Source organism: Canis aureus, chromosome 22 (genome assembly GCF_053574225.1).
Source record: "Canis aureus isolate CA01 chromosome 22, VMU_Caureus_v.1.0, whole genome shotgun sequence".
Taxonomy (NCBI): domain Eukaryota; kingdom Metazoa; phylum Chordata; class Mammalia; order Carnivora; family Canidae; genus Canis; species Canis aureus.
In genome coordinates, this window is record NC_135632.1 from 40,194,594 (window position 1) to 40,417,582 (window position 222,989).

Sequence of the window (222,989 nt, forward strand, 5' to 3'; positions counted from 1 at the left end):
ATTATTATTCCTTTCTTCTTGGTGGTTTCCATGTTCTTGCCAGCCTTTTACAAAAGATCTTCTTTTGGCCAGAGGCCCAATTTCTTAAAGCCTGCCTTTTACAGGTGGCACCACGGAGGCCCAGAGAAGCGGAGCCACTGGCTCATGGTCATAACAGCAAGTGCCCTGTTGGAGCTCGGGTCTCCTCTGACCCTCTAACAAGTGGTCTCACTCATCTCACCCCTCCCCATCCCAAGAAAGCACAGCCCGTTTGTCATAAACTTCGTTTTGCACGACCCACACCTTTCAAGCTCCCCCCCACCCCGTCCCCCAGACATTTCCTTCGGAGGGCGACGGGATGGTCACACATTCGTGCTGACCAGGGGCCCCAAATGACTCCCGGGCCGGGTCTCCGGGGCAGGCGCCATCACCCAGACTCCGCGAATCCCCGCTAGGGCCCCTGCGAGCGCCCGGCAGAGTCGGGCCCTCGAAGCCCAGCGATTCCGTTGGTTCCTCAAATTGTTCCCGACCGGAGGGGCAGGAAACAAGGCGGCCCGCGGTGGCGGCCGCAGCGGGCGGGGGAGAAGCTCGGCCGGCTCCCGGGCAGTCCGCTCCCTGCCGGGCCGGGTCACCGCCCGACCCCCGGCCTCGGCCGTCGCGCGGGGGCTCGCTCCGGGCCTCGCCCTCCCGCGGCCGCGCAGCCCCCGCCCCGCCGCCAGGTGGAGGGAGGCAGGTCTGCGGGCAGGTCTGCGGGCGGCCGCGCGGGGGGCGGGGCCCGGAGGGGGCGGGGCTGCGGCCGGCGCCCCGGGACCCCGCGCCCTCCGCCCCGCGCCCCGGGCCGCGCCCCCGGCCCCCCCGCTCCCCCCGCACCCCCGCCGGGGCCCCCGCAACAGGTGAGGCGGCCGCCGGCCCGCGGCGCCTCTACGGGGCGGTCCTTCTCCCGCCCGCCTCGCGCCCGCCCCTCTCCACGCCCCCTCCCCTCCTCCCGGCCTCCGCCGCCTCGGCTGCCGGCCGTCTCCCCGGCGCGGGGCTCTCCTCCTCCTCCTCCTCCTCCTCCTCGTCCTCCTCGTCCTCCTCCTCCTCCCCGCCCCCCCGGGCCCGCGCCGAGCAGCGGGGGGCGCCGCGCACTCCACGGCACGCGCCTCGGTCCCCGCGCCTCCGCGCTCCCCTCCCCCCGCGGTGTCCCCAGGGCCCGGGCCGCGCGCCGGGGGTCCCCGAGGAGGGGAAGCCGGGCCGGCCGGGCGCGGCGATGGAGGAGCCGCAGCGCGCCCGCTCGCACACCGTCACCACCACCGCCAGCTCCTTCGCCGAGAACTTCTCCACCAGCAGCAGCAGCTTCGCCTACGACCGGGAGTTCCTCCGCACCCTGCCCGGGCTCCTCATCGTGGCGGAGATCGTGAGTGCGGGGCCGGGCCGGGCCGGGCCGGGGCGGGGGCGGGGCCGGGGGGCGGCTTCCAGCTTCCAGGAAGCCCTTTGGGCTCGGTCTCGCCGTCTGCCCCGGGTGCCAAACTCAGAGACCACCTCTCCGGGCGAGGTCGGGTCACCTTGCGCTCCCTGCCGGGCCCGCTCGCGGGTAGTGGAGGGTCTTGGGAGCGGGATGCCTGGTGGCCGTTGAGTTGGTGTTAATGAGCCTCACCGACACCTGATGCCTCCCTTGCCTGATCTCCACGTGGATGGCCTCCTCCCTAAAAGCAAAGCTTTCCAAAACTCCGGGGGGTGGGGGGGGGCGAAGAGGAGGAGAGGACTTTTTTCTTTGCCTAATTTATCTTCCCTGGTAGTAAGATTGAGGTGGATTAAAAAACTTATACTGAGTAAAATCTGAGGGCCTCAAGCCCGTTGAGGGCCAGAAGGTTTCCTGAGTGGTGCTGTGCACATCCTGGTGTAGGCTCACAACATTTCTGGGGAGGAGGCCTGGAGTGTGCATTCTTCTCTTCATAGGACATGGAGGGAGGCTGAGCGGTCAAGTGATTTCTCCTTAAGCCCAGCCAGTCCTCTTGGCTGGAGCCCTGCTAACAGCTAGTGGTGGCTACTGTTAATTATCCTCACGGTGGGGCAGGGTCCCCTCAAAACCTTTAGATGCCTTTGTGCCCTGTAATCCACACAAGAGCCCTACCCCGTGAAAGTGGCTTCAATTATTCCATTTTACATGGGAAGAGACTGAGGCATAAGGAGGGGAAGTTAAGTCACACCTGAGAGTAATGGGACTGCAGTTCAGCCCCAGGCCTGACTCCAGGGCCCTGCTCTTCTTAACCCCTTAAGTTAAGGGGTATCTTCCCAGCTGTCTAACCAGTCCTCTATCATAGCTCACACACACTCCTTGAAACATTTGTGGCATTGAAATCTAGCTTATATGGGGTTAGAGAATGTGAGCTATGTTGGTATAAAAGTGGCAGAAGACTCGGGTGGTTTCTTAGAGAAGCCTCCAACAAAACCTGGTACATCAAATAGCTTACTTGCTCTTCTGGAGTCTCAGACCCCACCCCAGATCAACTGAATTGATTCCAGGGCACATAAAGTTTGAGAAGTGTTGACTCAGCTCATCCCCCCAGCTAGTTCCCTCAGGGAATGTTGAGGGATACAAGAGACCCAATAAAAACTAAGGTATTGGAATCACCTTGCAGGGCCTGAGTTATAGGAATTCGGCAAATATTTGCTATGTGAATGAAGTTGTAGGCAGGCTCCTCTGCTCCAGCAGAACAAACAGAAGCTAAAGTCAGAGATAGGGGCCTCTACCCAGGGTGGATTTGGACCAGGCATGAAGAAAAATGCCTTTTGTCTTCTGATTTCTGATCAATATGCTCTATGTTCCACACTTTTTCAGAAAATAGGAAAGTGAAGGACAAGATGTAAATGACCCACAATCCCATCACAGGAAACAACCACCAGTGGTTGATACTTTGGCATGGAAAAACAAGTAGGAAAAATTACCCATATCACTACAATAGTTCAATTTTTATTTCTGACAACTATATATGCACATGTTTTAAAGAGTCGGTTTTGGGGCACCTGGGTGGCTCAGTTGGTTAAGCGTCTGCCTTCAGCTCAGGTATGATCTCAGAGTCCTGGGATGGAGCCCTGCATGGAGTCCTGCGTGCTTCTCCCTCTACTTCTGCCACCGCCCCCCACCCCACGCTCATGTGCTCACTCTCTCTCAAATAAATAAATAAAATCTTTTTTTAAGAAAAGGAGAAAAAAGGTAAAAGGAGTTTCAGAGAAAAAAACAGGACAATTTAAAAATATCTCCTTATACTTACATAAGTTTTCCTGATTGAGAGAACACACCAGGTTCTCAGTATAATGGAAGAAAATGGACTCAGAAGGCAGCACATTAGTGTGATCTTATAGATCTCTCAGGAGAGTCCACAGGCTTCCAGAAGGGAAAGAAAAGAAAGGATGAAGAATTGAAATTTCTGAAAACAACAGAACAGCTAAAAGACAATGGAGGAATACTTTCCAAATTCTGAAGGGAAACAATTTCCAATCTAACATTCTTTACCTAATCAAACTATTAATTATGTGGAAGAGATTGAGATATTTTGAAAGATGTAAATCTCAATACACACATATATCCCTTCTCAGGAAACTACTAAAGTCTGTGTGGTCCCCCCACTGGGAGTTAGGCAAAAGAGAGAGGAACACTGGTCAGGAGAAGCAGGGGACCCAGCCCAGAAGAGAAGAAGAGAGAAAGAATCTCCAGGGTGCTGCTGCAGGAGACCCCAGGCTGTCAGCTGTACCCAGGTATGCAGGCCAGGTGGGAGCGGGTCAGAGGCTCCCAGAGAGGATTGGTCGTGAGACAACCTTGATAGAATTCCAGATGTCTCTTGGTTGCCTGATAGGAAATTTTGACAAGGTAAAATTAGTGAGGAAACAGATAAAGAAGGAAGAAATGGAAAAGAAAATCACTAACTCCAGGGAAACAAACTGGGCAGAAAAGGAAAAGCGCTCACAGACTACTCAGTGGCTCAGCTGTGAACAGTGTCTATGGTGTCCTAAGGTCAACACTGATTGTTAATTTAACCCCAAACATAGCGGGAGACAGGCAGGGTATAGGTATAATATAGGTTGAGATGGGTAAAAGATGGTTTGGGAGTGCTAAAGCCTCTTCTCCCAGAGGGGGAAGCCAGTGGATAACACCTACAACTGCGAAAAACAGATCAAGGAACAGATTATAAACGTGTTATTTACAGCTCTAAGGGATTTTAAAACGAAGAGACAGTGGGGCAAACTTATAACTCTGCCTGTAAGACTGACATACATACATACATACATTTATTATTTATTTGTTTGTTTGTTTATTTTAAAGATCTTATTTAGGGATCCCTGGGTGGCTCAGCGGTTTGGCTCCTGCCTTTGGCACAGGGCGCGATCCTGGAGTCCCAGGATCGAGTTCCTCGTTAGGCTCCCGGCATGGAGCCAGCCTGCTTCTCCCTCCTCCTGTGTTTCTGCCTCTTTCTCTCTCTCTGTGTCTATCATAAAAATAAATAAATCAATCAATCTTTAAAAACAAATAAAGATCTTATTTATTTGAGAGAGAGAGTCTGTGGTGGGAAGGGGCAGAAGGAGAGAGAGAGTGAGAGAAGCAGATTTCCGGCTAAGCAGGAAGCCCAAAGCAAAGCTTGATCCCAGGCCCCTGGGATCGTGACCCGAGCCGAAGGCAAATGCTTAACCAACTGAGCCACCCAGCTGCGCCAACCCTTTTTTTCCCCCTATGCGTGTATATTATTATCATTTTTTTTATGGGTTTATGACATGCAGTGTTCACTTGCCATACCATAAGCATTTCTCAGGATCTTGGATCTCAATTATTACAGTTTTCTGTTGTAGGGAAGTGCTGTATTTGATTTCCTCTCTTTTCTATTTTAAAACTAACATGTTAAAAAAAATAAATAAATAAAAAATAAAACTAACATGTTTCAAGGTGCCTGAGTGGCTCAGTTGGTTGGGTATCTGACTCTTGATTTCAGCTTGAGTCATGATACCAGGCTTGTGGGACCAAGCTTTACATTGGGCTCTTTGCTGGATGGAGAGCCTTTTGGGATTCTCTCTCCCTCTGCATGCTCTCTATCTCTAAAAAAAATACAATAAAAGTTAAAAAAAATAAAATTAACACGTTTCTCGGTTTTACTAGTATAACCAGTGCTATAGCAATCTTCCTTCTTTGTCCCTCTTCCCACTTTTAACCAGTAATTTTCTCAAGGGAAAGTTCCTTAAAGTAGAATTGTGTGTCAAAGAGTACACAAATTTAAGGGTTTTGTTACATATTCTTCTTTTTTTTTAGATTTTATTTATTTATTCATAAGAGAGGCAGAGACACAGGCAGAGGGAGAAGCAGGCTCCATGCAGGGAGCCCGAACCGAGACTCGATCTTGGGTCTCCAGGATCACACCCTGCACTGAAGGCAGGGCTAAATCGCTGAGCCACCTGGGCTGCCCTTGTTACATATTCTGAAGTTATCTTTCCACAAAGTTCTGCCAGTTTAAATTATTATCCGTAGTGTGAGCCTATTAAACATTTTTTTTTACATTAGAAGAGTTTCTAAAATAAAAAGTGTGAAGGATCACCTCAAATGATATATGCTTTACTGATCTAAGATAAGATAGTTTTTTGTTCATGTTTTAATGTCTGCATCAGGTTGTGGCTTATCATGGATAGTTTTTTGGAGGCAGTGCAGTCTCGCACCACTGATTCTTTATGGGGTGAAGGAAGCAGGTTTCAAACTATTGCTATCCTAGCCCTGGCATTATGATAGACCTACCCCCAGAAGAATGTTACTTTTTGCCTTGAAAAAAACCCCAAATGCTGACACAAAGAATTGCTAAGACTCTTCCTGCTTAACCTGGGAGAAATTATTATTTAATAGAGAACAAAACATAATGTTTCCCCAAATCTGTTGTCAAAATCCGTAGCCCTGGCTTTCCCCCAGGAGTGAATGGTTGTAGCTAACCTATTCAAACACTTTGGATTGTGCCAATGTAACATTGTGTTGAAACCAAATTGTAGTCATTTCCTTCCGTTTAAGGTTTTATAACAAGCTAGAAGCAATCCAGTGCTTGACCTGTTGACTTGTGGGATGCTGTGATCTTATAACAATTACGAGTATTTGAAGAATTAAAGTGATTTGTCAGAAGCTGAGTTAATTGCACCCTTCCTGTTATCTGGTGACTTCAAAATGAATTACAGCATCCGTGTAATAATATTGGGTCACCTTTCATATACTTACTGTCATTAGCCGACTTAGGTGGGGAAGGACGAATAGAGTTTACTGAGAGCTAGAATCTAAATTATACTATCTGGTTGAAGTCTTAAAAACTGTGAACACAGGTTTTTTATTTTGCAAAAATAATACCTAGTTTTTGTAGAAAAAATAGAAGAATTTAGGTAAGAAACCCCCCTGTAATTCTATCCCTATGGTGGTTCCTACCAGGCGTAGTGCTAGAAGAGGCTGGAATTAAAAAAAAAAAAAAAAAAATTGGTTATTGTAATATGTGAAGCTTCTCCTGATGTTTAGTGCCCTGGAGATCAGGGTTGCTAAATGTTCTGAAGTGCATAGGACAGTCCCCAACAATGAATGAATTGTTTTACCAATTGCCAATAGTACCACTGTTAAGGAACTCTGAGTTGACTCTTGTTATAAACCATTGCAGAGTTTTTCAAGTGGTTATGTATCATTTATCTGTAATTTTTTTTAAATACAGTCACTTGTAAACTAGTCTTTTTGCTTATTGCTATGACTATCTGTGCTGGATATCTCCCATTTGTCCCTCAGATCCACTCTATACCCTGCTCCACTCTTCTCCACCCTGAAGACTGACTTGCATGGACCGTCCCAAGGGGACTTCTCTGATGTTTCACTGAATTCATCCAAAAGTGGTTCCTGCAGGAGGCGGGTAGGGTAAGAGGAGAGCAGGTCCTGGTTATTCAGTCCCTAGGATTCATCCCTGCTGACTCTCAGCAGGTTGACTCTGTCCCTTCACGGAAGGCGGGCTGTCTGGCAACCCTCTCCACACAGCTGTTTTTCCTGGCTCTGATAGCCATTCACTCCCAGCTGCTTACCATTGCCAGGCACTGCACTATCACTGTGGTTTTCCTGCACTCTGCTTTATAAATAACACCTTTATTAAACTCAACTCAGATTACCCAATCTGAAAGTGCCATGTGTCCTGCAGAGACCTGATAGATTATCTTTTCTCATTAATAATTAATTTCTTATGACATTCTTAATGGCCACATAGTATTCCATAAATATCCAGGCTCCTTCCGTTCAATTTATGTTTCTTTCCTTTAAAACTGTAATAAAATTCCTTTATGCTCTTTCTGTGTTTTTTTTTTTTTTTTTTTTTTTTTTTAGATTTTATTTATTTGAGAGTGCGAACACTAGTAGGGAAGAGGGGCAGAGGGGGAGAGAGAGGTGGCAGGAGAAAGAAGCAGACTTCCCACTGAGCAGGGATCCCCATGCAGGGCTTGATCCCAGGACCCTGGGATCGTGACCTGAGCCGAAGGCAGATATTTAACCGACTGTTAAGGTGCCCTTTTCTGGTTGTTAATGTTTTCTAAGGAGGAATACTTAGAATTGAATAAAAGTTCTATGAATTCTCTTTAAAGTCAAGTTTATTGAGGTTTCTAATAAAATTCACCCTTTTTACTGTAAAGTTCTGTTTTAGCATGTGCATTCTTAAAAAGCAGCTCTATGAAAATAGATCATAAAATTGACCTTTTTAATGTGTACAATTCAAGGATTTTTAGGATACTCACAGAGTTGTTACCAACACTATTTTAGATCATATTTGTCACCTCAGAAAGAAATCCCATACCTATTAACAGTTACTTCCTATTCTTCCCTCCTCTTAGTTTTTGGTAACCATTAGTCTTATTTCTGTCTCTAGAGATTTGTCTATTCTGGACATTTCACAAAAATGGCCCTATAATATGTGACTCTGTCTGGTTTCTTTTACTTAACATAATGCTTTTATTTTTATTATTATTTTTTAACATAATGCTTTTCGTGGTCATCCATGCTATAGCATCTATCAGTACTTCATTCCTTCTATTGCAAATAATATTCCATTGTATTATATGTATATTATTTTGTTTATTCATCAATTGATGGGCATTTGAGTTATTTCCACATTTTGACTATTATGAGTAATGCAGCTATGAACCTTCACGTACAAGTTTTTTTGTGGACATATGTTTTCACTTCTCTTGGGCACTTACGTAGGAATGGAATGGCTGAGTCATAGGGTAACTCTTTGTTTAATATTTTGAAGTACTGCTAGACTATTTTCAAAGTGGCTGCACTACACACACTACAATCCAGCCAGCAATCTGAATTTCAATTTCTCTACATCCTCACTAAGATTGTTTATTATCTGCTTTTTAAAAGATACTTATTTATTTATTTATTTTAGAGAGATAGAGAGTGCACATGTGAGCAGGAGTGAGGAAACAGACTCCCTGTTGACTGGGGAGCCTGACGTTGGGCTCCATGCCAGGACTCTAAGATCATGACCTGAGCTGAAACCAAGAGTTGGAAGCTTAACTGACTGAGCCACCCAGGCGCCCCCTATTTTCTGTCTTTTTAGTTCTGGGTGTCATGCAGAATGTGAAGTGTTATCTCATTGTGGTTTTGGTTTGTATTTCTATGACAACTAATGATTTTGAACAGCTCTTCGTATGCTTATTGGTCATTTGTATATCTTCTTTGGGGAAATGTCTATTCAGATCCTTTGATACTTAAAATATTATTTTATTGTTGAGTTGTAAGAGCTCTTTATATATTTTGGATACAATTCTCTTATTCAGGTATATGATTTGCAAATATTTTTCTTCCATTCTGTGGGTTGTCTTTTCACTTTATGGATGGTGTCCTTTGAAGTCAAGCAAAGATTCTTTAATTGATAAAGTTCAGTTTATATATTTTTTCTTTTGTGGCTTATGCTTTTTATATCATATCTGAGAATACTTTCTTAATGCAAGGTCATGAAGATTTACTTTTATGTTTTTTTCCTAAAAAGTTGTATAGTTTCGTCTTAACTTTGAGTCTATGATACATTTTGAGTTGCCTTTTATATATCGTATGAGGGTAGGGGTCTAAGTTGATTCTTCTCCCGACAGATATCTAATTGCCCCAACACCATTTGTTGAAAAGACTAGTTTTCTCCCATTGAGTTGTCTTGGTACCCTTGTCAAAAATCAAATGTAGTATAAGGGTTTATTTCTTGATTCTCAGTTCTATTCCATTGATCTCTATGTCCTTGTGCCAGTACTATACTGTATTGATTAGCTTTGTAGAAAGTTTTGAAATCAAGAGTTGTGAGTGCACCAAATTTATCTTTTTTCAAAATGTTTTTTTGGCTATTCTCAGTACCTTGCATTTCCATATGAATTTTAGTATTAGTTTGTCAATTTCTCCAAAAGTGGCAGCTGAAATTTCAATATGGATTGTACTGACTCTAGATCAATTTGGGGTGTATTGCCATCTTAACAACATTAAAATTTCCAATTCATGAACATAGAATGTGTTTCCATTTAATTAGGTTTTCTCTAATTTCAACAATGTTTTGTAGTTTTCAGCACACAGGTCTTGTTTTTCTTTAGTTAGATTTATTCGTCAGTACTTTTTCTTTCTGATGCTATTACAAGTGGAATTATTAATTTTATTTTTTTGGCTCTTCACTGTTAGATCATAGAAATCTAATTGAGTTCCATATCCTTGATCTTGTATCCTACAATTTTGATGACTTCATTTATTAGTTCTAAGTTTTTTGGTGGTTTGGCATATGTGTTTTTAAGATTCTACTGCCAAATTATTCAGAAGGGTTTATAGCAATTTGCATTTCCTCTAGTGGTGTTTTAGTGTGTAACAGGGTTTGTTTCTGCAAATACTCAAGCTTTCTTTTAATATTTGCCAATTTTGTTGGAATGGGAGATAGTCAAAATAATTAAAACTAGTTTGGAATGGACACCAGAAAGAACAGCAGCTGATATTTAGGGGAACCCTGGACATGTAAAAATGAACAAATTGTTTTTATTTTCATTTTGGAGATTATTAAAGTTGAATATTTATTAAATGCTCATTAGCCATTTATTTCTTCTTTTGGTAACTGCTTGATTTTTCCTCTTCACTGAAAACTTTCTTTAAAAAATGTTTTGAAGATATAAAAGAGAAAACTCTTTTTAAAAGATTTTATTTATTTATTCATGAGAGACACACAGAGAGAGGCAGAGACATAGGCAGAGGGAGAAGCAGGCTCCCTGTGGGGAGCCTCATGCAGGACTCAATCCCAGAACCCTGGAATCACACCCTACACCGAAGGCAGATGCTCAACCACTGAGCTACCCAGGCATCCCAAGAGAGAGAAAACTTAAATGAAAATTATCTCCCAGGAGAGAAATAAGATTGGTTTGGGGAATGTGTTCGAATGGGTTGTTTGCTTTTTAACTGCTTTTTATAGGTTTACATTTTTTAATAATGAGAATATATTTATGGGTTAATGGAATTCAAGAAGCTTGTAGCAGAGTAGTAAGTGCTCACTGTAAAGATAAATTTCAAATCATTTATATATGGGATGAAAACTGCGAGTCTGCTAACCTATGCCCTCCACTCCATCCCTCATCCAGCCTGCTGCCTTGTACTTACCATTCACATTTCTCCTAGACCTTTTTTCTATATTTGTGCAAATATATGGTATGACACACATACATGAATGAGCATGTTACATATATCCTGCTACTATTTCATCATTTAATAATATCTTGATTTTTTTATGTTCTTATGGATATTAATTTTCTCTGTCACTTGTTAATAGCATCAATCATGCCATTTTCATCAAAATTTTCTAATTTGCACGGATAAATCCTTATCTTTTGGGAAACTGGGTGGCTCAGTTGGTTAAGTGTCAGACTCTTACTTTCAGCTTAGGTCATGATCTATCTCAGGGTTGTGAGATTGAGCCCTGCATCGGGCTCCAAACTCAGCATGGAGTCTGCTTGAGATTCTCTTTCTCCTTCTCCCTTAGCCCTTCCCCTGCTTGCATGCTCTCTAAATAAAAAAAAATCTTTAAACTGTTATCTTTATTTGGCCTTCTAGGATTTATTTTGCTTAAACATGGCTTCCCTACCCCCAGGATTATGCAAATATTTAAAGAAAATACAGGAGAATTTTAAAAAATTATTTAATTTTAATTTTTTAAGAGATTTTATTTATTTGAGGGAGAGAGAGTGTGTGAGAGAGAGAACATGAGTGGTGATGGGCAGAGGGAGAAGAAGACTCCTTGCTGAGCAGAGAGCACAAGGTGGGGCTTGAACCCAGGACTCAGGGATCATGACCTGAGCCAAAGGCATATGCTCAACTGACTGAGCCACCCAGATACCACTAGGAGAATTTTTTAGTATTAAAAGTATTTACCAAAAAAAAAAAAGTATTTACCCTCTTAAGCCATAAGTTCCTTTTGTGTGTATGAGGTAAGAATGTGATTTCACGTTTTTCCCCAAATGGGTATGTAGTTGTCTCACCATTAATCATACCATATTCCCATATATGTGTAACTATTTCTTGACCCTAATCTTTTCTATTCTTGAGTCAATTCTAAACCCTTTTAATTACCATAGATTCATTGCGAATTTTAATATCTAGTAGTCTTACTAATTTTTGTATTTCTTTGCTATTCGTGTATATTTACACTACTACAAGTGATTTTCAGAATCAGTGTTCCCTAATCCCCCTTACAACATTGATTAAATTTATTTATGTTAATTTGATACTTTAATTATGTATAAATTAATATGATTAGTTAATTATAATTAGTATTATAAATTAATATGATACTGAATCTCATAACCTATGAATACTGTATCCCTTTATTTGGGTCACTTTATGTTCTTGAAGTCCTAAGTTTTTTCTAAATGAATCTTATGTATTTTTTTAAAGCTTTTATTTATTTATTTGATAGGTAGAGTGAGTGATAGAGCATGAGCAGGGAGAGGGTAAGAAGGAGAGGGACAAGCAGACTCCCCACTGAACAGGAAGCCCGATGGAAGCCAAAAGCAGATGCTTAACCGACTAAGCCAACCAAACGCCCCTTATGTATTTCTTACTAGAATTATGAATTCTTAATTTTCAATAAGGGAGACTTGTCAAAAGTTTTATCAATTTCTGATTATTTGTGGTTTATAAATCAGCTGTTATTTTTCTTATTTTAATCTTGTGTGTAACCATCTTATTTGAGTTTCTAGTTCTAATAGTTTTAAAAGTAAAATTATAGTACTATCTGTGAATAAGGAGTGTTTTCTTCTTACTATTTTTTAAATTTTTAAAAAAATATTTTATTTATTTACTTGAGAGAGAGAATGCACACGTGAGAGAGCACAAGATGGGGATAGGGGCAGAGGGAGAAGCAGATGCAGGACTCAGTCCCAGGACCCCAGGATCATGACTTGAGCCAAAGAAAGATGCTTAACCAACTTAGCCACCCAGGTGCCCAGGACTGTTTTCTTTTCGTGTTTATATTTATACTTTTTTTTCCCCCCACTATTGCATAGGTTGAGACGACTAGAGTAATGTTGAATGATTGGGATGAAATGAGTGTCCTTGGCTGACTCATAACTTAAGTTGAGCTGTTTCTAATGTATTAATGATAGTACAGGTTTAACTATAGGTTATGGTAGATATTTGTTGTGAGTTAAGGAAGGGAAGTTTAACTTGTACCTATTTTAATCAGAAATGATTGTTGAATTTAGAAGATAGGATTTGGGGGAAGAGTGTTCATTGATGTGATCATCCAGGGTTTTAGTTCCCTTAATTTGCTAATGGAGTGAATTATAAATCAAATATTGACTCATTTTTGTGATCTTGGAAAAATCTCTACTTAGTTATAATATCTTTTCATATTCTATTCTATTTTAAAACTTTTTTTTTTTACTCTTGAATTTAATTTGTTCATATTATATCTGGCTGTTTCTACACTCATGTGTAAGATCAACCTTTTGGGGGCAGCCCAGGTAGCTCAGCGGTTTAGTGCTGCTTTCAGCCCAGGGCCTGATCCTGGAGACCCAGGATCGAGTCCCACGTCGGGCTTCCTGCATGGAGCCTGCTTCTCCCTCTGCCTGTGTCCCTGCATCTCTCTCTCTCTGTGTGTCTCTCATGAATAAAGAAATAAAATCTTTAAAAAAAAAAAGATCAACCTTTTGATTCCTTTGCTGTGATCTGTTTTGTTTTATTTTAATATCTCCATGTGAGCTTTTTTGGCCAACATTTATCTGTTATGCTCTTGTCCCTTTATTTTGAGTTGAGGTGAGATTTGCTAAACATAAAATTAATTATTTAAGTTTTTATTTTAATTCCAGTTAGCATACAGTGTTACATTAGTTTTAGGTGTACAATATAGTGACTCAGCAATTTCATACATTGCCCAGTACTCATCAGAACAAGTGCCCTCCTCAGTCCCCATTATCCACTTCACCCATCCCCTGACGCCTTCTGGTAACCATCGATTTGTTCTCTCTAGTTAAGAGTCTGTTTCTTGTTTTGTCTCATTCTCCCTTTTTTCTCCCCTTTGTTTGTTAGAATTGTTTCTCAAATTCCACAAATGATTGAAATAAAATTATTTTAAGTGAACAATTGAATGGCATTTAGTACATTCACTGTGTTGTACAATCACCACTTCTATATAGTTCCAAAACATTTAATCTTCCCAAAAGGAAACCCTCCTTTTATTCTTTACCTTTTTTCTTCCTGTTATAAGTATATTTTCTATACCCATCATATAGCGAAATTTTATTTCTCTACCCAGTCTTGGGTAGAGAGAACAAGAGAACTTGTTTTCAACATGAAAATTTTATCACATTTATATTTATTATAATAACTTATTTAGAATTTTTAGTTTTCTTTTTTCTTCTAGTGAATAAAATTATAAATTCTATTTTGTTTGGAGTTTACTTTTTAAATTTTACTCGAAATATCTAAATATTTTTCTGACCACCCAGAAAATTAAGATGTTTAACCATTCAAAAAATGATACTGTCCTCCTTACCTATTCTTTACCATATACTTTGTGTTAGACAGTTTTTTCTGGGTTTTTAAAATAATGCCTTTATTGATGCAATTTCCATGTCCACTCATTTAAAGTGTAAAACTCATGGCACCTGAGTGGCTCAGTTGGTTAAGTGTCTGCCTTTAGCTCAGGTCATGATCTCAGGGTCTCTCAGATAAATAAAATCTTAAAAAAAAAAAAAAAGTGTACAACTCAGGTGACGTAGAATATCAGAAGTTGTGCAGCCAACACGGCAATCAGTTTTAGAACATTTTCATTATCCATTCCCAAAAGAAACCCCATACCTGTTAGCAGTTATTCTCTATTTTCCCGTAACCTCTCCCCACATGCTCTAGGCAACCACCAATTTGTAATCTGTCTGTATAAAATTTACCTAGTTTGGATATTTCATATACATGAAATCTTATAATATGTGGTCTCTTGTGATTGACTTCTTTACCTAGCATAATGTTTTCAGGGTTCATCCATGTTGTAGCATGTGTCAGTACTTTATTTCTTTGTATTGCCAAATAAAATCCATTTTGTGGCTCTACCACATTTTACCCATTCATGAATTTATGGACATTTGGTTTTTTTCTGCCTTTTAACATTGTTGATGCTACTACGAATATTCACGTACAATATGTTTTTGCGTAGACCTATATTTTCATTTCTCTTGCATGTATTCCTAGGAGTAGAATTGCTGGATCATCTGAAAATTCTACATTTATCTATTTGAGAAACTGCCTGACCATTCTGCAGAGTGGATGCACTACTTTTTATTTATTTAAAAAATTTTTTTTAATCAATGAATTTGTATTTTAAGTAATCTCTACACCCAGCATAGGACTCAAATCCACAACTCCAAAATTAAGAGTCACATGCTCCACTGACCAGGCCAGTCAGGCACCCCACTGCACTACTTTTTAAAAAGTGGTTTCGGGATCCCTGGGTGGCTCAGCGGTTTAGCACCTGCCTTTGGCCCAGGGTGTGATCCTGGAGTCCCGGGATCGAGTCCCACATCAGGCTCCCGGCATGGAGCCTGCATCTCCCTCCTCCTGTGTCTCTGCCTCTCTCTCTCTCTCTCTCTCTCTCTCTCTCTATCATAAATAAATAAATAAATAAATAAATAAATAAATAAATAAATAAATAAATCTTTTTAAAAATTTAAAAAAGTGGTTTCTTAGGAATTGTTCCTTGCTGGTTGTCTGGAGCTTCCCACCCATATCACTGAACAATTACTTGGACTTAACAAGTTTAGATTTTTTCACAGCCTTCTGTCAATTTTTTGTGTCACTTACTTTCTTGATTTATTTTTCAATTTCAAGATAACTCCTTGAGTAATTCTTTTAGGAAGAGTTTGAAGATGGTAAACTTTTTAAATGATTGCACATCTAAAAACATTTTTCTCCTATCTTCATATTTGAATAATAATTTGGTATAAAATTATAGGTCTTAACATTTCTTTTCATTAATTCTTTGAAGATCTTGCCTCATTGTCTCCAAGCATCCCATACTGTTAATAAGAGACCTGATGGTCTGGTAGACCCTAAACAAGCCTGTGAGGTTCAATCCATTCATGATTATGCATTCCCAGAGACAGTTGCAGTGCAAACCTTGCATGATGTGACTTGTATGTTGTATTACCCATGAGAATGTAGAAAGATGGCACTGGTAGTATAGTAAGAAATTGTAGGCGGAATGTTGTTTTATTGGGGTGAAATGGTTTGTGGAAGGTAGTTTTGGAGCCATATCTGGTAATTATACTGGAGCTTCAGGTTGTTGTGGTTGGGAATTAAAGATGACTGTGAAACACTCACTTGGTTTTCTGAGTCTTGATGGGGTCTCTCCCTGGGCAGACAGAGTGCTGTTGCCCCAACATGAGATTAATGGAGAGGATCTGAAGTCCCTCTCTCAGGGCAGCTCTAGCCTGATGTCCCGTGGTGCTCCCTGCTGAGAATATGTCCTTTGCATCACTTGCAGGACATAACCTTTGTAATATTTAAGTCAGAGGGCTTGTTTGCCTTCAGCTATAAACCCACTCCTCTGTGGGAATAATGTTCTTTTTTTTTTTTAGCAATCAAATGGTTTTTTTAAATCTCCCTAGAAGCTTTTGGAGTTTTCTCCCTATCTTTAGAAATCTGTAGAGAGGGGATCCCTGGGTGGCTCAGCGGTTTGGACCCTGCCTTTGGCCCAGGGCGCAATCCTGGAGACCCGGGATCCAGTCCAGCATCGGTCTCCCAGCATGGAGCCTGCTTCTCCCTCTGCCTGTGTCTCTGCCTCTACCTCTGTCTCTCTCTGTGTCTATCATAAATAAATAAATAAATAAATATTAAAAAAAAGAAATCTGTAGAGATCATATACTTTGCCACTGTATGTCTAGAAAAGCATTCTTTTTTTTTTTATCAGCCTTCATTGGACCCTATATAACTAATATCAAAATCTGTCTTCAGCACAGAGAAATTTTTTGTATTTCCTGTATCTGTTCTGTTTTCTCCTTCGAAAATATCTTTATTCAATCCAGAAGTTCCAGGAGAGATTAAACTGTCTTCAGTATCTCCTTGCCTTTTTTTTTTTTTTTTCTTTCAAACTTTCCTTCGCTTTGTTCTTTTTGCAGAGCCTTAGGGAAATAACACTTTCAGCCCAGATTCAGATTTTCTGTTGAGTATGGTGTTTTGGAGCTTTGATATTTTTAATTCCCAACAGTTTGTCATTCTTTTTACTTTATAGCCTGATTGCTGCTTTTTAAAAATTGAATCATTTTAAGACTCTTTAGTATATTTAAACTTTGTTTTCAGAGAGACCACTTCTGCTTGTTGAGTCTGTTGGCTCCTTGTATGGCTGATTTCCTCAATCATTTGGTGATTCATGAATTGTCGGTTTGTAATTGTAGATGAAATGGCTGGAGAATGTTTGCTTAGTGTGAGTGAGAATCCTGTGCCCCTGGCAGTGAACACAGGTTTGGTTTTTTTTTTTGGTTTTTTTGTTTTCTTTTGTGTTTTTTGTTTTTATCACATGACCTACATCTAGTGGGTTTTGGTCTGTTTCCAGAGGAAGAGAAATATTAATTGAGTGAAGAGGTGTCATTAGGGAATAGTGTAGCTGCATGGACATTTCTATGAGGTGTGCACATTGTTGGGTGAAGCATCTAGCAGTGTTGAAGCTTTGTCTTGGGGGCTATTTCCAAAAGTAACTGCTAGGAGAAATGGGGGAGAGGATGATTAACTTGGCAGCTTCTAAACCTTGAAATGCTTTTCTTTTCTTTCTTTCTTCCTTTTTTTTTTTGTATATTTTTTTATTGGAGTTCGATTTGCCAGCATATAGCATAACACCCAGTGCTCATCCCACCAAGTGCCCCCCTTAGTGCCCGTTACCCAGTCACCCCAACCCCCCGCCCACCTCCCTTTCCACTACCCCTTTCCACCTTCCTCCTAACCCCCAAAGTTAGGAGTCTCTCATGTTCTGTCTCCCTCTCCGGTATTTCCCACTCATTTTCTCTCCTTTCTCCTTTGTCATTATTTTTCATATTCCCCAATGAATGAGACCATATAATATTTGTCCTTCTCCAAATGACTTCTTCACTCAGCATAATACCCTCCAGTTCCATCCACGCTGAAGCAAATGGTGGGTATTTGTCGTTTCTAATGGCTGAGGAATATTCCATTGTATACATAGACCACATCTTCTTTATCCATTCATCTTTCGATGGACACCGAGGCTCCTTCCACAGTTTGGCTATTGTGGACATTGCTGCTAGAAACATCGGGGTGCAGGTGTCCTGCCTTAAGCCTTGAAATTCATCCTTAGCAGATTACTTTTGACCTATTCCTTCTCCCACTTCTGTTGTTTAGTCTGAATTTTTCTAGGGGTCTGTTTGGAAGCTTACTTTTTTTGATAGGCCTCTCTTTTCCTTTCCAGAGATGAAGCTAGAAACCCCAGGTTTGTCATTAATTTGTCCTTTTTTCTTCCCCAGGAATCTTCACTGCTTCAGGCTGCTGCTGCTGCTCTATTCAGGTTTTCATCACTACTCTGTATTTTTTTTTAATTATTTGTGGGTTTTGTTCATTTGTTTGTTTTGTTTTGTTTTGTTTTTTGGTCATTTCAGTGAGACTAAAGGAGGATGCAGAGGTAAACATACAGGTCTGGCCAGCTACCTTGAAAGAGAAGTTCAGCTGTTCTATTATTTGCTGTAATTTTATCTATGATGATTTTACTTACAAAACTCAAAGTTTAACTTGAAATTTATTCATCTCATTCCCCCACACACACATTTGACATTGTGCTTAGAAGTTTGTACCTCACTAACAAACCAAATACATTAGTATTTAACCTTTTTCTTTTAGTGTTTTTTAGTGTTCAACCTTCATATTGAAATTTATTGTAGCAGAAGGTATAAATTCAAGTTCCAACGTTGTTTCCAAGTGTCTGTTCAGTTGTCCCACCATGAGATATTGCCAACTCTTCACTCATTAGTTTGGGTGGCTTGTTTGATTTACTTAATTCTTATATCTTCTTGGGCTCAACTCTGTACATTCCAGTCTTTATTCCCATGTTTTAACATTTATAGTTCTAGGATACATTTAACATCTGATAGGGTAAAGCCACCTCAGACGTAACTTTTAGAATTTGTTCTAAATTTTGCACTGCACTGCTGTGTCCCTTCTCTTTTGTGATACTGCTTTTTTTTTTTTTTTTTTTTTTTTTTTACTTTATGTATTTGACAGAGAGAAAGCAAACACAAGTAGGCAGAGCGGCAGACAGAGGGAGAGAGAAAGGCAGGCTCTGAGCAGAGAGCCTGATGTGGGGCTTAATCTCCTGAGATTTTTTTTTCTTTTTTTTTTGAGGTGGGAGGAAGGGTGCCCCCCCCAAACCATCTTCCTTCCCACTTGCACATGCTCTCTTTTCATGTTCCCAGGCTGTTTGGCCCCTCCCTATCCATCTCTCTGACCCCTTCTCCCTCCCCATCCATCTCTGTTTCTCCTGTAGGCCAGGGAGGGGACCCACACAGTCCTGGCTCCCAGACCTGCCCGTCTGTCTTCCCAATTGCTCTACTGCCCCTAGAGTGCCTTGTGCCCGGCCACCCAGTGCCCAGTGTGCAAGCAATTTTGCCAATCTGGGAGGGACAGCTGCTGCCAGTACCTTCTGGGCCACCTGGTTGACCTAGGGGGAGGTGCAGTTGCTGAGGTCAGGGCCCCCAGGATCACAACCCAGGCTGAAGGCAGATGCTTAACCAACTGAGCCACCCAGGTGCCCCTGTATTGGCTTTTGATTGGATTTTTATAAAATATGTGGACTAATTTTGGGACAAGGGATTTACATTACTTTAGTTCCTATGAAGAAGACTTCTCAGTGGTTCCCTTGTCTTTAGGGATGTGTTAGGATTGACTTGTAAGCTCTTCAAGGTCTTTTCCAGAGTTTTACAGTATAAGTTAGTAAGATATCTTTTTTTTTAAAGATCTGTATAAGAATATTTGTTTATTTTTGTATATTTTTTTATTGGAGTTCGATTTGCCAACATATAGTATAATACCCAGTGCTCATCTCATCAAGTGCCCCCCTCAGTGCCCATCACCCATTTATTCAATCATCAGGTATGTGGTGAGTATTTATTGTGTGCCAGAATCTGTGTCTGGCATTTAGAATATAGTGGTAAGTAGCACCTTACTTACTATTTATATTTGTTTTTATTAAAACCAATGATAGGATGTAAGTTATAAAAAAAATGATGTGTTTAGGGAGATACTGAAGGATAGTTTAAAACTTCAGATTTGGGCAGCCTGGGTGGCTCAGCGGTTTAGCGCTGCATTAGGCCCAGGGCCTGATCCTGGGGACCTCGGATGGAGTCCCACATCGGGTTCCCTGCATATGGCCTGCTTCTCCCTCTGCCTGTGTCTCTGCTTCTCTCTCTCTGTGTCTCTCATGAATAAATAAGTAAAATCTTAAAAAAAAAATAAAACTTCGATTTTCAAATTTAAGCTAAAATTCAAATGGCATTTATTCCTTGTAGGCCCCATTATTCACCTCACAAGTCTAACAGATCCAAAGTATAGTTTGTTTCTTTTTGCTAAGATTTATGACTAGAACTACCTCAGGAAGGTAGCAGTACTTTTCCTTAGATGAATATTTTACCATTAATTTTCTTTTCTTTTTAGATTTATTTTTTTTGGTGGGGAGGGGCATAGGGAGAGGTTGAGACAGAGAGAATCTCAAGCAGACTCTATGCTGAGCGCAGAGCTGGACACTGGGCTCAATCTCACAACCATGAAATCATAACCTGAGCTGAAATCAAGAGTCAGATGCTGGGCAGCCCCAGTGGCGGCACAGTGGTTTAGTGCCGCCTGCAGCCTAGGGCGTGATCCTGGAGACCCTGGATCGAGTCTCACGTTGGGCTCTCTGCATGGAGCCTGCTCTCCCTCTGCCTCTCCCTCTGCCTGTGTCTCTGCCTCTCTCTCTGTGTGTGTCTCTATGAATAAATAAATTAAAAAAAAAAAAGAGTCAGATGCTTAACCAACTGGGCTACCCAAGTGCCCCACCATTAATTTTCATTTAAAATGAAATGAATTTTCACTCTTATTATCTCAATTGATATTAAGCCAGCCCAGGTTTTGAGGAATCCTTTCTTACTTTACATTTCTAGTTGAGTCTTGATTTGAGGAAACAGTTCCTAAATGATACATGAATGAGTCAACCACACCTGTGGAGTACAGGGTAAAACAAATCTCACCTGACTGCTTCTCCGTCTTCCATTTCCACACATCAGGTTAATGGTAACCTGTCCAGTAGAATCTCCTTTCAGTGGGAAAGCAGGATAGCCATTGTCTTAGTCAAGGTTCAGTTGCAGATGACCAACACCCACTCTAGCTGGTTGAAGCAGCAACAGATTTATTATGCATCGTTAGATGGCTTCCAAAATTTTTTGTAGGGCTGGAAGAGCAAGCTTTAAGCTAAGCTTCTCATAAAACCTTTCAGAATCATACCTTGGAACTCCCCTGTCATGGGCAGAAAGGCAAAGAAGTAGGATTTATTCTCACAACTGCTGGATCCTGGGGCTCCATTGTCTCCATTGTGACACACAACCCCAGAATGCTCCCTGACTTGCTTCTCAACACTATGAAGCAAGGGATGGGACACTGGGATTTCAGTAAAGTGGCCGCAAACAAATCACCCCTTGGTTTGCATTGGGAACACAGAAGCATCCAACGCCTGTCTTCTAGCCCCATGATGTCTTGCTTTCTAAGCCTTGGATGAATGTGTCTTCCCGAGCTACATCGTATATGGAACCTGGGCTATAGTCTGATTTCCAGCCTGTGGTGAACAATACGGCATACCACAAGAGGAACAGAGTGGAGTTGAGTGGATCTACCTATCACAGCCACTTTGATTGGATTCTAGGCTCATTGTGTTGGAAGTGAAAGACCTGTGAGTTGTCACACTTCTAGGACATTCTAAGAACTTGCCCTTTTTCACTTTAGACATGGATCCAATTTCTATCTATATGACCTTGCACAACTGACCAAAATTTTCTGAACTTCTATCTGTAATGAGAAGGGTGATGATGACTTCATAGTTAGCAGAAGAAAAATGAGCTAAAATAACATGTAAGCCCTGTTCCAGAAGTAAACATTAGTTTATTTCCTGTCTAAAGATAAAGTTCTTTCTTTTCTTCTTCCCTCAGTAGACCCAGACTATGTAGATTAATCCCACTTTGACAGAGCTGCATTGAGAATGAATGGCCATATCTTAGCTTCTAGTGAGTTTTTATACACCCAGCAATGAGCACGAATATAAATTTGGCTTCTGTGGTATGTATTAAGGTTAGGAATATGATGATATTTCTAACTGAATAAACCTTAAAAGCTACAGTGAGAACCATACAGACTCGTTTATTTTACCTTTTAACATGATCGGTTCACTTAGACTGAAGAGAAGAATGACCCAGCCACAATTATGAATGGTGCCAGTTTTGTAGATGCATTTATGTTCCTGTGTAAACTCTATTCAAAGAAGGCCTAAAAAACTATGGGGTAGGTCAATTTTCTGGGGGCCTGAGTTTAATGGCCTGTTTTGGAAAAACATGCAAAGTTTTGACCTTCTTATCTTGCCTTACCCTTTCTTTCTTCTAACCAAAAACTAATTATAAGTGGTGACACTTTCTGGGGGGAAAATATTCAAAGGTGAAAGACATCTTTATTGTTGATTTGTAACCTGCCTTGTTTCCATAAAGAACATGAGGTAGGACAGACATCTTTAATTAAAGTTTTAAAGGATACAAGAATCTATATGGGGTGCCTGAGTGGCTCAGTTGGTTAAATTTTTGCCTTCAGCTCAGGTCATGATCATGGGGTCCTGGGATTGAGCCCTGTGTCAGGCTCCCTGCTCGGCCAGGGAGTCTGCTTCTGTCTCTGCCTGCCACTCCCTCTGCTTGTGTGCTCTCTCTCTCTCTCAAATAAATAAAATCTTTGTGAGTGTGTGTGTGTGTGTGTATAAAATCTTTATCAATCAAGGATTGATGGGCATCAAAGACCACTTTAGAAAGAAAAAAACTAAAAAAAAAAAAAAAGAAAAAAACTTTATCATAAGCACTAAACAAGAGAGCAGACTTGAAGGGGCATTCTTGAATAAGACTCCTTAGAGACAGAGAACAGTTGTATTGCCTGACACTGTGTGTGGTGGTCAAGAGAAGGAAGCTCATCTACCTTCAACTCTAGATTTACTTTAGGGGAAGAAAGGGTCTGTGTGCCTTGAGGCTCTGGCCTCCTTCTGGTTTCACAGACCCAGAAATTTCCTCAAAGATGGGGATGTTTGAAGAGACCTATAGTCACTGTATTTAATATTCTACTAGCTTATACTTTGGAAATCATGTCTCAGATTCCTTTAACTGTGACATGAATCTTGAGTGGTTTTCTTATTCATTCCACATTTCAAATCACGAGCTTATGTTCACACTGCTCTGGGAAGCTAATGTTGAAATTTTTTTTTTTTTTTAAACTTCCCTGTATGTGATTAGGTTGATTTAGTGAAAGGTGAAAGACCAAAACTCAGTAAACTAGGTCACTGGGTTAATTCAGGCTTAGCTGCTAGAAAGGGGGCTCAGATGGGAGGTTGTGTTTGTGTTTCCTGTCCTGTGAGGTACTTGAAGAGATTGGGCCACAGCAGTTCAGTTGTTGACTTGCATAACTGAGGAGTAGGAGGGAGGTGTCTTCTGCACATTTGTACCATGCCCCTAGAACTGAAATTCCTTAAAACTTTTTTGTAGGTGGAAATATCATACAGTATTAAACTTATATATGATTTAATGAATAATAAGACAAGTAACCATATGCCAACCATTCAGTTTAAGAAATAGAACTCTACTACATCTTAGAGGCCCCTTGTGTGCCCTGTCCACTTTCCAGAGGTAACTCCTGTACGGACTTTGTATTCTATAAAGTTCAAAGTGTTCCAGCCATTGTTTAGCCTTGACTCATTTTAAACTGAACAGAATATAGAATCACGTGATGCCTTCTTCTGTTACTTGCTACTTTCATTCATCATTGAGTGTTTTCCATGTTGATACACATAGCTGCTCATTCACTTCTAAAATTGTGTTCTCTTATTGAAATATAACATAATTTGCCCCTTCTATGTTGATGGCCACCTGGATTGGCATGTTTTAGAATGATTAATTTTTCCATTTTGTATTTCTTATCCTTTTTCTTTATTCTACTTGTTTGGAACTTATGCTCTATCTATCCTTTGGTGGATTCCTTAGCTATTGTAACATGAATACTTAGCTGCTCTACAGGTTGAACTTAATGCAAATTTTTAACCTGTTCCTAAGCAGAAACAAAGACCTCAGAACTCTAATTCAGATGACATCCCTCACAATTTGTAAGATTGGACTCTTTTCCACCTACATGTTAGACATTATAATTATTGTATACAGTCAACAATTTTGTTTTACCCACAACCCACATGGTTGCCTAATATCTTTACTCATTGTTTTTTCTTATATCTCAGGCCTACCATCTGTTTTGTTTTTACAAAAACCTCTTTCTTCCTCATTCTTGAAAGATAATTACACAGATTATAGAATTCTAAGTTGTCAGTCCTTTTTGTCTCCATTCATTAAAGGTGTCATTCTTTTGTCTTATTGGTTTCCATGGCTGCTTTTGAAGTTGGCAGTCAAATTGCAATTTGCCTCTCCTTTTTAATTTGGCTTCTTTTTCTTTTAAAATAGTCTTTGTCTTTGTATACAGCAATCTCATTGTATGTCTGAGGATTTCTTTGTATTTATTCTTGGGTTTAATAGGGATTCTTGGATCCCATTTCCATCCTTTAACAATACTGGAAAATTCTCAACCATTATCTCTTGAAATGTTGGAAATATTGTCTTTCTCATTTTATTTCATCTCCTTCTGAAATTCTAATTAAATATGTATTAGATCCTCAGACTCTATTTTCTGTCTTTTAAATTGATAATTTCCAACTTTGTGTTCCTGGCCTGCATTTTATTTATTATTACCATCATTATTATTACTATTATATCTTCTACTTTAATAGCCCTTTTTTTAGCTGTTTAATACATACATTCAACTTTTGAATTTAATTATTTACATTTCTAGAAATTCCTTAATTTTTTCCAGATCTTCTGTGCTGTTCATAGCCTACAAAGACTCAGACCCAACCCAAATGAGAGACTGAATGTAGCTCTGAATTGAAAGGGATATTTTTTGCTCTCTACTCATTGCCAAGATTGAGATAGCTGTTATCTTGATGTTCCCTCTGGACTGTGAGTTAATTCTTATCTACATTGACATTGAAAGGATGGTCCTTTAAGATTCCAGCTTTATATGGGGTGGAGGTGGGGGAGTTGTTTCCTGTAGACTTTTCACCTTGGGTGGGCCCTTGGTTTTAACTGTCTTCTACCACCTAGCAACAAGATGGAAGCTTGGCAAAGGATATGAATAGCAGTTTCTCAAAGAAAATATACAAAGGACCAAGAAGATACTCTTTCTCCTTAGTCTTTAGGGAAATACAAATCAAAAGCATAATGAGATACCTCTGCACACCCAGTAAGATGGCTACAATTAAAGACAGAAAATAACAAGGCTTGGCGAGGATGTGGAGAAATTGGAACCCCCATGTACTGCTGTTAGGATTTTAAAATGGTGCAGCTACTCTGGAAAACAATTTGGCAATTCTTCAAAAGGAAAAACAGTTATTATATCACCCAGCAATTCCATTTCTAGGCATTTACTCAAAATAATTTAATAAAACAAGCTCCCATTAAAAAAAATTGGAGGGATGCCTGGGTGGCTCAGTGGTTTAGCGCCTGCCTTCAGCCCAGAGCATGATCCTGGAGTCCTGGGATTGAGTCCCACAACCGGCTCCCTGCGTGGAGCCTGCTTCTCCCTCTGCCTGTATCTCTTCCTCTCTCTCTCTCTCTCTGTCTCTCTTGAATAAATAAATAAAATCTTATAAATCAATCAATCAAACAAACAAACACAAATGTTTATAACAGCATTAATCGTAATAGCCAAAAGGTGGAAAACAACCCTAATCCCATCAACTGATGAATGGATAAACAAAACCTGACAAATTCATACAATGGATTTTTTTTTAAGATTTTATTTATTTATTTATTTTAGAGTGAACCTGGGCCTGTGGAGCGCAAGTAGGGGGAGGGACCAATGGGAAGGGAGAGGGAGAGAATCTAGAGCAGGCTTTGTTTGCATTGAGCAAAGGCTCTATTTCACAACCCTGAAATCATGACCGGAGCCAAAACCAAGAGTCAGACACTTAACCACTGAGCCACCCAGGCACCCCCATATAATGGATTCATTTAGCAATAAAAAGAAATGAAGTACTGACAGAGGCTATAGCATGGATGACCATTGAAAATATTATGCTAAGTGACAGAAGCCAGACACAGAAGGCCACATATTATAGGACTATATTCATATGAAGTATCCAGAATAGGTAACTCCATAGAAAGATAAAGTAGATGAATGTTGTCAGGGCCTGGCCCTGGAGTGTTTGGGGCGGTGGGGGTGGGGGGTGGGGGGCGGGTGTTAAGGGAGTGACTGCTAATGGGTATGGGGTTTCTTCTGGGGATGATGGAACATTCTGATATTAGATAATAGTGATGGTTGCACAGCTTTGTGAATATGCTAGAAAACAAAACAAAAAATCATCACTGACTTGTATATTTGAAAAGGTGACTTTTATGGTATACAGATTAGATCTCAAAAAAGCTGTTAAAAGATGGTCCTCACAAGGTTCAACAAACTGTCCATTAAAATTGGCTTTGGCATTTGCCTATTCCCCAGGATTCCTGTTTTATTTCATTTTTGGCTTCTTGGGGTTCTTTCTTTTCATGCCAGCTCAGCAACATGTTTATTTATTTATTTATAAAAAGATTTTATTTATTTATTCATGAGAGAGGGAGAGAGAGGCAAAGACATAGGTAGAGGGAGAAGCAGGCTCTCCATGGAGAGCCCAATGCAGGACTCGATCCCAGGACCCTGGGATCACAACCTGAGCTGAAGGCAAATGCTCAACCACTGAACCACCCGGATGTCCCTCAGCAGTATGTTTAAAATATTTTTCATTTTATCTATACTTGTTTAATTCGGGAGGATAACCAGCCTGTCATACCACTAGAAATTGAAGGCAGAATTTTTAATATTTTAATTTTTATAAAGTTCAAGTTGCTAAGGAAAATTGTAAGAATAGTATAACAAATTTCTTCCTCCATTCGTGATTTCTCAAATGTAAATATCCTCCTTTATTCTCTCTCCCTGTCTACTTAATTTTTTTTTTTTTTTTTTTTGTGGAACCATTTTAGAGTAGGTTGCAAAAATTAATGACCCGAATACACCAGATATTTTGGCATGTGTCACCCAAGAACAAGAATATTCTCCTATGGAACCATAGTATAACTGTCAAGCTCAACAGAATATAGCCTTGATACTAAGACAGTTCATACTTAAATTTTACCATTTGTCCCAATAATTATTGCCTTTTATATTTACTCACTTTTTCCCTATCAAGATTCATTCCAGGATCATGTGTTGCATTTAGTTGTCTTATCTCTTGCATATCTTTTAACCTAGAACAGTTCCTCAGTCTTTCTATCTTTCATGACTTTGGCAATTGTGAAGAATCCAGGCGAGTTGTTTTATGGAATGCTCCTTGAGTAGGGCTTGTCTGATGTTCCCTGCCGAGTAGATTCAGGTTACATTGTCAGAAATACCACTGAGGTGATGTGTGTCCTTCTGGGTGTGGTGTATCAAGAGGCACAGGATGTGAATCTAACCTGAATCCTTTTATGGATGCTAAACATGGCATGTGTCTGATCAGAAATGGCAGAGTTTGAAGTCAAACAGATCTAGCTTTTGGTCCTGGCCCAGCAACTATAGCTCTGTGATCATAAACGAAAAACTGAACATTTTAAAGCCTCTGTACAAGAAGTCCAATAACACCTCCATCTTGAGACTACTGAAAACTCAAATGCAAATTCACGTAAGTTGTTTAGCACAATGACTGCGTAGGAGGAACTCCTAACTCTTCTGCTGGGGAAGGTGTCCTAGGAGCCTCCCTGTCCCTCGAGGGTATTGGTGAAATTACTCCAAATCTCAGTAAAGGAGCCTAAAGGCCTCCCATACGCTTCTTTAATTCTCAAAGAGCCAGTGTTCTCTTGGTCTTCTCTGCCTTCTCACCCTCCTTCCCCTGCCCCTTGCTATTACCAATCTCCAGTGTCCCTAAGAAACCTGCTTGCCTGACTGTTGGGTTAGTTTGTTTTAGGCATTGACCAATGATGGGCAGGAGGCTCTTGGCAAGTGCAAACAGATGTCGCACTCCATTCTCCTACCTCTCTTGTTTTGTCACCTTCCCTCCTGGATTACTCATCCTCCTCACCTCCAAACCCTTCTCCCTCTATTCAGGGAAACTCACCAGCTTCTACCTCCAAATTTGCTTACAGAACAAAGGCTCTGCAAGTAACTGGACCTCAGCTCCCTAGAGGGCAGGTGGTGTTTTAAGTAGGAACCTTTTTTCCTGGAACATGATCTTTTTAGTCTGTTCATTGTGCTACTTGTGCAACAGTAATACCATGGTATTTCTCTTATCTTTAAATCGGCTTGGGAGGACAACGTGTGGTTTGAACCTGTATGAGGAGTGTTTTCACAGAGCCACTGCCCTGCTGGCAATTAGAGCAATCAGTCGCCTGTGGCTAGCCATGGACATTCACATAGACATTTAAACCTTGAATCCCAGGGGGCACGATGGGGTCAGCTGAAGTTGTATCACACAGAATCTTGCTTTTTCAAAGTGAGTGTCAGCTGGGACCCTGCAGAGTGACGAGGACGCATAGGTTATTTTCTTGTAACTTGTCTCATTGATGGGTCCCACAAAATGAACATTGGATGTTGCATCTCCGTGTCTTATGCCACCACCCACTCCTCCAGGGAGTGGTTTGTCTGGGTGAACTTGTTTGGTGAGGCTACCAGACCTTCCATATGAAATGGAGGGATACCTTTTTCACCTTCAGTTTTTTGCATAAATGGGTGATACTTGCATGGCTCTATCCCCATCTTGTGAGAAATTCCTTAATCTTGAAAAGGAGGGGGTAGGGGAAGGAAGGAAGAAAGGAAGGGAGGAAGGAAGGGGAAGCGTTCAGCCTGATAAAGGCCACTTGTCTCCCAAGAGGCTGTGCAGTGGGCTTTGGGCAGGTAAGACCCCTTGGCTGTTGCTGCTGCTAACTTACAGTCTTGGGCAGTCAGTTCTCCAGGTAATGGAGCCACCTTGGAGACCATATTTAAGGGTGATGAGTGTTTGTGCAAACACTCTTGTTTTGCCCAAGCTTTCAGGACTCTGGACTCTGAATATCTTGTCACTTATTATCACCATAATTATGTTGTTTGTTCCAATAAAAAGTCTTTGTTTCAGGGAAGCCTGCAGAACAGAAATGGGGATGGCCCCCAGGCTGGTTTTATTGGCCTATGTAATATTGGAAATCAGAATTAGTTACCAATATGTAAAAGTCAGATATTTTAAGAAAATCTACATTTCCCTGTTCTCTTGGAAAGTTGGACAAATGTATACTCGCAATCCCTCATGGCAATAATTCTTTGGGGTCAAGACATGGCTGCCATCTACATTGTAAGAGTGTTGGTCACGATGCACGTTTGACTCTTGTGACAAAGACCAAAATAAGCGGCTTAGGGGATCCCTGGGTGGCGCAGCGGTTTAGCGCCTGCCTTTGGCCCAGGGCGCGATCCTGGAGACCCGGGATCGAATCCCACGTCGGGCTCCCGGTGCATGGAGCCTGCTTCTCCCTCTGCCTATGTCTCTGCCTCTCTCTCTCTCTCTGTGACTACCATAAATAAAAAAAAAAAAAATAAAAAAAAAGCGGCTTAAACAAGATAGGAACTTGTTTTTCTCTCATTTGATAGTCAAAGTGCTAGTTGTCCAGGGCAGATAGAATGGCTCCATAGTGCCAGAGTTCCAGTTGCTTCTGCTTCTGTCTTGTTATAGTCTCCTCCACCTTGGGTTCCATCTTGCAGCCCCATGCTGCTTTGTTTCCCACCATCACGTCGGCTCCAGCCTATATAGCAGGAAGGGGAAGTGGAGGGTATATACCTTCAAGCCCCAACCTGGAAGTTGCATGTATCATTTCTTCCCCCACCCGGTTGGCCAGATTGTACTGGAGTGACCACATCTGGCTGCAGATAAGGCTGGGGAAACATGGTCTTCATCTCTATGGCCTTATGCATAGCTGAGATCTAGTTCTCACCAAAGAGAGAAAGTGAGAGTGGGTATTGTGGACAGCTAGCACTCTGTGCTGCCACAGGCCAAAAGTCATTGCCATTCATTGTTTTATACCTGATATGTTTCATGTTTGGTCCCTGTAGACAGTTAAGTTTCCATTCTCAGCTTTGCCCTAATAATCTCATGCAGCATGCTTCCATGCTTTAAAAAAATTTTTTTTAAAATTTAAATTCAATTTAGCTTATATATTCTGTATTATTAGTTTCAGGGGTAGAACTTAGTGATTTATCAGTTGCATATAACACCCAGGAGCACGGGGTGCACACTACATCTGAAACTGTGTACATACATATGTACTTTTTATGTTGGCTAATTGAATTTAAGTTAAAAAAAAAAAACAACCCAGTGCTCATTACATCATGTGCCCTCCCTAATGCCCATCACCCAGTTACCATATCTCCCCTCCTCCTTCCCTCCAGCAACCCTCAGTTTGTTTCCTAGAGTTAAGAGTCTCTTATAGTTTACCTCCCTGTTTGCTTTTTTTTTTTTAATTTTTTTAAATTTATTTATGATAGTCACACAGAGAGAGAGAGAGAGAGAGGCAGAGACATAGGCAGAGGGAGAAGCAGGCTCCATGCACCGGGAGCCCGACATGGGACTCGATCCTGGATCTCCAGGATCGCGCCCTGGGCCAAAGGCAGGCGCTAAACCGCTGCGCCACCCAGGGATCCCCCTCCCTGTTTTAGTCTTATTTTATTTTTCCTTCCCTTCCCCTTTGTTCATCTGTCTAGTTTCTTAAAATCCACATTCCATTGCATATATGTACCATATCTTTTCTTTTGCTGCCTCTGCCTAGAATTTCCTTCTCTCCCTTTTGGGCCTGGCAAACTCCTCCTCAGGGTTACTTGGCCCCTTCTTGCCCTTCTAAAATTGACTTCCCTTCTCCTTTGTCTCATCCTAATACATAAATGCTAATTTTTATATAATACCTTTTAGTTTACTTACCTTTATATATTTAGCATACCAAGTGCCTGGCGAAGCACTTGGCTCATAACAGACTAATGATCAGTACCATTTACTGAGCATTCAGAGAGAGACACTTTCTAAAACTTCTATAAGGGATACTTGGTAGCTCAGTGGTTGAGCGCCTGCCTTCAGCTCAAGGTGATCCCAGAGTCCTGGGATTGAGTCCCGCATGGGGCTCCCTGCAGAGAGCCTGCTTCTCCCTCTGCCTATATCTTTGCCTCTCTCTGTTTGTCTCTCATGAATAAATAAATAAAATCTTAAAAAAATAAAACTTCTATAAACATGATGTTTAATACCCTACAATGAAATAGCATGTTAGTCATGGCTTTTGCAGCTGTAGATGTTGGAAACTCAGTCCAACTGACTTAAACAGCAGCAATAAAGGAGGAGCCTTATAAGTTCATATATCTCACAAGTGGAAATGAGGGTCTAATTCAGGTACGGCTAGGACCAGAAACTCAAATGATAGGAAAACTAGATCTCTTCTTTCCTTCCTTCTTTATAGACTTTGTTCTCAGGAAAACTTTCTCTGTGTGATGGCAAAGATGGTAAAGATGCCACTCACAATTCTGTATTTGCCTTATAGTTCACTGATTCCAGAGAAAAAAAAAGAATATGAATCCATTTCGTCATAGTGGTAACCAATGACCAGGCTTGGATCATATGACCATTCCTAGTCTGTTTGGTAGGGGGTCGAGTACACTGGCCATACTTGAATCATCTGTCTACTTCTGGTACCAGGGAGTGGAGTCAGCCCACTCAAATTACATTACAAAAACATGTGCCTGCTACATTTGGAACTACCATTATCCATTTGCAAGCATGGTGATTGAGGCTAAGAGGAGTATGGTGGCCTAAGGTCAAACCAGGAAGTGGCAGAGGTAGGAATCAAGCCGGGTCTTTCTGATGCCAGGTGATAGGTAGACTCTTAATTCACTGCACTCAGCTTTTTCTGGAATGAATGATACTGGAAGCCTTCTCTCTGTAAGGGGAAAACTCTGAGGTTTGATGCTCCTGTGTGTGGCAGTCAAAATATAGAAATAATCATGTAGCTCCACCAGGGCAGGATTTTATGTAGAAATACAAATGTATCTGTAATCTATGTTTTCTCTGGAACTCCTCCAGTGAATATACCTGAAATGTTTCATTGACTGGCAAAATAACTCATTTCACATTGATGAGAATAGGAGGAGTTAGGTAGCTAGATTCTTCTCTTGGAGCATTTTGGTTACTTTAATGCATGGATTCTCAACAGAGGCAATACTGTCTTCAAGGAAGCAAAAACTGATTCTTGAGGGGAGGGTGAGAAAAATCATATCCTTTTTGTGTATAAAGTACAAATACAGTATATAAATATACAGTTTATGTATTAAAATTACATTAGGAGGCTATGCCACAGAGGCATAATCAAGAATCAGATGCTTATATTTAAATTGACTTTATATTAAAAGAAAAAAAAAAAAAAACAGATGCTTGACTAGTCACACCACCCAGGCACCCCCATGACCATTGCCTTTTAACTGGCCTCCCTGCTTATATCCCTATCTCCGATCCCCCAGTCTGTTCTCTAAGGTGCATCGTATGCCACTGCCTGCCTTGTATGGAGTCAGAACCCAAGTCCATTCAATCTGCAAGGCCCTATGTCCTACTCCTCTCCTGGGTAGCCTCTCCAGCCATTCTGGCCTCCTCCAGCCTGCTTTACTTTTCTTCATAACATTTATCACCATCTGACAGTCTTTTTTCTTTTTTTTTTTTTTTTGGTCTGATACTCCCTCTAGAATGTGAGCTATGTGACAGGAGAATCTATATTGTTCATTACTATATTTCCACAGCTTAAAATAGCTCCTTGCACATAATAGGCACTAAGTAAATGTTTACTTAAGGAAAAAAAATTTTCTTCATGGGAAGAGGAGTTGGGGGGTGTTAAGAAAACAGTGTTTTTGCAAAGGTTCCTTGGAGGTGAAGGGCAATAATGACAAAAGGTTCAAAAACAAGGCCTTAGCCCAAGCCATGAGGGAAGGACCTGGTCATCGAAGGCCTGCTCTCATTACTGAATTTGTCTTTCCTCTTTTCACATCTTGGGACAGTCTGTGTTGTTTTATCCATGCCATCTAGTTGTCCTACAGCAAAATTTTGCTAATTGGCTCTCATTGGGGAAAGGCCATTTGAATTTCTTCTTTTTGGACCAAACAACAATTCTTTGAGCTCTTCCCATGTGGCTAATATTCTACTAGTCGCAGTGGGGAACTGCAGGAGTGTTGACATGCTTTGGAGAAGTTGCAGACTTGCAGAGACAAGGCACCCACCCATAGTGGGTATACACAAAATGAGAAGCACACAGTAGGGCAGTTATCTTCCTTTCCCATAAGTGAGCTGGAGCAGGTGGAGCAGTAACTAGGGGAGTTTACGGAGGTGCCATCATCCATGGGGCACTTGGCATTTGAGGCTGGGCTGTTGACTGTTGTGTGGCTCTGTCTCCTCCAGAGCAGGATATTCACCAATCCTGGCTCCCAGGATTTATCTCAACACCAAAAACACATGGGCACACACCCCCCCAACTTTGAGAGCTGAGATAGCATAGGAGGAATAAGGAAGAAATGAGGGCAGTTCATTCAGAGACTCAAATACACCTTTGGCTTGTGGCTGGAAAATGATGCTCTAGATATGTTGAGGTGCCTCTGGTGTGTTTTCTGAAACTGTTCGTAATAATTTGTAATTGCAGCTCTCTTCTTCCTAAAAAAAGTTTGAAGTGCTTTATGAGTACATATAACCCCCCACCAAATATACACTGAAATTTAATAAAACAGATGTGGAAAAGAAATATCTAATCTGAGGGGGTCCCTGAGTGGCTCAGCAGTTTAGCGCCTGCCTTCAGCCCAGGGTGTGATCCTGGAGTCCTGGGATCGAGTCCCACATCGGGCTCCCTGCATGGAGCCTGCCTCTCCCTCTGCCTGTGTCTCTGCCTCTCTCTCTCTCTCTCTCTCTCTCTCTCTCTCTGTCTCTCATGGATGGATAAATAAAATCTTAAAGGAATGTATTTTAAAAAAATAAAGAAGTTCCTAAAACTTATTAAAAAAAAAAAAAAAAAGAAAGAAATAACTAATCTGAGAGAACAGGAGGAAGCAGGAAAGTGAACCTACAGGCTAGGACAGGGCCTCTGGCGGAGGACTATGTACTTCCTGCCACACATGCCAAGGGACACGAGCTGGGGGGTCCACCCCTCTGTGGCCACCATACCATACCTTAGGACACCTATAATTTTTTCCCTTTATTCATCGCGTTGTAATTTTTTTTTAAAGATTTTATTTATTGATTCATGAGAGATACAGAGAGAAGCAGAGTAGAGGGAGAAGCAGACTCCCTGTGAGGAGCCTGATGTGGGATTTGACCCCAGGACCCCGGGATCATGACCTATGGCAAAGGCAAACACTTGACCGCTGAGCTGCCCAAGCGCCCCTGTAATTTTTTTTTTTTTTTTTTAATTAAGTAAACTCTATACCCAACACAGGGCTCAAACTCATGGCCCTGAGATCAAGAATTGCATGCTCCACTAACTGAGCCAGCCAGGTGGCCCTCCCCATTGTATTTTTTATGGAAAAATCTAAGTAACAGGTTCTGTAACATTATTTTAAAAGTAGATATAGGGGATTTCTGGGTGGATGGCTCAACGGTTTAGCGCCTGCCTTCAGCCCAGGGCAGAATCTGGGAGTTCTGGGATCAAGTCCCACATCGGGCTCCCTGCATGGAGCCTGCTTCTCCCTCTGCCTGTGTCTCTACCTATCTCTCTGTGTCTCTCATGAATAAATAAATAAAATCTTAAAAAAAAAAAAAGTGGATCTAGGCATTTTAATAGACATTCTAGACGATTCATGTCTATCTTCAACACCAGCCAGTGATCACAGCTCACAAAGGCCATGAACTGTGTCTGTTCATCTTTGCACTCCAGTACCTGGAAGACAGGAGGAACTCAATAAATATTTTATTGAATAAATGAATGGTATTACAGCTCTCCTTACTGGAAGAGAAGAAACCAGTCAGTTGTCTGAGGGAGAGTTGGTTTCTTTCCCCTGGGTCTATTTTGAGAGTTTTCCAGGTGAGCAGTTACTCTTTTCTTTTTTAAAGATTTTATTTTTAAAATAATCTCTACACCCAACATGGAGCTTGAACTCACAACCCCAAGATCAAGAGTCCCATGCTCTGTTGACTGAACCATCCAGGCGCCCCTCATGTGAACAGTTATATCAGGAATATTAAATGGTGTCCTGAGTCTTGTTCTTAAGAAAGCGTGGGAGAAATTTCTCAGGGTTCATGTGTCCTTTACTCATGGAGGGGGAGTTGAAGTCCTGACCCTGAAGAGCAACTTAATGGAAGAGAGTCTCAGAGGCCCCAGCAAAGGCAGTCTGGGCGCATACCTTCTGGTCATCTGATCTGATCCAGGAATGAAGCTTAAAACCCTTAGGGAGGGTGAAGAAAAGTCCCTAAATATACTGCTTCCAGGGCAACCATGTGTACATACCGGAGGTGGTTCTGTTTGAGGTTATGTAACATAGCAGTAAAGAGCAGGCACCTTGCATAGAATTATATGCAAATATACACCCCCATTCTCCCAAAAAAGACTACATGCAAAAGTGGGTGAAAGTCATAGACTCCGTAAACGAGTTAAGTATATTGTGCATGTATCAGTGTCTTGGTTTTGGCAAAGTACTGTTATTATGTAAGACACAACTGTTGGGAAAAGCTGGGCCATGGGTACAGAAGACTTCTGTCCTATTTTTTGTACCTTCTTATGAGTCTCTGTTTAATTCAAAATGAAACTTTTTTTTTAAAAAAAGGGTCATGGGGGCTCCTGGGTGTCTCGGTCAGTTAAGAGTCCAGCACTCAATTTGGCTCAAGTCGTGATCTCAGGGTCCTGGGATCAAGCCCTGTTTCAGGCTCCTTGCTCAGCAGAGTCCACTTGTCCCTCTACCCCTTCCCCTCCCACTCATGCTCACTAACTTTCTCTCTCAAATAAATAAAATCTTAAAAAAAAAAAAAAAATAAAAGGCAGGGTCATTGGCAACAGAGCTGGATTCAGTCCCATACTACCCCATGCTGAGTGGTGACTCTTTTCTCTTAGCACTTACTATGACTTTTGGAAACTACATATTTGCTCTTTGCCTTTCTTCCCTTGGGAATAGAAACTCCTCAAAAGGAGAAGCGGCTCTGTTTTATTCACTGCTAAATTCTCCAGTACCTAGCACGGGGCCTGGCATTTATTTTTTGTACTCCAATGTTTGAGTGAAGCTAGCCCTGGTGACTGAAACTCTCTGAGATTGTTCTGTCCTTGTTACCGTAAGAACATTGCCACCTCCCCAGGATCTTGGGAGAATTATATTTATGTAATGTTGGTGAAGCTTGGGGTCTGCCAGAGAGCAAACACTCAACTCCAGAGGTCAGCAGATTTTCTGTAGAGGACCAGACAGTCCATATGTTAAGCTTTACAGGCAACACAGCCTTGTTGTCATCCCTACCTACCTGGCCACTGTAGCACAAAAGCAGTCAGAGATAATATGTAAATAGTGAATGTGGCCATGGGCCAATGAAATCTTATTGGTGAACACTGAGACTTGAATTTCATATAGTTTTCGCATCATGAGGTATGTTTTTCTCCCCCCAGCCATTTAAAAAATATAGAAACCACCTTTAGCTCATGGGCCATACAGAACTAGGCAGTGGGTTCAATCTGACCTGCAGGCCCCAGCTCGCTCAGTACGGTAGGCACTGCTATTTGGGGCAAAATCGTTCTCTGTATTACTGACCACAGGCACACACAAACTGTGGCAGCTAGACACTTTGGTGCAAAGTTAATGTTCCCTCACAAAAGGGGATCTGTGTAAGGGATCATCTCTGGGCTGAGAGCAAGGCTGCTCTTATGGCCTGAATCAACCACCTGCATTATACTCTGGAAGCTCCATTTCCCATATGAATTCTTAAAAATTCTCTTGCTCTAAGCACTCTAGCATATTCTCCACATGAACTTGTGTAGTAGAAAGGTCAAATAGATTTGGGGCTCAGACCCTGTTGGAACAGCCCCCTCGGCTCCATGAGCTTGGGCAGGCCATTCCAACTCTCTGAAACTTGTTGGTCTCCATTTAAAAATCAAAATGGGGGGATCCCTGGGTGGCGCAGCGGTTTGGCGCCTGCCTTTGGCCCAGGGCGCGATCCTGGAGACCCGGGATCGAATCCCACATCAGGCTCCCGGTGCATGGAGCCTGCTTCTCCCTCTGCCTGTGTCTCTGCCTCTCTCTCTCTGTCTCTCTGTGACTATCACAAATAAATAAAAAAAAAAAAAAAAAAAAAAAAAAATCAAAATGGTGGTGTGTAGTATACAGTCATATTTATGGCTGCTTCGCATCTTTTATTTTGGGCTAGCTAACATTCATTAAATTCCTTTTCTGCCTAAAGTAGTTCTACTCACTCAGTATATCACCAGGTTGTTTGATAACTGGCACAAAACAATATATTAAGGTACCAAACAGTTATCCACCATTTTCATTGGACACCTTCTGTAATATTTAAACCTAGATGAGGTAAGGGACTTCCCACCTAGAATGGAATAGGGTAAGATTGTCTCCATTCTTTTAGATACACAGAGCTACTCTGTTCTCTCAATTTGAAGTTTCTCTTAAATTATTTATATTTATCAAAATCAGCATGACATGTAGTCATAACTTTTTTTTCCCAAAATTTTACTTAAACCTCTCAGATATTTTGTTCCTGAAGAGGGTGGAGACCAATGTGATACTGCTTTTACTCTTAAAATCATGAAACACTTTCGCTGTTAGTACTATTATTACCAGCTGAATTCTTTTCTATTTTTTTCTTTTTGAGAGAGAAAGAGAATGAGGGAGGGGCAGAGTGAGAGAGAGGATTCCAAGCAGGCCCCATGCCCAGCACAGAGCCCAATACGGGGCTCAATTTCACAACCCTGATATCATGACCTGAGCCAAAATCAAGAATGGGACACCTAACCAACTAAGCTACCCATGTTTCCCTAGCTGAATTATTTTCTTTGTCTTCGAGTAAGTTGTAGGTAAATTGATTGGGTGAAGTCCACTAATGAAGTTTTATGTTTTGTCTTTGTGCGTGCTAGGAATTACAATTTTCTGCCAAATCAGAATAAAGTTAAATTAGAACATTTAGGGAAATAATAGTTTCATGGAATATATAAATGCCTTTTGGAAGATTTTTAAAGGTTGATTAGATAGAATCAGAATTAATGTTTTAGAAAATTCTTTTTTATAAAAAAAGATTTTACTTATTCACGAGAGACACAGAGAGAGAGGGGCAGAGATATAAGTAGAGGAAGAAACAGGCTCCCCGCAAGGAGCCAGATGTGGGGCTCAATCCCGGACCCTGGGATCACAACCTGTGCCAAAGGCAGACGCTCAACTGCTGAGCCACCCAGGCATCCCAGAAAATTATTCTTTGAATAAAAATCCACATTATGTCTTATGTTCCCTCAACCTTGTGGAGATGGCCAAGTCAAAAAGGATGGCACAAGGCTATTGATTCAGACTTTGGTTGTGAGCAAAGGAGATTTGAAAATCATCTGGAGGCTCTTGATAGGATTATAGAGAAAACCACCAGAGAATCCAGATATACACTCTTCTGCCAACAGACTCTCGCAAATCAGCAATGTTCTGGGCTTGAGGCTTTGCAATCAAAGAGACAATCCATCCAGGGCTTTTTAAAAGAAGTATTTTTTGAAATCTTAACTCACATGATCTGACATGACACAGTTTATTATGGATCATAAAACTAAGGTTCCAGAGGATTACATCACTTATCAAATACTAGCTAGCCCTGGGGTCCGAACCCTTGCAGCCAGACCATACGACGCATGATCTTTTTACAACATCTCTGTGTTCAGGAGTCTGCAAACACAGTATGATAGATAACAGAATTCCTGCCCTCAAGGGGCTTTGAATTAGCTGAGGAACTGGATTTCATGCATGAGAGTAACTAGATGAAAATACAGCCATCATTTCTAAAGCTCTGTTTTCCAAAAAGTCTATCTCATTTGAATTTCCTGCAACTATAAATTAACTGAGGCACTTGCCATTAGCTCATTTTTCCTGGTGAGGAAACCAAAACTCAAAGCATTAGTGACTTACCTAAGGTCATACCAGCGACAAAGCCAGAGTCCTGATCCTTTGTTTCTTGCAGCCTACTTCATACCAGAAGTCACAAAAGCAGCTGCCAATGGGGGCCAGGCAGGCAGCATAAAAGAACAAAGCAGCCTGGTCACTGGGCAGCACAGAGTGGTGGATTTGTGGTGAGCCAGAGATTACACCTTCCATCTGCAGGGCACTGTTTCTTGGCTGCAGCTGATTGTTGTGGAAAAGTGAAAGCCAGCAGTAACAGACCTCTTGATTTTTCAGAGAAGCCATAGTCTGAATTTTAATATAAATTTTCTTACGAACCTTTTCTTTAAAAAATTCTCAAAAAAAAAAAAAAAAGAATTCTCAAACCACTGTATTTGTTGGTAAGAATGTAAAATGGTATGGCCACTGTGAAAAACAGTATGGGAGGCAGTTCCTCAAAAAATTAAAAATAGGGGCACCTGGGTGGCTCAGTCAGTTATGCATCCAACTCTGGCTCAGGTCACGGTCTCAGGGTCCTGGGATCAAGCCCTGCATTGGGCTCCCTGCTCAGCGGGGAGTCTGCTTGTCCCTCCCCCTCCCCTTCTTCTGCTCCTACCCCTGCTTGTGTTCTCTCTGTGTCTCTCTATCAAATAAATAAAATCTTTTTTTTTTTTTTAAGATTTTATTTATTCATGAGCGACAGAGAGATTGGCAGAGACACAGGCAGAGGGAGAAGCAGGCTCCATGCAGGGAACCCAATGTGGACTCGATCCCGGGAATCCAGGATCACGCCCCAGGCCGAAGGCAGGTGCTAAACTGCTGAGCCACCCAATGATCCCAATAAATAAAATCTTAAAAAAAAAAAATTACCATATGATCCAGTAGTTCCACTCTGGGTTTTCTCCCAAAGGAATTGAAAGCAGGGTCTCAAAGAGAGAGTTGTTCAACTGTTTTTATAGCAACATTAATCACCATAGCTAAAACATGGAACCTGAGTGTCCATTAACAGATGAATGGATCTGGATAGCATGTAGACTTAAAAAGGAAAGCAATTCTGATGTGTTACATATAACATGGATGAACCTTAAAGACCTCATGCTAAGTGAAGTAAGCCAGTTACAAAAAAAAAAAAAAAAAGTACCATGTGATTCCATTTAGATGAAGTAGCTAGAGTAGTCAAAATAGTACAGACATAAGGTTAGAATGATGGTTGCTGTGGGAAAGGGGGGTGGGGTTAGCATTTAATGGGTATGGAGTTCTAGTTTTACACAATGAAAAGAGTTCTGGAGATAGATGATGGTGATGGGCTTCACAACAATGTGAATGTATTCAATACTACTGAATTATGCACTTAAAAATGGTTAAGATGATAAATTTCATGTGGTATGTATTTTACCACAATTTTTTTAAAATTGAGGGGGAAAAAACAACAGTATTGCAAAACACTATGTGTACTAAACCAATTTGACCTATTGGTCCTCAAGTTTGGAATGAAGTCTGCTGTATACTCTGTGTCCCCTAAGACAAACTCTGATTGTGTTTCCCCAAATGAGTAGGGAGTTAGGGAGCTTCTGACAGCCATGTGTTAGAGAAGGTTTCCTGAAAGTGGTGGAATCTGAAAGAGAGCTGTAAGGATGGAAAGTAAAAAAGAAGGGAGAGGTCTTTCCAGGCTAGAAGGGGTGATATAAAAGGAGAGAGGATGTACAGTAAGTGCTGAGCACAAATACACTCAGAATATTAGCTGAAGTAATAATACCAACAGTCAACAGTGATACCAATATGCTGTTAATGGCATATTAACAGGAAAGCTGGCCTGATTGAAGTGGGTGCATGGAGGACGTGAGACCAACTACCAGAAACCTCCAGAAAGCTGCATTCTTAATGACGAAACTTTAGAAGCATTCTATTATGAAATCAGGAGCATAAGTTATGTTCATTATCACCATTTATATTCATCATAGTATTGGAGGCCCTAACCAGTGTGGTAAAACAAGAAAAAGAAATAACAAATACAAGAATTGAAAAGAAAGAAATCAAGCTGTTCTTATTCACACTCAATATTGTCTGTGAAGAAAATCTGCAAGTGATTAGAATTATAGTGTTCAGCAGGATTACTTGATAGAAGATCATAATACAAAAGTCAATTCCATTTCTGAATACAAGCAACAATCAGCTTGCAAATACGATTTTTAAAACTTACATATGGGGACGCTTGGTTGGCTCAGTGGTTGAGCGTCTGCCTTTCACTCAGGGCATGATCCTGGGTCACAGGTTTTGAGTCCCACATTGGGCTCCTGAGAGGAGTCTGCTTCTCCCTCTGCCTATGTCTCTGCCTCTCTCTCTGTGTCTCTCATGAATAAATTAAAAAATCTTTAAAAAATAAAATAAAACTTACATATGACCTTTATGAAACAAAACTCTGAAACCTCATTGAAAGCTAAAGATCTAAATAAATGGAAAACTATACCATGTTCATGAATGAGAAGCATAAATATAAAGATGGCAGTTCTTTCCCAAATAAATACATTCAAAATCATTGTAATTCAAGTCACAAAAATTTTATATGGGTAAGTATAATGGCATGTAACGGAGGCTATTTCTCAAATGTGTTGTATGTGAAGCAGTTGGAAGCCAAAAGTAGAGGACTTTCGTGTAAGAATATGTAGTCTGGGTCTGATCTGAACACTAAATGGCAGTGTTTCTTATGTTGGGCTAAGTGTATTTTCAGGGATTTAAAAAATTGTGTTACATATGAGACACCTGGGTGGCTCAATCATTAAGTGTCTGTCTTTGGCTCAGGTCATGATCTCCAGGTCCTGGGATTGAGCCCCACATCAGGCTTCCTGCTCATTGGGAAGCCTGTTTCTCCCTCTCCCTCTGCCTTTTGCTCCCCCAGCTTGTGCTCGCTCACTCACTCTCTCTCTGTCAAAATAAAATCTAAATAAAATTGTGTTATTTTAATGTGATAAGCAAATTCTGGACATTCTGAATTTTCCCAAGGGCTTCCAAGTGACTTCAGGGCAGACACTTGTGTTTGTGGTCAGCTTGGTGCTGCTATAGGAATACATCATAGGCTAAGGAGAAAAGAACAAGCAGACTGATTACATAAGTATCTGGTTAGACCAAGTGTAGGCCATGTGGGGAACAGTCTAGTAAGGGGCTTGTAGCCACTAGAAAAAGGTGATTGAAGAATTCTTATTCTCTAGGATGTGTTAGATGATACTGGCATGATAAACACAAAAGACTAAGATGACCGCTCTCTGTTGCATATTTGAATTGCAAATAGTGGTCCAGTTTCAAAAAATCTTACTACCTAATAATACCTAATGTTGATTTGAATGTCATTGGATTTATGGTTTTGTGTCCTATTTAATTTGCAAATTTAGTTGGGTTTTATCATTGTAAAGGAACCATAAGTAAAATATGTACATTTAGTTCTTGTTCCTACTGACTCTACTTGACTTAGCTATGATTGAAGGTTGGTTCAAGAATTATTTTCACTCTAGGGGTGCCTGGGTGGCTCAGTTGGTTAAGCATTTGCCTTCAGCTCAGGTCATGATCTCAGGGTCCTGGGATCGAGTCCTGTGTCAGGCTCCCAGCTTGGTGGGGAGTCCGCTTCTCCCTCTTTGCTCCCCCTCCCACCCCGCTCCCCACTCCTGCTCTCTCTTGCTATCTCTTTCTCTCTCTCTCTAACAAAATCTTTTTTTAAAAAAAGAATCATTTGCACTTTAAAGAGGCCCACTATACACTATTCAAGATTGAGAAATACTGAAATAGGCTGAGCAGGACTAGGATATGGTGTAGATTTTATTTTTGTTTCTCTGTTGACAGTTTGCAGGATAGATGAGAGGTAAGAGGCAAAGATGAGTTTGGGTAGAGAAGAACATTCATTGAAGGTCAGCTTTTGACAGGTCTTGAAGCATTTAATTTAATCCCCTTAAGACAATCCTGTGAGTTAATTTCTTCATTTTTTTTTTTTTTTTTTGTAAAAATTACAAATGAGGAAACCAAGGCTCAGAGAAATCCAATGACTAGGGTTATAGAGCTAAGAGTGAAGCAAGTGGGAGGTCAGTTCAGACTGCATCCCTTTTCTACCAAATGATAATACAGGGATGAATGGTGGCCTCATTGAGATGGTCACAACTGGATCCAGAAAAAGGAATGAATCTGGAAACCTTAAATCTTAAATTTTCCTTTTCCCACCTAAAGGTTTGAGTTACCCATCAGCTGCCTGGTGTATGATTAGTCAAGCTAGTGACCGTGACATTATGAGGCCTGGTCCTGGTCCTCAACCTCTGTCTCCTTAAACCACATTCCTCTCAAGAGAATTTACTTTTTAGAGGAGCAGAAGCAGTGTCTGCCCCTACTCTGCATACGGCTGGTAGGAGATAGATTCATAGACTATTATTGTTGTTTTTCCACACTTAATGATTGAACATAAGATATAAACTTTTTCTTGGATGTTGGAAAAATAAGTTAGGTGATGGGGCGCCTGGGTGGCTCAGTTGGTTGTGTCTGCCTTCAGCTTAGGTCATGATTTCAGGGTCCTGAGAACCAGCCCCACATCGGGCTCCTTGCCCACTGGGGAGTCTACTTATCTCTCTCTGCCCCTCTCCCTGCTCATGTTCTTTCTTTCTCTCTCAAATAAACAAATAAAAACTTAAAAAGAGAGAAATTAGTTAGGTGAGATTATGTGTCCTTAAGCCCCTCCGTTGATGTTGCTCTTATTTATCTTCTATACAGATTTATCTTGTGGTTTGATTTTTAACAACCTGGCCTGGAAACAGAATGATTCTTTCAAGGTGATTATTGGGGAAAACGTTCAGAAAAATCTGAGCATTCCTGTGCTTGATTTTGTGTGTGGTAGAAATGCCTGCCTCCCTCATTGAACCCATATCACCTTGGATTGTATCCCTCCCTTTTTCCCCCCGTGGTGCAAGGCAGCTTGAAATTGGAACAGATTTTGAGGAGACCATAAGCTCCTTGTATAGAGAGATGCCACATTTTGCAGTTGAAAAGGCTGGGGTCTGGAGATGGTGCACTGCATGTTTTTTTCTGATAGAGTTAGATTCCTAACCCAGGCTCCTGACTCCCAGGCCGGAGCTCTCCTGTTGCTCATACATCACAACTTTGGGTTTCTTCTTTCTTAATTTCCAAATAGGTATATACTAGGTACTGTATCTACATGGTTCAAAGTGGCACATGTATCTTACTGTCCCTACCCCCACTGCCTGCTGCCATTAATCCCATCTCTTAGGACAGCTTTGAGTTTCTTGGTTATCTTTCTAATGTTTCTGTAGGCCAGGGTTTCTCTACCTCAGCACTACTGACATTTGAGGATGGGGAATTTCTTCTTGGGGCCTGTCCTGTGCATTGTGGGAAGCTTCACATCCCTGGCCTCTATGCACCAAATGCTAGTAGGCCCCTGCCCATCCTCCCTAGCCACCCCCCACCAAGCAGTGACAATGAAAAATACCTCCAGACATTGCCAAGTGCTCCCTGGGGAGCAAAACTGTCCTTGGTCGAGAACCACTGCTTTAGGCAAATAGAAGCAAATGTGAATATATATCTTTATTTCCCACCCCTTTTCCATTTGAAGGTAGCAGTCTATGTGCAATTGGCTTTTGAACAACATAGGTTTGAACTGTGTGGGTTCACTTACACTCAGATTTTTTTTTTTTATAAATACAGTACTGTAAATGCACTTATCTTCTTTATGATTTTCTTAATAACATTTTCTTTTTCTAGCTTTATTGTGAGAATACAGCATATAATACATATAGAAAATCAGTGTTAATTGTTTATGTTATTAGTAAGGCTTCTGGTCAACAGGAGGCTATTAGTAGTTAAGTTTTGGGGGAATCACAACTATACACAGATTTTTTACTAAGGGGTCAGTGCCCTGAAACCCCATGTTGTTCCAAGGTCAACTGTATGCAGTTCCTCTTTCTGAGATTCCTATCTATATTTTTTTCCTTTTACATGTTTAGATACCCTAGAGATCTCTGATTGGTACACAGAGGTTGTCCTCACTTTGGCAGCTACATGGCATTCCATGCTGTGGAGGTGCCATAATTGATTTGGCCAGTCCCTTCTTGTTGGGTTCCATTCTGCTGTCATTCAGCTGTGCTTGGTTCTTCCTTGCTCAGGGTGTCTGTGGGATAGATTCCCAGAAACAGAGTTTCTAGGTCAAGGGTATATGCACCTCACTGGGTAGCTGTCGGCAGATTTCCCTTCCCAAGGGCCATGACCCTTGATATTCCCATCAGCAGTGCTTCCCAATGGCCTTGCCAGACATGTCATGAAGCCTTTGGATTCTTGCCAGTTCTATAGGTGAGAAACACTTCATGTTTCCTAATACACCAGAATTGCATTTCTGTTAATGGTGTTTATTCTGAGCAGGAGCTCAATGAGACTCAGCTTCGTCTGCTTTTCCGAGTGGTAGGTGCCCTACACTGGTCTGTTTTAGGGCCTCTGCCCATGCCATGCCCTACACAAGGAATGCTCTTCCTCCTTACTGTCAAATTTTTCACTGTTCTTTGAGGCTTCCAAGTGCCATCTCCTCCAAGAAACTTCCTGATTCTGCTTTCTACACCATTTTGCCATCATTTTCCCCTCCTCCACCCCCTCCCCGTCACCCCCCTCTCCACCTCTCCAGCTTACCATAGCTGCCTTATGCTATTGCCCATCACAGGATTGTCCTGTTGCCCAGAGTCAGGTGGGAATCCAAAGTCCTATCTGGTTTTGAATTCTTAACTTTGCCCCTTACCATGCATATATCTTTGGTGAAGTTTCTTAACTCTGAGCCTCACTTTCCACACCTATAAAATGGGAATAATGCTTCCTTATAAGACTATGGCAAAAAGTAACCGGAGAAGCCATGTGAAGTGTACAGCAGCATTTAGGCATTTAATAAATGTCAGGCCCCTCCCCTCCAAAAGCAGATCATCCATTTGTTTCCTACAGTGTCTTCCATGTACTATTGCACACAATGAGTAAAGGTATCACATCTGTTCTTTAAAAAAACAAAACTGTTTCTGTAAAGTGAATAGTAATTTATTTAGCAAGTACTTGAGCATCTATTGTGTTACAGGCATTGATCTCAGAACGGAGGATTTAGTGGTGAAAAGAGTCGAAATCCCTTCACATTCAGTTTACATTCAGTTTTGGTGATGAGCAATTAACAGAAGTGAATGATACATAGTAAGGATGGATACATCTATTTGATATCATTTCTGAAATCCTATAGCACCGTCCTTTTTGTTAATTGCTTCAAGAATTATTCATTTCGTTTTTATTGCATGGTAAGTTCCATGGAGGCAGGAATGAGGACTGTTTTTTGAAGAACCTCCTTGATATCTGATGGAAGAAACCCAAACCTAGGAATGTCTGCCCTCTGCTTGAACCCCTCCAAAGCTTTGCCGTGCAGCCTCCTTCTGGGGCCTGCCTCGTCTGGTACCTGCCAGTTTGCCTGCTCCTGAGCCCTACATAGGCTTCAACCCGCTGGACCCCTACGTTCTAGAATGCCTTGTGCTGTCTCATATCTGCTCCTTTGTCCATGCCATTCCATTTGCCTGTTTCCTCCCCTGCTTCCCCTGGTCAATGTTCTGGTCACTTCCTGCAGGAAGCTGTTCTCAATTGCCCCACCCCCCAGTCTGGGTCGCATGCCAGGCTTGTGCTTTAGTAATAATCAGGATTTGCTTCTATGCAGCCTTACACAGCCTTATTTTGAAATTGCCAGTTTACTGCTCTCAATCTCTCCAACTGTTAGCGCGGCTGGGAGTAGGGATGTGTCTCCCTCATCCAGTAGTATGTCCACCGTGAGTACCTGATGAAGTGTGTTGGATGGACAGGTGGACAGTCAAAGCATAGAATGGGCCATGAGTACATGTTCTAATTTGTCTTTATTCAAGCCCATTGGAACCTGTTTTCCTTTATGGGAATCTAGTTTTTCTTTGCCACTCCCTCGAGATAGGCAACGTATTCCTGCTTCTGGCTCTGTTACTGGTCTGATGACCCTTGAGAGATCACTTACTCTTCTGGAGCCTTTATTAAAGGACCTACTGGGGCTGCAGAGTTGCTTAACTCTGAGGGCTCTGTTGACACTGTATTCCATGGGAATGGTGCCCTTAGGGTTGCATAATATGCTGTATTGCTTCATATGTTCCTGCCAGATTTGAGGTTCCATAGGTCAGGCCCTTGCTTTTCCCACCTAGGTTTTTTTTTTTTTTCCAGGAAAAGCAGTGTCTATTTCAAACACAGGGGGACAGGAGGGGCACGTAGGTGTGTACCCCTTATTGTGCCTTTGTGTGTCTGTTGATCCTGGGCCTAGCCAGTAGAGGGCAGCAGAGCCGCCCACCATAATGTCACATTTTAATTTTTTTCTTTTTAAGGATGATCCTTTTTTTTCTTTTTTTTTTTCTAAGTAGGCTCCACACGCAGCATGGAGCCTGGTGGAGGGCTCAAACTCATGACCCTGACTGACATCAAGACCTGAGCTGAGATCATGAGTCGGACACTTTACCGACTGAGCCACCCGAGGCACCCCTTACGTTTTAATTATTTTAATAAGTCATCATGAGGTTACCTTTTCAACTCACCCTCTATATGCTTATGCTCCCAAAAGATGATTGTTTCCCTAGAAGATTTGTGGCCTAGTCACTGAACAGAGAGAATAAATCCTCCTATTATGTGTTAATATAAGAAGATGATTTTAGGAAAATTGTTCTCTACTTTTGTGAAGAGGGATCACACCATTTCCCTGCCCTGAGTTGTTGCAGTCTCCCTAAATTTGAACTAAGCCATTCTCTTCTGTGAGCCAACATCTGTGACTGAAACTCATCTTGTAGAATAAATGGTGGCCTCAAACAGACAATGCCCCAGCTGGTGTCAGCCCAGTTTGCTACTGGAATGGACATTCCAGGCTGCTCTGTCTGTCTGACACCAGCAGTATCATCACAGCATCTTGTGCAAAATGGTGAAAGATAACAATTTCTTCTATTGTTCATCAGCCTTATCTGGAGGAACATTTAATTACCAGCTGTGGGAGTTAAGGAAAAATAAAATTCTTAAACTCATGGGGATTTGGCAGCTTAAAATAAAGGCTTGTGTGAAGGAAAAGAAGATCTGTATGTGGGAAGGATTTGGGGAAATCATTCGGGTACTAATTTAAGGACTTGAAGTGTTTGTTTATGAAGGAACTCTGAATAAGAATAACATTTTAAAAGTCAAAGATGGTGAGAAACTCAAGGGCAAAGAGGTTTGTGTTCTCCCGCAGGGTTCGCGGTCATTAACCATGTTCATTGCTTATAGAATCCCAACAAAATCTTTATCATCCCCTAACTAACTACAAGCTTTCTATGGATGGGAATATCTAAAATATGAGAAATGCTATAGACCTGTGACTTTTTGCTCTTTGAAATCTTGATTCTCTTAGAAAACTTCAGAATAAGAACTCATGGTGTATTTCCAGGGCAACCCTAACTAGGAATTTTCCCTATATTCCTCATCTACTTATTAAATTAAAACAATCCTGATTTCATATCGTATTTGCTCTCCTATCATCCAGCCCCTCATCAGATGAAGGTCACATCTCAAAGAGTGCTGTTTCCATACATACTATTCTATGGATCTGGACATACAGTGTAAAATGAGAGAATGGGGCAGCCCTGGTGGCGCAGCGGTTTAGCGCCGCCTGCAGCCCAGGGCGTGATCTGGAGACCCTGGATCGAGTCCCACGTCAGGCTCTCTGCGTGGAGCCTGCTTGTGTCTCTGCCTCTCTCTCTCTCTCTCTCCCTGCATCTCTATGAATAAATAAATAAAATATTTAAAAATAAATAAATAAAATAAAATAAAATAATGTCAAGGCACCGTATCTAAATGTAAACGTTTTTTCTTTCTACCTCTCCTTTTGGAGAAGAATTCAAAAGAGAACATTGGTTTGAATCAATGAAAATATTGGCTTAGGTTACCCTGTATTTTGTAAACACGTTGGAATGCCAGACTTTTATCTCCTGCACTCTCCCTGCTCTGGAGATAGGCTTCCCTTCTATAGGAGTCATTGACTCTAGGGGGAAAACACACATAAATTGGTAGAAAGGCATTTTTTTTTTTTTAATTATCTCAATGTTGAAAATAAGGCAAAGAAGTTGCCCTTTCAGTATCCTACTAGAACATTGTTTAACAAATTCACCAAAGATCACCTGATGTTCTAGGGCAGAAGTCAGCATTTTTTCTTCTGTAAAGTGCCAGATAGTAAATATTTTAGGCTTTGCAAGCCATATGGTCTCTGTGGTAACTACTCAGCTCCTCTGTTGTATTGTGAAAGCAGCCATAAGTAATACAGAAACAAATGCATGTGACGATGTTCCATAAAACTTTATTTGTGGGCACTGACATTGGGATTTAACATGATTTTCGTGTGTCCTGAAATATTTTTCAAAAACTTTTCAGTCATTTAAAAATGTAAAAATCATTCTTTGCTCACAGGGGCTATGAAAACAGATGGCTGATATTAATAAACTGCATATGATTTTTATCCAGTTGAGATACAGATGATTTCTCACAGGTAGAAAAGGATCACGAAGGGTATTACTTTATGCCCTGTAGCACATTAACTTAGTTTTGAATATCAGTTTCCAATCTGAGCATTTGTTTTTCCACAGATTCTTTCCTTCACTTAGATTTTTGTAACCCCCTTTCAGCTAGTTTTGACATCCTGTTGATGCTCTCATCAGTAAGTTAAATAAATCTGTCATGTGCTTCTGTATATATGAGTCAAAAAATTTTCATTTTTTTGAAAATGATCCTTAGACAACCACATATACAAAAAATATGTGGAACATTTTGAACAACATATAAATTTCAGTTCATTGAATTTTTTTTTTTTTTTTTTAGAAGTAAGAACAGGACAATTCAATCATTCATTCAGTGTAAGGGTAAAAGTTTTACACCTCATATTTCCTCCTGCCAGATAAATGCAGGAAGTGGTCAAGGGAGAGTGAAAGTGGATGAAGGAGGGAAGACACAGAGGGTGAGGTCCCCTCTTGTGCCCGCTTGGACTTAGTGGGTTGTAGTGTTGCCACTCCATGCAGAGTGAGGGCAGTGCACTGGGGATGCTTGACATCTCATATAATTTTCCGGAATGATTTTGGTTTCCAGTCATAGATTCATATTCATTGATAATATTTTTAGAAAGAAGAAGAGGGCACCTGGGTGGCTCAGTGGTTGGGCATCTGCCTTTGGCTCAGGTCCTGATCCCGGGATCCTGGGATGGAGTACTGCATTGAACTCCCCACAGGGAGCCTGCTTCTCCCGCTGCCTATGTCTCTGCCTTTCTCTGCATCTCTCATGAATAAATAAATAAAATGAAAGAAGGAAAGAAACAAAAGAAAGAAGAATAGGAAAGGAAAGGAAAGGAAAGGAAAGGAAAGGAAAGGAAAGGAAAGGAAAGGAAAGGAAAGGAAAGGAAAGGAGGAAGGAAGGAAGGAAGGAAGGAAGGAAGGAAGGAAGGAAGGAAGGAGAGAGAAAGAAAGAAGGAAGAAAAGGAATATTTACTTTCAGAAGGCGTTAATATGAAGAAGCCAAGTGAGGTCTCAGAGAACACTCAACATTGGGTGTTGAGAGGTTTGTATTTTTGAGTCTCTGACCGACTGTGTGACTGGGTATCATGGGACTTTTACTTTTGCATATGTAAAATGAATAGCTTGTACTCTGTGGTCATTGATATTTTTTCTGGTGCTGAAACTTCATAATCAAAAATAGACTCAAATTCCATTTGTTGGAATTGAGTGGTCACTGATTCCTAATTTTCTTTTTTTTCTAAATAAGAATAGTCTGCGTTCAGAATCTAGATTTCCAGATTTGACTTCTTTCTTTCTATAAAAGCTATGAAAGACTTCTCTTATAAAAAATGAGAGAATCATATATAGTAAAATAATATGTGAAAGATAACCACTTTCAAGTTAATTCTCTACTTAGAACAAATCGTGGTAGAAAAGTACAGAATGGAATCATCTGCCTTTGTTTGCTGTTCATTTGATGGTGCCAAGTGCCTCCAACAGGATCGTTCTGTTCCGTAGACTTTAGGGTCACTTCCCTGTGCAAAGTTGGTTTTAAGTCTAAGAGCAAAGATTTCCTTGGCTAAGGGAAGAAACAATGAAACAGCTCCAGGAAAGCAGGTTGGTATCTTGAAAAGCCAGCACATTGGTGGAAGAGATGGAAATTGATGATAAGGGATCAGAGGCCCCTTTGAATTTAAAAGTACACTTGTGGGTGCTTGAAATTCCCTAGGTGTTTCAAGCCCTGGGAAGAGATTGTAGCAAATATCAAAAGGCATTGGCTCTAACCTTTTTGGGAGATGAGGGATCCTTTGAGAACTGAGGAAAGTGAAGGTCCCATTTCTCAGAAATGTGTGCACCTGTGCATGCCCCCCCCCACCGCACCCTGCCAACTCTGCAGTCCCCCTCCACACATGCACCCACAATGTTTTCCCTTAACTTCAGAATCCTTTGAAACCCTAGACACAGAGATTGCTCGCCAAATTGGAACAAAGGGACCAGGGCATTTGGTGTAGAAACTTGTCTTTGAAGAAGGATCCGTCCCAAAGTTTTAACACTCAAGTGGCCCTCTTAGAATATTAAACTAATTTCTTCTTTCTAACCCCCTTGCAAACAACCACATGCTCAATTGTGCAGCTTTCCCATTTTTTTGCAGCAAACTGTTCTTGTTGACTATTATGTGGACTCTAAACTGAATGTCCAAATTGCGTAAGTCCAAAATCCAAAATCAGTAAATTTAGGTTGTGAACAGGTAAGGTTTACTAAAGAAACTTTTTGTTGCCTTATTCTAAGTTGATGGTTATTGCTTGCTGGAAGTGAAGACTTCCTGGCAAGATTTTTCTATATTCTCTCTTGAGAGCATTTGCGTTAGCAAATTGCAAAGATAACTCTAATCTTTGCCTGGGATTCATTCGGTGTGTGCCTAAATCTTCAAGACCACTATCATATCGATGAGAAATCTCTAGGATTTTTAAGAGCTCTGATTCATCAAAACTTCTGATTTCTGCTCAGTCTTAATGTGACAACAGAGTCAAAACATGTTGAATTTTTGTTTTTAAATGTTATGCTTCCAAACACCTAAAGTAACTCAGGTTACTTCAGAGTTGAGGCAGAATGTAATATTTGGTTGGGGCTTTTTTTTTAAGATTTTATTGATTTATTCATGAGAGACACACAGAGAGAGGCAGAGGGAGAAACAGGCTTCCTGTGGGGAACCTGAAGCAGAACTCAATCCCAGGACCCCGGGATCATGCCCTGAGCCGAAGGCAGACACTCAACCACTGAGCCACCCAGGTGCCCCTAATATTTAGTTCTTAATACCTACCACCACCACCCCACCCCCCACCCCCCGCCCCAGCACAATGCATCTCTGAAGCATTCTGGCTTGGTTACATACTCATAGCAACAGGTCTGCCCCTAGCATTCTCCCCTCCACCCCCAACTTTAATTTTGAAAATTTTAAAATCTGTAGGAAAACTGAAAGAACAATTCATTCTCCCTCACTTAAGTTTTATAGACTCCTTCGTTTGCATTTACATTCATTGCATTACATTCATTAACATTTTGCCACATTTGTTCTATTTCCCTGTGGTACGTATGTGTGTTCATTTATTTTTATTGTTCAATCACTGTGAAGTAAATTGCAGACGTGTTACTTACTCCGTAAGTACTTCAGTTTGTATATCCAGGACAAAGATACTCTCTTATATAGTCACAATACCTTCATCACACTGAAGGAATTTAGCATCGATTTAATGCTATGTAATATAGCCCATATTCAGATTTCCCAAAATGCCCTTTACCCCCCATTTTTTGTTCAAAGATCCAATCAAGATCTATAAATTGCATTTGATGGCCATGGCTTTTTAGTCACTTTTAATCTGGGAAAGTCCTCAGCCTCTTCTTGTCTTGTGACATTGACATTTTAGAAGAGTCCTGGCCATTTTCTTCTAGAATGCTCCACAGCCTGGTTTGTCTGTTTCCTCATGATGAGGTTCACATTAGACAATTTGGACAAAAACAGCCTAAGTGGTCCTGGACATTTCTGATCATATCACATCAAGAGGCACATGAGAACAGGTTATTTCCATATTGGTGTCACTTTGTTATCTGCTGGCTCTTGTCAAAGGGACCCTTTCACTTACGATAAGTCTGTGGGGACCTATTTTGAGACCACTGGAATATAGTTTTTGCTAACAACCTTGCACCGACTGATGATCATAGCATTCTTTTGATTTGAAGTTGGAGGTTGCATAGGGGGAAAGTAAAAATATAAAGGAAGAGTATCCAGTCAGATCTTTGTAGAACCATTCTTACTTCGGTAATGGCAAGAAGTGAGTGATGTGAGTGCTCTACATTTTCCAGATGGCTAGATTCAATCCGTATGAACAAAAGAAATGTAGTTCAGCTCTGTCCACAGAGAGGTCTCCAAGGCAAATACTTGTCTGGAGTCAGTAGTCTACGATGATTACTGCAGGTCTGAATGAGGTTATTAAAATGCCTGATGTTTGCCCTGGTGGCACACACGAGACAAATAAGCCAGAATTCTTCTACCTTGGTTACACATTGGTTTCCGTGTTTTAGTTAATAGTACGGAGCAGGGAATGTCTGCTTCAGCAGCCTCAGCCAGGTGACAGCCTGTACAATGTACTGGAGAAAAATTAGCATGTCTTGTGGACTTTGAGAGACAGATTTAAACTCTGCAAAGAAAAGGCTTACTAAAACTTACAAGGAGGAATATTTCTGTGTGGTTGTGAAAACTCATATGAATTTTGAATTTCGTCTCTCCCCACAGGGTAGTGAAGCAAAAACACCTTCAGGCTGGTGGGTGAGAACCACCAAGGAAGGAAAAGTGTGGGTCACCAAAGCCCTCCCTGGGAAGTACTATAGACAGAATGATGTAATTTCAGTGAGCTCAACAATATCTGTGTCAAACTCGTTAAATCTTTCTATAGTACCATCTCAGAATTTGTGGTATCATATAGCTCAATCCTTGATGTCAATGGTTCCTAATTGGGGAGCGGTTTTGACCATCAGGGAACAAATGGCAGTGTCTGGCAACATTTTCGATCATCACAACTGGGAGGGCGCTATTGGCTGCTAGTGAGGGTGGAAGCCCATGATGCTGCTAAACATTCTATAGGACACAGAACTACACTCCCTCCCCCCATACACCACTGTCTGTGACAAAAAAGTGTCAGGTCCAAATGTCAGTAATGTCAAGATTGAAAACTCTCTTTTACAATGATAGAGCTCTTTTTTTTTTTTTTTTGACAAATGTCTGTAGTGTATTGCTGTGTGGGCACTGGGTGTTCCAAGAAAATTAAGACTATACGCTCAAAGCTACCATCTAGTTAGGAAAACAGACCTACAGACAATCACAAAACAGTGGTGAATGCACTCTCTTATTCTTTTACAAGCTTTCCTAACTGAGAGAAAATGGTGGGGCAGACTTCAAACAGAATCCTCATTTGGGCTGGCACTTACCAGAAGAGTGGATATTGCTAAGTGTGGAAGGTTGAGAAGTTGTACCCCTTAGTTCACACCATTATCATGGGTGCATGTGAGGCCTCGCATTGTTTCCCCTTTGTCCCTCCTTCCCCATCACACCATAGGCAACTGTATTTACTGGGTAAGCATCAGCCTTTAAAATTTGCATGGCTTCTTAAAAAATAAAATATACATTATTGATCTGTATGGCTTCTTTAACACAATTACATTTGTATAAATTATCTCATTCAGTTTCTTTTCCAATTAGCTCTGTACTGTTAAAATCAATTCATATTGCCATCGACCCATCTATTCTGTTACTTCTAATTGCTGCATAGTATTCCTTGGGATGTGTATCAGTTAGTTATGCTTTGCAGTGAACCACTGTGAACTTAGTGGCTTAAAACAAGAGTTACTCATTTTTCATGTGTTTTTGTCATTGGTCAAGTGGTTTGGCCAATCTGTGTCTGCTTCTGCTCATCTCAGCTGGTGTCACTAAGATCTGTGGTCTGCTGGGGGCTGCATAATTTAAGAGGGCTTTGGTACATTGTTGTCATCCATCAGGCTAACCCAGGCTTGGTCACACAGTGGCAGGGCAAGAGTCCAACAGAGGGAAAATGCATGAGGTCAGGACTTGGAACGTATACACAGTCATTTCTGTCATATTTATTGGCTGAAACAAGTCAGAAGTCTGACCCAGATTTGGAATGTGGGGGATAGGCTCTACCTCTTGATGGCAGAGACTGGATGTCACATGGCAAAGTGTGTGGTTACAGGGAGGTTCCCTGGGGCTGCTGATACAGGTAGTCACCCAACACATGCACCCACTACTTTCACCTGTCCAGCCTTCCAATGACACCTGTCCAAAGTGCTTCCAGCCTGGATACTGTGATAGACATCCTTGTATGTGTCAAGGATGGGCCTTATGGAGCTAAATGAGAACCGTGGGGATACACTCCTGAGAATAGGATTGCTGAGGCACTGTGCATGCCTATCCTTATTTTGACGGCACACAGACATTCTCCCAGACGCCTGCTGTGGTCCCCTCACTCCCACCAGCACTGCTCAGGGGCCCAGTGCTTCCTCACTGCAGCTGACTCTTAACACTGCCCAACTTTTAGATGTTGGCTGGCTTATTGTGTGTAAAGTGGTATCGTGTCATAATTTGTTATGCATTTCTCTGATGACTGAGTTGGGACATCTCTTCATGTGCCTGTTAGCCTGCCAACTTCCAGGGCAGAGACACTGTAGAGAGAAGCAGCTTGGGGCAGATGGTGACATATGTCTGGTATGGCCGCAGGGGCAGCAGGAGGCAAGGCTGGGGACGGAAACAAGACTCCTGTGTCGACAGGTGGGGACTTGGTGCTGAGGGCAGTGGGCAGCCTCAGGCATGAGGTAAGGCCTTTGATTTTGGGTTTTCCATATAGAGGAGTGCTCTTGACAATAGTATGAAAGGATCAGAGGGGACAGATGCTGCATTATTAGGTGCCAGATGTCTCGTTGGAAGCTGGTTTAGTTCAGCTGAGAAATGACAAGGTCCTGAGGTACAAGGTACAAAAGAAGACAACAAGTACAATCCACCTGACCTGCTAGCTGATCAGAAGAGAGGAGGTGAGGGAAAAGCAGGGGTCTACCAAGTTTTGGTGGTTTCTACTTTGGGTGGAAGGGGATATGGTGTTGGCATGAGTAGGTTGGGGAACATGGGAGGACACACAGACCCTGGGGAAGGAGGAGTCCTTTTGGGGGCAGCATTAAGTTTAAAAGCCTATGGAGTAACAAGGCAAAGATGTCTAGAGAGCACACCCACATGCATGGATGTGCAGCTTAAGAAGTTGAGGTTAAAGGTGAGGGAATGGGAATTATCAGCCAGTGGGAGCAAGTGCCTGCTAGACCCAGGTTTGTCAAAGGAATGATTCTCAATCTTCAGCGTGTATCAAGATCTCCTGGAAGATGGTTAAATCACAGGCCACTGGATCCCACCTCCAGAGATTTTTAATTCAGTACATCTGGAGGGAAGCCAGCCAACAAGCTTCTAAGTGTGGTGCTGCTGCTACTGGTTTGGGGACCACACTTGGAGAAACACCAGTGCAGAACAACAACACAAATGAGGAAAGGCCAGGGATCCCTGGGTGGCTCAGCGGTTTGGTGCCTGCCTTCAGCCCAGGGCATGATCCTGGAGTCCCGGGATCGAGTCCCACATCGGGCTTCCTGGATGGAGCCTGCTTCTCTTCTGTGTCTCTGCCTCTCTCTCTCTCTCTCTCTGTTTCTCATGAATAAATAGATAAAATCTTAAAAAAGAAATGGAGAAAGGCCATGGAGGCTCATGGTCAAAGAATGGGAAAAAAAAAAAATTCCACAAAGCGGCAAAGGAACCTGAGACAGTGTAAACCCTTAGAAAACAAGAGAAGAGTGTTTTAACAAGGAACTGAGATGCACCTTAAGGCCATTCATTTTAGAAGCTCAATTCAAAAGGAAAAGAGAGGGACATAGAAAAAGAGAGTAGGTAGGAAGCACATTTTCCTTGCCTGATTATTTTTATTAGTAATAACATTATTTTAGGATAGAAGAGACCTAAGCATCTTTTTAGGATAAATTAAAGAATAGGTGAAGAGTGGCTCCTGCCTCAGACTCCACCCGACCGCTGTCTCCAAGTTGGCATGGGTAGGAGGGGACCTTTGGGCTAAATGGACCTGCCCTCTGCAGCATCAGAAAACACAGAAGCGGCTTCATGTCTATAGATTGCCAAGGCTGTTAGTGATGGCTTGTAAAGAAAAAAATCAAGCTGCGGGAGAAAAAACAAATGTATGACCTCTCCTGCCCCAACTATGTGTGTATTTGCCTAAAGGAAACCAGACAGATTTGCAAGAGACCTCTTAGCATACCCCCAGGCATTTCCACCCACAGGTCCTTCCCTGGAGCCTTAGAGCAATGGGTGGAACAGTGGAAAGGACGCAGGGAGATTTAGACTCTTCATGCCTGACGTTGGTATTAGTGTCTGTGCCTCAGTTTCCTCATCTGTACAGTGAGGCTAATCATGGTACCTACCTCACAAAGATTAAATGAAAATATGTATAAAGTCCTTAGAACACTGTCAGGCACATAGCTAAGTGCTTAAAATAAATCATCCGCTATTTAATTTTAACCTGGGTTGATAGATACAGTTCAGCTTAGTGAATTATAGTTTTTATCTGTTAGATCATGTGATCTAAACTGTTAAGGAAAATAAGGTGGTAGCACCTTTAGACAACTGGGGTTCAAAACTGTTTCATAGTTTGAGGTCACAGCAGCCACACCAATTAGAGATGCTCCTTTCTCCCCATGCTGCCTGCTGGAAAGTTGTCATGATAGCTCTTTTTTTTAATTATTTTTAAGATTTTATTTGCTTATTCATGAGAGACACAGAGAGAGGGGCAGAGACACAGGCAGAGGAAGAAGCAGGCTCCCTGTGAGGACCCCGATGCGGAACTCAATCCCAGGACCCTGGGATCATGCCCTGAGCTAAAGGCAGACACTCAACCACTGAGCCACCCAGCTGCCCCCATAATACCTCTTTAATCGACAATGACCAGAGGTGAGTGGCACCCACCTTGGGATAGCCAAGGTCTTCAGGGGTGATGGCATTAAGAGGTTGGGAGGATTTAGGATGTTTGAATATTTCACAGATAGGACCAGATAGCTGTGTGTCCTACGGAGTACTTGTGTCTTGGCCATATGTACTGAGTCGTTTATTTCTAGACAAACATATTTTTTTAAGATTTTATTAATTTATTGTTTTTTTAAAGATTTTATTTATTTATTCATGAGAGACACAGAGAGAGGCAGAGACACAGGCAGAGGGAGAAGCAGACTCCATGCCAAAGCCTGACGTGGGACTTGATCCTGGGACTCCAGGATCACGCCCTGGGCCAAAGGCAGGTGCTCAGATTTTATTTATTTATTTGAGAGAGAGAAAGAGAGAATGAGCAGGGGGTTAAGGTAGAGGGAGAGGGTGAAGCAGATTCCCCCGTTGAGCAGGGAGCCCAATGTGGGGCTTGATCCCAGGACCCTGGGATCATAAATTGAGCCAAAGGCAGATGCTTAACCAGCTGAGCCACCCGGTTGCCCCTAGTCAAACATCTTTAACCCACTGCTGGCCCACTGAAATGTCAAGTAGGCATAAACCATTGCCTGGGCCTGCCTTGACTTTTCCTGGTGTGGCAGCAAGACCAGCTGATTTGAGTTTAAATTTGGCAAGGCCCATGCATGCATGAGCTGAAAACCAGTTTCTTCTTTTGCCCCTGTGCTGGACTCATGTGCCCACATTGTGTCCCAAACTTAGGGCATCTGGTATCTCATTTTTCCTCAAACACCAGCCCCATGAAAGCCCAGCCATGTTTTAGTAATTCAGCTCTTTTAACTGCACCTTTGGTCCATCAGGCCAGAACGGGTGTTCAGGTCCTGTACTAGCCTTGTCTGTGTGCTCTGGGCTTTGTGACTTCCCAGCTCACAACAGGAAACAGGAGCTTTGCAAGGTGACACCTGGGGGCTCTTGCTGTTCATGATGGGAGAATTTGTTTGCACCCCTGGACATGTGATGACTGTGTTCAGTCACCCTGGACTGTGCTTGGTTGGCTCTGCTTTCTGCAAGATCATTTGAGATTCTCACAGCCAGTCTTTAGATTTCTAGCTCAGTCTTTAGAAGGGAAAAGGGGAAGCAAGCAGATGACATTCAAAACAGGACTAAGCCAAAACAGAGCAGGAAATTAATCTACTCTAATTTTTACCGTATAAGTAGATTACATGTGTGGAAATGAGTGGTATAGTTATGGATTTTGTGGAGATTTTTTTTTTCCCTGAATAACTTAAATATCTCAAGGCAAGTATGTCCCTCTGAAGAAACCACATTTGTACATCTGTGGGGGAAGGTTCAGGAGATGGTTTCATTGGAAGGAAGGGCCCATCAGAATTCTATCACAGCAGCCATGGTGCAGAGGAATTTTGCTAGCACTGTTAGGCTGCAGCTTGGATTTACAGCCCAGCTGTGTTTTTGATCCAAGAAAAATCATACCTGAGCTGCAGATACGCTGTCTGGAGGCGCCTTAGAAATCTCCCATCCAGTAAATAACATTTTTTTTTAAGATTTTATTTTTAAGTAATCTCCATACCCAATGTGGGGCTCGAACTCACAACTCTAGATAAAGAGCCATATGCTCCACCAACTAAGCCAGCTAAGCACCCCTAAGAAAGAACATCTTACCAAGAGGTTTTGTCCTTGCGTGCAAAGGGTGCCAAAGGAAGAAATGAGTTTAATGAAAATAGGTTGGAGTTAGAGGTAGCCCTTTACTACTTTCTTTTAGAGTTCTTTTCCTACAGAAAGAAAGAAAGAAAGAAAGAAAGAAAGAAAGAAAGAAAGAAAGAAAGAAAGAAAGAAAGAAAAGAAAGAAAGGGAAAGGAAAGGAAAGGAAAGGAAAGAAGGAAGGAAAAGAAAGAAAGAAAGAAAGAAAGAAAGAAAGAAAGAAAGAAAGAAAGAAAGAAAGAAAGAAAGAAATACTGCTAGGAACAACACTGCAGTTGCAAGTTGCATCCTAGGAACTTACGAATTTCACTAACAGGATTATGTGTTTGTGATCCTTTATCATCAGCTATGAGCATAGGCCTCGAGAAATGCCAGGTACCAGGTGTGCCTCTGAACCTGCAAATTTAGGAAATACTCTGACTCATTTTATAGGACTGGTTTGTATTCTTTAAAAATTTTTTTAATTAAATTTATTTTTTATTTTAGTTAAGTAGGCTCCACACTTAATGTGGGGCTTGAACTCATAACACTGAGCTCAAGAGTTGCACACTCTACTGACTGAGACAGTCAAGCATCCCTGGTTTGCATTCTTATGTTATACAAGTATAAAGATTTGTAGAAATTTGGAAAAAGTTATAGAAATTTAGAAATTGGGAAAAAATTTAAATACCTTTGCTAGTATGCTTGTCATCTTGGACATTTTGTAGAGTATATTCTTTTTTTTTTTTTAATTTAAAGCTTATTTATTTATTTATTTATTTGACACACACACACATACACACACACACACAGAGCACAAGCAGGAAGAGCAGGAGAAGGAGAAGCCGGATCCCCACTGAGCAGGGAGCCCAATATGGGGCTCGATCCCAGGACCCCAGGACCATGACCCAAACCAAAGGCAGACGCTCAACTGACTGAGCCACCTAGGCACCCCTGTAGAGTATATTCTTAATGTTTTAACAATTAGTAAAGATTATAATACATAAATAGGCTTGTTTATCCACCTGTAAACAAATAAGATTATAATACATAAATAGGCTTGTTTATCCACCTGTAAACAAATAAGCCATCATGGCATAGCCATACAGTAGGATACCACACAGTGATGTGAATGACTGATATATATGACAATACAAATGAATTGCAATACAAATGCCTATATGTCATATAGGCATGTTGAATAAGAGAATCCAGACACAATAGAGTCTCTATTGTATCAGGGATTGACAAACCCCAGTCTGATTGGGCCCACTGCCTGTCTTTATAAAAACACTGAGAGTGACTGTTACGTTTTTTTTAGTGGTTGGGGAAAAAAATTAAAATAAGAATGCTATTTTGTGATATGTAAAAATTACATGGAATTCAAATTAGTGTCCACAAATCAAGGTGTTTTTGTTTTTTAAGATTTTATTTATTTATTTGAGAGAGAGTGAGCAACAGAGAGTGAGCACAAGCAGGGGTAAGGGTAGGGGCAGAAGAAGCAGGCTCCCCACTGAGGAGGGAGCCCAATGCAGAGCTCTTTCCCAGGACCCTGGGACCATGACCTGTGCTAAAGGCAGACGTTCAACCACTAAGCCATCCAGGGGACCCTACAAATCGAGTTTTATTGAAACACAGCCATGCTTCATATATGTACGTCTGTGGCTGCCTTTGTACTCCTCAGACAGACTTGGCTCCTTGTGACAGACACTGTGCAGCCCTGCAGAGCCTAAAATAATTACTCTCTGGCCCTTTACTGGCCCCTGTACTGTATGATTCCATCCATATGAAATTCAAATACAAGTTAGTAGGACTTGAAGCAGATCCATAGGCTGCCAGGTGGTGGCAGGAGGGTCTGACTATAAATGAGCACCAGGGAAGTTTGGGGGCGGCAGAAATGTTCTTGAGTTTTGACTGGTAATGGCTCGTGGGTGTATACATTTGGCAACACGTATAAAACTATATACTTCAAGTGGGTGTCACTTATTGTATGTAAATTATTACTTCAGTGTCGTGAAAAAAAAGAATTGAGTCCAAATCTCCCCACCCCCGTGGTAATCGAGCTACTCTAAAGTTTTAGTTCTTCCTCTTTATACAGATGTGTAAACATTTTCTGCAGTTGGATGATAAAGCACGTCATTTTGAAAGTATTTATAATATATAATAAAATCTTTTGTGTCCATTCCTGGGTTAGTACTGGTGGGAAGAAGTTTGTCACCTTACTTAGGATGATTTTTTCAAAATATGCCTCTTAAATCCAAATCTGTGACCATCCCCATGGCCCTTGGGCACCACGTTGCAGTTTGGCTTTCTGATTGAAGGAGAGGCTAGCTGAGTACAGCCATTGCTTTGGCCCTTAGGTCCTCAGAGCCATCCTAGAATTTGCTGCTCAGTGGCCAGTCACCCTGGGCTACCTGTGGCCTCTGTGTCTGGTCTAACTCTGGTCTAACTCCACTCTCTAGGCCCCTCGGTTGAAGCACACCCATTGCTGTCTGCAGCTTAGCTACCCTTGACCTCCTCCCTCCCCACGGCACCTTCATCCTAGCACAGCTAGCTTTCCCTGCCTGGGTTCTGGCTGCCCCTCCTCACGGTCTCCTAACCCAGCCCATTCCTGGTGACAGTGATGATGTCCAGGTTGCTGCTTCCACCATATGTCCTTCTTCATCTCAGTGATGTGGCCTCCCGCCCTGCACAGTGGTAACTGCCTGATGGAATTGTGAAGACCAAGTGATCTCCTGCATGTGAGAGCTGAGGATGGCACCTGGCACGTAGCAAGAACCCGGGGGTGCTTACCACCGTCGTCATGCTCCACAAGCTGTCCCTGCCCCAGTCTTCTTCTGCTTTTAGGGCCAGAAGCATTTATATTCTTTTGCTGGCTGGCATTTTTCACTTAAAATATCTACCTCTTAGAAAGGAGATATATTTGACATCTGGGCAACATGCTTGGTGCTGTTCTGGTTTTTTCAGGTTTCTCATTGTTTTTTTGTGTTAGTTTCCTATCGATTCTGTAAAAAATTATGACAGACTTAGTGGCTTAGAGCAACACAGATTTATTCTCTTACAATTCTGGAGGTCAGAAGTCCAATGTCAGTCACACTGGGCTAATGTCAATGTGTTGATGGGGGCTGGTTCCTTCTGGTTACTTGGAGGAAGAATCTGAGTCCTTGGTTCTGTGGCTCATTCCTCCATCTTTACAGCTATCTCCCAGCTTCTCTCTCTGACTCCCCTGCCTCTGTGTTTCACTTGTAGGGACCCTTCTAGGCCATTGGGCCCATCCAGTAATCCAGGATAACCTCCCCATCTCAGGATACTTAACTTACACCTGCCATGTAAGGTAACAGCCCCAGGCCCTTGTCCAAGACAACCAGGACTTGGATGTCTCTAGGAGGCCATCCCTTGCCCAACCACAATGTCATCCTTTCTTCCACTTCCCTCTCCACTTGATTTTTGAAAGCAGTGGTTTTCAAAGTACCACACATCCATCTGTCACCTGTAAATTGTTAAACATCGATTCTTGAGCACCCCTCACCACCCACCCAGAGATTCTGACTCCGGAATTTTGGGATGGGGCCCAGGCACCTGCATTTTTAACAAACTCACCAAAATGTTTGGGTGCTGGGAGTCTAAACATCACCTTTTAAAAGGAAGACAACTCCGTCGCAGTGGTGCTCCCAAGGCTAGTTCCTGCAGAAGGTTCTACAGGGTTTATTTCTCATCTCAGAGGCTGGTACAACTCCAGTAGCAGCCAACTCCACAAAAGTAGAGCATGAATTTGTTCTGCATCAGCTAGTGGCCCCTCTGGAGAAGGGGGAGCTGTGGATTCAAGTTAAGAAAGTGGCAGCTTTATTATTCTATGGTTGTGCTGGAGTGAGACACTATATATGGGGATGCCGAGGGTAAAAGGGGATGAGTGGGATGCCTTTTGGGAGCACCTGACCCACAATCACTCTGTGAGAAGTTGAGAGACAGTTAGAATTAGTCTTCGGGGGCTGAGGGTGTGAAGGCAGGTCTGGCTCAAGGGGAGTGTGTGTAAGAAGACTGAGACAGGAGCGTTTTTCTTAATATGTCCATTTTCTTTCTTTTCATTATCGATAATGGGGAATTATATGAGGCAGACAGGATCCAATTGAGGCATGGCTGATAGAGATATTGACAGTCTTTTAGAGAGATCTTGAATTGTGTGCTCTAGTGAACATAGCTTAACACTTTAGTAAGTGCTGGAAATCCCCATCACAGCTCTCAGGTGTTTTTGTTCATACTTCCTGACTTTTGAGTGCCACAGTGAACCTTTGGGGTCAGTCATTCGGTGGTAAATGGAGTGCTGTGGGGGAAAAAATGAAGGTAGCTAAACCACAGTCCTTGCTTTCAAAACTTTACAGTTCAAGGGAGAAGAGATGCAGGCAGTGACCATGAAGCACAAGGCAGGTCGAAGAAAGTGGTAGAACAGAAGTGTGACTGGCCAGGCACTCCAAGAGGACTGCCCACAGTGAGAGCCCTGGCATGTTGTGTTACAAGTGAGAGGGGTTCCCTGGACAAGTAAGTATGGAAAAGGCCAGGTTAGACAAAGTTAATTTTGTTACTGTGAGTCCCTTCAGTGCCTTTAATATACTACATTTCCAAGAGATGGCTAGAGTCCTCCTTTCTCAAATGAATCTAACTATAGACCCTATTTTTCTGGAGGACCTTTGAGAACATACTTTGAAACATGTGGGACTTATGTATTTTTTGGTGGCTTTTGGTATTAGATACTAATCCCGAAATTGTCTGGAATTGACAACCTATACTTCATTCCTCTTAAGAAAACCAAATGCTTCTCACTTTCTCTTTTTCAATGAATTAGCTCTATTTTGAGAATCTGTTGACATTCCTTGAAATAACTAGACATCCTCCGGGAAGTTACAAAAGGAAATTGCTGACATCTAAAACTTCTATGATTCTACCTCTTTACTTGCTCATGTCCATCAACTGATGAAGCAGATTTGATAAAGTTTCGGCCATTGTCTTTGAAAAAAGAATTCCTCTGAGATTAACTCAGACTTTTCCACATGCCCAGTGTTTACATGTTGGGTCTCAAGACTTGACAGATGGGCAGCTTTTTTCAGAGCAACTTAGAAGACAGGTAACAGAAGGCATAAGAATGTGACCTTTATTGTTAGAAGGTTTGTGGTTAAATGTGGAAGGTCTTATGGAAACATTGAATCATTTGTCAATAACTATGCTACCTGAATGTGAAATGAAAGCTGAATATAAGAGTGCCTGCTTGCTATTTCTGGGGTTCTTTTTTCCAGCTTATTGAGACTCAAAATGTATTCAAAGGGAATGATGTTTGAGGATGAGGTGTGAAGGCAAGTTGAATGATTGGAGTTGAAAGCTGAATTTTTCAGTAAAGTTTTTAGAAGCTAGTAGGTTATATGGTAAGATAACTCCTCAGGGCTAACTTTCTTTCTTTTTTTTTTTTTTTCCTACGTCATGGAATATATGGACTGTTGTGATTTTTTTTATGTGAAACATTTTCCATTTATAAATATTTCAAGGGGATCCCTGGGTGGCGCAGCGGTTTGGCGCCTGCCTTTGGCCCAGGGCGCGATCCTGGAGACCCGGGATCGAATCCCACGTCGGGCTCCCGGTGCATGGAGCCTGCTTCTCCCTCTGCCTATGTCTGCCTCTCTCTTTCTCATGAATGAATAAATAAAATCTTAAAAAAAAAAAAAAATTTCAGGGCTTAACACTCGGATCAAATCCCTGACTGACTGCAAGCCCAGATTTGAAGGTCCACTTGCCAATATGGTAGATATTTTCCTATGATAAGAAAATGCTTTTGTGTTTAATTTATTCCTAAAAATATAGGACAAGTCAGTGTTTGAAGACTGTACACCAGACTTACATATTACTATAAGAGACCTTGGGACACCTGGGTGGCTCAGCAGTTGAGCATCTGCCTTCAGCTCAGGGTGTGATCCAGGAGTTCCCTGATCAAGTCCCACATCGGACTCCCCATGGGGAGCCTGCTTTTCCCTCAGCCGTGTCGCTGCCCCTCTCTCTCTCTCTCTCTCTCCCCTCTTATTAATAAATAAGATTTTTTAAAAAGAGAGAGAGAGAGAGACCTAAATATTGGGAAGCAGCTGGGAATCTAAATTTGGAAGTTTTCTGAGTCTCTAGGGGATTGTGCACAGAGGCAGCAGAGGGGGAGAGGGTGCCTGCCGAGCATCTGATGTCAGCTTGTCGCTCACAAGCTATATGATCTGGGACACTTGCGCACATCTGGGCTTCTTTTCTCATCTGAATTTAGGTTCATAATAGAATTGACTTCAAGGCCATGTAAGGATTAACCTCAGAGTGCTGCCTGGCTCTTAGGGGCTGCTCAGTAAATGTTAATTTATTTTTTATGTAAGTACTTAAAACATAGATTAAACAGTAAGTATGGACAATTGCAATTACTTTTCTGAACGCATTCTTCACGTCCAACTTGGTCTTACTTGAAATGACATTCAGTAGGAAAATAAGTGTTCGTGTTGGAGGAAGGACTTACCACTGCTAAAGAGGAGGAGGCAAGAGATGGTCATAACTTTGTGCAGGTTTTATTTTTAAATGTACATATTATTTGTGGTAAAGTAGATAGAGGTAAATGAGAGTCTAAGCTTTATGAAGGGCCATTTAACAAGAGCTATCACAAGGAGAAATGCAGGTATTCTGTGACTCAGTAGTTCCACTTCTGTATAAATTTACCCACAGCAAAAAAAAAAAAAAAAAATTTACCCACAGCAAACCTGACCACATAAAAAATGGTATCTGTATGAGGTGATTGTTTGCAGCACTCTTTGTAATAGTAGGAGACTGGACACAATCAAAATGTCCTCCAACATGGAAACAGCAGAGACCCTGCATACTCAGGAATAGCAGTTGAATGAGAAATTAGGCTGCTTTCTAAGCTCTTAGTACAGATCTCCAAAATGCATTAAGTTGGGAGAGCAAGGGGCAGGGAGTGAAGGAGTGAAGTATAATTTTGGAAAGCTACACAGGAAACTAATAACAGTGTTTGCCTCAAGCGGTTAGAGAGGGAAAGCAGTGGCAAGAGAGAGACCCAGAAGGGGATTGGTGATAGACTTCTCACGGTCTAATTTCTTCAACTTTTCAATTTCTGAGCCATGTCAGTATATTACCTATACAAAGAGTTTAAATAATCAGAATGATTTTCAACCCCAGTCTTCCTCCTTTGATAACAAGGCATCTGCAGTCAGCTGTCATCCTGTTAGCTGTGCCAAGACTCTCAAAACGTCTCTCTGCATCTAGGTCTCAGGAATATGTGGTTTTATTTTTACTTCTTTATGGGAAATTTCAAACTGAGCATGATAAACTCCCATCTGCCCCACTGCCCAGTTTCAGGAATTACAAATTTATGGTCAATATTGTTTCATCTATATCCTTACTCATTCTTTCTCCCTGAGGATTTTGAAAGGAAATCCTAGATGATATGTCATTTCATCTGTAAATGTTTTGGTATTTAGCTCTAAAAGATAGGAATTTTTAGTATTTTTAAAAATATTATATTTTAAAATGGAATTTTTTAAAATTTCTGCCCACTGCCCAGCACCACCCCACCATACACAAAATCATTATACTATCACACTAGAAAATGGACCATACAAGAGGCACCTGGGTGGCTCAGGTGGTGAAGCACCTGCCTTGGGCTCAGGTTGTGATCTTCGAGTCCTAGGATCAGCCCCACATCCAGCTCCCAGCTCAGTGGGGAGTCTGCTTCTCCCTCTATCTCTCCACCCTGCTCGTTTGCTCTCTCTTTGTCTCTGTCTCTCTGTCTCTCTCTCAAATAAATAAATAAAATCTTAAAAAAAAAAAAAAGACCATGCTGGATTATTTTTTGAAACATTAATCCTCAACCCAGACTTTTAAAGATTTACCACTTCATCCAATACTCCACCTTGCATTTCAAATACTCTTCAGAGAATGACTTTCAGCATCTCCTACATGTTGTTTGTCCTTCTTAGTTGGCCAGGCTAGTGACTTTCATCCTGTGAACATGTAGTTAACAATACTATCACTAGCACCAGTGATTCCAATTTTTCATTTCCTGCCCACTTAAAAAATATAATAAGGGCAAAAGGCAGCAGAATATTCAGATATTGGTGCAAACTAGCTCTGCTGTGAAGGTTGGTATGGTAGAGCTGTCAAAACCACCCTTGAAAAAACAACCCTTGGTGGAAATATTGGTTTGTCAGGTGGTGTCAGGACACTCAACATTAAAGGCATTTGGGGGGAAGGGGAGGAGGGCGGGGGTGGGGTGAATGGGTGACGGGCACTGAGGGGGGCACTTGACGGGATGAGCACTGGGTGTTATTCTGTATGTTGGCAAATTGAACACCAATAAAAAATAAATTTATTATTAAAAAAATAAAGGCATTTGGGGGTTGCAATCAGTTATGTGCAAAAATTGAACTTGAAAGTAGAGGCCCCTGTGTATTTCCTCATGGAGTTGTGCTCTGCCCTGAGCAGCTGGGTAGAAGAGGGAGTACCCTGAAAAACCTCCGCTCCTTCTGCTAAAGGTCCTGCAAATCTGTTACCTACAACTCTAAACTGATCCCAGCAGAACCATCCCTCAGACCCTCAGCTAGCTTCCCTCATATATCCACAATAGGACTGGATTCAAGAGAAATGAAAATGTATGCCCTCACAAAAACTTGTACATGTAGATTCAAAGCAGAATTATTCGCAAAAGCCAAAAAAAAAAAAAAAAAAAAAAAGGAAACAACCCAGATGTCCATCAGCTGATGAAAAGACAAACACCATGTGATATATCATTTAATAGGATGCTATTCAGCCATTGAAAAGAATACATATCACTGATACCCTGCCACAACACAGACGAACCTTGGCAGCATTGTGCTAAGTGAAGGAAGCCAGACACAAAGGGCTGTGTATCACATAACGCCACTTACGTAAAATGCCCAGAATAGGCAAATCTGCAGAGATAGATTAGTGGTTGCTTCGGGCTGAGGGTGGCGGTGGTAGTGGCAATGAAGGGTAGCTGAGAGGGTCAGGGGTTTCTTTCTTTTTTTTTTTTTTTTAAAGATTGTATTTATTTATTCATGAGAGACAGAGAGAGAGGCAGAGACATAGGCAGAGGGAGAAGCAGGCTCCCTGCGGGGAGCCCAATAGGATCAGCGGTTTCTACAGGGTGATGAAAATGTTCCACAGCTGTGGTGGTGGTTGTACATTTCTGAAGAGACACTAAAATCCATTCAGTTGTACCCTTTAAATGGGCGAATTTTATGATGTGTAAATTATATCTCAATAAAACTGTTATTATAAAAAATAGGCCTTCAACTTACAGTGCCTCAAGATGTACCTGAATCCCTTCCTTGGCATATGTCTTTGTTTTTTCCTGAAGTTGGGGTGTGGTGCATTCTCGGGGTGGGGGTGTGGTAGTTAAGATGAGGGAGAGAGGAGATGCGGTTTCCTTTCACCTTTGAAACTCTATGTAAACTTAGTTTCTCTCCCAGAAAATCACCTGGAAAACAATAGTGACTTTATTTGACCCATCATCTTATTTTACTTCCAGTTCTTCACTTGCGGTTATGACAGTTGTTCCTTTAGCAGCTAATAGCTTCCTTCCTTTTCTACCCACTCCCATCCCTGCCCCCACTAAACTTATTATAAAGCATCATTGACTTTCCTTTTCTAGAGTTTTCCTGCATTGGATATTACTTTGGTCTTCAAAAACCAGTGGTGGTATCTGCCAAGGACAGGCCCTTTTATTTCTCTGGCCCAACCAGAAGGCAGGGTATAAAAACAATGCTCAAGTCAGAGGAGTAGTTTCCTGCTAGTGAAAGAGCCATGGCAGCATTGTTTCCTAGGAATACGTGGCACTATTTAAACAACATTGGGGACCTATTCAAGGCTGGGATCCTACACCAGCTTGTCCACTTGAAAATCTACTGAAAACAGAAAACCAGTGTGGGAAGGGAGGGAGAAACAGAGCTAGCAGAAGTGTGTGCGTGTGCAACATGAGTGCGCATGAGTGTGGACTGACCCCACAGGCCCCTCCTTTTCCGGAGCCTTAGGAGAAAGAAAGGAGAGGCAGGTCCTGACTCCTGCCCTGAAATGCTATGGTGAGGAGGAATGTGCCTTCCTGGGTAGGAAGCCCCACCGCATTATCCCAAACCTCGTTTGATATGAAGGGAAACTGTAATCTACTAAATCAGGAGTCAGCAGACCATAGCCTGGGAGCCAAATCTGGCCTGCTGCCTGTTTTCAGAAGTTCTTGTTCAAACACAGCCATGCCCATTTGTTTACATATTGGCTGCTTTCAGGCCTCAACCATGGAGATGAGTTATTGTAACTGTCTGTCCTGCAAAGCTGAAAATATTTACTATCTGGCCCCTTACAGAATAAGTTTGCTGACTTCAGTGTTAAATGATGGAGTTCCCTTCCCTTGGGGAAAAGGCCTCTTTATTCATGGTACTTGGAATGTGAGCCTGATATGTATGGAGAGAAAAAAACACAACCATACACACAGGTCTCAGAGCTATACAGCTAGGGGTTCAAGAACCCAAGGTAGCATGCAACCAACTTAGATTATTCCGACATAGCATACTAGCTCTGTATTAATCAGAAGGTATCTTTATGTTTTTCTTCTTGGAGTGGTCAGGAAGGCGATTGTTTGGTCATCTTTCAAATATTCTTTAGTAGCGTGTTCATCACTTATTGGGAGCATTTGGAGTCAGTAAGGAGCCGGCATGAAAATAATTTAAATTTTGCATGGCCCCAAGTTTAATATTTTTTCCTGTAAGGTTGTTAACCTCCTCGCTGATAGATAAGTAGTTTCTTGGCTGAGCCACTTTTAATGCCATTGTGGTCATGGACACCTGTTGAGTTCTTTGCTCATAGAGTTTCTAGGAATTGTCCATCCTTCTCTACATATGGTATAGTGGGAACAGCCACACTCACAACCCCCCTTATAGACCCTGCCCCAACCCAGGCTACAGTTGTGTGATCGAGGGGCAGGCACCTGACCCAAGCTGGGCCAATCATAGTGTTCCCAGGAATTTGGACTAGAGACTGAGTAGCTATAGTTTTCCTCTAAGCGGCTGAAGCCCTGATGTTGACACTGTGGGTGGCCTCTTTCTTCCATGTGGCTGGGCTTTGGAGAAATACAGAGACAGAGACAGCAGAGGGAGCATCTTGTGTTCCTAGCAGCATCTTGGTAGATCTTAGTTCCTGCTTCTCTGAACTAGATGTTTTAGGAGCTGGGCAGGGTTAGACCTCATGGAGAACTTCATGTGTTCTCACCAAAGACCTTATCTCAGGTGTCAGCTCTGACCTTTCCTACAAGCAGGGAGGCAGTGAGGTTCAGCATAGCAGTTGTCTAGTGGATGGGGATGCTCAAGCCAAGAGAGAGGACACTCCTATGGTCTGGCCAGAGGACTGAGGGTGAGTCCTCCTGGCTGCATATCCGGCAGCTACTGAGCTCCCAAAGCCAGCACGGTGTGAGAGGTAGTGATAGGGACAGCTGGGGGGCTGTTGTGGGCCTGCTCTGGTGGCTTTCCGCTGGTCACCTATCTATCAGGCCTCCTATCCCCCATTTGCTTCCTTGGAGATGCATTCGTGGATTTCCGGGAGCAAGCAGCCTGATGAAACAACCATTTCCACATTTCCCTCTGATTCTCCATCTCTGTCTTGGGTAATTTATAAAAACAAGCTTGTTTTACTTTCTCTATGTATAAAAATATGTATTTTTTAAATTAATGTCAGCATGACCAAACTTTGACTCTCAAACTTGGTAACTTTTGCCTGTAATGTAGGCCTGTGGCTTTTATTCCTCATCATGCTTGCACATAAATAGTTCCCCATTGTTCCTGGACCAGAGACTAAGTCATCCCAAGATTTGCTTTGTAGCTGAGGGACTGCGAGAGCTTTGTGGCAAGAGTCGCCTTCCTGCCCAAGCTTGCCCAGAAAGGTGTCTGTTACCCACGGACTCTGAGCTGCTATATCCCTTTCTGGCTTTTTGAGCATAACTCAGAAGAGGTGGCCAAAGTTCTTACAAGTGAGTATGGCCTTTATTTTTCTTTATTTTTAAAAAAATTTTATTTATTTGACAGAGAAAGAGTACCAGCAGGGGGTGTGGCAGGCAGAAGGAGAGAGAGAAGCAGGCTCCCCGCTGAGCAGGGAGCCTGATGCGGGGCTCGAACTCAGGACCCCAGGCTAATGACCCAGCTGAAGGCAGACACCCAACTGACTGAGCCATCCAGGCGCTCCATGGCCTTTAGGGTCAAAAAATCAGGTGCAGATCCTCCACCTGTTGCTGGCTTTGGGCAAATTGCCAACTTCACCTGTTTCTTCATTTTTATTTATTTGTTTTTTATTTTTTTTATTTTTTTTTAAGATTTTATTTATTTATTTATTCATGATAGTCACAGAGAGAGAGAGAGAAAGGCAGAGACACAGGCAGAGGGAGAAGCAGGCTCCATGCAGGGAGCCCGACATGGGATTCGATCCAGGGTCTCCAGGATCGCGCCCCGGGCCAAAGGCAGGCTCTAAACCGCTGCGCCACCCAGGGACCCCTATTTGTTTTTTATTATGAACAGTGCTATTATTAACTTTTGTTAAGGCAACTTTGAGATAAACTCATATGTTTCTGATAGTCTGTGTGTTTCTTCATTTCTAAAATGTGGATGAAATTACCCACATTGTCAAACTGTTGCAGTGACTGGTGGTGATACTTAGAAATCCCTCAGATCATGGTATGGACTCAGGGAATGGTAGCTATTTCTTTTTTTCTCCTCTCTAAAATGATGCAGGCCAAGGCCAAGGCTGATCAGTTCTGCTAGTTGCCAACATCCCTGCAAAAATTTAGGTGGGTGCAGCCATGAGTGAGGGGGATTTGGGGGATTTCTGGCAAACTTTGACTTAGCTATGCCAGCCCCATTTTGCTTCTCTTCATTTCTATGTTTACAATGATCAGACTTTTGATTTCACCAGTGGTTTGCAACATGACCCATTGCACCATTTAAGAATAATAAAGTGTGGTGTCTGGAGTCTGGTTGTAAAGCTGTTTGCTTATAACGTAAAACCATTTTTCCAGCCTGGGAGCTGTACCTATACTTCGTGAGTTCTGAAATATAGCAGCATTATGTATATTTGTTATATATATTTGTTAAAATTTTCTGCCTCCAGCGGGCAAGCCAGTTTAGTATAGTCATCTCAGGTTTACTGACTTGTGGTGTGGCCTTCTCTTTCTCGGAACTGTGCCCCGTGCTTATCTGAAATGGGGAAAGAAGCTGGCAGTCTCATTTAGGGAATTATTCCCTCATTTAGGGAATTATTGCTGTTAAACTCATCTAAGGCAAAGGAGACTGGGGTCTCCCACATCGTCTCATTCAGGAAGGAGCTTAGTGAACTGTTTAAAATCTCAGCTCAACTAGCAGCAGCATTTTGTCCCAGTTTTAATGGGAGCACTGATTTATGACCATCCCCGGTGGATCATTACATGCCTATTTAAATTGTGAAGCAGAGCAAGGGGTGTTTAGGTGTAACTCAGTTACAAGACGAAAAAAGAAGTTCCGGTAATAGAGATGCATTGTTATTGGCAAGCTTGAAAAAGCCCCCATGATTACCTGTTCTTCAGAGAAAATTCTGCACTGAGCCACGAATAATATGCTTGCTCCTAGAGTAGGGGAGGGGGCTGGTCTTTTTTCCACATTCAATGAAAGAAAAATGTCACAGTAGGCATCTAAATTAACAAGTCTTGTTTCTGTAAGCCTGGGTTTATTTTTCAACCAAAATATCCCAAACCTCTGAGAGTAAACTCTTCCTCGCAGGGATCTGAGGAGGAGGCCTGAAGCTGCCCAGGTGAAATTTTGGCGAGGGAGTTTGTATCTTATTTTCAAAATTCCTGTGAGCTGTCTTTTCCTCTGCAATATTTCTGGTTTTGATTTTCTTTGTTTTTAGATTTCATTTATTTATTCATGAGAGACAGAGAGAGGCAGAGAGGTAGGCAGAAAGAGAAGCAGGCTCCCTGCAGGGAGCCCAATGCGGGACTCGATCCCAGGATCCCGGGATCATGACCTGAGCCAAAGGCAGATGCTCAACCACTGAGACACCCAGGCACCCCTGGTTTTGATTTTCAATGAAAAGGTACTGTCTTAGTCTGTTTGGGCTGCTGTAATAGAATACCGTAGACTGGGTTGCTTATAAACAACAGAAAATTTTTCAAAGTTTTTTGTTTTTTTTTTTTTAAAGTAATCTCTATACCCAACCTGGAACTCAAACTCACAACCCTGAGATCAAGAGTAGCATGCTCTACACGCTGAGCCAGCCAGGCACCCAACACAAGAAGTGTTTCTCTCACAGTTCTGGAGGCTGGGGAGTCCAATAGGAGGGCAGATTCGGTGCCTAATGAGGCCCTACCTCCTGGTTCATATTTGCTGTCTACTTACTGTGTCCTGTTGGCAGAAGGGAGAGTGAGCTTCCTAAAGTCTCTTTTATGAGGACACTAATCCCATTCATGAGGGTGGAGCCTAATTACCTTCTGAAGGCCCCACTTCCAAACACCATCCCACTGGGAATTAGGTTTCCACATAGGAATTATTTTATTTTAGATTTTATTTAAGATTTTGTTTATTAGAGCCAGAGACAGCAAGAGCAGAGGGAGAAGCAGACTCCCTGCTGAGCAGGGAGCCTGATGTGATGTGGGCATGACCTGAGCCAAAGGGAGACACTTAACCAACTGAGCCACCCAGATGCCCCTCCATGTAGGAATTTTAGAGGAGCACAGATATCCAGTCTGTAACAGATGCTATGGAGGTATTTATCTGTGATCATACTTCTTCCTAACTCACCCCCAAATCTTTGGATAAAACTGACACTAATGTGGCCTCCCAGCAACTGCCAGATCCTTCCCAAAGAAGAGCTGTGTGCTGTACACTATTCCTTCTCATTACTCAGTAGTCTCAGGGGAAGGCCCAAGGGACCAGTGGCTGACTATAAAATACCAGAGTGAGCATTTGAACCCACCAAGTGCAGGAGTGTTACTTCCCCAGGAGCATGGCATCAGCCAGGGTGGAGGTTCTTAGTGGGACCCATGAAATAAGCCAGCTGGGGACATCTGGCTTGAAACCTTCTCTCAGAAATTCAGGTCTGCTGCCAGGGTACAGAGGCAGCCAGGAGAAGTATAGAGGCCAGCTTGGCAGAGCTCCCGATCCACCCTCTGGCCATCCATTGGCCTTCAAGGCAACATGGCATTAAATCCTCCCAATGACCAGCCTACCCTCAGTCACATGACTGGTTCTCCCATTGCCAGTGGAGATTTTAAAGATGTACTGGGGCACCTGGGTGGCTCAATTGGTTAGGCATCTGCCTTTGGCTGTGATCCCAGGGTCCTAGAATTGAGCTTTGTGTTGGACTCCATGCTCAGTGGGGAGTCTGCTTCCACTTCTACCCCTGCCCCTGCTCGTGTTCTCTCTCAAATAAATAAATAACATCTTTAAAGATGTACCAGCTTGAAATGCTGATGCCAGAAATACCTATCCCCAAAAATGCTTCTGGTTCCATCATTCCTGCCTGGTGAATAAACACTGAACCCCATTCTAAGCTCTACACAGGGTAGCCCCAACCACTGCCTCCCTCCACAACTCCCACTGCCATCCCAAGTGTTGCCCACCCTCTGGTCTTTTGCCCACACCTTTAAAGCAAGTAGGTGTCAAGTCCCAGCCTCACCCCTGCCTGAAGAGCAGCTCCTCCCATTGAGGTCCTGCCTCCCTGAGGCCTTCAATCCTCTCCGAGCACTCGGAGTTATTTATTGCTTCCCTTGAAGGAATCATCCAGCATTTCATGACATGATTGCACTTCTTCTGTCCTTACCATTGGCTGTGCCACAGGGTGGTTTTCTGTTTATCTCCCTGGCCACTACTGATCAGTCTTCAAGGAAAAAACCCATGTCATCTATCTTGTATGCACTGGCCATATGCAGGGCCTCTTTGCTTGTCCTGGTGTCCGGTAACCTTTGTGATCTCCATTCAGCTGCTGGAAGAATGAAAAATGGGTTTTTATACAGATGCCCTATAAATAGATGGCAATCCAGGAAACATTTGAATTTACATGGAAACTAAGTGAGAAACTGATTATTCTCCCAAACAGGATTTTATGCATCCTCTTGTGAATAGCACTTCACTAAGGCTTTTAAAATAAATTTTGATTTACAGCAACCTGTTAACATCTTCTAGGAAAAAACTCTTAAAATATTGGGGCTCACCTATATTTAAAACATAGTTGTTGGTGCATGTTAAAAAGGTATTAGGGGGGAAATGTTAATGACTGTTCAATTTAAAAATAAACTCTTACAACTCAATAATAAGACAACCCACTAAAAAATTGGGAAAGGATCTGAGTAGATGTTTCTCCAAAGAGAAGCAAATGGCCCATAAGTACATAAAATGATGTTCAGCATCTTTGGCCATCAGAGAAAAGCAGGTCAAAGCCATGGTGAGATACCACTTCACACCCACTAAGATGGCAAGAATCAAAAAGACAACAGGTGTTGGCAAAGATGGAGAGAAATTAAAACCCTCACTTACTGCTGAAAGGAATGTAAAACGATGTAGGCACTTTGGTAAACTGACTTCTGTTAGCACAAAATGTTAAATACAGAGTTACTACATGACCCAGCAATTCCACTCCTGGGCATATGCCCAAGGGAATTGAAATGTCTGTCCACATAAAATGTATTCAAATATTCATAGCAGCATTATGCATAATAGCCAAAATGGGGAAACAACCTAGATACCCGTCAGCTATCTGATAAATGGGTAAATGAAATGCGACACGTCCATAGGGTGGGAATTATTCGTGAATAAAAAGGGGTAAAGTACTGATACTTGCTACAACTTGGAGGAAGGACCAGAATAGGCCAGTTGATGGAGACAGTGGATTAGTAGTTGCCTTGGACTGGAGGGCTGGGATGGGGTATGGTTGAGGGGAAATGGGCGTGACTACTAGCTAATGGGTACAGGATTTCTTTTTAGGATGACAAAAACAATCTAAAATCATCTAAAATCGATTGTGGTGATACTTACACAACTCTGTGAATATACTAAAATCCATTGAATTGTACACTTTTAGTTAGGTGCTGTGCTATGTGAATTATAGCTCAAAGCTGTTACTTGAAAAAACTGGAAGGGGGGGCAGCCTGGGTGGCTCAGCGGTTTAGCGAATAAATAAATAAAATGAATAAATAAATAAAATTAAATAAATTAAAATTAAAAAAAAAACTGGGGGAAAAATACATTCTTTATCCAGCCAGATTGGGGTTAAGGATAAAGGAAATATAGGCATTTGTATTTATTTATTTATTTTAAGATTTTATTTATTTATTCATGAGGCAGAGACACAGGCAGAGGGAGAAGCAGGCTCCATGCAGGGAGCCCGACGTGGGACTCAATCCCAGGTCTCCAGGATCACACCCTGGGCTGAAGGTGGCGCTAAACCACTGAGCCACCAGGACTGCCCTAGCATTTTTTTTTTTTTTTAAGATTTTTTATTTATCATGAGAGACACACAGAGAGAGGCAGAGACATAGGCAGAGGGAGAAGCAGTCTCCTTGCAGGGAGCCCAACATGGGACTTGATCCCAGACCCGGGATCACAACTGGAGTAAAGGCAGATGTTCATCAACTGCTGAGCCACCCACGTGTCCCAAAATAGGCATTTTTAGATAAAGGAATTTGTTGGAAAGTCACCAACACTAGCTTCCAGTAGCAGCCTGAAGGATGAACACTTCAACTTAACTGATTATGAGAATGTTAGGGGAAACATCTTAAAATATAGATGCCCAGGCCTTCACAATGCTGCTTTAGTAGTCTGGCGTGTACCCAGGGATCTGCATTTCTAACCAGTGCCCACATTATCTCCTAGCAAGTTACCATACCAGGCACAGTTTCCAAGAGCCTTATAAATGTCAACCCTTAATTCTTCTAATGATACTAAGTATTATAACCTTCTGTATTAGAAACATTCTTAAACATTTAAAGCACCTTTACCAGAGGGTTAGAGGCAGTTAGACTCAAAAAAGAGTGCAAAGGATTTGTTTTCTTAATTCTTTTCAGGACTTTCCAAGTCTTCTACCATAACTTGCCACTCTTCCATTTAAAAACAAAGTCCTCAAACTTGTACAAGTTGTTTGGATGCACGTGTCAAATCTGACAAAATTATTACCCCGAGAAACCCTGACCAGAGGTTGGGGCTCACTGTAAGTCAGAGTCCCAGCAGAGAGAGGCCAGGCCAGTATGTCATCAGGATGGTGTTGAAGCTCGAAGACCCCGTCGGAGGTGCTGTATGAGCTATCCGTTCCCTTCCTAGTGGAGGCTCTGTTGGCTTCCTGCAGCAGAGCTGAGGCTTGTCTGAACTTCCAAATGCTGGCCGGAGTATGTTAGCGTGGGAACAGGGGCCTCTTGCCTGGGGCTAGTGTCTGCATGCTGGGGGAAAGTGCCTCAGTCAAGTATCCAGTTGCCCTTGGCCTTGAGAATCCAGTGGTTCCAGCCATCTTGGAATGTACCCCACCCCCTCAGACCTTGACTAATTAGTTTCTGGTTGGCAATCCGTCCTGCAACTGCATGAGCCACAGAAGTTAGAATTTTGTTTTCTCTAGGTGCTTCTGGGAGGTAGTATGTAGGTGAACCATTTGTCTGAATGTGAAAAGCTGCTGGCTTGTTTTAGAATTCATTACCTGCCAAGGGGAATTTTATCTTTAAGGAGGTCGTCTTCCTTTGATTTTTTTGAACGCCTGAAGGTTTTGATTTTTCACTCTGGGAGTGAAGCTTGAATTTGAGACTCTCAGGCAAAATTGCCAAAGTTATTCCATTACATTTTTCTTAGTTGCTTAGTTGCAAAGTAGAAGATTTGGAACATGAGGTGTTTTTGAAGGGCAATGGAGGGCTCTATTCTGAACTACTAAATGGTATAAACTGTATCAAAGCCTCTCCTAGCCCTTAATGTAGGTAGAAATTGGATTTTTTTCTATGGCAGGTCAAAAACATTGAAGTGTGAAATGTACTGATGGGAGAAACTGCCTGGACAATCTTCAGTGATATGGCAAATTGGCTGCCTTCTCCGTGCAGATATTTTTCTGTCATGGTAATTCTTCACTTACTGAATATTAGAGCCCATGAATATGTACAGATAAGTCCGTGCTATAAAAGCATGCGATCTTTGCCATCAGGAAAGCAACACTTGAGGCACCTGGGTGGCTCAGTTGGTTAAGTGTCTACCTACCGTTTAGGTTGTGATCCAGGGATGGAGCCCCAAATCGGGCTCCCTGCTCAGTAGGGAGTCTGCTTCTCCCTCTCCCTCTAACCCTCCTCCTGCTTGAGCTTTCTCTTTCTCTCAAATAAAATCTTTTTTAAAAAAGCAACACTTAATTGGTGTTTTGAAAAGTTAACAAAAGTGACAAACCCTTAGCTAGAGTAAGAAAAAAGAGACTCAAAACAATCAGAAATGAAAGAGGAGACATTAAAACTGAAGCCACGGCAATGAAAAGGATGACAAGAGACTACTGGCACGATATGTCAACACATTCTAGGATAACCTGGAAATGGATACGCTCCTAGAAACATCCAGCCTTCCAAGACTGGACCATGAAGAATTAAAAATCTGAACAGACCTATGATTAGTGAGGAGATCAAATCAATTATCAAAAGCTTCCCAACAAAGATAAAGTTTGGGGCCAAATGGTTTCACTGGAGAATTCTACCAAACATTCAAAGAACGATTACAGGGATCCCTGGGTGGTGCAGTGGTTTGGCGCCTGCCTTTGGCCCAGGGCGCGATCCTGGAGACCCGGGATCGAATCCCATGTTGGGCTCCTGGTGCATGGAGCCTGCTTCTCCCTCTGCCTATGTCTCTGCCTCTCTCTCTCTCTCTCTCTCTCTGTGTGTGTGTGTGAGTGACTGTCATAAATAAATTAAAAAAACAAAACAAAGAAGGATTACAGCAATCCCTGGGTGATCCTACTCAGGGAGCAGGCAGGCATGCAAGGAGAGGCTGCTAGCACATTCGGGGGCTACTTCTCTCCTTGCGTGCCTGCCTACTCCCGGAGTAAGAGCACGCCTCTGCTACACTCTGCCCATGTAGGGAGGGTAGAGGCCAGGAGCATGAACTCCGTCTTTCCAGATCTTCTCTGAGATGGAGGGAAGGGAAGGACCTGACTTGGTCTCCACGGATGACCGTGGGTCTGTCCAATCTTGGTTCCAGACTGTGCCCTCTGTACCACTCCTTTCCTGGGAAAGCTGGGGAGGTGTGCTACCTTCCTACAGATGCCCTTCTCCCTGCCTTGTATTTGTGCCCACCTCCTGACAAGTGTAGATAAAGGGGGTCAGGTGCATAAGCTGGCAAGGAATGGGACTCTGGTGAGGTGTACATCCCCCATCAGAAGCAAACCAGCTTGTCCAGGGAAAAGTCTGTATAAAAATGTGGAGGTCAGACTCACCTTAATCCACAGCTTGAAATTCCTAAACTTGTTTCTGGGGGCCAGATGGTTACCTCTCTGCATATCTGCTGCTGTGAATTAACCATCCCTGGCCATTGGCCCCCACTGAGCCTGTTGCAGCTGCTGTCATTGGGGCCAAGGCTAATTGGGTAGCACAGATACGTTGAAGATTGCCTGTTTCCAGGTGCTTCCTGGACAGAACATTATGGGTTAGAGCTCCCTAAATTTCCTTCTGTGTGAAACACAAAGGCCTGATGATCCAGGAAGCACAGAATTAAGAAGGAACAGACACAACAAAGGAGTGTAGACATGAAGGGGCAAGCATGTCTTCTAGGACCCTTTCAGCTCTGTGGAGGTAAGGAGGCTTGCAGGCTGGGAGACTAGAACTCTCACTTGAAGATGAAGCATCTCCTATCCTGCACTCGGAGATGGTCAAACATCCAGGAGCATGTGGACCCCAGAGAACAGCAGCCCAGACAGAGAGCTGGAGAGCCTCCCGCCCAGAGTACAGCAGTTCTCCACAGGAAGGCTCAGCTCTTCACACCCAGCGCCTTTGGCGGAGGGAAACATTTCATAGTCCTCCCTGTTTGATTGTTATTTCAGTCCTTTTGAGAGCAACATTAAAGAGTGGCCTTGTGACTTGTGATATCATACTCTTTACCGCTGTGTCTGAACCTTTTGGTCTGATCTCCCTCCCTCCCCAGTGCCTAAGGGTAGGATGGAGGTGGAGCTAGCCCAGGTGGAAGCAGGTTCACCCTGTGAGCAGTCCCTGCAGGGCACCTGTGATGAAGTGCGGTCGGCACAAATCAAGGCTTGTGTGTATAAGATTTCTCCTTGACCTCTATTGGAGCTGTGGCCCTGTGGGCAGTGCTGGGAGGTTCTGTAGGAGAAAGGAGTCCTCAGACCTGGCTTTGAGCCATGGCTCTCTGGCAGCTGTGTGGAATATGGTTTTGGACATGAGGCCCAGAGCCCTGAATGGAGATGTGATTGTCTAAATCATGTGGCTGTTGTGTGGCTAAATGGGATGAGAGTGTGTAACTGGTATACTTGAGGTAAACACAGTGCTCGCAGGCAAGATGATTAGAGTCGTTATGGGATCAAGCGTCTCCCATGTATAAAGTGAAAGATGCAATTTTACAGTGACTCTCATTTCCCTCGTTCCTCACTCATCCCCCCTTCCTATTGCTCCTTTCCTACCAACCTTTCATCTCCCATTCCCTAATAGACATCCTTTGTCCTTCCCCTCTCTGCCTTTTATATCTCCACACTTCACTAAAAGGGAAGGAAACCAGTCTTTCACATAAACTTGCCAAAAGAAGTGAGTCGGGCTGGAAGCCAGGTTGGCATCTGATCCGTGGGCTCCATCAGAGACCTTGAAGTATCACCACCTCCCATCCCCTCACTCCCAGAGTTCCACACAGCTTGTTCTGGCTCCTTGAAGTCCCTAAGCCATTTGGCAAGGACTAGCTGCTGCATTACTTATTGGTGACCCAGGACCATGAACCAAGTGTTTTTCACTGATTCATAGAGAATATTGAGATGCTATGTGTTCTTTGTGAGACCTGAAAAGATCTTTGATCAGGTCATTGCCATCCAAGATTCCTCTGAAGTCCCTGGTGCCTGGAGCTCCAGGCAGAAGGGAGGAATGGATGGTGGGGCTTCTCAGGCTTGAGTTGTTGAGGGGCTTGCTGGGCCCCTGAAGGCTGATTCAACAGAGCTGGGTGGGCCTGAGCGTCGGCATTTCTGGCAAGCTCCAGGTGATGCTAATCCTGCTGCTCTGGGGACCACACACTTGGTGAAGCAAGGCTCAAGGGCAGAGGTTGGCAAATGATAGTTTGCCAGCCAAATCCGGCCTGCTGCCTGTTTTTGTAAATACATTTTTAGTGATGCAGTCACTTCCATCTATTTGCATATCATCTAGGGTCGCCTTCATGCTATTGCTTTCATGCTACGGTGGCAGGATTGAGTCGTTGTGACAGAGACCATATGGCCCACAAAGCCAAAAATATTTACTAGTTGGTCCTTTACAAAAAAAGTCTGCCAGGAAGCCTGGGTGGCTCAGTGGTTGAGTGCCTGCCTTCGGTCCAGGGCATGATCCTGGAGTCCTGGGATCGAGTTCCACATTGGGCTCCCTGTATGGAGCCTGCTTCTCCCTCTGCCTATGTCTCTGCTTCTCTCTATGTGTCTCTCATGAATAAATAAAGTCCTTAAAAAAAAAGTCTGCCAACTGCTGCTCTAGGAGTTCCTCAGCACCCTGATCCCGGTGGTTCTAATGATGGGCACAGACCCCCGCTTCTTTCACTGGCTAAGTGCTCTATCTAGATCCCTCATTCTCAGGTTGCTGAGCATTATTAAGTCATGTTTCCTAGAAGAAAAAACATGAGACTAGTAGTCACTGCTGTTCACCTAGATCTTTGCACATCACAAAACACCTTGAGACCTAGCTGGTGCTGTACCATCCTATGGAGGTACAAACTGAGGCCCAGAGGAGACATGGCTTACCTTGTTCACACAGCAAGTTAGTGACAAACTTAAGTCTTCTGTCCATTCTGCGTACCACACTGCCTGTTGTGTATGAGACTGATTTGGACAGAACTTGGTGTATTAGTCATCTATTACCAGGTAACCATCACCCCCAAACTTAGCTTCAAAGAGCAGTAAACATTTAGTATGGCTCACAGTTTCTGTGGGTCAGGAATTTGAGATCAACATGGCCGGGCCATTCTGGCTCAGATGTTTTCCTGAGGTCAGCTGGATGTCAGCTAGGGCTGCAGTCTTTGAAGGCTTGACTGGGCCTGGAGGATCCACTTCCAAGGTGGCTCACTCACCTGGCTGGCAGGTAGGTGCTGGCTGTTGGTGGGAGGCCTCCACTGCTCTCCATGTAGGCCTCCCTACAAGGCTGCCTGAGGGTCCTGCATGGTTGCTAGCTTGTACAGAGCACAGTATCCAAGATTGAGACAGCAGAGGGAAAGCTGATGACAGCCTCCCAAGTCACATAGCATCATGTCTGCCATGCTTTGTTCTTCAGAAGCAAGTCCTTACAGTAAGCTTACTGCATTCAAGAGGTTCCTATATGCAAGAGGTATGCCAAAGAATTGGTGGATATATTTTAAAGCCAGCCCAGTATACAGATTTCCATTCCATTGCCTGCTGGGAATATTGGAGTCCTGAGGTATTATCTCCAGGCAGGTCTAATTGATCACAGACTGAAGTCCTAAGCAAGAGCAAGATCAAGTCACAAATTCCTAGTAACACCTGGGTCTCAAGCTTTCATTTGCTCTGGAGCACCCAGGGGTTTCCTACAATGGTACTTGAGGAGGGGCCAAGGAGGGCCAGAGAGAGACACCCACTCTATGGCAAATGTAAGAGTAGGAAGAAATCCATCTGCCATGAAATCCCCCAGGGGATTCAGATATGCTCCTCCCATGTGCTGGCCTCCCACATTCTCCCCATTTCCCAGATTGGAAAGAAGAGGCCCAAAGAGGCCAAATCTCTTACTCAAGAAAGCGAAGAGTCCGAGGCCCCTTGGCTGCACTGGTGGGCACTCCTACAGTCCCTCCTGCATTGAAAACCTCATGGGGGGGACCCAAAGAAGAATGTGAACTGATGGATGAAATTTGTCCTTCTGAGCCTTTCTACTAGTTTAATCCATATCTCTTTTGGCTGTCTACATTTCTTGTCAGATCTGTTTCCAGGCAATGTCTGGCTCTAATGGGTGAGTACCGGACCAGGTTCATTCTTCCACGTCCTGCCAGCTCTGTGGAATGTGCTGTGGGTATAGGAACTCTTGCAGACAGATGGCAAACTCCGAGGTCTCTCTATGGAACAGGCATCTTAGCGCCTTAATCTTTCATAAGCAGTGTTTGGCCACCCTCTAGTGGATAAATGGAGAAGGTCACATGCTTGCTGAACAGAAGAGCTACCTTATAATCTGGAAGGGATGTGGAGATGACTGGTTTAAAGATCCCTTTGACTCTATAAAGAAAATGCTCAGCAGATGTAGGAAGCAGTCAGCCTGAGGATGATGTCATTCTTTGATGATGCAGAAAAAGGGTACAGGCTTTTATCAGATAGTCTCTTCTGGCTCAATATATTCATAATCTGGCTTATTTGAAACAATGTAGGAACTAAAAATGTTAAGTACACTTGTGTAGGTGTATGTATTTCTTGGGCAGATGGTGGTGTGGGTGCTGGTCAACAGGAGTGGTTAATTTTCTTCTATAAAAGGCCAGATAGTGAATACTTTAAGCTTTGCAGCCAGAGGCCACCGCACCTGGTACTCTGCCATTGTAGCATGAAAACAGCCATATAATATGGAGGTTGATGAGCATGGCTGTGTTCAAGATATGTATATACAGGCAGTGGGCTGCAAGTGGCCATTGGCCATAATTGTCAACACCTGGTGAAGAGGGAGCTGAATTGTTTTTCTCACACTAGATGGTAAATTCCTCAGGGGCAGTGATTGTATGCCTTGCCCACCTTTGGACCCTCCACCCAGTACTGGGTCTGGCATGTAATATATGCTTAGAGCACATTTGCTGACCCAAGATGGCTCCTATGTCATCCTCTGTAATGTAGTAACTTTCTTCCAGGATTTCTTGGAATTCATTGAGTTACAAGCACACTGTCTGAATTGAGTGTTTAAACCATCAGAGCAAATAGGATTAGCTGCCATCCCTATTTTCTTTCTACTTGTCCCTATTTAAAATGAACTGAGGTGGGGCACCTGGGTGGCTCCGTGGTTGAGCATCTGCCTTCTGCTTAGGTTGTGATCCTGGGGTACTGGGATCGAGTCCCACATCAGGCTCCCTACAGAGAATCTGCTTCTCCCTCTGCCTATGTCTCTGCCTCTCTCTGTGTGTCTCTCATGAATAAATAAATAAAATATTTTTTAAAAAATGAACCAAGGTGTCACATGCAAGACTAATAGATAAAAAGGCCTTGTAATGATCAGCTCCATGCCAGCCTCAAGATGGCACTCTTCAGTGGCCACGCATTAGCAGACAGCTGTTGGGAAGCTTGCTTTGCAGAAGCAAGAATAAGTTTGCATTAAGGCATGTGCTCATTTTACCAGAACCTTTTTTTTTTCAAGATTTTATTTATTTATTTGAGAGAGAGAAACAAGCAGACTCCCTGCTGAATGTGGAGCTCAAACACAGGATCCTGATATTAGGATCCTGATATTATGACCCGAGCTGAAGGCAGATACTCAACTGACTGAGCCACCCAGGCACCCCCACCAGAACCTATTTCTGCCCAGAGAGACTTGGACTTGGGAGGGGGCTGACTAGTGACATTCTAGGTTATGCTCCATCCCTAACACAACAAGAACATAGCACGGGAGCCAGCTTCTCTGTCTCTAACACCAGCCTTTTCAGCACTGCAGGTGGCTGTTCCTCTGGGGTGGGTTTGTGGTCAGCCAAACCACTGTTTCTGCTGTTATTAATCACAATAGTAGCATCCTTGATAGAGCGTATTGTCTCATCATGTAGAAAATACATATTATCCCCCTAAGACAGGTGGAGAAACTGAGACACTGATCAGTTCAGTGATTTGGGCATGATGTGGGTATTGTACAGCAAAATAGTTAAAAGTTTGGACTGTTACTTAACACACTGTACCTTAGTGTCCCCATACAATGGTAGAATGATCATGATGGAAGTTATGTTAGTTATCATGTAGGTTAAATGAGGTAAGGCATGAGAAGCACTTCCTTACTCTGTAGTAGATATTATGCTGTTGCTGTTACCTGGAGCCTGGGCATAGAGTAGATGCTCAATTAATACTGGGTAAATAAATTAATTTGTCCAGTCACACAGCTGGTAAGAATTCAAAGCCTGAATCTTTCTACCAGGCCAGATGGCCATGGCATTATACCATTTAACCAAACAGGAGCAGACAACATGGTAGTGGTGACATTGAATATGTCCACACTGGCCAGGAAGGATAGAGCTTGAGCATCAGACACTCCCAGTCCACCTAGCCTACCATTTTGTTGGTATTAGTGCTCACAGGAGAACACTCAAGTTCAAGTTGTACATCCAAGGAGCCGGAAATAAATACAGTTCCTTGGCTCCATGCAAGTGTAAAGATCTTGAGTTATAGATATAAGGTTGCTTTTTACCTAAGAAAGGAAGAGAGGTGGGGATGCCTGGGTGGCTCAGTGGTTTAGCACCTGCCTTCGGCCCAGACTGTGATCCTCAAGTCCCGGGATCGAGTCCCACATCAGGCTCCCTACAGGGAGCCTACTTTTCCCTCTGCCTATATCTCTGCCTCTCTCTCTCTCTCTCTCTCTCATATAAATAAATAAAATCTTAAAAAAAAAAAAAAGAAAGGAAGAGAAGAGGCACTCCTGAGTCTTTATAATGCTAATAATACTAGCATAATAGCAGTAACAGACACAGCACCTCGTTTGTACCAAGCACTGTTGTGTGTTGTGTGTGTATTACTTAAATGTTTTGTCTTCCCACACTCTTCGAGGCAAATTTCTATATCCGCATCTTACAGATTAGAAAACTGAGGCTCTGGTTAGTGATATGAAGGTGTTGGGGTTTAGAGCAAACAGTCCAGAAAGAATTCTTGAAGAGCCTTCAGTGCAAAAAGGGTGGTTTTATTAAAATGTAGGGACAGGACCCATGGACAGAAAGAGCTGCACTGGGGTTGAGACAGGTGACTGGTTATATACTTTCAAGTTAGGAGAGGGTCAGAGAGCATAAGACTCTAAGGAATTTGGAAGCAAGATTTCCAGGACCTGGAGGGGCCAGCTGTTGTTAGGAAAAGGTCATTTACTACTTTCTAGTAAAACCCTAGTCATGAGACCCTTCAGATGTTATATCAGTGCGTCATTTGCTTGGGGGATGATTGCTAACATATATCTTGGGGTGGGGGTAGAGATAAAGAAAGTTTCCTGTATATGTTTAAGGAGACTTCTAGGATCCTGGACGTCAGGCTAATGTTAAGCTAAGATTGCCTTTGCCCTTGCCAAAGTATCAGCATGGAGGCTGTTGAGTTCCTAAAGGAAGGTCATTCTGCCTGTCTCAAGGACTTGTCAATGGACTATAAGTTGTAAGGAAATTTAATTTTTTTCTTTTGCCATGGTTCTCCATGTCAGTAACCTGCCCAAGGTCAGGGGGTGGAAGTCAGGCAGGCTGACTCCAGAGTATATGATTTCCTCACTGAGCACACTCTTGCCTCTCCAGCTGAATTACCATGAGTGGTAGCGTCATTCCGACAGTGGGGAAGGAGAAGGAAGAAATGGGAGAATAAAGAAATCAAATACTACAAATTAAAGCATTGCCAGACTGGAAGTCACAGCTGAATGCTGGTTCCGCTTTGACCACTAACTATCTCTATGACTATAAGCTCATTGCTTCTGAGTATCTCCTCAACTTCTCTTCCAGCACTAACATTCTTTGGTCCTCAGACCACCAGGGAATGAGCCTTGTCTGTGAGAAAGGATGCTGTCTGGAGACTGATATCAAAGTGCTGGGCCCTGGGTCAGCCTCCCCTGGAACTGGACTTCCTGCCGATGTTCCTGTGTTAGGACAGAACCTCTGGGAGACTCACAGTGCCACCTGGGGTATCTGTCTCAGTTTTAGCATTCCCTCAACCATGCACATTTTGCCTGGCTAACTCCCACTCACTGATTAAATGTCAGATTTCCTCTGACTATCCAAGCATGGTTGGGTCCTTACGCTTTTGCATTTTTGTATCAGACTACTTCCTTCTATAGGACTCACACAGTTTAAGTTAAATGCCCATTAATGCACCTACTCTGAGGACAGGAGTAGATCTCAATAGCTGATTTCCAGTGCCACTTCATTGCAAGGAATTAATATGGAAAATGATTGAAAGCGCAGCGAGATATATCGGAGGTGTACTGAGCTCACACCTGGTACAACGCAGCTCCCCTGAGCATAGTCAGCTGGGAACAGCTGGTACCTTGCTCTTAGGGTAGCCTCGTTAATCATCAGAAGTCACCTATCTGTCCTCCAGGCTGAAGTACAGATGCAGTAATGGCACTTGTGCCAGTCAAGACTAAACACAGAAATAAATCATCCAACCTGTGTGCTGTATTGCAATGTAGCGTTTCCTGCCCCACCAGAAGTGCCAGAGAAACTCCCAGCTCATAATAGATGCTTGGTGGATATTTAAATAAGTGAGACCCTTTAGCACCACCATCAGGTAATTGCTCTGAGCAGCAGAATAGCTGTCCCCAAGTTCACAGACTTCACAGACTTGACTTCACAGGAGAAGCCGCAGAGACTAACTTATTTTGTCTTTCAGTGTGATTTTTAAAAGTCTAAGGCATGTTTTCTTAGTTTGTAGGATATTCGAATAAAGATGTGTATGAACATGTACACACGAAGGGCAGAGGAAGGCTGTTGGAATCAGTTCACTGAGAGCCTCAAGGGGTGACCATTGATGGTTTCAATTTTAAAAAATTCTTCATAGAAAAACATAGATATCCAGTATCATTCAGAGTTGAGGCAGTCTCACACCAAAGCACAAGGCAGTAATTGAAATATTTAATATTTGTAATGACCCTGGGTCATCAAAAAGTTTAGCTGTGTTAGGAATACACTACTTAATTGTAAAAGGCAGATACAAAAAATCCATTCTACTAAGCTTACTACCCTATCGTTCATGGGAGAGGTTGAAGAAGAAACCTTAATTCACTGAAAAATGAAAGTCTTTAGGTTGATAAAAGGCGTATCAACTGTCAACAACAGACCTCATATAAATGTCAACATCAAAATGAACAATTAAAGTAGAATTAAAAGGATGGTCACTGTTGTGTTGTGGAAGATGGTTCTGGAGATTGTAGTTAATGCCAACACACACAAAAAAACAAATTGTGTAAATATTGGAAAGCATCAAAACTGTAAATGTAAATGTAAACTGTAAATGGCTTAGCCAGAAAATTCTAGGCAGTCAATTGAGGTCAGTAGGGTGGTCAAACACCAAAAAACTAAAGGGCTTGTAACAACCTTCTCATCCACATATCCCCTTACTCCAGGGTTCTCCCTCCCCGGAGCCAGCCACTTAGGAAACCTCTGGCTTGACTCATGTCCAGAGTTACAAATAATGTGAGCAGTGCCATCTTCTGATTCAGTTTTACATGTTAACTAGTAACCTTCTGTTACCATCTGCCTTTGCTTGAGCTGCCATAACAATATATCATAGACTGGGTAGCTTCAGCTCACAGCTCTGGATACTGGAAGTCCAAGATCAAGGTGCCAGTGTGGTTGGTATCTGGTGAGACCTTTCTCATTGGGTTGCAAACAGCTGCCTTCTTGCTGTGCCCTTACATGACTTTTCTTCAGTGCGTGTAGGGGGTGGGGGGCGGCCAGTTCCTTTCTGGTTCTTTTCCTTATAAGCACTAATCCCATCATGAGGGCTTTGCCCTCATGACCTCACCTAAACCTAAGTACCTCTTAATGACCCCTTCTCCACATACCACCACATTGGGGTTAGAGCTTCAACATATGCATTTGGGTAAGGGGGGGGACACAATTCAGGCCAGAGCACCACCCCTATTGTTTTCCTCCTCCATGTTATAATTCACTTAAGTCAATGTTTGGTGTTTATTGTTATCTTTATGCAAATATTATTTAGTCTGGAGAGTTGTAGTGAACACCTAACTACAAACTACTGAAATTAATAACACAGTTACAGCTGTTTTTGTTTGCTTAGTTCTGTGGTTTTTTAAATTAATTAATTTTTTTTGGTATCTGTTTTGTCTCACATTTTTTTCTATAATAGCCTCTCAGTAAGGTTTCCCCCAAGGGCAGTCACATCAGATAATGACAGTCTAATTTTTATCTTGGATGAATTTCTCCTGGGGATCTCCCTTTGCTTTGAAATTCCCTTTATTTGTGTTGGGCTGTTTTTTGTTTCCTGGATCCCTTACCTTCCTATTTCTTAGTTTCCTCCTTCATTTTGCTGGAGCAAGTTTCCTAATAATCACCAGGTTAAAAGAAAGCAAAGCAACCTAAAGCAGGTGGTGACAGCAGCCTTGGCAATGCCTGTCTTGTGAGTCACTGGCCCAGTCTGGCCCAGGGCACCTGTCCTGCTCAATTTCCCCACCTGGGGATTGCCCTTACCTCCTTCCTGTGTAGCTCTAGGTGTACAAGTCAGTCTAGACCATGTTTCCATTTTTAGAGTTTGTGCCCTCATTTTGGTGAGTCATATCCGACATTGCACGTCTGGGAGAAAAAAAAATGTATTCTCCTCTTGCTCTTCATTGATAATTTTCCTGGGTAATCTCTGGGTTGGAAATCGTTTTCCAATTTGAAAGCATTTGCCTGTGTCTTCTAACATCCATTGCTTTTAGAAAAGCTTAAAAGCTATTCTTTAAAAAAAATAAATAAATAAACTGTTCTTGTTTCTGATCCTATTCAGGTCTGTAGGTGACCTGTTTGTTCTTTGGTCATTTAAAAAATCTTCTCTTTGTATCCGATGTCCTGAAATTTCATGATGTACCTTTTCCATTTGTGTCTATTTTCATCCATTGTGCTAGCTTCCCAGGGGAGCCCTTTTATGTAGAAATTCATGTCCTTAAATTCTGAGATTTCTTGAGTTATTTTATGATTGATTTCTTTCCCTCCATTGTCTCCAGTCTCTATTCCTGGAACATATCTTTTGGGTGGCTGACCTCCTGAACCCATCCTCTGATTGTCCTCTTTCCTGTCTTTTTTTTTTTTTTTTTTTTCATCTTTTTGTCTTCTCGTTATCTTTTCTAGAAGGCTTTCTCATTTTTATCATGTAACACTTTCATGGACTTTTTAATTTCTGCTACCCTATTTGTAATTTCAAAAGCTAATTTGTTCCTGGAGGAGTATATGTGTCCTTCCTGTAACCTGTTTCTGGTTCTCTGCTGTAATCTCTTTTCTCCCTGCGGATACTGACTTTTTTTCCTTCCTCTTCAAAGTTACTTTCTTCCTGTTTGTTTTTTTGGTCTCAGCTCTCTGTCCCATCATACAGGCTTTTTTTTTTTTTTTTTTTTTTCATCATAAATCTGATAACCTTGGTTGTCTGCTTACATTTTAAGAGTGCAAAGCTGTTCAGATGCTTTAAGCATGTAGATGGGGCTTATCAACTTTGAACTTCATCGTGGGTTGACCTGGCCAAGCTGTGTGTTGGTGAATCCCCAGAGTCTTTTCTCTTGTGTGAGTGAAGGCTTGGCTGGCAGTACTCTAAGAACCCAATTGAGTGGAAAGGATAGGGATTGGGAGGATGGGGAAGTCTTCACATTGAAGAGTCATTTAAGGCTCTTGTTTTCAGCATAATACTCAAACCTTCAACTGCCCCCTTCAATCTCAAGACCCTCTATTTTTTGTTTGTTTGTTTACCTTCTTTAGAGTGGTTCTCAATCAAGGTTAATTTTGCCTCCCAGGAGATACTTGACAATTTCTGGAGACATTTTTGATTGTCATTACGAGGGAGAGGGGAAGCTTGCTGCTGGTGTCTAGTAGGTAGAGGCCAGGGTGCTGCTCAACATCCTACATGGGACAGCCCTCCACAACAAAGTATTGTTGACCCCCTGTGTTAACAGGACTGAGGTTGAGAATTCCTTACCTGGAGAATAAACTTGCAGATCAATGACAAGTGTAATAGTCACCCAGTAGGTTAGAGTATGGCAGAAGGTTAAGACATGGCTTCACTTATTTTTTTCTTTTCTTTTCTTTTCTTTTCTTTTCCTCTTTTCTTTTCTTCCCTTCCTGTTGTCTCTCTCTTTCTTTCTTTCTTTCTTTCTTTCTTTCTTTCTTTCTTTCTTTCTTTTCTTTTCTTTTCTTTTCTTTTCTTTTCTTCTTTCTTTCTTTCATTCATTCATTCATTCATTCATTCATTCATTCTTTTTCCCCTGCTTCCTTCCTTCCTTTCTTCATAATCTCTGTGCCCAGTTTGGGTCTCGAATTCATGACCCCAAGATCAAGAGTCACATGCTCCACTGACTGAGCCAGCCAGATACCACCTTCCCACTTTTTAAGTGATCTAAGACATGGCTACTTTCAAACAGCTTTCCACAAATCCTCCTTACCTTAGCCATCACCACCACCACCACCCCCCCCCCCCACATATACCCGTCCTCTCTCAGTCCCTGTCCCAGCCCCAGAGGTACCTGAGTCTTTTCAGACTTTGCAGCAAATGTGGTCTGGTTCTTTACTATCCCTGTCAACCAGCTCTGTTAAACTCCAGCTTCCTCACAGTGGCCGAGTGAGTTATCCCTTATCTGTAAGTATTCCAAGCTTCTAAAAATGTGTTGCTTTTATCTCCTTTCCTATTCATCCCATTCTCGTGATAATTTTAGAAGGGTTTTGGGAAGAGCAAAATTAGACTCATGTGTTAAATTTGACATCTTTAGCCAGAAGCCTAAAATATATGCTGAAGCTACAGTAGCTGGCACTTGCACAACCATCTCACAGATGGACAGAATAGAATAAAGATTCCAGAAACTGACCCAATAGATGAAGAGTCACCAATACATGATAACAGGTCAATTGACTATCTGCTGAAAAAAATAAAATTAGCCTTTCCTCACCCCATATATGGAATCCAATTCTAGTTGGATTAAAGACCTAAACCTATATATAAGTTGTAAGAAAATAGGATATTTTCATATCCTGGGTTGAGGAAGATCTTCCTAAGCAGGTAGGAATAGAAGAAGGCTTAAAGGAGGATCAATTAACTACATAAAAGTTTAAAACTTCCATACGACAAAAGACTGTTTAAAAAAAAAGAAACAGCTAAAAAACAAACCTGGATAGGGAACATATTGCCACATGTGTAGTTGGTTACCATGCCTCTTCTGTTTAGAACTTTGCAAATCAGGAAGAAAGTGACTTTTAAAACCTATCAATAAATAAGGAAAGAACATGAGTGGTTGATAAGCATTTGAAAAGGTGCCATATCATCCTCACTGCTGATCAGGAAAATGTGAACTAAAACAAAAAGAATACTATACATGAATGGTTCATAATGTATGGTCTCTAGACCAACAGCATCAGCACCACCTGGGAACTTGGAGACCTCCTGAAAAAACTGCGAGTGGGGCCCATCCACCTGTGATTTAGCAAGCCAGGCAGGTGATTCCGTGTAGCCAGGAGAATGAATGAATGACATCCAGTGTCATGCTTGAATCTCACCGTGCTGAGTGAAAGAAACCAAACACAATTGTACACACTGGAGGATTCCATGTATATAAAGTTCAAAAACAAGCAACACTAATCTAGAGCGATAGGAATTAGGACGATTGTTACCCTTAGAAGAGAGGAGGAGTAACTAGAAGTGAAGATGGAGCTTCACTGGTCATGTTCTGTTTCTTGCTGGGATGGTGATTATATAAGTTTGTTCAGTTTGTGAAAATTCATTGAGTTGTTGTCCACCACAGATTTGTACACTTTCTACTTTCTCTATGTTATAATTCAGTAAAGCATGAGATCTCTCCTTTTTTTTTTTTTTAAGATTTTATTTTTAAGTAATCTCTATGCTCAGTATGGGGCACAAACTCACCACCCCAAGATCAAGAGTCACATGCTCTACCAACCGAGCCAGCCAGGTGCCCTGAGATCTCTTTTTTTTAAATTGGGTTTTAAATCATTTAAGACATAGGAACTCAGGGTCAAAGGGAAAGGCATGCGTTAGTACAATTAGTACAAGCCTTTGATGAGTAATTTGGCAGTACCTCTAACATTCAAAATAGCCTAGAGGGACACCACGGTGGCTCAGTGGTTGAGCATCTACCTTAGGTTCAAGCCGTGATCCCAGGGTCCTGGGATGGAGTCCCACATTGGGCTCCCTGCAGAGAATCTGCTTTTTTCTCTATGTCTCTGCCTCTTTCTCTGTGTCTCTCATGAATAAATAAATAAAATCTTTAAAAATAGCCTAGAAAAAAAATAGAATAAAAATTAAAATAGCCAAGAAATTCCACTTCTCAGAACCCATCTTGGAATTCAGGTATATAAGAACGTTCCCTGGGTATTTTTATACAAACATAAAGGAGACAACTTAAATTTCTCTCAATCGGGAACTGGTTACATGAATTATAGAAAACTGGGCAACTGTTAAAGTTGCCATAGGTTTGTATACAGTAGCATGAAAGAAGGTCCCCTGTGGTATTATTCACAGAGAGAAGCAAGTCATAAGCACCGTGTACAGTGTGATCCATATTTTCAATAGAAAGAAAAGGATATACAGGTGGTAGTTATAGAACCAAAGGAAAGAAGTTAAGAAAGGTAGATTTAAAATTTTTATATTGGTTTCTCTCGAGCATTTATAACTAGTGGATGGGGGTGGGGGTTGTTGCTTCTTTGTATATTTTATATATACCTTATGTATTTCTGTCACTGCTTTTACCTACATTGATCACTTTGGAAATTTTTTTTAAGTCTTAGTTTTACCACTTAAAAAAGTCTTCACCTAAAAAATTCTCATCAGTGAAAAAAACAAACAGTACTTTTGTAGCCTAAGCAAATAAAGATCTAGAGTTTGTCTTGAGCAAATAAAGATCTAGAGTTTGTTTTAAACACACACCCAGCAGGAGATGACTAACATTTTTGTAGAGTGATTTTCATCAGTATTGGCTATAGTGAGAGACAAAAGGCTTGTTTCTTATTTCTGTTACCTAGGAAATTCGCTTGGGTAGAATTCTTTTCTTGACAGGGGCATTCTTTTAACTGTGTTTGCTAGTGAGGTCATGGGTCAGGTATTCCTGCTCTTTGAGAGATGGCTCAGTGAACAATATTGTCCCTGTGTGTAAAAGATGACCACTGCTAGCACATTAAACAAAGCATCTCTGGGCAGTGGACCCTGCTTGCTTTAATAGTGAAAAACATTTTCACATTCAGAACCAAGAGCTGTTAGCTGAGCCTGTCTAGCTGGACGCAAGCTTGAGCTGGAGACTCTTACATTCCCCCGGGGAGACAACCTAACCCTGTATGCCATGCTTCTTCACAGTTATGTTTCCTCTGTGCATCATCAACGAAGAGTCGTTCTGCCCCTTTCAGTTTGAACCAAGAACCCTGTGATGTTATTTCCGACCCCACCATTTTGGATTACTTCCACTACCAGTCCCACTGATCCAATGCGTGTCACTTATATGTGTCTAGATTACTTGTCAGTTATGATGGATTCAGGCCCAAAACCCCATTACTGTGAGGCTTAGCACTTTCTGGAAATCTATCCCATTTTGCACATCTTCACTTTTGATAAATTCTGCTGCCACGAATGTCAGCAGAAAAACACATCTCCATTAAGCATTTTTTTGGCATTCAGTCCACCAGCTAGCTGGTGACAGTGTTAAAAACTTACCTGGTCCTATCACTGTCTTTTTTTTTTTTTTTTTAAGATTTTATTTATTATTCATGAGAGACACAGAGAGAAGGAGGCAGAGACATAGGCAGAGGGAGAAGCAGGCTCCATGCAAGGAGCCAGATGTGGGACTTGATCCCAGGACCCCAGGATCACGCCCTGAGCCAAAGGCAGGTGCTCAACCGCTAAGCCACCCAGGCGTCCCACACTGTCTTGCTCAAACTCTGTCACTGCCCTTAAGAGAAGGTATAGAATTCTTAGGCTACCTCGGGTCATATAATCTGACCTACCCCAACCTCCCAACATTTTGCAGCAATGTCCTAACTTAGTATACCTTCTTATAGGTTCTAGAAGGCAGCAAAGCCCTTTCCCTGCTCCGGACCTTTGCGCATCCTGTCTTCCTGCTTAGTTTCTCTCACCAGCTCTTACTGGGTCTTTGGGGTATTCTTCAGTATGGCCTTCCCTGACACTCCCCATACCTGCAACAAGGTTACATCTGTCTATTATACACCCATACTACACCCTTCATTTTCCTTCATAGCATTTTTTGAGATTACAATTATTCGAATATTTGCCCCCACTAGACTTTTAAGCTATGTACAGTAGGATCTGTTCAATGTGTGCCCCATCCATCCTTGGGGCCTGATAGCAAGAAGTTTGGCAGTATTTAGTACTCTCAGGCATTAAACAAATGAGTAAAAACAACCTTCCTAGATTCATGATTAAAATTCTTCTAGTATTCTATTTCCTATACCACTGAGAAAGCTAAAACAGAAATAAAATCATTTGTTCTGAGTCACACAGCAATCCACAGCTTGTAGCCAGAGCCTGCCTTGGACCCCTGATGCATCTCCTGGGGGTGGTTTGGATACTAATTTTGACATGATTTAGGAGTAAAGTCCTGGTCCCTGGAAGGTGCTGGAATGCGAGATGCATACTTTGCTCTGGCCTTCTTTTGTTCAGGACTAAAGGCGCCTACAGCTGGATCAGTTTCTTTTCCCTTGATGAAATCTTTCTCTAGTCAATTGGTGACATTGATTTGGCTTTGGTCTTATTTTTCAGTCTAGGGTCTTGGATGGGTCTTGCTGGAATAAATACACAATTTATATTAAAATGGTGAATGCAAAAAAATAATAAAATAAATTTTAAAAATGGTGAATGCCGGTGTCTGCCCTGGGCCCTTGCTTGTTCTCCTTTTTGAAAGCTCTCTCAGGCCACATGTTATTTGTCATCTGCAGGGGGAAGTGGGGAGCAGCAGTGGCAGGTGGGGAATCCTCAGAGATTCATCCCTTGAGAGCAGATCAGTTCCAAGGACCACTTCAAGTGGACCTACAGTCTTGTTCCTTGACAAGTATCAGCCTGTGAGCAAATTCCGACCACAGATGTGTGTACTTTGTCCTCTATTGGTATTTTATTTTATTTAAGATTTTATTTATTCATGAGAGACACAGAGAGAGAGGCAGAGACACAGGCAGAGGGAGAAGCAAGCTCCATACAGGGAGCCCGATGCAGGACTCGATCCGGGGTCTCCAGGATCACGCCCTGGGCTGAAGGCGGCACTAAACCACTGAGCCACCCGGGCTGCCCCCCACTGGGATTTTAAAAATCATTACTAGTGCTAACATTTAAAAATCAAGATTATCGTGTACAAACTTGACTTTCTGTGTTTTCTTGAGGGGAAAAAGAATAAAAGGAAGTATCTAGCAAAATTGGCACACAACAGGGGAGCTAGCTGGCCCAATCAGTGGAGTGAACAACTCTTAATCTTGGGGTCATTAGTTTGAGCCCCATGTTGAGGGGTAGAGTTTACTTAAAAAAAACTTTGGTCCACAACAGTTAGCTGGGGCTGAGTAGAGACTGTCCCTTACAATAGACATAGTTTTTCTTGTTTTCTGGTCTCTGCTCAGCCTGCATTATTCATCTACTGTACCTTCATGGCATTTGTGAGTTTGCAAGCCCTGTTTTGCATTTGTAAGTCATGTGTATGTGTAAATATGAACAAAAGCTGTAATTGACACTCTGTATCATAATTTTTTTCTCTCTCTCCCTGCTTCCTTCTTTACTTTCTCCTTGTGTCTCCCATTCTTTGCACCGCTTCTACCATTTTACAGGTTCTGGGACTGCTGGTGTGGACACTGATTGCTGGAACCGAGTACTTCCGGGTCCCTGCGTTTGGCTGGGTCATGTTCGTAGCTGTATTTTACTGGGTCCTCACTGTCTTCTTCCTCATCATCTACATAACAATGACCTACACCAGGATTCCCCAGGTGCCCTGGACAACAGTGGTAAGGAAGCCAGAGGTTGTCTTCTTGTCCATTGCCCACTAGGTAGGATGGACGTAGTCCTTCTTTCCTTAATTCGGGGTTGTGTCTGCCAGCAAAGCAGGGGATAAAGCCAAGGAGAACTCGACACAGCAGGTAATCTTCACATTATTCCATTGCCTCTAAGGTGTTTTACCAATGAGTATGAAACTGGGCATGTTGGAAGGTCCAGAAATTTCTTTTAGAGAAAATAACAAATCAGTTCTCAGAAGACTGAATGAGGAGAAATTCAGTTCTTCGTTAGTGTCCCATAAACAGCATCACCTGGAAACAGGTACGTCAGGGCGCCAGCCTCGGCAGGTCTCGTGTCCTTCAAATCCCTCCTGGGGCCACGGCCTTAGCCCTTTGCATGCAGAGCTCTTTGATGTTGGGATGCACAATGTGTATAAAGTTAGAATGAAAAATGAAACTGCTGTTAGAATAAATAGGTGTCTTCATATTTGGAAGCAAGTGTGGTACAGGGTGATTGGATTCTTGTCCTGGCTCCAGGCACCATGCTGGGGGCAGGATAAACCCACATTCTGGGATGAAACAGATAAGAAAATGTACCTGTCTGCTCTGCTGCCATAACAAAATATCATATTCTGGGTAGCTTAAATGACAGAAATTGATTTCTCACACTTCTAGAAGCTGGAAGTCTAAAATCAGATGTCAAGGTAGTTGGTCTCTGGTGAGAGCTCTCTTCCTGGCTTGCAGATGCGTGCTATCTTGCCATGGCCCCATGTGGAAGAGAAAGAGAACACAAGCTCTTCTTGTAAGGGAACTAATGCAATTAGTTCCCAGCTTCATGATCTCATCTAACCCTGATTACCTCTCAAACACCTCATCTCCAAGTACCATCACTTTGCTGACTAGGACTTCCACATGTGCACTTTGGGGATTAGAGATTCGGTCCATAACATTCTGCTATTGGCTCCCCCAAATCATTCCCTTCTAGCATGCAAAATACATTCATTCCATCTCAACATCCCCAGAGTCTTAACTCATTTCAGTGTCAACTGAAGTCCAAGATCCAAAGTTTCACTTCACATCTAAATCAAGTATGGTGAGATTGGAGGTAGGGTTCATCCTGAGCAAAATTCCCCTCTAGCTGTGAGCCTGTGAAGCCAGACACGTTATGTACTTCTAAAATACAGTGGGGAGACAGGATAGATGTTCCCATTCCAAGAGGGAGAAATAGAGAAGAAGGAAGGGGTGACAGGTCCCAGGCAAGCCCAAAACTTACAAGACAAATTCCATTAGATCTTAAGGCTCTAGAATAAGCCTGTTTGGTTCAATGCTCTGCCCTCCAGACCCACTGAGGTGGCATTGTCACCCCTAACCATCCAGGGTGACCTTGCCCCTGAGGTACTAGATTGGGACATCCTGGCTCACAGACACCAGAGAGGCAGCCCAACCCTTTGAAACTGAGGAACCAACCAGCCTGCCCCCCTGGGTCTGATGATCTCTGATAGGGCTTTGGCTGATTCATTCTTTTTTTTTGGAAGATTGGCACATATTTGCAGCCAAATAACTCATATTTCCAATCTATAGAACCCAAGAAGTTCCACGGCACTCCTTATATTTTGTTGTATCTCCATCCCTTTCCATTCAAGCTGGCAGCATTTCACCGGTATAATCCCTTACCTGTTCCTGGCTTCTGCTGGCACATGATTAGATCTGTGGTTAGCATCCATGATCTCTTTATCAAAAGGTTGTTTGGCTACACCCATATTATTCTCTTCAGATGAAGCTTTTTTTTAAAAAAGATTGATTGATTGATTGATTGATTGATTTGAGAGAGGGTAGGGGGAAGAACAGAGGGAGAGAGAATCTCAAGCAGACTCCTTGCTGAGCACACAGCCCAATGTGGGGCTCCATGCCATGACCCTGAGATCACAACCTGAGCCGAAACCAAGTCAGATGCTCAACCCGCTATGCCATCCAGGTGCGCTAAGCTTTCTTATTTTTTTTCACAATATGGGAAGGCTGAGAATTTTCTAAACCTTCAAGTTCTGCTGCTTTTTTGCTTGATAATCTCTTCTTTAATTTACCTCTGCTTTTGCATTTTACTATAGACAGGAGAAACCAAGCCACTCCTCTAACACTTTACTTTTTTAAAAATCTCATTTAAATTTCCAGTGTTTTGCTTGCAACCTCTATCCTCCACAAAACACTAGAACACAGTCAGCTAAATCCCCTGCCACTTTATGACAAGGATCACCTTTCCTCCAGTTTCTGAAAACATGTTCCCCATTTCCATTTGAGATCTCTCCTCAGTGCCCTTTAACATCCATATTTTTAAAGATTCTGTTTGTAGTTATTTATGCAGTCTCTAAAAAGATGGAAGCTCTGTCTTGAGTTCTCTTTTCTTCCTAAGTCCTCATTGGAATCACCTTCAACATCCATAGTTCTGGTATGCTCCTCAAAACTCTCCAGCCTGTACTCATTATCCAGTTCCAAAGTCACTTTTATACTTTTAGGTATTTGTTATAGCAGCACCCCACTCCTGGTGCCAAAAGCTGTGTATTCCACTCGATATAAATTCTCTATTAGCGTTCTCTAGAGAAGCATAGGCAATAGGGTGTGTGTGTGTGTGTGTGTGTGTGTGTGTGTGTGTAAAGAGATTTATTAGAAGGAATTGGTCCACATGATGGTAGAAACTGAGAAGTCCCAAGATCTGCTAGCACATTGATGGTGTAGTTCCAGTCTGAGTCCAAAGGCCTGAGAACCAGGGAAACTGATGCTATAAGTTCTAGTCTGAAAACCACCAGGCTTGAGACCCAAGAAGGCCTGATGTTTTGTTTCAAGCCCCAAGGCAGGAAAAAAAAAGACTGATGTCCCAGCTCAAGGCAGTCAGGCAGGAGCAGTTTCCTCTTATTCAGCCTTCCTGTTTTATTCAGGTCTTCAGCTGATTGGATGTGGCCCACCCACATTAGAGAGGGCAGTCTGCTTTAACTCAGTCTGTAGATTCACATGCTGGTGTCATCCAGAAATCCTCATAAACAGATCCAAAATAATGTATGCACTCCAAATATTTGTGCACTTGTGGTCCAGTCAGTTAGCCCATGAAATCAACCCATTATGGTACCCTGTGACACATAGTAAAATGAACTAAAGTGAAGTACAAAGTGTGATGGAAGTTATCATCTTAGCTGGGACAGCTGGGAACTCTTCAGAGAAGAGCCAGCATTTAGTGTCTTGAAGATTGATCTGGCACATCTTAGTTTTAAAATGCTTTGATTTGCATGATCAGAATTTATCATCATGGGGACCTCTGGGTGGCCCAGTGGTTGAGTATCTGCCCTCAGCTCAGGTCATGATCCTGGAGTCCCTAGACTGAGTCCCACATCAGGCTTCCAACAGGGAGCCTGCTTCTCCCTCTGCCTATGTCTCTGCCTCTCTTTCTGTGTCTCTCATGAATAAATAAATAAATAAATAAATAAATAAATAAATAAATAAATAAATAAATAAAATCTAAAAAAAAAAAAAAGGATTTATCATCATGAAATGTATCCCCATTTTATAAACAAGAAAACTGAGGGTTTTTTTTTTAAACTGAGATTTAAATAAAGTTTTAAAACAGTATTTTTAAATAAAATTGAAAATATTAAAATTTTAACATTAAGGACATTAAAAAATTAAAATAATGCTCTAGCTTCAGTTGGTAGAGCATGAGACTTTTTTTTTCCCCTAAGCAATAACATTTAATTTGCTCGTAAATTTGTAATTTGGCAAGGGCTCAACAGGACAGTTTATCGCTACTTCAGTCAGCTGGAAAGGCTTGAAGGTTGGATTGTCCATAGCCCAGTGGCTTGGGTTCCAAAAACTATTTTTTTTAAATTCTTTATTTAAATTAAGTTTAGTTAACATATACTGTATTATTAGTTTCCGGGGTAAAGTTTAGTGATTCATCATTTGCATATAACCCCCAGTGCTCATTCCATCAAGGGGAGCATGAGACTCTTGATCTCAGGGTTGTAAGTTTGAGTCCCATGTTAGGTGTCGAGATTACTTAAAAATAAAATTACAAGTGTTTAAATATTGCTTTTAATGGTGCCCCCCCCCTCCTTTTTTTTTTAATTAACAGTGCTCCCTTCTGGCACTTCCTAGTTTTAAAATGGCTTTGATTTGCATGATCAGAATTTATCATTATGAAGTGTGTTCCCACTTTATAAATAAGAAAACTGAGATTTAGAGCCTCAGGACTTTCCCCAGATGCCCGCACAGCTGGAATCCATCTCTCTTGACTTCCATCCAGCATTTTTTTTTCTATCTCATTCTGCTCCAGGCACACTTCTGCCTGGAGAGTAAGAACCCAACCAGCAATCAGGAGACCAGGACTTATAGTCAGGAGATCAGGACCTGAAGGCCCCTTAGAATTGCTTAATCCTTTATCTCATCGAGCAAGACCATCAACCTCCACCAGAGAGGTTGCACACTCGTGTGTGGAAAAGACTAGAGAGGTCATGCAAGTGAGTTTGAACTCAGTGGGTGTTGAATTCTCACTACCCAGACACGCTTGTTTGGTATCTTAATCAACTGGGGAATATTCTTCACTTTCTGAAGAAATGAGTTGGCAGCGTACTCTCGGAATTGTTGGGTCTTTTTTTTTTTTTTTTTAAGATTTTATTTATTGGGCAGCCCCGGTGGCTCAGCGGTTTAGCGCCACCTTCAGCCCAGGGTGTGATCCTGGAGACCCGGGATCGAGTCCCACGTCAGGCTCCCCGCAGGGAGCCTGCTTCTCCCTCTGCCTGTGTCTCTGCCTCTCTCTCTGTCTGTCTGTCTGTCTCTCTCTCTCTGTCTCTCATAAATAAATAAAATATTTTAAAAAAAGAACCTTTAAAAAAAGATTTTATTTATTTATGAGAGACACAGAGAGAGAGGCAGAGACACAGGCAGAGGGAGAAGCAGGCTCCCTGCGGGAAGCCTGATGTGGGACTCTATCCCAGAGCCCCGGGATCATGACTTGAGCTGAAGGCAGACATTCAACCATTCAGCCACTCATGCATCCCAGAATTGTGAAGTCTTCTGTTGTTTATTTCCCTCCCTAAGGGAATCCAGAAGTCTTGGCTTTTTGTGCGAACTCTTTCACTTTTAAAATATTTATAGCCAAATATTAAAAACTTCTTTTGTTACCAGCAGATGCTACAGGTCAAACATGTCTGACTTTGGATTGAGGGTTTTTTCTTTCCTGTTCTAAGAAGCCCCTTTGCAACCTCTCAAAAGCATTTGTGAGTGGGGTAAGCAGTGTTAACTGGATATCCAAAGTGAAGTCTGGGAAAAGTTTTCATGTGTAACAACTAAGGTCTCAGATCTTTATGACCTGTCCCCAGTAGAACCTCTTGCAGGAACACACTGGTTCAGATGCTGGCCCTCACTGTATGTCCCACACAAATTAGAGCATGGCAGGGATCAGGCCCACCCAGGACTCTGCTGAGGCAGCTGATAGATTCCTGGTGCCAGAATGAACCTTCTAGAATCTTGCTACTGAAAGTGTAGTCCCTGGATTGGTAGCATCACATGGGAGTAAATGAGAAACCGTAGGCCCTGCCCGAGACCTACCGAATCAGAAACTCTATGGAGAGTCTGGCAATCTCTATTATAAGCTTTCCAGATAATTCTTAGGCACCTAAAGTGTAGGAAACAATGTTTTATAGGCCCACATCCCTTGCCTGGAACCTTTAAGCCAGATATGTCTGCAATCAAGATTTTTCCCCCCAATTTAAGAAAGATAATAAAGGAATCCAGTGCACTTACTACATAAGGTGACACCTCCTCCTGACTCTGGGGGCAACACCATAATCAGACATGGTAATGTTTCTGCAAGAACACATGCATTTTCCTGCTAAGAGGGTTAATAAAGACTACATTGCCTCCATTTTTCAGAGCAGTAGAGAGTCTAAGATTGCAGAGAAGGGATCAGTAGAACAGGCTTTGGTCCACAGGGAACTTGGCCAGGAGACCGCACATGGGACACTACAAAAACCAGAGTCTCATAGTTTTGCCTGTAGCTCTTTGCTTGACAAGGCATGAGCTTTACACTGGAACTAGCTTGACAATAGGCATTTTTCTTAATGCATTCGAGGAGAATATAGGTGCAGAGTTACTATGTCCATCCTTAACATGGAGCAGAAACCACAGCGGGTTCCTGTGAGCACCTTTGAGCTCCTGGGTAATACCATTTACCCAGCGAGGCTGTGATGTGCTTTCTGATGAATCTGATCTGAACTAAAACTTCAAAGCAATATAGTTGTCCTCCTCAGACCACTAAGCACCAGAACCTACAAATACATTTTCTGAGGATTCATCCTCTGCAACTCATCCCTCCTGGTTGGCTTCATTGCAAGCACTCTGAGCAGTACAGGGCATAGTACCCAGGGCAGAGGGTATGGCCTCCTTCTGTAGACAATAGCAGCCACCATTTTTGAAGTACCTACTGTGTGCCAGAGGTCATGCTGGATCCTTCATCTCTTACCTCATTTCACTTCACACTAACTGCAAAGACGGGATGGATTATTTCCATTTTGCAGGTAAAGAAACTGAGACACTGAGAGGATTTTGATAGGAATGGGATGCAGGTCCCCTGATGCCAACCATAGTCGTCAACCCTGGAGTCTGCTTGGCTCCAGGGTACACAGGTGCCCTGGTTCTAGCCTTCAGGAAATCTCTGAAATGGAAAGAACCTGCGTCCTCTCTACTATGAAGGGATGAGTAATTCTTAGCAGTTAAGTTTGGTAGGTTGTGGATACCAAGAATCTAGTATGGAGGGTCAATAAGAGGGCCAGCTCTATGAGGCTTTTTATCTATGTGTGCCTTTATTTGGGGGGGAAAAGGACATTTTATACAAAAGTGGGATCAAATTTCAGAAAAGAATAGCCTCCCTCCACCTTCTTCTACAAAGGAATGGTTGGAAGCATTTTGTAACACCCTGTATCTGTTCTCTGTTCCCTGTGGCCCAGGGATACTTTGAGAACTGGCATTCTAGTTGCAGGGGCTCAACGGTCTTTCCACTTGGAGAGTCTAGGACTCAGGTCCTATTTCTCTAGAGCAGTACAACCTTGTGTTTCTGTGAAGTTCAGTGCTATTCCAGGGCCCACTGAAGCTTTGTGCTGCCCTCCTTCACTTCTGTAGCCACACAGATCTCTTTATCTTAACCTCTGTAACAATCTCAGCCCCTGGTTTCTTTTCCCTTTTTTCTTTCTTCCCTCCACCTATGTTCACTAGTTTCCCACTCCAGGCATCCCCCAAGACGTACATACTTTGGGAGTCCTAGGAAGATGACGGGAACAAATATGTTCAGCCCTGATGTAGCAGAATGGAAGCTGTGAGAACCTAGCAGGACCCTGAGGGGTGGCGTGCAGGGGAAGGAAGCCCCTCCTCACTTCTCTCCAAGTGAGATAAAGTTTCTCATTTCCTTGGATAAATTGATTGGGCCACACTTAGTATGGGATGGGGCCACATACCCTCAGGGAGTCTTGTCCTCACTCCCTCTCCGGCCCTTCCCCGACACAGCGGCAGGGACAAGGCCCAGGGCCTGGGTCAGGGTGGTGCTGGCCAGACTGGCCTCTCCAAATGCTCTCTCATTCATCTCTACCTGTGTCGGGGGACTGGACATGCATGGGTGTCCCCAAATACATGTTTAAAGATGCTCATCACAGCGTTTGTAATCTTGGGGAAACTAGGAACATCAAATGCCCATCAATAGGGGAAAAGTTAAAATCTGAGGTATTCGTGTCATGACATGAGATGGGGCCCATCTGTTAGGACTGACATGGAAAATTGTTCTCAGTATCTTTCTCAATGAAGGAAAGAAATCCCAACAGAACCAAAAAAAACAAAAACAAAAAACAAAAAACAAAACAAAAAAAAACTCACCAAATTGGCTAACTATATGGCTGTAGGTTTGTATAAAATTGGGTGTTTGTTTATATCTCAAAGGAAAGGGTTAGGGTGAAAGGAGTAGACTGACTTTTTAACTTGAGATTGTTCTGTCCTGACTGATTTTGTTTGATTACATGAATGTGCATACTTTTTAATTTTTTTCTTAAGCAGTTGAATGTTTCAAATGTAATACATAGCTAATTTATTAAATAAAATAAGCTTAACTGCTACCAGTAAAAGGCCACATGAAAACTGTCTCCCACTCCTCAGAGGTAACTATGTGTAATTGTTTCAGCATTTTTTAAAAAGGCAGGGAGTCTTTTACTTGGCAAAGAGCAAATGTACAAAGCTCTAGAAGTGATGTGCAATTAAAAAAACAAAACAAAATGTATTTTTAAAAAATGCATGGATGTGTTCCTGGACCAAAAAAAACTCCCACAGCCAACAAATATAATGAATCATCCAGGGAAACCAGAGCTTCCTGGGGACACATTTCTTTCTTTTCTTTTTTTTTTTTTTTTTTTTTCTCAAATTGATTTATTAGGGAGAGAGAGAGAGAGAGAGAGAGGAGGAGGGGCCAAGGGAGAGGGAAAGAGAAAATCCCAAGCAGACTTCCTGCTGAGTAGGCAGCCCAGTGTGGGACTGGATCCCAGGACACTGAGATCATGACCTGAGCCGAAATCAAAAGTCAGATGCTTAAACAACTGAGCCACCCTGGCACCCTGGCAATGCATTTCAAATGGCAGATGAGCATCGTGGGCACTGACCCTTATCATAAAGGTTAATGTCTGTAACCCAAGATAATGTAAGCCAAGTATGGAGGAGGTAACTGGGATATACAACCCACCTTAGAATGCTAGGACTTGCATCTGGAAAATTCTATATGCCTTTCTTTCTCCTACAAGAAGAAGATACTGTTTCTCCCCTCCCCCCCATCTATTCACCCATTCCTGTCTCTTTGAATTACTGAGGGAGAGCTGTTAGACCATAGAGTACCTACTTCTGAGAGCCACCCTCTTCCTACCTGTATAAAGCATTGGTTTCCTGAATCAGTTTTGCCCAACCCCACCACTACCTCTCACCCTTGTTCAGATAGGATCAAGTTTTGTACATTTCACAGTATGATTTCCTAGAGTTTAAATATAACTGAAAACCAGATATCTACTTGGATTTACATATCTCTCTTCTTTAAGAATAGAAAAAAATAAAATGAAGCCAGGGGTGAGATTAGTTCCCAAAGGACTCTATTAATATGTATAATCTTCTTTTTATTTTTAAGAACTATCTGCTAGGATTGAGGAGTTCACCTAAATGTCTCTCCCTGCTTAGAGTGGAGGGAATAGAAGACCATCTGGGCCTGCTTTGGGAAAAGTTCTGGGTCGGGGACAGGTGCTGAAGAACTGTGGCTACTGGGACAATGGTCTGGGCAGATCTCACTGGGGGGCCCTGCTGCCTGTCTTCCTCAGCAAGTCATTAAGGTCACTAAGGGTGAAATCTGTATGAAGCAAGGATCAAGAGCAAATTGAGAGAGAGAGTGGTGGCTGAAGGGACAGCCTGGGTGTGTTGGGGGGCAGGTGAGTGGTGTCTGGGTGTACTGTGGATAAGCTGGTGTGAAACCCTCTCCTCCCCAAGGCACTGATGAGCAGCTTCTCAGAGCTCTCATCTCTGCCCCCTCCAGGTGTCCAGATGCCTCCCTTCTCACACCTGGTATACAGTTCTGACTGGTCCAGAGGTGCCCAGATCTTCCACACTCCCTGACCACTCCATCTGTCTATCTCCCCAGGGTCTGTGCTTTAACGGCAGTGCCTTCATCTTATACCTCTCAGCTGCTGTGGTGGATGCATCTTCTGTCTCCCCCGAGAGGGACAGCCACAACTTCAACAGCTGGGCAGCCTCATCAGTGAGTTAACAAGCCCTTTCACTGCCCCCTACCACACACACACACACACACACACACACACACACACACACACACGGTCAGGGTCATGGTCTCCTCCTCCCACTGGGGCTGGAGATCCAGGAGGGGGACCAAGTGATCTGTAGAGGCAGGAGAGCATCACCTGCAGTGTTGAAAGCATGAAAAACTACTGGGGCCTCCTGATGGCTTGAAGCGTGCAGAGGTTAAAAGACTCAGCTTGAGTGAAAGGCAAATAGCTGGAACAAAATAACTATGTGAGGAAGAAAAAATATTTGAGGCAGTCTAAGAATAATTCTACTGACTAAAGTTCAAGTGGGGAGACAGTTGTAAAAAATGAGCACACCATGATTCTATTTTTACTCAATAAGCAGAGATGTTTATTTATGCATTGAGAATGTCTAGAAAAGCACACACCAACAGAGGTTCCATCCAGAGACTGGTTGGATGATGATGGGAGCAGCCTGCAGGGCTTCTGCTTTTTAATTTATGTGCTTCTATTCTGTTTGCATTTTTTGAACCATAAATGTGTATTGTAGTTCTGATTTGCAAAACTTATTTTAGAAGTTTCTCTGAGTTGGCGTTAAAATATTACATTCCCAAAAGATGTAATTGGCAGGGGGTGGGGATGACAGTTCGACAAGAATATCAAAATGATCATATTAAAACTGATGATATGTAGCCATTTGTTATATTCTTTTTTTTTTTTTTTTAAGTAGGCTCTATGCCCAGTGTGGAGCTCAATATGGGTCTTAAACTCATGACCCTGAGCTCAGATCAAGAGTTAGATCCTCAACCAACGGAGCCACTCAGGCACTCCCCACCCCCCTGTTCCTTCGATTCTTATATTTATATTCAGAAATCTATATTAAAGGTAAAGAGCATGGTGCACATGGTTCAGTCAGTTAAGTGTCCAATTCTTGATCTCAGCTCGGGTCTTGATCTCAGGGTCCTGAGTTCAGTCCTGCATTGAGCTCCACACTGGGCATGGAGCCTACTTTAAAAAAAAAAATTTTTTTTTTCTTTAAATCACGAGCTTTAGCAGCTCTGGGCTCAAGCTATCATACAGCAAGAATCAGCCACAACTGGGCAGTAGCTGCCCCTTCCAAGGAGCTTGCATTTTCCCTGCTCACCATTCACACCATGTGGCTTTATCCCTTCCGCTCACCCACTTGACTCCTTTATTTAACTGACCCTATGGCAATCTGAGGTTAAACCCTGATCTAAAATTGTCTGCACTAAATTAGGAATGTGTGTGCTTTTCTCAGATACACACTACCATATTCACCCCGAAGTGAACACCCTGTGGTTATTTGAGCAAAACTCAAGCTTTCCAGATGTGTTTCAAAACAAAAACAAACAAACAAACAAAAACCAAAAAAGCCCAAACATTCAGCGTAGCCAGAGATTGTTTCAAAAGGAAGGTAATTAAACCAATAAAGCAGTTTTAGATGAGAAACCCTGGAGTCAAGGGATGCTATGAGTGCCTGATTCAATGGAGGTGAAATGATAACTTTTGCTAATTAGAATGTGCCCTAAGCCTTCTTTCTACTATGCTCTTTTTCTCCAGTTCTTCGCCTTCCTGGTCACCATCTGCTATGCTGGAAACACATATTTCAGTTTTATAGCTTGGAGATCCAGGACCATACAGTGATTTGCCATTTTGAGAATTAAAAGGGAGGAAACAAGAAGAGTCTAACTGTAAAAAAAAAAAAAAAACAACAAACAAACAACAACAACTGTAGGTATAATGTATATTTCCAGAGAATTGTATTTAACTAATGTTTTTATATACTTAGTTAAATTTGTTCACAGTGGTTTGTTACAATTAAACTGGATACTTATTTGCAAATTGTTGTAGCTTATAATGAATTCTTAAATACTTTGTTGATGTCTTCATAGACCTTATTTTCTTAGACAATGTATAATAGATAAATTGCTAATATTAAGACCGTGTCAATTTTGTAAATCTAATTTTTAAATGTCCGGATTCTTTTCTGATTAAATGTTTCGAAATCTGGGGGAAGTTGTCTGATTTGAGAAAGGAGACTTCCTGCTAAAAACCTAAGGTTGGGTGCTGTGGGTATCGTCTTCACAGGGCTGCCCAATTGCAGTATTGCCCAAATACCGTTGCCCACAGCCACCAGGCCAAGGTGGTAGGAGAGACCCATCTCCCCCAAGACTGGGGTTCACCAGCCATGATTCTCACATGCTAACCAGTTGGCCCAGAAAGCATTGAATGAGACATGGGCTTTGCAGTGATGCTGCTGAGTGCCCAGATTGATGTGCTGGTGGCATGTTTTTTCCTAATACATATTAGAATAAGTGCATAAACATTAAAACGATAAATACATGCATGTACTCTAAGATACTTGCTGACCACAGTGACACATGTACCATACTTTGCGGAAAACACTGGACCGAAATGTCTCCAATCTCCAGAACTAATATTTTGTGGCATCATTATTCGATACCATCAGTTGGTGGGAAGAACCCCAGGCAGCAAGGCAGATGTGTATTTAGAGGAAGTGTGTTTAGGCAGTATGGTTCTTGCTGGTACGGCAGTGTATCTTGGATGATTTTTCAATGTGAGCTTCTTCTGAAAAACAAAAAAACACAGAAACGTTAGTATTGTTGATGACAGTGAGTCTCGGTTGCTATCTCCTGTGGCCTCCACTCTCCTACAGTTGTCTGGCAGTGCTGTTTCTTTCTGTTGTCCGTTGTTTGGTTGGTCTTCCTGTTTAACTGTTTTGTTTACCTCTGCATAGGAGAGTTGAGATTTCTTTGGGTCTAACACCCACCACAGACTTTTGACAACAATGATGAAGTCTGTTCTTGGGTTCTGGATCCAAAGAGGTAGTGAGGGCGGGGGGGTGCCAAGAATAAGGTGAGTGTAGGGTACCACTGTGTGGTTGTGGATGGGTGTTGGGTATATAGAAGGCTACTCTGAGTCCAACATGCAGCAAGCCATGAGAGTTGAGCTTTAGCAACACGGATCTGCAGGTGATAGGGCTGCAGTCCTCTGGAAACTGCATTCCTCACCATCACCAGGACAGCCTCCAACTCGCTGATTTTGCAAGAAAAGCGGAAATCACTGGTCAGAGTTTGTGTGCTCTGCCTCTGTTCCTCTCTCTCTCTCTCTCTCACACAGAGGCATATTCGCTTTCCATGTATTCTGTGAGTGTTCTAAGTGCTTTGCATTGCAACCAGAGTTCCACAAAAGGCAGAAAAACTATAACCTCCAGATGTGTCTGTTTCTGGAAACTTCTGGAAACAGCCATCAAGAAAGAAGCCTGTTTTATGTTCTCCCCACCCCCTCCCTGTGGGGTGAGAGTGTGTGTGTGTGTGTGTGTGTGTGTGTGTGTGTGAATGATTTCTATAATCATGCCCCATTTATAGGAAGTAACTTCTAGGTTGAGAAGTTCCATAAACCACTTTGAAATATTCTCCAAAAGGGCAACTATAGGTCTTGAACCAGTAGCACCAAAGAGATCTATTTCAAGAGAACAGTACTCATTTGTGTCCATGGAGGGGCATTTGTTGCCTGTATTTGTGGTTTTCCAGGAGCTCAACCATTTGTGTGTTATCCTGAGAGTTTGCCAAAAAAACAAAACAAAACCCCCCAAAATTAATTTTTTAACTGAAAGGAAATTCATATTTCCTCTTTTGAATATTGACTTTGTTCATGAATTTTTAAGTGTGGGTTTTTAGACAATAAAGTGATTCTCTGTTTAGACAAAGCTGTAAGTTTTGAACTGCTTCAATTTTTCTTCTAAGAAAGAGAAATAAAAAAGCCACTGAAATATAGCCAACAAAACAAAAAGAATAGGTTTCTGGGGTTTGAAAAGTATTATTACATGGATAGTATACAATGTGCTTAAACTGTTCTCTGGCATCTGTGTTCACCATCTGCTCTCCCAAAACCATCACGTCCTCTTTGATGAAGCTTGGTGGGTTTTGAGTTTGATATATTTTACCACTTATAGTGAATCAATGATATACTTTAAGCAATTAATCATTGCAATGTCCAACTCACAGCCCCAAAAGATAAATATTTAGCCAATATTTGGAAACTAAGAAAACTTAGAGATAATACTGTTCAATATCAGTTATTTTTGTGCATTTAAAAGTTGCTGCTTTCACAGAAAAATCCCTTCAGGGTATCAGCACACAAGAGAGTTTAAATACATAAAGTCATCTCTGCATAGAGCATGGACATTTAAAAATACTAACTGAAGATACAGCCCTGGGTAGAAAATCAATTTAAAGTTTGTATTTCTAATCCCCTAGACAATTTTATTTTAATTGAAAAGATGGATTTTTCACAGAAGAAATAATTTGGGCATACAAGGCTAGGGACACACGAGCAAACACATACCCTATAAGATGACAGCCTAAGAAGAATTTGTTAACTTGGCCTTACATAGAAGTTCTGGCTGTGTGCTGCTGCCAAATGCAAGTCGCAAGCAGATGGTTGTGAAGGAAGGTAGGATAACTATCCCCATGTTGATGGCTGAGAGTAATGAGGAAGATTAGAATAAGTATGGTTACAAGTTAGGGGGCAGGGGAACTTAGGTGTCTGATATAGAAAAGAGGATCAGGCTTGAGGGAATATGCTTGGCAACGTAGAATGATGACTTCGGAAACTAAGGAAGGTGGCCGACAAGAAAGTGATTGACCGGAGAGACATTGCATTTGGAAGGTATGTTTTGAGAAAACTTCAATGTCTATGACAGAGGGGTTTTTTTCCCTAGAATATTCAGAATAACTAAATCCAGGAAGTGTAGTGGACCTTGTTGCTGCCTGGCCCACATCTTTCCTCCTTCCTCTTGTTATCTTAGCTTTGATTCAATAAAGACCCACTCACTTATGTCCCAGCGTCCTGGGGGAAGTTGACTCCACCAGGACCCTAGGATGGGGGCCTGTGGCTCTGCTGAGCTGATCCCACCCCCTGGCCATACCGATTGGTTCAGGGATGAGCATGTGACTCAGGGCTTGCCTCTTGTGGAGTTGTGAGCAAATGAGTAGGCGGGAAATTGTTGGTAAATATTTTGTGACCACAGGAGGAGCCAATCATAGGATGAAGGTGACTGGAAGGAAGAGCACAGGGATGAAAAGAAACTACATGGTTACATCATTGAGCCACAGAATCCATGCTGTCAAACTCTGGCGTTTGCAAGGACAGAGCACTTAGACTCACTTTGCTTGAACTAATTCTTGTTACTTGCAACAGTATGCATCCTAACCAATGCACAGGACATCCTGGCAACCTGGCTTTCAAGCAAATATGTAACACCTTGGTTCTGATTTAGCTTCTAATAATCATCACAAGACTCTAAGTAGATGACAATAGTGATGGTATATATAAGTCAATGTTAGTTCCAGTACTACTTCCAGCAATAGAAAGGTAGAAAAAGGGGTCACCAGGGTGGCTCAGTCAGTTAAGCATCTGACTGTTGGTTTCAGCTCAGGTCATGATCTCAGAGTCGTGAGGTCGAGCCCCACATCAGGCTTCACATTCGGTGGGGAGACTGCTTGAGATTCTCTCTGTCCCTCTGCCCCTTCCTGCCATGTCCTCCATGTGCTCAAGCTCTCTCTTTCTCTCAAATCTTAAAAAAAAAAAAGAAAAGAAAGAAAGATAGATTTGAGAGGCCACTTGAGAGAGTGACTCAGGCCTTCTCGGGTCACTAAAGCTATTGTTTAAGGATAGTGATAACCTGGAAAGATCCTAGGAAGAGAAACAGGAGGGGGATGGGGATTCAAAGGAGTTTTCATGACCTGACTTTGGTCACTGTGATATTAAGACAGCGTGTGAAGGAAACATGAAAAATATGGCCTCCAGTCATTTTAACTTATAATGAAAACTTGACCTTGTTGCATCTCAAAGACAATTAGTTATCCTTGAGAAATGGCTTCCTTCTCTGGAAGTAAGTTGTGTCTTAGTGCCAAAGAACACAACCCTATAAGAGTGAGGCCTCAACTCTAACAGGAACAAGGTACTTATTTTTCTAGTTAAAAACACAATGAGATGCTGCATCACACCCACCAAAAAGACTAAAATTAAAAGGACTGGTGATACCAAGTGTTGACAAGTTCATGGAGAACCTGGAATTCTCATCCATTGCTGATGGGACTGTAAAATAGTATAATTATTTATAAAGGTAAACATACACTTACAAGATGTCTCAGCAATTCCATTTCTAGCTATTTACCTAAGAGAAATATGTCCACATAAAGAGTTAGGCAAGAATATGCATGGCTGCTGTATTCATAATTGGCCAAAACAACCAAAGTGACTACCAAACAGAATAAACAAACGATGGTGCATTCACTCAATGGAATCCGACTCAGCGACCAGAAGGATCAAACTAGACACATGCAACAATGTAGATGAATCACTGAAATACTATGATGAATGAAAGAAGCCAGATAAAAAATATATAATGTTTGGGCAGCCCGGTGGCTCAGCGGTTTGGCGCCGCCTTCAGCCCAAGGCGTGATCCTGGGGTCCTGGGATTGAGTCCCAGGTCCAGCTCCCTGCATGGAGCCTGCTTCTCCCTCTGCCTGTGTCTCTCTCTCTCTCTCTCTCTAATGAATAAATGAAATCTTTAACTATATATATATATGTATGTATGTATATATAATGTTTGATTCTATTTATATGAAAATCAAAAAACAGGCAAAACAAATCTGTAGTGATAGGAAGCTGATCAGCAGCTGCCTGAGATTAGAGGTGGAGGAAATTATCTAGAAAGTGGCACGGGGAAATGTTCTGAGATGACAGAAATAGTGTACATCTTGATCGTGGTGGGGGTTACATATGCATATATATTTGCCAAAATTCACAAACTGTTTCTTAAGATGCATTTTTGTTTTATGTAAATTACCCCTTGATAAAGTTAATTCTAAAAGAAAAACACCGTGGGGCATTTTGAAATGCCCTTATGGCCCCTATCTGTCATGCTGTCAAGTGGCTTATTACCATCTTTCTCCCAGCTGGTCTGTGACGTGTTGCAGAGGTTGGGTTGTGCATTTTCATCTCCCTCTTCCCTCTGGAGCTCAGCGCAGCAGTTGGAATACAATCTGGCTCAGTGAAGATGATGGGAAGTTCACCCAGAGTCCCAAAAGACCTTAAAGGATTAGCAGATTAAAAACAAGCTGAGAGTGGCTGCGAAACCAGTGCCGTCAGAATGTGAGGGAGGTGTGGGTGAGTGAGTGCTCTGTGCATGACAGGGGGACCCAGCACTGCGCAGGCCACCAAGGACCCACCTGCGGGTGAAGAGCTGAATCCGTGGAGCCACTTGCGGTGCTTGAAAACAAATGTCAGAAAGCGCTTAATAATGAGAGCTACCAGGTGATTACTGAGCGAGGTACCTGGGGAAACACAACTAGCTGATTAGTTTCTGGAAGGCATAAATGACTAATTGCCTAACAACCTCTAGCCACTTAATGATACAGTATTGGGTTGAACGAAGTTGCCAATATTTGACTCTTTGACCTACAAAAATTTCAGATGAGTCAACTTACAATTTTATACTTGACAAGTTACTTGCATACATGCATTAGTTGGTCCTCAGAACATCTGTGTCTTAGATAAAGCAGGTGTCCACAGCCCCGTTTATCTGATAAGGACGGTGAGACTTCATTGTCAGCAGTCTATCAAGGTTACACCATGAGTAATTGGAATGGCTTGGGCTGACATCGTGCAGGTCTTACCCCGGTCTGCAGCTCCTCCAGCCTAGCCCACTGAAAACATCAGTAGTGTGAGGAAAAGAAGCAGGTGGAAACTTTATAGGGTGTGGGGATAAAGTGATACAACATTTCCAGGAATCTATTTGGCAATATTTATGAAAAGCCTTAAAAATATTCATTCCCTTGGACTTCGGGTTGCTTCTCTTAGGAGCCTGACATTCATGCACAAAGATGTTAATCCTGGTCTTATATAAGTAGAAAAAAAAAAAAAACTGCAGGGATGCCTGGCTGGCTCAATCTGTAGAGTATGCAACTCTTGATCACAGGGTCATGAGTTCAAGCCCCACATGTGGCCCAGAGTTTCCTTAAAATAAAAACAAATTAAAAAAAAAAAAACTGCATCAACTAAAACCCTAACAGAAGAATGGCTAAATAAATAAGTCCATTGAACAAGCCTTTAGAAATGAATGCACTCTCAAGTTCATTCCGAATCAGAATTGGTGAGCACCATCATTAATGATTTAACTTTGTATTTTTAACACATTTCTCAGGCTGTGCTGAACTGCGGTTGCTAAATTGGTTATTAACTAGAAGATCAGTTGTTAAAGTGCTGTCTTTCTAAGATTACATAATGGAGAAAAATAAGTTGTCTGTGAACACACAAATCGATGTTGCCACTGAAAACTGTGAGGAATTCTTATTAGAACACGTTTATAATATAACTTGGAGTTGAGAAGAGGCAAAGCAAACCATATTATAAAGAGTTGTGGGATCATGGGGTGATTTTAGTTTTCTTCATTGTTTTGAATCTCCCCTATTTTTCTATAATGAGCAGGAGATGCATTCATAGTTGGGAAATAACAAATATTTTTAAAATCAAAGACCAGAGCAGGCAGTGGTTTTGAGAAGGTTGGAAAAACCAAGATCCTCATGATCTGTGGGACAATTAACATTCAAGTCCACCTTGTGAAGGCAGCCCAGTGGCCCCCAGAACAATTGCCTGAAAACCATTCAGGGGACTATACCCATTGTCAGTCTCCTTTTGAAAGGAAGCATGGTCCTCTTTGGCCCCCATTTCTCTCATTTGCGAAAGATCCCATGGATAAAGTAGGAAAAAGAGCCGCCCCCCTCTTTTTTCTTCCCCCCTGTTGATAACTTCATAGAAGGAGTACCGATTCTGGTAGAAAACATTATCTTAAAAAGCAAATTTTTGGGATCTCTGGGTGGCGCAGCGGTTTGGCGCCTGCCTTTGGCCCAGGGCGCGATCCTGGAGACCCGGGATCGAGTCCCACGTCGGGCTCCCGGTGCATGGAGCCTGCTTCTCCCTCTGCCTGTGTCTCTGCCTCTCTCTCTCTCTCTGTGACTATCATAAAAAAAAAAAAAAAGCAAATTTTTCTTTCTATTTGTGTGTTCCTTTATCACCAAAGACAGGTGGTACCTGTCCAGCTCACAAAAGGGACACTGAGGCTCAGACAACCTCACCTACAGGCAAAGCAGCAGCCTGAGTCCCATCTCCTTATTCCAGAAATCAAACAAACAAAACCAGGATCTTTATGCCTACCCTCCTCTGCATAAGGAAGTAGGGTGTCCTCCCCCTGCCCCACCTCTCCTAGAATGCACAGTCCCCAAAACATGGGTAAGCCACTCAAGTTACAACCATTGAGGAGCATTCACAAACCACACTGTCTACAGGAAGCCTGCAAGTCTCCTTGAGATGTGGCAAACACATAGGAAATGAACAAAATGAGAGAAAACTGTAAGGCCGGCCTTCACTGCCTGATCCATCAAATGTCATAATGTGCACATTGGCCAATAGACCTCACCTTGCCAATCATATTGGAACAGACAAACATCAGGGGCTACCGGTATACTCAATGACAAGCCACCATATGGTGGCTTTTCCAGAAACACACTGGGCAGGACAGGGAGGTAATGAGGAGTCACCTGTGCAGTTTAGTCCCAAATTCTCAAATGCAGGCTTGGAACAAAGGACAGATGGCTTGAATGGGCAAGCAAGTCCTAGCAATGTTTCTTGTCCCTCCATTATGCACAGACCTCTCTTTTGGGTTTCTGAGGGACAAGTCCTATAAACTGGGTGACAGTTATAAGCCAAGAGGGCAAACATGAACCAAAGGCAACCCTGAGGTTTTTGCTTTTTTGTGTGCTTGGGGTTTGATTTTGTTTTGTTTTGTCTTTTGCTAGGTCCTGGCTTAAAATGCTGTTTGCACCTGTTTGCCAGTGCCCCAACCTGCCAGGCCCAAGCAGCTTTCATCCCAGCCTGTTTCCCATTCCACTAACCTGTACCAAATGCCCAAACAAGCATAATCTTAACTTAGTCTAGCCTCACAGCAGCCCTGGGCAGAAAGCTGCGTCACCCTTCGCTTTGCAGATGAGAAGGTGAGATCTATGCTCAGAGTGGCTTCCAAGGCACCGGATCCCAAGTCAGGTCTGCTAACTCTGAATCCAGTGCTCTTTCCACACTACTCTTTTCTTGACTCTCTAGATATGTTTTCTCTCACTTTTCCCCCATTTCTCGATAGAGAATCATTCCGTATGCACAACAAATAATGCAGATTGAGCATGCATGTTCAGACTTAATTTTAATTTAATAGAACAGGGAGATCGATCCGACCTGTTTAATGAGAATCACAATTATTCTTGGGCTGCATGACAATTAAACATAAATACATGGTAAATAGTTTATCCATTATCAAATTGAAAAATAATAAAGATGCACTTTTTTGTGCCAGGCTTTGTGATTGGTGCTGAGGATGTCAGGATAAAGGCCAAGAAGAGCCTGCATACTTCAGAGGACTTGTTATGTGCTAGGCATGGTGCCGAGAGCTTTCCATGCTTTAATTTATCTAATCCTCGTAGAAAGCATGGCAGGTTGTATTTTCGAAAGATGGCTTGGTAGTGTCACCATACGACTTCCTAATCAAATGGTGGAATTATTTTACCACCCTCTAGAATCTGGGCAGGTTCTGTGAACTCATTAACCAGTAGGATATGGAGGAATTGATTATATTCCAGTTCCAGGCATAGCATTTAACTGGCCTGGCATCGTCCTTGCCCTGCCTCCTGGAATGCTCACTGCTATGCTCTGAGAAGCCCGAACCACATGGAGAAGCCACATGCAGGCACTCCATTTGACAGCCATAGCTGAGCTTCCTGTCAACAGCCAGCATCAACTGCCAGACATGTGAGAGAATCTTCTAGGATGTCCAGCACAATTGAGCCTTCGCTCAATTTCCTGACTCTCATCTCATTACAACTCACAACTGTGTGAGACCCCAAGCGAGAACCACCCAGCTAAGCCAGGTCAAATCATGAGAACCATATGGGATAATAATGATTGTAAGCCCCTGACCTTTGGGGTGGTTTGATATGCTGCAGATGATAATTGGATTAGGAAGTATGGGTACAAATTTTCATCCCCATTTTCCAGATAAGGACACTGACTCCCAGAGAGGCTCAGAAACTCCCCAAGTTTACAGAGTTGGTAGGTGGCAGAGTTAGGATCCAAACCCAAGGGCATGACCCCGACTATGGAGTTTCCACACATAAATCCTTCCTTCTAGAATCTCCCAGCCTGGGAAGAGACAGCCAAGCCTGAAGTGTGGAGCATCAGACATTTGCATTGTAGGTGCAGGACTGGGTGCACACACAGGAGTGAGGGGCCCCACCTGTCTTTACCATGTTGTCTTGCCACCTCTTCAGCCTCGTCTAGCACTTTCCCCTCTTTTGCAGCCCCATGCTCAGCCCTCAATGAACTTCATGCCCTCTGATACATTTTACCCACTGAGTGTTTATCTGAACTCTCTTCTCCAACCACCAATCCAGGAAGCCTTCCCTAAGTTCCCTACCACTCCCCAGCAAAGTGTCTCCCAGGGGGTCCCACAGCACTCTACTCTTACCTGTCATTAACCTTCACCATAGTGTATTTAAATTGCCAACTTTTTCCAGCTACTTCCTTCTTCCTAGGAAGCTCCTGAAGGCCGAAGAACATGTATCTCCATGTCCAACACAGAGCCTGGCACTTTGTAGAGACTCAATAAATGCTGGTTGAATGAATGCCACAGGAGACTGTTCATTGCTCAAGGAAGGCTCCCCACAGTCGGTGACATGTCAGCTGGACTTTGTTGGACCATTGGCAATTTGCCCAGTCAACCATTCTCAAAGCATCAACATCACCATCCAAAAATGGATGTCCTGGCTCTACCTGAGCACCCTGATTGGGATCCCCAGGGCTGAGCCTGAGTGGATGTATTTTTCACAGGTGATTCTAATTTGCAAATCACAGCACAGAATAGGAAGAGATAAGCAAGACACTCTCAGACGTTCCCTGCAGAGAATCCCAGGAACCAAGATGGGAATGTGTCAGAGAAGGAGCTGTGACCAGGGCAACACCACCATGACCGTACACCTCGTCGTCATCGTCATCAGTGTCAACAGCATTCACTGAATTCTTTGGTGCTGTTTCATGCCTCCTGCCTTGGCATGCCATTCCCTTTGTTGCCTACTCAACACATTTTTAATTACCCTTCAAGACATGGTACCAAGCGCCAACACCTCCATGAACCTTTCCCCTCCCCACTCTGGATAGACTGGTTACTCCTTGCTGTGAGCCAGCCCTGCAGCTCTGTGTTAATCTTACAAATATGTAAGCCACTCATCAAGTTACATGTAAGAGTATCTGGCACTGCTTTGGGCCAGGCACTCTGCTACCCACTAGACATGAGCAAGGAAACTTTCAGTCCAGATCTAGACTCTGCTCCAAGGAGGTGACAGTCAAAGCTCCCTCTATTACCTGACTCCGTTCCCCCATATTGTTATAGGCTACAACCTCCCCAGGTGAGGGAGTTCCTCTTCTATGAATTGTTCTGCCTGGCTTGTGGAAGTGTCCTGTAATATTTGCTGAATGGAGCAGGAGTCACAAATAACTCGGTGAATCCTCTTTCTCCCTGACCTCCCCTTCCCAGTAAAATTTTCCCCCAGAAGCTCTTTCGGTTATTCAGATTGCCTGGCATTCTATTACAGATCCAGAAAGTCTTTTATTTCACCCTGAGAAATGGTCTCCGAGGGGTGCCTGGATGGTTTCAATTGGTCAAGTGTCTGCCTTCGGCTCAGGTCATGATCTCCGGGTCTTGGGATGGAGCCTGATTCTCCCTCTCCCTCTGCCTGCTGCTCTCCCTGCTTGTGCTCTGTCTCTGTGTCAAATAAATATATAAATAGATGATAAGTAGATAGATAGATAGATAGATAGATAGATAGATAGATAGATGATAGATTTAAAAATGGGGGATGCCTGGGTGGATCAGTGGTTGAGCACCTGCCTCTGGCTCAGGATGTGATCCTGCTGTCTCAGGATCAAGTCCCACATCAGGCTCCTTGCCTGGAGCCTGCTTCTCCCTCTGCCTACATCTCTGCCTTTCTCTCAGTGTCTTTCATGAATAAATAAATAAAATCTCAAAATAATTAATTAATTAATTGATTAAAAATAAAAATGATCTCGGATTCTTATGGTTATGGAAACAGCAACCCACTGGGGGTCCCTCAGCCTCCAGATGGTGGAGCCTTCTTGTTTGACTACATAAGGACATAAGGGATAATAATTTTTAGAGGTTTGGTGGAACTCTCCAATGAAACCATCTGGACCTGGAATTTTCTTTATCTTTCTTTTTTTTTTTTTTTTTAAGATTTTATTTTTAAATAATCTCTACACCCAACATGGGGCTCAGACTCACAACCTGGAGATGAAGAGTTGCATGCTTTCCAACAGAGCCAGCCTTGCACAGGCACCCCTTGGAATAATAACTTTTTTTAAAAAAGATTCATTTATTGATTTGAGAGAGAGAAAGAGAGAGCACACGCGTGCGTGCATGTGGGCACAAGTAGGGGGAGGGAGAGAGGGAAAGACTCTTCAAGAAGACTCCTGCTGAGTTCAGAGCCTGGCAGGGCTCCATCCCACAACCCATGAGATCATGACCTGAGCTGAAACCAAGAGTGGGATGTTTAATTGACTGAGCCACCCAGGCATCCCTGCAATAGTAACTTTAAAAAAAAAGTAACATTTATTATTATGAGCCAAACACTATTAGAGGCACCATCCGTGTATATTATCCCATTCATGTCTCACAATTACCCTGAGGGTCAGTTCTGTTGCTCCTCTTTACAGTCAAGGAAATGGAAGCTCAGAGAGGTTGGGTAACTTGCCCAAGGACACATGTCTAGCAAGGGATGGAACCAGGAGCCAAACTCAAGTGGTTTGGTTCCAGAGTCCTGCCCTCAGCCACACAGCCAGGTAGCAGAGACAGGTTTCAGGGTCCTGCCTAGAGCCAAGAACCAGGTTTCTTATTGGTTCTTAGTAATGAGCATACGTGGCTCTCCATCCACTGGGTTTCAGCCACTCTTTTCCGCTCAGTCCTCCCTCTTTCCCACCATGGCCCTCCAGCCTCACAACTGCCTTTTCTCTTGTGCTCCTTTGGCTTCTGCTGCCTCTACTTGCCACTGCTCACCCCTCCCAGTGCCTCCAAGTCAGATTCCTCAACACAGAGGATCTGATGGGCTTCTGTTAGGCAAAGTTCTCCTGCATGTCAGGCCTACTCCAGATGCTGCTGGCTAACCCCTTGATGGGCTGCTCCTGGCTCATGGGCCATCCTGGTCCACTAGGATATGGACAAGAAGTTAGGGACACCTGATGTTCCTCAGAAGGGCCTGAAAGTCTGGCTGGCCCTCTGAGCCTAAGAAACTTCTAAAATAACTCAAGAAGGATTTAAATGCAGGTATTAGAAGAATGTCGCAGACATGGGTGCTTTTGCCTTCCTCTCTCAGTTTGGGCTGCCATAACAAAATACCATAGACTGGAGGCCTTAAACGACAGACATTTATTTTCTCACAGTCTTAGAGGCTGGGAAGTCCATGATAAAGTTGCCAGCCGATTCTGTTTCTGGTGAGAGCTCTTTTCCTGGCTTACAGACAGCAGCCCTCTTGCTGTATTTTCACATGGCAGACAGGGAAAAAAAGAACTCTCTGGTGCTCTTATAAGGGCACAAATGCCATGGGCACTAATCCCTCATGACCTCACCTGACCCTCATTACCTCTCTAAGGCCCCATCTCCAAATAGCAAAACACTGGAGGTTACAGCTTCAACGTATGAATTTGTGGACAAAACAAACATTCAGGCCATAACACTATCTAATATTCATTCATTCCCCTTTCTGAGACCTGCACCCTGATTTTCCTTTCGGGAATCAGCCCTCCCCCATTCAGTTCCTGTGGTTCTGGAGAGCTACCCACATGCGGCTATGTGGGTAGGTGGAAATTGGCCTGCTCAATAAAAATATCTAACCCCTGGATATAATGGTTGTTTAAAAGATAGAGCCATGACCCATATTTGGATTAGAGGCCTGCTATGGACTGAATTATGTCCTCCCCCCCAAATTCATATGTTGAAACCCTAGCCCCCAATGTGACTATATTTGGAGATGGGGCCTTACGGGCTAATTAAGGGTAAATGAGATCATAAGGGTGGGACCCTTATCCCGTAGGACTGGTATCCTTGTAAGAAAAAGAAGAGACATCAGATCTTTCCCCCACCCCAACTCTCTCTCTCTCTACACCCCCTGTCCCCATACATACACAGGTGAGGACATATGAGGACACAGTGAGCAGGTGGCTGTCTACAGTCCAGGAGGAGAGGCCTCGCCAGAGGTCAGTCCTGCTGGCACCTTGATCTTGAGCTTCCAGCCTCCAGAACCATAAGAAAATAAGTCCTGACCGTGCCTGATGTGAGCACCTGGATCCACCTGTGCCCGAGATAGGTTTCAGGTCTTTGTACTGCAGTTACACAAGCCAAGGAATTCTTTTTGCTTGAGTTTAGTTTCTGTCCCTTGCACCCAAAAGCACTGTGACTAATAGAATCAGCTCTCATCTTATTATATCCTTCCATTATATCTGACCAGAGATAGCATCATAATTACGTTGGTGTAAATGAGGTGTAGTCAGACAGTGATACTCTAACGGAAACCCTGGAACCTATACTCTCTCAGGGTAGGTGAACAAAGGAAAACTGGGAAATTCGTGAATTCTCACCAGTTACTTGAAGACCACGCATCTGTTTGGCTTTCTCTTAGAGTGTGAGATTTTTTTTTTTTAAATATTTTATTTATTTATTTAGGATAGTCACAGAGAGAGAGAGAGAGAGAGAGAGGCAGAGACACAGGCAGAGGGAGAAGCAGGCTCCATGCACCGGGAGCCCGACGTGGGATTCGATCCCGGGTCTCCAGGATCGCGCCCTGGGCCAAAGGCAGGCGCCAAACCGCTGCGCCACCCAGGGATCCCGAGTGTGAGATCTTTAAAGGGGGTTATGAAGTCCTTTGCCTAAACCTCTCACTCCTCCAAGAGGCAGCCCTTCACACCGAGAAGGCATCACACCAGTGTAGAAATCTCAGTGTGCATGGCAGCACGTCTGATCTGCGGAGCCTTTTCTTGCACACCAGGCCAGCACCCGGCCCTTGTACAGCCCAGCATCTTGCTCAAGCTGTTAAGTGAACATGATGAAGTGATTAACATAGAGTGGCCATTAGCAGGGATTATTTCCTGGTGGGGCTGGACGGCCACATTGGCCAAAGCAGTCAAGGAAATTCAGCAAAGTCTCAACTCCAGTGGATTCAGGAAATGACAGCGGTTCTCAAACTTCAGCATGCATCGGAATCATGTGGGAGGTGAGGGGACAGCTTGTCAAAGCAGAGATTGCTGAGCCTCACCCCAAGAGTTTCTGATTCAGCAGTTCTGGGTGTGGCCCCAAAATTTATATTTCTCGCAAGATCCCAGGGGACGCTGGTGCTGCTGGTCTAGGGACCATACATTGAAAATCACTGATTTGGAAGATTGGTGGAGAATTGGATCAAGGCCTCTTGGAGGAGGAGAAATTATCCAGTGCTTGGTTTTTGTGTTTCCCTCCAACAATGACCCCCTCTATCATCTCCGTTGTGGATTCCAAAGCCCTGAAAAAGGACTGGAGTGAAAAATGTAAATCTACAGAAAAAAAAAAATGATATGCAACATCAACTTCAGGCCTGTGGGCATTGAGGCATGTCAAAATAGAGTGGGTGAATATCTCCACATTCTAGAATTACCAAGACTTTGCCACATTGATGATGGTCTTCTAATAGGATGGATCAGGCATTATATTTCTGAGATGCAGATTTCTGGGGTCATTTACAAATGAAGTTAGAAGTTCAGCCACAGGAACAGTCTGCTCAAAGGGAACACCGATAACATTAATTACATTGTGGTAGCCCCATTTGGGCCTGTCTTTGTTCAAAAAATAACCCAGAGGGTACCTGGTGGCTCAGTCTGTTGGGTGATCAACTCTTGATTTTGGCTCAGGTCATGATCTCAGGGTTGCAAGATCCAGCCGTGTGCTGCACTCCGTGCTCAGCATGGAGGCTGCTTGTCCCTCTCCTGCTCCTTTCCCTGCGCTGCCTCTCTCTGTATACAGTATGTCACTTGCATAACTGTTTCACAGCATCTAATGGAAGTAAACGTAACTCACCTTGTGCCCCAGTAAATCCACTCGGAGGTATTTACTCCAGAGAAACAAGAGCTTCAGTCCACCAAAGCAAACCTTACCAGAATGTTCACCACAGCTTTATTAGGTACAACAGGAAGGTCTGAAATGCAGGATCGAGTGCAAGAAGCCAAATGAGAGTATTTAGTACGAGTTCAAGTATAACAAGTCCACAACCAGGCAAAAACGGATCTATAGTGACAAAAAAGCAGAAATAGTGTGGATGCCTGAGGCTTGGGACCGCTCCGGGGGTGCGACGAAGGGAAGCAGGTTGGGAAGAAGCGCGAGGGATCCTTTGGAGGGTGCTGGCACGTTCTGCTGGGCGGGCGGTGGCCACACAGGTGTACGCGCAGGGAAATTAATGGAGCCGAACCCGGAGGGCTCGGGCATCGCAGCGCGTGCTGAGTCCTACTTCAGTCCAGCAGCCTCCGCTCGCAGCCGCAGCCGCGCCCACGCGAAACCCCAGGAGGCTCAGGCCCCGCTGTGGCCCGGCCGCCCGCTTCCGAGGGCCCCGGACGCGTGCGCCCCGCCCCAGCAGCGCCCCGCGGCCGCGCGCCCCCGCCCCGCCCCCTCCCCGGCCCCGCCCCTCCCTCGGCCGCGCCCCGCCCCCCGGCCCCGCCCCCGGCCCCGCCCCGCTTATCTGGCCGGTCGGCCCCGGCCGGGGGGCAGGCGGCGGGCGGGCAGGGGCCGCGCGATGTCGCACGGAGCCGGGCTCGTCCGCACCACGTGCAGCAGCAGCAGCGGCGGCGGCGGCGGCGGCGCGGGGCAGCCGGGCGCGAGGGCCTCGGAGGGGCCGCTGGACCCCGTGTACCCCCGCACCTACTCGGCCCTGCTCAAAGTGGCGCAGATGGTAAGAGGCCGGGGGCGCGGGCCGGGTCTGGCGGAGAGGCGGGCGGGGGCCACCGGGGGGCGCGCTGCGGGCGGGCGGCGGCGGCGGCGGCAGGTCCGAGGAGGGCTTCCTTCGGGAAGTTGGCGGCGCCGCCCGGCCCGGGAGCTCAGCCCCGGCGCCGCCTGGCTCCCGCGGACGCGGCCCCCCGGCGTCCCAAGTTTGTCCGGCCACGCACCCCTCCGCCGGCCCGACCGCTTCCCGACAGAAGCCACCGGCAGAAGTTGCTCTTCTCCTTCCTTCCTCTTCTCGGGGCCGCGCGGCTCCGAACCCAGCCCCGGCCCCTCCGGGCCTGCTGTTCCCTCCCACCCCGGCGGGCGGGGCTGCCCGGAGAGGGCAGGGGGTCCCAAGCCCTCAGCCCCTGGTGGGACCCTCTGGGGACGCCTGGTGGCTCGGCGGGGGAGCGTCGGCCTCCAGCTCAGGTCCTGGGATCGAGTCCCGCATCCGGCTCCCCCGGGGCGCCTGCTTCTCCCTGTGCCTTTGTCTCGGCCTCTCTCTCTCTCTCTCTCTCTCTCTCTCTCTCTCATGAGTAAATAAAAAGAATCTTCAGAAAAGAAAAAGGAACTGGGGCCCTGGGGGCAGAGGTCCTGGAGCCCTGGCCTCTCAAGTTCAAGGGAGGGTCCGGGCCTCAGGGGACAGCTGGGCGGCGGCGGATGGATGGGGAAGGTTTCGTTTTGAGGAGCCTGTGCACTCGTCCCCCTGCTAACGTAGGGAGCATCCAACCCTGCATTTACGTCTTTCCTGTATATACATTCCTACGATAAAGTTTGATTTACCAGCGAAGCATAGTAGCAGGTTAACAACAATGACTGATAACAAAACAGAGTAACTCGATATACTGTAATAAAAAGTCTATGACTGTGGTCTCTCTCTCTCTCTGAGTACCTTATTGTACTCACGCTTCTCCTGATGATGTGAGATGATAAAATGCCTGCCCCATGAGCTAAAGCCAGGTGAATGATGTAGGCATTGTGACATAGCATCAGGCTGCTATTGATCTTCTGACTAATCAGCAGAGCAGAGGGTCATCTGCTTCTGGACCATGGCTGACCCTGGGTAACAGCAAAACTGTGGTTGGGGGCGGGGAGTACTACTGTATGTACTCCTTTTGGGGAGCCCAAGTCACCTGAGTGAGGAGTCACTTGTGCAGCCAGGCAGGCGGAAGGGCTGAGCTCTGAGTGTAACCAGGAGCCTGTCACCAAGGCTGGTGTTGTCTGGCCTGTTTTCATGTTCTTCACTCCTTTTTTCCCCTTCTTTAAACAAAATTTTATCTTAAATGCCTTTCCTATTTGTTTGATGTGTTTTGTGAAACTAGGTTGGGCTGTTTGTGACTCTGCTCATTGTAATGCTTGCAGCAAGAATGGTGGAGGGGGAAGTGGTAGTTTTGAAGAGGGGACATAGGAACAAGGTGGCATAGCCAGAAGCTGGAGTCTGCTCAGGTGGGCCAGTCCCAGGGTGCCAGACACAGAGAGAGCTGCCTGTGAATCCATAGCACTTTTTTTTTCTGGTGTGTGTAGAGGGGGCTGTCATTTCCTGCATGGGCCAGATCTGAAGGGAGGGGGACTGAGTTCCCTTTTCTCTAAGAAGGGTATCTAGATGGACCAAAAATTAAGAAGTGTTGGCTAACACTACTTACAACAACAGACTGCGCTGAGGAGGGTTAGTGTGTGGAGAAGAGAAAGCTCCATTTCATGTAATCTCCTCTAGCCTCTCGCCTGCGGCCCTTAGAATGGGTTGCAGGTGACAGTCACAAGGCCTGTTGTTCCATAGAAGGGAACAAAGACCGGGAGAGCGGCTTCTCTGTCATCCCCCTCTTAAAACGATCCTCACAGGAATCTTAGGGCTTCTTCCTTCCCTGGAGAGTCTGTGATTACAGGCTGGTTTGAGCAGACCCCTTGAAAGTGAACTTGCCATTGTGGGGTGGTCCTATTGAGAGACTATCTAGGGTTGTACACTTGAGCCTCTTGTCTAACTCCTCCCCATTCTCCTCCCCTTCCTCTTTTCCGGGGTGTTTGCAGGGACATTTGATGTTCCTTTGTCTTCTTTGCGGAAAACGTGTGCATCACCAAGCGTTAATACTTTTGGGGAAAGGCAGATGCAGCTAGAGTGGTGCCACCAGTGGGCACTCAATCCATTGATGTCCAATTTTGAGCACTGATATCTCCTTTGCATCCTAAATAGACAGACCCGTATGTCCTAGACTTCCCATAAATGTGCTTTCCTTGTGGTCCAAACAACAGACCTATCAACATATTACCTAATGAAATCGTTGAAAAGGCTGTTCCCCTTGAGAACAACTTCCTTTCTTTGCTTTGAGTCTCTCCTGGGCCACCGTGACCAGAAAATGAGGAGAGATAGTAGGAAGAAAGTAAGTTTCTCGGTGAATGTCGGTACTTGACATGTCACTTGAATGAGTCTTTATAATCTCGTGGCCACGGTAGTTTAGTTTCTTTGGTCTTCCTCTTTAGCCTGGAGACTGTCACATGTTGGCCCTATACAACTGGGTTTCTTTGTTATGAGCTGTATTTTTTGAACTCTATCATGGGTCTTACTAACGCACTAGGGATTCCATACCATATGCCACGGGTGTGTCATTAACTCTTTTTAAGGACCCAGTGAAGTAACAGGTTTTGACAAAGAAGAAACTGATAGAAAGGTTGGACTAGTAAAGTCACACAGCTGTCAGCAGCAGAGGCCTGACTGGCTGCATGTCCCCAAAGACCCTGCAGAGTTTTAGTTGTTCATAGATCTGGGGAAATCAGGCCACAGTGAGATACCACTTTAGCCCTGGTAGGATGGCAGCAATAGGAAGGACATGATATCAATATGGAGGAGCGATAGGGAGGATGTGAAGAAATCAGAGCCCTTATACATTGCCAGTTGGCTCGTGGGAGTGTAAAATGGTGCAGATCCTTTGCCAAATAGTCTGGCAGTTCCCCAAATAATTAAACATGGAATTGCTATATAATCCAACAGTTCTAGGTATATACATAAGCGAAGTGAAAACACATGTCCACATAAAAACTTGTACACAGAGGTTCATGGCAGCATTATTCCTAAGAGCCAAGATGTGGAAACAACTCAAATGTCCATAAGCTGATGAATGGGTAAATAAAATGTGGTATATTCATACGATGGACTGTTCGTCAACAGAAAAAGGAATGAGATATTGACACAGGCTACAACATGGATGATCCATTGATGCGAAGTGGAAGAAGCCAGATGCACAAGACTACATACTCTATGATTCCCCTTAACATGGGATGTCCAGAACAGGCCAATTTATAGAGACAGGAAATAGATTAATGGTTGCTTAGGGTGGGGAGTTTGGGAGCAGTGGGGAGTGGCTGCCAATAGGTAGGTGTTTCTTTTTGGCTGATGAAAATGTTCTTTTTTCTTTTTTTTTTTTTTTTTTTTTTTTTAGGAGTTTATTTATTAGGGAGAGAGAGAGAATGAGAGAATGAGCATGGGGGAGGAGCAGAGGGAGAGGGAGGAACAGGCTCTCCACTGAGCAGGGAGCCTGACCTGGTGCTCAGTCCCAGAACCTTGAGATCATGACCTGAGCCAAAGGGAGACACTTAACCAACTGAGCCACCCAGGTGCCCCGGACGATGAAAGTTTTCTAGAATGGATTGTGGTGATAGTTGTACAACCATGTGAATATATTAAAAACCATTGAATTGTATACTTTAAATGTGTGAATTGTATCCCAGTAAAGTGGCTAAAAGAAAGATCTAAATAGATCTAGAGAAGAGTTTGGAGAGGGTTACTGTGCATGAAGCCCCTGGGTATGGGAGAACCACAACTATAGGAAGCTCCCTCGCCCCAATATCCACTGCAAGAAGAAGGAATGTCCCCCTGTGGACCTCACAGGATCTGAGCTGAAGAGCCTGAGGAGGGTGCCATGAGGTCTGAAGGGGTCCACATGGCCCTGTGTGTGACCTCGCCGGCATCCCTCATCAGTTCATTTGTTGAGCAGACATGTCTGAGTGCTGCATTCATCTTCATTTCTATGGGAGCAGGGCAGGGGGAGGGGGGTGGGCTGTGGGGCTGTGACAAAGTCCTTGTCCTCAGGAAGTCTGGTTTCACTGAGGAGACATACAAGTCCAAGAATTGATGGGTTGACTAGATAAAAAGTCGGGTTGCCTATACCAGGAAGGAAGGAGGGAGGTGTGAAGGCGAAGGTCACATTTGAATTGAACCTTGGGAGCTGAGTATGGGTTTGTGAGGTCAGGAGTACTCTCTTAGCCTCTCTCTATTGCCTTCATTCAGTATGTTTAAGTTGGGGATAAGGAACATGGGGTGTTAGAGTGGAAGAAAATACAGCAGGACATGAGCCAGTACTTGGGCAGTACTGACATCTAGGAAGAGGTGTCATCTCATTTATTGAACATCTGCTATGTTCTTATGTGAGGTGTGTGGAATACAGGGGTTAACAAGATAGATCCTTTTTTTTTTTTTAAGATTTTATTTATTTATTCATGAGAGGCACACACAGAGAGACAGAGGCAGCAGGAGAAGCAGGCTTCTTGAGGGGAGCCCAATGCAGGACTCGGGACCCCAGGATCACGCCCTGAGCCAATGCTCAACCACTGAGCTGCCCAGGTGCCCCAAGAGAGATCCTGTCTTCATGGACAGAGAAACAGGGACTGTGATATTTGCAGAACCATATGGAAGGAAAATTATAGTTTCATAAGTAGCAAAGATGGAAACTTAAATGTCTTCCAGAAGTTTCATTTATTTACTCAGCAACTATTTGAGCACCTGTTGTGTGCTAGAATACTGTGGAAAGAAGAGTAAATAAAAGGCAGATCAGCCCCTGTACTCCTTAGACTCAAATAGGGAAAATAAACATGAGTAAAATGATTATAATATATAACTTAGTAAACTCAGGACAAAAGCTCTCAAAAAGTGGTACTCAGTATCATAGAGAATGATTTAGGGAGTCTGACCATCTGGGACATAAGGAAGGGCTTCTCTAAGGAAGGGATATTTGAAGGATGAGGGAACAGCATTACCAGGAGAAAGAAAAGCACAGGCAATGACTCTGAGTCTAGAAGGAGTATTGCTGTGGTGGAAGAGAAGGGAATAAGGGTGGGCATGGTTTGGCTGAGATGAGAAATATGCGAGGGCCAGACCTTTAAGGTCTGACAGATCATCCTGAGGGTATAGTCAGTCCTTCATCTAAGAATATCAGGGAAGGGCAGCCCAGGGCAGCCCCGTGGCCCAGCGGTTTAGCGCCACCTTTAGCTGGGTGTGATCCTGGAGACCTAGGATCGAGTCCCACATCGGGCTCCCTGCACGGAGCCTGCTTCTCCCTCTGCCTGTGTCTCTGCCTCTCTCTCTCTCTCTCCCCGCCATGAATAAATAAATAAAATCTTTGAAAAAAAAAAAAAAAGAATATCAGGGAAGCATCCTATCACTAGCAACCCACCACCGTAGTGGTGATTTTCAAACCAGGGCTGTACCACCCCCTATAGGTGGTTTTGGAACTTTATGGAAACTTTTTTGGTTGTTACAGGGATTAGGATTTCATACTACATGTATACATTTTATTCATTTCAGGATAGCAACGGGGGCACTGCAAATATTTAATATCCTAAAGAGGTGTTTTATCTGAACTAAGATTAAAGAAGCCTACACAGGCTGGGTGGAAGCTGAGTGGATGTGTGAGTCGGGGGAGAGTACACTCAGTTTTCTGGCATGAAAGAGCGTTGGAAATACCCTCCAGCAGCCCAGGGCAATTATGAGCTTCACTCTGGAAATTCACAGCCCAGTTCCCAAATAGAATTGGACTGTGGGGGAGCTCAGCCTCTGGTATAGCTGTGAATAGACTTATGCGTGGAGAATGACCCAGCATAACCCAGAACGGTCCACCCCTCTTTGTTCTGCTTTAGTTCTGGGTAGCAGGGGAGCACCAGTTTGGTTCCCACATGCAATCTGCACACCCATGTCCTATTTCCTGGAAGCCAGGGGGTTAAAGGCAGCAAAGAACCTCACTGCCAAGATTCTTTCATTCCCAGCCAGATCCTGATCCAAAAACAAGAAATTACTTTCCATCAATAGCCAAATAAATAAAAAATTTTAAAAATAAGGCATAACAAGTTATGAGCTTTATTCCTGATGACAGAAGTAATGCTTGTTTGCTGTAGAAATGTGAGAACACACAAAAAGAAAGTAGACTCCCCCACTCTCTGTTTTCCAAGATTAGTATTTAAAGTAAAATTTTATACCATTTCATAGTATATAATTTGGGATGGTTTTGTTTCATATAAAATTAGGATGATGTACATCTACTTTGTAAATTTTTTTTTTTTTTTAAGATTTTGCTTATTTATTTGAGAGGGAGAGAGTGGGAGAGCACAAGCATTGGAGAGGGAGAAACAGGCTGCCCATCCAGCAGGGAGCCTGATGTGGGTCTCTATCCTACGACCCTGGGATCATGACCCGAGCCCAGTGGCAGCTGCTTAACCGACTGAGCCAACCAGGTACCCCAATGCTTTTTTTTCTTTTGCTTAATATGTGATGAGTATTTTCTTGTGTCACTTAATCTTTGTCTGTAATTTGATTTTGAACAGCATCATTGTAGCTAGTCATGGCTGTACGATGGTCTGTGTAACCAGCCCCCTCCCCCTTATTTTGCCTCAAAGTAGCTTCCAGTTCTGTCCATGTATAAACAAGACTGTGGTGAACTTCCTTATAGAGAAGTTCTAGTGTACACATCCATAAATCTTTCCTTGGGATGAATGGCAGTGACCTTTCACAGAGAGAGAAATGAAGTGCTTCGTGTCCTTCAGAGCATGGTGACATGAAACAATGATGTAAACCTTTTAATATCTAGAAATTAATGGATGTCCCTTTATCATCCAGAAAATTCAAGGAGTCAAATGTGATGGTAATCATATTTTAAGTTGTAATAGTATTTTTGATGTCTGATGGTTTGGAAAAGGAGCAATGACATTGATGGGCTAGAGGGTTCTGTAGTGCTTTTAAATGCGCTTGCATTTATATAAGTAATGGCAACAGCATCTGCATAAATCTGAAAACCAAATAGTACCACACTTTATATATTCAGGCTGCAGAGCAAGTGGATTTCTTAATCGCTGGCAAGAATTCCCCTCCAGGGTACCCCCAAAACCACCTGCCCCCAGAGTGGAAACCAGTGGCCAGAGGAGATGGTTACTGATGAGGACACCAGATGAAGGATCCACCAGGCTGCGGGGGGTCAGGGAGGAGCATGAGGGGTGTAGTGTGTGGGCCCGTGTGAGTCAGAAGAGAGTCCCACAGATTTGGGGGCATTACAGTGGGTATTCAGTACCCCTCCAGGGCAATCCTGGGCCTCACCCGGGGGGGACTCCCTGTGTGGGTCAGTGTTTTTAGTTCAAGTCTGGCATCAGGGAAGGGCTCCTCTCTGCCGTCCGTCCTCCCAGGCCCTCATCCCCCCACTTTGCTCTCCGCGCTCCCTGCGCAGCGCCCTGGACATCCATCTGTTTCCTCCTCTGCCGTCTGCTCCCGCGCGGCCCGGCGTGCTGCCCGTGCCAGCCTCCCTCTGACCCGCCGCCTGCCACATGCTCGCCGTCTTTGTCCCCGGTCTGGCTCAGGGCTCCCCTGGCCCGCTGCTCACGCTCTGGCATTCCGCGTGGGGGCCTCAGCAGCTCCTGGCATCGGTGGCCTGGCGCTGGGCCAGGTGCTGGCTGCTGGTCGCTCAGCAGCCCCAGATCGTTTCTGAAGGAAAGGAGGGCGAGAGGGAATCTCTCCACCCGGCCCATCCCAGCTCCCTGGCAGAAATCTCTGAACAGAGAAGCTTCTCAGCCTTCTGCAGAAAAAGCAGTTCACCTGGTTTGCGTTTTAATCAGCAATGGTAGTGAATGGCCCTTCCTTTTCCTGGGGCAGCAACATTCTTTCTCTTCCTTCTTTCTTTAGATACATAAAAGGATAAGTGAATTGATAGAGAAGGAGAAATTTTCTGTAAAGTGGTTTTCACATCTTCCCCACAGAATGGATCCCTGTGAAACCTAAGAGCGGTATCATCTTGGTTTTTCAAAGATGGGGAAAATGCAGGTCCTTCAGAAGGGCTTGAGAAGGAGGAAACAAAGGAGAAATTAATTGTTTTCAGGTACAGAGTAAATTGGAAACTTCTGGAAAGCATCGATAATTACTATCGTGTGACCTCAGTGTAGTTTTACTCACCTTTCCTCATAGGTTTACGTTTTATTCCTTTTTAAGATTTTATTCGTTCATGAGAGAGACAGAGAGGGAAGCAGAGACACAGGTGGAGGGAGAAGCAGGCTCACCGTGTGGAGCCCCATGTAGGGCTCGATCCCAGGACCCTGGGATCATGCCCTGAGCTGAAGGCAGACACTCAACCACTGAGCCACCCAGGTGGCCCTTCCTGATGGGCTTTCTTTATTCCCCTAAGAAGGCGGTGGCAATGCTAGTGATTGTTTGTGAAGAAGTTTTTTTTTTTGTTTTGTTTTGTTTTTTTAACTTTTCCTCTCAAATGAAAAGGTAGTACTTTGATAATAGTGTTTATCATGCATCGAGTTCTTGTCAGCAGCCACTGGGCTAGGTGTTTTACATGTGTTACCTCATTTAATCCCCATGATAAGTGGGTCCTATTGTTATCTGCATTTTACAGATGAGAAAACTGAGGTGGGGGAGGTTCAGTAACTCATCGAAAGTCACAGCCATAAAAAGTGAAGCCCGGTTTTTGGACCAGGTGGTTAGAGTCCAGATCTTGAGCTCATGGAGAGGACCATCTGGAATCATTTCTTTCTCATTATCCAAGCACCATGAGTATTTTCCTGTGTCATTAAATCTTGTGTGAAAATGATGTGATACATGTATAGGAGTCCATTGTTTGGTTGTCCCATAACTCATCCCTTTGGCTCCTTGTTGGCAGGCAGGCTGTGGCAGATCTAAAAGGAGGTGGATGCTCTGAGACGCGACAGCAGGTGCTAGTGGCAATTTCACCCTTTGCCAGAGATGAAATCAGCCAGAGTAGGGAAAACCCCCTCACTGGGGTATTGAACAGTATGTCTATAGTATTTTAGAAAGTGTATTTACATGTTACCCACAGGGCTGCTGGAAGGCTTAATTGAAAACCAGCATTATTATTCTCATTTGTAAGTCACGAGTTCCTCCTGGAAGGGTTGGGAACAGAGAGGGGAACTAGGGTTTGAGTATCTGCTGTAGTGTGTCAGGCAATTTTACATGCAGTTTCCCTTTGTTGAACCCTTTTAGTGATTCTGTATTATTTATTTCCCCCTTGTTTTGGTTGAATGGAAGCTGAAAGGTTTTGTAACTTGCCCAAGGTACAAAATATTCATTAAATTCTGCAGCCAGCGCTTGAACCCAGGTGTGGGCAGGGCCTAGCCTTTTCCCACTGTGGTGCGCCATCTCTCCATGTAGAGTAAGCAGGCTTCCAGGCTAGCCCATGGTGGCAGACACACCCTAGGGTGACCCCCAGTGAGTTAGAACTTTGTGTTATTCCATCCTCTTAAGTGCAGGTGGGCTCTGTGACTTGTTTCTAATCATCAAAATATAGCAGAGTTGATGGGATGTCATTCCTGTCGTTATGTCATGTCATATGCCAAGGTGAATGGATATTTTGGATGTAATTAAGGTCGCAAATCAATTGATTCTCAGTTAATCAAAAGGAGATCATCTCCAAGTGACCTGACTTAATCATGTGAAAGTCCTTCAAAGAGGTACTGGGTCCTTCTCAAAGGGGGAGATTCTCCAGCTGGCCCTGGGAATCAACTGCTTTGGGTGTAGGGCAAGGGCCTGGCAGAGGGCCACATGGCAAGCACTTATGGGCTGTATCTAGAAGCTGAGAGCAGCCCTCAGCTGATGGCCAGAAAAACGAAAAACACAAAGGCAGAGACTCCATCCTACAGCTGCAAGGAACTAAAATTCACCAACAACCATGTGAGCTTCGAAGAGGATCCCAAGCCTCAGATAAAACACCAGCCTGGCTCAAACTTTGCAGCCTGCGAGACCCAGGGCAGAGGATTCCCAACCTGGCTCCCAACCAGTGGAAGCTGTGACATGATAAATAAATGTTTTAAGCTACTTAGTAGGGTACCTGGGTGGCTCAGTGGTTGAGCATCTGCCTTTGGCTCACTCAGGTCATGATCCTGGGGTCCCTGCAGGGAGCCTGCTTCTCTGTCTGCCTATGTCTCTGCTTCTCTCTCTATGTCTCTCATGAATAAATAAATAAAACCTTAAAAAAAAAGCTACTTAGTTTGTAGTCTTTGTTACACAGCAGTTCATCACTTCGTCACCCACAGAGCCCATGTATTCTGCATCAGATCTGGCACTCTCATGGCTGCTCCTTGACGAGAGAAGATGGAGCAATAGCAGTGCCATTATTTTTTTTCTTTTTTTAAAAATATTTTATTTATTTATTCATGAGAGACAGAGAGAGAGAGAGAGGCAGAGACACAGGCAGAGGGAGAAGCAGGCTCCATGCAGGGAGCCTAACGAGGGACTTGATCCCAGGTCTCCAGGACCACATACTGGGCTGAAGGTGGCGCTAAACTGCTGAGCCCCCCGGGCTTCCCATAGTGCCATTCTTATGATAAGAATAGCCAAATAATTTTTATATGGGCTATGGTCAATATCATTGAATTCCTATGCAGTAAATCTGTTGAGCTTTTGCTTTAGGCATTGTCCTGCATGCTTGATATGCAAGAACTCATTTATCATTACAGCATTTCTAGGAAGTGTCAGTATTCCCACTTTACAGATGAGGGAACACACGGGGCCTTCTCTGCAGCCTTTAGGCTTGTAAGAATTGCCTCCATCTCCCAGGTGACCTGCTCTCCTCCATGGTCCCACCTGGAGCCATTCTAAAAAATAAAAGTCCTGATCCAAACAGAAAGTATGAATGTGTAATTGCTCAAATTATGTTTACTTTTTAAAAGATAACATGAATAGGGTGCTTGGGTGGCTCAGTTGGTTAAATATCTGACTGGTGATTTCTGCTCAGGTCATTGGTGGTGAGATCCAGCCCCGTATAAGTCTCTACACTCAGCTAGGAGTCTGTGTCAGATTCTCTCTGCCTCTGTCCCTCCCCCAGTCACTCTCAATCCCTCTCTCTCTCTCTAATAAATAAATAAATAAATAACTTTTTTTGTTTTAAATATTTTATTTATTTATTCATGACAGACACACAGAGAGAGGCAGAGACACAGACAGAGGGAGAAGCAGACTCCATGCAGGGAGCTCAACATGGGACTCAATCCCAGGTCTCCAGGATCATGCCCTGGGCTGAAGGCAGCACTAAACCACTGAGCCACCCGGGCTGCCCCTAAATAACTCTTTTTAAAAAACAGATAACATGATCAAGATTTTAAAAGTAGAAAAAATCCTCCAATTTCCACTGTCCTTTCTGGAGTCTACCAGTGATACTGGTTTCTTATACATCCTCCAGGAATTACTTTGTGCTTGTGTGTGTGTGTGCACATGTCCCCTCTCAGCCCAGATAGGAGCATACTTATACTCAGTGTTCTGTACTTTCATTACTTAACTTTCCATCTTGGAGAAATTCCATATCCATTCAGAAAGTGTTCTCATTCTTGGTAACAGTTGCATTGCTTTTAAGAGAATGGATTTACCATCATTTATTTAACTAGCCTGCCATTTATTTATTTATTTTTATTTTTATTTTTTTTTTGCTGCCAGATCATCTTTATTTTCCTTAACAAAATACACACAAGAGCACAAAATTCACTTATATATCACCATTATTTTACAAGTATAAATAATGCTCAGAATTCAAGTACAGTCAAGTGCAGAGATATTTCCTATATGTTAATATGTAAACATAAGCTAGTTATATACATCAAGTGCCTTTGGCCCAGCTGCAAAATAAGAAACATCAAAAAAGAAACACTGCACTTGACTGTTCAGTTGCATTCTTACTGAGAATTTGTACCAATGCCTATATAGTTACAGTTAGAACTTTCCTACCACTTAATGGAAATGCCTAAATAGACATCCCACACACACAAATATCTCAAGAATTAAAATTCTACCCATTTTTAACGAATAATTATTAAAAATCTTAATTGTTTCATTCCTTAAAATGAACACCATTAGAACTTATTCATAACCAAAGTTCTTCCTATGTCAAAATGGTATTATTTACAGGTCACACATAGAGAAAATGAGAATGCTACTTTGTTTACTTTTAGAATGGAAGAAAACATCTAAAAGTGGGCTAAATAGTGTGGGTCTTTATAATTTCCAAAGGATCTTACTTTACTGATATCACTCGCCTTTAATTTAACACCCAGGAGCTACAACTCTGATATATTGAAATAGTCAAGCAATTTGAATTCAAATGATATCAAACACATCCTTAGAGGGAGAGAGAAAGGAAAAAAAAAAAAAAAGAAAGAAAGAAAGCACCACCTAGAAAGCAATGACTGACATCATCAAGACTACAAATATCCAGTTGAAGGCACGTGAAAGCATTTACTACATGGCCATCAGAGACTCTCCACTGAGTTCAGGATTAGGAATAGGATCGGCTCTGGGGACTACTGATTTGGCTTCATTCATTGAGGTGTCCTCATTCTCAGCCTCTTGCTTCTCCTCTGGTTCCTCTGTGCCAGATACTTTTTCAGTCCCTTGGTTTGTCTGCTCTGTGTCTGATATTTTCTCGTCTGTCTGCTCTGTACTGTTATCAAGAACATCTTGTTCTTCTACAGATTCTTCAGTGATCTGGTTCTCTGATGAAATCACACTTCCTGAGGCCTGCCATTTATTTAACTAGCCCACACTTGGGTTATTCCCCATCTTTTGTTGTCTCAGTGCTGTGACAGATACCCTTCTCCATAACATAGTTTTGTATGTGTATAAGAATATCAGAAGAAGTCCTTAAAAATAGAACTCTCAGACCAAATGTTGCCTGCTCTTGGAAATTTTTCATCTGTCCTGAAATTTAGATTTGCAGATATCACCTTGTTATCTTCCCCTGCAGGGCTTCAGGGGCCTCCCACATCCATTGGCATTGAGAAAGGCGCTACTTAATGTTCACTGTTCAGAGTTCCACTTAAGAATTTAAGAACCGGGAAAGTTTAGGTGACAAGAAAAGTTGTGTGACCGGCATTTTTCTTAGAATTTCCCAGCATCCATCACAGAGGCTGTTGAAGTTGGCTTCCCTAGAAATAGAGCTAGAGATGAGGTTCTTGTGCATTTGGTCCATTCTAAGTGAGGGAGGCAACCAGGGACAGGAGAAGGAGCTAGACAAAGATGGGTTTTAGAAGTCTAAGCCTCAGCCTCTCTTTCAGAGATCTCTGGAAAATGAGGTGCATCACAGAGATTCTCTTGTTTTGGGGCAGTGGAACTGGGCTTTTGTACCTCTCATGGACTACAAATGTGGGGGGAGGGAGAGGAGTAGATAAACTCCCAGGAACCTCTGAGCCAGACAGCTGCATTGGTCCAAGGGAAATCGTTAGCACAAGGCTGAGTGTGGGAGGAGTTGGCAGGGGCGCCCCCTGCATACCTGGGCAGTGGTGCAAGTGAGCAGCGCACCAATGGAGGGCCTGCTTTTGTTCCTTAGGAGCCATTGGAATTGCTTCCGTCTTTCTGATCTCTGCTGAGGCTCTAAGCTCATGCAGTCTGGGCCTTAACAAACCTGACTGCTGACTCCTTCTTTTTTTTTTTTTTTTTTTAATTTTTATTTATTTATGATAGTCACACAGAGAGAGAGAGAGAGAGAGAGAGAGAGAGAGAGGCAGAGACACAGGCAGATGGAGAAGCAGGCTCCATGCTCCGGGAGCCCGACGTGGGATTCGATCCCAGGTCTCCAGGATTGCGCCCTGGGCCAAAGGCAGGCGCCAAACCGCTGCGCCACCCAGGGATCCCCTGCTGACTCCTTCTGCCCGCAGAACTTGTTTATCAATATTCTTGCCCAGCCACCCTCTGGATTGGCAGTGCCAGGCTGCTCAGCCTTCTAGACCACACAGGACTTTTGATACTGCTTTTTGAGGTCCACTTAAACAGTCATGTTATTTATTTATTTATTTTAGTTCCTATTTGAAACAAATGAACATGTACTGAATGAGAAATAAAATCAATAGGGAGCAAAATTATTTCTGTAACCTTTTTTTTTTTTTTCTGTAACCTTTTATAAGGGTATTACAAGCAATATAATGATAGTATAAATAACTTGACCATGTCTGACTTAACTCCTTGGAAGAACTTAATATAACCCCAGGAAATTTTTCTGGAGAAAAGCAATATGACTTCAGAGATGGGGCCTTATTGATACGTCCCATTGTAAGTTTCACTTGGAAGAGGCACCAGTAACCCTTCTATTGATGTGACACTTGGGCTTACAAGGATTCCTTACGTATCACTGCTACTGAGCAGTGCATCCTGTTTATTGACTGCCACTTAAGTAGAGGGAACAACTCTGCAGCATAATGTGCATCCCCTGGGTTTCACAGGGGTCTCCTTGCTGACCTACTCTCACCGTTTGTGGTAACATCAATCCCACATTTAGAAATGTGATGGCTACGTCAACATACAGTCATCTTAGTATGATTTAGGGGTAAATAACTGCTTTCCAGTTGTAGTGGGTTGAATGATGGCTCCCTAAATATATGACCACATCCTTCTCCCTGGAACCTCTGAATGTTACCTTGTTGGTAACAAGGGTATTTTCAGATGTGATTAGGTTAAGGTCTTGAAGTGACTATCTGAATTACCTGGGAGATCCCTGAGTCCAATGAAAAGTGTTTTTGTGAGAGACGTACAAAGGAGAAGGTGATATGACCACTGGTTTGAAACCCTCTCCTGGTTTCTCAGGTGTCCTCTGAAACCAACCCCCCTACTGGGAGGCCAGGGGGAGCTGAGGAAGGAGGCACATTTGGTAAGCAAAGGGAACTTACATATGAGTGGGTTCTGCACCTGCCCTCCAAACCTTAAAAGTTTACATAGAATCCTTAACCTGGTATAGTCACATACACTGTCCAGATGTTCTCAACACTGCATCACCATTTCAAGGCTCTGTCCTCGGAGCAGCCTCTGGGAGCAGGAAAGGTAAGCAGAACCCACGTTTCAAGGATGGGGAGAGGGTAAGGACCTCTGTGTGCCCAGGTCCATCTCACAGGTCAACTGGAGGTCACATCTGTTTGATGACCTTCTCCAACAGTGATGTGAAGCTGTGGCAGAGATTGCGGTGATGTGGCCATGAGCCCAAGAACACCAGGGCAGCCACTGAAAGCTGGGAGAAACAACAAATGGCTTCTCCCTAGAGTCACCAGAGAGAACGCAGTCCTGCCGACAGCTTGGTTTAAGCCCCATGATACTGATTGCCACTTCTGAACTACAGACTTGTGGAAGAATAAATTTCTTTTACTCTAAGCTATTGACTTTATAGTAATTTCTCACAGCAACCACAGGAAAGTAGTACAACCAGTTCAAGACTTTCCACTGTAGTGAGATTCTCAAAATTTTCAGCATAACGGATTGTGGACATTTAATATTTTCTCGTTTTAGAAGCATGGCTCATTTCTAGGAACAGTGTTTCAGAGAAGAGATGGCCATCCTCTGACAGTCTGAATGGCAATTACATCTCAGTCTTCTTTATTTTGGTATATTGTTTTCCTTAATAGCTTATTCAAAAAGAGAAGCGGTCCTTGAATTTCTGCTGAGAAAAGCAGAACCATAAAGATAGAGCACACATGAAGAGAAACTCAGAGAGTCATTCTCAGATGGCAGAGTGGAGACAAAAAGATGAAAAAAAGTACATTCCAAAGAAGAGCTGCTTCTAGCTTTCTGTGGGTATTGAATGAAGTGCCCCCAATTCCCCCAACCATTAGATTGCCAAATAAATTTTATAGCATTCTAGTAGAATCTTTAAAGATAGGATGTTGCAGTCCCCAAAATATGTCTTGGTCACGTTAGCACTGCTTTGTGTACTGCTTGTGAAATAGTTGTTATTTTTAAAAAATGTTTGTAGGGGTTCTTGGGTGGCTCAGTCGGTTAAGCATCTGCCTTTGGCTCAGGTCATGATCCCGGGGTCCTGGGATGGAGTTCTGCATGAGGCTCCCTGCAGGAAGCCTAATTCTCCCTCTGCCTATGTCTCTGCCTTTCTCTCTGTGTCTCTCATGAATAAATAAATAAAATCTTTTTTAAAAAAATTAATTAATATAAAAAATAAATGAATTTTAAAAACTATAAACATTTTTTAAGTGTTTGTAGAAGTGCCCAATGATGTAAGTCTCTAAATTATATATGCTTTTGTAAGTTTTTACTTATCAATAATTCCCGATTTACAGAAACTTTGCAGGAACAGTGCAGGGAACTCTCCATATACCCTTCCCCAGGTTCTCAACTGTTCACCTTTTAACACATTTGTCTAGTCATTTTCCATGTATATATAATTTTTTTAAAGATTTTATTTATTCATGACATTGACATTACCAAAGAGTCCAAGACAGAGCAACTGCATCACTGGACATTAATGTTGATTTGGAGGGCAGTATTTTGTAGCTCCAGTTGATGCAAAAGCAGAAGGGGAAGAAAACAAACAGACCCTTTTGCTAACTTCCTATCTGAAGTTAATAGTTTATAGTTCATGTTGAGCTTAACTGCATGTCCTAGTCAGAAAGAGAGAGTAGGAAAGAAGGGAGGGAGGGAGGGAGGGAGGGAGGGAGGGAGGAAGGAAGGAAGGAAGGAAGGAAGGAAGGAAGGAAGGAAGGAAGGAAGGAAGGAAGGACAGCTCAAATGTCACGTCCTTGGGACAATGGCTAAAATTTATTGAGGGCTCATCGCCTTCCAATTCCTATTCTGTGAACTTGACATGAATTACCTCATTTAATCTTCCTGACAGCCCTATCATTTAGGTACTACTGTTTTTCATATTTTATCCCAAGCATCTGAATTCACAGTAATTATGCAGTCAATTACTACACACTGGCCTCAACTGGATGACAGCAATTTAGTTGTTCACCCGAAACTCATGCTCCCTCTTTTCACGAGTGTTGGGTAGCTCCTGATTGACAGCTCTGCAGCCAGACATTTCCTGTGGCCTGTGTCTGTATGGCTGTGCCACTAGTTCTCACCAGTGGAATCAGAGTAGAAGAAATATTTGTTGCTTCCTGCCAGAGGCTTTTAAGAGACAGGATTCTCTACTCTTTCTTTCCTTTTCTGTCAGCTATAGGTGGAGGCTCCAAGGCCTTATTTTTCATATTTTATAGATCAGGAAACAGAAGCAAATCCAGGTGTAGAGACTGTCCGCTTCCCCGCTAGATCTCTCCCCGTCCTGCCTCTAAGGGCCTTCTCCAAAGCCCTCATCTGAAGTCGTCCCCCTAACGCCACCCTAACCCCATCACCCTGTACAATTGCCCAGTTCTGACACCTTCACAGCACTTCTTTTTTAAGGATTGTATTTATTTATTCGTGGTAGACATGGGGGCGGGGGGGGTGGAGAGGCACAGGCACAGGAAGAGGGAGAAGCAGAAGCAGGCTCCATGTAGGGAGTCCGACGTGGGACTCTGGGACTCTGGGACCGATCATGGTCTCCAGGATCACACGCTGGGCTAAAGGTGGCGCTAAACCGCTGAGCCACCTAGGCTGCCCTTCCCAGCACTTCTTTAGCCAAAATCCCCTTGTCCATTTCTTTGTTACTCTATCACAGTGGGTCTTCTCATCAGGACCTGACCAGCAGAGGGACATTGACCTTGCTGTCTTGGTCACCTTGGGGTGCCTTGCTCCTACGGTGGTTCCTGGAGCATAGAAAGCCCTCACAAGTTTTTTATTTTTTATTTTTTTAATGAATGAAAACATATTTTTTTGACAAAGCCCTGGTAATAGCACTCCTTTCAAAAAAGTCAGCCTGGATGAAATGCTTGAGACTTGGATCTTCCTTGGAAGATAGGGTAATGCTTCATGGGGAAGTGTCTGCCAAGGGGTGGGGTGTGGGCCCGTTGTGGGAAGGGCCCCTGTGCCAGGCCTAGAAGCACCAGGGTACCTGGGGCACTAACTTCAGGCCAGAAAGAGGGGGGAATCTCTCTCTGTGGAGGGAGGAGAGGCTAAGGAAGATATAAGTGGGACCCTAGCAAGGAGAGGGTAGGATGCTCATCCTGGACTGACTGATCTTCCTTCCTTCCTTCCTTCCTTCCTTCCTTCCTTCCTTCCTTCCTTCCTTCCTTCCTTCCTTCCTTCCTTCCTTCCTTCCTTCTTTCAAAATATTTTATTTATTTATTTATTCATGAGAGACACAGAGAGAGAGGGAGACACAGGCCGACAGAGAAGCAGGCTCCCCACAGGGAGCCTGATGCGGGACTTGATCCCAGGACTATAGGATCACAACCTCAACCAAAAGCAGATGCTCAACCACTGAGCCACCCAGGTGCCCCCATCCTGGAGTTTCTGGCAAAGTTACAGTTACTGCCCTTGCTGCCAGGGTGAGAACTCCTTTCTTTTTTATTAGTTGAGTTAACAGGTTTCCACTGACTCACACAGTCAAAACAGCCGGTTCCTATGCCAAAGCAAACAGGGACAAGCGGAGGGATGAGGGAAGTTTCTGTCAGTTTGTCAAGCTGTCAGGACAGGACTCCGAATTTAACCCAACATCGGAAACACTGACTAGTGACATTACTGTATTGGATTGAAGGCTGAAAAAAATCAAATGCCAGGTGTGGCAAGCTCACTTTTGGAAAATTTCTATTTCTGGCTCAGGTGCTAACCCTGTGATGTGGTCCTAGTCATGCATGGCTCTCTGCCTGGCAGGGCGGCGCTCTTTCTAGTGACTTCAGTTAGTCCCTGTTCTGCCCCAGCCCTGTGCCGGGACTGAGGCTGAGGCTACGGTGATGAACAGGCCAGATCTGCCTCTCCCCCGTGGACAGAGAATCCGGACTCTGAATAGGTGCCATGTTCCATTACCTTTAGGCACCATTGTGTTAGGCACTGCTAAGAAAGAAAAAAAATGGTAATTCTGTGACACAAATCTCGTATTTAGAATTTTTATTTCATGCTCATTGGAAGAATTTGTTTGTTTGTTTGTTTGTTTGTTTATTTATTTATGAGGAAGCTGGGGGTAGGATCAGAAGGAGAGGGAGAGGGAGACTCTTAAGCAGGCTCCATGCCCAGGACTGAGTGTGACTGGGGGAAGGCTCGATCTCAGAACCCCAAGATCATGACCTGAACTAAAATCAAGAGTCAGACGCTTAACTGACTGAGCCACCCAGGCGCCCCTGGAAAAATTCTTTTGGACCTAATTAAACTGATTTTATATCCTCTTGTGAATATATAAAAGAAAAATTGATGAAAGAAAATAAATTGCTTAAGATATTCCTACAACCTCTTTACAGTCAGAGCCCTCCTCTTCTAAATCCCCCCCTTTTTTTTAAGTATTTTTATACACTCTTTTGTCCTTTGTGCCATCAAGAGTGTGAGCAGTGGAGATTCCTGACAAGAGTCCATCAAAGAACTAAAAGCTGTTGGGGCTCATACGCTGGTTTTTGACTCCTGCTCTGGCAGTGATGCTAAACATGCCTGATCCCCCAGCCTGCCATCTCAGGCCCACCAAGGCCCTGGTTCTCAGGGCTCCGAAGAGTGCACCACTCCTGCCTCTGGAATCTTCCATGCTGCTGATGCCCTTCCAAAAGTTTTGATGTTGGCACATGGCAGGCCAAGGTAACTATTCCACAGCTACTGTCTGGTTTGGCTGACAGTGTTTTTAAGTTACAGCCCTGATTTAAGGGAAGGAAAAATGAGCAAGAATGAGCATCTTTGAATCAGTGAAGTGTGGTTGACTGTAAGGGTGGTGAGCATCACGAAGGAGGAAGTATAGGATGCTGTGAGCACAGATTACCAGGCTCTTCCCTAGTCTATAGTCAGACTTTCCTGGGGCAGGAATCTCCCCAGAGTATGGGAAGGGTCAAGGCAGGAGGAGAAGGCGAGTGTTCTGGAGGAGGGAACAGCCTTTAACAGCCTTTGCAAAGACCCGGTGTTGAGAGACAAGGTAAAGGTTTGAAAGTTCCTTGGTCAGTCCAGAGAGTGGGCTTTTTGGTAGCACTAGAATATGAAATTGCTGCTAGCCACAGAAATTATAAAGCAAAGTTCACCCATGGCCCCACCATTCCACAAATTCCACAGACGATCTATTTTGGTCTTTGTCTGAGCATGTACATGAAGTTTGCAGAGCCGTAATCCTACTGATTATAATCATGGATTCTGCTTCCTCTCTTTTTTTAAATTACAAAATTCAATATTTAGTAACATGTTTCTGTTGCTGTAACATCTTCATAATTGTGCATATTATGTACTATCATCTAAGTGGATATTCTTTAATTTACTTAACCATTCACTTTTGAACATGTGGGTTGTTTTTGAGCTTTTAGCTACTATAAATGATATTACATTGAACATTTGCAGAGGTTGGCAAACTTGAGCCCCGCCTCCAAATCTGGCCTGCCACCTGTTTTTGTAAATAAAGTTTTATTGGAACACAGCCAAACTCGTTCACTTCTGTATATTGCATATGGCTGCTTTTGTACAACGATGGCAGAGCTGAGTAGTTGCAATGGCCCTCAAAGCCTAAAATACTTACTGGTCCTTTATCAAAAAAAATTTGTCAACCCCTGGGAGCACCTGGATGGCTCCATCGGTTAAACGTTGGACTCTTGATTTCCGCTCAGGTCATGATCTCAGGGTCATGAGATTAAGTCTCTCGTGGGACTCTGCACTGGGCACGGTGCCTGCTTAAGATTCTGCCTCCCTCTCCCTCTGCCTCTCCACCCCATCTTGTGCTTGCACTCACTCTCTAGCTCTCACAAAAAAAAAAAAAAAAAAAAAGAAAAGAAAAAAATTTAAAAAACAAAGGATTCACAAAGTCTAAAAGGATAAGTTGGGAAGTTTCTCTATGCCTCTGTTTTGCTACCACCCTTCCCTGGTGATAACATTTTTTCCATAGTTTGCTTATACTCACTCTCGGTATCTTGCTTTTTAAAGTTTTCATTATGGGAAATTTTCAGCATAACCAGGCTGAGAATATTATAATGACCCCACACCTACCTGTCACACAGCTAAAACAATTATCAATACATGGTGGATCTTGTTTCATCTGTATCTCTGATCTGCGTCACAGATTATTTTGGAACAAATCCATATTTCAGTATGCATTCTTCTTTAATAACAAGCACTTATATTATTGTTGTCACAACATAAAAAACTAACAGTAATTCCTTTCCATCAAATATCCAGCCTGTTCAGGGTTCTTCATTTGTGTGTGTGTGTGTGTGTGTTTAAACAATCGGTCTGTTCAAATCAAGATCCAAACAAAAATCATATGTTGTATTTAATTTATAAATGTCTATCAAGTTTTATTTATTGATTGTTTGATTTAATTGAGAGTGCACGTGGGAGGAGGGGGCAGAGGGAGAGAATCTTAAGCAGGCCCCAGGCCTAGCACAGAGCCCAACATGGAACTTGATCTCATGACCCTGAGATCATGACCTGAGCCGAAATCAAGAGTCAGATGCTTTATCGACTGAACCACCCAGGTGCCGCTGTTAAGTTTCTTTGAATCTGTGCATTCCTCTCCATCCTTTTTCCTACAACTTATTTATTGAATAAACAGTCATTCATTCCTGTGTTCATTCCCACTGAGTAGATGTATCTGAGTGCATCCCTATGGTGTCATTATTAACAAGTGCTCCAGTCCTCTATATTTCCTGCAAATTGGCAATTAAATTTAGAGCTTCATCAGATTCAGATTTGTTTGTTGCAAAACCACATCGTAGACGGCGAGGTGTATTTCCATCAGGAGATACCTGATCTCTTGTTATCTCTATTTTCGTGGTGTTAAGATTGATCAGTGGGCTTAGATGTTGTCAGCTTGTTTCCTCCATTTTAAGGTGGCCACCTTGCTTTTTTAGTTACTTTTCACCTTCCTGTTTTACTTTAACAGTATATATTAGAAGTCATCGCATAGGGTTCTATAACACATAATTACTCATTTGCTTCTTTCCTCACTCAATGTCTGCCCCATAATTGCCAATTCAGGCAGGGGACATGTTCAGAGTCTGTTCCAGAACTCTCTCTACCCCTTCAATTCTTATGACGACCTAAGGTTTTCTGGTTCCATTTTAATGATTAACTTTGCGTTGACTTCGAAAGTTTGTACCTGTTTGTTGTTCTTTATAATGATACTTCAACACTACGTTCATAGTTCCTGTTTGGTGCAAATCTCTGCTCTTCCCTTCATGTCTGACATTTCTTACTAAGCCCCCTTCTGTTGCCTTCTTCCTTTAGGAAGATATGAAGTACAGATTACTGAGATAATAAATATTCACATCACACAGGCCATCTACCCCTGAACAGATGTCCAGTTGAAGTCAATATCAATCTCTGTTCCCTGGGGCCAAGGAAAAGGGTGAAGAAAAATAAAAGCCAGGCACTGCAGGAAGAGCCCCCCTGACTGGGAGGAAGAGGGAAGCTGATGAAGTGGTGGTTTCTATAGTTTCTCATTTACACACAGCAAGAGACACTTTCTAGAAAATTGAGTGAAGGAAGAGGTGTTGATAACCCAAAAGTGTTATGATACAGGGCCTACAGATTGTTCACTGTAATAGAATGTTCCATGGACCCCGTGAGGATTTTGTTTTGCACTTAATACACATAGCATGTAATTTGTGCCTGGCACTGTGCTCATCACTTTTCCAATATTACCTCAGATGAGATAACCCTTTAAATGAGGTACTGTTGGCCATTCCCACTTTCCAGGTGGGAAGACAGAGGCTCTGGTAGGGTATGTAGCTTTCCCAGGTCACACAGCTAATAAAATCCCCACTGCTGGAGGACATCTTGAGTAAGTCACCTAACCTCTTTATCCCCCAGTGTCCACATCTGTGAAATGGAGATGTTGGTTTCACCTGGTCCCCAAGCTACTGTGAGGATCCTATATGAGGTATCAGTCTCTGAGGAAATGTTAGTTATTATTCTATCACCTCCTCTCGGTGCCTAGTGAGATCTTTAATCCTTTCTCCAGAAATCAATGGCATCTGTTCATATTTATTAGTCCTATTTTCTACAAAGTCTCTATCCTCTTTTCCCCTTTGCATGTCCTCTTCTTATTTCTAGGAGTCTGTGCTGGTCGTTTTGATGGGAAAGTTAGATTGGCATACATCAGTGTCAGAATGTGGAGAGATGTCACACACCCTCGTTGAGGGTATGTAGGGCTTTTATTTTGCACCTAGCTATCCAGTGTAGAGCATGTGATATGTGCCAGGCTCATATTCTTGACCTTAGAGAGGTGTCAAGGTGATGAAGAAAGAACATAGGTTTGGCTCTTGCCTCTGTCACCTGTCAGCTGAGTAACCCTGAGTAAATCATATCTCTTTTCTTGGTCTCAAATTTCTCTCCTGTGCAGGAAAGTGTTCAAGATCCCCTGTTGTTCTAGTTATGTGTATGGACGTGTGTGCTGGGCCAGAATGTGAATCACGGGGCAAATTCAGAAACGCCTGGGCATTGGTGTGGATGCGCTGTGAGTGTTGGGGCAGTTTCTGGAAGATTTTTCTATCGTTATCAACAAAATTGCAGGGCAGAAAAAAGGTCAAGAGTTCTGACGAAATGCTGTGGAAATGCCTCAGTGAGGTCTTTAGGAAGCGTAGTAAGGGCTGGGGCCTCTGAATTTTTTTCCCATCCCCTAACCTCCCACTCTGTGGTTTGACAGCATCATTGCACCATCTCCTTGCAGATGTCTTTTCTGAGGGGAGGTTTTCGGTAACGGCTTTGCTGAGGTATAATTCACATACCATATCATTTAAGGTGTACAGCTGAGTGGTTTTTAGTATATTCACACACTATGGGCCACCATTACCACCATCAATATCAGAACTTTTAGAAGAGTTCTGTTTCAACAACTGCAGAGAGCCATGTTTCTATCATCACAGTGTGATAGAGAACAGCTATCCAACCCCCCCCCACCAACCCCCACAATGCCCTTGTGCTATCCCTTTGTGGTCAGTCCCTCTCCCCACATTGTAACCCCTCTGCTTTTCCATGTAAATTTTGCAATCAGCTCATCAATATGTACCTGTAAAGTCTGCTGGGATTTGGTTGGGATTTCGCTGAATCCGTTTATCAATCTGGAGAGAATTGGCCTGTTAGTGATGTTGCATCTCCCAGCTCCTAAATAAACTCCATTTGTATAGGACTTCTCTGATTTCTTTTATCATTATTATAATTTCAGCAGGCTCTGAAGTTAGATTTATATAAAATAAATATTTCTTTTTTCTTTTTTTTTGGTGCTACTGTAAATAGTCCAAGTAGCCCTGTGTGCTTCTGATGTTTAATTTCAGTTGTTCATTGCTAATGTATACAAACACATTTGAGTTTTGTATATTGATCTTGCAACCTATGACATTGCTAAGCTCATGTATTAGTTCTTGGATCTTTTTATGGAGATTCTAAGGGATTTTCTACATTGGTTAATCCTACTGTTTGTAAATAAAGAAGTTTTATTTCTTCCTTTTCATTCTATATGTCTTTCATTTCATTTTCTTACCTTAGTGCAGCTTCCAGAAGTATAAAGAATAGGAGGGGTGAGAGATGACAGCCTTTCCTTGTTCCCTATCTGGGGAAAAGCATGCAGTCTCTCATCACAAAGTCTGAGTCTGACGTTAGCTGTAGATTTTTGCATATGTGCCCTTTATTGGGTTAAGGAAGCTCCCTGCTATCATAATTTGCTGGAGGTTTTTATCATGGATAGGTATTGAATTTTGTCATATACTTTGTTGGCATTAATTGATACATTTGGTTTTTCTTCTTTGGTCTATTAATATGATGTATACATTGATTTTCAGATGTTGAACCAGCTATACCTTCCCAGAGTAAAGTTTAGTCATTGTGCATTTATATATTTTTATATATTGTTGGATTTGATATGTTAATATTTTGTTGAGGGTTTTTGGTAGCCTCGAAAGAGTTTATCTATAAGCTTACAAATGATTCAACCCACTTTCAGTTCTTTGAGACGTTCACATAATAGTCTGTGGGCTACTCAGAATTCTTGTCTCTCTTTCCTCTTCCTGTGACTGCTGCTCTTTTTGGCTCTACCTATTTCTCACTTCTACCCACATGTTAAAAAATAAAAGACAAACATGAAATTATCAACTCAATTCAGAAACAGAATTTAGGAAGAAGCATTTGAGCCCAGTAACTAGATTCCAGTTGATATGCCTCACCTTACTGAGACACTAAATGCCCTGCTGCCATGACTGTCCTTGGAAAGCCATGTGTTTGTATTGGATTTATTCATTAGCAGGTGCATCAGGGGGGCTCTGTTTAGGGCACGCCCATTTTGCTTCCTTCAAAGGCTTCCAGGCTGGACAAAAGCAGGGCCTCTTCATGTAGAGTGAAAGGCTCCCTTTGTCATGTTGCCAGGCTGCTTTTGTGGCAGCAGAGAGGATTCATGGTGACCCTGCAGGTCCGGTAAAGGGAAATGCAGGGAGTGGCTGGGTTCCAGCCTTACTAGGTTATTTTTAATAAGTGAAGGCCAAGCAGGGTGGAGAACTCTCTGAAGGGAGCGCTTTGTTTTCACTTGGCACTCGGATGACTCAGATGTGAGAGAGCAAAGGAGAATGCAGACATCCGAGAAGGGCCTATTTGACACCTGCCTTCTGAAATGACTTCCCTGAACCTGGGGACACTGGTCTCAGTAATCATGATCACTGAATAATCAAAGGATCTGGGGACAGGGCACCCAGAGGAGGGAGGCGGAAAGGGCGAGATATCCACACACCCCTTACTCTGGCCTGTTGGAAGGGGGCAATTCATCACGGGCAGCTTTGTGCTCTCTAGGAGCACAGGCAGACAGAGGGCAGGTGGGAGAGGTTCTCTCTGGGGGGGCTGCTCTCCAGAACCAGGTCAGAGAGCACGAGAGGGGACAGCTAATGGCCTGCAGAAGGGGTGAGGCCTGGCAGATTTGTCTTTAATCTGTGATTTCTTATGTGGAAGTAGCAGATGTAATTGCCAGCTCATTTTGAGCACTTTGTCAGCACTCTGAGGAATCTGAGGCAGCTGCCTCCCTACTGAGCTGGCCAGGAGAGTTTCCTGTTGGAACTCAGCAGCTGCATAGGCCTGGTGGTTGGAGGGGGTCTGCATGCAGTCTGGATCCTCGGGGGCCACCTGCTGCACTCCCGTCCCACCCATCCCCTCTGGCTGGTGCTCTGAGACTAATCCTCATCAGCTTTCTCAGACTGACAGCCTCCTCCTAACTGACCCGGGTCTCTTCCCCCCATCTCCAGTCCACCTGTTACTGGATTAACTGAGTTGTCCAAAAATACAGTTCCACCTGTGGTTCTTTGCTCAGTAACCTTCACTCACTCCCCATTGTCCATCAGTCTACTTTCTCAGCCTGGAATCAGATGCCCTGTCCTCCTTGCCAGCTTCATTCCCATCTCGCCCCTTTACACATGCGGGGTTTGCCCCAAATGGACAACTCACCTCATCTCGAATATGCCCTATGCTTTTGCACTCCCAGACCTTCCTTTATCATGCTCCCTCTGCCAGAGTCCCCGTTTTCTCTTCTCTGTATGTTCAAATCCTGCCTCATACAGAGTCCTCACAAGAGCCATGTCTGCTCCTCACAAAGGACATGCCTTACCTTCTTCTTTTCCAAGACCCTTCCTCACAAATTATACCTCCCAGATAGCATTTATCCATTTTCTTTTAAGGTATTTGTGTCTGGGTCTGAAGCTCCTTACTCTTTAGGACACGGCCTGTGTCTAAGCTGTCTTTATATTGTGCTCATCTCCAGGGGACAACACACTGCAGTTAGGAGAATCACTGTTTAAGAACTACTCTATGCTGAGAGCTTCTCAAACATCCCACTTACTCTGACCAACAACCCCTGAAAGGACTTTTACTACCTGACACTTGTTGAGTGTTTACTGGAGATGTTCCAGGCTGTTCTACATGTTTAGCCCAGATTGGCTCGTTTTAATCCTTATATCAACTCTGCATTGTAGATTTTATTATCCCTCTTTTAAAGATGAGGAAACTGAGTACCAGTGTGGTTGACTGGCCCACCAATGATTGTGTTTGCTGAGTGACTGTTGGACCTGTAGACATTGCTAGCCATGCTTTAGTGCTCCCACTTGGCTGTACTTACTCTGATCAGGCACCAGCCTTTGGCCAACACTCAAGACTTTCATCTACACTTCTCACTGGGTACCATACAACGATCATATATTCTTAACAACTGTGGTTTTCCATCAGTGACACATGCTTACAATCCCTTAATGGTTCTTGTATACTTGCCGTGTCATATTTTATCCCAGACTAATTTCTTCTTCCCCGGGCTGGCACTTTTTTGGCATTACACTGCCTGGGTTTTTAATCGAGGCCTCCTACACCCACATTCTCAAATTGGACAGGCACTTACTTCTGGCACCAGGCCCAGGGCAGGGGCGAGATGCCAGGCCTCCTGCTGGGACTGGCCTCACAGCTTCTCCAAATATTTACTTCCCCAGGATAGGTGCCAAAGGATGGAGCAGCAGCATGACTAGTTCCCCTGCATCACGGTTTCCGTAGGACTGTGTTCAGCAAAGTGGAAACCAACGTAGCCTTGTAACCCTTGTGCTGAGCACCGGGCTGGTGACATGGTTGGTCCTTAATAAATAATCACTGAATTAGTAACTTTATTCTTCTTTCCATTTTATTTTATTTTTCAAGACGTATTTATTTTAGAGAGAGAAAGAGAGCGTGTGAGCACAAGCAGGGAGCAGGTGACAGAGAGATAGGGAGAAAGAAACCAAAGCAGACTTCGTGCTGAATGGGGAGCCCAACTCAGGGCTCCGTCCCAGGACCCTGAGATCATGACCTGAGCTACAATCAAGAGTCAGACACTTAACCGACTGAGCTACGCAGGTACCCCCTCGTCCTTCCATTTTAAAAACTAGGGTTGCCTAACTGGGAAGGCAGGGCAGTTCTGCAAACACACTGATGAGTTAGCTTTTGCTGTCTGACAAATAGTCATAAACATTTGGTGGCATGTAGCAGTAAGTGTTTCTTGCTCACATGACTGAGGTCGCCTGGCATGGGCCCTGCTAATCATGAACTAGGCTTGCTTCCAAGTCTGGGGCTTGGCTACTGTCATCTGATGGGGGCTGGGTTCAGCACTGGTCACTGAAGTAACTCAACACTGTCCATATGTCCCCCACCCTCTGGACCCCTCGGGCTGGTCGCATGAGGAAAGAAAAGAGGTGGGAAGATGGTATAATCACAGAGCACATATTGGGCAGTATGAACTCATCAAACCCGAAGCCTACGTGTGCAGCAGCACGTGGAGTGCGCATAGACAAATTTGGCAGTCGGATCTTGTTTCCAAATGAAGCCTTCCTGGGAGGCATCAGTAAATGCTTCCTACAGGCTGGGCTGCTCAGGGGAAGCAGAGTGGGCGGGTCTTTGGCCTCCTACTTCTCCCTCCTGGGTTCTTGGCTGCAGAGGAAGCCCCAAACCAAAAGCTCTCAGTAGTGTTGCACGGCATGACTCTCAGATAGGACAGCTGCCTTTCAACCGAGCCCAGCCCCAGGTCATCTCTGCCGAGGGGACATCTTGAAGCTAGTATCGCAGGTGCGGGTCACAGATGTCGTCTGCCTCTCACCTGGGCCCGTCACTACTGCCCTCTGGACAGATCTCAACTTCCCCGCGTGAAGAATCAAAACACGAAACCCAGAGCGATTCATGTGCTACTTTCAAAACAGACCAAGCAGAGCCTCTTCTGTTTCAGTCCCTGCTCCAACTACCGTGGTTGCCTATCAAGTTGCCCCCAGAGTGTGTCGTATAAAACAACCACTTCTCTGGGATTCTGTGGGCCAGGAATCTGGGCAGGGCTCAGGGGAGAGGGCTTGATTGACGTCGCTCCATAATGACGGGGCCTCCGCTGGGAAGACTGAAGGCTGGGGCTGGAGGGGGCAGATGTCTCACTTTCTCACACATCACAGTTGACACTGGCAGGTGACCAGGGTCCTTAGCTGGAGCTGTTGGCCGGACACCCACACACGGCCTTTCCAGGAGTCTGAGCCTCCCCATAACATGGTAGCAGGGCTCCAGCGGGGAGCGTCCTACGACCGAGAGCCAGAAGGAAGTCATTGGGATCTGTGACCTGGCCTCGGGAGACATGCAGTGTGTTTTTCCACCACATTCTAGGTGGCTGGCAAGGCTGCCAAGTTTGGGGATGGTGAAATAGATTCTGCCTCTTGGTGAGGAACAGCAAGGTTCTGGAAGAGTCTGTGAGACTGAAAGTGTTTCTGTGGCCATTTAAGGGAAACACAGTCGGTGACAGTGCACAGATAGAGCGTTGGGTGCTCTTTTTACACCTCATTACTGAGCCCAAGGGAATCAGAATATCTGGCTGCAGAGAGCTGGGTTAGAGCCTTTCATGCCTGTCATCCCCCATCCCCCAGGCCACTGAGCCCTGGGGAGAGCTTTAAGTTAGGGCTTTGCTGATGAATTCATCTGCTCAGTCTAGCAGCTTGGGAAAAACACAAAAGAGGCAGGAAGCAGCGTACTGTGATTAAGAAGCACATTCTGGAACCAGATGGAAAAACCTGAATCCCACCTCTGTGCATACCGGTCTACGACCTGGGGCAGATGCCTCTTCTGTGCCTCAGTTTCCTCATCTGTGGAATGGGGGCAATAATAGAACTTACCCCCATGCTTAATGAAATTAACCATTCATGGAAATAATTATCATTATCAGTATTATTTCAGTAATTTCTAAAAACTGCTCAGGTCCCAGCAAGGGCTGTAAGCCTTGTCCCTGCCCTCTTCCAGTCCTGGAGAAGATTCTTTAGCAGTCACACTCTTTTATTTTGTTAATCACCTCATCAGGGACCCTCTGAGAAACACTAGCTCCTTCTACCAATAAGGCCATGGCTACACACAGGGGTCTTATCCATTTGATTTTATCCAGTTTTCTAGGTCTTACAATCTTAAAAAAAAAAAAAAAAAAGCATTTAATAGATTTCCTATGTTTTCCCATTTCTGATTTAATACGTTGTGTTGCCTTGGTTCTAAGATCCTATTGACTGGAAGATCCACCCCTGATTTCAGAACCTGGGGGCAGCAGGAGGTAAAGAGCACTAATTTCTTGTGAATTACATTGCAATCTCAGCAGCATCAGAGTGTGTGTGTGTGGGGGGGGGGTTTACAGATTATAATTAAGGAAACACATTACGGTCATTAGAATTTAGAAATATAGGAAAACACAAATGGGAAAATTAGAACCTCTTATGATTAGGTTGAGTGTATAGATTAGCAAGACACTTGTTAGAGCTAGGAGGACACCAGCTGGCCAGTTGGCCTGGAGCATAAATTGGGATTATCCTGAACAAACTAGAGCATCCACACCCCTCACCTAAAACCCTGAGTGACAGTGAGCACTAACCACATGTGAGGGACTTGGCTTCCATTTATTCTCTTGGCATACATGCAAGTGTATTTCCACATCATGACCTTTTTCACTCTGGGACCTTTTTTGTATTTATTACTATGTTGGGAACATCTTTCCAGGTTATTAAAGCAAGAATGCTTAACGTATGTTTGCCAGAATTATGAAAGTAATACATTTCAATACGGATATTTTTAAAAAATACAAAGAAAACAGGGAGTAAAAATCATCCATAATGCCATCACACCAAAATATTCACAGTTAGCATTTTATCAGTGGTAGTATCCTTTAAATATGTTTTCTATAGTTTTATTAGTGTGCTTGGTGTTGGGAAGAATTACAGCTCTGTGCCTGATTTTTTTTCTTAGCTGGTTGGCCATTTTCATTAGTGGGTACAGAGTATTTTATCATGGGATAAACCACAATTTAACCAGTATGCTGTTGAGTATTTACATTTGAAAAATTTTTTCCCACTTTTATAACACTTTGTGTTATAAATAAATAAATCTTGGCTTATATCTGTGAGTGGCTTTTTGTTCTGTTTTGTTTTCTTAAAGATTTTATTTGTTTACTCATGAGAGACACACAGAGAGAGGCAGAGACATGGGCAGAAGGAGAAGCAGGCTCCCCGCAGGATCAACCTCGATGTGAGACTTGATCCCAGGACCCTGGAATTATGACCTGAGCTGAAGGCAGTTGTTCAACCACTGAGCCAGCCAGGTGCCCCTCGGTTTTTGTTTTTTGTTTTTGTTTTTGTTTTGTTTTTTAAATCTGTGAGTGTTTTAGTAGGACAATTTACTAGAGATGATGCTGTTGCATCAAAGGATATGCTTTTTTTTTTTTAAGTGTTCGATAGTTTGGTGTTAAGTCCAGAGGTACCTGTGTTAACTGATTTTTATCCTCACAGTGTCTTCATGAGGTATGCTATCCGATGAGGAACTGAGGTGTGGAGAAAGAAGTGAGGCCACACAGAAAGTAGCACCAGCCATTGAGCTGAGGCAGTTAATTGTACCAAAGTCAGGCTACCTGTCAGAAATAAAATGGGATTTACATAGAATGGAATCAATGGCTGGAGCATCCACTCTCTTCTCGAATCTGTGAAAGGTCATCAGCCTCTCTGGACCTTAAGAACGGCCATTTCTAGAAGCCTGATACTTAATCCAAGGAGGAACAAAGGTGTGGTTCAACTCAATAGGACAAGCACTTGGTGAGTGAGTTCTTTCACCCAGTGGTTCCTTTGTGAGATCCAGGGAGGCCCAGACCCTGCCTGGATCTGCAAAGAAGTTTTATCTTGTGAGAGGTATGAGATCCGGAAGTAAAGATGGTGGATGGGATGGGAGTGAGGTGCTGGACGAGGGAGAGGCCCCTTCAGTCTGGGGCCTCGTGGACAGTATAGAATTGCATGATACGGAAACCACTAGCCACATGCGGCTATTTACATTTAAAACAATTAAAAATAATTAAGAATTCAATTCCTCAGCCACATTTCTTTCTTTCTTTCTTTCTTTCTTTTTTTCTTTCTTTCTTTCTTTCTTTCTTTCTTTCTTTCTTTCAAAGATTTATTTATTTATTCTTTTTTTTTTTTTTAATTTTTTATTTATTTACTTATGATAGTCACAGAGAGAGAGAGAGAGGCAGAGACACAGGAGGAAGGAGAAGCAGGCTCCATGCAGGGAGCCCGACGTGGGACTCGATCCCGGGATTCCAGGATCGCGCCCTGGGCCAAAGGCAGGCGCTAAACCGCTGAGCCACCCAGGGATCCCCATCTTTTTTTTTGTTTTAAGTTTTTAAAAATTTAGTCGAGACAGAAAGAACAGTAGGGAGGGGGAGAGGGAGACGGAGTGAGAGTCTCAGGCAGACTCCATACTGAGCGTGGAACCCACGCAGAGCTGGATCCCATGACCCTGAGATCATGGCGTGAACCGAAACCAAGAAGTTGGTTGCTTAACCCACTGCACCCCCCAGGCACTTCTCACCAGCCACGTTTCCAGTGCTCCATGGCTACTCATGACCACTGCCTACCATGCTACTGAACAGCACAGGTAGAGAATGTTTTCATCATCACAGAAAATCCTGTTGGACATTGCTGTTCTAGAAGCCTGTATGTGGCATCACCTGACCCTGGATCCAACTGGCAGAAGCAGAGACTGCATTGTCAAGAGGACTTAAGGGAGATCCGGGGCCTGTGTGGTGGCCTGGTTCTGGGTGGTGACCGGTGAATAGGGGTGCTCCCTGTGGAGAGTGTGATCTGAGAGGGGCTCGGTCCTGGAGCAAGTGGCCCAGACTAGAGAGAAAGATACCCACCTGTAGGCTGTGCCCTGAGCAGTGACGGATGCCCACCAGCTCCTCCCGAGGCCTGTTCTGAGAGGTGCTGGAGTGACTCCCCGTGTCCTTACAGCAAGCGCCATGACCTGAGTGGGTGGTTTACTAACTGTGGCCTTACGTCTGGCTGCCCTGGAGCACCTGCCCTGCCTTGAGTTTTCCCTTTATTTCCTTATCTCAGTCCTGACCAGGTAAAGGTGCCTCCTAGAGAAGAAGCAAGAATAAACAAACCGGAGTTCAGAGAACTGTCAATCGGGAAAAGGTTTAGGAGTCTGCTTAGCTTTTAGAGAGCAAGTGTCTAGAAGCCAAAGGTGTTGGTAAGATTCAAGCAGAGGAAAGGTTTAAAAAGAATCAAGCTGAGGTGTTATGGGGCAGCTACTTTGCTTGGGAAGGAATGAGTCTCCTCTTAGTGTCAGCTTTTTGCTTCTTTTTCTGCTCGCTAAGGATCTTTGGCTTTTAAAATCACACCATGGGGCAGCCACGGTGGCGCAGCGGTTTAGCGCCGCTTGCAGCCCGGGATGTGATCCTGGAGACCCGGGATCAAGTCCCACATCGGGCTCCCTGCATGGAGCCTGCTTCTCCCTCTGCCTGTGTCTCTGCCTCTCTCTCGCTCTCTCTGAATGAATAAATAAATAAATCTTTAATAAATAAATAAATAAATAAATGAATAAATAAAATCACACCATGCATTTCCAGTCATCTCAAGGTCTTTCTTGGGTATGCCTTCCCCACCCCACTACCAAGTTGATCAAAGCAGCTTGGCTGTTTTTCCAATCAATCCTGGAAAAACAGTGCTCCAGAATGTTCTTTGTATTCTTGGCAGAAGGTGTGCTGTGTACAGCCCACCTTGTACCAAGAACTGTGGAAAGCTGGAGGCTTTCCCCCCCCCGGGACCTACCTGGGACCCACCTGGGGCCTACCTAGTCCCCACCCAGGCCCTGTTCCAACCCAGTGTGCTCGCTTGCCTCAGGCACTCTATACTCTGGTACTTGGGCTGGTGACATCTGTGGGTGCAGAAGCTTATCACTTGGTCTGCCTATGGTTGGAATGTGAACTCTTACACTTTTATTCAGTTATCTGAAGAAACCAAAAACCGTTGTCTACTCTTGGATGAAGCCCCATGGCATCACGCTGCCGGAATTGCTCATAAACTGGAAATATTGCTTTATAGTTTTAAAGATAAAAATAACAACTCCCTAACTCCCCATTTGTGCCTTTATATAACAGCGATGACTGCATATTTCAATTCCTTCCCCCTCCCACCCTTCATTATTAGTTATTTCCCTGATCTTATTGGACATCGTATTTTTAACTTTTTTTTTAAAAGATTTTATTTACTTATTCATGAGAGACACAGAGAGAGAGAGGCAGAGACATAGGCAGAGGGAGAAGCAGGCTCCTCACCTGGAGCCCGATGCAAGACTCCATCCCAGGATCCTGATCCCAGGATCCCCGGATCATGACCTGAGCTTTTTAACTTTATTGGGGAAAATTTCAAACATCTACAAAAGGAGAGAGAATAGCATAATAACTGCTCGAGGATGCCCTCAGCCCTCAGAAACAATTAGCAATTCATGGCCAGTCCTCCTGGGACTGTATCCCTACCCATTCAATCCCCCCATATTATTCTTTAACAGCTTTCATGAGGTGTAATGTACATACCATAAAAGCTTCTGGTTTTACAAGTGCAATTCAATGATTTTTTTAGAGAATAGACAGTTGTGCGGCCACTACCATAATCCAATTTTATGATATTTCCATCACCCTCAAAAGATCCCTTCTGCCCATTTGCTCCCATATTATTGTGAGGCAGACCTTCTATGATGCTTTAATTCCTCCATAAATACTTCCGTGTGTGCCTAAATTGCCGGGCATCCTATTTGCTTGTCGTGGTGGCATCTGCTCAGGCAGCTCCTCTTCTGCTTATGCCTAAAAGCAAAGCCCTACATTCAGTGCTGCCTTACTGTAAGCCCTGGAGAGCCCAAGGGGAAGTGGTTACAGAAAAGAGGCCACACCCCTCCTGCCAGCCACTTTTACCCTAGGAGTGCTGTGGGGAACCCAGCTTCACCCCGGGGTTATCTAAGATCTAAGTTCACCATCAAAGGCCTGTGCACTTGGGGGGCTGCACCCAAGAATTAGACGTGGCCCCCACCTCTGTGCCCAGAGGTCAGCTGTGTGCACACTGAGGAATACAGTGGATGGGGGCACCCTCAACTAGGATATGAACTTACTATAGGTCAGCTTGTCCTAAACCAAAGCATCGCTCTGGCATCATCTACACTGGAACCTGTGCGTGCATATTTTACACAGCTCCTGATGACCCCTTGCTTCTGGTTTTAAAGCCCCTACTCGTTTCAGGCTGCACAGGAGAAGAGTGAATGTCCTGGTCTCACCCCACAGGTAAAGGTGGGACCTCTCCAGAGTGATGCTTTTGCCTTCTCCTTCCCCATCCATCTCACTCCCCTCCCAGGCCTGGGTGAGTGGGAATGGGGCTCCCCCACAGTGTCTGGAACACAGAAAGATCGCAAATTGTACTCAGCCATTTGTTCATTCGAGTATCCACCAAATATCCATGGAGAACCCAGCTACCATTCAGAGCTCCTGGCCGTGGGGAAACAGGTGAATAGTGACTAAAACCCACATCATCATTGGGCTTACTCATGGGGTGACAGCCACAAATAATAATAAGAAATAGGTAAAAATAAACTGCTTGCTAGACAATGCAAAGGCCTCTGAAGCAGGATAATTGAAAAGTAGCACCTACAAATGATAAAATCATTATCTTTTTAGAAAGCAGTATATAGGGGCACCTGGGTGGCTCAGTCAGTTATGCATCTGCCATTGGCTCCGGTCATGAGGTCATGATCTCGGGGTCCTGGGATTGAGCCCCGCATCAGGCTTCCTGCTCAGCGGGGAGTCTGCTTCTCCCTTTCCCTCTGCTACCCGCCCTCCTGCTCTCTGTCTCAAATAAGATTTTTTTAAAAACCGACAAAGTGGTATATATACAGTATGAGCCGATCTTTGAAAAGGAATACATTTGTGCTTTAAACATAATTATGTAGAAAGAAACACTTCAAAAGGCCAGGGGTGGCGGTTATCTCTGAGAAACAGGGTGATAGGTGATTTTTATTTTCTTATATAGTTGCATGAATTAATTTTCTATCATGAACAAGTGTTGATAATTTTGATCTAAGCAGGAGACCTGACTGAAACACCATTTCTAATGGGCCACTTCTGAGTTGGAGTCCCAGAGCCCTGTTTCCAGCAGGAGGGAAACTGAGGCAGAGCAGGACTTTCCTTCAGTCAGGCAGAGTCCCAGGCAGCACTTGGAGCTTGCTTGCAGGGGGGCGGACAAAGGATTCTGCTGAAAACAGAGGCCAGGAGCTGGGACAAGGGCTGTGATGAGAACCAAACCTGTCCTGTAGGCAAAGTAGCACGGAGCAGCATGCCAGGGGCCCAGCTGGCTCCTCTGCCTGGCTGTGTGATATTGAGCAAGTTGCTTAACCGACCTAAAAATATTCTTTTGCAGGGTGGTTTGTATTAATAACAATCTGGGAATGTGACGAATGCCCATCAGTAAAAGATTGTTTAAGGTAGTGGTTCTTGACCAGAGGCAGTTTTGCCCCCGTCCACCCCCTGGGACCATTGCTAACATCTGGTGGCAGTTTTGGTTATCCTACCTAGGGAGCTGCTACTGACATCTCGTGGGTGGAGACCAGGATGCTGCTAACCATCCTACGGGACAGCCCCCACCAAAAAAACTACGCAGCCCCAAATGTCAGTAGCGCTGCAATTGAGAAACATTAGGTCAAATAAAATCAAAGCCAATTCAAAGAAAAGGGTAAATCTGTGCCATAAAAGATCTACAAGATGTGTCGTTAAAAAAAAATGCTTTTTTACAGCTTCATATGTGATTTTTTTATAATACAAGAAAAGAAACTAGCAAATTTGAAAAACCGCTAAATAATCAGTTCTCCCCAGAGGCAACCAGTTTCTTATGTGTCCTTCCAGAAATAGTCCCAGCATGGACAAGCATATTCAGTTTTTAATAAGCTGCAGGTACTTTGCTGCATGGTTAGATTCAGAAACCAGTGCGTTAATTAGCGGGCTGCTCCAGACGTATCCCTGAGGATCCCTGACTTAATGTATTTTAGATTATTCCCCCTCCCTTGTGCTTTCGGTGGCATTTTTATTTTTGGATACAGAACAAAAGTGTGTGCTGGGGCTTAGAAGGGTGGGGAAGGAGCCTGTCCCAAAAGTCTGCTATTGGTGAGCGAGACGGGGACCCAGAGGAAGTAAGCCAGGTGAGAGTTCTCTCGTACGTGGGTGTTCATGAGGTTCCACAAGGGCTGTTCGGTGGTGATGAGCAGTGGAGGCTTTAACAGGGAGGTGGGGGTAAATTTCCTCCCACCCCAGGGCAGAATTCAGCCGAAGTTAGAAGCATATCAAATTCCTCTTCCTGCCTGCCCACAACCAAGCAAAGTCACTTAAGCATCTACAAGCACACTTTGGAATCACGGACTCACCCCATCCTGACTCTTTGAACAAGCCTGGCTTTCATCTCCTGGGCTTTTCCAGAAAAGCCTCTTAGAGTTGGGTCTGAGACCTTTTGATGTTGGCTTTCATCAGCTACTTCTCTTTCTCCTACCTGTCTCCCTCACTGAAACATTATTCCAAGGTCAGGATAAGAAAAAAAAAAAACCACAAAAAAAAAAAAAAAAAAACCCACAAAAAAAACACGAGACGGTGGGGTTGGGTGACCTGCCTGCATCCAGCCCGGGGTTCTTGAAACGTAAGGTATCTGGTGCCATCTTCAGCTAGACGCAGGCATGCTCAGCAGACCAGACATGGCAGGACATGGGAAGATCAAGCCTGCTTGCAGGAATGTTCCAGGGCACAGACTGCAGGCAGCAGGTGATTTCTTCCCTGAGGGACACCCACCCAGGCTGAGAACCCGGCACCTGGCTGTAAAGACCAGGATGTTTCAGTTGCAGAGTTTTGGTGGGAGGTGGGGTAGATCTGTATCTCTCAGGTGATGTCAGCCTGCTTCCTCTTCCTCTGTGAGATTTAAACCCACTGCTGCTTTCACAAAAACCATCCCTTCTCTCTGGTAAGAATTCTGATAGAATGAAGTCAGAAACGACACAGTTTGAGGGAGAAAGAGGGTGACTTCAATCTGAGATGATTCCAGTGATTCTGAGCAGCGACACAGCTGGCGTGTGAGACCCTGGCTTTGCATGGAGGATGCTTACAACATTACTTTTAAATGCCTGGATGCTCGTGTTAGATATTTTATTTGCAACTTTCATAGCAGTTCTATAAATGTAAAAGAACAAATCTTTATGAGGGGAGCTAGAGGGCATCCCGAGAAACAAGTTAGTCCTTTGGATAGTATCACATTTAGTTCTTCAGAAACCTCTCAGCCTTCCTCACTCAGCCCTGAAGTCAGAACTCCTGCAGTGTGTCTGAATTCTGCTGTGTTTTTGATTTGCTTTTCTAACGGAAACAAGAAGAGATCTGAGGAGGCTGTGGTTGGGGCCTGAGAGAATCAATACCTCAGGGCCTTTTCTCCACGGTGGTCTTGCTTGCTCATCCTTTGGCTTCACCCTTCCAGCTGTCCCCAGAGTATTGATCTAGATGAGTCAGGGGTCTCCAGCATTTGTAGAGGTTACCTGCTGGCCTTAGAAGAGTTCTGAAAAGTTTGTTAATTAAATTTGTTTTGTTTTGTTTTAAGTGTGCTGCCTAAGATGCTGGCCATGTAAAGTAAGAATGAATGAATGATTGGACAAAAAGGAAGCTTTTAGTTGCATGCATTAGGATATACCATCTGTAGTCTAAATGAGAGTTTCCAAAAGTGGGATTCCTGGAAGAAGAGCACATGATAGGCAGCCTTAGGCCAATTGAACAGAATTCAGGAAGTCTTATTTCACAAGAATGTTTTCCCAGAGAGGTCTGAGATGGTTTGTGGTAAAACAGTAACATACTTCCTGCTGCAAGGTCCTCAGCCCTGGCAGCTCAGAGGGGAAGACCTGCAAGGGACCCTTTTGTTCAGTGGGGAACTCCCACAACCTCTGTGTCACCATGAGAAAGAGGTGACTCTGTCACAGATGAAGAATCGTACAAATTATTCTAATGTTTGCATTAAATTAGGCACAGATTTGCTTGTCCTCCTAGGTGTGGCATTGCATAATCCTGAATGCTCTGCATTGTAAGGCAGGTCTTGGTGCCCCAATGCGGAAGGGGTCCCCGCGAGGTGGGGAGACCCATAGACCTGAAGCCTGCCTGTGGGGACTCCGAATCAGCAAAGCCCTGGCGACCGTGCACTGTCCAGAGTGAAGCAAAGCTCCCCCTCGGAGCTTTAAAGCAACCTCAAGGCATGAATCATTCTATTACCAAGGCTGACTGGCTTGAGAGGAACTGAAAAAATGAAAATACTCATGTTGCTCATTAGCAAAGGGGAATATGCAAATGTCAAGGGTCCCTTTGTGTCAGAGTCACTCTGCCGCTTGGGTTTGGCAAGCAGAGCACTCCTCATGCCAGCCTTCATCTTCATGCCAGGTTCTCTTCTAGCCCTTGTGCCTGTTCTGAAGAGTTTGAAGGACTGCTAGGAATGAAGGGCTTGAGAAATCAGAGCATTTTTCACACTGACCCCTTTTTTATTGTATCGTATTATATTTTACTCTATTTTATTTAATTTTAAGATTTTATTTATTCATAAGAGACACAAGCAGAGGGAGAAGCAGGCTCCTTTGTGGGGAGCCCAATGTGGGACTTGATCCCAGGACCCCAGGATCATGGCCTGAGCCAAAGGCAGACGCTCAACTGCTGAGCCATCCAGGTGCCCCTCACACTGACCTCTTTAACCAGTGTTAGATCCATTTTGTGATTTAATGCTCGCTATGGACTCACATTCTCTGCAGCAGGTTTCTCCATGACAGCACAGTAATATAGGCCACATTTGAGATCAGATAGTTTGTTGTGGGGGCCATCCTGTGGTTTGTGAGGTGTTCAGTGGCACCCCTGACCTCTAACCACTGAATGTCCACAGCACCCTCCCATAGTGGTGATGACCCAACCAGACATAGCCAAGTGTCCCATAGGACACAAAACCTCTCTCTCTCTCACACACACACACACACACACACAGCCTTTGTTCACTGTTCTATAGGAAAGAAGCAGTAAAAAATCATCTTTGTCCTAAAATAGTTGTACTTTTAAAATAGATCCTAAGCTTTCACAGATATTTCACACCTGTGTGTTCGTGGTTTGTTCCCTATGTGGAGCGAATAAGATTTTATTCTTTTTGAGTGGCTTTCACAAAAACTCAGAATCTTCTCTCTCCTCTTCCAGTCTGCTCTCCCAAGGTATTCATATGTTGCTAATAATTTACTTGAACTCTTTTTTTTAAAAAAAGACTTTATTTATTCATGATAGAGAGAGAGAGAGAGAGAGAGAGAGAGGCAGAGACACAGGCAGAGGGAGAAGCAGTCTCTATGCCGGGAGCCCGACGCGGGACTCGATCCTGGGACCCCAGGATCACACCCTGGGCCAAAGGCAGGTGCTAAACTGCTGAGCCACCCAGGGAATCCCTTTACCTGAACTCTTAATTCATTAATAGATCATTAGTTTATTAATCCTCTACATTGGTTCGTTTGCAGCAATATGCTTAGCGAGCTCTACCACCTAGTGGTGAGCAAGCACCGCCTTGTATAACCAGGATTCCTAAATATTTCATAACATACCCACCTTCCTCAGCTTGTCTCTGATGAGGGCTAACATTCTTGGAAGGCAAAACTGCACCTGACATGGAGTAACAGACCTAGGAGTCAGATAGACTTGGGTATAGAATCCCACCTCCATTGCTATGAGCTGGTAGCCTTGGACTAATTATTGAACTGGTGTACCTCAGTTTCCCAATGTGAATATAGAGGTGATGGCCTCTCCAGATTTCTGTGAGGCCTCAAGGAGATCATGCACATGAGGCATCAGTAAATGGCAACTTACTGTCTGCCAGCTGGGAAGTTGTGAACATAAGAGTTGCCATCTTTGTGGGTCAAAAAAACCGTCAACTGTTAGCTACTTTTTACAGTTCAACCTAATAAGTAAATAAATGGAATGATTCTGCTTGGTTATTCTCCTGCATTCCTGCCCCCTCTCTGAGGAGCCATCCTGCTGGCACAACACACTTCAGAGGACAAAGCCACTGGCTGCCGGTCCGTAGCTTTTACAACTCATGTGTGTTTTAAAAGCTGACGCAATGGGAAATTGCACTTTTCCAGCCTTGCGGCCAGTTTGTGAGGAAATCACCTGGAATGCAGCAGTTCCTCGGTTTTCTTTTTAAAGACTTTATTTATTTATTCATAAGAGGCACAGAGAGAGAGGCAGAGACATAGAGGGAGAAGCAGGTTCCCTGCGGGGAGCCTAATGTGGGACTGGATCCCAGGACCCTGGGATCACACCCTGAGCGGAAGGCAGATGCTCAACTACTGAGCCACCCAGGTGCCCCAGTTCCTCACTTTTCTTGGTCGTTTGTTCTCTGGGGATCCGTCATGGGTTGGCCTTTGCCTGATGTCTCTGTATTTCTGTCCTAGATCACTCTGCTGATCGCCTTCATCTGCGTGAATCGTTCTATGTGGACCAGCTATGCCTACAGCTACTTTGAAGTGGTCACCATTTGCAACTTGATAATGATCCTCGTCTTTTACCTGGTGCACCTCTTCCGCCTCTACCGCATGCTCACCTGCATCAGCTGGCCCCTGTCGGTAAGAGGGTGGCCTGGGTGGGCACGCAGAAGTCAGCACATGAGCCAGGGCGCTGAGCCACGACAGAGTCCTCCTCATCTGCTCCTCCCCCATAGTCCTCTCCTCCTTCAGCATCTCTTCCTGCTGCAGCCCCGAGCTGCTTCTTGCTGCTTATGTCCTGCTGGGTTCTAAAGCTCATCTTCTGGCAACAAGAAAGCTGTGTGGGTGTTTTCCCAAGGGACAGAAAATGGACAGTGTGTGTATGAGGTGGGAGGAGGAAGCTGATCAAGGTGATGGGTATCTATACTGTTGTGATGAGACCTGTCATCTAAAAGGGAGTGGCAGGGTCTGAGAAAAGATTTCAGAAGTTTCCAGGATTTTTTTCTTCCCACTTTTATTTATTTCAAAGGTCGATTGACATATAATTCACAAGCCATACAATTGCCCATTTAAAGTGTACAATTCGGGATCCCTGGGTGGTGCAGCGGTTTGGCGCCTGCCTTTGGCCCAGGGTGCGATCCTGGAGACCCGGGATCGAGTCCCACGTCGGGCTCCCGGTACATGGAGCCTGCTTCTCCCTCTGCCTGTGTCTCTGCCTCTCTCTCTCTCTCTCTCTCTGTGTGACTATCATAGATAAATAAAAAATAAAATAAAATAAAAAATAAAGTGTACAATTTAATGGATTTTACTATATTCCCAGAGTGGTGCGAAAATCACCACAGTTTATTTTATTTTATTTTATTTTATTTTATTTTATTTTATTTTATTTTTTATTTTTTATTTTTTATTTTTTATTTTTTTTTACCACAGTTGATTTTAGACCTCAAAAAGAAACCCCATCTCCTTTACCTATTACCTCCCACCTTTCATCCTCTCCAGCCTGAAAACAACCGCTAATCTACTTCCTGTCTTGTGGATTTTCCATTCTAGATATTTCCTGTAAATGGAATCAAATGTGTGGTCTCCTGTGACTGGTTTCTTTGACTTAGCAGAGTGCTTTCATGGTTTATGAGCTGGTTTATCTGTGTCATAGCATGGGTCAGGTCCTTCATTTTTTTTTAATAACCAAGTGATAGTCCATTGAAAGGATAAACCATGTTTCGTTTATTCGTTCATCATTGATGGTCTTCATCATTGATGGTCTTCATCATTGATGGACATTTGGGTTGTTTCCATCTTTTGGCTATTATGAATGATGCTGCTCTGAACACTCATGTACAGTTTTTTGGTGTGGACAGGTTTTCATTTTGCTTGAGAATATACCTGAGAATGGAATTAGGGGGGTCCCATGGTAGCTATGTTTCATTGTTCGAAGAACTGCCAGATTTTTTTCCAAAATGGCTGCCCCAGTTTACATTCCCATTGGCAGTGTATATGGGTTCCAGTGTCTCCACATCCTTCTCAACACTCATTATTTTCTGACTTTATGATCTTAGTCTATCTAGTGAGTATGGAGTGGTATCTCATTTCTCTGATGACCATTGATGTCAGTCGTCTTTTGATGAGCTTTTTGGCCATTCTCTATTTTCTTTAGAGAAAAGTCTATTCAGACTCTTTGCCCATTTTTGGATTAGGTTGTAATTTTATTACTCAATTCTCAGAATCCTTTGTATATTTTAGTTACAAGCCCCTTACCAGATACATGGTTGGCAAATATTTTCTCCCATCCTGTTGGTGGTTTCCACTTTCTTGACAGTGTTCGTTAAAGCACAAGTTTTTGGGCAGCCCCGGTGGCTCAGAGGTTTAGCGCCACCTTCAGCCAGGGGCGTGATCCTGGAGACCCGGGATCGAGTCCCACATCAGGCTCCCTGCATGGAGCCTGCTTCTCTCTCTGCCTCTTTCTCTCTCTCTCTGTGTCTCTCATCAATCAATAAATAAAATCTTAAAAAAAAGAAAAAACACAAGTTTTTAATTTTGAGGAGATGTAATTTAACTACTTTTCTTTTTTTGGTATAAAAAAGTGTTTTTGGTGTAAAAGCCATTACCAAATCCAAGATCATGAAGGTTTGCCTCTATGTTTTCTTCTAAGGAGTTTCACAGTTTCAGCTCTTACACTTAGAAATCCAGACTATTTTGAATTTATTTTTGCATCTAGTGTGAGGTAAGGATGCAACTTCATTCTTTTGCATGTAAATATCCAGTTGTCGCAGCACCATCTGTTGGGAAGACCATTCTTTCCTCATTGAATTGTCTTGGCATCCTTGCTGAAAATTAGTTGCCCATAAACACATGGGTTAATATCTGGACTCTCAATTGCATTGATCTTACCACATTGTCTTGATTGCTGTAGATTTGTAGCCAGTTTTGAAATTAGGAATTTTTTTCAGGATTGTTTTGGATTTTTGCACTTCCATATGAATTTTAGAATCAGCTTTTTAGTTTCTACAAAGAAGTCAGCTGGGAATCTAATACAAACATCTATAGATCAATTTGGAGAGTACTGCCATCTTAACCATATTAAGTCTTGTGGCCAAGGACGATGAAGGGCTTTCCCACTTATTTAGAACTTTTTTTTTTAATTTTTTTTAATTTTTTTTATGATAGTCACACAGAGATAGAGAGAGAGAGAAAGAGAGAGAGAGAGGCAGAGACACAGGCAGAGGGAGAAGCAGACTCCATGCACCGGGAGCCCGACGTGGGATTCGATCTCGGGTCTCCAGGATCGCGCCCTGGGCCAAAGGCAGGCGCCAAACCGCTGTGCCACCCAGGGATCCCTATTTAGAACTTTAATTTATTTCGACAATGTTTTATAGTTTCCAGAGTGTAAGTTTTGTGCTTTTTTTGTAGAGGGGAGCTTAAATTTGTTCTGAAGTATCTCACTCTTTTTGATGATATTTCAAATGTAATAATTTTCTTAATTTTGTTTTGGGAGTGTTCATTGCAAGTAGATAGAAATACAGGAGATTTTTGCATATTGATCTTGTATCCTTAATCTGCTAAACTCATTTTATTTATTTACTTAGTTTTTTTGTGAATTCATTTTAGATCTAACAGATCATTAATGAATTCTTTAGGATTTAATTTTTCTTTTGAAAAACTTTATTTATTTATTTATTTATGAGAAAGGCAGAGACATAGGCAGAGGGAGAAGCAGGCTCCCTGCAGGGAGCCCGCTGCAGGACTCATTCCAGGATCCTGGGATCACGACGTAAGCCAAAGGGAAACACTCAACCACTGAGCCACCCGGGTGCTCTTCCTTAGGAACTTGTATACAAGATTATGCCATCTATGAATAGAGATAGTTTTATATTCCTTTCCAGCCAGGATGCCTTTTATTTCATTTTCTTATTGCAAGAAATTAGTTGAATATTGAAGTGGCAAGACCACACATCATTATCTTTTTCCTGATCTTTCATCATTAAATGTGGTGTTAGCTGTGGGTTTTTGTCGAAGCCATTTATCAGATTGAAGAAGTTAATTTCTGGTCCTACTCTGTTGAATGTTTTTGTCATAAAAAGGTGTTAGATTTTGTCAAATGCTTTTTATCTGAGATAATTGAGATAGTCATGTGAGTTTTTCCCTTAATAATCTATTAATATGGTGTATTATATTGATTTTCATATGTGGAACTAACATTTGCATCCCTGGGATAAATTCTGTTTGGTCATGATATATCTTTCAGTTTTTATGTAGCTGGATTTGGTTTGCTCGTATATTGTTGAGAATTTTTATATTTGTACTCATAAGAGATACTGGTCTGTAGTTTTCTTGTGACATCTTTGTCTGGTTTTGTTATCAGGGTAATACTGATCTCATAGAGTAATTTGGGAAGTGTTACCACCTCTTAAATTTTTTAGAAGAGTTCGTGAAGAATTGGTGTTAATTCTTTAAATGTTTGGTATAATTTTGCAATGAAGGCATCTGAGCCTGGGTTTTTACTGTGGGTAACTTATTAGTAACTCAAACTTGTTATAGATCTGTTCTGATTGTATTTTTCTGCCTGAGTCATTTTCAGTGGTATGTCTTTACAGAAATACGTCCATTTCATCTAAGTTTTCTAATTCACTGGCATATAATTGTTCATGGTATTCCTTTAAAATCTTTTTTACTTCTATAAGATCCATAGTGATGTCCCGTTTTTCATTTCTGATTCTGTTCATTTGAATCTGGTCATCTTTTCTCTCTCTTTCTTTTTTATCAGTCTAGCTAAAGGTTTGACTATTTTGTTGGTCTTTTTAAAGAACCAGTGTTGGTTTCATTAATTTTTCCTATTGTTCTTCTGTTCCCTGTGTCATTAATTTCTGCTTCAATCTTTTTTTCCTTCTTTTTCCTTGATTTAGGTTTAGTTTGCTCTTCTTTTTCCAGTGTCTTAAGGTGAAGATTAGGCTATTAATTTGAACTCTTTCTTCCTTTTTAATTTAGATATGTGCGTCTGTAAATTTCTTTCTGAGCACTGCTTTAGTTACATCCCATAATTTTAGTATATTATATCTTCATTTTCACTCATCTCCAAGTACTCTCTAATTTACTTTGTGATTCTGCCTTTGATTGACCCATTAATTGGGAATGTGTTAATTTCTACATATTTGTGGGTTTCCTAAAATTCTTTCTGCTATTGCTTTCTAATCCTATTCTGTTGGAGTTGAAGAACATACTTTATATTATTTTGGTCCTTCACATTTATTGAGGTTTGTTTTATTTTATTTTTTTTTTTAATTTTTTATTGGTGTTCAATTTACTAACATACAGAATAACCCCCAGTGCCCGTCACCCATTCACTCCCACCCCCCGCCCTCCTCCCCTTCTACCACCCCTAGTTCGTTTCCCAGAGTTAGCAGTCTTTACGTTCTGTCTCCCTTTCTGATATTTCCCACACATTTCTTCTCCCTTCCCTTATATTCCCTTTCACTATTATTTATATTCCCCAAATGAATGAGAACATATAATGTTTGTCCTTCTCCGACTGACTTACTTCACTCAGCTGAGGTTTGTTTTATAGTTTAACATATGAGTGTCTCCTGGAAAATATTTTATGTGCATTTTAGAAGAATGTATATTCTGTTGTTGGGTAGAGTGTTTTATAGATGTCTGTTATGTCTAGTTTTCTTATAGTATTGAGTCTTCTATTTCCTGTTGGTCTCCTCCCTAGTTGTTCTACACATTATTGAAAGTGGGGTATTGAAGCCTCCAACTGTTTATTATTTTTGAATTACCTATTTCTCCCTTCATTCGTTTGAGTTTTCACTTCTTGTATTTTGTTGCTTTGCTATTAGGTGGATACATGTTTATATTCTTGCTTCCTGATGGACTGATGTTTTCATCATTATAAAATGTTCCTCTTTATCTCTGGTAACATTTTTTTTGTTTTAACATCTGTGTTGTCGGATACTGGTATAACCACTTCAGTTTTCTTTTGGTTGCTGTTTAAATGACGTATCTTTTTCTTTTTCTACTTTTAATCAATTTGTATCTTTGAATATAACGTGTTTTTCCAATAGACAGCATATAGTTGGTTTTTTGTTAAAGTAGGCTCCATACTAGGGCCCAACATGGGGCTTGAACTCACAACCCTGAGATCAAGATCCAAACTGAAACCGAGTCAAATGCTTAAGCAACTGAGCAACCGAGGCACCCGTTTTGTTTTTTTTTTTAAGATTTTATTTATTTATTCATGAGAGACACACAGAGAGAGAGAGGCAGAGACACAGAGACACAGGCAGAGGGAGAAGCAGGCTCCATGCAGGGAGCCCGTTGTGGGACTGGATCCCTGGTCCCCAGGATCAGGCCCTGGGCCGAAGGCGGCGCGCCAATCCACTGAGCCACCCGGGCTGCCCGGTTTTGTTTTGTTTTGTTTTGTTTTAATCTAGTCTGACAACCTCTGCTTCTTGATTGGATTGTTTAAGTATTCACATTTAATGTCATTACCCATTTTGTTATTTTGAGAGACATTTCTTTTGGCCCCTTTCCAAGTTATAGCACCTTTCTACTTCTGCGAACAAGTTCCTCTGATATGATGCTGATAATGAACGTGAAAAGGAGAGATAAAGGCTGGGGCAGGAATGGGGGTGGGTAGAGAGCAGAGTGCCTGTTGGAGGTGTAAGCCCAGCCCCACATTATTGGTGGGGTACTCTCGAGGCACTTTCCATTTAGGACTCTCTCAAGTCCATTTTCTCTATCCCTTGTCATATTCCTTTCTTCGAGGGTGAGAATCTTGGAGGTAGGGAACTTCAGTTACTAATCTGCTCTTCAGTCAAAATCTCTGTGGTCTACCTTCTGATATTCCTTTCTAGTCACTAAAGGAGAAATTGGGGTCTTTGATTTTGCACAGTTTTCAGAAGAGCTGCAGCTTAAAAGTGGAATGCTTTTCCAAAATTTAATAGGTGCCTGCCCTGGTGGGCAGAACTTACTTCACGAAGGACTAATTTCTAAATTCTCATTGAAGACAACTAAAAATGAATACACTCTGCATCCAGAGAGAGTACTCTCCTGTCCCTAAGCGCCAGTTCTCCTCTGATCTGGTGTTTAATGGGGAGGAAGAAAAATGAGGTGGAAGCCTTACCCTGCTGCTGACAGAAGTTCAGCCTCATTCAGGGCCTGCAGAGATGCCATTTTAAGCCTGGAGGGTGAATGGGGTGGAGATCATGGAAGCCGGGTGAGGCTGCCCTGCAAGCAAATGCCTCAGCAGAGTGTGGTCTGGGCAGAGTGTGGCCTGAGGGAAGATGAATGAGGACAAAGCTAAGAGGCTTATTAGGTGCCAGAGAGTCAGTTCCCCCCACCTCCACATGGACTTCACAGAAGGCCCCTGACCTCACTCTAAGCTCTGACTCCAGCTCTGACAGGGCCAGCACCTCAGGTCCACACCAAAAACGGTTCACAGAGTAAGCAGGAACTCTAGGCAGCCACCAAAGCCAGCACACTTAACCTAGAACTTTCTCTGAAGCAGAAGTAAGAGAGACACACATGTCTTTCAGGGGCTTTGCTTCTCAGAACTGGAGCTTCCTTTAAACTCTTCAGCCTGGGAGTTGTGAGAAGCTGTTTGCTTTTCAGTAGCTTTGGCCGGAGGTCAGAATACTGTCTACAAATTGCCCTCAGGAGTGGAGCGGTCCTTAGTGGATGTCTCTCCTCACATGACAAGTGTCCTTTCTCTTTGTTGCCTCTCTGGCTGCCTGCCCAGCTCCTCTTCTGTCTTGCGGGGTAGCTCCCTTCCCCTCTGTTCCTCTCTTCTGTGCCTGGTTGCCTCTGAGAACCAGGAGTGGACCTCCTGACTCACTGCTTTGCTTTTCTGTTTTTGTCCCCAGGAACTTCTGCATTATTTAATCGGTACCCTGCTCCTCCTAATCGCCTCCATTGTGGCAGCCTCCAAGAGTTACAGCCAGAGTGGACTAGTAGCTGGAGCGGTGAGGATGGTCTGGGGAACCTTCATGAATGAATTCACTTCTAGCACATTTTCTTCTGACGGGCGTCAAGGGGATTGTTTCCTGGGGCCTGCCTTTTCCAGAAAAGTGCCTATCAGTACCCACCTTGATCCAGCCAACAGCAGTCTCCAGAGAGCTGAACTTGGGCCTACAGCACAGGGTCTCCACAGGTGGATGGTCAAGGCTCCTGGCACTCTCAGAGGGCTCCAGAGGCCCAGCCCTTTCTCAAACAGCCACTCCTTACACCAGGGGCCGTCGGTGTGAATGCACATGTCCCTTTATACATGCCATTTGTTGGTGGCTGCCTCTGCGCTATGCAGGCAAAGATCCCGAGGCCTCTTTTGAGTCCGGGGATCCGTGATCTGAGGTCCAGGGATCTGAGCACATGATCAGTTAGTGATACCTGTCATGGGTCTTAGCTTTGCTGGTCCTGATTTACAACGGTATTCAGGCCAGGAGACAACACTCCTAAACCTTTCAAAGGTGAAAACTGATTCATCTGATAGCCTGAATAGAAGCATGGGAATGTGTAAAAACATAGTGCTGTGGGCGCAGTCTGTGTTTCCCACACATATACAAACATGACACATGGGTTTCTATGCATATGTATTTATTATTTTTAAAAGACTTATAGATTCCTGCCATCTGATTTCTGATTTTGCTAATTGCTTACAGTTCGGTGGCCTATGGGCCAGTACTGATTTGCCTCACTAATAAGCAGATGAGATTTTTTTTTAAGATTTTATTTATTCATGAGACACAGAGAGAGAGGCAGAGAGACAGGCAAAGGGAGAAGCAGGCTCCTTGCAGGGAGCCCGATGCAGGACTCGATCCCTGGACTGGAATTACACTCTGAGCCAAAGGTAGAGGCTCAAACCACTGAGCCACCCAGGCATCCCCAGATGAGATTTCTTAAATGAGTTTTTTGTTTTGTTTTCTTTTGTTTTTTAAAGAAGAAGAGAGTGCATGTGCAAGGGCGGGGGCGGGGCAGAGAGAGAATCTTAAGTGTGCTCTGTGCCAGCATAGGGTTCTATCTCACAACGTGGAGATCATGACCTGAGCCAAAATCAAGAGTCGGATGCTTAACCGAGTCACCCAGACACCTTGATTTTTTTAAATTTTATTTATTTATTCATGAGAGACAGAGAGAGAGAGAGAGAGAGAGAGGGAGGCAGAGACACAGGCAGAGGGAGAAGCAGGCTCCATGCAGGGAGCCCAATGTGGGACTCAATCCCGGGTCTCCAGGATCACACCCTGGACTGAAGGTGGCGCCACCTGAGCCACCCAGGCAGCCCTTGATTTTTTTTTTTTTTTTAATGAGTTTTAAGAAAAGCTCTAGGAGACAGTCACTCTTTCATTTATACATTAGCAGAATTCTCCAGACTTTGGGTTGGGAGTGGGTTAGTGCCTGGAATTCCATTGAGGGGTGGGGTCTGTCCTCCAAAGGTGGGCATGGGGCAGCACATCGCTACAGAAGGGCGGCCAAGCCTCTGAACACTCATGGGCCTTAAGTGCCTCCTGCAGCCACCTCCCTACCCCTTGCAGTCCCCAAGAAGTGGGGTAGGTGCCACCTACAGGTTACTACCTGCCCAACTACAGGCAGGCTGGTGGTGGAGACACTGAGGAAACTGGCACCCATTGTGTGTCAGGACCACATGGGGAGGTTCCCACTGGGTTTTATGATTCAGATTGCACATCACCTGGAATCCAAATAAGCCCCACTCATCATATACCATCTTGGTGCCTCGGCCAAGGGGGAGCCAGAAGAAATAAAAAGATATGGCCCTTGCATATGAGGAAATGGCAGCCTGGTTTAGGAGTTAAGGCCAAGGCACATGAAACAATTAGCAAATGAGGCATTGTCGTCCAGAAGAGCATTATGTAGATATAATAAACTGTTCAATTATGCAGGGCAGACAGTTGGAGACCGGGATGGTATATAATGTGCTAATTGTGCAGAACAGACAATGAGGGGCAGGGACAGGCTCCAATAGGCTAATTATGTGGTGCAGACAATTGGTACAAAAGGAGCCAAGGAAAGCGACCTGGGGGAGAGGGAGGTGGCTTTTGTAATCCAGCGGGGGCTTGAACAGCAAACCAAACCCTGGAAATCATGCCCTTGTCTGGCAGCTCCTGGGCTGTTCCTACTGCTCATCAGCCTGTAGCCGTGTCCCGAACATGAGGCCATGTGCGAGTCCAGGAACACCTGGGCAAAACTAGAGCAGGGCCCAGGGCCCAGATCCCATGCCCAGCCCTCGCTGGTCCTGTGGCCCTGGGCAAACTGGTTGACTCACTGTCCCTCCATTTCCTTAGCTGCCAGATGAGGGAGACGGGAGGAGCTCGGCAGCACTCACCTAGCAGAGTGATGGGAATTGAAAGGATCAGCACACCTAACGGGCTTAGAACTCAGACAGGCACGTCAAGGTGGTCAATGAGTTATAGCTACTAAAGCTTCAGGCTTGGAAGTTCCAGACAGACACCGAAGTGTGTGTCTGCTTCTCTCTAACCATCGGATGAGCCTCACATGAGGTCCTATTCTTCTCGGGATGCCCTGTCCCTTATCTTTAAATGAAGCTAGACTGGGCTGGGTCAGCTTTCCCAGGTCAGCGAGGTCAGCCACGTGGGCACCGGGTGGAGCCTCAGAAAGGAAGGAGCTACCTTAACTGATTTTAGTCTAAGATTGTTTAAATATGTGCAAACATAACACTGTCAGCAAGGTCTTGGCTTCTAGCTCTCACACAGCTGTGGAGCGAGGTGGAACAGAAAGCCATTATGAATGAAACGCAACGCTGTCATACCAGTAAAAGCCATCTGAACATTAGGAATTCAAAGACTCAAATTAAAATGCGTAATTCCACCTTTTCCTCTGTCATTAGCCCCAGTAATTGTTTTGCACAGTGCCTTGGCCTCAGGTCAGTTGGTAAATATGAACCCGAATGTGGGCCCTGGAGTTCCCCAGAGTGAGGAGGGCCAAGAGGTGGAGCCCAGAGCCCCAGGGCCAGGCCTGAACCAAGGCCCTGTGGGAGGAACCGAGGGAACAGGTCCTTATCCCTGCACCTGAGGAGGTGGTCAGGTCACTCCATCCCCCAGGCTCCCTCCAGGCCACAGCTGGTACAGGAACTAAAGGACTGCCTGAGTTATTGGCCCTTGGCCTGGGAACCTCCTTTCCTCTCTCTCCTGTGCAGATCTTCGGTTTCGTGGCCACCTTCCTCTGCCTGGCGAGCATCTGGATGTCCTACAAGATCTCGTGTGTGACCCAGTCAACAGGTGAGTTCCTTTGTCTAAACACAGACGGTCTCTGGAAGTTCCCTCTGCTGGAGACCAGGAGGGCAGTCAGCTGTGGAGTTCAGCAACAGGGAAAGGAAGAGCCCCGCTGCAGGGGAGGCCTTGAAGCATTGGGGCCCAGACCCAAGACTCCCTCTCCACTCTTGTCCTGTTTCTATGGCCCGGGATACCCCCACATGTCCACTTCTGATGGTGAAGCATTTTCCATAAATTAGTTTCCTGATGACAAAAATAAAGTGTAAAGAATTTAGAAAGTACAAATAAGAAAAACAAAAAGGTTTTCATGAAAACTATCATCGCACTGCCTAGAAATAGCACCTGCTGGGTGACTGTCCTTCCAGTATTTCTTCTCTCTGGATGGATGGATGGATGGATGGATGGATGGATGGATACATAGATATAAAGATACATAGATAAGTATAAAGATATATAGATATGTATATTGCTTTTATTAAGGGATCAGACTTTTTGTTTTAAAGATTTTATTTATTTATGAGAGACACAGTTAGAGAGAGAGGCAGAGACATAGGCAGGAGAAGCAGGCTCCCTTTGGGGAGCACGATGAGGACTTGATCCCAGGACCCAGGATCATGACCTGAGTCAAAGGCAGATGCTTAACCACTGAACTACCCAGTTGCCCCTAAAGGATCAGGCTTTATGTGTTACTTGTAACCTGCTCTTATTCTTCTACTTAACCAACGTCAGGCATTTTCCCCACATGGTTGGAGATTCTTCTCCATCAATTTTTTTAAAGATTTTTATTTACTCGTTGATTCATTTACTTACTTTTAAGATTTTATTTTTAAGTGATCTCTAGACCCAACGTGGGGCTCAAACTCACAACCCCGAGATCAGGAGTCACATGCTCCACTGGCTAAGCCAGGCAGTCCCCCTCTTCCCCATCACTTTTAATGGCTCTGTGGTGTTGCATTGACTCTACTGCATGTCTGTGTCATGGTTTACTTAATTTATCTCCTATTTGGGGTCATGTTTTGTTTCGCTTTTAATTCTTTGCTACTAAACAGGGTTGTAAAGAACATCCTTGTAAATGTAGCCCCATTCTCATTCCTAATACCGTTTCTCTTAAGAATACATTACTAGAAGTAACACTGCTGAGTGTGCGACCTACTATTTTGATTAATCCCCACTTCTCTACTCCAGCCCTTCCTTTGTTCTTTCCTTTAAATGAATGCACTAGAAAATATCAAAGCCTGTACAGTATATATATAATCTGAGCTGCCCCACAGAAAGGTTGTTTCATTAGAGCTTCCATTTCCTTCTAGAAGCCACTGACAAAAAGTTAACAGGACACAGAGGGCAGGGAGCCAGTCACAAGACCAGAGACTGTAGGATTGCACTGATAGGGAATGTGTTGAATAGGCTTATCCAGAGAGGCAGAAAGTAGATCAGGGGCTGCCAGGGGCTGGGGGAGGGGACAGTAGATGGGAATGGGGCTTCTTTTTGGAGTGATGAAATATTCTAACACTGTGGCAGTCAGTGCTTGCACCATCCTGTGAATGGATGTGAATATGAAACTTTGCAAGTGTATACTTTAGGTGGGTGGATTGGACAGTTCGTGGGTTGCATTTCTGGGTACAGCTGTTTAAGGAAAAAATGAATGATGAAAAGTAGAGAAAGTAAAAGAGAGTTACTTGGTAACTGTCTAAGGGTGATACATGTGTAAATCTTGGCAGAAACATAGGGCTTAAAATTCATGAAGCCAAAAGAAACCCCTAACACAGTTCAAGTCCCTCTGAGGATAGGCCTGGGCAGGGAGGGGCAGCGATAGAAATCATCCCTGCCCTACTGAGTTTTTTTTTTTTCTTCTAGAAATGTATTTAGAAAGGGTAAAATCATTCCAATGGCAGTTGGTACCGGATGGAGGAAGGAAGTGCACTGAGCAGAACTGGGGTCAGCCCTCTGGTGTGTGGCTTCTGGGTGCGCCCTGTCTTGCCAGCTGTCCTAACTTTGCCATTTCCTTCCCAAGATGCAGCTGTGTGACGCCGCCCCAGGCCCGGCCCTGCGGGAGGCCCCGAGGACGGGAGGGTCAGGGGCCCAGCTCCCCACCGAGGACTCCTGACCCTGTGTTTCTGTGCCAAAGCCCCGTCCACGCCGCTGGGCACAGAGGGGGGCGGAAGGGGGGCTGGGCATCCTCTTAGGCTCCCTGAGCCTCGCTGAGCCTCTCTGTCTGGTCTTCCTTGGAGAACATTCCTCCGGGCTTGGGAAAGAAAACCGGCCTCCAGGGGAAATCTGGTCTCTTCCTCCTGCTTCTAGAACCAACCGCATCAGGGACAGACTGATCCCGCTTAACACGAGGGAGGGGTTTCTGAATGCTCCTGCCTCAATCTTCTCCTTCACATTCCTCAAGGGAGTGAAGCCGCCTTAAGTCCTCCTATAAAAACAAAGCCACCTCCTAATTTATCTAGCTTGGAAAGCCCCTCTCCCAAAGACCCTCTTCCTTCAGTGAGGTGTGTGTGCAGAAGCACTGTGGTCAGCCTGTCCCCAGATAGGAGATCCTGTCTGCTTTTGGGCCGTAGCCTTAATCACCATCGTGTGTGTATGTGTGTGGGGGCATGTGTGTTTCTGTGTGTGGGCATGTGTGTTTTGTAATAAAATATTAACTTGGCCAGTTGCACAAGGATTTCTTATTAAACAAGGCTGTAGACCAGGAGTAAAGTGGTGGTGGGGCCCACAAAGCTCAGGGGAAAGTGCACGACAGAGCCTGAGGCCTGGCCAGTGTGTGCTCACACCCCCGGCCCCTCCCTGGAGGTAAGAATGATAAGGATGCAGAAGACATGGCCCCTCAAGATTTGCATATTTTCAGAGTAAATTGATGTTAAGAGTGGAAGCCAGTACTGTTCACACAAGACACAAAGCAGTACTCAAGAGCAACACAAGCAGCCCTCAAACAAAAAAGAAGAAGAAAATTCTGGTACCTACTACACCACAGGTGAACCTCGAAGACTTTATGCCCAGTGAAATGAGCCAGACACAAAAGGACAAATGCCGACTGATTCCATTTACAAGAGGTTCCTAGAGAAGTTAAAATCCAGAGACACAGAGTAGAATGGTGGTTGCCAGGGCCTGGGGAGTTAGTGTTTAATGGAACAGTTTCCATGTGGGAAGATGGAAAGGTTCTGGAGATGGATGCTGGCGGCGGCTGCCCAACAACATAAATAATGCCACTGCGCTGCACACCTAAAAATTACTAAATTGGTAAGTTTTATGTTACACATATTTTACTACAGTTTTTTGTTTGTTTCTTTAAAGCAATACAAGATCATCTGTCTAGGCACCTAAGCAGCTGGAAGAGCAACTTGGGGCACCGGGGGCTTAGAGCGAGACCCAGGGTACACCCAGGCCAAAGCCGGCTGCACAGCCAGCACCATGTTCTAACAGGTGCTAGAGACAGGCTGGCAGGGGCGTGTGTCTTCCCCAAACCAGGCCCTCTCTGGGACTGCTCAGCCCAGGGGGGTTGCCCGTGTATAACCCAAACTCCATACCCACCACCCCAGCTCGCAGCATAGCGGGTGACCCACTGTGCAGTCATGGCCAGGCTGGACCAAGTAAAGAGGTGAGAGGAGGGAAGACAGGGAGTCAGGGGCCAACCTGAGCCCCCAGGAAAGGTTTTGGAACCTCTGGCTCGAGGGGGCACCAGGAGATGAGGCCCAAGCTGGTCTGCCCATGTCCTGCCCCACAGGCAGCCTGCTCCCTGGCCAACAGAGCCTCCTGGGCCTGGCCTACGCCTGGAGGGAGAAAGGATGGGAGATGGAAGGTGGCAGTCTCCCTTGGGGAAGCCTCTGCCACCCACAAGAAAACTTGCTCAGAGAAGTCCCCTGAGACAGCCTTGGTGTGGTTCTCTAGCAGGCTGCTGTGTGCAGCGATAAAACTGCCCCGCACCTGCCCCCAACGGACTGGCAGTGGAGCAGGGAGGCCCAAGGAGAAAGCCGAGTAGGAAGCCAGGCTAGTGACAGAGCTGGGATTTGAGTCCGGGTCTGGCTGTCTCCAGGGCCTGGCCTGTGATCACTGTCCCCGGGCCTCTGGAATGGCCAGGCAGGACTGGAGCGGGCCTACACCAACTGGCTTCCTCCATGGACAGTTGGCCCCCGCGTTTGCAGACAGGCCCAGAGAAGGAAACAAGTGTGCCTCTAGGGGAGGCCCTTGGCTGACACACTCCTTGTGCTTGTAGCCATGTGCTAGAATCTTCTCTTCCAGACACATGTACCTGCTCAGTCCTCCAGCCAGGATACTAAAATGACCCATTCCTTGGGACCCCCCCTCCCTCCCAGGCATCCTCCCCAGCATGAAAAGGAACTTTGTTGCCATGGAAACACAAGAGTCTTTGGGGCCTCTCCTCAGCAAGAGGAGAACATCCTGTGAACTCTCAGAGGTGCTTCAGGGGCTCACGCATGTCTGATTTTCTGTGCAAACTATATGTTAACCCCTGAAACCACACACTCCTGTTCTCAGTAGCAAACACTGACACTGGAACCCCTCAACCCCTCCCCCTCCTCACATCCCCCTCCCCCCACAGGCTCCCTGGCCTCGCAGCCCCTAGGTGAGGAAGACACCAAGCACATGAAGCAAGCTGCTAGAACCTGCTGTGGCCTGGGTGTCCTGGGCAAGCCAGGATTTCTCCATCCCTGCACAACCAATAAAAGCCAGGGAATGAATCCGGAGATGAGGCTACAACCCCAATGACCTTCCTCCAAATTGCGGGCTTTTCAAATTAATCCTGTTCTTATGGACCGGCTTTATAATAAGTATATATAACCGTAAACTGATCGTTTATATTAGTATCCTAGTTCCTGTTTTATATAATGGAGTTTCATATGATTTAGATTGAAAAAAAGGAGATTTCTCCACTTAAAAAAAAAAAAAAAAAGTTCAGCGCGCCCTGAGCGGAAGGGAGCTGCAGGCTGGGCACCGGGGCGCTGGGCCGGGCACCCAGGGGCTTCCCGGTGCAGAGCATCGGGAGGGCAACTGGAGCCTGTGGATCTTGTAAGGTGATGGGGCAACTGGTGGCTCGCTGGGGTTTTATTGCAATTTTCTGTGTGCACGAAAATTATGCAAATGAGAAAGACCACGGTTAACTCCACGCTGAGCTGTGCAAAAAGGGACGTGCCGCGGTCTGAGGCGCGCCCCTGGACCGAAACTACGAGCCGCGCTCCCTGCCGCGTCGGGGCGCTTGCGGAGCAGGCAGCCGCCCAGGGCTGCCCCGGCCCCAGGCCCCGAAACAAGGGCACGTCGGGCTTTCTGGGCTGAACACTTCCCGCGTTTCAGAGGCTGCGGAATAGACGCTTCGCGCAGAAGCAAACCGGGCCGGCGGCTGGAAGTCCGGGCCCCCGCTTCCTGCCGAACGCCGTCCCCGGGTCCCCTGCCGGCCGCCGCTCGCCGCTGGCCTCCCCGGGCCCGGCGCGAAGTCAGACCCGCCCCGCGGCCGCCCCAGCCCCTCCGCGCCTCCCGCGCGCCCTCCAGCGGCGGCCGGGCGCAGCGCGGCTCGTCGCCCACCGTTGGGGCCCGCGGGCTGCCCGCGCCCGCACCTCCCGTCGCAGCGTCGCCTCCCGACCCTGCGGTTCGTCACGTCCTTGCTTTCCTTGTTAGAGCTCAGCTGCGGCGCTGTGGACTGCTCGTAAGTGCATATGCTCACGGTAGCTATTTGTAATGAGATGGAACGGCCACCACGCCGTCTGTAGACTTGTGGGACTTCACTCACCGCTGTGACACCCTCCCCCTCCCCCTCCCCCTCCCCCACCCGCACCCCCCGCTTTACGCGACACTTTACATCCTCTCGGCCTCAGGAGACTCCGGATCTGGCCACCGCGGCAGTGCCAGCCCTGCAAGGGCTAGGACCAACGTTGTCATGGTAACCACACAGTTGTGCTCCAGGCCTCCACCGACGCCTGTGGACCCTCATGTGGGAGCTTTCCTGGGGACGCTGCCGGGGACCCCAGCCAGCACCCCCCACGTGCACCCGCTAGCGCAGTAGGGTTCCTGCCCCGGGGGTACTAGCGGGCAATGGGACACAGGAGTCAGGGGAAACATCTGTGCTCGTCTCCAGGGACAAAGTGTCCCGGGGCAGGTTTTACACCTCTTCTCCGAGGCAGTTCCGTGGGACCAAGGGAACAGTTGCGGTGGCGGCCAACTCGGTAGTAAAACATCCTTTTCTTTTTTAAACGGGGGTCGGGGCGGGCGCAGGGTGGGGCCGGGTCGTAAATCCTCTTTCTCTGGGCTCCCTCCTTCCCAGCTTGTCCCCGGCGCCCGCGGTTCGCGGTTCGGGTGGATCTGCGGGTACAAGCAGGAAATCCGTGGTGGCTGCGTGAACAGCCTTACCCAGGGGCGGCCTTGGAAGACGCGAGCGGGGGGCAAAGCACTGTGCAGGGCGTCTGATCATCTACTTTGGTGGAAGGGCCCAATGACAAGGTATAGGGCCCTGGGGAGAGATGAATGGCCAAGGGTCTGGAAAGAGGGAGACCAGTAAGTCCCCGAGGGGTGGGTGGGGCAGAAAGCCACCAACAGTCTCAAACAGGCAAGTGATCCGAACAAGATGTGGACTGCCTACAAAATAAAAATCCAGGGTGACGAGGCCACTGAATGCCAGAAAAAAAAGTGGCTCGGGAAAACAACCCGCATTTGCCCACATATTTTGGGATTAAGAGTCCACGGACGGGCAGAAGGAAAGGCCAGGCAGTCAGGGGGCAGTGAGGGCGCGGGAGCCGCAGAAGCGAAACCCCGAAACCCGGCGCGGAGCAAAGACCCGAACCTGAGCGGATACCCCCGGGACTGCACTAATTGGCAGCACGACAAGGAGGGACATGGGGTTGGGTGTCCGGGTTCAACGCCACCCTGGAGGAAGCCCCAAGTATCCCTCAACTTACTAGATACTGGCTGTAGTTGTGTGGCTGCGTGGGCATCTTGTTTTTTGGTCTGGACTCTGTGCGTGGCTCTTTGGCAAGAATCTGCTCACAGGACACACTCCCTGCGACCCCTATTGGTGGCTCCTAGAAGGCTCAGAGGCCGAGCCAAGAACGGTGTTCGTCCACAGAGCTTCCCAAGCATGACCTGGAGAGGCGCCTTTTCCTGGAAGAAGAGAAAGTACGTTGTCTTCTCCCACAAGGTTTCCTATAGCCAGAGGGCCACGCGAAGCTCCACAGATGCCTTTAAGTGGAACACCTTTGCCAGCCACGGGAACTGAAAGACCGTGGTCATGGCCATTTCCACAGTGCCTGACATTATCAAAGTGAATGAATGTGTTGTCATACCTCGTTCTGCAATCTACAGCATTGCTACTACTTTATTTTTAGATCTCCTTGTTAGGGCCGGGGGCAGGGATATGGAGTGAGGGAGCTGTCTTCACCTGACAGCATACACTCACACTGCTCTGAATTCCCCGGTGACAGAGCATCAGTGCATGGGACACAGCTAGTGTAATGTGCACTTCTGGTGGTTCTGGCAGCATTTCCATAATGGCTCCACAGAGAAAACTGCGTTAGTTGCATTACATGCCACCCAAGCACAGCTGCTGAAAGACAGATGGGCTTGAAATGAGGACGGAATCCAAGTGTCCTGCCTTCCAAGTGACCGTCTTGGAAGCCGTGTCACAGCTCGAGGAGCTAGTTTACTATCAAGTTAGAACAAACTGGGTGCCTGTGGCTCAGGCAGTTAAGCATCTGCCTTCAGCTCAGGTTGTGATCCCAGAGTCCTGGGAGGAGTCCCGCATCACAGCAGGGAGCCTGCTTCTCCCTCTGCTTCTTTCTCTCATGACTAAATGAATAAAATCTTAAAAAAAAAAAAAAAAAAAAGGACAAACTTTATAGTAGCAACCAACTACAGAAGAAGTGTCCCCGGGATCCCTGGGTGGCTCAGCGGTTTAGCGCCTGCCTTCAGCCCAGGGCGTGATCCTGGAGTCCCGGGATCGAGTCCCACATCGGACTCCCTGCATGGAGCCTGCTTCTCCCTCTGCCTGTGTCTCTGCCTCTGTGTATGTGTCTCACATGAATAAATAAATAAAATCTTAAAAAAAAAAAAAAAAAAAAGAAGTGTCCCCATACCCAAACTGGCTGCTTTGTACTTTAGCTATTGGAGACTGTACATCCCAAACCTAGGAATATTCCTACAGCCTCCACCCCAAGTCATCAGACATGTATTCATTTGAGTGAGGGCCCTCGCAAGGAAATTTTAGGAGCAATTCAGGCAGCTGTAAATGCCTTACCTTAGAGCCTCTGTCTCCCTCAGACCTTAAGAAACTACAGGTGTCCAACTGATCGCACAGTTGACTTGAGCCTTTAGCAATGAAAACTCCACTTCTGGGCCTGTGAGCTTTGGAATTTGATGGCTTCCTCTTCCTGCCGAGAGGCAACTGCTAGCATTATTGAGCCCTAAACCAAACTGATTCCCACTTGACATTCTTATCTGGCAACTCTGAACTAGATTCCATAGATGAGACAAGACCCAGAAAGTCCGCTCCTGAGGAGAAAATGGATCTTCTGATTAAGGGCCAAGCCCAGCCCCTGAGCCTTTAACCATCTTCACAAACAGGTGGTTGCCCACCCATTAGACAGAAATAGTGTTTTCCCTAATGAACTGCTGATTTAACCTACCAAATAAGCCAGGTGACAAGAATCAGTGATGAAAGAGCCCACCCACCTCTGAGGCAAGCAGGTCCTCCGCAGTGCTATCACCATCCAGGGGTGGTAAATGGTTCACGGCCCACCACAGTGGACACCTCATGCAATGGGCTGAACACGTGGGACTATTAGCCAGAGTGCACCACCCCAAGATCTAGTGAACAACATTTGCACACCAGCTCATGGGCTGCTACTAATGGCCTCGCTGTATGGTCAGGTGTTTGGGCCACCCAGGACCCGACTAGTGATGACGGAATACACTGAGTGCGGCCCCCAAAGAAATGCATAACTTTAATTACAGGCTCAATATTTATGTTACATACATGGTTATATGAAGCAACCACATCTAGAGAAAAGCACTTAGACAAACACCTGGAAAGTGAAGAAGGTGTTAAAACAGGATCAAGTAAAAACTACTAGGCCCTAACAGTGCAGTAGACGGGAAGAACTGACAGGCATTACTCAGGTGTCAGTATCATTCAGGAGGTGAGTAGGAGTACCGATTACTGTTGTTTCTGTAAAGTCAAATATGCACGGTACAAATGAGAAGGGTGTTACTGAAGAATTTTAGCTAATAAAAGTGGCAGGAATTACAGTCACCATTTTGCAACCTCTGATAACAGATTAAGAGAAAGGTCAAGGGATGGAAACTTCTAACTAAAAAGTTGACGGGAACCCTTATGGTGGGCGGGATCAGATGACAGCAGCCGAACCACAAAGGGATACAGCTAGTGCAGGCCTGCTGGAGAGCACAGGCTGCCTGGTAAAGTCCACAGCATCACCCACAAGAAAACCTTAGAAAAAGGACAAGACTAATCTGATTTTAAGCAAGCCTTTACAGATATCTTTGTTTAAAGAAAACACTGAGAAGAGAGGAACAAGTTAAATAACACAAGGATACAAATTATCCAGGATGTGAGAAGTCCTACAGGAGTCCACAAGCTATCAGAGTTAACAAGAGATTGCAGCAATAGTGCTGAATACAAGATCATTACAACTCTATCACAATCCCCTTCCACCATTCTAATTGGAATACTAAAAAAGATCCCATTCTGGATACCTGCAGAAATTAAGTATCTAGGATAATCTGACAAAGGATGTACAAGACTTTTATGAAGAAAACCATCAAACTTTACTGAAAAAAAAAAAAAAAAGACCCAACCATATCAGTGGAGAGTCTAGGTTCATGACAAAGTTTAATCATAATCACCCCCCCCCCAAAATTAATCTATAAATTCAATGCAATTGCAAGAAAAAAATTAACACAGGCTTTTTATGGTACTTGACAAACCTATCTTAAGATTTTATAGTAAAAATGAAAGTACCTCTGTAACCTCTCAATTTTACTGCAAATCTATAACTATTTTTAAAGAATCTTTAAAACAGGGGCCCCTGGGTGGCTTAGTCAGTTAAGCATCTGCCTTCAGCACAGGTATGATCTCAAGGTCTTGGGATCAAGTCTCACATTGGGCTCCCTGCTCAGTGTGGAACCTGCTCCTCCTTCTCCTTCCCTCCCCAATTTGCTCATACTATCTCAAATAAGTAAATAAAATCTTTTTTAAAAGACTTCAAAATAAAGAAGTGTCAAGAATAGAATAATTTTAAACTTGCCTTATTAGATATTAAGACTTTATCAAGACTGTGGTATTAGCCTAAGTATAGAAAAACAGGCCAAGAAAGCCAGCCTTGGACCCACACATATACACAAACCTGGTAAATGACAGAGGGACACTGTCTCTAGAGGAGCGAAGAGTCACTTGCTAACACGAGAAATGAGATGGCATGCAGTACTCACACCACACACAGAGATTGATGTACATTCAAGTATTAAATATAAAATGCAAATCTTTATTTTTTTTTAAGATTTTATTTGTTCATAAGAAACAGAGGCAGAGACACAGGCAGAGGGAGAAGCAGGCTCCCTGCAGCGAGCCCGATGTGAGACTCGATCCCAGGAGTCTGGGATCATGGCCTGAGCCAAAGGCAGACACTCAACCGCTGAGCCACCCAGGCATCCAAAATGCAAATCTTTAAACAATTTAGAAAGCAGAGAATGTCTGTGACCTTGAGGTAACAATTGATAAGCAAAGAAGCAGTTAAAATATTATTTTCGACTTTGGTAAGACATTTCCAAGGCTAATTTATTACTAACAAAGGATAGCATCCACAATATGTCAAGAACTCTAAAGTGAGTTTTTAAAAAAACTTCAATGTGGGCAGCCCGGGTGGCTCAGTGGTTTAGCGCCACCTTCAGCCCACGGCGTGATCCTGGAGACCAGGGATCGAGTCCCATTTCGGGCTCCCTACATGGAGCCTGCTTCTCCCTCTGCCTGTGTCTCTGCCTCTCTCTCTGACTCTGTGTCTTTCATGAATAAATAAATAAAATCTTAAAAAAAAAAAGCTTCAATGTGAAAGAAAGGCAAAGGATATAAACAAAAAACTCTTAGATGTGGGGAAGCCTAAAAGGTTAACAACCAAATGAGAAGATGATCAGGTTCACCAGTAATAAGGGGAGTGTAAAATCAAATGAGAGACCATTTCCGTCCCAGGTCAGCAGAAGCATTAAGCCAAACTAATACTAAGTGCAAGACAAACGCGAGTGTTTCCTTGAACAAGCAGTCCCGTACGCTGCTGAGGAGAGGGCTCCACTTTGGAGACCACTGGGGAGTTAGCCATGTTGGAACTGCACATGCCCTGTGAACCAATGGTTTTACTTCTAAGGACACACTCAACATATAACTCTTGCACATGTGCACATGTTCAAATATGTCGAAAATAAACCACATTAAAAGTTTTCTATCAATAGTGGAAAAGTGAGTCAATTATGGCGTATTCATTCAATGGAAGACCAAGTAGTAGTTAAAATGAGTGAACGAGAGCTGCGTCTCTTAAATTACAAAATACTACTGATTGAAGAAAGCAATCTATAAAAGGAGAAATAGAACATAGAGACCATGTTACACATTGCTTATGGACACATTTCTATAGAGAGCACAGAGGATAAAGCAGGAAAGAGCCATCAAATGCAAGGTAGTGTTTGCCTTTGGAAAAGTAAAAAAGTAAAATTCGAGGTGGTGGTACTTCAAAAGTGAAACTTCATTTTGTTTTAAACAAGGTCCTTTAAAGAAAATATGGTTAATAAAAGCTATGATCTACTACAGCTGGGCAGTGCCTTCAACAGGGTATGATCTCCTGTGCTCCCAGTGCCTATTTCAACAATTAAAAGTAGCCAAATGCGAAGATCTCAGGAAACAATACTTCCCTTCTTTTATTAAAGCAATTTGCTACGGTACACATTACTTGTACAGTTATGATTTAGTTCAAGCATCGAAAAGTGTTCGTTTTTCTATAATCTCTTCCCTTCGCACCTTTGGACAGGGTCGTGCAAGTGAACGATGCCTGGAGATATTGCCTCCATCTTACTCTACCCTAAACGGTCAATCCTAAGAACAAAAACTCACAGCAGAAGATGGATGGGCAGAAAAACATGGGAAGAGTCTTGGTCCCTGCAAATGCCAATGAGTCACTGAACTCTGACAGTCACAGAACTGCCCTACCTTCGTTTCTTAGGAAACAAATTTTCCTTATTGCTTAAGACCTATTTAAATTGAGTTTTCTGGGATGCCTGGATGGCTCAGTGGTTGAGTGTCTGCCTTCAGCTCAGGGTGTGATGCTGGAGTCCTGGGATGCAGTCCCGCATCTGCTGCCTGTAGGGAGCTGCTTCTCCCTCTGCCTATGTCTCTTCCTCTCTCTGTGTGTCTCATGAATAAATAAATAAAATCATTAAAAAAAATTAGGTTTTCTGCTCCTCACAGTTGACTGCACAATGATACACAATGCTCTCTATCAAAACAAAATACAAAACTCTGAAGAATGTACAGATTCCAGTGAGTTCCTGATGACTATAAAGATCTTGTTATTCTTGTACAGACTGGAGGCAGGAATTCTGCAGACGACACAAATAGTTGTAAGCTTGACCAGAACTACCAGAGTTTTGCTTCACACTTTCCTAGTCACTGGACAGTCTGAAAGAGAATGTGACTCTTTTGTTTTTAGCATTGTGTGGCCACATTGAGAGATGGGATGGGCGTGTCTCAATTTGCTTCTCTGCAAGTATTTCAAATTGTTTACTCCCTAACATTCCTTTGTGACTCTTCAATATCTGGCTCCCTAAAAACAGTGTGGATGGGCACTCCACCTTGGCAGCAAGAGCGGCAGCCCCTGGGAGGGAAGTGGGTTCATTTCTTTTCTACCTGTGCCCCACACCTGGGCAGACTCACACAACTCAGTCTCCTACATAGGGACTTACCCAGGGTTGTAGAGCCAACTCCTAGAACTCTGGAGAAAGTTTTCATCTCAGCATCAGGCTTCTGTAATAATAATGAAACAACTACAAAGGAAGGTGATTAAATGGATTTATTTAAAAAGAAGACTACAAAATTTGCCAATGAGAGAGATTAAAAAAAAAAAAAAAGACCCAAGGATTTAAACTGATAAATACAAAAGCAATTGGCTATAAACAATGTAAAAATACATTTCCCAGTCCCCAAATAGAACATAATTTAAGTACAACAATTATAAAAATTTTTATACTGTATGTGCATTTCCCTTATAATTTTTAAGAACCATTCTAAACAGTTTATTTGTATAAAATATAACAAATGTAAGATGGCTGTTAATAAAAAATTATGTTAAATTTCAGTTTACTGAGTGTGTCCTTTTTTGGACATAGAAGGGGTTTTGGTCCCAAGATCTCCTTAAACTTTTTATTTTCTACATGGCCTTTTTACTCTCGTTCCTTCTACAACAGAAGAGCAAGGCTAATCAGTCATGGGTCCCCTAAAAAATAGAATGAAGAAAAGTTCTAGAGTGACCAAAAATACTTGTGAATATATTATCTTTCTGAAAAGGGAAGAGTTAAGTGGCAGTGAAGAGGTCCACTTCTGCCTCAGTGAAACAAAAGGAAGCAAAGCCTCTGAGCAAGCAGAGGTGAAGCTCAATGCCAACATGCTGTACGTCTGAGGCCGGCTCGGATATATCCATCAAACTCAACTATGCCCATGCACATATATGGGGGGTTCCCTGAGGTAGCCCAGATGCTTTTTTGTGACACCCAGCCGGGTCTACATGATATTTAAAATGACAGTGGTATAGTTAGATGTGAAATTCCAGAACCTGCCAACCAGAAGCTAGTTATCTTGTGCTACTCTTTATTCTTGAACCCCAGAACCAGGCTACTTCTCCTCACTTCAATGGTGTGCCCAGTAAAAACAGCATCAGTGATTGGTTTCATTATCTCCCAAGGAGGTAGTGGTGACAGCATCACTAGCACTAGCTAGCATCCACGCTCTGGTACAAATGAGTAAGGTTCTGAGTCAGCAAGACAGAGCAGAAGCTGTATCTGGCCATAATGATGAATTCTGACAACCACATTTGCCACATCTACAATGCACAAATGAGAATTTTAAAAAGGATAAGGTTATTAACTTTTCTCACTGGAAACATGATTCCGCTCCTTCAGATAGAAAACCCTGGGAGACCTCCACCAAAGTCCTGAAGTACTGACGCATGGGCTCATTGTCTTAATACTACAGTCCTGAGTCGAAAATGGAAGAGGAGTACAAGAGAGGTCTACTCTGCAAAGCAGTTGGTCAGAAAGATCCTATCTCAAGTGCCTTGTCTGGCTGGCCCTAAGACAGCCTGCCAGCAAAGAGACAACTCTTCCAAACCATCAGAACTAGGTATGAAGTGTCTCTTGAGAATGGTTAGACTGCTTCCTTATACCATCATCAGTATTAACCTGGGCAGGATCTGCTAGATGCTTACTTTCTTAAGAAAGTCTTCTTCAAAGAGAAGTTATAGTAGTGCCCAAGGTGGGAACAAGAACCCTAAAGATCCTGCTACATATTCTATGCGATTAAAAGGGCCCCAAATTTTGGACCACATAGAGACCCCTGCCATCAAGCAAGAGTCAGAGCTAGAGGCTCCACTGCTGTCAGATGATGAAGTGTACAGACCATGTGGGTAAAGAGAGTAGAAGGGAGAATCTCAAATAGATGTAAAAATCAAAGGCTGGGGTTTTAAAAAGAGGGAAGGCTTCAGAGAAGACACTGAACAGGACCCGCAGAGCTGTATTAACTTCAGTAGAAATAACCACATGCCAGTAGGGAAAGGGATCAATTTCTAACTCATAGTATGAACTTCTCTCTTCAGACAGTGGTAAGTGGTTGAAACCTGTTTTTATAATTACTTTCCATGTATTGCACAAAAAGTGTATCTTTTTTATCTTTGGTCTCTAGCCATGAGAGTTTCTTCCATTTTTCTGTGTTATATACAATTGTTCTCTTTTTTTTTTTTTTTTTTTTTGCTTATTAACAACAACCAAAGTGCAGTATAAACATGGGATTTATGATGTTGTTACTCTTATACATATAAACTACCAACACCTTTCATACAGTTTCTATTAGGCTATAAAGGGTCTCAGAAAGAATTAATAATTATCCTAAAATGTTACAATGTAATTTTAAGGCCGAGTGAGATACAGTAAAACCTGGGTATTATATTTTTAAGGAAAAAAAAAACCTAGACCAACATTTTAAATAGTGATCTCTTCAGTATACATTGAATTTTATCTGATATCAAAAAAACCTACCTAAGCAAATTAATTTAAGAATAAAACAATGTCTAAATCAATGAACTTAATCATGCTGGCTGTATAGCGTAATTTGATAGCTAGACCAACAATGATGACAGAATAAATTCTCATCAGTTGAGCTATGTGATTTAAAGAAACAACTGTCCTCAATTCCAAAAACAAAAACAGAACCATTTCAAGTGACAGAAGTTTTAACATTATTTTAAAAAAAATTTTTTAAACCCCAAAACTCTCTGGCCTAATTTGTGGTAACTGACACACTGCCTTCTTGCCCTTCCCCTTGCTCTCCAAAAGAAGTGGTTTAACAATTAGACAAATTCTCCATGAGCTTCGGCCAGGGCTCAGGTGCCATGCAGTCAATACCTTATGTAACACCCCGTCTCTCGAGTCCTTAACCATTAAGGGGTTCTGTGAGGCCCCCTGGCCTGGTAGCCTCTGGTTTCCTAGCTTGGGACTCCCGTCGTTTCCAAATGAACACAATGACAACGTCACACAGGAACATAATACTTGCTAGAAATCCAAAGACCTGAGAAGAAAGAACAAGGGTTATATGACAGATTTTGGAATATAATCTCACATTTTCTACTTGGCTCTGAGAGTGTTTTATACAGCAAGGTGATTCATCAATTTTATCTTATACACATTCTTCTTCCTTTTTTTAAAATATTTTATTTATTAGAGAGAGAGTGTGTGTGCAGAGTAAGAGAGAGAGAGAGAGAGCTCGCAAGAGTACATGAGGGGGCAGGGGAGAGGGAGAAGCAGATTCTCTGCTGAGCAAGGAGCCCAGCACGGGGCACGATCCCAGTACCTGAGCTGAAGGCAGATGCTTAATGTCTTAATTCAGGCATCCCTATCTTATACATCCTATTCTTAACCTTAGTAATAAACTACTTTTTCAGGTCATTAAAAAAAAAGAAGTTACAAAAAAAAAAACAAAAACAACCCTAGAATAATGGCTATTAGTTGACGTTTCATAAAATAGAGATGTCTCGTTTTGCGTGTGCATGTGTATATGTGGGATGCCAATCTGTGAAACTAAGGTTAATAGATGAAAAACAAAATCCTATAAAATGATACAAAACACAAGATTATTAGCAATGGTTAGACTGATCCACAGGGGAGGTAAAGGAAATATGTGAGTAGGGAGCTGAGCATAGGTGAAAATGGCAAGAAGTAATCAATAACGATTGATCAACAGAAATTCTATTTTGAAGATACTTTTAGGTTAAATTACCTAAAAATATTTTCCAGTTAATTGTCACACTGTAATGACACAGCAACATGACACCACTACCTACTTCCTCTTCCTTAAATCACTTCCTTATTGTACTCTTCTAACATATGATCAAACATTCTGAGAATTCTGTCAAGAAATCTTCACTAAGCAAAACCAGGAAAGAAATAGGGTCAAAGAACTGCTCTATAAAAAGAGAAAATTGATGTAGGTAATGGCTAAAATCCCTTCCACATCTAACATCCATCTCTCCATCATTTTTTTTTTAAAGATTTTATTTATTTATTCATGAGAGACACAGATACAGAGAGAGGCAGAGACACAGGCAGAGGGAGAAGCAGGCTCCATGCAGGGAGCCCGATGTGGAACTCGATCCCGGGTCCCCAGGATCACACCCTGGGCCAAAGGCAGGTGCTAAACCGCTGGGCCACTGGGGCTGCCCTCTCCATGATTTTTATTTATTGTTTTTTAAAATTTCTTTTAGTTTTTATTTAACATACAGCATAATATTAGTAATACTAGTTTCAGGTATACAATATAGTGATTCAGCACTTCCAGAGCTCATCAGACAACTGCATTCACTCATCCCCATCTCCTATTTAGCCATCGCCCAACCCACCTCACTTCAGTAACCAGCAGTCTATTTTAGATTTTTAATATTTTGTTGTAGTTCGCTCCACTCTCTTGACCCTTCACATCCAACCTTTCTATCCTAAAGAATATATTCTGCTGTATCTCACTGTAAAGCAAACTGAACTCCAAATGTCATTAATTCACCCCAATAGCCCCAAAACATCCAACTGATATTTAATTACCATCCCACATCTCCAAACCCAAGTCACTTCTCCCCTCTGGAGGCTTCATTTTGGCATGATGGTGTCTATCACCTTATTTGCCTGGGAAACATATTACATGCTTTAAGGACAGTCCAGACATCACCGAGTCTGTGAAGCCATCCCTGACCTCCTGGAGAGCCCCAGTCCACACAGGGCCCTCTATGCCATACCATCCAGACAAATCATCTTCCAGATCTGTTGCTCACATACTTGACAATTTTTTTTAATGGACTCCCTCACTCGTTTAAGTCTGTAAATTTTTTCATAATTTAAATAGTTGTAAAAGGTAATTTCTAGCATATTATAAATACTGAGTTTTTAAACTACCAGTCATTCTTAAATATATCCAACAAAATCTAAATACTGTTAATAATCTAATACATCACCTAATTGTAACACACAAATAACCTGTGTTTTAATAGCTGGGAATTTCATGCCATACTCTCTTTCCCCTTCAACTCAACTTTCCTCAACTCTATTTCACTTCCTCCAAGGATATTATTTTATTTTTTAAGGATTTATTTATTTATTTTTGAGAGAGAGAAAGAGAGTGCACAAGCAAGCTGAGGGAGGGGCATGGGCGGGAGAGAGAGAATCTCAAGCAGACTCCCCGCTGAGTGCAGAGCCCAAGGTAGGGCTTGATCTCGTGACCCTGAGATCATGACCTGAGATGAAATCAAGAGTTGGTCTCTCATCTAACTGAGCCACCCAGGCAACCCTCTCCAAGGATTTTATAATAATATATTTCCACACCTCAAAACATTTTACTGATCACCCTATCATACTACTCTGCAATAAAAATATGTATACAGACTGAAATTAACCATAAGGGTCTATTAAAACTTTGACTTTTCTCTTCATGTACCATTGATTCATGTGCACATGCATAAATATTACTTGTTGCCAGAATGAGTCAAGGCTCCCCATTAATTTGTTTTGTTTTATACAGGTTTTACATCTGTGCTAACCATGCTCACATGAACAGGTGAAGTCTCTGAACTCCTTTTGAGTAATTAAAAGTAGTTTAATGATTTTAATGATCTAATAGCTGACAAGTCAATTAATTATAAGTTCAGTTTTGTCATGAATAAAATATTAATTGGAACCCAGCTGACTTGGAAGAAGATGAATCACTCAGTTATCAGCTGTTCATGTTCACAACACTGGTACCAATTCAGGTGCATGATCCTTGATTTGTAATTCTGAAATCCAAAAAGCTACAAAAATAAAGCTTTCGTAATTTACTTGGCTAAAAAGTGGCATGAAGTATAACTCCTTCCAGTCTTTATCCCTTTTAGTGTGAATATTCAAGCTTCAGAAATATTAACATGCAGGATTACAGGGTGCTGCTCCAGGCCCTCTGAAGATGTCATATAATATTAGTACATGTGCAGTGCTACTTTTCTAAAAACCAGAATATTCTGAATTCAATAAATACATACATACATACATACATAAATCTGTCTCCTCCCCCCCAAGGATTTCGGATAAAAACATTTACTTTTCTATTTATTATCTCTCTTTTATTATAAAGGTAGAACCCTTGGATCATTTCTCCTATGTGCTCTCTACACCTAGAAAAGCATGTGGCATGTAGGTATGTTTTTGCTGGACTGCAAAGTAGAAAAACATACAATAACCAAAGTCAATACTACCACTTCCATTAGCAGTGACGCGTTCATATGTAGAGGAAAGGGGGTTTTATTCTAAATTCGGAAGACAGGTTCTAGGTTTCTAAGGCTATCATATTTATTTGCTCTTAGGTCCTCTATTCAAAATTACACTAAAAAATAAGTTACTAAACAAACCACTCTCCCACACTGTATCACCTGTCAAGTACTTTTAAGTTCCATATTTCTAAGGAAACCAAACTTAAGCAAGGCTTCAAAATACAAGGTACTCACGGATGCAGCCATCTCAGCTTCTGTTCTGTCATGTGTGGAAACGAAAATGATGGATGCCAACAAAAACACACATCCTGTTCCCAAAGTAATATAAAAGTCCTAGAACATGTGCATAAAGAACACCGTATGGTTAGGTTGATAGAAACAATAGCTTTTGTTTTTTATTTTTTAAAAACTTTAGTGACACAGTTTTTTCTTCATATAGCCCAAACCAACATACTTCAGCTTCTTTAAAAAAAATTTTTTTTATTTGACAGACAGAAAGCAAGAGAGCATAAACAGGGGGAGAGGGAGAGGAAGAGGGAGAAGCAGGCTTCCTGATGACAAGGGAGCCTGACTTGGGGCTCGATCCCAAAACCCTGGGATCATGACCTGATCCGAAAGCAGACACTTAACTGACTGAGCCACCCAGGCACCCCATGCTTCAGCTTCTCAAGTCTGGAATTCACGAACACCCCTGTAAAGGAACACTATCCACACTTTGGACAGGTGTATTCAGAGTATGTCACAAGATAATCTTTTAATAAAAGATAATCTTTTAATAAAAGCAGTTCCCCCAAAAGGTTGGGTGTGTGTGTGTGTGTGTGTGTGTGTTCTAGGATACATTAAAATTATCAAACCCAAAGGTTTATTAAATCCCATCTTACATGGGGTGCCTGGGTGGCTCAGTCTGTTAAGCGTCTGCCTTCGGCTCAGGTCATGATCTCAGGGTTCTGGGACTGAGCCCTACATCGGACTTCCTGCTCAGCAGAGAGTCTGCTTCTCCCTCTGCCCCTCCCCCTGCTTGTGCTCTCTCATCCTCTCTTAAATAAAATCTTTAAAAAAGGATTAAAACAATCCCATCTTATTTCCAGCAAAAAAAACCCCAAAAACCAGAAACAGACTTTTCTTCTCTTTCAAAGTATAGATGGTCCCTGACTTACAATGGTTCCACTTATGATTTTTAACTTTACAATGATGCAAAAATGTTACATATTCAGTAGAAACTGTACTTCAAACTGTGAATTTGGATGCTTCCTCAGGCTAGTGCTGTGTGGGACGCTTTTTCATCATGATGCTGCACAGTGGCAGCAGTTCCTGGTCAGCCACCGATCACAAGATTAAACAACCGGGGTACACTGACAATCCTTCTGTACCCACACGGCCATTCTGTTTGTCCCTTTCAGTATAGTATCCAATTACATGAGTTAACACTTTATCATCAAATAGCCTTTGTGGTAGATGATTTTGCCCAACTGCAGGCCAATATAAGTGTTCTGAGCACACTGAAGGTAGTTTAGGCTAAGCTATGATGTTCAGGAGGCTAAATGTATTAAATGCACTTTTGATTTACAATATTTTGAACTTATGATGGATTTATCAGGATGTAACCCATTGTTAAGTTGAGGAAGATCTGTATTCTATGCTACGATGGCCTCTCTGAGAGTACTTCAGTGCTTTGAAAGCACTCTGGAAAAGAGAGAATCAGAAGAACCACCTGTCATTAACTACATAAAGTGATGCCAATAGTATGTTTTTAAGAAATGTAAGCTTTCTGCAAGAACATATTGCTTTCAATTGTTCCAAGTGACTAACCCAAAATGAGCTTGTATGATTTGAGCTTATCTACTCTATAAAAGCTTCCATATCTCCTCAAAATGCGGTTCATGACATGAAGTTCTTCATGGGTTTCCCAGGGCTCTCAATCTTGTAAGGCTTCTCTCAGTTGCCAACTGAAACTAGTGCTTGACATGCACACTTGATTCAGAGGAGAAGCTGGTAAAACTGGCCATTCCAAAGGGTTTTAAGTCTGATATTTTCAGAGTTTTCTGAAAACCCATCCAATACAGAATTCCTATGTTGTCGATTGTGTACTTAACATTTCTAAAAAAATAAATAAGAGATTTTCTCTTCACTTATACAAAAAGTGTTTTTCTGCAATACTTTTTTCATTCCTTCAAATGTTATTTTTTTAAAGATTTTATTTATTTATTCATGAGAGACACAGAGAGAGAGGCAGTGACACAGGCAGAGGGAGAAGCAGGCTCCGTGCAAGGAGCCCAATGCACGACTCGATCCCAGACCCCTGGGATCACGCCCTGAGCCAAAGGCAGACGCACAACTGTTAAGCCACCCAGGTGTCCCTCAAATGTCATTTCAAATCTGTGACGCACAAATAAAATTCCATTTACTACTAGTATCTGGACTACATTCAAGGAGGTATCAAACAAGGCAACCATTTTGAGACCGAATAATGTGGTGTTCAATAAACATAGGTTCCAGAACCAGACTATCTGAGTTCAAATCCCAGGACAATACTTCTTGGCTCTATGACTCTGAATTCATTATTTAACATCTGTGTGCCTTAGTCTCTTCACCTGCAAAATAGGAGTAAGAGCAGTATCTTCACAGGTGGTTCTAATGGTGCTTAGATCAGTGCCAGGCACACAGTAAATGTTCCATAAGTGTTGACTGTTGTTATTCCTACAGACTCTGAGCCACAACAGCATGGGATAGAAAAGATTCTCCCTTGAAAAAGCTTATCCTTTCCCCATGTTCCCCCAAACATCACCACCACCACCCTCTCAAAATATTTTCTGTAAAGCAGAAAATGTCTCTGACATTAAAAAGTATTTAAGTACATTAATAGGTCAAGAATAAAAGTTATTTTTAAGCCTTTCAAACAAACATGAAATCCTTACATTAGGTGAAAATTATAACATATCTGACTATGACTCTTAATCACCCATAAACAGACACAAAAGATCCAAAAGAAGTATAGTAAAATATTTACAAAAGCTGTTTTAGAATGAAATGACTGATTTATTCCCTTCCTCCAGCATTTCAGGATCAATACTAACTCTAACTTAAAAAAAAATAATTCTTAATTGCTCATTTGATATAATAAATGTTTTACATTTTGTTTAGTTTAGTTAGACCATTAAACTGAAAAATAATATTGTTTCTATCCAAAAAGATCAATGTTCTTAAACACTACAGATGCAGCACTGAAGTAAAAACTGAACATTTCTAAAAATATTTTTATGGATAATGATACTGTTTTGCTGTTGAGAGCTAAGAAACTGAAAAATAATTTGTCTTTAATGTTTAATATACAAATTTATACACGGGAACTGCAAATCAAGCAGCTCAGATACTAGTAATTTTTTCACTTTTCCAAAAATCTTACCGCATACTTCTGTGCATGCGGTAAAAGGGAAAAATTTACAAAGATTAAAACATAATTAATAAAAATTCTAAGGAATTCTCTGCAACCTCTTAATATGCATCTCATACAATAAATGGGTTCTGCTACTGTCATCATTATATGGAGATCCCTGAGGTGATGCCATTTGCCATGACAGAATGGAAAGTTGCTAGGGTGCTGGTTCTAGGAGGATTTGGAGGAGTCCACAGAATGGAATGCAGAATGTTGAGGGCTCTCCTGGGTTCCAGTCTCCATTTATTTTTATGCTACCTGTGTAACTCTGGACAAGGTCTGTAACCACCCTGAACCCAAATTCCCTACCAGAAAAAGGGGAGCATTACAGCATGAGGATTTTAAATCCCAGCATGTAAACTGTCTGGTCCAAGTCCACGCTGAGAGCTGCTATTATCTAGAAGGATAACGAGACAGTCATATATTGGCTATACCAAGAGCGGCAGGTATGTGCTCATCAAAGGCTTGGTGGATGTGATTCAGACCAGACCTATTTTTCAAAGTTATTTTTTTACCTGCTGTGGTATCAACTTTTTTTTTTAACTTTTTAAGTTTTAAACTTAAGATAATTCTGTTAAAAGAAGTAATGGATTCTTATAGCACAAGATTTATCTTTTTAAATTTTTTTTATTTTTTTAAGATTTTATTTACTTATTCATGATAGACACAGAGAGAGAGAGACAGAGACACAGGCGGAGGGAGAAGCAGGCTCCATGCAGGGAGCCTGATGTGGGACTTGATCTTGGGTCTCCAGGATCACGCCCTGGGCCAAAGACAGGCGCTTAAACCGCTGAGCCACCCAGGCTGCCCATAGCACAAGATTTAAAAGGTACTAAAGGGTATACAGAAAAAAGTCTCTCAGGTGTATATTAGTATGTGACTCAGTGCTCACTTCTCAATTTAAAAAACAGAATCGGGATCCCTGGGTGGCGCAGCGGTTCAGCGCCTGCTTTTGGCCCACGGCGCGATCCTGGAGACCCGGGATCAAATCCCACATCGGGCTCCCGGTGCATGGAGCCTGCTTCTCCCTCTCCCTGTGTCTCTGCCTCTCTCTCTGTGTGTGTGACTATCATAAATAAAAATTAAAAAATCTTTAAAAAAATAAAAAATAAATAAAAAACAGAATCTGGGCAGCCCGGGTGGCTCAGCGGTTTAGTGCTGCCTTTAGTCCAGGGCCTGATCCTGGAGATCCGGGATTGAGTCCCATGTTAGGCTCCCTGCATGGAGCCTGCTTCTCCCTCTGCTTCTCTCTCTCTCTCTCTCCTTCATGAATAAATAAATAAAATATTTTAAAAAATTAAAAAATAAAAATAAAAAACAGAATCTTACTGCTTTGTATTGATCTTGTTATTCCTTGTTCTTAATAGTTAAAAATTTACCCTCATTTGTATCTTTTCCCTCAGAGACATGAGTGCTTTCATATGTCAACCCTGACATGTACAATTCTTCACACACTACTTCACACTACTGTTAACTCCAACACTACTGAAGAAGGAAACTGTTTCAGTGTGGAAACCATGTGAATCATTTCATGTGTCATCTCACAAATCCACACTATACTCAAATAAAGACACGCGCCAACAGACTGTCTTTACAAAGTTATACATCATTGATTCTGTGAAAAGAAAATTTTCATGTACGCTTTCATTAAAAGGGAAATTTCCGAACAATGAATTCAACAGATGCCTTAATTCACTCACTAATAACTTCTTTCATAACACACACACAAAAAAAATCAAAACAAAATAGGTAGAATTACATGGCATTTTATTTTAAAAGCTCCAGAAATATATCACATTAGTTCATCATACTCTCTAGAGTCTAGTGTAATGCCTGGTGCAGAACAGGTGCACAATGAACCCATAAGTGACACTTGGAAATGTGAGAGGTCAGAAGTGACAAAAATCTTAGTTTTTAAAAAATACCTACAGTGAAGGAGATGGAACCACCAGTAACTGAAAACTCCTGACATTTGTCACTCCCTTCCTGATTTCACTTTCCCCCTCGACAACCCCACTTGGTAGGGAAAATGGAGTTGCTCAGGGGCAGAGCTGGAACAATGGAGAGTGTCCTACTCTCCAAAGTTTTAAGAGTAGTGCTTTTAAAACTCAGTAGCGTGAGTTTTAAAAGCATTACTAGTCTAGGGATGCCTGGGTGGCTCAGTGGTTGAGCGTCTGCCTATAGCTCGGAGCGTGATCCCAGGGTCTTGGGATGGAGTCTCACATCAGGCTCCCTGCAGGGAGCCTGCTTCTCCCTCTGCCTATGTCTCTACCTCTCTATCTCCATCTCTCATGAATAAATAAAATTTAAAAAAATAAAATAAAAGCATTACTAGTCTGAATAACAGAACTTCACAACACTCCAAAAGAGCTATGTTCTTTGTAAAGGGATTCTTTTTTTTCATGCTTACCGACTGCTTGACTTTGTCAGGATCGACTTGGTTGTAAACTGGAGTGCAGTACACAATCAGGATGAGGAGACTCAGAAGAAAGGCACTGCAGCTTACAAATTCAAAAAAGTAAAGTCCTCCACACAAAGTACACTGTGACACGACTTCCTCGCAGATAAAGGCCAGCAGCGAAAACAGCTACAAAAGAAACAAAACCGTTTACTCAAGTGTCTTCCCACAGAAACCACCAGTATTCAGAACACACCTCTGTTCACTCAGCTCTCTGTGAGGTGGAAACCATTGCAAACAAGACGACCGAACAGGTCCGATCTCTGTAGAACTGAACAGTCTGGTTGCCTTGAAGGGAATTCAAGTCCACAAATAGTTAAGTATCGGGTGCTAAATGCTTGAGTCGGGGGAAAGACAGGGCATTGCTGGGAAAGCACACAGGAGGGGCCCTCAAGTAGAGGGGTCAGGAAAGACTTGCTGGAGGAAAGCTGAGACCTGATGGACAGGAGGTCAGTTTTGGGGCTGAAGGACAGTGAAAGGAGCTCCAGGCAGAGAGGCGGTGCACAGAGAGACCTGGAGGCGAGAGCACCTGGCATCCTCCCACCCTGAGGCACAAAGAGATCCCACCATCCCCCGCTGCACCATGAAAGCAAGTTGGGTCGACATGGTTCAAGCAGCCAGTGTGAAGGAAGGGGATGGCAGCGTGAAAATGATGAGACAAGAGGCAAGTAGAGGCTAGATCTAAATGTCCTCTTTTACTAGTTTAAACAAGTCTGGATGTAAAAGGTTGTAAAGCAAAGGGGTGACACGTTCAGCTTCATGCTTTTAGTAAGTCTCGCTGGCTACATACAGCATAGAGAGGGGGCTGGGGGAAGGGCAAATCTTGGGGTGGACATCCAGTCGGGAAGCTGATGAAGGAAACCAGGGGAGGGCAGTGCTCAGGGTAGTAGTGGTAATGGAGCAATCACTATAAGATGCATGTGACAGGAGCACTTATCAGGACGGATACTAACAGCAGGAAACAACAGACTTGAATGAACACTTTTATTATTTTTAGAAGATATTTTATTTATTTGAAAGATCGAAAGAGCACAAGCAGGGGGAGTGGCAGAGGGAGAGGGAGAATCAGACTCCCCACTGAGCAGGGAACCCAATGCAGGGCCCCATCCCAGGATCCTGAGATCATGACCTGAGCCGAAAGCAGCCGCTTAACCAGCTAAGCCACCCAGGTGCCCCCACTTTATTTTAACCTAAAGCAAAAAGGCACATTTATTCACCAATCTTTTGAAATAGGGCTTTTCTCTGAGTTTGAGCCTGCTGATTGGAATTCCACATCACATTTCCTCCATTAATCACTTTTGTCGTCCAAAATTACCACTTGCAGACTAATGTTTAGATGGAGTGGTGCAAGACCCCGGACACTTGAGAAGCCGAGTGTAGAATCCTTCTGGGTCTGGACTAGTTTTACTAGCCCTTTATGGTTACCTTGCTCTTACTTAGTGCACAGGAAATATTTTAGTAATTTATTTTTCAGACTTTCAAAGCATTCAATTTAGCTTTCACAGAAACAATTCCTTTTCACATTCAATTTCAGTCTGTGCAATATTTAATTAAATGTTTGGCCGTTAAAAGTATAATTGGCAGCCTTGGGAATAACCCAATTTGATTCACAGCAGAAGCAAGTGTTCACCAGTGCCAGACAGGCATGGGTCAGAATGCCGTGCACTGAATGGACAATGGTAAAATCTAGTTAATTTGGCAACTCAATTAAATGCAAGTGGGATTTAATGACACTCCCACTGTTGTATATATGATCCTAATATACAGGGGCCTCACTGCAGAAAGAAGAGTCAGGTTTGTTTGTTTGTTTTTCTTTTTTTTAAGAGGTGAGGATGCTAGGAAGAGAATACATTATGTTTCAAATGTGCTGTGTATGAGGGATTCTGTGAAAGAGTTAAGGGAGGTATCTAGGAAGCAAAAGGATATACAGGTCTGCAGCTCAGGGGAGAGGTATGGGGTGGAGATGAAGTCGTGGGCATTGGCCAGTGAGATCCCCCAGAATGAGGAAAGCCAGCTTTATGCAGAATTCTGAGCAAACCAAGATTTAAGGGATGTGTGGAGGGGGTGACACCAGCAAAGGACAATTAGGAGCAGCAGTCCAAGGAGGTACTAGACCAAGGAAAAAGTATTACTACCAAGAGAAAGTTATGATGGTAATGAACGCTACTTAGAGGTCAGGTAAGAACAACAGTGACACACTGATGTCAGACTGAGCTCCAAGAAGGTTGCCGGTGACCTCAGCAAGCCTGTTTCAGTGGAGTCAATCAACCAGGCAGGCTGAGGTTACAGTTCTGTATAGTGGGAAGAGAGGGGAAGACAAAGTAGTGGGATAGAGCCAGCAGAGTCAAGAGGTATAGACTGGCAAAAGTGGCCAGATAGAGGAGTAGTGGACAGGGTAAAACGGAAGGGAATTTCAAGATGGGAGAGAACTGACAATGATTAAACACTGAGGCAGAAACCAAGAAGAGTGAAGAGTGAGTCTAAAGATGAGGACGAAAAGAGGCTCTCTATAGGTAGGATTCAGGGTCCAGGTTTGGAGGTCTTTAGAAATAAGAAGGAAGAGAGAGAAAAGAGAGGTTCACTTGGGCAGTTTGTGTGGGTTTTGTGAAAGCCAAGGGAGTTTCCTTTGAGCCTTAAGACCATCAAAATGACTGGTGACCTAAATCAAAGCCAAATCACAGAAGGAACCAGATACATTCCTGACAAGAGTGCTACCAAAATCAGCAGATACACTGATGCTGCATGTTATAGATATTGCCCTACAAAATGCTTTTTAAAAAAGATTTTATTTATCTAAAGAGAGATAAAGTGTGAGTGGGAGAGAGACAGAGGGAGAGAGAGAATCTCAAGCAGACTCCACAGTAAGTGCAGATTGCTCAGGGCTTGATCCCACAACCCTGAGATCATGATCTGAGCCGAAACCAAGAGTCAGATGCTTAACCAACTGAGCCAACCAGGCTATAAAATATTTTCATCAAACAGAAGTCAATGGTATACCACTCTGGACAATTGAGCAGCTTCTTAAAAACTAAACACACAACTGCTAGATGCCCTGGTACCATATTCACACATTCTGTATATGACCAGGAGAAGTGAAAACCTAGGCCTGTCCTATAAGTTAGTAAGACATAAAATAGTCCAGCATATTCCAAACAACCTCCTTCAGACAGATGTTAGGTTAGGTAAGGTATTCCCAATTATTACACCATAGAATACAAAGTGACACACCAAGACAAATCCCAGAAAGTCATTGCATAAAGGTACTTCTTTCATCGTCTGTCATTATAATTATGGGATGAGTTTTTACATGAGTACAGTATAAGATGCTAAATGTCTAATATTCCATTTGCTTTATTCTTGCCTCTGTGTTAAATCTTAGCCAACATTTAGGAGTTTTCTCTATGAGAAATCTGCAAAATATATCTCAGGTATATACACGCCAATTAACTGTGAGAATATATCAGCCTAAAACTCTAAGTGGGGTCTGAGAATACTTGATCTTGAGCCATTCCTATCCCAATAATTAGACTGTCAGGAACACTCATCTGTGTAGGCCATATAATAATCAAATCTTTTCTGCAGAGACACAGACTGCTTTTCTATTCTCAGTAAGAAAGGGGCAGGATCCAGCTCAGCCAGCAGCAATCAGTGTCTTTACTACCAGTACTGTTCCAAACTTATCAACAGGAGTCCTTCTTATTGACTTGAAGCCTCAGAGCAGTATTGAGAGGCAGATTCTGCACGGGCCTCCTAAGAGATGAAAGGGGTATGATATCAAGATTGGACATGCACTAGTTCCTATTTCCCATTAAAAGCCAAGAAATCAGCACTACAAACTATATTCCATATGAAGTTTTCTCCTGACTCCCCATCTGTCTGATGCTCCGAACCTTTCTGTATCATCTCCCATAGCACTATTAGTATCTTTAAGTGGTGCACCTGAAACTAATACATGTCCATTATACCTCAACTAAAAAAAAAAAAAAAAAAAAACTTTTTAAGAAATCCATTTGAGGGGCAGCCCGGGTGGCTCAGTGGTTTTGTGCCTGCCTTCAGCCCAGGGCCTGATCCTAGAGCCCCAGGATCGAGTCCTACATCCTACGTTGGGCTCCCTGTATGGAGCCTGCTTCTCCCTCTGCCTGTGTCTCTGCCTCTCTCTCTCTGTTTCTCATGAATAAATAAATAAAATATTTTTAAAAATGCATTTGAGTATTATGTATCAACACTGTAATACGTACAGGAACATGTACTGACAGGGCAATAAGATCAATGTATAAGAAACAATAAAAAAATAATACACTCATAATTGACCATCCATTATATGTAGATTCAAGGAATCTCAGGAAAATGCTCCAATCCACCTATACTAAAATAGAATAAGCAGAAAAGTAAGACTCAAAGCAGGGCCAAGAGATACATAGGATCTGGATAGGCAGAGAACATTCCAGGTGGAGGACAAAAAAGAACAGATTCATGAAGGCAAGAATTTGCATGGTAAACCCCACAGGGATAATGTAACTGACCTGAGTGGGCAGTGATCATGAAAATGTTTAAGGAGCTGGGTGTGCTTATGTGATGATCAGGCCAGGGAGTGTAGACTTCTGGATGAAAGCAACAGGGACTGCCTGCCTGGTTTAGCTGGTTAGAAGACAGGAGGAGCAGAGGACTGGGTGGGGCCTGAAAGAATATCACAACTCAGGAGTAGGAGAGAAAAGAGCAACTCACACCTGACAAGCAAGTCACAGGCGGTCTAACACTTCTTAGGAAAACTCCTTAATAAGCGAGTGAATACATTCCAAATCATTAATCTAAACAGTGATGGGGTGGTGGTGGTGGTGAAATATGGCTTATTTTAATCATAATCTCTAGTTACTTTTTCCTAGTTTCTTATATATATTTTGGTAAACAAATGCTTTTTTGTATTAAAAAAAATTAAGTGTGAAAATTAAGGGAAGGAATAATTTCAAGAAATGGGTAGTCACCAGCATTAAATACCAAGTGGTTAAGGATAAGAAAAGAGGTAAGGTCGCTGGGGAAGGAGATCGTGATTAATGTTAAAAGTAAGTTCAAAGGCTCAATAATTATTTTCTGGTAAATGGTTTTACTCTCCAGTAGCATGAAGACCTCACATTAAATACTGCTAATGACTATGAAGCGAAGAAGTACACCCAATGCAACTGCTTCTAATGATGTAAACTTTTACTCAAACAGATCTATGGGAATCTGCCTTTGGGACTTGGGAGGTCCCTGGAGGGCAGAGTCTCCCACCTTTGTGTCTACAGGTGGTGGAATGAATCTCTGACAGGCCAGGTCCCACACTGGCCAGGCATAGCCCCAAAGCCAGGCCTCCTGACTCCTACAGCGTGCCTGTTCCCCTCCTTGAACACTGTTTATTAAGCTCATTTTACAACTATGTATGTTTGTGTAGGTTTCCCCTTAAGACTGGATTTTTGAAGTTACGATCAGAGTTTTGTGCATTTCCCCTTTTGCTGCTAAATTTTACATTAAAACCAATCTGCTAGGGTCAACACATTTGGGGAATCTTAGTGACTAAAATGTGGCTGGTGATTTAAACATTGACTCCCCTGTGTCTCTCTCTTCATTTCAGTTTCACTACCCCTTCTGAAACATTAGTCTTCTTAAATTAACAGTCATTATATTAAACACAAAGTCTCCATCGTTGGTCTTTTACAGTCTACTACTAAAACATTTCTTATAAAAAGAATTTTTTAATGCTTACCATTCATTATAAGGCCCCAACTACAAAATTATATTAATTTGTGAATTAATGAACTTGCTACTAAAACCTGCGGTCCTACGTAAGGTCCAAGTAAACAAATCTGGCAGGCTGCAGTTAGGCCAGGCCTCCTGTACCTTAGGCAAATATTTACTCTCACAAAGGTTCAAAGATCTAATTTGCTGACATTATGGATCTTCCTCAAGGTTAAAGACAGAGCATTTCAATTTAATACAGATCAATTTTCACATTGAAATAATGAAAAGATCATCAATATAAGATAAACTGCTTCTAAGTGATTTGTTTCTTGGTACTTACAGAGTAACATTATTTTATAATTTAGTAAATCACTGGTGAATTCTAAATCAAACTGCTTGCCTGAGGAGTCATTATTATCACAGTACTGTGCGGCCACCAGGATATTCAACTGGTACCATAAACACATATGTCAGCTTATGTTACAAGAATATTACACATATTCAGATCATTGTATCAGCTTACCAGCAAGGAATTAGGTTGCCCAATGTCAATTTTCCCCTGAAATCAAAAACAAAAACAAAACAAAACAAAAAAAACTCCCTCAAAATAACAACAAAAACTTCACACACACACACATATGTGTGTGTGCGTGTGTGTGTGTGTGTATATATATATATATATATATATATATATATATATATTTGTATAGGGGTGTGTGTGTATACATATATATGTGTATATATATTCACCAGGACCAATCTAAGGATAAAATAAACTGATAAATAAATAAATTGCATAAAAATTTAGGACTGCGATGACTCCTTATGCTTGCATTCTCAGCTAAGTATTTCTTCTTCAGTTCTGGAAGGTCAGATGGTAGTTAAGGGATACTTGTGTTTTGGACAAGCCTTTGACAAAATTAAGGTTTTATCTGAATGGCAGTAGACATAGCTACATAATTGCAGGAGTACATAACTCAAGAGCTAGTTATGCTCTTTTATCTCTAACCTCTCCTTCTGTTTATAGGCTCAACTCTCTGTTTGGTGTTCAGCTCTGTGCCAGAACATCCCACAGAGCCTCAGAAGTTTGTAAAAATCTTAAAGAGTGAAAAGAACCTCAGAGGAAATCCAATTCAATCTCTGGATTCTAAGAAATTTCCTAAGTATGCAGAGTCTGATTTTTAAGTTTTAGAGTAAGGTTCCTTTCTCTTTTGGGGTTTTGAGAATTTGATAAGATTTATGGGTCTAGAAAAATATGCCCAAACACAGATATGTACCACATTTTGGATAAAATGTTATAGGGTTTGCATGTCCCTGGTTAGGGGTTTCTACATTACAGTTGTTTCTTTATTAGAGCTCTGCAAATCTACTTATTAAAAAAAAAAAAGTTACCTAGAGTAAAATAGCCTAAAGACAGAATATGACTTAAGGCAAAGAAGACTTTGCCCTGTTGCTTCAGACTGGATGAGAGTTTTAATTTATTTCATTATAACTTCCTTGGGACTTTCTGGGTAACTCCCGTAATATACACTATTATGAAAAGACAGAGGCCATCAATGAAACAAAGTAGGAAATAAAACACAACAATCAAAATGGAAAGCAATAATTAAATATGTTTTAAAAATCTGTATTGAAGAAAGCATTCTTATAACATTGCAAGTTCCCCATAAATAAGCGTACACCTATTTTACTGCACTGTGCTTTACTGCATGTTGCAGATACATTTTTCAAATCGAATGCTTGGGCAACAATGAGTCAAGCAAGTCTACTGGTACCATGTTTCCAACAGCATTTGCTCACTTCATGTCTCTGTGTCACATTTCAGTAATTCTTGCACTATTTCAAACATTTTCATTTTTATTATATTGCTATGGTCATCTGAGAAGTGATTACAACTAGCTTAAAGCTCAGAAAATGCTTGGAATTTTTTAGTGATAAAACATTTTAAATTAAGGAGCACCTGGGAGGCTCAGTCCGATGAGCATTTGACTCTTGATTTCCGCTCAGGTCATAATCTTCTGGTCCTGGAATTGAGCCCGCAATGGGCTCTGAGCTCCATATGGAGTCTGTTTGTCCCTCTTCCTCCTCCTCTGCTCTGCCCCCCTGCTCATGCTCTTTCTCTCAAATAAACAAAACTTTTTTTAAAAATTTAAAAATATATATTTTAAATTAAGGTATGTACAATTTTTAGACATAATGCTATTGAACAGTTGACAAACTACAATATAGTGCAAACATAACTTTTATATGCCCTGGAAAACCAAAACATTCATCAGACTCCCTTTATTGCACTATTCGCTTTGTTGTGGTGGTCTGGAACCCAACCTGCAATACCTCCGAGATAAGCCTGTAAGTAGATTTCAAGAGGACACATTAGTTTTTATCCTATCCCTCTTTCTCCTTCTGGTATGAGGGAGAACAAGCAGGAACAGTCTACCAATTCTTGCAAGGCAAATTCATTTCCCCCTCTTCTCCACATCCAAGTAAAAAGTCTATACCAAAATTTCTGGTTGTATTCTATTTCAAGGATACGGAACTATCGTTTATTAAACTAAAGTAATGAGAAATTTTACTTCAGCTTTGCTATTTCTGATTAGAAAGGAAAAACAGACAACTCAAAGAGAAATTTAACAGGCAGGACACCAATACTGATGATGTCTGTAGAGCAGCAAGAACACTTAAGATACAAACACTGATGATCTTTTCTGTTCTAAAGAGCTCTATTTGTGTGGAAACATTTTAGCTCAGAGCAGAGGAGCACCACTGTCATCTCAAAGTCCTGTTAGAACTGACAAGAGAACAGAAAGATGCACTTCTGGGTAGAAGGAACAGATGTTACAAAGGAAGAAGGGCAGGAGGGAGCCCCTGATGCCTGGTGACAACTGAAAGACTGCCAGTATGGAACTCCCTAAAAGGAGACTGGAAAGATAGGCAGAGCCAGACCCTCTCCGGCTCCATAGGCCACACTGTCACCTGCCCCCCAGTGATTTCCAAACTATTCTTAGATGTGATCATTTTGACGACCAGAAAGTACTACCAGTTTTCTGACAGCTGTTTTCCCATTTAATAAAAGTAGGTCATCTGAGTTCTAAGAATAAGTTCTGGTTATCGGAGTTCTAAGAATTTAAGTTCTTCCCAAGGAAACCAACTGGTTATTTTTACTTGAGATGACTAAACAAAAAAAAAAAAAAAAAAGCAAAACCAATTTTTCCTCTTGCAGAAAATGATGTCCACAGTTGGTTAAAACAGAATACTGGAGGTCAGTCAATATGTGTGTAATTTGAGTTAAAATTCAAAGATGTTATTTTTGCTAGGGGGCTTACAGGACCTTTACTGCCCAAAGTAAACGAAAACTCAGTGAAATTCAGAGAGGGGTAAACCATGCCCTACTTTTGCTACCTGCACACAAATACGAGCTGTCCTTTTCACCGTGTACTTCGTACACACATATTGCTCTTTCGGAAGTAATTCTTTTTCAGTCGATACAAAACCTGTGGGAGACAATTTATGGGATACACCCACCTCAATGCCGTGCCTGGTACCGACCGGAGTCTGGGTGCAAAAACTGAACTGCCCCCACACCCCCAAGCACCACCACGGGCTCGTACCGGGAAAACCCACAAGAACCAGAGAAAGATAAACAAAAAGCACTTAGTACAAATACAGGCACTCTGGGCGATAACGCAGGGTATCAGCTCCGAGAGGAGAGGAAGGTCGCAACAGAGGGAGAGAAAGAAGTCGTGGACCTGGGCTCCCGACGCATTTCCTGGACCCGCGGACCTCGCTCGGGGGCCCTGGGGAGTCCTCAGGGACCCGCGGGGGAGACACTGGGGTGAGCGGCAGCCCGGCGGCGGGAGGGAACGCCCCCCCTTTCCAGCGAGAAAGAAGGAACTGGGGTGTGGAAACTGCCGCTTCCTGAACAGCCAGGTCAAGGAGAAGCGGCTCGGCAGCCTCCCCAGCCCGCAGGCCGGCGGTCCCGGGGCCAGACCCCCGCCCCGCCCCGCCCCGCCCCCGGCCCGGCTCGCCCACCCCGGCCGCGGACTCACCAGCTGCAGGACTTTGAACGCGAGCCCGGGCAACCGAAGCCGGCCCACGGAGAAGTAGGCGGCGAGGCCGCTCCGGGCGCCCCTGGCGGGGCCCGGGTCCTCCTCCGTGGTGGGGCCGTACACCGCTCCATTCTCCATGGCCCGGAACGCGGTGGCCGCAGAGCTGACGCCGCGGACTTCACCGACTCCGGAGGACCACCCGGAGGGCCGTCACTTCCTGGTCTCCGCCCACGCTTCCGCCCCGCCTCCGCTCTAACCCCGCCCCCCGCCTTGCTCCGCTAACTCCGCCCCCGCCTCCGCTCAACTCCGCCCCCTGCCTTGCTGCGCTCTAACTCCGCCCCCCTGCTCCGCTCTAACTCCGCCCCCGCCTCCGCTCAACTCCGCCCCCCGCCTCCGCTCAACTCCGCCCCCCGCCTTGCTCCGCTCTAACTCCGCCCCCGCCTCCGCTCTAACTCCGCCCCCCGCCTCCGCTCAACTCCGCCCCCCGCCTTGCTCCGCTCTAACTCCGCCCCCGCCTCCGCTCAACTCCGCCCCCCGCCTCCGCTAAACTCCGCCCCCCGCCTTGCTCCGCTAACTCCGCCCCCCTGCTCCGCTCTAACTCCGCCCCCGCCTCCGCTCAACTCCGCCCCCTGCCTTGCTGCGCTCTAACTCCGCCCCCCTGCTCCGCTCTAACTCCGCCCCCGCCTCCGCTCAACTCCGCCCCCCGCCTTGCTCCGCTAACTCCGCCCCCGCCTTGCTCCGCCCTAACCCCGCCCCCTCCGCCCCTGGGGCGCTGTCCTTAGCCACTCCTCAAACTTCCTAGGGATCTGTGGAGACACTTGCCCACAAGGAGAACAGCGTGTCCTAACGCCGGAGTAAGGGAGGAGAGGAAAGGAGATGAAGTTGGAGATGTAGGCAGAGGCCACGTAATGTAGGGGCCACGCAGAGGAAGGAAAGAAATTAGATTTCATTTTGAGAGCAGTGGGTTGTCTTGATGTAGGGAATGAGTTGGGGCAGCTAGGGCTAGGCAGGGAAGGATAAGGGAAAGGCCCAGAGACAGGCTCCCAGAAGTCTGTGGGCTCCCTTAAATCCCAAGGACATCAAAATGGCCCAGAGACGGGCTCCTACCCAACCCAAGGAAACAGATAAGACAGTAAAAACAGAGAAAAACGTAAATTAGGCGCCTCTGCTCTGAAGTGTTAGGAAGTATCTCCCTTTGATAGTTACCAATCACAGATTCACCAGACCCAAAAAACAGCCATATACAGTACAAAGAAACTCAAGGCCATGGGCTTCCTGGTTAGATTCCCAATAAAAGGCCGCCAAAAAGCCCTCAGTGGCAACCCTGTCAGGACCCCTCTCACTTTTGAGAGCTTTCTCTGTATCTCTGCTTAATAAACACCTATTACTTTACTCATTCTCTGTTGTCCCCGAGATTCATTCTTCAACTCCGTGAGATAAGAGCCTAGGTCTCCCGCATCAGTCTGAAAGGACTTTCAGGATTGCAACCTCTTGCCTCTCTGAATTCCTTTTAGTCTTGTCAAAACCATTTAGTTCATTCGCCTCTTCCTTGTGCAGCAGTTCGCACAGTCATATATGTTAATTTTGTGTGAACTTAAGGAAACTCATGAAGGAATCTAATTGTATTTTAGCAACTGAAGTTGCTTGGGTGACATACCAGGCACGCGTATTTTCTCCTCTACATTATAATATACTTTCATTTTACAAATGAGCAAACTGAGGCCAAGAGGGAGAATATATCCAAAGTCAAACAGCTAGGTAGGGGTACCTGGAATGAGTCTGGAATGAGTCTGACTCACAACCTTGTTGCTAAGTGAACCCAGCAAACCTCAGCCTCTAACCCACCTCTCCATTAGGGTCTCAAAACCCATGGGAGAGGGGAGAGGCCATTGCTGTCACCTACTTCCATATTTAATCTACTCTCCTCTATGGCCCCAAACCTCCCTATCTTCCTCCAGTAACAGAACAAAAGCTCCTATTCAAATGAATAGAGACAAGTAGATACTACTCTGTGAGGGCTGTCTATGCAGCCAGCGCAAAATGCCCTTCTGTCTTTGATTAAATGCTCCGGCCAAGCAGCCATCAATCCTGTTCAATAGAATGAGGCCACTGTGTTTTCACCAGGGCTATAAGGACTCACTGCCCTGCTATTTCTTTGAGTTACCATCTCCCAAATTAGACACTATGGAAGTCTGAAATTTACTTTGAAATTCATCTAAAAATATAAGACAGGTGGATGAGTAGAGAGATGGATAAAAGGATAAACCTATGATAAAGCAACCGTAGTAACACATTAATGGTGTAGTACATGGGTGTCCACTGTACTTGTTTCTTAATTTAACTTTTCTGTGTGTTTGAACATTTTCAAGAGAAAATACTGAGGGCAAGTAATATTTAAAAACAACTTTGAGTGAGGAGAGAAGATGAACAGATTCTCTCAACCCTCTCAGTTTATTTAAGTTGCACTGGGCAATGCTATAGGGGGTCTCTGCTTTTCTTTGAATTTAGAAGATGATAAGAATTTAGCTTGTGGGAGCACCTGAGTGGTTCAGTCAGTTAAGCGTCTGCCTTCAACTCAGGTCGTGATCCCTGGGAACCCTGGGATCCAGCCCCTTATCGGGCTCCCTGCTCATTGGGAAGTCTGCTTCTCCCTCTCCCTCTGCCCCTACACCCCACTTGTGCTGTCTCTATTGTACTTTTTCTATCTCAAATAAATAAATAAAATCTTTAAAAAAAAAAAAGAATTTAGCTTGTGATTCACAAATTTTTGGGATGCATAAAAATCATCTGGAAGGTTAACTAAAAATGAAGATTCTTGGCGATCTGCCCCAAAGTTTCTGAATTTGGGTGGGTCTTGGGAAAGTACTTTTGTAACAAGTTCTCCAGGGGATACTGGTGAGAAATCTGTGCCTATGGAGGAACACCATTTTACAATGTGATCAGAATGAAAGAAAGCCATTGTATAAGAGACAGCAGATATGCCATAACTTCCTTTGTCTTGATTAATTTAGGGGTGGCCAAATCAATTAGATTAAGGCACTAATATCCTTCCCAGTTAAAAAAAAAAGAGAAAAGAAAAAGTGTGCAACACTTATGTTTTCTTAATAAAAGGGCTTCATAAACAAACACTTATTAGGGACCCCATTTGATGGGTAGGTACATCCGTATGGAAAACTGCCATGTTCGTTCATGAATAAACAACATTGAATAGTTAAATGCTGAGGTTTACCACAGTGAAATGAGAAATCTTATTTATGGAGAAAAGATATACCAAAGAGAAAAAAGAAAGACTTATTTCAGTTTTGAAGAATATTCATCTTTCTTCTTTAATATTAAATAGTTAATATTTTTAAATGAGGAATAAGAAACATTTACAAAAAGAATAGTTTGAAAAAAAAAAAAAACAAAAAGAATAGTTTGGGAAATATACTTTGATGAGATTTAAGACATTCAAAAAATAATTTACTGTTTGCTACTTTTTCCAGTTGAGATTTTGATTTTTCAGCAGCTCCTATTCAGGCACTTTTACTGGATCTCTTATCTATATTAGGACAGTTAGGCAATAATGTGGATACAAAGTTGGATCATAGATGAAGTCCTACAATGAGGCCACAGAAACTTCCATAAAGGACCATGTCATAAAATAGAGATATGTGCCATAAAAGAGATACAAATTAAATGTGCTGGGAATTCAGAGCAGATAGAAATCACTTGCAGCTAAAGGATCAGTGTGGTGGAGCTTTAAGCTGGAGGTTAATGAATACTTACCTTTGGACATGCAGAAAACAGGACAGAGGGTACTCTAGGCAGAGGAGCAATAAGAAGGAAGACATAAGCAAGTACACACAGGCATAGAGAATGGAAGGGTGAAAGGACAAAAAGTCCTTGTCACGGAAGACAAGCTTGGAGTCAAATTTTGGAGGGCCTTAAAAATCAATCCAAAGAACCGGTGCTTTCCCTTTTTGCTGAACAGTGATGAATCACCCAAGGGTTTAAGGTGAGGGAAGTGAAATGATCAGAGTTCTTCCTTGGGGATGTTTTCCTAGCAGCCTTATGCAGACCGGGTAAGTTCAGGAAAGAGGGAAGAGCAGCTTAAACTCAGACAGTAGTCATGGAAATAGAGGGGGAGGGGATGGCTTGGAGAGAAAATTCTCAAGGAAGGTAAAATCAGTGAGATTTGGAGACTGGTTTGTTTGAAGAGGGAGGGAGGAATTGAAACAGGTGCTAAGGTTTTATGCTTATGTAATGAAGAGAATGAAGAAAGGTAATAATAGAAACAGAATCTAAGGAGGCATTAACGCTTGTCAGGGTCAGAGTGTAAATTTCAAAGAAATAAAAAGATGACTCTCATACAAGTATATAGTAAGCATGCTTCAAAGATTTAACTTATTAGTAATCTGGAGAATGTAAAACTGGTTCAGAGGAGGATATGAGAGATCATGGTATGTGTGTATGTGCATATATGTATATATATGTATGGTGTTTAAAAATATATGGTGAGGGATCCCTGGGTGGTGCAGCGGTTTGGCGCCTGCCTTTGGCCCAGGGCGCGATCCTGGAGACCCGGGATCGAATCCCACGTTGGGCTCCCTGCATGGAGCCTGCTTCTCCCTCTGCCTGTGTCTCTGCCTCTCTGTCTCTCTCTGTGTGACTATCATGAATAAATAAATAAAATCTTTTAAAAATATATATATATATATATGGTGAAAGGGAAAAATGCTGATATATGGTTGCTAGGTAAGACTCAAAATTGACTAACCTACAAGGACAATAAAATGGTTACTTTTGAAGAGACAAATCATTTTCACCTCTAACAGACAAAAATCATTTGTAGCTTATCAATCTTCTATAATTAACACCTAACTTCACAGACTCGGGGCCCAACTCAATAATAAATAGTAAGTCATTAGGACGCCTGGGTGGTTTAGTGATTTAGCACCTCCTTTCAGCTCAGGGCGTGATCCTGGAGTCCTGGGATCCAGTCCCACATTGGGCTCCCTGCATGGAGCCTGCTTCTCCCTCAGCCTGTGTTTCTGTCTCTGTCTCTCTCTCTCTCTGTGTCTCTCATGAATAGATAAATAAAATCTTTAAAAAAATAAATAGTAAGTCACAAAAAATCATCTTTCCTTAGGTCAATAGTGGCCCTTAAGAGGGTTTGGTAGATGATTCTCTAGCTAGTCCAGAGGTTGGCAAACTTTTTCTGTAAAGGGTCAGATAGTAAGTCTTCAAGTTATGAGGGACATATAAGTCTCCGTCTCAACCACTCAACTCGATCCTGCTGTTGTAGAGTGGAAGCAGCCATGATACATAACTCAATGTCATAATGCAGTCATATCCTGAAAAAACTTTCTGAAAACAGGCACTGGGCTGGATCTGGCTTGTAGTTTGCCATCCCTTCCCTGTTCATTATTTCTCAACCTTGCGTGATCATCATAATCACTGGAGGGAGGGCTTGTTACATGACAAACTTCTGGGCTTCACCTCCACAGTTTTTGACTTGGTAGGTCTTGAGTAGGACCCAGGATTTTACATTTCTAACAAGTTCCCAGGTGATGCTGCTGCTGCTGCTGGTCTAAGACCATACTTTGAGAACACTATTCTAGTATGACACAGAAAGGGACTCAATAATCCTTTTGCCTTATTTCCAGGTTTTGGATCATTTGTCTTAACAAACTAAGATGAAGAACTCAGATTAGGATAGAAGTTTCAGGGCCAGAGGGCACCAAATGGAGTTCCTGGTAAATTGTTTCAGATATGGATCTGGAGTATTGGAAGAGAGAAGGCATTTGGAGGAGACACATAGACAAAACCATTCAAATGTTAAAGGGAAGCATCTGTAGAAAGAAGAGGATTTAGGCTAAAACTTTGGAGGAAGTAGAAGAGAAGGTAAGGAGAAAGCAGAAAAATAAAGGAGTGTTTATAGACAGCAGGAGAACACAGGAAGTAGTGCTATGGAAGGCAAATAAAAAGTCTTAAATTTTCCTTGCCAACATTTCCAAAAACCCCAGAGTGGACGAGGATGCCAGATAGGCAAAGAAAAATTTGGATCAGAGATCTTCTTGGGACAATAGCTTTTTAAGCTCGTCTGCCAACAAAACTAGAATAGAAAACATAAGCAATCAACATGGTGAATTTCCACATTTCATTTATACCAGCAGAGGGCCACAAGGGCTAAGGATTGCTAATAATGTTTTTTTGGTCTACGGTTTCTGCCCCCTCCAGGGAGTTAATTCCTCAGTGGTATTGGAAGGCAGGAATGGAGGGAGGTTGGAGACCATGGATCATTTAGCCTCCTTGCCCTCATTATCAGTTAGGTATTTTAGTACAGGACAGAGAGTTTGATTAGTTGGGTGAGAGATGTGATGAAGAAAGGCAGAAGCTTCTGATTGCTTGGGGAAGAGAGAAGGTGGGGTCCAGTGTGGGATTTGGATCACAGGAGTCCCTGTCATCGCAAGGCAAAAAGCTCAAGACTTTGCCTCAGTGTCATTAAAAATCATGGAAAACCGCCTTAGAGTTTTTTCCTTGTGGTTAATTAAATATTATTTCTTGAAAATGTGAGAAATTAACAAAGGTCTCAAAGGAAAAACCTACGAAAAGGTACATATAGAGAAAGGTTGCTAAGTCTTTGTCCCTTCCATCTCATTCCATCCAATCACCCTCCGCAGGTAACAAACTGTGATTGTTTCTGGTTATCTTTCCTGTATCTCTTTAGTGGAAAGAGAGATACCATCCTGGAAGTTGCTCCATATTAGTTCATGGAAATCAGCTTCATTTTTTTTTTTTTTTCTGAATACTTGCATAGCACTCATTGTGTGGCTGTCCTGCAGTTTATTCATCCAATTTCCTAGTTTAGGCAGTTAGGTTGTTTCCAATACTTTGCAATTACAAATAATGCCACAATGAATAACTGTATGAATACAATTTTTGTATTGCCAGAGATGAAAGTTTATGATATGTTCCACAATTGCTGAGTTTGAGTGCAAATTTTGAGTGCAAATACTAAAATGTCCCTCATTAAAAGTTGATTTGTTTTGCACTCCCAGGAGCAATGAATAAATCTATTTCTTTATTACCTCTCCAACAAAGTGTTGTCAAGCTTTTGAATTTTTTTCATTCCAATAGGAAGCAATAATATTTCAATATAGTTTTTTTTTTTTAATTTTTATTTATTTATGATAGTCACAGAGAGAGAGAGAGAGAGGCAGAGACATAGGCAGAGGGAGAAGCAGGCTCCAGGCACCGGGAGCCCGACGTGGGATTCGATCCTGGGTCTCCAGGATCGTGCCCTGGGCCAAAGGCAGGCGCCAAACTGCTGCGCCACCCAGGGATCCCTCAATATAGTTTTGATTTGCATTTCTTCCTTAGTTAAACATGTTTATATATGTTCAAGGGCTATTTCTATATTATTTTTTATTTGTCTGTTCATGTCTTTTGCTTATTTATTTATACTCTATAGGGATTTTGGTTCCCTCACCTTTATTTTGAGTTCCTTGTGTACTAGGAATATTAGCTCCTTATCTATGATATATTACAAAGCCTTATGATATATTACAAAGCCTTTTTGCTTAGAGTGTTTTTTATCATGTTTTCTTCAATCATTTTTATGTACTTGAATTTAAAATTTTTATTGCATGTAGACTGAATTAAAGTTAGAAAGTCTTTTCCCACTCAGATGCAAAAGAATTTTCTATTTTCTTTTAGTACTTTTATGGTTTCATCTTTTATATTTAGGTCTGATACATTTGGAGTTTATTCTTGTGACTTATGTCAAGTATGGATCTAATTTCATCTTTACAAATAGCTAGCAGTTGATCTAATACTGATATATATATATATATATATATATATATATATATATATATATAAACTGGTTTTTGTAGAAACAAGCACACAAGGCAGCAGGCTTTTCAGAAGTGGTCTAATTACACTAATACATTTAGGGTAGTATCTAAAACTGCTTAATTATCTAAATAATTTATGCATGGGACTAGTACTTATGAAGTTTGTGTAAATTAAAATGCCTTCCTTTGGGGCTATAAAAACTTAAATTTGTGTAGCACAAAGTTTATATAGCACCTCCACACCCTCGATCTTATTTATCCTCACTTGTAACTCTATACCTGAACAAGTTGTCCTTGCCACCATCCAGGTGATGAAACTAAGGCTTTAGGACAATAAATGACTCTTCTACAGTCATGTGATTAGTAAATGAGGTAGCCCGGCTCTTCTGGCTCTTTCCACAGTGTATGGGCACTGCAAATCTTGTACATTAAGATACTCATGGAGGTGGCGGCTAAGATATTCAGACATCTTGCAAAGCAGGGCTGAAGTATATCTATTTTACTTGAAGATTAAGTGTGCTCCAAATACCAGGCAGTGGTAGAGCAGCAAAAGATCATCACCTACCATCTAAATAGTACTTTCTGGCTGAGCAAAACTTGGGAGAGAGCAGAGTGCACGTACACAAAACACAGTATACAAGACTAACTCAGCTATGGCAAAGTTGTCGCATTACAGACTGAAGATATTTCAATAGAAAAATGGGACACCTGGGTGGCTGAGCAGTTTAGCGCCTGCCTTAGGCCCAGAGCGTGATCATGGAGGCCCAGGATCGAGTCCCACATCAGACTCCCTGCATGGAGCCTGCTTCTCCATCTGCCTATGTCTCTGCCTCTCATGAATTAAAGACTTAAAAAAAAAAATGCTTGGAAGAGTCACATTCTACAGTATATCAACCAAAACTTCTGAATCAAAGCCTTGTTTTAAATTCTAAGCCAATATGGGGCAAAATCAAGGAGTAATTTGGCTTTGGATTATAACAGTAGTTCTTAGGGGGATCAGAGGACCCCTAGAGGTCTGGAGACCTTTGCAACATTTGTGTGAGGTCAAAACTATGCTCATAAGACTACTAAGAGTTCATTTGCCTTTTTCACTGTATGAACATTTGTTTGCACTGCTGATAGAATAAAACTACTGGCATTCCAGTATGAAGCAAGGCAGTAGCATAAAACTGAATTTGTAGCCATTGTATTCTTCACGTGTGAAAATAAACCCAATTTTACTTAAGAATTCCCTTGATGAAGTGAAAATTATTAGTTTTATTAAGTTGTAATCATTTAGTACCTGTCTTATTCAAATGCTGTATAAGGAAATGGGAAGTGTACATAATTACTTTTGCTGTATACTGAAGTACAATGGTGTTTCAAGGAAAATCATTTGTGCTATTGAATAGTTATAAGCTGAACTAGACACTTTATTTTACCATATTTACTTGCAAAATTTACCATATTTACTACTTTAGGCTAACTGGTTTTTCAGACTTTAGAATCTGGCAGCATTTTCTCTAAAATGAATGAAGTGAGCTTGTCAGTACAAGGAATACAACTGATAATATTCATTGCATTCATAAAACTTGAACTTTCCAGAAAAAATTAGGATTTTGGAAAACTTATATCCGTCACTAAGCCTGACAGTTTCCTATCACTTAAACTTTTTTTAAAAGATTTTATTTGAGAGAGAGGAGAGAATGAGAGAGAGAGAGAGAGCATGAGCAGGAGGAGGGACAGAGGGAGAAGCAGACTCCCATGGAGCAGGAAGCTGGACAAGGGGTTCAATCCCAGGACCCTGGGATCATGACCTGAGCCACTCAGGTGCCCCACACTTAAACTTTTCTAAAGAGATCTTTGCAAAAAATGTGATTTGTTTGATATTCTACATGTCAAATTTGTGTATAGTTCCATGTCAATACCTGGAAGAACTCTGTAACCCAGTGAACTGATATTTTCTAAAAGACCAGTAAATAACGTTATAAAATCACAAAGGGGAAAAATCCATTTAAAGTACAAGTCAGATCAATGAATTCCATACTGCAATTAACCTTTAAAAAACTAAGACTTGTTGCATTTTAGAAGCCAAAAAGAAAATCTGCAATTATCTGGAAGAGCTATTAAAATACTTCTACCGGGTAGCCGGTGGCTCAGTGGTTTAGCGCCGCCTACAGCTCAGGGCATGATCCTGGAGACCCAGGATCGAGTCCCACGTCGGGCTCCCTGCATGGAGCCTGCTTCTCCCTCTGCCTGTGTCTCTGGCTCTCTCTCTCCTCTCTGTGTATTCTCATGAATAAATAAATAAAATCTTTTTAAAAAAAAGTATAATACTTCTACCTTTTCTACCTATATATTTATGAGGCTGCATTTCATAGAATGCAGACAACATAGAATTCATACAACATATCACATCAGATAGAATATAGCAGATATTAGAATCCGGCTGTCTTCTGTTAAGCTAGACATTACAGAGATTTGTAAAAATGTAAAACAATGACACTCTTCAATACATTTGTTTTATAAAAGTTATTTTCTATAAAAAATGTTATTTAACATAACGTACTTATTGTTATTTGTAAATGAATATTTAACATT

The 222,989-nt window shown here is 43.2% G+C and overlaps 3 protein-coding genes and 3 long non-coding RNA genes across 9 annotated transcripts; 3 read left to right on the top strand and 3 right to left on the bottom strand.

The window, feature by feature from the left end:
• The first annotated feature begins 1,143 nt into the window (after positions 1–1,143).
• CMTM8 (CKLF like MARVEL transmembrane domain containing 8) lies at positions 1,144–109,637 on the top strand. Of its 3 annotated transcripts, XM_077865554.1 has the most exons (5): positions 1,145–1,375; positions 3,559–3,717; positions 97,630–97,803; positions 107,486–107,602; positions 109,188–109,637. In XM_077865554.1, exons 1-5 carry the CDS (start codon positions 1,229–1,231, stop codon positions 109,269–109,271), a joined length of 681 nt encoding a protein of 226 aa, XP_077721680.1. In that variant the 5' UTR covers positions 1,145–1,228; the 3' UTR covers positions 109,272–109,637. The 3 variants fall into 3 exon arrangements, with proteins under 3 accessions (XP_077721682.1, XP_077721680.1, XP_077721681.1); XM_077865555.1 differs by lacking the exon at positions 3,559–3,717 and having other exon boundaries at positions 1,153–1,375; XM_077865556.1 differs by lacking the exons at positions 3,559–3,717; positions 97,630–97,803 and having other exon boundaries at positions 1,144–1,375.
• Positions 108,303–125,414, bottom strand: LOC144294035 (uncharacterized). Its single transcript, XR_013361431.1, has 3 exons — positions 124,870–125,414; positions 114,600–114,747; positions 108,303–110,216 (listed from the first exon to the last, which is right to left on the bottom strand). It is a non-coding gene; the product is annotated as an uncharacterized LOC144294035 (long non-coding RNA).
• On the bottom strand, positions 117,897–123,450 carry LOC144294036 (uncharacterized). Its single transcript, XR_013361432.1, has 2 exons — positions 123,405–123,450; positions 117,897–120,519 (listed from the first exon to the last, which is right to left on the bottom strand). It is a non-coding gene; the product is annotated as an uncharacterized LOC144294036 (long non-coding RNA).
• Positions 125,415–125,550: 136 nt separating the features above from the next.
• On the top strand, positions 125,551–192,899 carry CMTM7 (CKLF like MARVEL transmembrane domain containing 7). 2 transcript variants are annotated; one of them, XM_077865559.1, is made up of 5 exons: positions 125,551–125,734; positions 167,105–167,275; positions 174,493–174,591; positions 177,795–177,876; positions 189,900–192,899. In XM_077865559.1, the coding sequence occupies exons 1-5, from the start codon at positions 125,579–125,581 to the stop codon at positions 189,911–189,913; spliced, it is 522 nt and encodes a 173-aa protein (XP_077721685.1). In that variant the 5' UTR covers positions 125,551–125,578; the 3' UTR covers positions 189,914–192,899. The 2 variants fall into 2 exon arrangements, with proteins under 2 accessions (XP_077721685.1, XP_077721684.1); XM_077865558.1 differs by lacking the exon at positions 189,900–192,899 and adding an exon at positions 179,882–180,526.
• LOC144294040 (uncharacterized) lies at positions 183,651–188,370 on the top strand. Its single transcript, XR_013361434.1, has 2 exons — positions 183,651–185,732; positions 185,935–188,370. It is a non-coding gene; the product is annotated as an uncharacterized LOC144294040 (long non-coding RNA).
• On the bottom strand, positions 190,920–212,807 carry CMTM6 (CKLF like MARVEL transmembrane domain containing 6). Its single transcript, XM_077865557.1, has 4 exons — positions 212,569–212,807; positions 202,760–202,936; positions 197,151–197,249; positions 190,920–193,702 (listed from the first exon to the last, which is right to left on the bottom strand). Exons 1-4 carry the CDS (start codon positions 212,704–212,706, stop codon positions 193,568–193,570), a joined length of 549 nt encoding a protein of 182 aa, XP_077721683.1. The 5' UTR covers positions 212,707–212,807; the 3' UTR covers positions 190,920–193,567.
• Between the last annotated feature and the right edge of the window lie 10,182 nt (positions 212,808–222,989).

Excerpts from the sequence above, each read along its gene's own strand:
- CMTM8 (XM_077865554.1), top strand. The coding sequence starts at position 1,229 with ATGGAGGAGCCGCAGCGCGCCCGCTCGCACACCGTCACCACCACCGCC. Across the intron at positions 1,376-3,558 it reads TCCTCATCGTGGCGGAGATC|GAAACTACTAAAGTCTGTGT; the intron begins GTGAGTGCGGGG and ends ATCCCTTCTCAG. Across the intron at positions 107,603-109,187 it reads ACAGCTGGGCAGCCTCATCA|TTCTTCGCCTTCCTGGTCAC; the intron begins GTGAGTTAACAA and ends CTTTTTCTCCAG.
- CMTM7 (XM_077865559.1), top strand. The coding sequence starts at position 125,579 with ATGTCGCACGGAGCCGGGCTCGTCCGCACCACGTGCAGCAGCAGCAGC. Across the intron at positions 125,735-167,104 it reads TGCTCAAAGTGGCGCAGATG|ATCACTCTGCTGATCGCCTT; the intron begins GTAAGAGGCCGG and ends TTTCTGTCCTAG. Across the intron at positions 174,592-177,794 it reads GTGGACTAGTAGCTGGAGCG|ATCTTCGGTTTCGTGGCCAC; the intron begins GTGAGGATGGTC and ends TCTCCTGTGCAG.
- CMTM6 (XM_077865557.1), bottom strand. The coding sequence starts at position 212,706 with ATGGAGAATGGAGCGGTGTACGGCCCCACCACGGAGGAGGACCCGGGC. Across the intron at positions 202,937-212,568 it reads CGTTCAAAGTCCTGCAGCTG|CTGTTTTCGCTGCTGGCCTT; the intron begins GTGAGTCCGCGG and ends TTTCTTTTGTAG. Across the intron at positions 193,703-197,150 it reads AAGCTGAGATGGCTGCATCC|GTCTTTGGATTTCTAGCAAG; the intron begins GTGAGTACCTTG and ends CTTTCTTCTCAG.